The sequence below is a fragment of the Rhineura floridana genome, chromosome 14 (genome assembly GCF_030035675.1).
Source record: "Rhineura floridana isolate rRhiFlo1 chromosome 14, rRhiFlo1.hap2, whole genome shotgun sequence".
In the NCBI taxonomy this organism is placed as follows: domain Eukaryota; kingdom Metazoa; phylum Chordata; class Lepidosauria; order Squamata; family Rhineuridae; genus Rhineura; species Rhineura floridana.
Genome location: NC_084493.1, coordinates 25816137 through 26070852, shown reverse-complemented (window position 1 = coordinate 26070852; position 254716 = coordinate 25816137). Strand labels below are relative to the sequence as shown.

Genomic DNA, 254716 nt, shown 5'->3' with positions numbered 1-254716 from the left:
TGATGTAGGTTAGGCCGAGAGGCAGTGACTGGCCCAAGATCACCCCATTGCGTTTCATGGCCAAGTGGGGATTTGAACGCTGGTCTCTCAGGTCCTAGCCCAACCTTCTACCACTACACCAAGAAAATGGAAATGGGCTGCCTTCAAGTTGATTCCGACTTATAGCAACCCTATGAATAGAGTTTTCATGGTAAGCGGTATTCAGAGGGGGTTTACCATTGCCTTCCTCTGAGGCTGAGAGGCAGTGACTAGCCCAAGGTCACCCAGTGAGCTTCATGGCTGTGTGGGAATTTGAACCGTGGTCTCCCAGGTCATAGTCCAACAGAGTCCTCCAAAAATAGGACAAGAATTGCAATGGCCAGAGGCAGAAACGTAGTCAAAAATAGCCCAGAGATCAGGTCATAGACCAGGCCCATGGCATGGCTGTCGATAAGGCCACTCAAAGCAACAAAGCGCTCAGATGAGCAAGCTAGTTCAGCCTGAAGAGTTTTAGAAGGCCTGGTACAGGGAAAGCCACTATAGTATTATCCAGACTCTCATTAGCCCCAGCCAGCATAGCCTAAGGTCAGGCATGATGGGAATTGTAGTCCAACTCCATCTGAAGGGCGCAATATTGGCCACCCTTGTCCTGGTGCATGGCAATTGGCCTGTGGGATCAGCTGACAGTGTGTACACTGGGGGAAGGGGATCAGCTGACTCCTTTTAGGCTGGAGCTGAAACTGCAGCTCTTGATCTCTAAAGCCCAGCCTGCCTGGACTGCAGAGGCGTTCGAGTGTTGGTGGCACTAGCTGTTGATGGCTTGCCACAGGTTACTTTCCCACAAGCCTCTCTGCAACCCTCCCCCGGCCACTGCTTTTCTCCCAGTGAAGCTAACTTATGGTTTTGGCTGGAAGTTGATGGTGGATCTTTTGAAAGAAGGAAACAGGATCTGACTCCTCTCCCCCTCTAAACACTATAGCAGAGTTATATGCATTTATGAGAGAGAGACACACACACACAACTGCCACATAACTCTTTGAACATATGTTCTTTATAATATTTATACACCATTTTTCCATGATAGAACTGAAGATGGCATATATAGAGAGCACCCCTTATTCCCCAGGGGGTCTTCCATCCACAAACAGACCACACCCCTTCTCCATGCAAAGTGGGTGCTCTCCCATCGAGCTAGGGACCTCAGTTTAGGCCTTTGGGGGGTCATAACCAGCACTTCAGAGTTGTGCTTGGAAATGAACTGGGGATCTTGCAAAATCATTGTAAACATGGGAGACACATGGTTCCTCTGACTGGGTCTGGTCAACAGTCTGGCTGCAGTATTCCGAACCAACTCATAGTGCCAAACAGGGTTTGTTCATCTTCGTTGTTTCATCACCTTAAAGAGCTCTTCCAGCTTCAGGGCTATGTTCAGATCTCCCTGTACCCTCAGCCTCCCACAGACGTAGGCATTCAGGGGGTGGAGTTCACCTAGGATGAAAGCCTCCAGGTCATTCTCGGCCATCTCCAATACCACATCGGGACTGCGGTCTGGTAGCCCTGGGCCTATTCGTCCACGTCCTGTGGAAAGGAGGAGGGAAAGTAGGCCAAGGAATTCAGATCAGGACAGTAGCTCTTGAGACTGGGTGATCGTTGAATCATAGAAATTGAAGGTTTCTTGGAGGTCAGCTAGTTGAAGCCCCTATTCAGTGCAGGATCTACAGTGTAGAGAACATCTTCTTAAAGACTGGGACTAAAATACTAGATTTTTAACCGGCTGGAAATATCCCAGTTGAATTAATTGTAGTGTGCAAAGTTGCAAAAATTGGAGCCCGCCAAACTGGGTCAGTACTTGTATCAGGAGGTACCATGTCTTCCCCTAGGACAGCCTTTCCCAACTAGTGGGCCACCAGATGTTGTTGGACCACAACTCCCATCAGCCTCAGCCAGCATTGCCAATGGTAAGGAAAGATGGGAACTGTGGTCCAACAAGATCTGGTGGCCCACTAGTTGGGAAAGGCTGCCCTAGGACCATGTCTGAGGGGGTTCCAAGCAACCCTTCTCCCATGCACTTTGCTCATTCAGTGCGCCTCCCACCATTTTTTCTGCTGCTACAGCCGCTATTCGCCCCTCTGGAATTCCCTCCCCTTAAATATTAGACAGGGCCGTCTCTGTTGTCTTTTCGGCACCTACTGAAGACCTTCTTCTTTTCAACAAGTCTTTTAAGTAAATAACATATCCCAGCCTGCATCTGTATTGGAATTGTTTTTTTTTAAGATGTTTTGTTTTTGAAGATTTTTTTTTTTAGTGCTTTATCATCTGTTTGCCACCCTACGGTCCCTTTGAGAGGAAGTGTGGGACAGTAAATCACATAAAATTTGACAGTTAATAAAATAAAATCTATTTTGCTTACTATGAGATCAGGAAAAGGCCCCTCTCTGCACAACCTGCTCATCAGTCCACATCCTTTTCAGACCCAGGATGCACATAGAACATTAGCTTATATAAATATGAAAGGACAAAGACTGTGAATCTGTCTGTAGACAGCAGAGTTGGTAGAAAGCATAAGGAAATAATAAGCCAGTCTTGTAATAGCTCTGTAGAGACACCACCCTGCTCTACTTGACTGCTCAATCTTCTCCCCTGTGTTCAGCTAAAAGGGAGAAGCCTGTATCATGAGGGCAGTTGCCAGATCCCACAGAGCTAAGATCGGAAATAAGAAAAATGCTACCTGATATTTTAAAAAGCCAATATTCCTCCCCACACCCACCCCAGCTCTTAAAGATCAAGCAGAGGATCACAGTGCTAAGACTGGAGAAAAACCTCTGCCTTGCTGTCTGATGGTAAGAGGCAGTAGCAGAGACTTCAGTCTTAGTACTGCAGGTTGGGAGCCCAGTGTGAAGGTCAGAGATAGGTTTGCTTTTTTTGACGGTAAAAGCTAGCAGCAGAGGCTTACCTAGAATCTTAGTACTGTAAAATGGGAGATAAACCTCTGCTGCTGCTTTTAATGAGCAGCGAGAGACTTTTTGTGCCTGCTACCTTTTTTCTGCCTGCTGTCTTGTAAAGGCTGGCTCATCTCCAATTGTAGTGCTGTGGCCTCAGTGCTAAAACTGGTGATAAGTGAAATGCTGCCTTTCTCTGACATACTGTCAAAGAGCAAGCACAGTGCTTCGTTAGAATGGAGGTAACAGATCTCCATGTCTGACATAATGTGACATCAGGTAAGTGACAGGTGGGTGTGGCCTGCCCGAAATGGCCTAAGGAGCCAAATTCAGAGGTCTGGTGGTCATAACTAGGAGGTTCCCAAACACTGCATTAGATGGCCTTCAAGAGGGCCACCTACTCTATGATTCTCAGATTCTGCATTAGATGAGCCATTGACCTGATCCCAGCAGGGATCTTCTTATGTTCTTATTCTAGAATGCCTTAATTCAACAAAAGAAACTGACCTGCAGAGAGATCAATGAAATAAGTAGTCTGGGCTCCACTGGGCAGCAGAATGTTGATCTGGTAGCAAGCTCTGACCTGGTTAACTAAGGATTCAGACAAGTACCGCTCCACAGCGAACAGGTGCTCCTTGGCATTAAACTCCCGTCCTTCACTGCTGCTGCTTGGCTCAGTGCTGATAGTAGAGGATGGCTGCTCCACTTCTTTCGCTACCTCCACACGTTTGGCTGGAAAGAAGGCAATCAAAACAGGTTAAGGCAGGGGGATCCAACATGGTGCCCTCCAGATGTGGATTCCAGCTCCTATCAGCCCTAGCCAGCATGGCAATGTCTATGAAAGGGCCACAGTGGTAGATCACATGCATTGCATGCAAAAGGTCTCGGGTACAATCTCTAGCATCTCCAGGTAGGGCTGGGGACTTCTGTCTGATACCTCTGTGGAACCACTGCCAGTCAGCACACCAGTCTATTCTTCCTCGTACAGTTGTTTGTCTCTCCACCCCTTCGCCTTAGTGATGACTTCTGACCATGTGTTCTCCTGCATGTGTTCCACCTTATGTGGACAACTCAGATGCCCTCTGCATGTGTGGTCCATGACTCAGATGTTCCAGAAAGTTCCTTTTTCTTAACTCTCGCTTGTTCTCTTTTTCCATTCTTGCTCTCGCCCAACTGCAGGCTTAACCACAAGGGTTCTGGTATAGCCAGCTTTTCACTGTGTGACACGGGGCTGAAGCCAAGTCCTGCAATGCTGCCTCTGATCCTGGAGGAAGCCTATATATGACTAGTAGCTGCTGATAGCTTCATCCTGCACAAATGTCTAATTCCCTTTTAAGTGTCTGAGTTCGGGGCTGGCAGCACATCTTGTGCTCGCAAATCCCATAGTTAAGCTATGCACTATGGGGAAAAGTACTGCCTTTCGTCTGTTTTTAATCTCCCACAGTTCCCTGGATGACCCCACTGGACTCTAGTATTATGAGAGAGGGAGTAACACTTGTCTCTGTCCACTTTCTCCAAACCATGATTAACTTTATTAAGCTATCATGTCTCCCCTTGCATACTTTTCTTTCTAAATGGAAAAGCCCCAAATGAGGAAACCTTTCCTTCTATTTATTTATTTATTTATTATTTACTATTTAATTTATATCGCACCCTTCCTCCCAGCAGGAGCCCAGGGTGGCAAACAAAGTGCTAAAAACTCTTTAAAACATCATAGAAACGGATCTTAAAATACATTTAAACAAAACAGCGTTAAAAACATTTGTTTTAAAAAAAACTTTTAAAAAGGGTTTAAAACATTATTAAAAACATATTAAGCAATTCTAACACATTCCTTTTAGGGGACTGCTCCAACCCCCAGATCATTTTGACTGTCCTTTTCAGCTGTCTTGTTGTTAATTAATGCTTTGGGAGCCTTTTCAACTGAAGAGCAGCATAAAGTACTTTATAAATAAATGAGAGTTGCTCCAGAATTCTAAGAATAAAAAAAACAAAACAGTGCAGTTTTGAAATAAAACAAAGGCAAAAATCTGCTCCTTGATCTCGGGAACCATTATGCACAATTTGGTTAAAATCAGTGCTGTTTTGAAAGGTTCAGTCCACCTTCTTGATTCAAAATGGCATCCTGTTGTATGTAAACATAGACAAAAACCTGTGCCTTGATCTCTGGAACCATCATGTACATTTTGGTTACGATCTCTTAAGAGGGGTCCAAATGCATAGCTAACAAACAAACAATTTTCCAAAATATAGTAGATAATAATAAAAATATTTCATAATAATTTCCACTAATTTACACATAACAGATGTTAAGCTAATCAGCCTGTAATTTCTCAGATTTCTCCTGGATCCCTGTTTAAAAACGGGTGTCACAATGGTTACTTTCCAGTACTCAGGTGTGGAGGCTGGTCTTAGGGGCAATTTATATATATTTTCGTTAGAAGATCAACAATTTTACATTTTATCTGTTTAAGAAATCTGAGTGGATGCCATCGGTATGGAGCGGTTTGCTATGTTTGCCAGTAAGGACCAGAACATTATCCGTTGTCACCACTATTTGCCTCAATTCTTTAGGCTCCCTTAATGAAAAAAACACTCAGTTCTGGCATGTGTATTGATTCTACCTCTTCTGCAGAGACATTGATGGATTATAACTCCCATCAGCTCCACCAGCATGGCCAATGATCAGAGATGATAAGAACTGTAGCACAACATCTAGAAGGCCACAGGTTTCCCCCTGTTAAGGGTTAATTCCTGTAACAGAATAGCACCTCCCTGAGGGCTATTGTTCTTATGACTTAGCACCTCCATGTTTACAGGATGTCCTGTATCCGCCATCTCAGCAATCTAAACTGGTCAAGTACTCAGGGAGTGATCAGCGAATGATCGGAAGTATGCCAGGACTGCTGTATTGTTGCAAGCTGGATGATAGCCTACCAGAGTGTGGAAACTGTAGTATTACCTTATATGGAGTTCTTCCTGCAAGTTGTTTACCTAGGGGTATAAAAACCAGAGCACAAAGGTGGTGGACTGCACCCACTTGCTAGCTGTTTCTTGTGAGTGCCCTTTTTAATAAACCTTTTATATTTTACTTTTAAAACTGCTGTCCGGCTCCTTCTTATGACCAGAGCGAAGAACGGGCTCATTTTTAACACAACACCCCATACCTGTTTTAGATGATGCATGCAAGTGCCACTGCAGGCATCATCTTTATAAGACAAATTCCCTATTCTTTGTTACCTAGGATGGAATCCTCCTTCTAAGATAAAGCTTGTCATCCGCAAAGACTGGCCCAAAATCACTCTCTAAGCTTCCTGGCCTAAGCAGGGATTGAAATACAAGTCTCCCTAGTTCAAGTCCAACAATCTACCACTACATGTCAATGACATTATAACAAGGAGTGGCAAGGGACAAACAACAAGGAATGGCTGTCACCAGATATATATTTTTACTAAGTCGCTCAGGCTATTGGCTTGTGGTCACCTGTCTCAAGAACTCCATTTGAGTTGGTGGCTGCAGTCACTAGGGTCTTGCCGAAGAAATGAAGAGCAAGCTGCTGAATGGTGCTATCCAGCTCTTCCAGTCCAGGGATTGGAGGCACTGAGCCTGGTGGTCGTGTGATATTCTCTTGGGACATCTGGAGCACACTTTCCAGTATCAGTTCCACCCTGTCCACCTCGAGGCCCCAAGATTTGGTTATGTCATTGATTTCCAGCTAGAAAGAAGAGAAGACAGAATGTTTAGATAAGGGATGTGAAGCCTGTGGCCCTCCAGATGTTATTGGGCATGGCCAGTGGTCAAGGATGATAGAGTCCAGCAATATCTGCAGGACCTCAGGTTACTTATCCCTGATTTAGAGAAAACAAGTGATTACTGGTATACATAATTACTCGTTGCTTGGGGGGAATGAATAATGGGGAAAGGCTAGGTGCATGATGCTCTGATTGTGAACTTTCCTGCTAATCCATACAGCTATTGTAGGATTCAGAATAATGGAGCAGATAAACTTCTGCTTCAGATCCTACAGTTCCTATGGTTTTCATTATTTGAGGTACAATTTTGCTGGGCCAGTTAGGAGAGGCATTCACACGGTTTGCATGTAGAAGGTCCCAGGTTCAATCCCCACCATCTCCAGTTAAAAGGATTTCAGACAGCAGAGACACAAAAGACTTCCTCTCTGCCAAAGACCCTGGTTTGCCACTGTAAGGGCTAAACTTATAATGACTTTAATTGGAGGGGATGCGGTTAGCTTGCACATTTCTTGTAATGTACAAATTTATTTATTTTATTAAGAGTTATGATCCAACTTTCCTCGAAGGAGCTCAAGATGGCATATATGGTCTTTCTCCCTCTCCATTTTATCCTTACAACAACCCTGTGAGGTAGGTTAGGCTGTGACTAGCCCAAGGTCACCCAGCAAGCTTCATAGCTGTGGGGATGTGAACGCTGGTCTCCCAGGTCCTAGTCCAACACTAACCACTATGCCACACTGGCCCATACATAGTGGGTGACAGGGAAGCCTGAGTAATCTTGGGACTTGGGGACGGGACTACTACTACATTTGTACATTACAAGAAACGTGCAACCTAACTGCATTCCCCTAATTAAAGTCACAACAAATTTAGAAATTGCCTCTCCAAAGGTGCTGCTTCCATTCTGTGTATTGTAGTGGATAAAATGTTGGACCAGGACGACACAGGTTCAAATCTCTGTTCAGTCAGCCATGAAGCTCAAGGGTGTCACTCTTGCCTGGCCATGCCTATTGGAAGGTATTATGTGGCTCCCAGACGTTTTAATTGAACTCTATGCTCTGAGACCATCTTGACTGTGCCAGAGACCACCTCAGCTGTGAGTACTGCAAGACATTCTCTCTGCTTGCTGGTCTGGGAGGATGACTGCAGCTGTAAAAGCTGCCACTACCTGGAGATGCCATTTTGAGTATGGGGTGTTGTTTGGGGGCTTCTGTTTGGGCCAAAAATTAATTCTGCTGGTCAGTTATGTGTGTTGTTATTGAGATTGGGGTTTTTTTGTATTTCGCTTTTGGACCTTATTATTATTAATTATAATGTGTTTTTTCAGTTTATTGTATATTTCTTAAGATGTTTTCTTGACTTAGTGTCTATTTGAATTTTGTTTTGCAACACTGAATAATGTTTTTCACATTGCGAGCCGCCTTGAGCAGAGATTACTATGGAAAGGCAGAATACTAATAAACCATGACAGGTACGTGCAACCACTTCGGTACTGGATCCTTGCCCCTCCTGGCTGATAAAAACTAGTAGGAATGGAACAGGTAGCTGGGCCAAGGAAGTGATAAATGCCTCTTTACGAGAGGGAGTGGTCCCGGGATGTCTGAAAGAGGCAGTGGTGAGACCACTCCTGAAAAAGCCTTCCTTGGACCCAGACAATTTTAACAGCTACAGGCCAGTGGCGAATGTTCCATTCCTGGGCAAGGTCTTGGAACGGGTGGTTGCTGGCCAGCTCCAGGCGCTATTGGATGAAACTGATTATCTAGATCCATTTCAATCGGGTTTTAGGCCCGGTTTTGGCACTGAGACAGCCTTGGTCGCCCTGTACGATGACCTATGTCGGGAAAGAGACAGAGGGAGTGTAACTCTGTTGATTCTCCTTGATCTCTCAGCGGCTTTTGATACCATCGACCATGGTATCCTTCTGGAGAGGCTCGCGGAGTTGGGAGTTGGAGGTACTGCTTGGCAGTGGTTCCGCTCCTACTTGGCGGGTCGTCTCCTGAAGGTAGTGCTTGGGGAACATTGCTCGACACCGCGGGCTCTCCAATATGGGGTCCCGCAGGGGTCAGTTTTGTCCCCCCTGCTTTTTAATATGTACATGAAGCCGTTGGGAGAGGTCATCAGGAGTTTTGGAGTGCGTTGTCATCAGTATGCTGATGACACGCAGCTCTACTTCTCCTTTTCATCTTCTTCAGGTGAGGCTGTCGATTTGCTGAACCGTTGCCTGGCCTCGACAATGGACTGGATGAGAGTTAACAAACTGAAGCTCAATCCAGACAAGACTGAGATGCTGTTGGTGGACGGGTTCTCTGATCGGATGGTGGATATATACCCTGTCCTGGACGGGGTTACACTCCCCCTAAAGGACCGGGTTCGTAGTCTGGGAGTCTTTTTAGACTCTTCCCTCTCACTTGAGGCTCAAGTAGCCTCGGTGGTTAGGAATGCGTTTTACCAACTTCGGTTGGTAGCCCAGCTACGTCCCTATTTGAGTAAAGAGGACCTTACATCAGTGGTACATGCTCTGGTAACCTCACGTTTGGATTACTGTAATGCGCTTTATGTAGGGCTACCTTTGAAGACAGTTCGGAAGCTACAGCTAGTGCAAAATGCGGCGGCCAGATTGCTGACAAGGACCAAGCGGTCCGAGCATATAACACCTGTTCTGGCCAGCTTGCACTGGTTGCCAATATGTTTCCGGGCTAGATTCAAAGTGTTGGTATTAACCTATAAAGCCTTATACGGTGCGGGACCACGATACCTTGCGGAACGCCTCTTCCGATATGAACCAGCCCGTGCACTACGTTCTGCTACGAAGGCCCTCCTCCGGGTTCCAACTCACAGGGAGGCCCGGAGGGTGATGACAAGATCTAGGGCCTTCTCAGTGGTGGCCCCCGAACTATGGAACAGTCTCCCTGAGGAAGTACGCCTGGCGCCGACTCTGCTTTCCTTCCGGCGCCAGGTCAAAACCTTCCTATTCTCTGAAGCATTTTAAGTTACACTGATTTAATTTTAAAAATGTTTATTGTATTGGATTATTGATTGTATTTTAGTATTATTTTGTTATTCATTGTATTTTTATGCTATTTTATGTTCACCGCCCAGAGAGCTATTGCTAGTCGGGCGGTATATAAATTTAATAAATAAATAAATAAATAAATAAATAAATGATGATGAGGGCAACATCTAGACCTGTACCAGTTGGCCTGAACATTCTGTCAGCTGACTTCCAACAGCCAATCTCCATCTACCAGGCTTAGGGCTGGCACCAGCCTGTAGAAGACCCTGGGGCACCAGATTGCAATGGGCCCTCAGCAACGACAGTACGTCACACTGGCACACTAATGCAGCAACATGGGAAGTGGTGCGGTCGAGCCTATTTTAAGCCCGCGCTGGCGGTGGGAAGGATGTTGCCTGGGAGGGTGGCTCCCACTCCGCAATCCACGCCAACACGGTGTTGCGGGGTGCATGGTCCATAACCCAATGCTAGCATGGATCACAGAACGGGAGCTACATCTATCCATCCCCAGCAGCAGGGGCTCCTCTCAGCCACAGGGGTCCTCGGCCAGTGCCCAACCTGGCCACCCTCTGGTGCCGGGCCTGACGAGGCCTTATAAAACCTTCTGAGCTTGCTCCCGTATGAACCTGCCTGTAGGTTGAGAACATATTCCAAGCCCCTGTTGTATGTTGCACCATCAAAATATGTTTGTTTCAGTTGTGGAATGTGGGGCAGGGCCTTTCTTACAGCAGCATTCCTTCCTTGGAATGTTTGATTGGCCCCATTCATGACTTTTTGGTGAGTACTGAAAAGATTCTTATCCCTCTTGGCTTTTAATGTGAGGCTGAAGGTTTTAAATTCTGCTCGTTTGGGGTTTTAATACTATGTTTCAATTGTTTTAATTCTCTTCTGAGGTGATAGTTATGTTTGTCTCTTGCGGCAAAAAAAATCAAAGAATCTAGCGGCACTGTAAAGACTAACAAACTGCTAAAAACTTTTTTGTTCAGGCAAGCCTTCCCAGATATGTAAACTTGAGATGCAGTTTAATATGCAATTTTATTTTTAATGTATATTTTATCTGCTGATTTTATTTACATTTTGAAATTTTTAAGGGTTAGGATTGTTAGGACTTGTTTTTAATTTCTTTTACTTTTACTGATAAAGTATACATTAACTTTATATTTTAGGTGAACTACTTTGAGGTTTTCAGCATTAAGCATTATACAAGTCTGTTATTTTTTTTTAAAAAAAGTGACTGTACCCCCCAAGTGAGAATGGTAAGAAACAGGAGCTGTTACCCAGAAATATTGCTGTCTTAATAGCTGAAAGGGAGCCAGTGACTTTGCCATGATCACAACGCCAAGGACACATACACTGAGCTATGCAAAAACATCCTGCATGGAAAAGTTTGAAAACAGTTGGACGAGGGCATTTGGGGATTAGCCCTCAACAGAAACTAACTTATTTATGTTATTACATTTATATTCTGCCCTTCCTCCTTTCTTTCCAAAGCAGCTAACTTATCTAAGCATAGGATGGAAACCCAGCTGCACCTTCATGCCCACTCCAACTGGGAACTGACTGGGCAGGTATAACAGAGGAACAGGACTGAATGGGAGCGTGAGTGTGATTTTGCAGTGTGCTTATCTGATCAAATAGACAAACAAATGCACCACGTTGCCTTTTCCCTCTGTACAGTCTTGGATTATTTTCAAATTATAAATGAAGCCAGTACACTCACAGTTTAAAAGCACTGCAAAGAAACATAAAAGGGATATAGGAAAGCAGGAAGCTGCCTTATACCGAGATATGCCATTGATTCATCTCAACGGTATTGTCTACACTGACTGGCAGCTACTCTACAGAGTTTCAGAATGAGGGACATTTCCAGCCTCATCTGGAGATGCCAGGGATTGAACATCTAAGGCCCTTCTCCAGGTACCTACTTCGAGGGAAGCTCGGAGGATGGCAAAAAAGGAGAGGGCCTTCTCAGTGGTGGCCCCCAAATTATGGAATGATGTTTCTGATGAGGTGCGCCTGGCGCCAACACTGTTATTTTTTCGGCGCCAGGTCAAGACTTTCCTCTTCTCCCAGGCATTTTAGCATGTGTTTTTAAATTGTTTTTGTGTTTTTAAATTGTTTTTGTGTTTTTAAATTTGTATATTTGTTTTTAATGTTTTTAATTCCTGTAAACCGCCCAGAGAGCTTCTGCTATGGGGCGGTATATAAATGTAATAAATAAATCTGAGACCTCCCGCACGCAAGGCAAGATGCTCTGTCACTGGGCCATGCCCCTTCCATGAATAAATACGACTGTCCCAATCCATCTGAGGACGTGAGCATTCTACTGTGGGTACAATCATTCAAAACACGGAGAGCAGAGCCTCTTGGGACCTGGAGAGAAGTGGAGACTTAGCAGATGTTACCAGGAGCTGGTCTCCGATCCGCAGTTTCTCTGTCTGAATCTCCTGTAGGTACTTCTTAAGCAATATCTTGGTCATGGCATTCTGAGCAGTCATCCGGGTGGCTAAGTTGAGATCTTTCACCATCATGACTGAAAGCACTGGATCCCAAACTCGGAACTGGACATCAGCCCCAACAGACACCAGCACACCATCTCTGGATGTTAGCTGCAGAGGACCAGAAACAATAACCTCAAGACTTGACTACTGCAATGTGCTCTATTTGGGGCTACCCTTGGGCGTGGCCCAGAAGTTCCAGCTGGTGTAAAATGCTGCAGTAGACTTTTGGCGGAGACAGATTTCCACCAGCATATAACACTGGTGCTTAAAAGCATATAAAAGCTTGGATTGACTGCTCATATGTTACTGAGCCAAGTTCAAGGTACTTGTATTAATTTGTAAGGCCAGGATCCCTTAAGGACTGTCTGATCCCTTATATCCCTGTCCTATCAGTGAGAAGTTTGGGGGAGTCTCTGGTAGTGTTCCCCCCATGGCTGAGATGCACAGCTCGTATCCACCAGAAGTCATGTATTCAGTACTGCGGGCCCAATTCTATGGAACTCCCTCCTGGCTGAGATTAGACAGACAGGCTCCCTACCTGTTGAACTTCAGTTGCCTGACAAAGACAATTTTTTCCCCCAGCAGACATTTTAAGGGAGTTTTCTGTTGCCGTGATGAATTGTAGTTGATTTTATCCATTTTATGCTTTTTATAATTTTTATGAACACCATTTAGAAACTTCAGTAATTAAGCAGCAGATAAATACAATCATGAAAACTGAGTTCTGTGACTAAAGAATCCTCATACGGGGCTTTCCCTGAGTAATTCTTTCTGGGTACAAGATGTGCAATGGAAATAAATGTGAGGATGATACCTGAAAAAAACCAACCTTCCTCAGCTTGGTGCCCTCCAGATATTTTGGACTACAACTCTTATCGATTCCAGCCAGAAAGTCCAAGATCAGGGAAGATGGGAGTAGTCCAAAACGTCTAGCCGGCACCAGGTTAGGAAAGGCTGCCTTATATCAAGTCAAATCATTAGCCCATCTAGCTCAATATTAGAGACTCTCCAGGGTTTGAGACAAGGATCTGTCCCAGCTCTATCTGGAGATGCCAGGGATTGAACCTGCATGCAAAACATGTGCCCTCCCACTGAGCTACAGCCTTTATAAAGGTAAACGGACATGGGAGGAATTGTGTGATGGGACTGGCACCACCCAGTACAACAGCTGAGCCTGTATTATCCCAACAAGACTTTCCTTAGCCTCTTACATGAGCAGTGAAGTCATGATGCTCTTGGGAAGGAAAAGCCATGGCTCAGTGGTAGCTCACATGCTTTGCATCCAGAAGGTCCCAGATTCAAGCCCCGGCATCGTCAGTTAAAAAGATCAGGGAATGGCGATAGGAAAGACCTATGCCCGAGACCCTGGAAAACCGCTACCAGCTAAAACAGACATTATTGGGCTGGGCAGAGAAATAGTCTGACTTATTATAATAAAACAAATTCCTATATGGGAAAAGGCAGCCTTAGGGCTCATCCAAACGGAGCAGGATAATCCATGTTTTTCATATCTGGTTTGCCATCTGACAGTCCTCACTGTCTTTCCCCCCCCCCCGCTTTTTTCCGATTTAAAAAATACGTGTTTTTTGCGCCCGGGAAGATCCGTACATCCTTTTCCCTTTTTCCAAGCCCCGCCTGTAAAACCACTCCCATCAGCCAATTGGTTCACAAAAAAATGACGTGTGCTCCTTCCCCCCTTTGCAACGCACAATATTGTGCATGCGCTTGAACATTAGAGCGCAAAAGTTTGAATTTCCCTGTGGCTGTAAAGGAATTCCTTGCTGCTTGCTACTTGCAGGTCTCTCTGTGGTGCAATCAGTTAGCGCCTTCGGCTGCGGTTCGAGCCCACACAAGGACAATTCATGTTTTCTTCTGTTATTACCCATTACAATTATAACTCATTTTATCTGGGTTAGAACCAATCGGGGAGCAGGAGAGGGGACGTGAAGGGACAAAACTGCTGGCTCCCTTCTTTTTCCGTTGGAAAGCCAGGACTTGGCTGCCTTCCAAAAGCAGCTCCTGCAGGAGGGCCCCCCTGAGGGGGGTTCCTGCTCCCTGCCCTTCCATTTTTGAGAACACCTTGTCACAACCACTACCACCTCTCCCTCCCATTTACCTGCATTTCTGGAGAAATAAGTGGAATTGTCAGCCCTGTGTATCTCCAGAAACGTTAATATGTATAAAGGTAGAAAAGCATACAGCCGCTTTTGCGCTATACCGCAAATGCAAGCTAACAAAAATACAGGAAGGGACTACACTGCTTGAGGAGGGCCCCCCAAAGGGGTGTTCCTGCTCCCTGCCCTTCCATTTTCGTTTCTGTTATTAGAGGGAACACCGGAAAGCCTGGCTGCCTTCCAAAAGCAGCTCCTCGAGGAGGGGCCCCAAAGGGGGGTTCCTGCTCCCTGCTTTTCTACCTTTATACATATTAAGAGCATCTGCCTCGCAAACGGTCCCAAATTCAGTCTAGGGCATCTCCAGGATGGGCTTCAGTGCAGCGGGGCTGTTTGCCCGCATTCCCCGCCCGATCCAAGAGCGGCTCCCTGCACCAACCAGCCATACTTCAGTGAGACCAGCCAGGAAAAGGGAGGCTTTACACACAACCACAATTGCAGATCTCACCCAGAGCGGCCGCCCAGTTTGCAGGCTGGCTAAAAATAAACTTGGAATTTTGCATCTGCGCAGTAGTTGCAGAGCCCACCCCCCAACACCCCACCATGGTGATGATTGGTTCAATTTTCCCAGGCTTCCCCCACCCCCATATTCACGCACATGCGCAAAAGTGCAGATACGTGATTGGCTGGAATGAGGAGAAGGGGCACGGGAAACGCCCAAGAACTGGAAACGCCCATCAGCTGTAAAGTCCGCCGTATTGTGTCCCAGCTCCTGAAGGCACAGCGGATGATTCCCGATTTTAAAAGGCAAATCGCATTTTTTGCGGTATTGCCAGGAGCGGATTTAACCTGTAAAAAAGCGCAACAGCGTGTGATGTCATATGGACGACCGAAAAATAATGAAAACACGAAGCGATTGTGTATCACATTTTGCAGTCGTCTGGATGAGCCCTTAGTCTTCTGGCCCCCTTAAGGCAACAACAGAATAGTTCCATGTATTCTAAGGGTTTGGTCAGGTGTTAAGAGAGTATGAGAGCCCCTCCATATTTAATTCAGTCATTATAATTTGTGCTCATGATGCGGTCACATGCAATCCGACTTTCACTGCTGTTTGCAACTCCAAACGTTTTGGGGGCAGTCACACTGCTTCCAGTCAGTGCACTTCCTGTAGCTTCCTGCTGAAATCTCATAACTTTTTACACCACGAATGCTCTGGTTTGTTTTTGTTCTACTTTTGTTGTGCTACAGCCCCTCTGGACAGCAATAATGTGGCAGTATTGGGGAAGCATTGCAGAATAAACTAAAGCAGAATAAATCCTTCACCAGTGCACTCTGATTGTCCCAGGAACATGTTGCAGGATACACCCGCAATGCAACACCAGACTGGAGGAGCCCCAATATCAATATTAATAATATTAAAAATAAATATGACTAGTATTGATATTGACATTAATACTGATATCCAATAGTGCAGGGATGAGAAACCTGTGGCCCTCCAGCCGTTCTTTCATTCTAACTCCCATCAGCCCCAGCCAGCATGGCCAAGGAGCAGTGATGATGAGAGGTATAGTTTAACAACATCTGGAGGACCACAGGTTCCCCATCCCTGCACTAATGGGATACATCACATACTGCAGAGGCAGTTTTATTTTTAAACTGTTGTTAGCTCTGTTCCACCCCCTCTAAATTCCACTTTACTTCTGCCCTACCAGTTCCAATTCATTCATTCATTTATTTCATTTATATCCTTCCTTTCCTCCGTGGAGCTCAAGTTGGCATACAAACATGGTTCTCCCCTTCCCAATTTTAACCTCACAACAACCCTGTGATGTAGGTTAGGCTGAGAGACAGTGACTGACCCAAGGTTACCCAGCTGACTTCATGGCCAAGTGTGGATTCAAATCCTGGTTTCCCAGGTCCCAGTCTGACACTCTAACCATTATGCCACACCAATGGGCACCAGCCACCAGTGTGGCCTCCTGGCCAGCACCTTCTTCCAAGGCAGGAATGACTCACCTTACATGGTGGGATGCTGAAGGCCCGTGTCCGTAGATCCACTGGTTGCCAGTGATCGATGAAGGGCAGCAGCAAAACCACGCCTGGTCCTTGGGGGGCTCGGATCCGCCCCAAACGGAACACAGTAATTCGCTCATAAGCCGGAACTATCTGGAAAGTTGAAAAAAGTCCCAGAAACTAAAGGAAAAGGGCAGATGGACTCATGCACTAACCATGAACAGCCACCGCCAGCAGAGTTGGATGAACAAATAGTCTAACCTGGTTTAAGGCAGCTTCCTATGATCTAATAAATTGAAACCTCGGTTTGAAAAATGCTTTGTGTATCTTTTCCCACTTTTAAGCCCAACTTTTGCATGCAGAAGGTTCCAGGTTTAATCCCCGGCATCTCCAGGTAGGGCTGGGAGAAAACCCAGTCTGAAATCCTGAACAGCTGCTGCCAGTCAGTGTAGACAATATTGAGATAGATGAACCGATGGCCTGACTCAGTACAAGGCAGCTTTCCATGTTCCTAACTCATATATAGAAGGATTTGCACAGATTATTTGAGGAAAGTAAATGTCTGAGGTCCCTAAACTCCAGTAAACAATTTTGTTTGACCTATTTAACCATTGCTTAAAAAAAGTTTCCATTTTGAACCTTGGGGAGGGAAGGAAAGGAGTTATAAAAATGTCGTTGAAACTACTTGCCTGCTTCAAGGCAGTGACAAATGCAGTTCTAATTACTTTTACCAAAAACTTGTTAACTAGCATTTAAACTCTTTTTTAAAGGTATTATTTCTCAATCATTTATAAATCACCTACGATTAACTTAGCACTGAACCAATATTTAAAAAGCAAACAGTCCCTGCCTGCAGGCTTACAATCTATGACACAAGTGGAAAAGGGGATGGAGAGGGAAAAATAAGCAAACTTAGGTGCCAATTGTTAAAGTTGCACAGGTAGTGCTCAGTAGGCGTAGTTAAACTACTTTTAGGCTGCAATCCTTAAAGCTCTTCCTACTGAATAAACCCTAATGAATGCTTTCTGAATACACGCGTATAGGATTGTTAGTATTTAGAGTCCATCAACGGGCCCCATTAGTTGCGAAAAGAACTGCAGACTCACAGCCAATGAAGCATTTGTTTGAGAGTTATTTTGGAATGTGATGGCATAAGTGTTATGAGCAATAGTGTAGTGGCAAATTCAGATGTGCAGGGCCCCTTCATAATAGTCACATCCCCATCCTCTCCTCCTTTTTGCTATGCTTCAATAATCAGGAAAGGACTAAGAAGCACACTAGAGGACTCTTCTTAGTGGCTAACACACTCCCCTTTCAAGCTGATTGGCTTGTAGGATGCTGGAGTCACAGGGACCTTGCACCCAACAAAGTAAGGGTTCTAAGTCCCCCCAAGACCTCAGACAACTACACCCCTGGGTATGCCTGTTGATAGTGCCCATAACATCACTATGTAAGCAACACAGCTGCATCTACAACCTGTAATGTCTGTGCCAGGTCTGGAACAATACAATATTCCTGAAACAGTCATATTTTTCAAGAACTGCTTGGAACCTGATGACGTAAGTGTCATGGATATCTATTGACAGTGCCTGTAACATCACTGATGTGTTCTTCAACCCACTCCCTGCAATGTCAGTGCCATGTTGTGAGTGACCCAACATCAGTGCTCAGCCTGGACAAAAGCAACTTGCAAAGGAGCTGAAACGAATCCATCTCAAGGCAAGGAGGAAACGTCTCTCCCACTCAAGCAATCAGGCATCAGATTTGTTACTCCTCATCTCCAGTTCTTACCTTCAGAACAAACCAGCCAGAGATGGGGAAGAGAAGGGCTGTGATGAGGAACACAAAGGCGGTGACCATCCCATGGCAAACCCACGACAAGCACCCTTGGGGTGAATCTGAGGAAAAAGAGGAAGACTATAAAGAAGGAGCTGTTTTGTCAGTTTTGTTAGTTTTGTGTAGGGAATGTATCCTTTTAGTTCTCAATCCACTTATAGAAGACAGTAGCAACATTCCTGTTATTTATCTAGCTATCTGTCATCAAATATACTAACAACAACAATCTCAGTTCTCCAAACATGGATCTTTATGTAGCCCAACCAGTGCTACTCACGCACGAGAAAGAAGTATTTGCAGGCTTTGTGGAACCTCAAGGTTTGCAGGTTTGCAGAAGTACAAATAAATAAGTAAAAATAGAACAACAACAACAACAACAGAAGCTCTTAGGAAGAATGCTGGCTATGGACTGCTGACCAACTTGTGGGGTGGGGATGAAATGGAGTATCCTGGAAGAGGGCATGGTAGGCTGACTGGCACCCTGAACCGGCACATGCCACACTGCAATATTTTGTTGTGGGTCTCATGTGTAGTGCCTGGCTGGTGCTGGCCCATGACAGGGCCTTTTCTGCGGTGGCTCCGTTTGTGGAATGCCCTCAGTGAGGTGCATCTGTCTCCATCACTATTGATTTTCAGGAGGAATCTGAAAACATTCCTGTTGACCCAGGCATTTGATGGCCAAAGGGGATTATTCCTGGCAACCTGAAGATCACTGATGAAAGCATGTTTTTAACTGTGTTTTAGCATGCTCTTAGTTGTAATTGCATTGTTGGAATGTTTTAAATTGTTTTTAGTATGCTTTTCTTTTTCTTGTTAAATTGTTTTGTTTGTTTGCTGCCCTGGGCTCCTGGGTAGGATATAGATTCAGTTAATTAGGGCCGAACTACATGTTTATGTTAAGCATTTTTTTAAAATGACAAACTTAGAAGCTGTCACATCTGTTTTGCAACAACACCCTCCATGTTCAAAGGCATTTGGCATTTTAATACCAGATTCTGGACAGCAGTGGCAACAAACAGGAGGGTTATTGCCTTCATGCCCTGCTTGGGGGATTCCTGAAGTCACCTGATTGGCTACCGTGGAAAACAGAATGCTGGACCTGAACAGGGATGGGAAGCCTCTTGGTCCTCGACATGTTGTTGGACTACAACTCATGTCATCCCAGAATATTGGCTATGTTGGCTGGGGCTGATGGGAGTTAGATAGCAACATCTGGAGGCCACATGTTCTCCATCCCTGGACTTGAGGGACTTATAGTCTGATCCAGCAGGGCTGCCCCACTCTTTTTTATTTTTTAATTAATTAATTGAATTTATATCCCACTTTTCCTCTAAGGAGCTCAAGGTGGCATACAAACATAGTTCTCCCCCTCCTAATTTTATCCTCACAACAACCCTGTGAGGCTGAGGGACAGTGACTGGCCCAAGATCACCCAGTGAGCTTCATGGTTTCATGGCCAAGTAGGGATTTGAACCCTGGCCTCCCAGGCCCCAGTCCAACACTCTAACCACAACACCACATTGTCTCTCAAACGCTGAAGCCCCATTCTACCATGACTCAAATTCAAACCGAGGTTACTGCAGCTACTGCGTAGAGTACTAGGATGCTGCTGAGCACTAGTGCTATGGAACAACAGTGAGCCAGTGTGGTGTAAATGTCTGAGTGTCAGACTAGGACCGGAGAGGCTCAGGTTCAAATCCCCACTCACCCACAGAGCTGGGTGACCTTGGGCCAGTCACTCAGCCATGGTTTGCACATCGTGCCAAACCATGGCTTAGCATAAACGTGTGAGGTGCAGGCTCCTAGGGAGGAGACGGTAGCCCTTTTGGTCCTCTCTGGTTGCTCTTAAAGCAGATTTTCCAGCTGCACAAATTCCCCATCAGACACCCCACACTGATAAAAAAGAAAAGCCAAATGAACACAAAACCTGCTTCGCTCCTTGCTGACATGCTGTATCAGTGGTGGTTTCTCCACAGGAGTCAGTAGTTCTTATCTACTATATAGTGATTATTCATTTCTGGATCTGCTTTAGTTTAGTAACAAACAGGTGCAAACAAAAAGGAGTACCTTAAGACTATTTACAAAGATGTGACAAAAAGTTACCTGCCCAACAGTGAAGAAGAGGGGGTTCTGGCGAAAAAGAAGACAGCGTTTTAATATGTTTGGGCAGTTTGCTTTAAATATGGATTCTCCCCTTATATAATTTGTGTACATGCTGTCCTTGACATTACTTGTCTTTTAAGTGTTTTAAGTGTTTAATAGCACATACACCTAACGTGTCTAATTCCCCACACCCCATTTTTCAAACTGCACATTATCAGCTTTCCAACTGCAGTTTTCCTCAGCTCCATATTTTGTGTCCAACTGCACACTAAACAACACTTTGGCTCCACTGTGCTGAGCTATACCATGGTTTGACTCAGCTTAGCGCTAAGCTAGCATCTGAACCAGGCTTGTGATTTAACTCTCCCAGACAAACTATGAACTGTAAACTGTAAACGAACTGTAAACAAATCTTTGTTACAGCTCAAGGTCAGTCTGGAGAAAGATGAACCACAAACCTGGGCTTGGACGACACACTAAACCAAATCATGGCTTAACTGAGCAGCAGAATGGCCAGAGAACAGCAAAGCAAGTAAGATCTCCTCTCTAGGGGTCCACATGCTTGTGCATGATGTGTGAACCAGGCCTGTGTCTCAACCTAGCCTACAGGTGAGGTAGGGGGAGGACCACGCACATTGCCTTGAGCTTCTTGGAGGAAACGTAGGAGAGACATGTTATAACAAGATAATAAACAGTAAAAGGGGCTATTGCCTACATGGTCTGCTTGTGCGGCATCTCAAAGGCATCTGATTGGCTCATCTGGGACAGGGCTAAGGAGGGTCTTTGGTCTGGTCCAATGGGACTTTTCTTATATCTTTAAATCCAGTACTTACCTGATCCCTTCTGCACTTGTTCCAGTGGGTTCCATGTGTGCCCAGGTGAAAGGAAACCCCTTTGAGGATCATTCAGCCAGTTGCTTGATTGCTGAAGCTGTTCAATATCTCCCAGAGGGAGGGCTTGGTATCCGGACCGGCTAAACATTTTCGAGTTATCTCTCAAGCCTCTGAACTTTGCTCTCTCCTCTCCTCAAAGTGGCTCATGCCTTCCTCCTTGAAGTGCATTATAAAGAGCCTTGCATTACCAGATCTTTAATTCTGCAAAGAAAAAGCATCAGGGAAGAAAGATGTTTACATGCAGTTCCTACTTGCAGCAGATTGTCTTATTTTGATGCCTCTTTCAAGTCGTTGTTTGCGTTGTGCATCAGAATTATTGCCATTTTTCTCTTGATTATATGCAATCCGAAAAACACCGTTTTAGTACAAGTGGGGCCTGCAACAAAATGTTGCAGTGTGGAGTGGTCCTGTCCACTGTTCCAGTTAGTCAGCCGTGCCTTCTTCCAGGATACTCCATTCCATTTACTTTGCCTTCCAGCTTTCCATCTTCCCCCGCATCCCAACATCCAGGAGGCATTCTGTGACCTTAGTCCTCATTGGGATGTTTTCATTTTTTCCCCTAAATACCTTTGTACTTCTGCAAACTGTTGGGTTTCCCCTACACACCCAAACTTGCTGATGCCTCTGTCTTGGGTGTGGGTGGTGCTATTTTGGCTACAAAAGGAATGGTACCCACAACCTGAACATCGAAAATAGAGGGAATGATTACCCACTTCCCCCCCCCCCCAGGTCCGGACACAAACACTATATCTGAATCTTTCTCCTATTTAAGTTATGGTCAGAATTTTATTTATGTTTTAAATTCTGTGATTTGTGTGGTTTTATGGATGACATCAATCAATATAATGTGTTCCAATAAAAAAACCAGATAAAACAAAAAATAAGACTGAGCCATAGCTGTGTCAAAAAGCAATCTCAAATCTTCATCCCCTCTTATGGCTAATAGTACTTTTTTTGACCCAGCATCTTTCTGACCCAGGACAATAATGTGTTTGATCAGCAATTGCAGCTGTTCCCAGGAAACCACGACCTCCCCCCTCTCCTTCTTATTTAAAAATATTTTATTAATTTCAAAGAAAAACATAAAAATGAACCATTTCAATCAATGCAAAACAATTTACAAAACATAAAGCAGAGCCTAGGATCGTTACAACTAAACCATCTCCTATTACATCATCAACTAGAAGAATGGAGAAGAGAGAGAAAGAAAATCTAGCTTGTTGACAATTTCAAATTAATAAGCATCTTCCTTGCAGGGTCCGTGGAAACCTTCTCACACAGCACTATTGCCATATTCCCCACCTCAGCCAAAAACTTCCTCTCCTCCCTGCAGAACCGGATGGCCCTTTTCAGCTTAAATGACTGAGCCAATTTGTCACTAGAACCCTTGTTAATAATGAACTATGAACCTTGTTAATCATGATCTCACAAGCCCCTGCTCCTCTGTTGTTTTGCATCGAGACTAGGCTAAAAACATGCACATTTACACTCTGTCTCATACACTCTCTCTGATGTCAGGAGTGCAGCTGATGCATTTGTTCTCCTTCCTGGTTGTCTAGTTACGCCGCAACTAGCCGTCACTACCAACAAGCAGAGGAAGAAGGAAGGAGGTTAATGCCTCTACTTTTTCTCCCAGGCAAGCAACAACTCCCTCTGGCATCAGGAAGACTTTGATGCACTGAGAGACTTCAGTTAGCCTACTGATTTCTCACATTAATTAGAACTTTTGAAACCTAAGGGTTCCCTTGCAAGCTTTTCCGAACAAGCTATGAAACACAGGGATTGTTTGTACTGTGGAAAGGACTTGTCTGAAGGACGCATGCACACGTGTGCATCACAAGCAAGTGCAGGCTGCAAGATTCTTCTGTTAGAAAAAAAATACAAACAGCACCAGTGGTTTAACAAGTGGGAGCTGCAAGAAAATATTGCAGGGTAGAGTGCTCCTGTTCAGGGTGCCAGCCAGCCATGCTCTCTCCCAGGATACTCCACTCCATTTCCCCTCCCCACCCGACCTTTGGTTTTAGGTCCCTCCCAACAGTCAATCAGCATTCTGTGCCTATTGTGCATGCACACGGAGCTGTTTTGTGACTCCCCTCCCCAGTAAACATTTGCAACATTTGTAACTTTTTTTTTTTTTTTAGACTTCTGTAAATCCTAGTCTGCTGATTTCTCCCTCTGGGGCACGGATGGTGCCATTTTGGCTGCTTGAGATTTGGCTCTTGATTAATACATTTGCTATTAGTACATTGGATGCCATTATTAGAGTCCACTAATTATCACAAAGTGGTGTGCAAGTTTCTGAGTTCAGCAGAACTCTTTTTCAGGCTGGGAAAGTTTGAAAAAAAAGTGGCTGCAGGAGAAGACAACAAAGAAGTTCCTGTAGCAGGCCTGGCTTTGAATGTGCTTTAAAATGCACACAGCCTGTATGTCAGGTGCAACTTGAATTCCTTTCACATACCTGTCTCACAGCCTGACCCAGTCTCCATCTTTACTCAGCCAGTAGTAAATTTCATGCCTATCCAATCAGACTTACAATGAGAGCCCATGCATGTTTAGAATGTCCCATTAAATCCAATTGGGCTTGCACTCTAATCATTATGCATTGTCGTTGTACTCACTGGATAAACATTCACAGAACTGGGGTCAAAGAATGAAATTCCAGGCACACTCAGCCTGTTCCCATGCATGCTTACTTGGAAGGAAATCCCCATTAAATCCAATAGGGCTAACTTTCTAATAATTGTGTACTGCCACCTGATAAGGGCTATATGCTAAAAGGTGAGAGCATCTGCTTTGCACACAGAAGACCCTTGCTTCAATCCCCTGTATCTCTAGGTAAGGGGTGGGGGAGGAATTCAATTCAGTTCGCAATTTCAAACTGAATCTATTAAAGTCACACTTTCTGAAATAATATGAGAACTGGAACACAGCCACCCTTCGAAATTCGCAGTTATCTGAATTTTGCAATACAGTTGTCCAACCAATGTTAACAAAAATGCATATATTAGGGGAAAGTGTGCATAAAAATCAATATTTTAGTGAAAATAGCATCTAAAATGCATTATATTAGGAGAACATGATTGCAAAATGTGTGCATGAGTCAAAACAATACAAAAAATGTATTTATTAGGAGAAATTTGCACTAACATGCCGAAGCATTTTCATAAGGATTTTATTTTATTTTATGCAAATTTCTGCAAAAATGTGGAGAACCGAATTTAAAGACTGGAAACAGAGAGAACTGAAATTGACAGATCTTTCCATCCCTACTCTAGGTAGGCCTGGGAGATCCCCCTGTTTGAAACACTGAGAAGCCGCTGCCAATCAGTGTAGACAATACTGAGCTAAGAACATACACGCATACATTAATTAGAAGGCCCATCTAGCCCACTGACCATTTCTGACAGTGGTCAGCCAAATGCCTATGGGAAGCCTGCAAGCAGGACCCCAGTGCAACAGAGTTCTCCCCACTTATGGTTCCCAGCAATGGGTATTCAGAGATAAGCTGTTTCTGACACAGCACATAACCTTCGTGACCTGTAGCCACTGACAGAATTATCCTCCATAAATTTGTCTAACCTTCTTTTAAAGCCATCAAAATTGCTGTCACTATTTGAGGGGGTGAATTCCATACCTTAAGTATGCACTATTGTAAATGGACTGCCTTCAAGTCGATTCCAACTTATGGGGACCCTATGAATAGGATTTTCATGAGGCTGAGAGGCAGTGACTGGCCCAAGGTCACCCAGTGAGCTTCATGGCTTTGTGGGGATTCAAACCATGGTCTCCCAGGTCGTAGTCAAACACCTTAACCACTACACCACACTGGCTCTCTAAGTATGCACTAGATTGACGAATGGTCTGCCTTAAAGCACCACCCCCCCAAGAATCCTGGGAGCTGTAGTTTACCCCTCACAGTGCAACAATTCCCAGCACCCTAAATAAATTACAGTCCCCAGGATTATTTAGGAGGAAAATGTGCTTTAAATGTATGGTGCCTATGCAGCCTTGGTATAAGGAAACTTTGTATGCACCTACAAACAAACACAGGACTGAGCCCTAAGGCTGCAGTCCTAGGCACACACACACACACAGCGGGCGCTTTGCATGTTTCCTCACGAGTAAATCTCACTGCATTCCATTTCCATTTAACGCCATGTGAAGTGTACTACACAGGATCAGATCAGTAGCAAGGGTGGGCTAAAGGTAAAGGTGTCCCTGCACTTGTAGTGTGAGTTGTTAACGACTCTTAGGGTGATGTCTTGTGACGTTTACTAGGCAGACCATATATATGGGGTGGGACTGCCAGTTCCTTCCCTGGCCTTTCTTTACCCCCAGCATATGCTGGGTACTCATTTTACCAACCACGGATGGATGGAAGGCTGAGGGGACCTCAACCCCTTTTACTGAAGATTCAACTTCCTCCTTTCGTTGGAATTACATTGATTACAGATTTTTTTCTCCCCCCCCACTTTTTCTGTCGGTGTAGAAGGCACGCCCCCTGAGGTGCAACCGGACCTCCTTCTTTGCTCCGACCCTCCCCGAGCAGTTTCCCGTCATCCCCTCGTTTCCTCCCAACCCTCCCCCTTTCCCGGTCCGCCGTTATCGCAGGAGAAAATGAAACTTAACTCTGCCGCCTGCCAGCCAGACACCCAGCCCGCACCCGCGCCGCGATTGCTTCGCCTAGCGCGCCTGGCCAGCTCCAGCCCTAAAACCGGAATAACCACCACCTGGATCTGCTCCCTCAGAGGATCTCCTTGCGATCCGTCCAACCATGCAGGTGCTTTTGCTGAATGCATTTATTGTGTGCCTGCGTGACGCGTGCGTGGTGTGGATTGCTTTCTTTTTCTCCTCCAAAGGATGGAGGGATTGTTCCGTAGGGCCAGCGTAACCAACTGCAGGGATCGGCGCGGCCCTCGGACGAGATGAAAGCTTCTCGGTGTGAATGACGGCGGGCAGCTGCGTTCAGACGTTCCGGGCAGGGGTAAAGGGACTGTGCGCGGAAAGCCAGAAACTGGGGAGGAGCGGGATCGCCCTGGCGGATCCCGCCTCGCCTGTCTGAACTCGTGTCAATCGGCGCTTTGCGTGCAGAAGAGTCTCTAAGCAATGGATGCGATTAGGGAGTTAAGACTCGGGTCTTAATAGGCTGATGGGGTAATCCTGAGTTGTATTCAGCTAAGTCCTACTGAGAGGAGACCAATCGAAGTGGAGGAACCTAAGTTAGCCCTGTCTATTAACTTCAGTGGGTCTGCTCTATGGCTAGTACTGAATGCTACCCTCGGTCTTTTGGGGGGGGGAACCCGTGGCCCTTCAGATGTGCTAAAGTCAGGATGGGCAAGCGTCAGTGATGATGCTGGAAGGTGTAGTCCCGCAGCATCCGGAAGGCCATCAGTTCCAGAGCTTGGAAAAGTTACTTTTTTGAACTACAACTCCCATCAGCTGAATCCAGTGGCCATGCTGGCTGGGGCTGATGGGAGTTGTAGTTCAAAAAAGTAACTTTTCTGAGCTCTGAGTCAGTTCCTCTTCTCTGTTATTATGGGTTGTAGCCAACTAAGTCCTACTTGGAGTAGACCCATTGAAATGAATGAACCCATATAGACAGAGGCTTGCAGTGTAATGCTGAAAATACCATGATGTGGGCTTGTCCATTGGTATATTCTTTTTGGTCTGAAGTGGTTGAAGTGGCAAATCTTTGATATTGGCAGATGTTTGTGTACTTTAAAACTGTATCTCTGTAGTAGGGGGATTAACTGCAGGACAACAAAAATGGATGTTGCAAGCCCTTGTAAAAGGCTTATACTTGGGGACCTGGAAGGATAAACACCCACTGCCTGTTACACAGTGGTCTGAGGACCTCACAGCCCTGGCCACATTTGAACATATTTTTTATAAATGTCATTTTTTTGTGGGTCACTGTTTGGACATCTGGAGGGCTCAGAACATACTGACTTCTATGTTTAAATTTAGATGGAAGTACTACTGCTGTTGTGTTTTCCATGTGAGCTGAAAGTATGTTTTAGTATTGTGTGTATTCCTGTTTTTTTTTTTAAGAAATCTTTGTTTTTTCTGCTCTGTCAAATTTAACACTAAAAAAGAAATAATCATAAAAAGAAATTAATGAACCTAAGTTAGTCATGTATGTTAACTTCAATGGGTCTACTCTGAGTAGCATTAACACTGAATACCACCCAATGAGTATGACTTCACTTATTTCAAATGGTCTTACAGGGGTGACCCATTGAAGTGGTTGCCCTGGGCTCGTACTGGGAGGAAGGGCGGGATATAAATCTAATAAATAAATAATAAATAAGTGAATAAACTTGGCTAAGTTAGGGTTATTAATTTAATTAGGCCTATTCTGAGTAGGACATAAGTTGCCTACAATCCATTATGTATAACTTCACTTATACTGAAATGTGGTAAGCCAGCCCCGTTGCATTTTCCTCTGCTGAGTAGGGCTCTGGACTCCAGCCACAAAGGACTGCCCTGATCTTATGTTTGCACAAGTGTTTGTGCAAGGGGGAGGGCTGTAGCTCACGGGCAGATCATCTGCTTTGCAGGCAGAAGGCCCCAGGTTCAATCCCTAGTATCTCCAAGTAGGGCTGGGGATGTGTCCTGTCTGAAACCCTGGAAAGCCTTCTGCTAGTCACTGTAGACCAGGATGTGGAACCTATGGTCCTTCAGATGCTGTTGGGACTTCAACTCCCATCAGCCACCACAAGCACGGCCAACAACCAGGGATGATGGGAGTTGTAGTCCAGCAACATCTGGAGGGCCAAAGGTTTCCCAGCTCTGGTGTAAACAATACTGAGCTAGATGGACCGAGTCTGTGCAAGGCAGCTTGCTGTATTCCTAAGCTGCATGTGCGTAGGCTCTCTCCACATTTGGGGAGCCTGCAAACGAGCATAGTTGTCTGTGGTGGGTTTTTTTCCTTCTGGGGGATCAGTGTGATTCCTGAAACAAAAGGCTTGTTTGTCCTAGTGACCTAAGCAAAGGGTAGGCAACATGGTACCCTGCAGATGTTGTTAGATTCCAGCTTCCATCATTCCTGTCCATTGACCATGCTGGCTGGGGCTGATGGAAGTTGGGAATCCAGCAACATATGAAGGGCACCAGGTTGCCTACCTGTGTCCTAAACCCTGTTCATGTCACTTAAACCTGGGAAGCAAATGAGCTTGGGGAGGGCTGTTGCTTTATTTATGTTGCTCACAGGCTTAACCTATAAAACAAATGTTCTCGTATAGATGCACGGGTAAATATATAAAAAATGCATCCAATCCCCGGCATCTCCAAAAATGTTTTCGGAGAGTACTCCTGCCTGAAACTCTGGAGAGCCGCTGCCAGTCAGTGTAGACAGTACTGAGCTGGATGGACCAATGATCTGTCTCAGTATAAGGCAGCTTCCTGTGTTCCTGGATGGAATTTCCACCTCAGACCACAGGCCCAGCTGCTGTACCATCCTACATCTCTTGATCTACTGCATTGGGCTGTTGCTCAAATAAAATAAATTGTCCAATACTGAATTCTAAATTGTTGTAAGCCACCCTGGGACCTGCTGGTGAAAGGCAGGTAATAAATTTACTGCTGCTGCGGCTACGACTACGACTACTACTACTAATGTTGCTGGACTGCAACTCTCATCATCCCCGAGAATCAACCCTGCTGGCTGAGGCTGATGGGAGTTGGAGTCCAGAAACATCTGGAAGGCCACAGGTTCTCTGACCCCGTAATTTAACTTGAAGCATCTTATAGGGGTGATTGGTATTAAGATACAAGCACAGACTTGCCAAATGACTATCCACAGGTGGGAGGAAACTCTGTGCTCCTGGGCGATCTCACAACCCAGGACAAGTTTTAATCACCATGCCAAGCAGATTCCAGAAGAGCAAGCATGTTGTGGTCAGATATCAGTCCCTCAGACACAAGAGCTGGTTCAGAAACTGGTCTTGGGCAGGAGTCGGAATGACACCCCTGACAGATGCTCTAGGGCATGTTCTTTGACTTTGGGTTCTCGGATGTTGCTGGAATATAGCTACCATTCTCCCTGACCATTGGCTAAGCTGGCTGGGGAAGGGTTGTGGCTCACTGGCTCAGTGGTAGAACATTTGCTTTGCATGCAGAAGTTCCCAGGTTCAATCCCTGGCATATCCAAGTAGGGCTGGGGGAGACCCCTGCCTGAAGCCCTGGAGTGCTGTTGCCAATCAGTGTCGGCAGTATGGAGCTAGATGGACCAGTGGTCTGATTCAGTGTAAGGCAGCTTTCTCTGGTGGGAGTTGTAGTCCAGCTGCATCTGGGGACCCAAGGTTGAAGAATGCTGCTCTCAATATTTCACCGTTTTCCTGAACGGGCTTGGATTGGCTCTGCTGCTGAAATACTGCCATGCTGTTGAGGTGCAAGCTCTTTTCCTAGAAGTCCCAGGATAGTGTCAGGGCCCCAAGGGGTCACAACCATAAGTGGCCAGGGTTTGGGTCTAAAGATACATTGGTGGTCACTTGGAAGGACCAGAACTCAAGAGCAGGCATGAGTTGGCTTCTGGGGACAGCAGTCAAAGAGGGCACAAGGCGTCAGCAGAGCATCCTGCCCCTGACATGTCTTAACACATCACTCAGACTGTGGAGCCAAGCTGAAGCAACAGTTACATATGACCTGCAGAACATCTATTGGCTCTCCAGATCACCTGACCCCACTGGAGCTGATGAGCTGCAGTACACCTTTCTGGTCATCACCTGGGTGGCGCTACAGAGCAGAAAGATCAAGCTTGTCAGTTTCTTTTACCCCTTTGCTGCCCTGGTGGTGCAAACTAGACAAGGTGCTAGCCCCTGTTGATGGATTCCTTCACTCAAGCCCATTGATGCCATATGCATGGGAAGAAACTTGTAACCATTCTGGATCCTAATCCTTTCTCGTTTTTCTCCTTTTTTGCAGGGAACAGAGGAAGAATTCCAGTTTTTGTTATGTGAGAGGTGCCGGAGAGAAGCCAAGAACCCCAAGCTCCTGGCCTGCCTTCACACTCTCTGTACGGAATGCCTCGAAGAGAACAAGCCCATCGACCATTGTCCTGTCTGCAGGATTTCCATCCAGCGTGCTGGCAGGGCTGTCTTTCAGGACAACCTGCTCTTTGCGAACCTGCAGACCAAGCTGAACACTTACCGGAAAATTGCCAGTGAGAGGGACTTGGTGTGCGATCGCTGCAAAGACGGAGCAGAGTTTTGGTGCTCCGAGTGCTCTGAGTTCCTTTGTGTGAAATGTTACGATGCCCACCAATGGTACTTGAAGCAGAAGAGCCACGAGGCCCAAAAATTGGCGGATCTGAAGAATGATACCGCCCAGAACTTCTTGGAGGCATCAAGGAAGTCCAGCAATCTCTTCTGTTCTGAGCACACCCAGGTTATAAGGTAATGCTGCTCAAGGGGCGGGGATCATTATTATTTTGCAGGGATATCAGAAGCTGCTTTGTATTGAGTCAGACGACTGGTCCATCTAGCTCAGTACTGTCTGTGCTGATGGGCAGCGGCTCTCAAGGGTTTCTGGCAAGAGTCCCTCCTGGCCCTACCTGGAGATGCCAGGGATTGAACTTCTGTATTCAAAGCAGAAGCTCCACCACTGAGCGATGCCCTTCCCAAAGAATTAGGATCCTTCATAGGAAACTATGAAGGGGCATCCATGCAATTGGCTGTGAAGGGGAATGTATATACAGGGCCACATCTTTATCCAGGCAATGTCCAGCCTACATAGTCCACATGCAGCTTCATTCTGCTTTAGGTAGGGGTGGGGGACCGTAAGTATGTCTAATATTTAAGGGGAGAGAATTCCAAGGAGTAGGTGCCACCACACTAAAGGTCCGCTACCTATGTTGTGCGGAACGGACCTCCTGATAAGATGGTATCTGCAAGAGGCCCTCACCTGCAGAGCTCAGTGATCGACTCGGTATATAAGGGGTAAGACGATCTTTCAGGTATCCTGGTCCCAAACTGCGTAGGGTTGTACATCAAAACCAGAACCTTGAACTTCAATACCAGAACCTTGAACTTAGCCCACTAGCTAATGGGCAAAGCAGCGAGTGGGGGGGGGGAGAAAAAGAGAGAGTTGGGGATGTATGCATGCACATGTGGTATGTGTGAGAGAGGAAGAGATGCACCTGGGCAGAGAGAGAAGGAGACCAATATGTGTGACTGTGTCTATGTGAGGCATGTATGTGTGAGTGAGAGAAAGAGAGATGTGCGTGTGTCTGTGGTCTGTATGTGTATGGTGAGTGCAAGTGTGTGCTCTGTGTCTGTGTGTGCAAGAGACAGTGTGGTGTGTCCACCTTGTATATTTTCCCTGATACTGGGGAGTGCATTGTGGTGTGGGTAGGGGGACTGAATATCAGGTCCAGCGGAGCATAGCTGACTTTCCATGGTAAGCATGCAAGGCTGGGGGTGTGGGCAGGGAATGACTGTCTTCTTTGTCATTGGCCCTTAGCACGAGTCTTAATTTTTAATTCTATTTACTCAGAGTAGTAAGTGTCATCTGACATTTTGATATTTATTACCTTAAGGACTAGCTGACTCCCTGTGTTCCATTTCGATCACTGAGAACGTCTGATAGGGCACTTTTGGTGGTTCCCTGCGCCCCCGAAGTTTGGTTGGCCTCCACTAGGGGCCGAGCCATTAGTGTGGCAGGCCTTGCCCTGTGGAGATGCCTACCAGCAGAGGTTTGGCAGGAACTATTCCTCCTTTGTTTCAGGCCTCTTTTAAAAATTGAACTTTTTAGATAGGTCTTTTAACATGATTATCTCCCCCCAGCAGCCAATAAAATATTATTGATATTTTTATTATTGCTTTTTGTAGTATTCTTATTGTTTTAAAAAAGTTTATGCCTTTGTATATTGTAAGCCATTTTGATGTACTCTATGAAAAAGTGCAGCCTATCAATACTTAATAAATAATATTAGGTATTTATTTTTCTTATCAACTTTATCATTAAAAGTTCATCACAAATTCAACAGAGAAGGGAGGAGGGGCTCAGGTAGAGGGAAAGGGTGGGAGAGGCATTTTGCAATTTATAAAAGACCCATGAGAGTAGATATATATACTATAGTCAGCGTGGAGTTTTCGCATTCCGCAATGTTAAATTGAAAATAGCCCCCCATGCCATTTTGATGCTTTCGTAAGATCATTTCAATACAAAACTTATAGTCCTGAACTCAGAAATGCTTGCTTAACAACCCTCTAAATTTTCATGGTGATACACAAAACAGTTGGAGGGAATAGAGAGTTCAAAATGTAAAAAGAGAGAGAGAAAAACCAGATCCCTTTTGGACTTTTTTCTGTCAGAGTTCTCATAATATGTTGAAATTAATTAAAAATCAGCCATGTTCACAAGAGTACCTGTAATCCTGACCTTCATCTTCTGAAGTTTAAAAGTTTAAAAAATGCCTGGCTGATTTTTAATTAATTTAAGAAATTTTGCATTGAACTGAATGATAATGTCAGGCATGCTCAGTAAAAACCAATTGTCAGTGTTCTAAAAGCCAAACTCCCAGCTGCTGGGCTTGCCTAATCAGGGGCCACACTCACACCAGACTTTGATTTCACTTTAGGCAGTCATGGCTTCCTCCAGAGAATCTTGGGAAGTGCAGTTTGTGAATGGTGCTGAGAGGAGACTCCTATTCCCCTGAGAGAGCTCCAGTGGCCAGAGGGGTTTAACAGTCAGCCACTCTGATTGAAGCTCTGTGAGGGGAACAGGGCATCTCCTAGCAATTCTCAGCACCCTTCACTAACTACACTTCCCAGGATTCTTTGGGAGAAGCCATGACTGCCTAAAGTGATATAGCCAGTGACAGCTTTGGTTTAAATTTGGGTGGGAGGCTGCATGTTCCTGCTGTAGAATAAAAACGTGGGGTAAACCCTGAAAAAGAATGATACTGTTCACAATGTTTTCCTTTTGGAAAGGAAAGATGCTTCCCCTCTGCCCATTGCCCACCCACCCAATCTCCTCCCCTCCCCTTTCTGCCCTCCTCCCCCCTGCCCCTCCCCCAGGTCAGTTTTACATATCCTAAGCATGATTGAACAGGAGTAAATCTCACTGAAGTAAAAAAGCATGCAAATGATTGAAACTGCCCTCCCCTCTTCCTCCCTCCTATCCCCTCCCTCTTGCCTCTTCCCTCTCCCTTCCTTCACCCCTCCCTTCCCCTCCCCCATCCCCTTCCAATCCCCTCCATCCCCCTCCTCCTCCCCCATGGTCAGTTTTACCTATCCTAGGACTACGACCTGGGAGACCAGGGTTGAAATCCCCACACAGCCATGAAGTTCACTGGGTGACCTTGGGCCAGTCACTGTCTCTCAGCCTCAGAGGAAGGCAAAGGTAAATCACCTCTGAATACTGCTTACCATGAAAACTCTATTCATAGGGTCTCTATAAGTCGGAATCAACTTGAAGGCAGTCCATTTCATTTTCAAGCATGATTGCACGGGAGTAAATCCCATTGAACTCAATAAGTATGCAACTGATCAAACCTGCCCTCCCCTCCTCCGCCCTCCCCTCCTCCTCCCTCCCATCACCTCCCTTTTGCCCCTTCCTCCACCCCTCCCTCCTCCCCTTCCAATCCCCTCTTTCTCCCTCCCCCTCCTTCTGCTCCCCCTCCCCCTTCTTCCTTCCCTCTACTCTCCCTTCCCCCTCCTCCTTCCCTAAGGTCAGTTTTACCTATCCCAGCCATGATTGCACAGGAGTAAATCCCATTGAACTCAATACGCATTCAAATGATCAGACCTGCCTTTCCAAATTCTGCATTACCAAATTCTTCCAAGCTACACAGGAAGTGGATTGGAATGTGAAAGACCAACCCAAATTGTGTTTTCATTTTGACAAATTTGTAGGGCAGTACAATATCTCAGAGAGGAAGTCAGGTCTCCTGCTCCCCTGGTGCATTCACTTATAGCTGCCCAATTTCCCTGCTTTTTAAAGTTTGATAGAAATATCTGTTGGCTATAGGTACGCTCTTAAATTGCAAGGTTTTTTGCTTATTAGTAAATTAAGATATGAGTACCGGCACCTGCTTTTATTTTATTATTTTGCCCAGCCTCACCCCACCACTGTCGATGCATGTATTCACATATATTGTTAATGACTGAAACGAAAATTCGTGGAAATGTCAGGCTTGACAGGATTTTGTTTTTGTAAGTAATAGAATATGTTGTGTTTTAGCTGCATAATAAAAACAAATAAACAACAAAAAAGCATACAGAAATGCGCATTTTCGGGGATGAATGCATGAAGGATGCATAAAGTTTATATGCAATTTTTTTGCGTGTGCTGTTTTTAAATCCACAAAGAAAATAAATTCAAATGGACTTCTGATCGAGCACATGGAAAACTGGAATTGAACGGAAATAGGCTGAGCTGTCCATCCCTTTCATTTTGTTCCCTTCTTCCCTTTCCCCCTTCCTCCCTTCTCTTTCCCCCTTCCTCCCTTCTCTTTCCCTTCTGGAGAGGAACTGTGTTCTGGAAGCATGGTGTTGATGTGCAGATTTTATCATCTGGTTTGTCCCATAGTCATCTCTTCCCCCCCCAAATGTTATGTTTATGTCAACAGCATCTATTGCCGCGGGTGCTGTAAACCTCTCTGCTGCTCTTGTGCCCTGCTTGATGGCGAACACTATAATGCCAGGCTTTATTGCAATATCCGTGTGGAAATTGAAAACAGAAAGGAGGAACTGGGAAAGATCAAAGTGGAGCTTGGGGAGAAGAAGAGGAGCTATGAGAAGACCTACAGCACCGTCCATGAAAGGCTGCAGCAGCTGGAGAAGATGCGCAGTGAAACTCGAGAGGAGATCCAGGAGAAGGTGGAGGAGATGGTCCAGTGGATACGACAGAAAGGGGAAGAGCTCTTGGGGAAAGTGGACAGCCAGCTCCACCAGGAGCGCGAAGATTTCGAGAAGAAACTGCAGTGTGCAGAGAGAATAGTCAAGAGGTTGGAGTCCAGTGAACAGTTGGTTGAGAAGATGAATCTCTTTGCTTCGGACCAAGAGGTGATGGACATGCACCCCTTCATCAAGGAGTCCCTGGATGAGCTCAGGAAGGAGAAACTGCCTGCTGTGGGTTGCCGGGTCCAGATGGAGAACTTTGCAGAGGTCAAAGATGAACTCCAAGCTCTGTTTAAGAGAGTGAAAGGACCCAAAGGTGAGACGTTTCCAGAAATCCAGTTCTCTTACACGGAATTCAGTTACAGAGAGCACATGACTCTTTTGCTACAACAGGTCCACTGGCTACTGATCTGTTTCCAAGCACAATTCAAAGAGCAGGTTATGACCTAGATAAGGCTCGGGTCTAGGCTATCTGAAGGACTATATCTTCCCATATGAGCCTGTCTGAGCCCTGAGGCCCTTATTTTGGTTTTGGCACTCTCACAGGCATGTCTGGCAGGAACATAAGAAAGAGCCTTCTCAGTGACTGCCCCCAAGCTCTGGAACCCCCTTCCTAGAGAGGTTAGACTGGCTGCTTCTTCACTGTCCTTCCGTTGGCAGGTGAAGATTTTTCTGTTCTGAGAGGTTTTTGGGAACTGACTGCAAAGGCTATTAAATAGAGTGCTGTTTTTACTGATTTGTATTTTGTGAGGGTTTTTTTAATCACCATGTTTTAATTGGTTTAAATTTTATAGTTAGTTTAATTATATTTTAATTAACTTCTGTTGGTTTATTTATGTTTTTAACTTTGTTTTAATTTTGTAAGCCACCTTGAGTCCCATTTCTAGGAAAAAGGCAGGCTATAAATTATTATTATTATTATTATTATTATTATTATTATTAATAATAATAATAATAATAATAATAATAATAAAATTCTCTTAGCTATTCTCTTGGTAGGTAGGGCAGTTGGCTTCTTAACCGAGAGAAAGCAGTAGTGAGGTGTTAAGCAGGAACATGGGATCATGTCTGTACCTGAACCTTTGTGTGTGTGCTGTGTGTGCACACACTTATATGGTAAATCCCACCTGCTCCAAAGTATACCTGTATAAGAGAAGCAGTGTGATGGAGTGCAGACAATACTACACAGCTATACAGGTAAGGTAGACAGCAACCCATCGGGATCACTGCAGTGTGTAATGCAGATCATGTAGATAGGCTGTGCACATGATGCTGGTTATGTAGGCTGGTAGTGCATTAGCATTCTCATTCAAACAAAACCTGGGCATGGCCTTTGGCCAGGGATAAGATTAGGCTTGGTCTTTAAAACATGTGTATATTATTACTGTCAAGTATGTTAAAATGATAAAAATGAGTATTAATAAAAAAGTTAGCCACTATAAGTATCCAAAACATATGAAAGACTCCATCTATCTGTCTAGCTCTATGTATGTGCATCATGGGGGGGGTGGGGGTGGGAAATCGTACAGTTCAATCCTTTACATGTTTATTTGGAAGTGCACCCCATTCTGTTCAGCGGTGTTTACTCCCACGAAAGCATGTGTAGGATGCAGCCTTATACATGCCTATATCCAGATGATATTGCACCTTCTAAACCTTTTCTCAAAGCTCTCGTTGTTGTCTACCTTCTCTCTGTTCATTGGATTTTGACAATTTAGCTAATCTCCATATTTTCACCAGCCACTTTTAAGTGAGAGGACAGATGACTCACATGGGATAGCCATTGTTGGACTCATCTATGGCTGGGTGGAGAATCAGTGGCCCTCCAGAGGCTGTTGGACTCCAACTCCCATCAGCCCCAGCAAAAATGGCCAGTGGTCAAGGATGATGGAAGTTGTAGTCCAGCAACATCTGGAGGGGCACAGGTTCCCCATGCCTAGTCTGTGAGCCTCCTGTACTTATCCTTCACTTGGTGTCTGGTGTTGAACAGTTGTCCTGTTCCTGAGCTAAAAGATTAGGGTTATGACCCTCCAGAAACCTCTTCTCAAAACAAACTGGAACATTTCATTCTCTTTTCTTTCTAATAGATGCTGTTGGCCGCCCGACTTCTGTTAATCGGTCGTCTCCTGCTCTGGTGGTCAATTCGGTGAGGTGGGAGTATGGAAGTGGACACCTTGTCAAAGATGTTAAGGCTTGGTGTTGCTGGGGGTGTTAGGAGATTCCTGTTCCCCTCACAGAACCACAGTTCCCAGAGTTCCCTGAGGAGAGGGAATGATTATTAAAACACTCTGGGAATTGTAGCTCTGTGAGGGGAACAGGAGCCTCCTAACAACTCTCACCACTCTTAACAAACTACAGTTCCCAGGATTCTCTTTGGGGGAAGCCATGGCTGTTTAAAGTGGCATGATGATACTGCTTTAAGTGTATAGTGCAGATGGGCCCAGACTTTTGTGGCATCTTAAAGGCTAACACATTTATTGTGGCATATGCTTTTGTAGACTATAGTCCATTAGATGCATGAGGTGTTATCCTGAGTTGCAGGGGTGTGTGTGTGTGTAGTATACACACACACACACACACACACATACATATGTATATATACTTTTTTGGGGGGGTGAGGATTGTAAGCAGTGAAGTCATTCATAAACAGTTGATGATGCAGAATTCTGGCATTGGTAACTCAATTAACATGTAGTGTGATAAAAATCCATTGTCGATTGCTTGTTCAATCCATAAGCAATAGGATTAAACCTCTTGATAAATTGTAATTAAGCAGTTTCACATTGTTATCTTCTTTTGAAGTTCCTTTATTAAAGCACAGACACTTTAAGGTTTTAGTTGGTATGTGAGATAGTGATTTGCCCATTGTGATGTTATGTAACTTCCAAAACAGAGGATCAGTGTTCACTTTCTTGTTTTTTTCTGCTGCCAGGTGGTTGCCCAGGGAGCCTAGTTTACTTTCAGTCAACCTCTCAGCACTGCAGCTCTTTTAATTTCTGCTTTTGTTACTTTTTGCGCACAGGAAGTTCTGCATGATGAGAAAAGCCAGCTAAGGCCTCAGGGGATGCAGGTGCCCACACCCACATACACCCTCAACCTTGCCAAGACACCACATGGATTTGTAAGTTGCAATGATTTCATTCTTTCTGTCCTTTCATTTTTTTCTCTTCCCTGATAGGCTATTCCAGCACTATCTGTGCTGAAGAACGTGATGGCTGTACCATTGTCGTGGAATTGACAAAATGTTTCTTTTTGGAGGAGACTCAGTAATGAAACCAAAGCCTGTTTTCAGGTTGTTTATTCAGCAAAGTGCTTTGCTGGAGCAGAGTACACACCCTAACTGTCATCAGACAGCCACAAGCTTATATAGCGTTACATGCATTATAGCCAGGTAGAGTTGGGGATGTTTCAGCTGGGAGGCAAGCTCTGCTTTGCACCATACCTGATGCACATACAGCCCAGGGATTGGAAGCTGGGCCTCCTCAAGGCTTTGGGGCTGCTCACTTTCTTCTTTTGTCCTGCCTTCCAAAAAAATAGAAAAGTGCCGACCATATTCATCTTCCATAGTGTTTGTTCAGCATTTTCTTTTCTTTTTAAACTCTTCCTTACCTCTGTTTAAACCAGGAGTAGGGAACCTTTTCCAGCCTAAGGGCTGCATTCCCTTCTAGGCAACCTTCCAGGGGTCACATGCCAGTGGCGGGCTGGAAGTAAAAGTAGCTGAAGCAACAAATATTAATTTACTCACACTTGCCTCTCTGTTGTCCATCTAGGTAAGAAAGAAGCATTATCAGAGTTCAAGGGAACGTTCCAGCCAGGCAAACATAATCGGGGAGGGTGCAAAGTAGAAGCCATAAGAGGTGTTGCTTGTGGAGGTTGTGTTGCCCGGACAGTCCTAAAGATCAGATAGAGAGGCCCGGAGGGTTCCTTATCCCTAGTTTAAACACTGAAATCAGCTCATTGAAACCAGGAAGGGGAGGCGGCTTCCTAGATGACACAAGTGCCAGCCAATCAGCGCTGTGCCCTTCATGAATGACCCTAGGGCTGGCCATTCAGCACTGTGCAAATCCACTTTCTGCTCCATTTATTTTTTTTACGTAGAAGATTCTGTATCCTTCCATCTGAGCTAGTGTGAAGTCTGGGAGATTCCTTTGCCCCTTCCCCATGCCAAGAGAAGGGCAGGAGAAGGGTCATAGGTCTGTGGTGGAGCATCTGTGTTGTATGCAGAAGGTTCAATCTCCGGCATCTCCAGGAAGGTCTGGGAGAGATTCCTGTCTGAAACCCTGGAGAGCCATTCCCAGTCAGTATAGACAACACAGAGCTGGATGGACCATTGGTCTGTCTCAGTATAAGGCAGCTTCCTATGTTCCAGGGGGATCTGCCAGGCTCTGTGTTGACATCTGAAGAAGATGTTCTCCTTTGACCCTGAAAAAAGTCTGTGCCTGTGTCAGATATATGATGATTCATATTTCTGACCAATATTTCAATCCAATCTAATTCCAATCTTTCTTGATGTCCGCACAGATACACAGTCAGGATTACTTTAAAGTAAGGATGGGCAACCTGTGGCCCTCCAGATGATTTATTTATTTATATCCCACCCGTTTTCCCAATAGGAGCCCAGGGAGGCAAACAAAAGCACAAACAACACTTTAAAACATCGTAAAAAGTCTTTAAAATATATTAAAACATAACAACCATTAAAAACATATTAAAACAAAACATCTTTAAAAACATTATCAAAAAAAGCTTTAAAACATTTTTTTTAAAAAGAAGGTTTAAAAATATATTAAAAAGCAATTCCAACACAGATGCAGACTAGGATAAGGTCTCTACTTAAAAGTCTTGTTGAAAGAGGGAGGTCTTCAGTAGGTGCCAAAAAGATAACAGAGATGGCGCCTGCCTAATATTTAAGGGGGGGGGAATTCCACAGGGTAGGTGCCACAACACTAAAAGTCTGCTTCCTATGTTGTGCGCAACTGACCTCCTGATAAGATGGTATCTGCAGGAAGCCCTCGCCTGCAGAGTGCAGTGATCTACTGGGTATATAAGGGATAAGATGGTATTTCAGGTATCCTGGTCCCCAGCTGTATAGGGCTTTGTACACCAAAACTAGAACCTTGAACTTAGCCTGGTAGCTAATAGGTAGCCAGTGCAGTTCTTTCTGTAGCAGAGTGACATGTGGGCGATAACCTGTTCTAGTGAGCAGTTTCGCTGCTGCATATTTCACCAGCTGCAGCTTCCGGACCAACCTCAAGGGTAGCCCCACATAGAGTGCAATCCAACCTGGAGGTTGCCAATGCATGGACAACAGTGGTCAGGCTATCCCAGTCCAGAAACGGCTGCAGCTGTCTTGCCATCCAAAGCTGGTGAAAGGCACTCTTAGCCATGGAGGTCTCCTGGGCCTCTAACGACAAAGATGGATCCAGGAGTGCCCCCAGACTACGGACCTGCTCTTTCAGAGGGAGTATGACCCCATCCAAAGCAGGCAATTGACCAATTATCTGAACCAGGGAACCACCAACCCACATCACCTTTGTCTTGCTAGGATTCAGATTCAGTTTATTGGCCCTTATCCAGCCCATCACTGAGTCCAGGCAGCAGTCCAGGGCTTCCATGCCCTTTCCCGATTCAGATGTTACAGAGAAACAGAGCTGGGTATCATCAGTGTACCGCTGACACCTTGCCCCAGATCTCCTGATGACCGCTCCCAAAGTCTTCATATAGATGTTAAATAGCATGTGGGACAAGATGGTACCCTGTGGCACCCCACAGCACAATTGCCAGGGGGCCGAAAGGCAATCGCCCAACACTATTCTCTGAAAACGATCCTGGAGATAGGATTGGAACCACTGTAAAACAGTGCCTCCAATACCCATCTCACCAAGTCGGCCCAGCAGGATACCCTGGTCATGGTACCAAAAGCCACTGAGAGATCAAGTAAGAATAACAGGGTCGCACTCCCCCATCCTTCTCCTGATAAAGGTCATCCATCAGGGTGACCAAGGCTGATTCAGTCCCATAACCAGGCCTGAACCCAGACTGAAATGGGTCAAGATAATCTGTTTCATCCACGAGTACTTGCAATTGCTGTGCCACAACCCTCTCAATCACCTTCCCTAAGAAGGGTTTTTTTTGCTATCAGGTGGTAGTTGTCGCAAACCAATGGGTTCAGGGTGGGCTTTTTCAGGAGCGGTCGAATCACTGCATCTTTCTGGGCAGCTGGAACCACTCCCTCTTGTAATGATGCATTGACCACACCCTGGATCCATTTGGTCAAACCCCCTCGGCAAGCTTTAATAACCCAAGAAGAGCAAGGGTCGAGGGGACACGTTGCTGACTGCATTGTTGCAAGCACCTTGTCCACGTCATCAGGCCACATCAGCTGAAAACTGTTTCCAAGAAGTTGCAGCAGATGTTGCACTGGACACCTCACTGGGGACTATAGTAGATGTGGATGAGGAATCAAGATTGCTATGGAGGTGAGCAATTTTACCCTCATAGTGTCTTGCAAACAAATCACAGTGGGCCTCCGAAGGGTCTAAAACTCCATTTCCTGGTGTTGATGTCAACAGATCCTTGACAATATGAAAAAGCTCCACTGGACGGAGGATGTGATGGAGGCAGAGAAGTGGGCCTTTTTTGCCGCCCTCACGGCCACACAGTAGGCATGGTTATGATATTTTATTTGTGCCTAATCACCCTCACAGCACATCTTTTGCCACTTGTGCTCTAGCTGTCATCCAGCCTGTATCATGGCCTTAGCTCACTGGTGTACCAGGTTGCAAACTAGGCTCCACAGTGCTGGAGAGTGTGCTCAGGGGCAACCGTGTCAAGAGCCCGAAGCGCCTCGCTGTTCTACAGCGTGACAAGGGCTTCAACAGGGTCACCTGCTCTATCTACTGGGAACTCCCCCAGGGCATTCAGGAATCCTATGGATTCCATTAGTCTCTGGGGGCTGACTATCTTAATCTGTCCATCGCTCCTGCATGGGAGGATCGGAGCCACAAGTCTAAACTTCACCAGAAAGTGGTCTGAGCATGACAATGGGGTGACATCCATACCCCTATCTCCAGACCACCCCTTCCTCCATCTGGAGCAAAAATCATGTTGAGGGTGTACCTACCCTGTGTGTTGGGCTGATGACAACTTGAGACAGCCCCATGGTTGACATAGAGGCCATGAAGTCCCAAACCGAAACACTAGAGACAGCCTCACCATGGACATTGAAATGACCCAGGACTATCATTTCAGGCTCTTCCAATAGCACAGCTGAGATGGTCTCCACCAGCTTGGTCAGAGAAGCTGCCAGGCAGCAGGGTGAATGGTACACCAGCAGCAACCCTAGTTTCCTGTCTCCTTGGGCCAACACCAGGTGCAGGCCCTCACAGCCAGCTCCAAGACAGAGTGGTCTCCTGGTGACAGAGATGGAAGTTCTGTAGACCACAGCAGCTCCTCCCCCCGTCCCTGCAGCCTGTGCTGGTGTTGCACCAAGCATCCAGGTGGGCAAAGCTGGATCAGATCAACTCCTCCCAGCTCACCCACCCAAGTCTCTGTAATGCACACCAAATCAGCTCCTTCATCCACGATCAAATCATGGATGAGTGTGGTCTTACTGTGTACTGATCTGGCGTTAAGCAACAGCACACACAGGCCAGTGGCTACAGCAGATGAGCAATGAGGAACCTGTCCATGAGAGGAGTGGGAGCGAGGAACAAGGTGCAGATAGCCTTGCCCTCATCTTCTGTGGTAGTTCACAACCTCCCCGTGGCTATACCTCTCTCTACCTGTGATCACTGAAATTGGGATGGCATCACCCATATTCCTCCTTACTAAGAATCCTCCTAAACACCTGATATGGACCCAACAAGAGCCCATCAACAAAACCTACCTGAGCCAATTATCCCAATAGGCCTCTGCAAGAATTGGACACAGTCAGCCCACTCAATATCTTTTACACAGGGCACATCTACCCTCCCCCATCACACACCCAGGGAGGGCCAGCCTTTAGCTAGTTACAGACTCTCTCACTCTGAAGGGATCTGGTGACTTTCTCCTATCGTTCAGTTCACTGCACAGGCTCTCACCCTGCACAGGAACTACACATGCACCATTCACCCTCCCTGCTACCAATCTCCTCCAGATTGATTTTTTTAAAAATAGAAGGGGATAGTGAAGGGAGTTGTTGCTCGACTACAACTCCCATCATCCCTGACCATTGGCTGGGCTGGCTGCGGCTGGTGGGAATTGGAGGGCAGCCATTTCTGGAAGCCCACAGGTTTCTCATTCCTGGTTTAAAGGTTCTCCTGTTTCCATTTTCAATGCATGATGCTTCTTAGATTCTGGACTCCTACCTTGACATCACTTACCCCAGTGTCTCTATATTGCCTTGTAGGCTGAAGCCAGAAACCATCAACAGGAGGCTTGCAAACAGAGGTCTCAGGACTCTGATGTATTGCAGGAAGGGGAAAGGGGCCGCTATTTGTCTATTGTGGTTTATATGTGTGTATGTGTATATATATGTGTGTGTATATACAGTATATATATGCTTTTTAAATAATGTCAGTTTTTTAGATTTTTTAATGTTGTTTTAGTAAAAGGACTAATGGTGATGTTGCTGTGTTGTTCTTGTTTTAATAACCTTTTCATTGTTAGCCACTTTAGGAGGACTTTTGGTTTTGAAAAGCAGCATGCAAGTTTAAGAATAAATAAATAAATATTATGTAAAATAAAACAACTTCTTCTTGTTAATAATAATAATAACAAAAACAACAATAATAAAATACTTGATATCCATGTTCTATTTTTGCTTTCTAAGGCCACGTCGATCACCTCTCCAGTAAAACGACAGATGAACCAGACAGAGAAGTCCATACAGGCTTCTCCCAAGGTGTTGAAGCTTGAGGACCTTGACAGTGATGCTGGGGAGACCTCCAGGAGGCACACTCAGGACATTGTGGCGAGCTCTCGGCACCTTCCCGCCCATCACTCGACCCCGGAGAGAGAGCAGAGAGGAGCCGTCAACTCTGTTGACCTCATGGAGAACTCACCTCCTGATATTTGTGAATCAGGTGAGGAGCAAAGCAGCTGGGCAGGTAAAGGGAGGGCTTCATCACACAGTGCATAGTGGAACGACGGGGTTTGCTCCCACAAGATGTAGCAATGCTCACTAAATTGGATGGCTTGAAAAGGGGAATAGGCTGATTCATGGAGGGCAAGGCTAGGTACAGCCTTCAGTGCTTCTGAATACCGGTTGCTGGAAATCACAAGTGGAGAGAGTGTTGTTGTGCTCAGGTCCTGCTTGCAGGCATTTGGTTGGCCCCTATGAGAACAGGATGCTGGACTAGATGGGCCACTGGCCTGATCCAGCAGCCAGGCTTTTCTTACGGGCTCTCAAATCTGCCATGGGGCACAGGGTGGGAGATCCAGTGCGAATGTGCCTGGCGCCAACACTGTTATCTTTTCGGTGCCAGGTCAAGACTTTCCTCTTCTCCCAGGCTTTTAGCATGTGTTTTTAAATTGCTTTTTAAAAAATGTGTTTCTTAAATTTGTATATTTGTTTTTAATGTTTTTAATTGTTGTAAACCGCCCAGAGAGCTTCAGCTATGGGGCGGTATACAAATGCAATAAATAAATAATGTTGCGAAGCCAAAGATGTGGGCTTCCTCTGAAAGACTAGCTCTGAAGTCAGAATTTCAGAATTGAAAAATGCGACAACTTTGAGACCTCATCAAATTGGACCTTCTGAACCTGAGATTCTCAAAAACTCTGTATGTGTGGAGCTGAGATAGCTGTGATAGAACTCTGAATAGAGTGGTGTGTGTGCATGTGCACACACACACACACACACACATCTCTCTCCTGTACATTTTGATTGGCCTTGAAACCCAGCCCCCATGTAGGCATGCTATGGAGCCTGCTCACCCACACCTGTCCCAAGGGAGGAGAGGCAGTGTCTTGGCTGACATCAGGCAGAGCTTGGGAACCCAGCACAAACATCTTCTCTTAGCACTGAGGTCAGGGCCTGCATCAGCACCTGGCATCACTGGGCAGCTCCCAGGGCCCCAGCTCCCTGCCAGGTCCCACTGCAGATGTATAATAATAATAATAATAATAAAATTTTATTTCTAGGCCGCCTATCTGGCCGAATTAACGGCCACTCTAGGCGGCGTACATAGACTAAAATATAACATAGAGTAAAATATAACATATAATACTAAACAAAACCCCAGTAGTCTATAGACATCCCGAGCAGCAGGTTCACGCACACATACACACACACAGTCTCTGGCCCCTTCAGCAGTTGCTGCTTTTGTAGCTGGAGAGAGACAGGGCCCCACCCTTCCAGGCCAGGTGGAAATCAGCCAGAAATGCAGGGAGCAGGTCTTGCAGAAACTCACACAGGTAGATGGTCTCTGGCCCCTTCAGCAGTTGCTGCTTTTGTAGCTGGAGAGAGACAGGGCCCCACCCTTCCAGGCCAGGTGGAAATCAGCCAGAAATGCAGGGAGCAGGTCTTGCAGAAACTCACACAGGTAGATGGTCTCTGGCCCCTTCACCAGTTGCTGCTTTTGTAGCTGGAGAGAGACAGGGCCCCGCCCTTCCAGGCCAGGTGGAAATCAGCCAGAAATGCAGGGAGCAGGTCTTGCAGAAACTCACACAGGTAGATGGTCTCTGGCCCCTTCAGCAGTTGCTGCTTTTGTAGCTGGAGAGAGACAGGGCCCCGCCCTTCCAGGCCAGGTGGAAATCAGCCAGAAATGCAGGGAGCAGGTCTTGCAGAAACTCACACAGGTAGATGGTCTCTGGCCCCTTCAGCAGTTGCTGCTTTTGTAGCTGGAGAGAGACAGGGCCCTGCCCTTCCAGACCAGGTGGAAATCAGCCAGAAATGCAGGGAGCAGGTCTTGCAGAAACTCACACAGGTAGATGGTCTCTGGCCTCTTCAGCAGTTGCTGCTTTTGTAGCTGGAGAGAGACAGGGCCCTGCCCTTCCAGGCCAGGTGGAAATCAGCCAGAAATGCAGGGAGCAGGTCTTGCAGAAACTCACACAGGTAGATGGTCTACCTGTATGCTTTGCTTTCCACCCCTTTAAACTCCCCGTCTCAGACTGGACCTCCAAGCAGCTGAGGCTAGCTGTCATTTAAACTTCCCGCAAAGCTCCTACATCATGATGATCTGAGGCATTGTGGGAAACTTAAATGGCAGCTGGACCCACCCGCCTGGTGCTGTTTGGAGAGCTACTGCTGTCTGCTGCAGCCAAGTAAGCTCTCAGCAAGGTCCTAATCACTCGTGTGAGCAGAGTGCAGCCAGAGTCTGGCCTTCTGTACAAAAAATTTCCATAACTACAAGAACCCAGTTGTGATATTCTGCAAGCTGAATATGAAGTTATACAAGTTCTGAATTTTAGGAATTAGGTATGTTTGCATTAGGGCTTCTAACCAGTTAAAGATTCTTTATGATGAGTGCCAAAACCTTATTTGCTTGTTCTTGTCTTTCTCAATGAAAGGTGAGCATTTCTGTATTCTGCAAAAGCAGTCAGGTCCCGTATTACACAGTTTTCTGTTATCTTTCCCATAATTGCATTGTGTGCTTTCTCAGATTCTTGGATTCAGAAATTGGAAGCCATAAACGTTCGTGAGTCATATATCAGTGTATGCAGATTAGATATGTGCGCATTAGCTACTAAAGAGGTATTATCATTTTAGTTTATCAGTCATTTGGCTTTGAATCAATTCACTATTAAAATACATTTTTGGATTACCAAATCAACTATTAAGATATTAACTGAAAATCATAGTTTCCCTTAAGCATGAAACAACTTGCAGTGGACTAAAAAAACCCACAACAATCACCCATTGTTAGAAGAAAATGCCACCTTTTTATGTTTAACTTTTTATTAGCTTGGGAACATAAAGTGTTCCCACGGAGTAAAAAATGAAGATTCAAATCTGTGCAGTATTGCTGTCAGTCCAAGGGTCAAAGATGCATTGATGTTTATGGGACTCCCATAGCCATCTGGTTGGCCACTGTGAGAACAGGATGCTGGACTTGATGGGCCACTGGCCTGATCCAGCAAACTCTATGTTCTTATGCTTGAACTGGCTTTAATTATAGCAATGTTTTTGCCCTACACTTCTGCCAAGAGACATAGGGCAGCACACAAGGCTCTTCTCCAGTTTCATTCTTGCAACAACCCTGTGAGGTAGGTTAGAGTGAGAGAGAGAGTGCTTGGCTCAACACCACTCAGGAGACTTTCCACAACTCAGTGGCAGTGACTCTGCTTTGCATGCAGAAGGTCCCAATCCACAGCATCTCCAGGTAGAGCTTGGAGAGTCCCTGTCTAAAAGCCAAGAGCACCCCAAAGCGAAGAGAGCTCCAAAAGGACCTCTCCAAACTGAGTGAATGGGCGGTAAAATGGCAAATGAAATTCAGTGTAAACAAGTGTAAAGTTATGCATTTGGAGCAAAAAAAAAGTCTTAATTTCACATATATGCTCGTGGGGTCTGAACTGGAGACTGGACTGACATTCCTAGACCTTGGGGTCATAGTGGATAGCTTGATGAAGATGTCAACCCAGTGTGCGGCAGCTGTGAAAAAGGCAAATTCCGTGCTAGAGATCACTAGGAAAGGTATTGAAAATAAAACTGCTGGTATCATAATGATGTTGTAAAAATCTATAGCGCGGCCACATTTGGAATACTGTAGAATTCTGGTCGCCTCATCTAGAAAAGGATATTATAGAGTTGGAAAAGGTTCAGAAAAGGGCAACCAGAATGATCAAGGGGATGGAGCGACTCCCCTATGAGGAAAGGTTGCAGCATTTGGGGCTTTCTAGTTTAGAGAAAAGGTGAGTCAGAGGTGACATTACAGGAGTGTATAAAATTATGCATGGTGTGGAGAAAGTGGATAGAGAGAAGTTTTTCTTTCTTGTAACATTAGAACTCATGGACATCTAATGAAGCTGAATGTTGGACGATTTGGGACAGATAAAAGAAAGTACTTCTCGTAGCACATAGTTAAGCTATGGAATTCGCTCCCACAATAGTCAGTGAGGGCCAACAACTAGGATTAACAAGAAGATTAGAGAGATTCATGGAGGATAAGGCTATCAATCGCTACTAGCCATGATGGCTGCATTCTGCCACTATAGTCAGATGCAGCATGCTTCTGCATACAGGGGAGAGTGCTCTTGCACTGAGGTCCTGCTTGTGGGCTTCCCCTGGGCATCTAGTTGGCCACTGTGAGAATAGGATGCCGGACTAGATGGGCTACTGGCCTGATCCAGTGGGCTGTTGAGCTACTGCCAGTCAGTGTAGAGCAGAGATGGGGAACCTGTGGCCCTCCAGATGCTGTTGGACTCCCATCAGCCTCGGTCAGCATATGCACAGGGTTGATGGGAGTTGTAGTCTAGCAGCCACACTGAAAGCCCTGTTCAGAGTTACTGCAGAGTGGGCTTCTGATACTCTGAGATCCACTTCAGGTTCTGGTTGTATGACTTGGGTTTATTTGCATTTGGTGAATATATAGGGTGGTATACAGTGCTAGTCCTACTGAGAGTAGACCCATTGACATTACTAGCTTGACTAACCTACGCTCATTCATTTCAATGGGTCCACTCTGAATAGACAAGGGAGAGGTCCTTTTCAGTTGTGACTTCCCATCTGTGGAATATGCTTCCAGTGAGGTCCGCCTGGCACCTTCATTGATATCTTTTTGGTATCAGGTAAATATTTGTCTTTTCCCCCCTAGGCATTTGATTGATTGAGATTTGATAGACTGGTGTTGTTTGCCTTATTGTGCTTCCAAAGCTTTCTATGGCTCTATTGGGGTAGTTGTTGTTTAATTATTTTGTTTGATAGTCTGATATATTACGTTGTTTTTTAAGAATGTTCAGGTAACAAGTAACTAATAAATCTAAATAACAGTAATAATAGGAGTTGAATACAACCCATAGCTTTCAGGGAAGGTCCTAGGGAACCACCTGCCATGACTGTGTTGTACATATTTCCATACTCATCCAGAGTTGAAACCTCACTGTTAGTGAGTCATGTGTCAATGTATACCAAGCAAGGGCATGTATATCAGAATCCACACTCGAGGCATCGAGGTTGGGTGTGTTTTTGTGGGGTTTTTTTGTAAAGCCAATTTTTCAACTGCACAAATTCCCCATCAGACACACCCCACACTAAAAAAAGAAAAAAAGACTGAACGAACACAAAGTATGGTTTGCTCCTTGCTAACACCCTGTTATCAGTGGCAGTTTCTCCATAGGAGTCAGAAGTTCTAATCTACTAGAAAGCATTGATTTGTTTATGAGTCTGCCTTAGTTCAGTAACTAACAGGTGCCAAAAAAGGAATACTTTAAGGAGATTGACAAGGATTACCAGCCTGAAGGTGGTGGAGGTTCTGGCCAAAAAGAAGGTGTTTTAATATGATCTGGGCACTTTGTTTTAAGTATGGAAACTGACCACATTTGTGCACATGCTGTCCCTGCCACTGCTTGTCATTTAAATGCTTCATAAGCATCCCTCCTCCACGTTTCAAACTGCACATCATCAGTTTTCCCAACTGCACAAAACTTTTTCTGGCTCCACATTTTACATCCAACTAAAGCTTTTCCATTACATTTTACATCCACTAAAGAAAACCTTGCCAGGCCTGGATGTGGGCATAGTGCCCTGGCACCTCACCAGATCCAAACAACCTCCATCTCTGGAGTGGAGGAATCCATTGGTGACAATAAAGTTGGGCGTTGGCCTTTTTCTAGCATGAGCTGGCCTAGTCCTGCACGTATACACAGCCTGCTTTATCAGTCATCCATTCCTTGAAAAGCTGGCAAACAGATACGATGACAGGGACCACGCCCTCCAAACTGACGAGTTTGAGCAAGCCCTTCTTGAACTCTCCCTGTCTTTACTGCGTTTGCCACTGCTAAACGTCCCCCTAAAGCAGACCTGCTCTAATGTATGTGTGACATTGACTGCCGTTCATCTCCTTGCAGAGGTCACCAGTATCCTGATCAGCAGCTCTGAGGACACTGAAGATGACATGATGGTGAGTGTGACAAAGGCCCTTGTCCTTTGACTGCCTTTTTAAAATATTTGTTGCAGCAATCAAAGATAACACGGCTAGTTCCATAGCAAGCGGCATACCCACTCGCATATTGCAAGAGGCACGGTGCCTCCTGGGATGACCAGGGGTTAGAGAAGATGAGCGGGACTGGCAACAAAATGTTGCAGCATGGAATGCTCTTCTTCAGGGTTCCAGCTAGCCAGCATGGCCTTTTCCAGGATAATTTCCATTCCCTTTTCCCTCCCAGTTTTCAGGTCCCCTTGGAAGATACACAACATTTTGGTTCCCCTATATCTGTAAATCTTGGTGTTCCCCCAACCTTCCTAGTACTCCCTCTGTGGGCATGGATGGCTCAGTTTTGGCTACTTAAGGATGGAAACTCTGAGAACGAGTTTGCCACCACTGCCTTTCCCAGTTTCTAGTCCTCCAGATGTTGTTGGACTACAAGTCCCATTATTCCTGACTATTGGCCATGTTGGCTGAAGCCAATAGTAGTTGGTGCATGGGTGGCTCATTTTTGGCTTCTAAAGGATGGGAACTTGGAGAATGAGCCTGCCATTATTACTATATTTATATTTATTTTTTATTTATAAATAAATTTGTATACCGCTATTTCGTTACAAACATCAAAGCAGTTTACAAGAAATTAAAAAAACAACCATAACCATATAATAAAAACATTAAAAATGCAATAACAAGGTCAACTAATGTGGAAAAAAGCACCTTCTTAATTGCCTGCATAAGCCTGGTGGAACAGAAAACAGGTTTACAAAGTGGTTTACAATGATAATACAGTAAGAACCACACAAAAAATTAAAACATCAGCTGTTACGGAAAATCTTTTTCTTAGTTGTCTGCCTAAGCCTGGTGGCAAATAAAAGTTTTCAGCACTTATTGATTGATTGATTGATTTAACACAAAGTGTGTGTGTGTTTATATGCATGTATGTAAGTGTGTGTGTGTGTGTGTGTGTGTGTATGTGTATGTATATGTATATATATATATATACACATACATACACACCGTTTAATTACAATAAAACCTCTAAGCACTTTACAAAAAAGAATAAAACATTAAAATGATCCATAAAATACAATTAAAAACAGGTATTTAAAAGCATTCCAAAGAGAATGAAACCACCTTAACTTTTAGTAAGCTAAAAAGAGATTTAAAACACACGTGAATATGTTTGAAAATTAAATACAGAAGGGTTCCTGCTGAATCTCTGTTGGAAGAACTTTCCACAGGAGTGGCCCATTAACAAATGAGCTTCACCAACTCGGGGGGGGGGGGAGGGGGACAACCAGCAACACTCCGACAGGAACATAAGAAGCGGCCTTGTACTGAGTCAGACTATTGGTCCATCTAGCTCAGTATTGTCTACACGGACTGGCAGTGGCTCTTCAGGGTTACAGGCAGGAATCTCTCCCTACCTGGAGATGCCAGGGATTGAACCTGGGATCTTCTGCATGCAAGGCAGAGGCTCTGCTACTGAGCTATGTAGGGATGGGACCCATTGGCCAGTGCTGGTTCGAAAGCATTCTGTTGACTAACAGGCACTCATTGATTTGAGTCCATTCTTTATCTGCTAGCTGCTGCTTTTACCAATCTGCATTTTATTTTCGCTTGGAAAAAATATTGATATTAATATCAACATTTTTAAAGGAAATAACTGAAGGCAATGGTAAACCCCCTCTGAATACCGCTTACCATGAAAACCCTATTCATAGGGTTGCCATAAGTCGCAATTGAAGGCAGTCCATTTTCCATTTCCATTGATATTTTAAAGGAAATATTGATAAATTGTCATTCTTAAAATCTACACTTTAGAGGTGGATCTTTTATAAAAAAAAATCCATTTTCAAAATTAGCTGCATTAAAATCCGATCAGTGTTTGAGAGTAAGCAAATTAATGGAAAATTTGGTACCAAATCCAAATTGGGTGGAATTCTAGTACATCCCTAGAAATATGGCCCTACAGCCTTCAGATGCTCTCAGTGACTGAGCTGGGACAGGCGGTCCCTGATAAGAGACATCAGGTGTGCAACCGGTACAGTTGCAACTGCCAAGGGCGTAATCAGGAGCCTTAAAATGTGCAAGCGGGGCTTGTATTCGGCACCTGTTAAATCCTACCAGGATTGATTCCACTTAGGAGTTCCCCACTTGGAGCTCCTGAGTAGAGCTGATCCCTGCCAAAGCAGGGCTTGACGACTGACCGCATACACACCATATATTTAATGCACATGGGTTCCCCCGGAGAATCCTGGGAACTGTCATTTAAGGGTGCTCGGGACTGTAACTTTGTGAAGGGTAAACGACAGTTCCTAGGATTCTTTGGGGGAATCCATGTGCATGAAATTTTTGGTGCGTATGTAGCCACCGCCAGTCAGCCAGTTGGCAGTGACCCTAAGCCCTGCTTAGATCAGTAAGGGTCTTCCTTTGCAGCGTGCTTTCAGTTGGAGCCAGGCTTCAAAGTAACAATGGGTCATCTGATGTCACAGGGGTCTCACGAGAGTGACAGGTGGGCACCCTCACCTGCCTGTCAAAGTGGCCTGCTGGGGGTGGGGTACCTCAGGATCCAGCCCACTGGCCTAAAAGGGTACCCCATCCTGAGCTAAAAGGATGGAGTAGCAAGTCCTAGGAAAGACCCCTTGCTGAGACCTCAGAGAGCCATTGTCAATCAGACTCAACAGGACCAGGCTAAATGGACAAATAATCTGATCCGGTTGGTAGCCCAACTACGCCCGTGTCTGGACAGGGATGACTTCGCCTCAGTTGTTCATGCTCTGGTAACTTCTAGGCTGGATTACTGTAATGCGCTCTACGTAGGGTTGCCCTTGAAGACAGTTCGGAAGCTTCAGCTAGTGCAAAACGCAGCAGCCAGACTGCTGACGAGGACCAGCCGGTCAGCACATATAACACCTGTTCTGGCCCGTTTGCACTGGCTACCTATTTGTTTCCGAGCCAGATTCAAGGTGCTGGTTTTGACCTATAAAGCCTTACACGGCGTGGGACCGCAATATCTTGTGGAATGCCTCTCCCGCTATGAACCTACCCGGTCACTTCGCTCAGCATCTAAGGCCCTCCTCCGGGTACCAACCCATCGAGAAGCCCGGAGGACAGTTACTCAATCTAGGGCCTATTCTGTAGTGGCCCCCGAACTGTGGAACAGCCTCCCCGAAGAAGTACGCCTGGCGCCTACGCTTCTATCTTTTCGGCGCCAGGTTAAGACCTGGCTATGCTCCCAGGCATTTTAAGCGTTTATGTTATAATTTAAATTTTTTATTTTTTATTTTTTTCTTTAGTTGCTGCTTGTGTTTATTGTTTGTTGTCTGATTTTATTGTTGTATTTTAACCTTTTTGTACACCGCCCAGAGAGCCACTCGCTATGGGCGGTCTATAAATGAAACAAATAAATAAAATAAATAAAATAATAAGGCAGGATCCTGTCTTCCTATGAGTTCAGCTAGGGCAGCCTTCCTCTACCCGGTGCCCTCCTGATCTTTTGGACTACAACTCTCATCAGCCTAGCTAGTCTGTCCAAAGGTCAGGGATGATGGGAGCTGTTGTCCAAAACATCTGGAAGGCTAGATTAGTTAAGGGTTTGGTCTAACCCAGAAGGACTCTTTTTTTTTGGAGGGGGGGGGGTCCCATTTCACTTGCATCCACGTGGTCTGTTGCATGAGAATTCTCACGGTGCTCCATTTCCTTTCAGTGACTGTTTACCTCTACTGGAAGGTACCCAAAGGTCTCAGCTGGTGTCGGCAATGAGAGGGCGGAGGTGCCTTTTCCACAGCCAAGCTTGAAATCCTAGTTATGACATTGCTTACCGCCGCATCTCTGCCAGCATCCTCCCTGCCTCCTTCCCGTTTGCCGGTTCTCCACTCGGCGGAGTGTTCTCTCTCTCAACGTCTTTGCGCATGAGGTTTATCTGGACCAGTCATAGACATGCAGGATTGTGTTCAGCTGTGCATAGCCTGTTGCTAAGCTTACCCGGTCTTCATTGCTGGCTGGGTAGGACAAGTGCCTTTTGGGGATGCTGCTGCACTGCCTTATGGGTCCTGAGCATGTGCCAAGAGCATCAGCAGCACCAGTGGATGCTGTAGACCCACGGATCAGAGAAGATGGTCTTTTGAACAAAAACGTCTATTTCCCTGGTCGGAAACTAGTTTTACCATAAGCCCGGTCTGATCAGAATACGCAGAGCAGCAGCTAGCCACGCGGCAGGGAGGATACCATAACTGGCTCATTGTATATCTGCATTGCCTCTATATGAACAGGTGGCCAAGGCACCACCTATCAATTTTCCCAAATGGCTTCTCCACACTCCTTTTGGTTGGCAAGGGCTGGTGGCAGTCTTCAACCGACTGAGATTTGTCCTGAGTTGTCCCTTTTTATTATGTTAGGAACCTTGTGAGGAATTATTCTTGGAAGACATTTTTAAAAGTGAAAGCCAACCATTTGCTACTCCTGACCCCCTCCCACTCATTTTGATCTTTTGCTTTCTTCCATCATATAGGCAGGTGCATCCAGGAGGCTAGAAACAATGAAGCAGTGGTTGGTAAGGCAGAAGCTTACGTTTGCTTTAGAAAATTGAGAATGTCAAAAGGGCATTGTGGATCAGAGAAAAGGCTCATCTGATCCAGCATGCTGTTTTCCAAAGTGGCCAGCCGGATGCTTTTGGGAAGCCCGCAAGCAGGGCATGGGAACAATAGCCCCATCTGAATTCTAGCATGTCATTAAGTTGTTGTGGAATTCACTTGCCACAAGATGTGATGGCCACTGCCTTAGATGGCTTGAAAAGAGGGTTAGACAATTCATTTCATTACATTTCTGAATTGCTTCCCATGAAACATGCTGAAGTAATTAACAGTAAGAACATCAATAACACATACGCAATACCAGATACAGACTGGGTACCCAGCATTCTTTGTCCACTAGCGCAAAGGCTCTTGCACTAGCGGATGGATGAGCTTTAATGTTGTGGAACAGAGGAACAGAGGAATCCAATGTAACATGTGCGCTAGCGGAAACTCGTTGTGCAACAGATTGTGCAATCCTTTGCGCAGCAAAGTTACCAGCAGCCTGCTTATGCATTCTGTTGCGCAACAAGGTTCTGCTGGCACAAAACATTTCGACAACAAAACAGGTATATTGTTGGGTGACTTGACACTGGTTACAACCTGAGATAAAAGAATCTCCACTTAAAAAGACTTGTTGAAAATGAAAGGTGCCAAAAAGACAATAGATGTGGTGCCTGTCTGATATGTAACAAGAGGGCGTTCCAATGGGTAGGAGCTGCCACACTAAAGGCCTGATTCTCACGTTGTATGAAACAAACCTGATGAGATGGTAATGGCAAGAGGCACTCTCCTTCACAGCCCAATGTTTGGTTTGGTATGTAATGGAGGAGATGATCACTTAATGGAGAAGGAGGATGGGTCCGTTGGGAGTAAAGCACCAACACATGTTACAAGTGACCTGAACTCATGGAGGGGGTAATAGACAGAAAGGCAATCTATTCTTCCCTCTGCTGATTCCTCCTCTAAAATGCTTGTTGTTTTTGCAGGCTTTTGCTCCTCTCCCTCTTCTTCCTGTTCTTTGTTCTCAATTAATAATGGCTCCCTGAGTACAAGGCACTCAGCTTCTTCAGTATGCATGATTTTATCTCTTTGTAGTTATAAACCTTAAGTTTTGTAGATTCTTTCAGCTACTAGTTTTAACAGACCAGTTATTTCTGCACTCCACTGCAATATCCATCCACCCACCCATCCACCCACCCATCCAACCTATCTAACCTAACCTAACCACCAAAAACTCTTACAGGGTCATCATTGGTCTTTAGTCATGATGGCTATATGGACCTCCAGAGTTAGGAGCAGTATGCCTGTGAGTACCAATTACTGGGGAAAACATTGGAAGGTGAGGGCTGTTTTTTTCATACCCTGCTTGTGGGCTTCCCAGAGGCATCTGGCTGGCCACTGTGGGAAACAGGATATTGGACTGGATGGACTTTTGGCCTGAGCTCTTCTGAGGTTTTCAATTTTCTAAGGCAGTTTATTTGCAGGTGTGTTCCATAACATGTCATTGACACAACAGTAGCACATTAGTGGTGGGTTTATTCTGGATCATCATCATTCCATTTTATTAGTTTTTCTGCGACACCCCTCCAGTGTTAAAGCATTATTGCTGTCTGGAAGGGCCCTCTTACATTACAGTACACCCACACACGCCCAAACACTTGTGCTATGAAATGTTACAGGATTTCAGCAGGAAGCTGTGGGGCTAGCTGAAAATGAAGCAGTGTGACTGCCCTAAAGCTTTTTGCAGGTGCAAACAGTATTGAACAGTACCATCATGAACACAAACATCATGAATGCACAATAAAGAAATGATCTCTGGAGAGACCGTAAGGCAAATCTGAGCTTAGGTTTCAGTGGATGGTATTCAGTGCTACTCCTCCTCAGAGTAGACCCACACATTGAAGTTAACAGACATGACTAACTTGGGTTCATTACTTTCAGTATATCTACTCTGAGTAAAAAACTGAGGCTGCAAGCCAATACATGTCTACTCAGAAGTAAGCTCCATTGGGTTCATTGGGACTTACTCCATGTAAGTGTGTTGGATTGCGGCCTTAAGTCGACTACCACCCAGTCTAATCAACCGCCGGTCGATCTGTATCCTGTCTTGCACGCTGTTAAAAGATGTACCTACATATATGATTTCTTGGTTATATACCATTTTTGTAGATTGCTTTCTACTTCTTCAAGGGGAATTTAAGAAATCATCCAATTGCATCTGAATTAATTAAAAAAATAAAAATGTGTGAAATCATATCACAGCACTGAGTCTGGCAAACCAACTGCACTTTTAAAAATTTATTTACTCTATTTATAGACTGCCTTTCAGCCATTACGGTTAGCATGGTGGCTTATGGTAAGAACCACTTAATTAAAATGAAGTCTAAAAAATAAAGCTTAACAAACCAACAGCCAAAAAGTCTTTCAACACCACAGTGGAAGCACACAAAAAGTAATCCCCCCGTGTCAGAACAACCAAAACAGCAAAAATAAATTCTCATCTCCTCCTATTTCCAGTGTTTGGAGGATGCTTACTTAGCCAAAGGTACACCACACAAACACAAGAGGGAAGTACCATCAGGCTTAGGGGGAACCCCAAGGTTTATAGAAGTACAACAAATCTTTAGGGGGGAAATACCCCAATGAGATACCCCCCCCCCAAAAAAAACCCAGCTAGATGAGGCTGAGCGAACTCAGTGACCACAAAATGCTAACTTGATTATTGGGTGGTAGGGGTAGGGAATGGGATAGATTATTATGGAGGACTGAAACATTCCATGTTGCAACATTGTGTTGCAGATCTTCCTGGTTTAATGGCTGAAGGCACAGTGCAAAAAAGGTAAGCTTTCACTCATGCCTGCCATCGGTGAAAGACAGGAGGAGAGATAATGCCTACCAAATCTTCAGGGAGAGTTTTTCTAGGATACTGCATTCACAGTATCCAGAGTAGAGCTGTATTGGTGGGATCATAGTGCTCACAGGTGGGAAGGGAGGGTGTTCCTATGGAAGAACTGAGAACAAAAGTCTGTTAACAGCCCTTGCCCAAAGGGCAACATGTTCCTTTGGTCAGCACCAGCGCTTGATGCAGTTGGGCTCAAGAATATTGGAGGGGCCTGCTCAGTCAAGCCTTTAGGCATCCAGTGCAATTCCTAATCCTGCTGCTCAAGAGGATGGATTAAAACTGGGACAAAGCCCTATGAGGAGAGACTGAAAGGACTGGGCATGTTAGCCTTGAGGAAAGAAGACTGAGGGGAGATATGATAGCCCCATTCAAGTACTTGAAAGGGTGTCACACACAGGAGGTCCAGGATCCCTGCAGGATCATCCCAGAGTGCAGGACACGGAATAATGGGCTCAAGTTACGGGAAGCCAGATTTCGGGTGAATATCAGGAAAACATCCTAACTTAGAGCGGTACGGCAATGGAACCAATGACTTAGGGAGGTGGTGGGCTCCCCAACACGAGGCATTCAAGAGGCAGCTGGACAGGCACATGTCGGGTATGCTTTAACCTTGGATTCTTGCAATGAGCAAGGGGTTGGACTCAATGGCCTTATAGGCCCCTTCCAACTCTACTTGTGCTGCCTCCGCAGGGTTAGAATTGAATATAGAGATATTCCTTCTGTTGTGTTAAATAAGGCATTTATTAGGTTAAGTTATGGAACTTTAGAGGGCTGTCTCTATGCTCCCTTAGCCTCATAGTAACTTCCTGTCAGGTGACATCACCCCTCTCTTTAATTGGTTAGTTATTTTTTCCCTCCAAAAACCTGCCTCAGTTTGTTTCAGTCATCAGTGAAACTAGCAGCAGGCCTAGTAGCACCAGAGGACAACACTCCTTTTTTATCTATCTCCCTCTCAGAAGCTATCTCTCTCTCAGAAGATACTTCTCTACCAGAATTGCCTCTTCCAGAAGCTTCTTTCTCAGAAGGTAACTCTCCTCCATTTAATCTATCTCATCAACAATCCTACAATATAATTTACCTGCTACCAATCTTCTTCATCATCATCACCCTCCTCAGTTCATCATCCCCAGAGACTGTATGCTTTCCTTTAAGTTTCTGTATACCTTTGTGTTTCCTGGTTTAATAAAATAGTTCTGATTAAAAGAGAGAGATTGAGTTGACTGTCTGGCAAAGTGGGTTTCAGAACCACGGGCTCAGAACAGTAAAAAAGGAGTGATTTACACTTCCTCTGAAGTCTTGAAAGCAAGTGAATTAGCATGTAATCCTCCTGCTAAAAAATCCACTCAGCTTCTCTTACAAGTTTCTAGCCTGCTTGTCTCACAAAATAGCTGGGCCCATTCTGAGTTATCAGGAGACTGTGTTTGGCTGTATGTTACTCCAAAGCAGACTGGAAACTCATACGCATAGTTCTTCAACCCCCAGATGGCGCAGACCAAGCCAAGCGGGAGACAGAACAAAGCACACGGGTATTCCAACCACGCTGAAGGCAGTAGCCCACCAGCTATTCACAAGGCCTGATTGCTCAAGGCAAGCCCTCAGACCACCTTGTACTCAGCTCCAAACTCAAGCTCTGGGTGCGAAACACAGATTGGCCTACAAGGAGCCAGCCCTGTTGTTTCCCCACATTGAGTGAGCACCAGAGCGCCACCTGCTGGACTCCAAGCATAACTGCAGTCCAGCTATCCACATTAGAAACTGCAGCCATTTTAGAAAGCTTCTGCAAACTGCAGGTTTCCACAATGCCATTTCCCAATGAAGCAAACTGCAATGAAGGCAGTCAGGATAAGGCTGAAAGTGCTGCATCCCTATCAGACAAAAGAAAAATGAAACGAACTTCTAAGATGAGGGAGTTTCTAGAAGCGCAAGAGGCTCAACTTTCCATGACGTGCAGCAGAGCCTGGGAAAAGGTAGAGAGTGACCTGGAAGTATCCAGAACAGCTGCCATCCTGGAAGACATGCAGAAAGTCCACAAAAACCTGGCAAAGCACTGCATTGCCTGGCTTGGCCTGACACAAAACCACTACCGCATCCTAGACAGACTGAATTCAGAAACAAGCCTGAGTCAGAAACAGGTAAACAAACAGCAACATAAACTAGTTGATGAGGTTCAGGAGGACCTGGAGCAGCGCATCCTAGCCTCAAGGGAACTAGAAATGCAAGTTGGGTTAACACCTGCATCATCTGGTGACAAAGTCAAAGGGATTGAGCCTCGGGAAGCACCAAACCCTAAGGCCCTTCTTTCATCAAGAGCTTCCACAACATCAAGCTCCAAAGCTTCTTCCAAGTTAACCAGTAGTTCTGGGAAGTCAGCCATAATTGCCCTAACCCTTGCTGCAGCTGAGGCAGATGCTGAAGCTGCAGCAGCAGCAAAAGAACACATAGAATTTGCCAGGAGAGAGGCTATTCTACGTGTAGCAGCAGCTCTGGGGAAGGCAAAGTTGGAAGGGGAATTGGCTCTTCTTGAAGAAGAAAAGGTAGCTGCCCAGGCCACTGCACGGGCCAAGGCCCTGAAAACAGCGCTGAAAAGGGAAGAGACAGATTTCCATCCTGAGAAGCTGGAAGAGGTGGACTATGCTCAGCACATATCAGAATACATATCAGACCAGACAACTTCACTGTTTGAGTCCATAAGGTGTGAGCCCAGCCACAGCCCAGAGTATGCCTGTCAGCCTGACTCCCGTAGGCCTCGATACACTGAAGCTTCCTATTGGGGCCCGTACAGCAGATGTTTGCACTGGGAGCAATCCATTGGACAAGATAGAGTTGGAGTTCAGGGGCCAATCACAGCCATGCCTTCCCAAGATGGATGACATCCCACCTCTCCTTGATGAGGATCCCCTGCTGATGGTTCCACCAAATGGGCCCATCTCCCATGCACCCTGGCAGACTTCACAGGTAACCCCTCCAGCAACTTACACTGCCCCCCACAAAGGGCGTCAGAGGCTATGGGATACTCCAGGTCATGCTGTCAACTATTCCAGCTTGGCTGCCCTGTTATCTAGACGGGACCTGTTATCTGGAGGGCTTACAAAATTTAGCGATAGACCAGAAGACTTCAGACCCTGGAAAGATGCATTCCTAACCACCACCCAAGGTCTGGAGCTGTCAGCTGCTGAAGAGCTTAACCTCATGACAGCCTGGCTGGGGCCTGATTCTGCAGCCCAAGTGCAGCGTATCCGGGCAGCATGCATAGGCAAACCCAAGGAAGCACTGTGTCGAGTTTGGAATAGGCTAGAGACACGCTATGGTGCACCTGCAGAGATTGAAAGTGCCCTTATGGCAAAACTAGAAAGATTCCCCAAGGTAACCAGTAAAGACTACCACAGGCTGTGGGACCCGACAGATCTCCTGGAGGAGCTTGCAGCTGCGAAGGCAGACCCACATCTTCCAGGACTGTCATGCCTAGACCACTACCTGTCTCAAAAGCCTATTGTAATGAAGCTGCCATACCCAGTACAAGAGAAATGGAACTCTGCACTCACAAACTACAGGGAAAGGTATCAAGGCATCTATCCTCCCTTTTCTTTCCTTGTCAGCTTTGTCCACAGAGTTGCTAAACAGATGAATGACCCCTACTGTGTCCGCTCTGCATTGAGTACCATTGACCCTACTCATAGGAAGACATCTACACGTGACACCAAACCTAGAGCAGTTGCAACTGTCCGTAAAACAGAGATTGCAGATCTCATGTCTACACCTAAGAAAACAGAAGGCCCAGACCATATCTGCCCACTACACAAAAGGCCCCATCCTCTAAAGAGGTGCAGAGCCTTCAGAGAGAAGCCACTTGAAGAACGCAAGGCTGTGTTGAAGGACCACAAGATTTGTTTCAGGTGCTGTGCCTCCACTGAGCACTCTGCTAAGGACTGTAAGGTCAGCATTGAGTGCACCGATTGCAGCAGTGACAGACATGTTACCGCACTGCATCCTGACTCAAGCAAAGCAATTCAGTCCTCATCTGTTCCCTCTGCCATCAACCACGGCGGGGAGGGAAGTAACAAGAAGACAGAGCTTGATGTCTCCACAGTCAGGTGCACCAAGGTGTGCGGTCCAGGGCCTAAAGGAAGGTCCTGTCACAAAATATGCCTAGCCCAAGTGTTTCCTGAAGGGCATCCAGAAAGAGCTATAAAAATGTACGTCATGCTAGATGATCAGAGCAATCAGTCGTTGGCAAGACCTGAATTCTTTGAACTGTTCAATCTCCATGGGAAGGAGATCCCATACATTCTTGAGACGTGTACGGGTGTCACGCAGACAGCGGGGAGAAGGGCCACTGTCTTCCAGATTGAATGCCTCCAGGGTGAGGTGCAGCACCCCTTACCTCCACTGCTAGAATGCGATGCCCTACCGAATAGGCGTGACCAAATCCCCACCCCAGATGTTGCCTTAAGCCAACCACATCTCAAGCCGATTGCCAACCACATTCCACCTCTAGATTCAGATGCCCAGATTCTGCTCCTGCTGGGGACAGACATCTCAGAAGTCCATGTAGAAGTAGAACCCAACTAAGATGGCGACAAGAGAGGATGTCTGATTGGGAGCTCTGCACCTCAGCTCCTAATTTCTTCCCTTTCTACCGCCTGGTATTTATCATCTTACCTTATCATCAATGTCTTTGCTTATGCTGGCGTTGGTACGATCTTGGACTGTGGTTGGACTTTACATCTTTGCCTGGACCCAGTTTTGCTGTTTCGGCCTTTGGTTCGGGGCAGAGCTGCAGTTCTTGGGTTGCTCTGACCCGTTGCGGAGTTCCATCTTTGGCGTGCTACGGCTGGAGTGTGTCGGGGGCCGTTGTTGCCGTGGAGTTGCTGCCTTGGCTGCTGCGGTTCTCGAGGAGTCGCTGCCCTCCGGGTGCTTTTCGAGTGCTTCTGGGCCATTTGTTTCCGGGCCCGTTGTTTGGTCTCCGGCGTGGCTCTGGCCGTTTTGGATTTACAACTGCCGCTGCCTTGGCTTTTGCTGTTGCTGCCGCTGCTTTCCGGGTCTTCTGGACTGCCTGTTGGTCGGTGTTCGGCTTTGTCGTCGGTCGCCGGCTGCCGCGGCTGCGACACATCTGCGAGTCCTGGATCGCTGCTGCTAGGTTCCGCTGCTTCTGCCTGCTGCTCTGTCGCTGTTTCATCGTGGCTTTCTGCGAGTCCTGGATCGCTGCTGCTGGGTTCCGCTGCTTCTGCTTGCTGCTCTGTCGCTGTTTCATCGTGGCTTTCTGCCTGCTTGCCACCACTCCATTCAAGTTCGCTGCTTGGGGCATGTCTTGTCCTTTTGGCTTGCTTACTTGTTGTTTACTGGGCAGATATTTTACAACTTTATTTGATGACATTATTTATGGACGAAGCTTGATGCGGAGGAGAATCTTACGTCGGCTGCTATTGCTGCTGTTTGGGTGCATTTTAATTGTTTGTTTGTTTTGTCTGTTGTGTGTGTGAATGAGATTGTGTGGATGTGTTTGTGTATACTTATGTGTATTTTTATTTTTATGTGTTGTTGTGTGAATGTGCTTGTTTGTATTTAAATATTTTTAAAATGTGCCTGGGAGAGCATACTTTGTATTTACCGGGGGGGCTTCCGGGGGCCCCAGTTAGCGTAGTGACGGGTAATGGGAGGTATGACGTTAGGAGGAGAACGTGCCAGGTAAGGGGAACTCGCCCCAGACAAGTTGTGTCTGTGCCTTGTTCCGGTTCTCCTCAAGGCCACAGAACTGCTGGTTGTTCTATCAGCCAGCCCTTAGATCTCCAGGTGCTGCTTTTGAATGCCAGGTTGGTATATAATAAAATCTCCCTTGTCCATGACTTAATTGTGGATGAGGGTGCCGACCTGGCATGTATAACCGAGACCTGGGTGGGTGAGCAGGGAGGAGTTGCTCTCTCTCAGCTTTGCCCACCTGGGTATACGGTGCAGCACTATGGTAGATCTGAGGGCCGGGGAGGCAGGGTTGCTGTGGTCTATAGGAGTATTTTCTCTCTCACCAGATGACGACTGGTCTAGAGTGCCTCCACCTTGTACTGGGCCAAGGAGACAGACTGGGAATCCTGTTGGTGTACCGCCCACCTTGCTGCCCAACAGCTTCCCTAGCTGAGCTGACAGAGATAGTCTCGGAGGTGTTGTTGAGGTCCCCCAAACTTGTGGTGTTGGGGGATATCAACATTCATGCCGAGACTGTCCTATCTGGGGCGGCTCAGGACTTCATGGCCTCCATGACAACCACGGGGCTGTCTCAATTTGTTACTGGCCCAACGCATGTGTCGGGTCACACTCTTGATTTGATCTTCGCCACTGGTCATGGAGATGGTGATCTGGAGGTGGGGTGTTTTTCATCTACTCCATTGTCATGGACAGATCACCGCCTGCTGAGTTTTAGACTTACAACGACTCTTTCCCTCTGCAAGGGTGGGGGACCTATTAAGTTGGTCCGCTCCCGGAGGCCTATGGATCCTATTGGTTTTCAGAGGGCTCTGGGAGTTTTTCCAGCTGATAGTACTGGCGCTCCTGTCGAGGCCTTGGTCGAACTGTGGAATACGGAGATGGCCCGGGCTATCGACACGATCGCTCCCGCGTGCCCTCTTCGATGCAGAGCTCATACAGCTCCGTGGTATACCCCGGAGCTGAGAGTGATGAAGCAAGAGAGAAGGAGGCTAGAGTGCAGATGGAGACGAACTCCAGACGGATGCAATTATGCTTTGGTAAGTGCCTCTACTAAGTCGTATATAAAAGCGGTAAGGGCAGCGAAGAAGTCCCACTTCGCTGCCTCTATCGGGACATCTCTCTGCCGCCCAGCAGAGCTTTTTAGGGTTGTATGAGGACTCTTACATTCTGGTCCTCAAGATACCACTGAAACATCCGAAGCTCGCTGTAACGACATTGCAGGGCACTTCCAAAATAAAATCGCATGCATCCGTAGGGACCTAGACTCTGATGTTATGACAGATGAATCCATTGAAGTGTCCAGAACACGGTCTTGTCTTTCGTTATTGGATGAGTTTCAGTTGGTGCAGCTTGAGGAAGTGGACAAGGTGCTTGGAATGGTGCAGGCGACCACGTCTGCTCTAGATCCTTGTCCATCTTGGCTGGTCAAGGCTAGCAGGACTGGTACCACCGGCTGGGCCAAGGAAGTGATAAATGCCTCCTTGAGTGAGGGAGTAGTCCCTAGCAGCCTCAAGGAGGCAGTAGTGAGACCTCTTTTGAAGAAACCTTCCTTGGACCCAGATAACTTGAACAATTATAGACCGGTGGCGAATGTCCCCTTTTTGGGCAAGGTTCTGGAGCGGGTGGTCGCCGGTCGGCTCTAGGTGCTCTTGGATGAGACCGATTATCTGGATCCGTTTCAATCCGGTTTTAGGCCTGGTTTTGGCACTGAAACAGCCTTGGTCGCCCTGTACGATGACCTCTGTCGGGAGAGGGACAGAGGGAGTGTGACTCTGTTGATTCTCCTTGATCTCTCAGCGGCGTTTGATACCATCGACCATGGTATCCTTCTGGAGAGACTCGCGGAGTTGGGAGTTGGAGGCACTGCTTGGCAGTGGTTCCGCTCCTACTTGGCGGATCGTCGCCAGAAGGTAGTACTTGGGGAACACTGCTCGACACCTTGGACTCTCCATTGTGGAGTCCCTCAAGGGTCGGTTTTGTCCCCCATGCTTTTTAACATATACATGCAGCCTCTGGGTGCCGTCATCAGGAGTTTTGGAGTGCGTTGCCACCAGTACGCTGATGACACGCAGCTCTATTTCTCCTTTTAATCTTCTGCAGGTGAGTCTGTGGATGTGCTGAATCATTGCCTGACTGCGATAATGGACTGGATGAGAGCTAATAAACTGAGACTCAATCCAGACAAGACCAAGACACTGTTGGTGAGTGCCTTCCCTGCTCAGATGGTGGATGTTTACCCTGTTCTAGATCGGGTTACACTCCCCTTGAAGGAACAGGTTCGTAGTCTGGGGGTTCTTTTCGATCCTTCCTTGTCTCTTGAGGCGCAAGTGGCCTCGGTGGCAAGGAATGCGTTGTACCACCTTCGGTTGGTAGCCCAGCTACGCCCCTATCTGGACAGGGATGACCTCGCCTCAGTTGTTCATGCTCTGGTAACTTCTAGGTTGGATTACTGTAATGCGCTCTACATAGGGCTGCCCTTGAAGACAGTTCGGAAGCTTCAGCTAGTGCAAAATGCAGCAGCCAGACTGCTGACGAGGACCAGCTGGTCAGCGCATATAACACCTGTTCTGACCCGTTTGCACTGGCTACCTATTTGTTTCCGAGCCAGATTCAAGGTGCTGGTTTTGACCTATAAAGCCTTACACGGCGTGGGACCGCAATATCTTGTGGAACACCTCTCCCACTATGAACCTACCCGGTCACTTCGCTCAGCATCTAAGGCCCTCCTCCGGGTACCAACTCATTGAGAAGCCCGGAGGACAGTTACTCGATCTAGGGCCTTTTCTGTAGTGGCCCCTGAACTGTGGAATAGCCTCCCCGAAGAAGTACGCCTGGCGCCTACGCTCCTATCTTTCCGGCACCAGGTTAAGACCTGGCTATGCTCCCAGGCATTTTAAGCGTTTATGTTATAATTTTAAAAAAAAAATTCCTTTTCTTTTGTTCCTGCTTGTGTTCATTGTTTGTAGGCTGATTTTATTGTGATTTTGTATTTTAACCTTTTGTACACCGCCCAGAGAGCCATTCGCTATGGGCGGTTTATAAATGAAACAAATAAATAAATAAATGTGACCCGTGAACAACTTACTGGAGCTTATGGTGCTCCCTATGCCCAAAGACTGGACCTCGGGTGGGTTATTGTGGGCAACGTCTGTATGGATCGTATTTGCAGGCAAGGCCACACGAGTGTCTTCGCTACAAGTATTCTGGAGAATGGACATCCTTCATTCTCAGAGCCATGCCCAGAACACTTTACTGTGAAGGAAGACCTCTCCCTTAGAGGGCCTCTCCAGCCTCCTAGAAAGGGAGATATAGCTTTAGGAGCCACAGTGTTCCAGACAACCAAGGATGACAACAAGCTTGCTTTGTCTATAGAAGACAAGCAGTTCCTGAAAATAATGAACAAAGAATTCTTTCAGAATGAGTTCAATAGCTGGGTGGCACCACTTCCATTCCTCACACCTAGACATAGCCTGCCCAACAATCGTGAGCAGGCCCTGTCACGGCTCATCACCTTGCGCCATACCCTGGAGAGAAAATCTGAAATGAAAGCCCACTTTGTGGATTTCATGGAGAACATGTTGAAGAACAAGCATGCAGAACTCGCACCACCGCTGAGAGAAGGTGAAGAGTGCTGGTATCTTCCGTTCTTTGGCGTGTACCACCCACAGAAGCCACGGCAGATCCAAGTGGTGTTTGACTCCAGCGCACAGTTCCAAGGATTCTCCCTGAACAAGTCCCTCCTCACCGGACCAGACCTGACCAACAGCTTGCTCAGTGTTATTATCCGCTTCAGAAAAGAAGCCATTGCAATAACTGCAGATATTCAACAGATGTTCTACTCATTTATTGTCAGAGAAGATCACCGCAACTACTTGCGGTTCCTGTGGTACAGTGATGAACATCACAATAAAGAAGTGACTGAACACCGCATGAGAGTCCACGTCTTTGGAAATGGATCATCTCCTGCAATAGCCAACTATGGACTGCACCGTACTGCGCAACTAGGTGAAGAAAAGTATGGCCGTGATGCCAGGCAGTTCATAGAGAAAGACTTTTATGTGGACGATGGCCTGAAATCTTTACCTACCCCAGAAGAGGCTATTGACCTGCTGAAGAGAACGCAGCAGATGTTAGATGCCTCCAACTTAAAGCTGCACAAAATAGCCTCTAATAGCCTCAGGTGATGGAAGCATTTGTTCCTGAAGATCATGCTAAAGGCCTAAGGGATTTGGATTTGAGTTCTGACACTCCACCAATACAACACAGCCTTGGGCTGAGTTGGGACCTCAAAGGTGACACCTTTACATTTCAGGTGTCATCTCAAGAAAAGCAGTTTACTAGGCGTGGTGTCCTATCAACGGTGAACAGCTTGTTTGACCCCCTGGGGTTTGCAGCTCCTGTGACTATCCGGGGAAAATATCTTTTGAGAACTCTGACCATAGAAACCAAAGACTGGGACGAGCCACTTCCTCCTAGCTGAAGGCATGAGTGAGAGTCATGGAGTAACTCCCTCAGTACTCTGCAAACTGTTAAGATACCACGCACCTACGTTCCAATCTCACCCTCCACTGCCATGCGAAGACAGATCCATGTCTTCTCCGATGCATCCACGAAGGCGATAGTAGCTGTAACATACTTGAAAGTCACTGATAGGGAGAAGCGCCCCCACGTAGGGTTCATACTTGGCAAGGCCAAACTAGCGCCATGGCCAGAACTCACCATTCCAAGACTCGAGCTGTGCGGAGCAGTGTTGGCTGTGGAGATTGCAGAATTAGCAGGAAAAGAGTTGGACTTTGAACTTGATGCTGTACATTTCTACACAGACAGTATGGTAGTTCTGGGCTACATATACAATGAGAGCAGAAGGTTCTATGTGTACGTAAGCAACAGGGTAACGTACATAAGGAAATGACACAGAATGAGTGGCCTGTAGGAGTCACTGAAAAAGTCATCCCTAGCACAGATGGAAAGGTCCGCAAGGTACAGACCAGAATCGTCAAGCAAGGTACCCAAAAAGACTTCACCCGACCAATCACTGAAGTAGTACTCCTTGTATCCAAGCAGGAAGCTCAGACCTAGTATATTCTTCTTCTTATTATTATTTCTTATTTCAATTTATATACCGCCCTTAGCAGAATAGCTCTCAGGGCGGTGAACAAACAAGATAAAATACAATATATCATAATAAAAATCATAAAAACATATACAAACAAACAACAAAAAACACTACAAAAACACAATACGACAAAAATTAAAAATACGGATTAAAAGATTAAAATGGTTAAGAAAATTAAAATGCCTGGGAGCATAAAAAGGTCTTTACCTGGCGCCGAAAAGATAAAAGTGTAGGCGCCAGGCGTACCTCTTCGGGGAGGCTGTTCCACAACTCAGGGGCCACCACAGAAAAGGCCCTAGATCTAGTAACCACCCTCCGGGCTTCCCGATGGGTTGGTACCCGGAGGAGGGCCTTAGATTCTGAACGAAGTGAATGGGTAGGTTCGTATCGAGAGAGGCGTTCCACAAGGTATTGAGGTCCCACGCCGTGTAAGGCTTTATAGGTAAGAACCAGCACCTTGAATCTCGCCCGGAAGCAAATAGGAAGCCAGTGCAGACGCGCCAAGACAGGTGTTATATGCGAAGACCTACTGGTCCTCGTCAGTAGTCTGGCAGCTGCGTTCTGCACCAGCTGAAGCTTCCAAATTGTCTTCAGGGGCAGCCCTACGTAGAGCGCATTACAGTAATCCAATCTTGAAGTTACCAGAGCGTGAACAACGGAGGCGAGGTCGTCCCTGTCCAGATAGGGGCGTAGTTGGGCTACCAGACGAAGATGGTAAAACGGATTCCGTGCCAACGAGGCCACTTGGGCCTCGAGAGACAGGGAAGAGTCAAGAAGAACCCCCAAACTACGTACCTGTTCCTTCAGGGGGAGTGTAACCCCATCCAGAACAGGGTTAACATCCACCATCTGAGCAGGGAAGGCATTCACCAACAATGTCTCGGTCTTGTCTGGATTGAGTCTCAGTTTATTAGCTCTCATCCAGTCCATTATCGCGGTCAGGCAACGGTTCAGCACATCAACAGACTCACCTGCAGAAGATGAAAAGGAGAAATAGAGCTGCGTGTCATCAGCATACTGATGGCAACGCACTCCAAAACTCCTGATGACTGCACCCAGCGGCTGCATGTAGATGTTGAAAAGCATGGGGGACAAAACCGACCCCTGAGGGACTCCGCAATGGAGAGTCCATGGTGTCGAGTGATGTTCCCCAAGCACTACCTTCTGGTGACGATCCGCGAAGTAGGAGCGGAACCACTGCCAAGCAGTGCCCCCGACACCCAACTCCGCGAGTCTCCTCAGAAGGATACCATGGTCGATGGTATCAAACGCCGCTGAGAGATCAAGGAGAATCAACAGAGTCACACTCCCCCTGTCCCTCTCCCGACACAGGTCATCATACAGGGCGACCAAGGCTGTTTCGGTGCTTTAGTCAGTATTGAAGCTGTATAATATGTTTGTTAGTAATGTTGATTCCCATCATCACAGTATATAGGTGATGGAATCCATAGAATTCCAGATGGGGAGTGTGCTGCCTCCGCAGGGTTAGAATTGAATATAGAGATATTCCTTCTGTTGTGTTAAATAAGGCATTTATTAGGTTAAGTTATGGAACTCTAGAGGGCTGTCTCTATGCTCCCTTAGCCTCATAGTAACTTCCTGTCAGGTGACATCACCCCTCTCTTTAATTGGTTAGTTATTTTTTCCCTCCAAAAACCTGCCTCAGTTTGTTTCAGTCATCAGTGAAGCTAGCAGTAGGCCTAGTAGCACCAGAGGACAACACTCCTTTTTTATCTATCTCCCTCTCAGAAGCTATCTCTCTCTCAGAAGATACTTCTCTACCAGAATTGCCTCTTCCAGAAGCTTCTTTCTCAGAAGGTAACTCTCCTCCATTTAATCTACCTCATCAACAATCCTACAATATAATTTACCTGCTACCAATCTTCATCATCATCACCCTCCTCAGTTCATCATCCCCAGAGACTGTATGCTTTCCTTTAAGTTTTTGTATACCTTTGTGTTTCCTGGTTTAATAAAATAGTTCTGATTAAAAGAGAGAGATTGAGTTGACTGTCTGGCAAAGTGGGTTTCAGAACCACAGGCTCAGAACACTACTATGAAAAAATTGCAGAAGCAAGCAACATCAGTTTGTGAGGAGGTGGCAGGGTGTCTTTCCTGGTTCAGAGGTGCAGTTCTACTCTGAGAATCTTGCAGGCAGTATTGTGAGCCTCTTGCAGCTTTAAAGGAGGATAGAAGTATCCTAAACAGAAATAATTAAGCTAAACAGATGAAAAGTGTGTGTTCCATAAAGCAGAACAGCTTTAAAAATCTTTAAAAACAGTTCTGGCACAGATGGAGACTAGGATAAGGTTTCTACTTAAAAGGCTTCTTGAAAGAGAAAGGGATACAGTGATGGGGAATTTTATATATACATACATGTATGGCTAATGGGGAACTCAATATACATAATCAATAAGCAAAAACATTCTTTTATAAAGCTATGAAGGTTCATAACATTTTTTAATAGTTTAGTAGGAAGCCAGATTTCTTTCTTCTTGCAGCTGTCTCCCTGACTATGCTGGTCGTTTGGAACTACTTGTACTCAAAACAATTGATAACACTGTGCTGAATATCTCGGTACCTCTAAGATGTAGAATTGCAGAATAGCTAAGATGTGAAATCACTGTGAAAATGTACTTTCATGTGAAGTACTGAACACTGCCAAATTCATTAGAACGCCAAATTCACTAGAACACGATGCAGAGAAGTACAGTACCTATGCAAAATGCCTCTGTAATACTATGTCTATGTCATTCTGATGTGTTAAATCCTGATTGGTAGATGCTAAAGTCTTTGTCCTGAAATGTATAAAAACCACAGGCAAACAGTGCCAAGTTGCAGTTCTCCACTCACTAGAAGGGAGACTGACCAAGTGTACACTTGTCATCCAATAAAGGCCATTTTTGCTCCAAGCCTGTGTCTTAAAAACTTTTATTCAAGGACCCCCAGCAAAAGAACCCAAGGAGAAATACAAAATTCTCCAACAACAGTAGGCACCAAAAAGACAACAGAGATGGTGCCTGTCTAATATTTAAGGGGAGGGAATTATAAGGGGTAGGTGCCACTACACTAAAGGTCCACTTCCTATGTTGTGCAGAACGGACCTCCTGATGAGATGGTATCTGCAGGAGGCCCTCACCTGCAGAGTGCAGTGATCGACTGGGTATATAAGGGGTAAGACGGTCTTTCAGGTACCCTGGTCCCCAGCTGTATAGGGCTTTGTACACCAAAACTAGGACCCTGAACTTAGCCTGGTAGCAAATGGGCAGTCAGTGCAATTCTTTCAGCAGTGGGGTAACATGTTGGTGATGTCCTGCCCCAGACAGCAGTCGTGCCACCGCAGTTTGCACCAGCTCCAGCTTCCGGACCAACTTCAAGGCATAGAACACATTACGGTAATCCAGCCTGGAGGCTTCCATTGCACGGACAACAGTGGCCAAGCTATCCCAGTGCAGAATCTGCCACAGTTGTCTTCCCAGCCAAAAGGATGGGGAATCTGTGGCTCTCCAGATGTTGCTGGACTACATCTCCCATCATCCTTGGGAGTTGGTGTCCAAGAACATCTGGAGGGCCACTGGTCCCCCATCCCTGGCTTATGTGTCAAAAGCTTGTGGTTGTATTCAAATAAGTCCTACTCAGAGTCAGAGTAGACCCACTGAAATTAATCCTAAATTAGTCATGTCTGTTAACGTATTTCACTCTTAAAACATTTTCTTCATTCTGAGCAGACACTGAATAACAAATAACTATATCCACTATTATGGTGATTTTTTTAAAAAACAAAGTGATTCCCCCCATCTTTTTCAGAAACTGCTTGTTCCAAAAATGAACAAATAAATGCCAGTTTAGAATGCGTTTTAAATTGTTTTAAATTTTTAAATTGTGTTCTAAATTGTTTTTAAAATATGTGTTTTAAATTGTATATTTGTTTTAATGTTTTTGGTTGCTTTAAACCGGTATACAAGTGCAATAAATAAATAAATAAATACATTTATCACAAAATTGCCCTTTAAACATACACACACACAGACAGAAAGAGAGAGAGAGAGAATGGGAGGATGAAAGGATGAAATCTGGTCAAATGCTTCAGCACACTCTTTGCCCCCAGTTGCAACCCCCCCCAACAACCACTTGGAACACTGACTAAATTGTGGACAATTGGGGGGTGGGGAGAGAAGAACCTGTAAGATTATTATTATTATTATTATTGTTTACTACATTTGTGTACTGCCCTATAGCCGAAACTCTCTGGGCGGTTTACAACAATTAAAAACATCAAAAACAAATATACAAATTTAAAAACACATTTTCAAAAAAACAGTTTAAAAACATGCGTAAAATATCCCAAACCCTCTTTCAAAGATATGTTCTTTCTCTGTATCTCTTCATGCTTCAGGGAAAAGAATCTGCCAGTGGCAGATTTGTCTTTAAAAAGCAGACTTCTTGGTGTAAAGCAGTAGATGTCCTTGCCGCAAGAAAGGTACAATCCTGAGCATGTTGCCTTGCAAAGAAGGGCTGACATTTACCAATAGTTCAGGGAGATACCAAAATTATTAGACAAATATTATTTTCTGAAACATTTTGGCTCAGCTTTAAAGCAAACTGATAATCATGCTCCAAAGATGCGCAGGTGACCGGATCAATCACCTTAGCAATTTGAAATGCAGCACTGGAAAGAGTGAGAGATGTCCAGCAGAGAGCAGACATTGTGCCTTTCCTGCTGCCTCCTCCCCACCCCTCCAGGACAAGTTCTTGATGTGCAGAGAGAACCATGGTTACTAGCCATTATGGCTATGTAGATCAGGGGTGTAGTCAGGGGCATCACTACTGGGGTGTGGAGGGTGTGGACCGCACCCAGGTGACACCATGAGGGGGGTGACACCCAGAGCTGCCCCGCCCTGTGCCGTTGCCCGGCAAAGGAACTGAGAAGCGCTCTGGGTCGGCGCAACCAACTCCTCGGAGGCGGGCGGGTGAGACCGAAAGCAGGCGCCCGCTCACTGGCGGTGAAGCCGGGACGGGTCTTCCACCATCAGCCTGGAGCGTGTGCACGTGCGTATACGCACACATGGCCAGCCACCCCTGTCCATGCACCTGGGAGGGCGCGCGCCGGAGGTCCGCACCCCCCCGCACTCCCGCTAGTGACGCCGCTGGGTGTAGCTGTCCTGGGTCTCGGGGGACTTAGACTCCTTACTTTTTTGGGAGCAGGGTCCCAAAAAATCATTGGTCCTATCAGCATGAAAGGTGAGTGTGTTAGGTACTGAGAAGAGTCTTCTAATGCTTCCTTGCATTTTCCTGCTGAATGGAGCCATTCAGAGTGAAAAGAGGTGAATCAACATCTGAGAAGACTCTTAACAATAGCCAACACACTCCCTTTTCATGCGTAGTGGCTCCTAGGGATGTCTGTTGAGACCAGGGTTTGAATCCCCACAAAGCCATGAAGCTCACTGGGTGACCTTGGGCCAGTCACTGCCTCTCAGCCTCATGAAAACCCTATTCATAGGGTCGCCATAAGTTGGAATTGACTTGAAGGCAGTGCATGTACATTTTATTAACTCAGCAGCAAAGACAGGGGAGGGGGCATGACTGTGACTAATATGAAGAGACCCTGAACTTCTGAATTTACCACTACGTTACTTATGTAGATGGACCAATAGTTTGACTCGCTATAAGGCAGCTCCCTGAATACCAGTTGCTGGGAACCACTATGGGAAGAATGCTGTCGTGCCCAGGTCATGCTTGCAGGCTTCCCATAGGAAGGCCCCTGTGAGAACAGGATGCTGGACTGGATGGGCTGTTGGCCTGATGCAACAGGCAGGCACTCCCTTTGTGCTGATGTTTGTAAGAATTGTTGGGATGTGGCCAGTGGAACAACTGTGCTTTGTCCTGCGGCCCAATGGTCTCCCCTGAAGTAGCTGCACTATCTGTGTGTTTTTTAATTTCCTTATTGCACAACAGGTTTATAACAAGGCATGCCTCAACAGAAGCCCAGATGGGGAATCTGGGGGCTGCAAAGGGCAAATAAACAGGAAAAAGAAGCCAATCGGACCAGGCAGAAGTTAAGAACAAGAGAAGTCAATTAGAAATTTTTTACACTTGTTGAGACAGGCGTGGGATTAATTGCACAGCCAATGGTGCCACTTTAAGGTAAACCTAAAGAGAGTCTATGTGCAACTGTGGCTTTCCTTTACAGCTCCTGGCTTCTTTCTTTATTCTGAGTGTGGGGGACCTTTCTCAGCCAAAGGGCCGCATTCCCTTGTGGACAACCTTCTGGGGGCTGCATGCAGGCGGTGGGTGGGGCCTGAGGCAAAAAATGGGCAGAGCAATAGATGCAACTCTTAGAGTGGCAGTGCCATGTCAGTGGGGCAGTGGAATCTGCTCCTCATTTTCGTCCAAACTTTCAAGGAGCTGCCCAAGGTGCTTCAGAGCCCAAGTTTGGAGCAAAACCCCGAGCACATTTGACGGCCCCACTGACAAGGAGGCACCAGCCAACACTGGATTCTTGCATTTGGACAATGGGCTACATTCCAGCCCTGCCCAAGTCAGAGATTGCTATCCCTCCACCCACCCATCCTCACATGTTTCTCTCCATCCAGGCAAGGAAGAGGCGTTATAGCTGTTTAAGGGCTCACTCCACCACGCAAATACACACACAAGGAGGGTGTGGAGCATTGCTGGTGAGGGGAACGGCTTTGGGAGGGTGTTGCAAAAATGTGCACCTGAGTCAAAACTGCCTCCAAAAAAGGGCTTATTAACAGAACTAAAATGCTGAAGGATTTTCATGAGGATTTTTTAAACACACACACACACAGAGATTACTCTAGAAACACAGAGAAAATGGACTGCCTTCAAGTCGATCCTGACTCATGGCGACCCTACGAATTTAAACTGAATTCAAAATTGGAAACAGGAGAAATGGAGAGCACCAAACTGGACAGATCCTTCCATCCTTAGTCTGAGTTTTATACCAAGAACATTTCAAGACACCTGGACAGTGCTTAGAGTTGGCTCAATCAATGTGATGGCATTGCTCCATGGCCACCACCAGGGGGCAGTGAACCCCTAGTAATAACCTGCTTGGTTACTAGGGGGAAGGGATAGTAGGCGTCCATTACAGCCTTTGTAATCTGCAATGCACAAGATCAATGGCCAACAAGGGACAGCTCAGTGTTCCCAGGGCTGATTAAAGTGGGGATCAAACTGAAATCAAAGCAGGTCTAGGGGTGTAGTCATCCAGGGTCTCAGGGGATCTAGTCCCCTTACTTTTTTGGGAGCAAGGTCCCAATATCTCCAGGATCCTACGAGCCAATCAACATGAAAGGGGAGTGTGTTAGTCACTGAGAAGAGTCTTCTAACATGCTTTCTTGTCCTTTCTTGCTGACTGGAGCCAATCATAGCGAAAGGAGGTGAAATAGCCTCTGATAAGACTCTCCTGAGTAGCTAACATTCTTCCCTTTCATGTTTAGTGGCTCCTAGGGATGTCTGTTGCTGTGGGAGAAGGCATTAACAAGGATCATTCTCAACTCAGCAGCAAAAAAGGGGGAAGGGAAATGGCTGTGACTAATATGAAGGGATTCTGAACTTCTGAATTTGCCACTACGTTACTTATGTAGATGGACCAATAGGCAGCTCCCTGAATACCAGTTGCTGGGAACCATGCTGTCATGCCCAGGTCATGCTTGCAGGCTTCCCATAGGAAGGCCCCTTTGAGAACAGGATGCTGGACTGGATGGGCTGTTGGCCTGATGCAACAAGCAGGCACTCCCTTTGTGCTGATGTTTGTAAGAATTGCTGGGATGTGGCCAGTGGAACAACTGTGCTTCGTCCTGCGGCCCAACGGTCTCCCCCGAAGTAGCTGCGCTATCTCTGTGTTTTTCTATTTCCTTATTGCACAACAGGTTTATAAAAATGGAAGCCCACATATGGAATCTGGGGGATGCAAAGGGCAAATAAACAGGAAAACGAGGCCAATTGGACTAGGCAGAAGAGCAAGAGAAGTCAGTTAAAAAGTTTTTACACTTGCTGAGACAGGTGTGGGATTAATTGCACAGCCAATGGTGCCACTCTGAGATAAGCCTAAAGAGCGTCTATGTACAGCTATCATGCTTCCTTGTCCTTTCCTGCTGATTGGGGCCAATCACAGTGAAAGGAGGTGAATTAGCAACTGAGAAGACTCTTCTTAGTAGCTAACATTCTCCCCTTTCATATTTATTGGCTTCTAGGGATGTCTGTGGGAGAAGGCATTAACAAGGATCTCATTCTCAACCCAGCAGCAAAAGAAGGGGGGATGTGGTTATGAATAACATGAGGGACCCTGCACTTCTGAATTTGCTACTACACAACTGAGCAGGTTTGAGCAGTTATGGGATAGGGAAGAGTAGCGTTAAAGAACAATCACTTTTCCAACCAATGGGCTCCACTTCTGTCCTTGTGGTAAGGAGGGGAGAGTGCTGTTGCACTCAGGTCCAGCTTGCAGGCTTCCCATGGGCAACTGATAGGCCACTGTGAGAACAGGATGCTAGTCTAGATGGTCACTGGCCTGGTGCAGCAGGGCTTTCTTATGTTCTTACTTTATTTATTTATTTATATCCCACCCTTCCTCCCAGCAGGAGCCCAGGGCGGCAAACAAAAGCACCCAAAACACCCCAAAACATCACAAAACAGACTTTAAAACATCTTTAAAAACATTTTTTTAAAAAAGCTTTCAAAAAATCTTTTTTTAAAAAAAAAGTTAAAAACATGTTTTTTAAAAGGGTTGTTTGAAAACATATTAAAAAGCAATTCCAACACAGACGCAGACCTTAGGGGTGTATGACAAGCAGTGTGGCCCATACAGTTTTGATCTCAAAAGGGGGGAGGGAGATGGCCAGGGACTCAGGAGGCATGGTTGGGAATTGCTGGCTCCCCCGAGGATCTGGTCCCCCCCCCGAGGACCTGCTGCCTAAGGCTAGCGCCTCACTCTGCCTAATGGTAGGGCCATCCCTGAGAAACAGAGGGAAAGATTGGGTGGGGAATCCAGAGAGTTGAAGGGAATGCCCAGGCCTAAGACCTAAGCATGATTTATTCAGAGGAAAGTCCCACCAAGTTCAGAGTCTCACTCTTCCTCACAGTGCAAACATACCTGGGAAACCAGCATTAGGCCCTGATTAGGCTGAAGTTAGGCAAGCAACTATGCATGCTTCCTTGGAGGTAAATCCTGTTGCAATAAGCTGGAACCAGTAGGGCCTGCAACAAAATGTTGCAGCGTGGAGTGATTTTTCTTAGGAATGCCCACCACACCATTCAGTTTCCTTCTCCTCCTTACAAGTTGTTAGGAGACCCTAATTTCCCTCACACAGAGCCACATCCCCCAGAATGGTTTAATAATCAGCCCTTCTTTCCATGGAACTCTGGGAATTGTACCCCTGTGAGGGTAATAGCTGTTTCCTAACAACTCTCAGCACCCTTAACACACTACAGTTCCCAGGATTCTTTGGGGGAAGCCAGGACTGCTTAAAGTGCTATAATACTGCTTGAAATGTATAGTGTGGATGGAGCCCAACTCAGGCAATTGGCCCATGAACCTCATCTGTGGCCCTCCAGGCTTGAGGCAGAGGTCTTTCCCACCATGTGCTAAGTGATCCTTTTATCTAAAGATGCCGGGCATCGAACCTGGGATCTTCCGCACTGAAAGCATGTGCTCTCAGCCACTGAGCTACGGTCCCTCTCTGGTGCAAAGCATCAGGGAACCATGGTCAGTTGCAATTCCCAGCCCATGTCCACTGTCAGCCTCTCTCTGTGAGTTTAAAGACATACCTTTCCCCTTCACACTTCATAGTGTTCACTGAGAGACATGCAGTGCACATGCAAGACAGACGTCTGCCATGTTGACATGAATCAGCAGGGGGAAGACATGAAGGCTACCACCAGATTAAAGGAATCTTAGCAGATTCATCAAATGAGTTTTACTCAAGCAATTACTCTATGAAAATACACATATAGTTGCATGTGACTAAAGACAAGAGCTTTGAGGGTGGGGAGAGGACACAGCAAAGTCATGTGATGATTTAGGCAGTGGCAGCTGGTGGCTCTGTGTCAGTGGGGCAGTGGAATCTGCTCCAGGTGTTAGTCCAAACTTTCAATGAGCTTTCAGCACCTTGGACAGCTCCTCAATAGCTCAGACTAAAAGCCGGAGCAGATTTCACTGCCCCACTGACATGGAGCCACCAGCCACCACTGGATTTAGGAACATAAAAAGGTTGCCTTATAACATTGGTCCATCTAGCTCCTGACTGGTAGCAGCTCTCCAGCGGTTTAGATAGAGGTCCTTCCAAACCCTACCTGGAGATACTGGGGACTGAATAGGACTTTTTGCATGAAAAACATGTGCTCTGCCACTGAGCTACTGCCCTTCAAAAATAAAGATTCTGGTCCTCATGGTTCTGAATAAAGGACTGAATTGAATAAGCTCAGTGTTGTCTACTCTGATTATTGGGATAAAGGGCAGGATATAAATCAAACCAATCAATCAATCAACTAACCAACCAATCAATCATTAGCTCTCCAGGGATCCAGGCAGGACTTATACAATCCTCCTGACTGGAAATGCCCAATATTAAAGCTGGAACTTTCCATATGCAAAGCATGTGTTCTACCACTGAGCAACAGTCCTTCCCAAACTGCTTCCTTGATTAAAGTCAGTGGTGCAGTTCAGCCATTTTTCTCTGGGCTTATGGCCTTACCATGTGTGGGGGCTGTTTAGACGGTCAGGTGTCTCACTTCACTTGCTTCCAAATGTAATAAGCCAGCTGTGTTGTGTTGGGGTCCCTCCTGTTAATTCTTTTGAGTGGGGCCCTGGACCTCTGCCCTAAAGTCTTGCCCTGATGGCACTGCTGATTAAAGTTTGCAACTGTGGCCAGTCAGCGTGTGGACCTGAAAGGGCTACTGAAGGTTGAAATACGCATGACTTTTGGACGTAAGCACTGGATGCATTGAAACTGCACTTATGCTCAACATTGCTAGACATCTAGACGAGGCCTGTGGCTATACAGAGCTGATTTTTTTTGTTGGTCTGGCTGATCCTGGTGAGAAATGTGCATTTTAATTGCCTGTGAAATAATAGCTAGTTTTTGGAGCAATAAATAGCGTTGCCGGTTTGAACTAATCTCCCGAAATGGCATCCAATACACAACTTGCCTGATTCAGCATGAATAATGTATTCCTTAATTTAAACCATTCATAAAAAAAAATTCTCTGCAAGAGCCTATGGCAGAGACTGTTTCAGAGCGCACAAATCCACTGCATTTATGAAATTTGACCCCCCTCCCCACACATACAATAATTAAAGCCAAAGGGGCAGAGAGGCTGGTGGTAATTTATGCCACACGGGTTCAGTAAAGCTGGATGCAAACTGGCAATGGAAGTTAGTTCAGGGAGGCCAAAGAAATGCTTAACTGATCATGTTCCAAATAAAATCCTTCTGCTAGTGCCCAAGTGGAGATCTATTTCCCTGTAAAAACCCCATGCATCTTGGTTGTGTTGGGGGGAATTGTCCCAAATTGGTGTGTAGGGGGAAGGAACTTAAAATAAGGGTAAATTAAGGGTGCTGAGAGTTGTGAGGAGACCCCTCACAGAGCCATAATTCCCAGCACCCTTAGCAAACTATGGTTCCCAGGATGGGGAAGCTGCAACTGTTAAAGTGGCAGGAGAGCGTTCTCAATGTATGGTGTGGATGTAGCCCAGGCACCAGGCTTTCACTTCAAAAGCAGAGAGGAAGGAGGTGGTGGTACCTTTTCTCCAGGCTTCAACGTGTTTTATGCCTTTAAAAGCTGGAATATAGGAAGCTGTATACCAAGTCAGACTGTTGGTCCATCTAGCTCAGTATTGACTACACTGACTGGCAGCAGCTCCAGGGTTTCAGGCAGGAGTCTGTCCCAGCCCTACCCAGGTCTTATTCTGCCCTAGACGTTTCCTTTCCTTTCTTTGTTTGGCAGCATAGGAACTGCCTTAGTCAAACAATTGGTCCACCTAGTTTAGTATTGTCTACTCTGACTGGCAGCGACTCTCCAGGATTTGAGGAAGGAGTCTCTCCTACCCGGAGATGCCAGGGATTGAACCGTAGGATCTTCTGCATGCAAGACAGATGTTCTACCACTGAGCGATGGCTCTTCTCCAGGTTTGTTCTCTGGCCTCTTCAGTGGCAAATGAATAGATGAATCAAGCAACCAGGTTCATAAAACAATGGAAAAGGACAGAAGGAAGAAAAACGATTGTCTCCTTCCTTCAGGTGGGATGCTACCGCTCTCCCCTGAAATCTTCTTGAATGAGAGACATGCCTTCTTCTTACCTGATTAGCCAGATTCACGCTGGCCTCACAACAATTTCCCATCAGCAGAGGTCATTTCCGCACCTGAAGAAAGAGAGCCAGTCTTATCCATCCTTAGGGCATGGAGCCACTAAAAAAATGAATATGGATTTGCTGTTCATTTTTTCAGGCCAGGGGATGGAATTTACACTTCCATCAGCAATGCCAGAAATTGATTTTCTTCTCTGCCTATGCTGAGCTCCTTTGCTGTTGGGGAAAAAAATCCTCCATGGTTTGGAGTGTTGGAATGTATGAGGTTCAACTCCAACTTGGTGGGTTGAGGCTGCATGGGGTTAATAAGGGTAGCTAGAGAGCTAGACCTCTTGCTGGTTGAGGTCTATCCTATACCTATCCCTTCCATCCTTCCATCTCTTCCCTTCCTGCTAGACTGATAAGCAACAGGATGTTTGATCCCAGTTCCTTCCTGCCTCTCTCTGTGTTCTCTTTCTCTCAAGAGGGGAGCAGACATCTTCTCTTTGTCTCTCTTCTCAACCAGGATGAGGGCGAATACTGGGACCAGTGCTTGTTGCTCCAGCATAGCTAGTTAGCTAGATATAGAACTCTTTTCTATCAAGCATGTACTTCCAGAATAAAGTAGTTGTTTCTTATTTTAAAGCTTAAAGTCTCTGTCTCACTAATTTGCAGGGAAGGTAGAATCTTAGCAAAGATTCACTCACACACACACTCACACACACTCACACTCACACACACACACACACAGAGCTCACTCAATACTCTCCGTTCTGCAGTGCTATGCAACTCTGCTATGCATCTCAATAGAGAAATTCCGACATGGAGGACACAGGCTTTGTGTACCTCTTCGTTAAGAGGTTCTGAAGCTTTGCCAATGCAGGACAGAGCAGGGACAAGGTGAGAAATGTTAGCGGTGGACTTTCAGAGCCAGGTAGAACGTAATAGGCAGACGTACACAGGAGCATTGTCAAGAAGAACTTTATTTGTATCACACAAATAAGCTCTATAAACAGACAGAGACACTGATGCAGCACAAACACTTTCAGCAACAAACTCCACATCAACTCCTCTCCTCAAACCCCCACACTTGCTGCAATCTCTAACTCAGTTTTATGGCCCTCTAGCAATTAGAGATGAATTCCTGCAGCTGTGTGATTGCTGCAACCTGAGCCTTGTTTCAGCTCACTCATGACTCTTTAACCCTTTGTTCCCCTGCATCCTTGGGGATCAAAACTACATTTCTCACTGCATGGCAGCAGATGGTAACAAGAAACTGAGGCCACAGTGTCTCCATGCTGTAATATCACTGCACCCAATTTGGGGCACCTGACATCTCCAGGCCTGACACGAATATACAATCAGGAGCAACTTGTGGAGAGCGCAGCAAGTTGAGAACTTGAGAACATCTTGTCAGAAGACCCTCCAAACCTTGGAGATGGCCTTGTTCTGAATATACCACAAAATAAAAGGCAAACTATTTCACCAAGACCATTTAAACTGGCCCTGATCCTTACTGGATTGTCACCTTATAGTGGTGAGTGGTCTTGGTTGTTCCAATGAACCCTATGAGCAATGCTGTCGGGAGTTGTGTACTCCTAGCAGGGTCACCCATGGCGGTAAGGTCAAGGGAGAGGAACCAGACAAAGAACGATCCAAGAATGTTCTCAATGGCAGAACAAGTGGAGGGTAACAATGTGTATGTTACAACGGCTGTGAAGGCGGATGAAGGCTGCAGCAGGTAAAGAACTTCCAATCATCGTGGATCCCTTGGATCAAAGCCTTTTTCTATCAAGATTGTGTGTTGATTGTTGTGCGCTGATCTCCCCACATAAAACAAATTCACACACAGGCAACTTCCATAACAAAAGTCCCATAGTGTTCGGTGAATGGTGACGGGGGCAGAACTGTGAAATCCAGAAGCCCCTAGTCATGGATTGGCATGGGTACAGATTCAGATGGATCCATTGTTAAAGACTTTATTTTGGAAGACAATCTTACTCAGTCACAAGTGATCACCAAGAGAATGTTTTGAGAGTAATCCAGCCAATGACCAGAAAAAGATGGTCCCTATGATTCTGAATCTTCCTAGAGTGATAGAATCAGAATACAGAAGCCACTAAGAAATCCTGCTTACATTTTAAAAAGTGCAACAATTTTCTCTATCACTTTCCCTCCCTCTCTAACTGCTACAACTCTCTAAGCAGCACAATAACTTTCTAACAAAATAAATCTCTAGCTAATGCTACTTTTCTCTAGCCAATAAAAGGACTCTCTAATGGTGTAACTCTAACACAGTAACTAACACAATAACACTAACACAGAGACTCTCTCTAACTGGCCTCAAAGAGCTACTCTTCCCAAAGACCTCTGCCAAGTCTTCCAGCAGGGGGATGTGTCACAATGGACAACACGACACTGTCACTGAGCATCCATGCTCAACAATGGGCATTGTTCCTCCTAATGTTGGTTTTGTACAGCTTTCAGTGGATTAAGCCATTTAATGGTATGTAACACGGCCGATCTCGGAAGCTAAGCAAGGTCAGGTCTGGTTAGTACTTGGATGGGAGACCGCCTGGGAATATTGGGTGCCATAGGCTTAGAAGTAGGCAATGGTAAACCACCTCTGAATATCATTTTACCAAGAAAACCCTGTGAATATATCCAAAAAGATTAATAGGGTCGCCATAAGTCGTAACTGACTTGAAGGCATATAACAACAACAATTTTTAATTTACTTTGAAAAGTTCTAGACCACCCCTCATCCAGTGGATTCCAGTGCAATGCCCAATCATAACCACACAATATCAGAAAGCATGATATTCCTTCAGAGAAAAATAGGATTGATAGGCAAGAAGAGTACAACACTACTGAAGCAGAATACACAATTCCTGAGCAAGTCAACATTTTGTAACCTGGTGCCAGAAACATTGTTCCATATATTCCTTATGTGTTTTACTCATTTTCAGTTTTCTCACTTACTGAAACACTGGAGCTAAATATCTCAAATTGCTCAAAGATTATAGAGTGGCATCATCAGGTTTTGGCACCTGTACATAAAAGAGATATAAAAATACGTTTGGCACCTCCGAGTTCCAGGTTGAACTCTTTGGCACCTCTGCTAACAGAACAGCATCCTTCCGCATACATGAGGTCAGCAAGCAAGCTTAGGAGATGTAGAGCCAGTCACATTAGGAAGCTGCCAGAACTGTCACTAGAAGCTTAAATGATGAAACTGAGGTTATCATACTTTGGACACATCATGAGAAGACATGATTCGCTAGAAAAGACAGTAATGCTGGGAAAAACAGAAGGGAGTAGAAAAAGAGGAAGACCAAACAAGAGATGGATTGATTCCATCAAGGAAGCCACAGACCTGAACTTACAAGATCTGAACAGGGTGGTTCATGACAGATGCTACTGAAGGTCGCTGATTCATAGGGTCGCCATAAGTCAAAAGCGACTTGAAGGCACATAACAACAACAAAACTTAGGAAGCTGAGTCAGACCATTGGTCTATCTAGCTCAATATTGTCTACACTGACTGGCAGTGGCTCTCCAGGGTCTCAGATAAGTCTCTCACAGCCCTACCTGGAGATGTCATTGGGGATTGAACCTGGGACCTTCTGCATGCAAAGCAAGAGCTCTACGACTGAGCTACACCTCTCACACAAAACTGTTTTCTCCAGCACCTCCCTGCCCCACAGCTTCTGCCGCCTGAGGTTCCTACCTCACTCTGCCTAATGGTCCTGTTTTTGGGATAGGGACTGTAAAGTGATCAGGCAGGCTCAGGAGACTTGCCACAAGAGATATCTGTCAGGAGGGAGGGCCTTCTCTTTGACAGAATCCAGAAGGGGAGTGGAAGAAGAGGGTACATCTTCATTGTCAAGCTGGAATCTGTCAGCTGGAGAGATGATTTTTTTTGGGGGGGGGGAGATAATTTGATCTAAGCTTATCCTTGTCACATATCCAGAAGTATTCTACCCTTTAAATGAAATTAAGAAATATGGACAGGGTCACTACAGCACAGCAGGGGTGTAGTCATCAGGGGTCTTACTTTTTGGGGAGTAGAGTCCCAGCAGGATCCCTATGTCCCAGGCATCCTAAAAGCCAATCAGCATCAAAGGGGAGTGTGTTAGCCACTGAGAAGAGTCTTCTAACATGCTTCCTTTTCCTTTCCTGCTGATTGGAGCCAATCAGAGTGAAAGGAGGTGAGTCAACCACTGAGAAGACATCTTAGTGGCGAACACACTCCCCTTTCATGCTGATTGGCTCCTAGGAACATTGTGGAAGATGGCTCACGTGGGAAGGACTGAGAAGTGTGGAGATGACACCGGAGAGCAAGCAAGTGGGGTGTGTGGATATGAGGGGGCACGGGGTGACTATCATGAAGGGACCCTGCATATTTGAATTTGCCACTACGCTATTAAAGCAGAGGTAATCAAAGGTGGTGCCCTCTAGATGTTTTGGGCTATAGATCCCATCATCCCTGGCTGTTGGCTATGTTGGCTGGAGTGGATCGGAGTTGCATCCCCCAGCATCTGAAGGGCATCACGTTGGCTCTTCCTGCCCTAGAGAGTGTGTTGTATCCTACTATGTCCTACCTAGAAACCCATTGAAATGAAATGGCGATAACTAACTTAGGCCCATTAATTTCAAAGGGTCTGCTCTGAGTAGCACTCAGCCCTCTAAAAAGTACACTTCTTTCCTTACTGAATTTATATCCCTCCCTTCCTCCTAAAGGAGCCCAGGGCAGTAAACAAGAAGCGATCAAACAGTTAAAAAGCAATTCCAGTAGAGATGCAGACTGGAAAGATCTGTAACTTAAAAGGCTCGTTGGAACAGGAAGGTCGTCTGTAAGTACTGAAAAGACAACAGAGACGGCACCTGTCTAATGTTTAACTGGAGGGAAACTACAAAGGGTAGGTGCCATAACATGAAAAGCCCAATTCCTATTGTGCAGGATGGGCCTCCTGGTAAGCTGGTCCCTGCAGGAGGCCCTTGCCTGCAGAGTGCAGCGACTGATTTTCAAGTATCTCGGTCCCAAACTGTATTGGGCATTATTCACCAGAACTGTTACACCAAAAAGGCTCTTTTCATCTGGGGGAAGCTCCAAATAATCACCAGATGGGAAACCAGGATATAAAACAACACCTTTATTTGGTTACCAATATCTCTTGCAAAAGAGAGACCAGGTATCCGACTCGCGTCTGAAAACCCGTCTGAAGCGTGATTACAAAAGGTACAGTTGATATACACTCTTCATGTCCTCCTAACACACAGCCCCTCCCTTATTGCTTATTAGCAACACTTTTCAGTGAGCTTCATTGTCTCGCGTTAAGCAAGCTGTCTAACCTTGAGCGCTCCTCGTGTTCCTACCACTATCTACTTGGATGGTGTCCAGTTACATGGGAAGAGCAAACTAGCATTTTAAGTATCAAACAGCAACTGAGCATTTGGCCTTCTCAGGCACTTTTAGTATCCACAGAGGAATTTTGCTTTGCTATTTCTAAGTTCCTTGGACCCAGAGGATGTCAGCAGCTACAGACCAGTAGCCAATGTTCCGTTCCTGGGCAAGATCCTGGAACGTGTGGTTGCTGACCAGCTCCAGGCGCTATTGGATGAAACCGATTATCTAGATCCATTTCAATCGGGGTTCAGGCCTGGTTTTGGCACTGAGACTGCCTTGGTCGCCCTGTTTGATGACCTATGTCGGGAGAGAGACAGAGGGAGTGTAACTCTGTTGATTCTCCTTGACCTCTCAGCGGCTTTTGATACCATCGACCATGGTATCCTTCTGGAGAGGCTTGCGGAATTGGGAGTTGGAGGCACTGCGTGGCAGTGGTTCCGCTCCTACTTAGCGGGTCGTCTCCAGAAGATAGTGCTGGGGGAACATTGCTCGACACCGTGGGTTCTCCAATGTGGGGTCCCGCAGGGTTCGGTTCTGTCTCCCATGCTTTTTAACATTTATATGAAGCCGCTGGGGGCGGTCATCAGGAGTTTTGGAGTGCGTTGTCATCAGTATGCTGATGACACGCAGCTCTACTTCTCCTTTACATCTTCTTCAGGTGAGGCAGTCGACGTGCTGAACCGTTGCCTGGCTGCGACAATGGACTGGATGAGAACTAACAAACTGAGACTCAATCCTGATAAGACTGAGATGCTGTTGGTGGATGGTTTCTCTGATCGGATGGTGGATATATACCCTGTCCTGGATGGGGTTACACTCCCCCTAAAGGAACAGGTGCGTAGTCTGGGAGTCATCTTAGACTCTTCCCTCACACTTGAGGCTCATGTAGCCTCGGTGGCCCGGAATGCGTTCTACCAACTTCGGTTGGTAGCCCAGCTACGTCCCTATCTGAGTAAGGAGGACCTCTCATCAGTGGTACATGCTATGGTAACCTTGCGTCTGGACTACTGCAATGCGCTTTACGTAGGGCTACCTTTGAAGACGATTCGGAAGCTACAGCTAGTGCAAAATGCGGCGGTCAGACTGCTAACAAGAACTAAGCGGTCTGAGCATATAACACCTGTGCTAGCCCGTTTGCACTGGCTTCCAATATGCTTCTGGGCCAGATTCAAAGTGTTGGTACTTACCTATAAAGCCTTATACGGCGCGGGACCACGATATCTGTCGGAACGCCTCTCCCGATATGAACCGGCCCGTACACTACGGTCTACTACGAAGGCCCTCCTCTGGGTTCCGACTCATAGCGAAGCCTGGAGAGTGGTGACAAGATCTAGGGCCTTCTCAGTGGTGGCCCCCGAAGTATGGAATGGTCTCCCCGAGGAGGTGCGCCTGGCGCGGACACTATCATCTTTTCGGCGCCAGGTTAAAAACTTTCTCTTCTCTGAGGCATTTTAATTCCTGTTAATTCTAAATTATTATATTTTGATTTTAGACTGTACAGTTTTGTGTACAGTTTTGTGTTATTTTTATTGTATTTTTAATGTTCACCGCCCAGAGAGCTGTTGCTAGTCGGGCGGTATATAAGCTTAATTAAATAAATAAAATAAATAAAAATAAATAAAAATAAATAAATTAAATCAGGTTAATCCATTTTCTGCTGTGTCATATTAACACTACACATACTAGAGTTCCCAAACTATATCTCATTTCATCACAGAACCAGCACCTTGAACATAGCCTGGTAGTTAATGTCAGGCTTGAGTGTGTCTTCCTTCCTTCCAACTCTCCCTGTTAGGTTCAAATTTATAAAGTTTAAAAGTGTCTCCAGCCCAGGGAAAGGTGGCTAAACAAGTAAGTGATGGCAGTAGCAGAAAATTGGCTCTGGATTTTTATTTCTTTCTTTAACATTGGAGAGCCTCCTAGGTCATAGGAAGGAATTAGGCATTGCATCACAGGGGTGCTAATGAATGACAGGGCCACATATGCCATCTTTGATCTTTGCCACTTTCCTGACTCCCCTAAATGCATTGCACTCATTTATTTGTTATGATTATTTAAAATCATTAATGAATTGCTTCTCAACAAGATGTCTGTCTACAGCAACTGAGAATGATGCATTTCTATAAATATATTGATTCAAATATATAACATGGAAGCGAACAAGTAAGCCACATGCAACAGTAAAGCAAGCAGCATTAAAAAGAAAGAGTCATTCAAAAGTAGAAATGGAGAAAAAGCAGCAGCGAGTCAGTGAGAAACCTTGGTAAAAAACAAAGGAGTAAGTCTTAACCCGGCACCTAAATGGTGAAGGTCTGCCATTATGAGAAACAGCCATCTCCTGGCTGATCAGAGAAGATTTTGTGATGGGCTGCTTTCCAGCAGAACCTTGTAGTTAGTCTCTAACTGCTACCAGCTCTGCCTGCGGATTTTAAAGGAGAAACTCAGAAGATCAAGTGGTCAAGCTGACAAAGATAATGACAGTCTATCTCCAAGACATTTCTCCTGCCTGGAAAGAAGTGGTCGGCTTTTGTGTTGCTTCGCTGCCCGCTTGCAACAGTCAAAGGCCCAGGAAAATTCACACGTGCTTTGGATGCAGCCTTGTAAGAAATAACAGCACGGTTAAGTTGGAAGTTTTACTAGGAAGCTGCCTTATAACAGGTCAGCACCAGTGGAGGCTGGCCCACTAGGGCATATGGGACACTGCTCCAACAACCTGCCTTGATTCCTCCACACCCCTTGCCTTCTTACTTACCTCCACCCTAGAGGGTGGCCCTGACTTTCTCCTCCTTGTAGAACTTAGCAGGGAGAAGGATGGGGAGAAACTAGACTTTATTGGCTGTGCCAGTCATTGCCTTTGGCTCCACCTACTATTGGCCTCCCTGCCTTCCCTCCACCAGTCCCAATGGCCACTAGCTACCACTGGGTCAGATTATTTGTTCTTTTAGCCCAGTATTGTCTACACTGACTGGCAGCTGCTCTCCAAGATCTTTTCCATGTTGTGTAAATTTTTATAAATGTTAGCAGAGAGCGCAACAGTCTGAAATGCGTATGTGCCAGTGTGTGCATTTACCTAAGAAAGCAGGCTTGTACCCTGCATTGAGATCACTGAGACTTAAGACTTAGTAAAATAAGAAAAGCTACTTTATTTATAGAAATACATAGTAGATAGAAAGGCAAACCTAGTTCTAACTAACTAACTAAGTTGAAGGTGCAACTCCCAGGCTTGGGAGTTGCCCTCATGGCTAGGAGACAGAAAGCAGAGACAAAGGTGTCTCCTCTCTCTCGGACAGTAGGAGAAGAGAGGAAAGGGCGGAAGGAGGAGGGGCAGATAAGCTTCCCTAAAGATGTATCAGTCTAGTGACGGAAGGAAGTCAGTCAGAGCATCACAGGTAAAGGTAATCAAGCCTATCCATCTGGAGGACCCTAACTCTATCTCCCTTCTGGAACATAAACAAAAGAACAAAACAGGAGTTGCTCTTGCCCCACTCCCAACATTCCATAATCTGATTCTTTTCACTGGAGACACCAGGGGTCTTCTGAATGCAAAGGATTTGTTCAGTTGCTGAGATACATCCTTGTCCAATACTCTACCCGTTCCTAGAGAGCTTATAGCTCCAATTTTGTGACCATTGCACAAGCTCTCCATTCCACTACAGTGGGTGCCCCCAGGGGCAAAGGGTCCAGTTCCAGGAGGTATAAGTCTCTCACCCAAGTACTTATCAGCACAGTCCAAACAAACCAAGTTCAAACATAAGGATTCAGGATAGGTCCAAACATCAGCCAGAAGCAAGGTCAAGAAACAGTCCAAAGTTAGTATCACAAGGTATTCCACAAGGCTCTCAGCACACCAAGGAGATGGAACCAGAATCAGGCACAAGGACCTTTTCAGTGATAGTTCCCAGTTTGTGGAATGCCCTCTCCAGTGAGCTGTGTCTCTTTCCTCTCATTATTGGCTTGTAGGAGGATATAAAAACACTACTGTTTAGCCAGGTATTTAGACTGTTCCTGGCAACCCAGAGATGACTGGATGGAATAATGTTTTTAACTGTAATGTTTTTAGAGCATCCGTAATTTTTTAAAATTGCTTTTTGTTTTTAAAATGTTGCACTGATATGTTTGCCACCCCAGGCTCCTTAGGGAGGATGGGCAGAATGTAACATCATTTTTTAAAAAATTAATAACATAGGGAACAAGAAGCCAGAAACCTGTGCTGCTCCCTGTTATGCTTGTGCAGAGTAATTCATTGGTATGACCTGTGTGTGCCAGTGTGTGTATTTACTTAAGCAGGCTTTTACCCTGCGTTTAAATCACTAAGACTTTGTAAAATTAGAAAAGCTACTTTATTTATAGAAATACATAGTAGATAGGAACAACATATCTAGTTCTAACTTACGAAGGCTGCAATCCAATACATGCGTACCTGGGAGTAAGTCCCATTGAACCCAATGGAGTTTATTTCTGAGTAGACATGCATTGGATTGCAGCCTAAGTTGGAGGTGCCCATACTTGGGAATTGCTCTCACGTTTCAGAGGAGAGAACAAAGACAAGGATGCATGTCTCCTCTCTCTTTGGACAGTCAAAGAAGCAGCAAACAGGAAGGAGGGTCAGCAATGAGGTCAGCTTCCCAGATAACATCAGTTTACAATTGAAGGAAGCTAGTTAGAGAAGAGTACAGGTAAATATAGACAAGCCTAGCCAGCTGAGGGACCCAAACTCTATCTTCCTTCTGGAATGCAAAAAGGAACCCATACAGGAGCTGCTCTTGCCACATTTCTAACACTCCCAGCAAGCTGAAGGCTCAAGAGAGATGCCTTATATACTGTTGTGTGCCTCCCCAATCTCCAAGCGATGAGATTTCAGGGGTCCCTGCACTCATCCTGGGCTTGGTTTCCTTGGGAAGAAGGTCAGCAGAGACTGTGGTGTCTTTACAAAATATGGTTTGTTTATTTACACACATTCCAAACTGAGCTTAGGATGGAGGAGTTCAAGGCATCAGCAGTCCAATATCCAGCTTTCCCATCAGTGTTACAGGAGGCATCCTAAAGCCATGGTGCAGAGAGACAGCCTCTCTGCCTGCCTTCAGTCCCCAGCCATTCTCCAGAAACAGTCTCTACATAAGCTCTCCTACACACCGGGGGGGGGAGGCTCTCCTGAAGAGTTTCAATGGTAAAAGGGTCTTCCTGGCCCATTCACCAGTTGCTGGGCACCTGAAAGACCCATTAGCAAACTGGCCACTCTATTAGCTTAACAAGAGAAACTCATCTGGCCAGCGGAGCCAGCCCCTCACCCCAAGGCACAGGATTCCAAATCAAAGGATGGAATGGGACTCACAGGGATCATCTATTCCAACCCCTAACCTCACAACAATACTCTGGCCTCCTAAACCAGCTGATAGTTGAGCCATCAGCCTCAAGTAACACATCATTGGCTGGCAGCAGTAGCTGGGAGGAACCAGCCACACATATAAAGTCAGAGCACCTAGCGAGGGAGCCTGCTCCATGAGCTAGAGGGAGCCCTAGCTGACGAAGCGTCAAGGCCCCAGCTGACAAAGCGTCAAGGCGAGTTAAGCAGCAGAGCGAAAAGAGGGTAAGTAGCTCCCATTTATTCCATTATTTAATTGAATTAAAACAGCTCAGAGAAATAAGCAATAAGGGCAGCCTAAGGTCACCCTGAGCTAGGAGCCAAATCCTGAAAGAACCTATATCTTAGGAGAAAGATCCTAGGAGAAGAAAGCCTATAGAAAGCTAGTGTTCAACACCACCCTAGCAGGAAAGCTTCAGGGGACACTGTAAATAAGGCTAAATTCCAGTCGGAGAGAAGGGGAAAAAGGAAACTCCACCGATACATACAGGGAGAGAGTCAGCTCAGTCCTTGCTAAAAAGGGCAGCTTCAGCCTTCCTGAAACACAACCACAAGCTCTGTTTCCCTAGGTTAAAGAAAGGTCAGGCTGTTCTAGGTGGGAAAACAACAAACACAAAAGACTTGCCTGGAAGGCGCAGCCCCTTGCTGAGATTAAAAGCAGCCAAAAGCTTAAACAGCCCTGCCCCTCGCTCAGGAAGGAAGCTTGCCTTCCTGCCTTCCAAGGAAGGAAGCCTGAGATAATACTAAAGAGTTAAGCCCCAGCTGATAGTTGAGCCATCAGCCTCAAGTAACACATCATTGGCTGGCAGCAGTAGCTGGGAGGAACCAGCCACACATATAAAGTCAGAGCACCTAGCGAGGGAGCCCCAGCTGACGGAGCGCCAAGGCCCCAGCTGACGGAGCGCCAAGGCCCCAGCTGACGGAGCGCCAAGGCCCCAGCTGACGGAGCGCCAAGGCCCCAGCTGACGGAGCGCCAAGGCCCCAGCTGACGGAGCGCCAAGGCCCCAGCTGACGGAGCGCCAAGGCCCCAGCTGACGGAGCGCCAAGGCCCCAGCTGACGGAGCGCCAAGGCCCCAGCTGACGGAGCGCCAAGGCCCCAGCTGACGGAGCGCCAAGGCCCCAGCTGACGGAGCGCCAAGGCCCCAGCTGACGGAGCGCCAAGGCGAGTTAAGCAGCAGAGCGAGTTCGGCAGCAGGGCGAGGAGGCCAGGTCCCCCCACTCTGCCCTTCTGTTCCCTGACCTCAACTAAACCACAGTCTCCAACCTATTGACGTAATAAACCTCAAACAAAACTATGCAGGTAAGAAGCCAGCAGGCGTGTGGGGGCTTTCCAGTGTTTTGCACAGCCTGCAGCATGTACGACTATCTGCCTGTTGGACAGCAGTCGTGGGTGTGCTCTCGGTTCAAAGAGCTCCTGGCTCTCCGGGAACGACTTCATTTCCTTGAGGCCAAGGTGGCAGACCTGGAAAAGCTGAGAGAGGCAGAGAGGTGTGTGGAGGAGGCCTTCAGGGACGTTATAGCTGTGTCCCACTCCAGCGATGATAACTCTCCTGCTATCATGGAGAACGATGGTCTCGGGGAAGGAGAGCATCCAGCTTAGGAAGAGGGAAATGATCCCTTAGAAGGGACCCATTCCTTGGGGGATGAGCAGCTATCCTCTCGTGCCGAGGATATATCTCCAGGGGGTGGAGGGATCCTTGTAGTGGGTGATTCGATCATTAGGAACATAGACAGTGGGGTGTCTGATGGGCGTGTAGACCGCAAGGTGTTTTGCCTGCCTGGTGCGAAGGTTGCGGATATCGCCCGTCGTTTAGATCGTTTGTGTCGGAAGGCAGAGCTGGGGTCCCAATCCCAGGGAGCTGGATCCCGGAGAGTTGGGAGAAGAGTATTCGGATGGATGGCAGAGGGAAGGGGGAGGAACTTCCCCCCTTTGGAGCGAAGACAAAACAGAGGAACTGCCAGTGATAAGGTCGCTTAGCAACGGGGAGCCTGAGCCCTCCCTGGACATTCTCACGCCTCCCCCTCTTTCAGGCTCAGAGCAAGAGGGGAAAGAGGGAGGGCTGCTCACAGCCGAAAAGCAGGGAGGCAGTTTACCATCAGCCCCTCCCCTATCCCCCATCCTGGAATCGGAAACTTCAGAAGAGGAGGGGGTGATGCTTCCCCCCTCACCGCGCACACGCAGACAGCTGAAAAGACAGGAGAGAAGGGGGGGAAGGCGGGCAGTACCTGAGGGGCAGTTAAGGAGGAGCGAAAGATTGCGCGCCCGTTTGGCCCCTTCTTAAAGAACAGGCGGGAAGAAGTCCCTTGCTCTGTCAACTTTCTCCCAATGCCGCAGGACCTGTATCCCTGTATTGCTTCATGAGAAAACGCAGTCTTTGTTTGGACATTACCCTAATAAAACACGAATTAACTACAGCCGTTGGTCTGGTTCCTGAGTCACATCCTGGGCCTGACAGTTTGGTAGACAGTGCTGGGGAGGAGTCAGTGGTCGTGGTGCACGTTGGCACCAACGACATGGGGAAATGCAGCCATGAGGTCCTGGAAGCAAAATTTAGGTTGCTAGGTAGGATGCTGAAAGCCAGGACCTCCAAGGTGGCTTTCTCTGAAATGCTACCAGTTCCATGCGCAGGACCAGCCAGACAGGCCCAGCTTTGCAGTCTCAATGCGTGGATGAGACGATGGTGTCGGGTGGAAGGGTTTAGATTTGTTAGGCACTGGGGAACATTTTGGGACAAGCTGGGCCTGTACAAAAGGGACGGGCTCCACTTGAACCAGAATGGAACCAGACTGCTGGCACTTAAAATTAAAAAGGTAGCAGAGCAGCTTTTAAACTGACTGAGGGGGGAAACCCGACAGGAGCTGAGAAAGGTCCGGTTTGGAATAAACCTCCCCCCTGGGATAAAAACCAAAGAAATGATGAAATTTTAAAAGGGGTAGGCCTAGAAGTAGGCATTGTGAGAGCAGGGGCACAGGATATAAATTCAGAAGAGCAAAATTACCACAGGCCTAACCACAAGTGCCAAAGACACTTGAAGAGAGACACTGCTTACAAGTGCCTGTACGCTAATGCTAGGAGCCTCCGAACCAAGATGGGAGAACTGGAGTGCTTGGTCTTAGAGGAGAGCATTGATATAGTGAGCATAACGGAGACCTGGTGGAATGGAAAAAACCAGTGGGATACAGTTATCCCTGGATATAAACTATATCAGAAGGACAGGGAAGGACGTATTGGTGGCGGAGTCGCTCTATACATGAAAGAAGGCATTGAATCCAGCAAGCTCGAAACCCCAAAAGAGGCAGACTCCTCCACAGAATCGTTGTGGGTGGTGATACCATGCCCCAGGAGGGACTTAATACTGGGAACGATCTATCGTCCCCCTGATCAAAATGCTCAGGGAGACCTTGAGATGAGATATGAAATTGAGGAAGCATCCAAACTAGGAAAGGTGGTAGTAATGGGTGACTTCAACTACCCGGACATAGACTGGCCGCATATGTGTTCCAGTCATGACAAAGAAGCAAAGTTTCTAGATATTCTAAATGACTATTCCCTAGACCAGTTGGTCATGGAACCGACCAGAGGGACGGCAACCCTGGACTTAATCCTCAGTGGGGACCGGGACCTGGTGCCAGATGTAAGTGTTGTTGAACCGATTGGGAGCAGTGACCACAGTGCTATTAAATTAAACATACATGTAACTGGCCAATTGCCAAGAAAATCCAACACAGTCACATTTGACTTCAAAAGAGGAAACTTCACAAAAATGAGGGGATTGGTAAAAAGAAAGCTGAAAAACAAAGTCCAGAGGGTCACATCACTCGAAAATGCTTGGAAGTTGTTTAAAAACACTATATTAGAAGCTCAACTGGAGTGCATACCGCAGATCAGAAAAGGTACCGCCAGGGCCAAGAAGATGCCAGCATGGTTAACAAGCAAAGTCAAGGAAGCTCTTAGAGGCAAAAAGTCTTCCTTCAGAAAATGGAAGTCTTGTCCGAATGAAGAAAATAAAAAAGAACACAAACTCTGGCAAAAGAAATGCAAGAAGACAATAAGGGATGCTAAAAAAGAATTTGAGGAGCACATTGCTAAGAACATAAAAACCAACAACAAAAAAATCTATAAATACATTCAAAGCAGGAGACCATCTAGGGAGGCGATTGGACCCTTGGATGATAAAGGTGTACTAAAGAATGATAAGGAGATTGCAGAGAAGCTAAATGAATTCTTTGCATCTGTCTTCACAGTGGAAGATATAGGGCAGATCCCTGAACCTAAACTAACATTTGCAGGAAGGGATTCTGAGGAACTGAGACAAATAGTGGTAATGAGAGAGGAAGTTCTAAGCTTAATGGAAAATATAAAAACAGACAAATCACCGGGCCCGGATGGCATCCACCTGAGAGTTCTCAAAGAACTCAAATGTGAAATTGCTGATCTGCTAACTAAAATATGTAACTTGTCCCTCGGGTCCTCCTCCATGCCTGAGGACTGGAAAGTGGCAAATGTAACGCCAATCTTCAAAAAGGGATCCAGAGGGGATCCCGGAAATTACAGGCCAGTTAGCTTAACTTCTGTCCCTGGAAAACTGGTAGAAAGTATGATTAAAGCTAGATTAACTAAGCACATAGAAGAACAAGCCTTGCTGAAGCAGAGCCAGCATGGCTTCTGCAGGGAAAAGTCCTGTCTCAGTAACCTGTTAGAATTCTTTGAGAGTGTCAACAAGCATATAGATAGAGGTGATCCAGTGGACATAGTGTACTTAGACTTTCAAAAAGCGTTTGACAAGGTACCTCACCAAAGACTTCTGAGGAAGCTTAGCAGTCATGGAATAAGAGGAGAGGTCCTCTTGTGGATAAGGAATTGGTTAAGAAGCAGAGAGTAGGAATCAACGGACAGTTCTCCCAATGGAGGGCTGTAGAAAGTGGAGTCCCTCAAGGATCGGTATTGGGACCTGTACTTTTCAACTTGTTCATTAATGACCTAGAATTAGGAGTGAGCAGTGAAGTGGCCAAGTTTGCTGACGACACTAAATTGTTCAGGGTTGTTAAAACATAAAGGGATTGTGAAGAGCTCCAAAAAGATCTCTCCAAACTGAGTGAATGGGCGGAAAAATGGCAAATGCAATTCAATATAAACAAGTGTAAAATTATGCATATTGGAGCAAAAAATCTGAATTTCACATATACGCTCATGGGGTCTGAACTGGCGGTGACCGACCAGGAGAGAGACCTCGGGGTTGTAGTGGACAGCACGATGAAAATGTCGACCCAGTGTGCGGCAGCTGTGAAAAAGGCAAATTCCATGCTAGCGATAATTAGGAAAGGTATTGAAAATAAAACAGCCGATATCATAATGCCATTGTATAAATCTATGGTGTGGCTGCATTTGGAATACTGTGTACAGTTCTGGTCGCCTCATCTCAAAAAGGATATTATAGAGTTGGAAAAGGTTCAGAAGAGGGCAATCAGAATGATCAAGGGGATGGAGCGACTCCCTTACGAGGAAAGGTTGCAGCATTTGGGGCTTTTTAGTTTAGAGAAAAGGCGGGTCAGAGGAGACATGATAGAAGTGTATAAAATTATGCATGGCATTGAGAAAGTGGATAGAGAAAAGTTCTTCTCCCTCTCTCATAATACTAGAACTCGTGGACATTCAAAGAAGCTGAATGTTGGAAGATTCAGGACAGACAAAAGGAAGTACTTCTTTACTCAGCGCATAGTTAAACTATGGAATTTGCTCCCACAAGATGCAGTAATGGCCACCAGCTTGGAAGGCTTTAAAAGAAGATTAGAAAAATTCATGGAGGACAGGGCTATCAATGGCTACTAGCCGTGATGGCTGTGCTCTGCCACCCTAGTCAGAGGCAGCATGCTTCTGAAAACCAGTTACCGGAAGCCTCAGGAGGGGAGAGTGTTCTTGCACTCGGGTCCTGCTTGCGGGCTTCCCCCAGGCACCTGGTTGGCCACTGTGAGAACAGGATGCTGGACTAGATGGGCCACTGGCCTGATCCAGCAGGCTCTTCTTACGTTCTTATGTTCTTATGTTCTTACTGTCTTGTTCCTGTTCAGCCTGGACCTGAACCTTTTAGCGCCAGGACTCTATGGGGTGTCTGGTTCATCCTCCAAGGACTCAGTGCCTGGCACCAGCTCGGGGCTAAGCATGACACCCTCTACTTGCCATTTCAAGATTATTAGTTGAAGTCCTACATAGCCACAGACTTAAGAACTTACCTGCTCCCATGTCATCTGCCTGCTCTCTTAGGAAAGTGTCAGGGAGAGGGGACTTCCGGGAAGGGTGACTTCGCTTGTGCCTGCTTTTGGGACGGGCTCCCGCCTCAAAAGAAGCTTATTCAGATATAAATCAGTCAGAACATTTTTTTTTTGACTGATGAAATTTCTCCCGGGCAGGGAGAAACGTAGAGATCAACCTCAAAAGCCTGTTTTTGTTGGGAGGACTGGATTTCATTAATTTATGAGATAAGGTCCAGCCAACAATGCCGGACGGACTTCCTAACAAGCTCTATCTGCTTAAGCGATACGTTTATCTTTTCTTTAAAGAGAGAACGGACTAACAGGCAAGCACCCTTCTTTCTATTATTTTTTTTACTTGGTTTAAATTGTTGCAGCAAAAGGAGATTTGTCAGATTGATCGGCTTTGGACAACTTCTGGGTGAGATATAGCTCTTCTCTGTTATTCACGAAATTAACAGCTTATCTCTGTTTCTGTCGCAAAAAGCTGTCCTGGAAGTGCATTCTAAAGATAATAAACAGAAGAGGGATTTCTATTCCTGATTTCTATTCCGAGGAATATTATATTGTCTGGGACTATTCTCTTTTTGGTCTATTTTATTTTGACGAATCTGCTTCTTCACGACGCCACTAACTGTTTTGATGCTGGGAACTAAATTTGTTTTGCATTCTTGAACATAGAGAGATAAGGCAGGTTGCTCTGTTTATACTGTGATGTCATCAAGCCTGGAATATTAACCCAATTGTTGCTGAAATAAGAAGTGGTTCTTCTTTATTTTTGTTTTGCTTTGTTTTCGTGGTTTTAAAAATGGCAATCAAGAAAGTGGCTGAGAATCTGGAAGTAATTATGTTTCAGAAAATAATGGATGAGATTGAGATAACGAAACAAACCCTGCGACAGGGTAGTAAGGAGCTGAAAATTGAACTGAGCAAAATGACGCAGGAGCTTAAAGAATTAGGGGATCCTGTGAGAGAGGAGAATGAGATCAGAGATGAGAAAAGAAAAAATAAAGGGAAGATACAAGTCCTGGAGATTGGAACAAATGTGGAATTGGAAAAAGATCTGGAGTTTATGGATTTTAGAAATAAAATCTACTGTTTGGAATTTAACGTTATCTCTGAAGAAATTAATGAAGATATTAGAGATAAAGTTATCAATGGCTTGGATAATCTTCTGGACTGGAATGATGTGATGGAGCTTGATATAGAGAAAATCTATGGAATTAACTGCAGCCATGTGACAATGGAAAAACTCTTAAGAGATGAGCCAGTGCATTTTGTAAAAAAGAAGAACACAGATATGACTTTACAACAGTATTTCAGCAACTTATTCAGAATGGATGGCAAGAAAATATTTGGGATAGAGGAAATTCCCATCAGACTCTTATTATATGACTATGGCTACAACAGCAAGATTATTATGGAATACTGATAATGGAAGATTGGACACTGAAATTACTGGACTTAACAGGACTATTGAAGATGGAAGATGGAACTAATAGGGATAATGGAATAATGGCTATTGAAATTATTGGACCTAACAGATTCTGATGAGATGGATTAATCGAAATGTTTATTTGGACTATGGTTATGACAATAAGATTATTATAATTATTAACGAGATGGATTAATTGACATGTTTATTTGGAGAAAAATTGATAGATATATTTCTTAAAGAATTGAAACCTCTCTTTGACTTTTTGTGGAAAGAATAAAGTAATGTTTATGAGATTTGATGATTAATTAAGATAACTACTGGAGGAAAGTGATTTTATAATATGATTTAAGAGACAGGATTGTTATATATTGTAGACCTATAACTGATTTGATATGTGACAAATGGGAAGTCAACATTTTATTTTTTTTTGTTTAATCATTTTTGTTTTGTTTTGTTTTTTGTCTTTGAATGTTTTATGATTTTGTTTTCTATGTTTTATGAAAATTTGAATAAAAATTATTGTAAAAAAAAAAAAGGAAAGTGTCAGGGAGAGGAAGGGCAGCCAAGGAGGAAGAGACAATTAAATCAACTTTCATTCTTTTACAGAACTACTCCTGCCATTTAAGAGGGTCATGGTGGGAGTCAACAATTCTACAACTCCTTTTCACCTGCCCCAGTTCACACTTTTGTCTCTTTCCCTAGAATTCTACTTGGGTGTCACTTAAAGAAGCAGTAACACACCATTTATTTTTTTATTTATCAAAATTTATATATCGCTGGATTGTAAATAGAACCTCTAAGCAGTTTACAAAACAAACACTAAAATTGCCGATAAAAGACAGAGTTAAAAATAGGAATTAAAACATTGCATGCTGCTAACAATAAAGACAAACCTTACGGCAAAGCATAAATTTTCATAAATTTAAGGCAAGCTCAGATTATCTTTCACACAAGGCAGGTGTGGGGAACTACAACTCCCATCAGCCCCAGTCATTGGCCATGCTTGCTAGGGCTGATGGGAGTTGTAGTTTAGCAACATCTGGAGGGCTAAAGATTCCCCACTTGTGACATAAGGGCCTGCTTTGCATTCCCCTCTTTTGGATATTAGGTGTAAAGGGGCCACTCACAGAGTGCCAAAAAAAAGTCCCCTTTTGACATAATGCATGCTCTAAGTCTACTTCCAACAATGTTTAATATACAAATAGAGTTGTATATGTCAAACATTATGTAAAATATCAGAGAAAGGTTCCTGTTCATAAAGATTGCAACTATGTCTTAGAGAAAGAGGGAGGGAGGCAACAGGGACCAAGAAGAAAACCAGTCAGTTTTTATTTTTTTATTTTTTGGTTAGCATTCCACAAGGACAACAAATTTTGTTACAGTCCAATGACAACTGAACATGCTCAGTGGCTATGGAACATGAATTGCCTGGTGGAAAAGTAAAACAGAAAATGGGGGGGGGGAGATTGGAATGGGGTAACTAGAATCCTGATCAGGGAGTGCTCCACGCTGCAACAGTTTGTTGCAGGCCCCACTTATTTCCATATATATGCCACACATATAGACTTTTTAATGTCATTTAGATTTGATTAGGGATTAGGATGTGCTCATTGGATAATGCTTCAGGAGTCTACAAAGAAATATGACTGAATCCTTCTCTAAATCCTTTAACTTGAGCCACTTACCATATTGTCTTCATTAGATAGGGACGTGGGATTCTCTGCGTTAGCTAATTCTTGTTTCCATAACTGGGCTTCAGTCCTAAACAGCTAGGCAGCAGTTGCTCTGGAATTAGGGGTGTTGCAAGGAATTGAAAAGAGGCACTCTCAAAAAACAAAACTCCTAGTGTGATCTCTTGTAAGTTGAGTCAGACCAAATGGAGTTCTTCTTGAAACCTGCTCCAAGCCTACTCCAAGCAAGACCTGTTTGGACCAACATTTGAGAACCCACCTTCATGGCATGTTCAGTAGCCATACACTACTGGGTATCAATTGGAAAGGAAAAATGGAAAAACTGGGAAGGGGGAGAATGGAATTGCATACTGCAAGAGGGCATGGCTGGTTAGAAACCTGAAGTACTTCTATTACTAGAAGCACTCCTATTAAGAGGCAAGAATCAGTGGTGTAGTGGGGAGAGAATACAGAAGATTGCAGCTTAGGAACTTTTTTCAGTTCAGGAGCAATGATGTCATCTGCCAGTACACCATGGTAATTGACTGGCACTCCTTGCTGTGGCAAGTGAACGAGGTGATAACAAGACTCTCAAGGTTTTTTTTGGTCAGATTAGCATAGATGAAGTCAGAGAATGAGAAAACCAATCAACCAGAGGCTAGATACCCGTTTCCTTTTCTTTTATATGGTTCTTACTTAACTCTAGCAGTTTAAAATGGTAACACTGCTTTGCAAGGCTGCTTGCATTAAAAGCTAAAGATCACTGTTGTTAAACAATGTGTTTTACAAGTTGCATAGGTGCTATGCAGTCAGAAGGAAGCACCACTGAGTTCAATGTAGTTAACCCTTAGGAAACTATGCAGTCATGCGTATCCTCATAAATTGGACACTTCCCTATGTATTGCTGGTCTTTAATGAGTGTGTCTGTGTGTAAGAATGGATCAGCACAGCTACTTATATTTGTGGACTCTCTTTGGAGGCATCATGGGAAATGTCATGATGAGTTCCTGTACCTCAAAATGGACCACTATAACTAGGAGAAGAGCCGTAGCTCTGTGACAGAGCTTGCATGCAAAAGGTCCCATGTTCAGTCCTTGGCATCTGCTGGTAGGGCTGGGAAGTCTCCCTTCTGAAACCCTGGAGAGCTGCTGCCAGTCATTGTAGACAATACTGAACTAGATGGACCAATGATCTGCCTCAGTATAAGGCAACTTCCTGTGTTCCTACTGGTGAAAATACATTATATAATTATGTTGCAAGTCCCACTTGCAATTTATTTATTTATTTATTCCTCCCAGAAAGAGCCCAAAGCAGCAAACAAAAAGCAATAAAACACTAAAACCATATTAAAAACAAAACATCTTTTTTTAAAAAAATCTTAAAAACAAAACATCTTTAAAACATTTTAAAAAACATTTTTTAAAAAAATATTGAAAAGCATCTTAAAAACAATTCCAGTACAGGTGCAGACTGGGATAAGGTCTCTACTTAAAAGGCTTGCTGAAAAGGAAGTACTTTAGTAAGTGTGGAAAAGACAACATAGTAATAACAATAATATCTAAAATGTGTATAGTGCTTTCAAGTGTTCAAAGTACTTCACATGCATTCTTTTAGTTGTAATCCTTACAACAACCCTGTAAGGTAAGTCAGTGTTTTGCCACCTCTTAGTTATACTTTTGGCTCTTCTGTGCGATAGAAGGATATATTTCTTACTGCAGCTTGGGCTCCAGTCCAGACAGAGCATCGGCCCTATGCTTGCAAAATATGAGGATGACTGTTATGTTTGGCAAACATTATAGGGTTCTTTGAGGGAGCCTTTCTTAGTGTTCCATCCACTGCACACTTTCCCCTTCCCTGGCCTTTCATGCAGTCCTTACTGCTATGGAATCCAGCATATCCAGGTCACATCAAGCATTATGATGCAGCATTATGATGACAGTAGACACATCCTATATGTGTCACAATACACCAATAAGATATATAAGTAGTCAGGCAAGCTGCTGGATGCAGACCTAAGCAGAGCCCCCTATGTGCCAGGAACGGCTGAATCTGTGTGCAGTGTCTCCATGTAGTGAAGCGTTGAACTGCAGATGGCAACCATGCAGTGAAGTACCTTCAGGCCTCAGACTGTCACTACTCTTCCAGGATGGGTGCTGGAAGGAGGATGAGAGAGCTTCCTGGTCCAGTTGAGCCTTGCTTGAGCAACAAGGTCTGGTATGTTCTTGCATCCTTGGTTATTTTTTGGCCCTGGTTTCTTGATCTGGCCTCGCTGGTGTGTCTTTCGATCAGACTTGTTCTTTGATCTTGACTCTTCCTTCACCAGCTTGGTGTCCTACAGATGTTTTGTACTATGGATAACCCAACCTGCATCAGCCCTCATCATGACTATTGGCTGGTTCCCAGCTCATCTCAGACTGCCGCCTCTGATCCAGCCCTGAGTTACTTGTGGGTGGGCTGTTGGAATGTATGAGGTTCAACTCCAACTTGGTGGGTTGAGGCTGCATGGGGTTAAAAAGGGTAGCTAGGGAGGAGACCTCCTTGTTGCCAGGCTATACCTGTCCTTTGATCCTTGCCGTCTCTCCCCCTCCTGCTAGACTGATATGCAAAGGATGTTGATCCCAGTTCCTTCCCGCCTTCCCAGTTCCTTCTTCTTTCTCGAGAGGGGAGCAGACATCTTTCCTTTGTCTCTCCCTCTCAACCAGCATGAGAGCTGCACTGGGACCAGTGCAGGCTGCTCCAACATAGCTAGTTAGCTAGATATAGAACTCTTTCCTATCAAGCATGTACTTCCAGAATAAAGTAGTTGTTTCTTATTTTACAGCTTAAAGTCTCTGTCTGACTAATTTGCGGGAAGACATAAGCTCGCTCAATACGCAACTCTGCTACGCAACTCAATAGAATTCCGACAGGTCATGGGTCCCAGCCATGCAAATGGAGATTTGAGCAATTAAAGGAGCTATTGTGTTTGAATCAAGGAAGCTAAAATAGAAACCTTCAGAGTTTTTTAGTCAGTGAAAAGAGTTGAGGCTTTTACTTCAGGATGGCCAGCATGACGGAGCGGCTAGGTCTCCATAGACTGGAACCCAGAGGATGGAAACTGTGGGAATTTCGCATGCTAAAACACCTAAGGCAACAGAAGCTGTTGGACTTGATTACAGGATCGGAACCAGAAGGGGCTTCTCGGGAGGAGCAAACAATTTGGAAGGAGAAATATGAAACAGTACAGGATCTAATCACTAAATGTGTGAGTAATTCCCAGATTGCTTTGATTGTGAAATGTAAAAATGCTAGAGAGATGTGGTCAGCGCTGGAATCGAGCCTTTAGCCAAAAAGCAAAGGGCATTTAATTGCAATGTTAAGAAGTCTTATTAACTTGTAAATGAGGGATGATTTTTTTGAGGAACATCTTACAAAAATCATGATGTTAGTCCAAGGGATAGAGGAAGCAGGAACAGAGTTACATGAACCAGTACAAATAGCCTTATTTCTGGACTCTCTTCCAAAGTATATGGAAACCTTTGTACTTGTTTTACAACAACAGAAAAAGACTCTAAATGAAATAATTTCAGAAGTAAGAGAGCATTTGTCTCAGAAAGCAGCTACGGAAAAGGATAGTGTCTCCTCTTTCCTAAATAAAGAAGCTAGCAATGAAGCTGCTGGACAGGCAGTCAAATGCAGATTTCGGGAACAAAGAGTTACCAAAGGTGTGAAAGTCAAGCGCTGCTATCTATGTAATTCAGAAAAACACCTTAAAGACCAATGTGATAAGGGACAGAGGTCTGAAGGAGGAAGTAAAGGGACATAGAAGAAAAATGCCAAGAGTTTTCAAGTAACCCATGTTGAAAAATGTTACAATAATGATGCAAATTTCTATGTGGATTCAGGGGCCAGTGCTCATTTAATAAATGAAAAAGCTCTGTTTGAGAAATTAATCCCACATGGAGGATCAGTCAAGATGGCAGATTTGAGGGGGGTGCCCATAAAAGCGCAAGGGGATGCTAAGTTGGTTTGCGAGACTCCAAGCGGCACTGAGGAAATTTATCTCAGGAATGCGGTATGGACCCCAGGAATCTCAAAGAACTTGATATCAGTTAGTGAAGCTACAAACAATGGATGTAAAGTGTTATTTGAACAAAATTCCTGCACAATTTCTAGAGATGGTGAAATTTTATGCACAGCTACCAAAAGAAAGGGCATGTATGAAGCGGATCAGGAAAGCCCACAAGCTAATGTTGTGAAAGAATGCTGTGCGGCAGCTATCAAGTGTAGGAAAATGGTTATGGCTCTTGGTTAAATTTTTTATTTTAGCCAATTTTGTATGTTTTTTAATTTTAATTGTACATTCAGTTTATATATATATATATATATATATATATATATATATATATATATATATATTAATCTGTTTGTATTTCACGTTTTTTTGTATGATCCAATTCCTTGTATTGGAATTAGTGATATAATAGCTGGTCTGTGACCGAAATAAAAGCATTCATTCATTCATGCTGGAACAAGTCATGTTTACATATGTGGCATAGAAGATTAGGGCATAGAGACATTGCAAAGATAAATACCCTTCAAAAGAATAATTTAGTAAAAGGCATGAAAATTGAACCTTGCCAAGAAAAGGGGAGATGTACTTGCTGTGTTAAAGCGAAAGGGACGAGACCCAGTTTTCCTGAGCAGAGTGAAAGGAAGACTAAGCGCCCCCTAGAGTTGATTCACAGCGACATTTGTGAAATGCCAATCACTTCAACTGGTGGAAACAAATATATTGTGAGTTTTATTGACGACTTTTCAAGAGTCACTGTAATATATATATTGAAGGAGAAGGGGCAAATGCTTCAGAAACTCAAAGAATATGTGGCAATGGTGACCACTAAATTTCAGAGAAAACCACAGATTCTGTGTTCTGATAACAGAGGGGAGTACATGTCACATGCTACCCAGCAGTTTCTGCTTGAAAATGGGATTGAGCATCAAACCACTGTACCCCACAACCCAGAACAGAATGGAGTCTCGGAGAGAAAATTCAGAACCCTAACTGAGATGGTGAGATCCATGCTGGAAGATGCAAATCTCCCACAGAAGCATTGAGGAGAGGCAGTGTATACTGCCACCTATCTACAAAATTGTTTGCCAACAAAGGTGAATGGCAACAAGACTCCATTCAAGTTATGGTATGGGCGCATACCCAGTTTAGCTCATATAAAGGTGTTTGGATCAAAAGTGTATGGTCACATTTTACACCAGAAGAGAACCAAATTGGACAACACTACAAAAGAAGGAATCTTCGTTGGATATTCTTCAAAACAAAAAGGATACAGAATCCTAAATCCCAAAACAGAAAGGATTGAAATCCAAAGAGCTGTCTACTTTGATGAAGGTCAAGGTGCATTCCAACCAGAAGGGGCACCATTCCAAGACCACAACAGTGAAGAAGATAAAGTAGAAATGCCATACAGCACTACAGATTACAGCAACATGCCAGCACTGGAGGCCAGTGAGGAATCAGAGCAAGAAGGGGAACCTGCACAGCCAGAAGGGGCAGCAGAGAGTCCTGTACCAAGACGCCCTAACCGCACCAACAGAGGTGTACCTCCACTGAGACTGTCCTACCTTGCAAGAGCTGATGAACTTCCAGAGCCTGAGACCTGGAAAGATATTGAAGCCTTACCCAAAGCTGAAGCTGAGAGGTGGAGGCAGGAAGCCAAGGAAGAGCTGGAAGCTCTACACAAGAACAAAACTTGGACACTTACCAAGGTTCCTCAAGGAAGGAAAGCTGTAGGTTGCAAGTGGGTATTCAAGAAAAAGCCAGATGCTGAAGGGAACATTGACAGATACAAGGCAAGACTAGTGGCCAAAGGATACTCTCAAAAGTATGGACAAGACTACTATGAAACCTTTGCTCCTGTAGTCAAACATACAACAATCAGAACTCTCCTAAGTGTTGCTGCTAACAAGAAAATGCAGGTGGAACACATGGATATAAGAACAGCGTTCTTGCATGGGAAATAGGAGAGGAAATCTACATGCAACCACCACCAGGCTTTGAAATACAAGGAAAGGAAACCCTAGTATGCAAACTGCAAAAGAGCATCTATGGACTGAAACAAGCTGCAAGAGCATGGAATGACAAACTGTACCAAATGCTCTTGAAACAAGGCTATAAAAGAGGCGAAGCAGACCAATGCCTCTATAGCAGATTCAAGAACAACAAATGGACTTATATTTTGATTTATGTAGATGATTTACTACTGGCTTATGAGAATCCACAAGACAAGCAAGAGTTAGTAAATAATCTAAGCAAGGAAGTTGAAGTGAAATGTCTAGGTGACATCACATACTACCTTGGAATACAAATTGAAAGAGAGGACGATGGATCCTTTCTTCTAAAACAAAAACAAAAGATTCAAGACCTACTTGAGAGTCTAGGACTGAAGGATGCACATCCAGCACCTACACCAATGGAAGTAGGATACTTGAAACCAGACCTGAATAATCAACACTGGGAAGACAATGAAAGCTACAGACAAGCTATAGGGAAACTCCTGTACATCAGCACAATAACCAGACCAGATGTGGTGGCAGTTGTGGGATACCTTTGCAGAAAAAACAGCTTGCCAAACAAGAAAGACTGGGAAGCAGTCAAGAGAGTGGCAAGATATCTGAAAGGCACTGCAAACTTAAAACTAAAGCTATCAGTTACTCAAGATCCTAAACTTCTAGGATATGCTGATGCTGACTGGACTGGAGACACCAAAGTTCGTAAGTCAACCAGTGGAAACTTGTTCTACTATGGACAGTCACTTATCTGCTGGACAAGTCGAAAGCAAGAGACTGCAGCACACTCATCTACTGAGGCTGAATACATATCAGCTGATGAGGCATGCAAGGAAATGCTGTGGCTACGCAAGCTTCTAAGAGACTTGGGCATATCTGAACCAGAGCCTATCAGAATACTTGAGGACAATCAAGCCTGCATAAGACTCGCGGAATCAGAAGGGCAAAGTTCTCACATGAAGCACATTGATGTGAAGTTCCACTACCTCAAGGACATAAGGGAGACAGGACTTCTAGAGATGACCTACTGTCCAACAGAAGAGATGACAGCTGATGCTTTGACCAAACCATTTGGCAAAGTCCGACACCAGAAACTACAAGGCAAAATGCACCTTGTAGAATGAACCAAGTTCTCGTTGAGAAGGGGTGTTGGAATGTATGAGGTTCAACTCCAACTTGGTGGGTTGAGGCTGCATGGGGTTAAAAAGGGTAGCTAGGGAGGAGACCTCCTTGTTGCCAGGCTATACCTGTCCTTTGATCCTTGCCGTCTCTCCCCCTCCTGCTAGACTGATATGCAAAGGATGTTGATCCCAGTTCCTTCCCGCCTTCCCAGTTCCTTCTTCTTTCTCGAGAGGGGAGCAGACATCTTTCCTTTGTCTCTCCCTCTCAACCAGCATGAGAGCTGCACTGGGTCCAGTGCAGGCTGCTCCAACATAGTTAGTTAGCTAGATATAGAACTCTTTCATATCAAGCATGTACTTCCAGAATAAAGTAGTTGTTTCTTATTTTGCAGCTTAAAGTCTCTGTCTGACTAATTTGCGGGAAGGTAGAATCTTAGCAAAGATTCAAACACACACACATAAGCTTGCTCAATATGCAATTCTGCTACACAACTCAATAGAATTCCGACATGGGCTTCATGCATATAATTTGTTATTTCATCTTGTCTGTCTTGTACCTTCTGCATCCAGCTTTGTTGGATGACCTGGGCTTCTAGTGTTACAAGAGAGGAAGAAAAATCTCTCTCTATCCACTTTCTTCATACCATACTTAATTCAATACACCTCTGATTCAGATTAGCTGTTGATTTTAATTATATGATGATTTTTTTTAAAAAAAAGATGACTTGTTTTTGACCTTGTCTTTTATTGACAATTTTAATATATATTTTTTTTAAAAATAAAACATGTAGAGGTCCTATTTGCAATTAACAGGTGTATAAATTTTGTTAAACAAAATCAAATCAAATAAGTCATGCCACCCCTCCCCTTTATTCACCTAAAGGAAAAAGTCCCAGACTTCATGACCTTTGCTCTTAGCCTTTCCTTGTCTTAATCTCTTGTCTTGATACTTGCGGTATAAGGCTGCCATCCCATACTCACTTACTCAGGGAGTGGGCCTCACTGAACCCAAGGGGATCTAAATGGTTTAAAGTCCTGAGTAGTCTTGTGTAGGATAGTGCTGCACACTCCTCTGTGGAGGCTGGCCCATTGAGGGCAAATGGGGCACTGCCCCACCAACCTCAGTCTAACCTCAGACAGCCTCCACCTGCCTGCCTTCTTACCTAAACTAGTCCAGGGCGGTGGCACTGCCTGTCACTTCCTCCTTAGTCTCACTGTTGTCTTTGTGGAACTCAGTGGGGAGGAAGAGGGAGACAAGACTAGAATTAATTGGCTCAGCCTGTCAATGGCTCTGGCTCCAACTAGTGGTGGCCTCCCTGCCTTCCACCCTATCACTCCCAGTGGGCATCAGCCACTACTGACATTACTACATGCAGATTTGGGGTGGTGGAAGTGGTGGGAGAAGAACCTCAGGCCCAGGGGCAGAAGGCTGTCCTCTGAGCCCCTCTATTGGTGCATCAGAACTCTCCCCAGGCCATCCCACCCACACTTTTTCTGGTCCTGCTCCATATCCTCCTCAGCTGTGTTAGCCTGGATGGAGTGTGCCCTTGAATGGCAATCATGCCTATTGCTTGCCTTTGTGGAAGAAAGGGAGAGGCGTGTGGGGGATGTGTGCATAGAGACAGACCTCTGGCTTTTGCATGGTTGGAATTAGGGAATGGAGGGATCTATCAATTTTGGTTTACTCTGTTTCTCGTTCTTCCAGTCTTAAATTCGGTTCTCTACATTTCCACAGCAATCTGAGGGTTTTTTTTTAAAATCCTCATGAAAATCCTTCAGCATTTTAGTGTTAATTTCTCCTGATAAATACATTTTTGTATGCAGCTTTGGCTAATGTACACATTTTTGCAAGCAATTTCTCACCATATAATGCCTTTTTGTATGTTATTTTCATTTTATATATTCATTTTTATGCACACTTCCTCCCAATATATGCATTTTTGTAAACATTGCTGGGCTGGAGAGCTACATGGCAAAATTTGGATAAGAATTTCAAAGGATGGCTGTCTCATATGATTTTGGAAAGTGCGGATCTGATAAATTCAGCATTAACCCTAGCTGGAATACACCCTATTGTACAAAGGTAATGGTCACAACCATTGCTCTGTCCTCTTTTTGCCTCCGGCCTCACCTAGCCCTAGCAGACGGTCCCAGAAGGCTGCCCAGAAGGGATTGCAGCCCTTGGGCTGGAAAAATACAACACTCTCCCTCTCCACCCCTGCATAAAGGATTAATGTCTCCTCTTAGGCAGGCAAGCTCCCCTCTCCCAACATCAGCACACTTTCACCTCTTTTAATTACTAAATACAATCTGAAAAAACAGCTGCTTCTGGTACTTCAGAAGCTGGGGATGTGTGTTTGGGGGGAAGGTCAGCCCTGGTTGTACAATCTGAAAATACCTGCAGAATTTAATTGTGTGGGGTGTGTGTGTCCAGTTTTGGTAGTTAAATTAAATTGTTTTTCTGGATTGAGTACAGGACAATAATGTTGGGGGTGGACTGGGGTGCCTGTTGCAGAGGGGGGCAATCACAGTGTGTGTGTTGCGCATTGCTGGGGAGATGAATCTCCATAATTCTTGCCCTGGCTCCAAAGCTCATTCCAGATTCCCAAATCCGGTTAGAATCTGTTCCCAAGCCGTTTGCTTCCAATTAGCTCCTCAAATCATGATTAAAAATAATAATGACGATGGTAATGATAACTATACACCTCTTAGCTGGGCTGCTGCGGGAGGGGGCGCGGTGGCGAAGGAGGAGGGGGTGACGTACGGTGGCTTGGAGACATATTGACGTGATAAATATTGCATGGTCTTTAGCTGGAGGTGGGCGCGGAACGGGCTGCGATTTCCACACCCACCCTTGGTCCAGGAGGTGGGACAGGCTGGGCGCGTCCTTGGGAGCCTCGGGGGCGCGCTTGGCCGCTCCAGCTCTCCCAGTAAGAGAGGGTGATTCTTATTTTTTAAAAAGTGGGTTGGAACTGAGGAGCTGGGAGGGGGCAAGAGAGAGAGAGGAAGGGGAGAGAGAGATCAGCTCTCTAGGCGGCGTCGTAGACTGACAAACCCAGGGCCAAGGAGGCTCCCCCCCTCCCCCCAAGGCTGGCTCTGATCCCGACGGCCAAAATCAGTCCGGAGTCAGAAGCGGCAAGGCGACCATCCCTCGACCCTCGGGGGCTGGCCCGATGGAGGTCCCCGTTGGGTGCCAGGGGTTCCGCAGGGTTCGTCCTGCCGGGGGCTCTCTCATGGGGATGCCGCCCCCCTGAACGAGACCCTTCGGAGCCCAAGATGAAAGGGTAAGCGGGGCGGGGCCAGGCTTGAGCTCGCGTGTGTAGGGTCGCTTTTGGTGAAGGGATCCAGTGAGGGTGGGATGCTGGTCCCCAAGTCGGCGAGCCAGGCTGGGCAGGGAGAAAAGCGACGGCAACCCTTGCGGCGCTGGAGGAAACGCGCGCGCTCTCTTTGGCTCGGAGGGTTCCGCCGTCGAGTCTCCCAGCCGCGAGATCCAGACCGACAGCAGGAGACGTGCGTGTCTGGGAGTGCTGGGGTGGGGCGGGGAGAGCAGGGAGGCGAAAGCCCCTTCCCCAGTTTGCAGGCGAGCAGGCTTTCCTGCAGGGCAGAGTCGATGCGCGAGAGGACGGAGCGGCTCTGGGCTGAGAAGGCACCGACGTACAAATCCGAAAGGAAGGGGGTGGGGGCTAGCCGCCTTTTATCCCGGGGAACCTTGGGCGGTGGTGGCTTGGGTGTGTCTCTGTGTGAGAGATGTGGGTCCCCGACAGGGGCGTTAGACTGTAGACGGGGGCTGCCGTTGGGGGTGAGAAACCCGAGGAGAGGACCCAGGTCTTCCTGACGAGACCCACATCCCGAAATTACTAGGCGCCAGTTTTGTTCTTTCTCCCCCCCCTCCCAAAAACAAAGCAGGCTCAGGCGGATCTGGCCGGCTGGGAGCCAGGGGAAAAAAGGGGTCTTCTTCTCTTCGGGATGTCTGGGAAGTTTGACAGAGAAAGAGGAGCTTTGCAGTTCTCTCTCGGTGCTGTAGGACAGAGACAGAGGAAGAGATGGGAATGGTGAAGGAGGGATGGAAGGGAAAAAGAAAGAGATAGATAGATGGATGGATAGATGGATGGATGATGCTCGTTTTTTCTTTATAAAGCCCCTCTCTCGTTTGCTGACCTTTTTTTTTTTTGCCAGGCGCACCCAGAAAAAGAGCGACGCTGCACGCCTAACCCCACTTACCTGGGAGTAAGCCTCGTTGAATCCAATGGGATTTACTTCTAAGTAGGCACGCTTAGGACCGCAGTCTCAAGCGGCAAAGCTTAACGGCGCTTAGGAGGGAGAGAGCGCCATTTGAACGAAGCAGGATTTACTTTTGAGTAACCACGTGCAGGATTGCATTGGGGGAGACAGAGCTGGATAAAGAAACCATTAGCGAAGGAAGGAAGGAAGGAAGGAAGGAAGGAAGGAAGGAAGGAAGGAAGGAAGGAAGGAAGGAAGGAAGGAAGAAAGGAAGGAAGGAAGGAAGGAAGGGGCCACAGCTCAGGTAGTAGAGCACCCGCCTTGAGTGCAGAAGGTTCCGGGTTCAATCCTGGCATCTCCAAGTAGGACTGCCTGAAACTCTGGAGAGCTGCTGCCAGTCAGTGTAGACAAAACGGAGCTAGATTAGAACTAATGCAGTTCCTATGTTTCCAAATAGGGCAAGGAAAGGACAAGCTACTGCCCTCGCAAGTTCTGGGTGGGTGCCGGACTCCAGGCAGGTGGTTTCCATGCAGGGGCTGGTTCCAATCCCCAAAGGATTTGCCCACCGAGCACTCGGGGAGGAGTAGCCCACATAGTGCCCTCCAAATATTGTTGGACTCCATCTCCCCTCAGCCCAAGCCAGCATGGCCAATGGTCAGGGATGGTGGAAGTTGTCCAATGACATCAGGAGGGCACCACGTTGGTTCTTCCTGCGCTGGGGGGGATCTTTTGGTGGAAGGGAGGGCCCCGGATGTTGGAGGTGCGATAGACCAAATCTCAGTCTAACCCTGACTGGCGTTCCCTCCTCTCTGCCAGCAGGGCCAAGATGCTTGAGAGGGCCTGGCTCCTGCGATGGTGGCTGACGGCGGCTTTCTTCTGGACGCCGATCCACGGCTGCCCGGAGCCCTGCGCCTGCGTGGACAAGTACGCCCAGCAGTTCGCTGACTGCGCTTACAAGGACCTGGAGGCTGTGCCGGCGGGGCTCCCGTCCAACGTGACCACGCTGACCCTGTCGGCCAACAAGATCGCTGCGCTGCGCAAGGGCTCCTTCGCGGAGGTGACGCAGGTCACCTCGCTGTGGCTGGCACACAACAAGATCGGCGCCATCGAAGAGGGCACCTTGGCCATCCTGGTGCAGCTGAAGAACCTGGACGTCAGCCACAACCAGATCGTGAACTTCCCTTGGGGGGACCTGTACAACCTCAGCGCCCTCCAGCTCCTCAAGATGAACAACAACCGCATGGCCCACCTGCCCGCACAGGCCTTCCGTACCCTGCGTGACCTCCGCTCTCTCCGCATCAACAACAACCGCTTCGCCACCGTGGCCGAGGGCACCTTCGAGCCGCTCACCTCCCTCTCCCACTTGCAGATCTACAACAACCCCTTCAACTGCACCTGCCAGCTCATGTGGCTGAAAAACTGGACAGAGAACACCTTGATCGCCATCCAGGAGAGAGACTCCATCAGCTGCACCTCTCCGGAACCCTGGAAGGGGCTCCCCTTGGCTAAGATCCCCTACATGCATTGTGCGCCCCCTACCGTTCAGTTGACCTACCACCCCAACCTGGACCACACCCAGCTCTACTACGGGTTCGCCCTCACCTTGCATTGCATCGCCCTGGGTCTCCCCCAGCCGGAGATCAGCTGGAGAATCCAGACCTCCAGCAAAACGTTGGAGCTCAAAGCGTCGTCGGAAACGGAAGGCAACCATCTGCCCTCGGAGAGCACCAGCCCAGGAGGAGTCCAGGAGAGGTTCCAGGCCTTTAGCAACGGCACCTTGGTGATCCCCCACCTCAGCAAGAAAGAGGAAGGCACCTACACCTGCTTGGCCGCCAACGAGATGGGCACGAACCAGACCTCGGTCAACGTGACGGTGGCGGACTCCCCGAAGGACCCCACCGGCCCACTGGCCAACTCCAAAGCCCTGACTGGAGATCGGAAACCTGAGGGCAAGGCCTCCAAGAACAACGTCATGAAGCCCGAGGAGAGGACCAAGGCCTTCCTGATGAGACCCACGCCCAGAAATTACTACACGCCGGGCCCCAGGAATGTCAGCCGCGGGGAGGGCGCACCTTTCCAGCCTCCCCGCTTCGGGAAGAAGTGTGGCTCCAGCGAGGCCACCCAGTACGTCTCCAACCACGCCTTCAACCAGAGCGGAGACCTCAAGCCCCACAACTTTGACCTGGGTGTTATCGCCCTGGATGTCTCCGAGCGGGAGGCCAGAGTGCAGATCACCCCTTTGTATACCCAGCCCGAGAAGGTCCACCTGAGGAGGCTTTACCTGTGCGAGGCGAGCAGGAAGGGCCACTCCCCGGTGCAGTGGTCTCAGATCGAGGAAGGGGTGAACTCCTATTGGTTCCAAGGCCTCAACCCCGGCACCAACTACTCGGTCTGCATGACTTACGTCGGGGAGGATTGCCAAGTGCAGGTGGTCTTCACCACCAAGAAGGAGATCCCCTCGCTCATCATCATCGTGGTGGTGAGCATCTTCCTCCTGGGCCTGGCCACCATCCCTTTGATGGGTGCCACCTGTTGTCACCTCCTCTCCAAGTACCAAGGCAAGACCTACAAGCTCATCATGAAAACCCAGAATCCGGATCAGATGGAGAAGCATATGGCCGCAGACTTCGACCCCAGGGCTTCTTACCTGGAGTCAGAGAAGAATTACGACCCAAGTGAGGAGGGGGAAGGGGAAGGAGAGGAGGAGGGGGAGGGAGAGGAGAGGGCGGCGGTGGGAGGGCCGCTGGGAAGAGACGAGAGCATGGCGGTGAGTTCCATCCCCGAATCTCAATCCAAAACCAACCAGGAGGAGTTTGAAGTGGGCTCCGAATACAGCGACCGGCTCCCCTTAGGAGCCGAGGCTGTGACCATCTCCCAAGAGATCAACGGCAACTACAAGCAACCGCCTCGTTGAGTCTTCCTTGGGCAGTTCCCGGAGCTCCGAGGCACGAAGGCCTTGCAGATATCTAAGGAAACGCGACAATTTAATTGGGGCTCCGGCATCGCCGGCTGATCAGCTACAGTCTTCTGAAGGGGCTACTGCAATGGGGGAAGGGACGTCTCCAACGCGTCTGCTGGCTTTGTTAAGGGGTTGTTTTAGGAGGGTTCCCCCTCCCCCCATTAGAAGTGTCCCAGATATTCGGATAAAAGGAATAGAACGGTTTGGGGCAATATAAGCGGGAGAAATTCGTTTCTCCCGACTTGAAAACTCTCTGTTTGATCTGTTCCAAACTAAAGTGGCTAGGCTGCCCTCGTTCCCCTTCCCCCGCCAACCCTCTTTCGAAATGCACGTCTCGCCCTCTCCGCATTTTCGTTGAATTAATTTATTTTCTGAAAATTGGAATCTAAAATGGCTTATAAAGACTATTTTAAAAAGAAAAGATTTTTTTCTTTAATGCCTTACAGTCGTTGGCTGCAGTCTGCGGGCTGGAGACTCTGCGTTTCAGAAGGGCGTGTCAATTTCAGTTCAGGAGGCCGGTTGTGCTGGACAGCTCCCCATGCCCCGTTTCCCTGCCATGCAAGTAGACGCTGCCTTTTCTCTCCCCCGCCCCCCAAAGGTGTGAGGAGGAGGTTGTTGTAAGGAGGTAACTGAAGTCAGGCTAAGTGCCAGGCAGTCCAGATCCCAAGATTGTCCAACCGGCTTGCCAGGATCACCTGTGCCCCATACCGTGTTAATAAATGGAGCCGTGCTGTAGATAATGTGTGTTATGTCCGTGTGTGACTTTTGGACCTCTAGGTGGGCGCGTTCAGTTGAGTCACAAGGCTGTGAGGCCGAAGAGTGCCCAGCGGGTGGTCTTTCTTGCCCCCTTTCTTTTCTCCAGCCCTCGTTTGAGGCATGTCACTCAAGAAGATCAGTATTTGCTCAATGTTTATTCAGTAGGGTAGTTTTGCTTAGAGACACGTATTTGCCCTTGATGTGATTCTGTGATGTTCAAAGGCAAAAACGAGGGAAGATCTTGGTGGTTTTTCTTTCTTTCTGTGTTGACTTGAGAGTGGAAACCGTTTAAATATCTTTGCATTGGGTGCAGGTGTGCTTTGCTTTGAGTGATCGTTATGATCTTTGTCTCTGTTGAGTAAAAAGAGATGCAACATCAAATAAAATTAAAAATAAAGAAATAAGCCCAAACAAGAAGTCAGCACAATTTTCTCCAGGGCGGAGAGAAAAATGATGATATTAATACTATATGATTGTTAATTATTGTCAAAGGCAACCTTTGAAAGGAACAGGCTGAACAACAATAGCTTTTTGCACCATACCTCTGTATGTGGAAAGTCAATAAAAACAAATTTAAAAGTGGGCTTTGGGATCCTTATTTTGTAGTACTGACAAACACGCCAAAGACATTTTGTATGATTTAGGAGTGTGGCTGAAAGCAGAGTTAGATCGGAAGGAACTGCCTCAGCAAATCCTCCCAAAATCCATTTAACATGAAAGTGATCCACATGGAAGATACAGTTGCCGCCGCTGCTTTGAACATTACAACAGTTGTGCTGAGCAAATCACATCCATTTTTCAGACTCCCCACCCCGCGGTTTTAATATCCCGGCCGCTCCCTTTTCCAAGGAGATGGGATTCTCTGTGCTGAATCCATCTCTTTCTAATTCCCCATTGACAATTCTCATTAGATCTCATTGGGCTGGCGCTTCTGTTTATGATTGAGGAGCCAACTGATCCCATTTTTCCTGGGGAATTCGGTCATTCGGGTTCACTGCTAAAAATAAAACAAAAATCTGGATTCTTATGGGCGGGTGAATGGTATGCATGGGCTTCCTTGGTTTCATCGAATTGGCTTTTTTTTGGGGGGGGGATGCAAAATATGAAAATAGCCAAAGGAACAGTCAAAGAAAACACGTTCACAATGCAATTCCCATGCACGTCTCCTTGGAAGTAAGTTCCATTGTGCCCAATGGAGCTCACTCTCAGGTAAGAGGTTGTACGACTGCAGCCTTGTTTTAATTAGTGATGACCTAGCCATAGATGAAATGTTAGACTGGACACACGATATTTGCTTGTGGCTTTTGAAAGGGACACAGTGGAAAGACCAACCATTAGTCCCTATTCTCACCCCTGCCGCCCCCAATAAAATATCCCCTTGGTTTTGCATGGTTTTGTAGAGTTTGAAATACCTCCTTGGACCAAAGACAAAAAAAAAGCATAATAATCATGATCCGGGCAGTCCAACCAGCTGTGCAAAGAAGCAGAGTGACATAAGCCCCCTCAGCTGGAAGAAGGGCAAGTGGCCAAGCCCAGAGCCAGTGTAGCCTGGTCCGTTCAGGCAAGTGGGGCACTGACCCGCCAGTTCCAGCCTGTTCTTTGCCAGCCCCCACCTGCCTGGCTTCTTACTTACAACCCGTCCAGGGGGTGGCACAGCCTCTCAGCTCACTCTCCTCCTTAGTCTCAGTGTTGCCTTTGTAGAACTCAACAGGGAGGTGGTGAGGGACAACACCAGACTGAATTAGCTCATTGGCGCTAGCTCCACCTGTTGTTGGTCTCCAGGGGTGCAGTCATCCAGGGTCTGGGGGGGGGGCTAAGACCCGTTACTTTTGGGGGAGCAGGGTCCCAGCAGGGTTCCTATGTCTCCAGCATCCTATGAGCCAATCAGCATGAAAGGGGAGTGTGTTAGCCACTGAGAAGAGTCTTCTAACACGCTTTTTTGTCCTTTCCTGCTGATTGGAGCCTATCAGAGTGAAAGAAGGTGAGTCGGCCACTGAGAAGACTCCTTTCAGTAGCTAACACTCTCCTCTTTTGTGCTTATTGGCTCCTAGGGACGTGGTGGGAGGAGACATTAACAAGGATCTCATTCTCAACCCAGCAGCAAAAAGGAGGGAAGGACGTGGCTGTGACTATCATGAAGGGTCCCTGCACTTCTAAATATGCCACTACACTACTGTTGGTCTCCCTTACCTTCTGCCCTACCAATCCCAATGGGCACCACCAGCCACACTGTCCAGAGCAGGGAGGGGAGGGCAGTACAGAGCCATGTGTATCCTGTAGCTTGCAGCATGGAGACCTACACCCACAGAGACACAAAACATGTCTTTTGCGCACAGCGACAGTTCTATGTGCTGTATCCATTTGCATGTAGCACCTGCATTTGTGTGAGGCTTAATTTCAGTCAGGGCTTAGATGGAAATGTTGCGCTGTGTGTGTTTGTGTTGCTTAATTTCGTTTAAAGCAGCACCACAGCAAGCAGAGTAACAGCAGATGTTGAAATGCTAGTGTGCCAGTGTGTGTGTGTGTTTACCTAAGAAAATGGGCTTTTACCCTGCATCAGGATCACTGAGACTTAGTAAAATAAGAAAAGCTACTTTATTTATAGAAATACATAGTAGATAGAAAGGCAAACCTAGTTATAACAAACTAACTAAGTTGGAGGCATAACGCCCAGGTGTAGGGGTTAGGCTCATGGCTTGGAGAGAGCAGAGACAAAGGGATGTGGAAAGGGTGGAAGGAGGAAGGGAAGGTAAGCTTCCCTAAAGACGTAACAGAAGGAAATCAGTCAGAGCATCCCAGGTAAAGGTAAACAAGCCTATCCATCTGAAGGACCCTAGCTCTATCTCCCTTCTGGAGCACAAGCAAAAGAACAAAACAGGAGTTGCTCTTGCCCCACTTCCAACTGGAAGCAGGGTCTCACTCCTGGGAGAATGGAAACAGCAATAATATGAAAAGAAGTGTGCCCTCGAGAATGTGCAGAGGTAGTTTTTTTTTTAAAGAAATCACTGAGTGTTATAAACTATCTCTTATGCATGGCTCTTTAAAAACAGCAATTAAGCACAACTGGCATTGTGAGCATATATATAACCTGCTGTGCATTCTATATCTGGAGTGTCCTGCCTTGTGAGGTCTCACAAACTGACACAGCCTGTCCTTTTCCTTCACAGAAAGTGCATCCACATGTGAAAATAAAACTTTCACCCCCTCCAGGTGATCATCATGCATGAGTAATGCAAACATGACATACTGAGCACTTACAAACATGTGCATGCAGCTCTAACGGACTGTGACTTCCTTCCTTGCATGGAATGGATGCACATGCAATGGTCATGTTCCACTATGCTGGTGTCATTTGTTTCATTCTTCACAAAACTGCTCATATGTGGGGTGTGTGTGTGAGGATACAACTTAAGTTCCATTGTGTATTCACTATTGGAGTAGTGGGAAAATGAACAGAGTTTATCTGACTGTAGCTTCCTCAGATTGTCTGTCCAGAGTGAGCGATGTGGTTTGCCTGAGAGAAAGCAAACTTTTACCTTGCTTTGAATCACTGAGACTTCAGACTTGCTTCAAAATAAGAAAATGCTACTTTGTTAATAGAAATACATATTTGATAGGAAAAGCTCTAGTTCTAGTTAACTAAGGCTGCAATCCAATACACACTTACCTGGGAGTAAGTCCCATTGAACCCAATGGAGCTTACTTCTAAGTAGACATGTATTAGATTGTAGCCTAAGTAAGTTGGAGGCGCAATGGCCAGGCTTGATCATTGCCCCCATGACTCAGGGGAAATGAACAAAGACAAAGATGTATACTCTCTCTTGGCTGGTCCAGAAGGAGAAAGTGGTATGCAAAGAGAATCATATAGGAGTTGCTCTTGCCACACTTCCAACAAGTCCAAGGTAAATGTGTATAGGATTGTAGCCTCATGCATGAAAAAAGGATGGCCAGGACCCTAGGCATTTGGGCTCCTCTCCATGTGAAAGTGGGTTGTAGCCTGTGTTGATTACACTTCAGTGGGTCTGCTCTAAGAAGTTGTTATTGGAAATGGCTTACTGTTAATTTCAATGGGTCTACTTTGATTAGGACTAGTATGGCATGCAACTTGGTATCTCCTTCACGGTTATCACTTTCAAATAGGGAAAAAAGAGTATTGTACTGTTGATGTATAAAAAAAAAACCCATGTGTTGTTTTCGCTGTGCATGTACACAGAAAAACATATTGACAGTCATGAGATATATGCATTTTTTTTGCATTAAGGAAGGGGTTCCCAAACTGTGCTCCATGAGGTTCATTCAGGTGGTCTGCAGCGAGTCTGTGAATTTGTGGTTGAAGATGGGAGACAGAACTTCTATCTATTCATATTGATTTTTAATTTTATTTGTATTGCTTCTTTTATTTCATATATTGTATTTTATTCTGTTATTGTTTGAATTGTACAACTGGCAGAGACATCTTTTAAGTGGTCTGCCAAGACCCTCAGCAATTTTCAAGTGGTCCATGTGAAAAAAAAGTTTGGGAACCACTGCATTAAGGTAACATCCAAACAGGAACATATAAAAAGTAGCCTGAACCAGATAGTTCAAGGTATGTGTACATGTCAAGCACATATTGCAGTATTATTCAGACATGTTTATATTATGTGCACAGCTACAGCAGTGTAGTTAACTAATTTTACATTCTAGACTTATGGCACAATCCCATACAAGTCTTCTCAGAAGCAAGTCCCACTTTCAGTGGGGCTTATTTCCAGGAGTAGTACATGTTGGAATGTATGAGGTTCAGCGGCGTCACTAGCGGGAGTGCGGGGGGAGGGTGCGGACCTCCGGCGCGCGCCCTCCCAGGTGCATGGATGGGGGTGGCTGGTATTGCGCGCGCACTCATCACACGCTCCAGGCTGGTGGTGGAAGGCCCGTCCCGGCTTCACCACCAGCGAGCGGGCACCTGCTGTCGGTCTCGCCCGCCCGCCTCCAAGGAGGAGTTGGCTGCGCCGACCCAGAGCGCTTCTCGGCTCCTTTGTCGGCCAACGGCATGGGGCAGGGCGGCTCTGGGTGTCACCCCCCTCAGGGTGTCACCCGGGTGCGGTCTGCACCCTCCGCACCCCGGTAGTGACGCCCCTGATGAGGTTCAACTCCAACTTGTGACTTGAGGCTGCATGGGGTTTATAAAGGGTAGCTAGAGAGGAGACATCCTGGTTGCTAGGCTATACCTATCCCTTTGATCTCCTGCTGTCTCTGCCTTCTTGCTAGACTGATATGCAAAGGATGTTGATCCCAGTTTCTTCCCTCCTTCCAGTCTTCTTTCTCTTGAGAGGGGAGCAGACATATTCCTTTGTCTCTCCCTCTCCTCCAGACATGAGCTCTAGCACTGGGCTCAGTGCTTGCTGCTCCAACTTAGCTAGTTAGCTAGATATAGGACTCTTTCCTATCAAACATGTACTTCCAGAATAAAGTAGTTATTTCTTATTTTAAAGCTTAAAGTCTCTGTCTGACTAATTTTCAGGGAAGGTAGAATCTTAGCAAAGATTCAAACACACACACACAAGCTCGCTCAATAGTCTCCGTTCTGCAATGCAACTCTGCAGTGTCCTACAGGACATTGGGCCCAGCGTCCTATAGTACAGGCATGCAGCCTTTAATGGTTGCACCGGCACCCTATCTTTGGAAGATCATTGTGTCTTACTTTATTTACTTCAAAATGGGGGAAGCCAGCCCTGCTGCATTTGGGGGCCCTCCTGTTCATTCTGCTACATGGGGCCATTGACTTCTGCCCCAAAGTCCTACCCTGAAGGTACCACTGCACAGATATTGCATCTTCAGGTTTACCCTGTATTATTAGCCAGGACAGCTAACCTAAACACCAGTATTCAGAGGCAAGGTGTGAGATAAAAATAGCAGGAAGCACCTGGTTGGCAGCTGTGGGAAACAGGATCGTGGACTAGACGGGCATTTGCTTGGATCCAGCAGGGCTCATCTTATCATCTCAAGCAAAGGGTGTGCCTGCTGGCCCATAAAGAAGTGGACACAATGGAGGCTGGCCCATTAGGGCACATGGAGCACTGCCCCACCAGCCTCAGTCTGCCTGTGTCCCCAGCCAGCCCCGACTTGCCTTATCTTCTTAAGTAAAACCAGCTCGGGGGTAGCACCGGCTGCCAGATTCCTTCTCTTTAGTCTCCGTCACCCCCTTTCAGAAGACAGCAGGGAGAAGGATGGGGACAAAACTATAATTAGGTGGCTCCACCTACCGTTGGCCTCCCTGCTTTCCGCCCCACCCGTCTCAGTGGGCACCAGCCAGCACTGCAAGGACGTTTTGCTCACAGGCAACTATTTTAAATAAATAGCGTGTATGTGTAGACTAGAGGGTGCGTGGGTGGGTTGCATGCGTGCCGAAGTAGCTTTTTGGTATACATGCTCATGTGTAGATTTATAAACACGTGTATAAGCAACTATTTTAAATGCACGAGGTGTGTGTGTATATATATATATGTACGTATGTAGCTTATAATTGAGGAGAAGTTCTTTCCTAAAAAACTGTGGGAACGCACTTGCACACACACACGCGTGCGCGTGTAAGCAACTGCTTTAATGCATATTGTGTGTGTGTGTGTGTAGGCAGCTTGCATGTGTGCAGAGGTAGGTTTTTTGTATTCACACTCCCTCGAAGTTGTATGTGTGTGTGGGTGTGTGCGCGCCCGCGCCCCAGGCTAGGACATTTGCTTTGTGATTCTAAAGAGGTATCCGAGTGCTGTGTGGACACGCGTACAATTCCTTCCTGCCTTCTTCTAGTACGAAATTTAATCTCAACGCTTTACATTTCTGCGGTCGTAATGACGGGCTGTTTCCTAAAAATGCGGCTGGCTCCTCCGGGCCGCCGTCCAGGCTCCCTTTACTCTCTCCGCAACATCTAAAACCAAGCCGACAGCTCCCGGACGCCACCCCATCTGCTTCCAGGCAGATTCTTTGCTCACTGTGAGGGATCTTCTCTCCGAGGTAAGGCACTGCTTCATCGATACAGACAGGCTGGTAGCCAGCCTAAAAGTTTGGGAAGGATCAAAAAGTCGGGGGGGGGGGAAATTGTGATAAATGTAATTATTTATTTTTGTAAAAAAAATGGAGGGGGCAGGCAATTTTAGGAGGAGGCCGGCTCCCCTTAGCCCACCCCTGCCTAAGGTTCTGGATACAGGGTCACCCCTCCCCTTTACAGCCTTTTAACTAAACTGAAATGAAGCTCCTCTGCACATCCTAATGAGTCCCGACTTCCCCATAAAGCATTTGTTGCTGGTGCTAAATTTGTTTAAGCAGCAGAGCAGAGAGTAACAGCGGTCTGAAATGCGAGTGTGCCAGCGTGTGTGCGTTCACCTAATTAAGCAGGCTTTTACCTTGCATCAGGATCACTGAGACTTGAGACTTAGTAAAATAAGAAAAGCTACTTTATTTATAGAAATACATTGTAGATAGAAAGGCATACCTAGTTCTAACTAACTAAGTTGGAGGTGCAACACCCAGGCGCGGGAGTTGACCTCATGGCTAGGAGAGAGAGAGAGCAGAGACAAAGGTGTCTCCTCTCTCCCGGACAGTCAATGGGGGGAAGAGAAGAAAGGGCGGAAGGAGGAGGGATAGGTAAGCTTCCCTAAAGACGTATAAGTCTAACAGCTGGAAGGAAGTCAGTCAGAGCATCACAGGTAAAGGTAATCAAGCCTATCCATCTGGAGGACCCTAACTCTATCTCTCTTCTGGAACATAAACAAAAGAACAAAACAGGAGTTGCTCTTGCCCTGCTTCCAACAGCATCCACTGGAAAAATCTTCTGGCCCTAACAAATCTTCCACCATGCAACCTTTGGCTAATCCTTATCTCTCACCCTCCTCACCCACACAATGCCAGTAGGCACAAGTGTCTTTGGGTGGTATTCAGTGGAAAGGCTACTCAGAGTAGACCCGTTGAAGTTAATAGACATGACTAATATATTACAAGTTCATTCATTTCAGTGGATCTACTCTGAGCAGGACTCAGTTGAACACATCCTTCTGTGTGGTTTAGCTGCTTTCTTTTCGCTACCCTGGGAGATTTGCAGCTGGGTAAAATTGAAAAGAAACTGACATACTGCTTGTCAATTTCAGCTCTTTGTCAGTCCCTGGCTTGCTTATTTCCAGAGATGAAGGAGCACCTCCGCTTATTTCACAGCATGGACGGTGATGCCATCTCCTGGGGCGCTGCTGGCCAATGCTCTGCACACCAAATAAATAAGCTTTTCTCAGAGAGAAATCTACCAAATAAGCTAAGCAGAGGGGAGAGGTAGGTTACATTAGCATGCTTGGGTAAGGGTTAAACCACCACTTTTCTTGTGAAAAATTCCAAGTCCCTTTATTGTGATCAACCAAAATGTCACAAAAGAGTGAGCATTTTTTTGCTTCCACAAGAAGCTTTCTTTATCAGGACTGATGCTAAGCAAAGCTCAAGAAGGGTGAGCAAATAGTTGGTTTAGTACTGAAGCCATAATGTCTGCACTGAATCAAACATTCTTTTTTGTTGTACACTAGTAGAAGGGGGCATGGCTCCTGGAGTTGGCGTGAAGAGCACCTGCACTTCAGGATTTACCTCTCTGCCCCTGTATATGTCTGAAGCGGGGGCTAGAAAAGGGCAGCTGGATTGTGGGTTGATGTTTTGGACCCCACCCTTAGGAAAAGGCTGTAGCTCAGTGGTAGAGCATCTATTTTGCATGCAGAAAGTCCCGGGTTCACTCCCCAGCATCTCAAGGTAAGGCTGGAAAAGGCTACTGGTCTGAAAGCCTGCCAGTCAGGGTAGACAGTACTGAGCTGGATAGACTAATTGTCTGCCTCAATATAAAGCAGATTCCTATGCTCTTTATATATATATATATATATATATATACTGTATATACATTTATAAGAGAGCCAGTGTGGTGTAGTGGTTAAGGTGTTGGACTACGACCTGGGAGACCAGGGTTTGAATCCCCACATAGCCATGAAGCTCACTGGGTGACCTTGGACCAGTCATTGCCTCTTAGCAACCCTATTCATAGGGTCACCATAAGTCAGAATCGACTTGAAGGCAATACATTTACATATACATTTATATATATATATATATAAAGCATTTTGCAGGAACAGTTGGAGGAGGTTCTTGCTCTCCCCCTCTATCATCTCTCAATAAATTTGGAAGGACACAAATCCAGCCCTATACCACAACCCTACCCATTCTAACCTGGCAACCAACCCCACTCATCATAATGAAAGCACCCTCCCTGTAAAGATGCAAAGGTGTCAGCCCTTACAGACAGCTTGTGGATGTAAAATTAATGCTTTAATTTCCCAACCTGTGGATCCCCAGATGTTGCTGCACTACAACTCCCATCAGCCCCAGCCAGAATGGCCAATGGTCAGGAATTATGGGAACTGTCATCCAGCAATGTCTGGGGACCCAAAGGTTGGGAAATATATGATTGATTAAATATTATATATGCATCCTTTTCCCTCCTATACCTTTTTTAAAAAAACATTGGGAGTTGGATGGCTTGAACAATATTCTTGAGCTGGACCACCTAGAGAGTCTTTTGCCCAGGGGTATGTATACACACATGAAATGGAAATGGACTGCCTTCAAGTCTCTCCCAACTTATGGCAACCCTACAAATAGGGCTTTCATGGTAAGCGGTATTCAGAGGGGGTGTACCATTGCCTCCCTCTGAGGTTGAGAGGCAGTGACTGGCCCAAGGTCACCCATTGAGCTTCATGGCTGTGTGGGGATTCTAATACTGGTCTGCCACGTCGTAGTCCAACACTCTAACCACTATGCCATGCTGGCTCTCTTACACACATAGGAAGGTCGTTTAAAGTCAGATGGTCAGCCTAGCTACCATTGTTATCTTAGGACAGAGACAGGTAACCCTTTTAATCCTGAGGGCCACATTTCCTTCTGGGGAACTATCGGGGGGGGGTCACATGCCAGTGGTGGGCAGGACCATAGGCAAAAGTGGGTGGAGCAACAAATGTAAATGTTACATTGTACAGTAGGCTACACACACACACACACTCCCACACACCTCTGTCATCCGTCCAAGCAAGCAAGAGGCATCAGTCCAATTCAAGGACACCTTCCAGCCAGGAGAAATCACTTGGGGTGCGAAGCAGAGCTAGTGCGGTGTGTGGTCTACAGAGAGCTCCAAGAGCCAAATAGAGAGGCCTGGAAGGCCACGTTTGGGGCCCCCATACATGAGGTTTCCCACCTCTTGTTTAGGAACTCAGTATTTAACCTTTGCCTTGTGTTTGTGTTAGTTTATCAGAAAACAGAAATTATTAGGAAAAAAGTTTTTAAATATTGCTTTTTATTAAAAGATGAAATATTCACCTCTTTCAACAGACTGCACACAGTAGGCTTCAGAGTGCCCCAGAACTTTTTTTAACCATAGATTTGTTTGGTGCTTAACACTGAATGAGGGCCCAAATGGAGCCACAACATGACCTAATGAATTTTACTGAACTAAGTTATACTCTGAGTAAACCCACTGAAATGAATGTATTTAAGTCAATTGTGTCCATTGATTTCAATGGATCTACTCTGAGTAGAACTTGTTGAATGAACTTAGCAGGGCTTGGGAGGTGGCCCTATGTTGACTGCTGAATGAGTAGCCTTCCCTTTGGTTCCAACCACACAGAGATGTTTAGTCTGAAAAATAAGAAAGCTTAATTTATTATAGGAAATATATACTTGGATAGAAAAGAGTTGCTAGTTCTAGCTAAGTCAGAGATGCAAGGACCCATGCTTCCTCCTTTGATCTCAGCAGGGAGAGAGAGACAAAGGAAAAATGTCTCCTCTCCCAAGGTGGGATGAAGATAGAAGGGGAGAAGCAGGAAATGAGGTCAGCAACCCTAAGAGTATCAGTTTCCACACCTGAAGGAAGGTCAGGTCAGCACAGGTTAGTTCAAGAAGACAGTCTAGGAAACTTGGAGTTTCCCCTCCCTGTCTAACCCTTCCCCATGGAACCCCATCGAGCTGAGTTGCATCTCAACACTTCCAACAGGACTCACACAGGATACAATCCAATGTGTCATCTCTCTCTCTCTCTCTCTGGTCTACCTTCTTATGGAGTTAGAACTCAGTCATTCCTTGCCCCCTCCCCAATGTCACCATTCAACCTTTTGAAAGATACATGTCAGAGCATCAGTGAAAATGTTTCAGATCTGTTGTCACATACATATACTGCAGCTTCGAATGTGAGATCTCATCAGCGGTCAAGTCTAAAAACAAAATACTATTGTGTCTCCCCCACCCCAAATGCAGTCAGATATTTAATTCTTACCTCAGAGGGTTGTTTTGAGGATAAAACGAGGAGAGGGAAGAACCATGGATGTCACTTTGAACTCCTTGGTAATGTAATCATATCTATCGAATACCATGGGGTTTCTAGAACAGAACAAGAACGCCATCACATGAAAGTCATCAAATGGCTTGGGCTGGGAGTAACAGAGTCACTCAATGATGTGTGATGATGTGGGCACTATCTAACAGTGGTCTGTGAGGTATCTGCATACCCACATCATACTACAATCCCTCTTGGGCTTGGAGTGGGGATAGGGCAGGGGTGGAGAACCTTTTTCAGCCCAAGGGCCACATTCCCTTTTGGGCAAACCTCCAAGGGCCACATTCCAATTGTGGGCAGAGGGAGACAAAAGTAGGCAGAGCAATAAACAAGAATTAATTTTACCTTTGCCCAGTAGGCTGATTTCTACATCTTACTTTTTAGCCTCCATCCAGAGGCAAGCAAGGAGCATTGTCACCGTTCCATAGCACATTCCTGCCAGGTAAAAACTCTTAGGGCAGCCTTTCCCAACCAGTGTGCCTCCAGATGTTGTTGGACCACAACTCCCATCTTTCCTGACCATTGGCAATGCTGGCTGAGGCTGATGGGAGTTGTGGTCCAACAACATCTGGAGGCACACTGGTTGGGAAAGGCTGCTTTAGGGTGTGAAGCTGGGCCAGAGAGGGGTGTGGCCTGGGGAGAGGGGGTGTGGCCTGGGGGGTTATGAGGGCCAGATAGAGAGACCTGGAGAGCCACATTTGACACCTGTGTATGTGGTTCCCCACCCCTGGGACAGGGAATCATTGTTGCCAGCAATAACATACTGAAGCGTTAGTGTTAGGAACATGCAATGTCCTTTGTCAAAAGACAGCTATGTAAAACATAGATTTCTGGAACAACTGGCTTTCTTTCTTTTGTCAGCATGCATGAAGTTATTGTCTAGCTTATACTGAAAAGAAGAAATCTAAGAACAAAAGGAGGGTGGAGAAATGAAAAATGCAATTTTTTTTGGCCAGATATGATAGATACTTGTCAGACTCTGAGCCATGATTACACCAGTGCCAGTTTCATGGAACAATTGAGGCTTATCGTGATTTACATCCCTACAGAATCAAGATCAGAAATGAGATGTGGGTTCTCTTTTCTCTCTTCTTCGCTGATAACAATATCAACATTTTAATGCACATTAGAAATGTGGAATTCCCATTATAGATAAATGGCCTCTTGTGAGCATGTTTTAATTGAGTTTTATGCTTTAAGTCATACAAAGATGAAAGGAAATACAGCCATCTCCACAGCCATTTAATTAGAGAGTAATAGATTTCTTTTCCTTTGCCCCCTAATATTTCTACTGGGAATCTAGTTATGATGAGATATTGGAGTTGGATTGCACAGCATAGTTTCCTTTGAGACTGGGAACAGAATGGAAATAGGTGGTGAATTTCTGTCTCTGGAGACAGTGTTGCATACAGAAAATGTATAATAGCCCACAGACTGTTGATCTGAAAAGTTTCCAGTATAATTCGTTCAGGGCTCTGTCGTAGATACAGATAGTAATCTCAATTCTCTGAGTGGCTGTCCAGTGTGGTGTAGTGGTTAGAGTGTCAGACTGGGACCTGGGAGAACAGGGTTCAAATCCTCAATCAGCCATGAATCTGACTGGATAACCTTGGGCCAGTCACTCTCTCTCAGCCCAGCCTACCTCACAGGGTTGTTGTGAGGATAAAATGAGGAGGGGGAAAGAACCATGGATGCCACTTTGAACTGCTTGGTAAAATAATGTTTAATGTAATAATAAAATGTAATAATTTTAAAATGCAAATAAATACAAGAAAAGCCTTCAGAAAAAAAAAATCCTCCAAAATCTCTCCAAACAGCTCAGTGATTGAACATGTTCAGTGTACGTAGAATGATGGGCTGATTGTAGAGAAGAAGAAAAAGCCCTGAGAATTGGATGAGAGGGGAAATAGAATGAAGTCCCTGGAATCCTGAACTGGGAGCATCCCACACTGCAAGTTAGAGCAGGACTTTGATGCCAGCTTCATTTCCCGCCCTCCCCCAATACCCTTACCCACAGGCTGAAGTAATGCCAACAACACCAGACATACACTGCAATATTTTGTTGCAGGGCCCTCCTGGTATATACTAATTATGATCTCTATTCTCCAAGAAGCAGACCTTATGTAGCCAAAACAGCACCAATGGGAAGTGTCAGCAGGAAGGATGGTTGAATCTGTCAGTTTTGATTTCATTCAGTCTCTCATTTTTTTTTCTAAACTTAAGTGCAGTGTTACACATTTCCATATCGGTTTGTGATTTTTTTTAAAAAAGTCCTCATGATTTTCCACCTGCATCTTAGTGTGAATTTCCCCTAATATACACATTATTTTGTATGCAGTTTGGTGTAACAAACACATTTTTGCAAAGCTACAGGTGAGAGCAACAAAGGAAAATTTTGAGAGTTGGAGAAGAAAGAGTTTGAAATGGGTGGTAGAGTATCAGTTTACAGGAAGGAAGATTAGCAGATGAACAAAAGACAGGTGCAGTCTAGCATCCTGGAGGACTCCTTTCTATCTCCTCATAGAGATGCAAACATCCAGTTTGAGTTGCATTCCTACAATTCCAACACAACCTGCATGCCAGGAACACCCGTCCCCCAGCCTCACATTAGAGCCTGAGGAAGATTACAACTGTCTACCTAGGAGCAAAGGAACCTGTCCTATAATGAGGCCACATTCACACCTTACATTTATTCCACTATTATTCCACTTTAAACAGTCATGGCATCCCTCAAAGAATCCTAGGAAGTGTAGTTTATGAAGGGTGTTGAGAGTTGTTAGGAGACTGTTATTCCCCTCACAGAGCTCCAGTTCCCAGAATTCTCTGGGAAGAGAGGCTGACTGTTAATAATAATAATAATAATTTAATTTGTGTGTCGCCTATCTGGCCGATGGCCACTGTAGGCAATGTACAATTCAATTGCAATAATGCATCACAATAAAAATACAAATAAAATACAACATGACAGTAAAATAGTAACAGTTCAGAGTAACAGGCAATTTGTCCTAAAAATTAACCCTCCCCGGAAGTCCCAAAGACCTGTCTGAAGAGCCAGGTCTTCAAGGCTTTGCGGAATACGTTCAGGGAAGGGGCATGCCGAAGATCATATGGGAGGGAGTTCCAGAGAGTGGGGGCCGCCACTGAAAATGCCCTCTCTCTCGTCCCCACCAACCTAGCTGTTTTAGTTGGTGGGACTGAGAGAAGGTCCTGAGTGGCTGATCTTGTTGGGTGGCATAATTGGTGGCGCTGGAGGCACTCCATCAGGTAAACTGGGCCGAAACCGTATAGGGATTTAAAGGTTAATACCAACACCTTGAATTGGGCCTGGAAAATAACTGGAAGCCAGTGCAGATCGAACGACACTGGAGTGATGTGTTCCCGGTGGCGACAATCTGTGAGTTGGCTATTGGCTATTGGAGCTCTGTCAAGGGAATAGGGGGTCTCCTAATACCTTTTGCATGCAAAGCAGATGTTCTGCTACTAAGCCACAACCCTTCCCCAAGAGAGAAAGTGTTTCTACCTGGAGGTGGCTGAAACTAACCTTGGGGGCTGCAAAGGTTGTCATCTCTGGGGAATCTTCTGTCTTGCGTCTGCTTTCCTTCACTTGTATACTTGGAAATAAAGCAAACAATACAGAATGCCACATGTGACAACTCATGCTCTTGAATGGAGAGGAAAGTTAACCTGAGAGAGCACGGTGTCCCTGGAACTTCTCACCACTTGAGGAAATGGGAAGTGTGTGACTGTTTTTTTTTTTTAAATAAAGTACGTCCTCATTTATTTCTCTGTTAACAGGAAACTTTCCATTCATACTGTCTGAGATGGATGGTTGTCCTTTTCTCTTTCTCTGACAGCTTGGATCTAGGCCATCAGTGAAGGACTTCCAGCAACTGGGATAAGGATTCAGCTACTAAAAGGGGCAACCTGACTTTTCCTCTTCAAAAGAGACCCTTCCTCCTTCCTCAGTGAGCTTTGTCTACGAAAGCACAAGAGGAGCAATATGGGAGGAACAGAGACTGTGGGGGACACGGAGGGGGCGTCCTTTTCATCTTGACTCATTTTCACGATTATGGAAAAGAGATAGGTGAGCCTCCATCAAGAGCTGTTGATTCAAGTCCCAAATGCCCTTCGGGTCTGGGTAATTGGAGGACCAGGCCACAGACGGCTTTCATCAGGAGTGTGTTTGGCTGACCTCAATTATCCAGGCACGGCAGGGGGAGAACAGAGATGTACTAGGGAGTAGGGAAGGAGGAGGAAAAAAGAAATCTTTGTAGAAACCTGTCAAAATAGCAACCAGGAGGAGCTGTGTCTTCCTGGCCAATAAAGGGGAAGGTTTCTTCTTGAATCTACCTACCTATCAATCATAATCATCACCTAATATTTATAAAGTTGGTGAGTATGCCTGAAGCTGGATTCCTGCACTGAGCAAGGGGTTGGACACGGATGGCCTTATGGGCCCCTTCCAACTCGACTATTCTATGTTTCTATAAGTTCTTTAATATGAGCTAGGTCAGGGGTTCTCAAACCATGGCCTGTGGGCCACCAGTGACCCACAAGCTTCATTCAGGTGGTCCACAGTGTGTCTGTGGATTTGTGGTTGAAGATGGGAGATGGCACATCCATTGCATTAAATATTCATCTTGATTTTTAATAGTATTTTTATTGCTTCTTTTCTTTCTTACAATGCATTTTATTGTGTTCTCTGGAATATTCTCTTTGAATCCTCTTGAATTCAAACTGTGATGCAATAAAATGCAATATATAAAAAAACAAGAGAAGCAATAAAAAAACGATTAAAAAGCATGCAGCATCTAGCATGACACATTATAATTACTACAACAGACAGAAAAGTCATTCAGTGGTCCACCAAGACCCTCCACAATTTTCAAGTAGGTAAAAGAAAGTTTGGGAACTGCTGAGGTGGGTCATGGAGGGGGAACCTGTGGCCCTCCAGATCAGGGGTGTAGTGGCCCAGGGTGTCAGGGGGTCTTAGACCCTTTACTTTTTTGGTAGCAGGGTCCCAGCAGGGTCCCAATGTCTCCAGCATCTGATGTGCCAAACAGCGAAAGGGGAATGTGTTAGCCACTGAGGAGAGTCTTCTACCATACTTCCTTGTCCTTTTTTGCTGATTGGAGCCAATCAGAGTGAAAAGAGGTGAGTCAGCCACTGAGAAGACTCTTCTCAGTAGCTAACACTCTCCCCCTTTCATGTTTATTGGCTCCTAGGGATGTCTATTGTTATGGAAGAAGGCATTAACAAGGGATCTAATTTTCAACCCAGCAGCAAACAAACAAACAAACAAACAAACAAACAAAAGGCTCCAGATGTTGCTGGACTACAACTCCCACTGCTGCCTGGGGCTGATGGGAGCAAGGAATTCAGCAATGTGAGGGGCACAAGTTCCCCCCTCCTGAACTAGGTGCTGTACAGATATTTAAACACACACCCTCAAGGCTGAGCTGAAGGCAGCAGTCCAGTTTGAGGCAGAGTAAGGCAGGACCAAAGTATGAGCCTGGAGTCAGAACCAAAGAACAGCTGGCATGTAGCACCTTGGACAGCTCCTTGAAAGTTCAGACTAAAACCCGGAGTGGATTCACTGCCCCACTGACATTGGAGCCACCAGTCTCCACTTAGAACTGAGGAAGGTCAAATTGCTCAAAAAAGACTGAGCTGGAACCCCTTTTATACTCCTTCCCTGAATCAATTTGGGGCCAGATCTGGGCCAGGTCAGGTGGTCCTGGGTCAGTAGGGGCTGTGCACAGCCCTTCTCTAGATATCCATGTATTAATGGTGGAGCTGTTGGAGATCCAATGTGGCGTCATGGTTAGAATGTCAGACTAGGACCCAGGAGATCCAAGTTCAAAGCACCATTCAGCCATGAATCTGAGTCATCTTGCCTATCTCTCAGCCTAACCTACCTCACAGGGTTGTTGGAAGGATAACATGGCTGGAATAAAAGAACTACATATGTTGCCTTACTTTCCTGGTTTGTTTCAGAGTTCAGCTCAAGATGACTTTTACAGTGCAATCCTATACACCAAGGGTGTTGATGTACAGGTGGGATACCTTTTTCATCCTGAGGGTTGCATACCCTCATGGGGAAGTTTTTGGCCACGGCGCATGCCAGTAGTGGGCTAGGCAAAAGTGGGTGGGGTCTTACTTTTGTCAGTAGGCTGTATTCTGGTCATGCAAATGCCAGGTTTTTACACCCACAACCCCTCTTTCCATCCTCCACCCAGCCAACCAAGATGGATGATTGCAGTTCAAGGGCACATTCCATCTAGACAAAAGCACTCAAGGAGGGTGCAGACTAGGGCTGGCATGGAGTGTGGTCTGGGGAATGTCCTGAAGGGCCAGACAGAGAGGCCTGGAGGGCTGCATGTCTACTCAGAAGTAGGAATGGAATGATCTGTTGATTTCAGTTCTCTCAGTTCCTCATTTTTCCAGTCTTAAATTCAGTTCTCCACATTTCTGCAGCAATTTGTGATTTTTTTTATAAAAAAGATCCTGATAAAACTCAGCAGCATGTCAGTGCAAATTTCTCATAATAAACACATTTTTGTAGGTAGATGGGAATAACATACACATTTTTGCAAGCCATTTGTCACCTTACAGTGCATTTATGTATGTTATTTCCCCCTCATCTTTATTTTTATGCACGCTTTCCCCCAAACATATGCATTTTCATAAACATTGTTTAGTTGGTGAACTGCATCCCAAAATTGTAATAAATGCGAAGTTCGAAGGGTGGCTGTGTTTCGGTTCTCATATTGTTTTGGAAAGTGTGAATTTGATCAATTCAGCTTGAAATATGAACTGAATTGAATTTCTCACCCACCCCTACTCAGAAGCAGGGGTGGGGGAGAAATTCAGTTCAGTTCACATTTAAAGGCAAACCTACCTAATTTGCACTTTCCAAAACAATACTGTGAAACATAGCCTTCCTTTGAAACCTGCACTTCTCCAATCTGGCAGTATAATTCCTAAACCAAGTGATGTGTAGAAAAACACATAGATGATTGCAAAGCATACATAAAATGCATCTATTGGTGAAAATAACACATAAACTTGCATGATAATAGGGTAAATTGCTTTGCTAAAATGTGAATATATTAGGCAAAACGGCATACAAATGTGTGTATATTGGGATGCATTTGCACTACTACACTGATGAATTTTCATGAGGACTTCTTAAAACAATCTCAAAATGATGTGGAAATGTGGAAACTGAACTTAAGAGTGAAATTTTCTTTGAGAGAAACCAATATTGTCAGATTTTTCCATCCGTACTTAGAAGTACCACTATGTTCAATGGTATTTACTCCCAGGGGTGCATAAGATTATATCCAGAAAGCCCTAAATGGCCTGAGTCTGGGGTGAAGGACTGCCTCCACCAGTAGTATAGTAGCAAATTCAAAAGTGCAGGATCCCTTCATGAGAGTCATGCAACACCCCCTCACAGCCACACCCACTTTTCTCCATTCCTCATATTGCTTGCTCTCCGTGTTGTCTCCAAGTCCACACCCCTCTACAACAGACATCTCTAGGAGCCAATCAGCATGAAAGGGGAGGTAGTATGTTAGCTACTGAAAAGAGTCTTCTCAGTGGCCGACTCACCTCCTTTCACTCTGATTGGCTCCAATCAGCATGAAGGGACAAGGACTCTTCTCAGTGGCTAACATGCTTCCTTTTCATGCTGTTGGGCTCATACATAGGGGCCTGGCAGGGACCCTGATCCCAAACAAGTAATGGGTCTGTGACCCCCCCACGACCTTGGACAACTACATCCCTGTCCTCCACCCTCGGCCATCACCCACATGCATCTTCAGAAGAGAATGAGGAGTGATCTTACAACAAAGGAGACCAGGCTGGATTTCTTTACCAATTTAAGAAGAAATTGTCTACACTAAAGAGAAATTGCTTCAGCCCAAAGCACTGACGGGTGTCTGAGGCTGCAATCCTGTATCCACTTACCCAGGAGTAAGCCCCACTGCTCTCAATGAAACTTACAACTGAGGAGAGATGAATCCAGGATTGGGCTTTTAATAGGGTCTTGCTTCATCAGTTATTCATGGGGGAGAAAAACAATCACCATTTTACTTCTTTTCTTCCTCTTCACAGCCTGGAGGAGACAGAGAATGTGTGAATTATTAAGTGAGTTTGTGCAGTGAAAAAAAGAGAAGAGAAATGAAAAGCTGAAGCAAAAATCTGTCATGGACTCAACAGCAAGCAAACGGAAGATTCTATTTGCAATTCTAACAGTGCAATCCTATAATGTCTAATCAGATGTAAGCCCCGTTGAGGTCAATGGGACTTACTTCCATGGAAGTGTATATAGGACTGTGGCCTTAAAGCAAGGAGTCAGTACAGCCTTTTGGATGGGAGCGTGCAGCCTAAATCTTTGCTCAGCAATAGACACCTTCAGTGAATTCTTGTGAGTCACCAATAGCTTCAATGGAAGGGATGGGTGAGAAATTTGATTCTGTTCACATTTACAGGTGAATCTGGCAAACTCACACTTTCGAAAACAGTATGAGAATTGAAACACAGCCATCCTTTGAAATTCACACGTCTCTGAATGTTGTGATGCAGTTCTTCAATCAAACAATACTTGGAAAGATGCATATATCAGGGGAGAGTGTGCATAAAAATGAATATATTTGTGATAATAACATCCAAAATGCATTATATTAGGATAAATTGCTTGCAAAAATGTGCACTGTGTTTATTCAGGGAAATTCACACTAAAATGCTGAAGAATTTACATGAGGATATTTTTTAAAAAATCACATATTGCTGCAGAAATTATTGGAAAAATAAGAAACTGAAATGGACAGATAATTCCATCCCTACTTCCAAGTCAGTGCGTATAGGACTGCAGACTTAAAGTGAGGAGTCCCTGCAACCTTTTGGATGGAGGAATGCAGCCCAAATCCTTGCTCATCTGAAGACCCCTTTCGTGAGCTCCAGTGAGTCACCAATGGCTTCAGTGGTCATGGCTGTAAAATAGGACTAAGTGCCCTTGTAGAGATCATGTGGCAACAGTAGTGTAGTGGCAAATCCAGAAGTGCAGGGTCCCTTCATGATAGTCATGCCACACCCCCTCATTCTCTTGCTCTCTGTCATCATCTCCACACTCCTCAGTCCTTCCTGTGCGTGCCTTCTCCCACAACAACTGACATTCCTAGACGTCAATCAGCATGGAAGGGGAGTGTGTTAGCTACCGAGAAGAGTCCTCTCAGCGGCTCTCTTACCTCCTTTCACTCTGATTGGCTTCAATCAGCAGGAAAGGACAAGGAAGCATGTTAGAAGATTCTTCTAAGTGGTGAACACACATCCCTTTCATGCTGATAGGCTTGTAGGATGCTGGAGACATAGGGACCCTGCTGGGACCCTGCTCCCAAAAAAGTAAGGGGTCTAAGACACACACCCCCAGATACCCTGGACAATTACACCCGTGTGGCAAACAGAACCCAGGACAGGATGCTGCAACCAAGTGTGTCTCTTTTATTTGATGAGGGTAGCAGCCTGATATGTGTTTCCAAACCCATTCTAGCCTTACATTTTTTAAGTGTACACTTCAAAAACCCCAAACCATAGCTGTTCACCCCTCCTAACGTCTCTCTCTCTCTCTCTCTCTTGGTTGCCGTTGGCTGTCTCTTTAAGAAGCCAGCAGCCCTATTCCCAGAAAGGAGGTGTAAAAAAACTTGGCAAAATCCACTGTTTTCATGAGACATGGAAGAGTTTTTTTTATGAAGCAAAGTCTTCAGTGTCTCCCGAAAACACATAATTGGAAGGGAGGGGCCTTGATCCATTTCAGGGGTCTGCTCTTCTCAGTTATGTAAGCTGCTTGTGACACCCCTCCTCCTCAGATAAGACTGGGCATTTCGTAGTCTGTAAACATGTCAGGAACCAGGGACCATTTCAGGACAAAGAGAAATAAAAAGGAAACACACGCACAAAACTGGGATATTTTTGGGAGGCCTGGGACAAATCAAAACCACTTTTCTGGCTCTCCCTGAGCTGGAGGCTGGACTTTGTCATTATTAATAACGTTTTTGGAATGCGTGAGTCTGTCAGGACCCGACACAATGTTTACACAGTTTTCTGGCTGAGTCTTGTATGAAGAAAGGAGGAGAGCCCAGTAAAAAGAGGTAAAAACAGCGACTTTTCATCCCTCGGCTTTAAGTATAGGAGTATTTTTTTTAAAAATGCATTTTACCCTGCAGCTGTTAGCTTTTCTGATACCATCCTGAGACAGTTTAAGTTTCTCTCCCTTCCTCCTGAACTAGATTGCTATGCACCCAGCAAGGGCCGGCTCTACCGTTAGGCCGAGGGAGGCGGCAGATGCTAAAGCACAGGGCAGCAGCAGCAAGGTTTTGGAGGCTGGAGCTGGGTGTGCCATGCAATGTGCTCTGTGCTCCCTTCGACCCCCCCCCCCGCTGCCCTCAGTTGTGGTGGAGTTTGCTGTGCTATCACTAGAGGTGAAGTAAAATCCAGCAGCCGGTCTGGTTGGGATCGGAGCATATGGAACTGGGATGGGTGTGGGTTTGTTGTGTGCCTTCTTCGCCATCGCCGCAGACTGCAAAATGTGTTGGGCCAGCCCTAGAAGAAACAACATTTTTGTGGGTATTTTGGTTGTTACTGTTTCCTAGAAAGGCCTTAGCAGGGGACAGGGGCAGTAGACATGTTTGTAGGACTATTCTAGAGATGAGAGGTAGACAAGATTTGTTGGCCTTTTGTGTTCATAGCAGAGATGGACAACCAGGAACCTGAGGGAAATAATAATAATAATAATAATAATAATAGTGTTGTTGTTGTTGTTGTTAAAGATTTGTTAGTTGCTTGCTACCCAAAGGGCATGCAGAAGGTCTCAGCTTCAATCCCTGGCACCTCCAGGTCAGGTTAAGAAAGGCTCCTGCCTGACCTCAGAGTGCTGCCACCAGTCAGTGTGGTTGCTACTGAGCTTGATAGACTAATGGGGAAAAGCAAGCAGAAGGGGCTGCATAAACCTTGACCCCTTGAAAAATAATGTTTTCTTCTTCTTTGGGGGAAAAGATGGAGGGGTTACCATTTTTTCTCTCGCTATGATGGAAAAAGGAGCCGGGCAGTTTTGAGAAGAGGAAACAAGTCCTGAGAGAAACATCTTCAGTAGCCCTTTCTCCTGCTAGTCTTCCACTCAAGATTCCAGTTTCCCAAACTGCCTATTAGAACAATTGGGGCAAGGTTACACACAACTGTGTGAATTGTTTACATGCCAAATTTAAATATTGTTATTACTATCAACAACAGCAGCAGCGACAATATTGTAAGGATGGAACAGGGCCAGTTGAAAGTCTGATGAACCTCCAACAAAGTGGTCTGGCCAACTCCATTGGATTCAGCCTCAGACTCACTAGTGTGTTTTTCTCTGTTATGTTTGTTTATTTATTTATCTATTAGATTTATGTCCTGCCCTTTCCCCCAGTAGGTGCCCAGGACGGCAGTAGGAGTGAAATCTCAGTTTAGAGTGTTTCGTAGATCAGCTTACCGATTTCACAGAACTCTGCATCTCTACACAGCATAACTAGGCATGACTTCTCAAGCTAAGATGTTGTTGCAACAATTTGACATGCTCCTTCAGACCCTTTAAGTAGTTTCGGGGTGGGCTCTCTCTGTTTGCACAGGGAAGTCTTCTCTGAACGATCAAGTGAGGACTCCTAGGACAAGTTGAAAAGCTGGTGCTATCTGTGAGTGGCTGCGCATCTGCCTGCATGTCCTTGGCTACGGTGGCACTTCATCGAGATCCTCCTCAGACACTGTCTCCGGTTGAGCCTGCAATTGTTCCTCTTCGAGAGGAGGCATGGCCAGTGGTAGGTCGGGTGACAAGGGAGGGCTGAGAGGATGGAAAGGGGTTGGCTCATTGTCAGATAGCATTTCTTCAGTGGTAACTAGAACTACAGGGGCGGAGCTGTCACTGTCCAAAATGCTGAAGCCTTCTTCTGTTTCAATCACCTCCCACTGCAACCCACTGGGCCTCTCCCCAAGATCCCAGACTTCTTCCTCCTCCTCCTGATCACTCCAGGAATTCTCCATCAAACCCATGACACAAAGCGACTTCTTGTGGGTTCCCTCTGAGTACGGCGGGTCCCTTCTACTTTGGTGGTCCCAGGCAGCAGAGCTGGCAGCAGCAGAGGTTGGTAGCAGCAGACGTCGCACTTTGAATCAATACTGGGTTTCTGGCAGCAGCCAGTTAAATTCCCCACAATGCCTCAGAGTGACACTACATCAGGGGCATTGTGGGGAAATTAAAATGGCAGTTCCCAGACCAGGGATGAGAACCTGTGGCCTTCTAGATGTGGCTGGATTACCATTCCCATTTCTCCTGGCAATTGACCATGGTGGCTGGGACTGATGGGCGCTGAACTCCAACAGTATTTGGAGGGCCACAAGTTTCCTACTCCTGCACCAGACCCAACATGGTTGTAAAGTAGGGTTGATCCTGTATCTTTAGGAGAAGAGAAAGTCAGCCAAGTGCAGGTGTTCTTGCAACCCTGTAATGGGGAAAACCACAAGGTGGAATTCTCCCTTCTCCGTGCACAACTTTTAAAGATACAAGCTGGGCCTGGCAACCAAGAGGTCTTCTGTATCTTTAAAAGTTGTGCATGGGGAAGGGAGAATTCCTAGGGTTGCCATATTCCAGTTCCACAAATCCGGGCAGGTTAATTTGCATATTATGCAAATTATTTGCATATTATTTGCATAGTATGCAAATATTTGCATATTAATATTTGGATTGTCCAGTTGTTTTGTTTTTGTGCCTAGGAATTACCACCAAAAACTGGGGAAAGATGTGAGAAATCTTTTTTTTAAGCAACATTTTCAGCCTTAAATGCCTAGACTCTAGTTTCCAACACTAGGGAGTATTTATTGATTGATTAAGAGAATTTATATCCTGCCCTTTTGCTGTTAAAAACAGAGCTCAGCACAGCTTACAAATATAATAAAAACAATAAAAATACACAATCAATATAAAAACATAATAAAAACACAAAATAGCAACAAACATAAAGTAAGTCAGGGCAGCAGCACGGTTAACCATAACATATACAATATATTGCAGAGATGTGGTGGGTGGAGAAAAACAAGCCAAAATGTTAGGAAAAGGAGTCTTTCACACCACATGCTCAGTTCTAAATACTGTTGCAGCAAGTTTTACAAGTTCCTCCAGTGTTGCACTGGTGCAGGCACTCAGACATTCAAAGTATCTGTATGTTTCTTAGGTTTTATAAAAGCAGAGCTTTGCTTAACTCGAAATTTCTCAACCACATCTACACAGGTTCCACCTCCATACTCAAAATGAAACTGGGCCTGGAAATGTGCAACAACCCCACAAATACCTTGCTAATTAGATTACCAATGCCAGGATGTCTGTCTTATCGACTACTCTCCTGCTCCCTGGGCATCATGAAAGACCCAGTCCCAGGCTCAGAAAGAAAATAAATATCTGGTCCTCTTCAAAGTATTGAGAAGCCTCTTGTTTTAATTGAAATAATAATTATAAATTCTTGTTCTTATCACTAACGGGAGTTAATTATCTTGCATATGCTGCTGTTGCTTCTATGGCTGTAACGGAGTGAGGTTAAAGATAAGTGAAATGCAAATAGGAAAAAAAAACACAGAAGGCAGTAACACTTTCCTAAATGTAATACCATACCAACCACAACAAGATTCCTATGAGTAAGGCAAAAAACTAAGCATCTCACAACCAGTCAGGATTCCTAACCAAAAACCAAAAATATGATAAATGAAGAAATATGTATATAAGCATGACTATCAAATATATTTATTATTTACACAAACTGTAAAGATATTTATAGTGCAATCCTAAGTTTATTTATTCAGAAGCAAGTCCCAGCGTATTCAGTGGGGCTTGCTCAAACAGGGACAGAACTGCAACCTCAAGTGATAAGCAACTTCATTCACACAAACCAAAATTCCGAATTATGCCACTTTACGCTGTTTTGCAACTGTTTATACTTGTTTTATGGTCATTGGATTTTAAATGGCTTTATTTCTTGTTGTGAGCTGCATTGGTTTCCAACCCTACCTCACAGGGGTGTTGGAAAGACTCCATACACGCACACGCACACACAGCAGATGTATAAATACATACAGGCCATATAATAGTTTATTGTCAAACCAGTTGGTCATTGCAGAAAAATCAGTATTAGTTTTAAAAAAATCAGTATTACTTTCCTACAGAATAAAAACTGTAATACCTAAGTAAGCCCTGCCTACTTGCTTTAAAATTGGACTGGAGACAGAAAGAGTTAGAACACAAACATAATTCTTTTTTACATTCACTCCAAAGTCCCATTGATTTTCAGCACATTCATAACATGTCTACTCAAAGTAAGTCCTATTGAATTCAATGGGATTTACTTTGGGCATATGGGATTAGCATTGCTTTTACAAAAAGCAAGTATTGGGAAGGTTTTCAAAACACTGCCCAAGCTCTGACTCCTGCACACAAGAGGAAAAAAAACTGAAATGTATATACTGACCCAATTTATGAGATTTTCAGATAAATGGGCGTGTGTGTGTGTGAAACCACCATTTTGTTTTCTAGACACTGCCTGAGGTCAATGAAACTGAAACACAATCCCTGATTGGCTGCAATGCTGAACGCGCGGGGTTAAAGCTACAAAGTGCTATAGTACAGTACTGCTTAAAGAAAGATTTAACAGTCGAGGGGGTGGCTGACGTTTTTATGTATATCTTGAGAACCGGACCACCTAGAAACTTAATTTTTTAAAAAAATTAAAGCTGAGAATCCGGGCCACGTAAGGGGCTAGCCGGGCGTTGGGTGACATGCATAGAATCTGGGTAAAACCCGGCTATCCGGGCAATATGGCAACCCTAAGAATTCCACCTTGTGGTTTTTCTCATTACAGGGTTGCAAGAACACCTGCACTTGGCTGACTTTCTCTTCTCCTAAAGATACAGGATCAGTCTCAGGCCAAGAACCTGGCAACCCTATGGAGGGGCTCAAGTTAGGCATCAATGGCGGGCTATGCTGTGGTTGTGTCAGCTGCCTAAGGGTGCTGAGTGCTGATGCTGGGTCTGGGCTGGAAGCAAGCAGAACTTTTGCTAAGATTAAAGAGAGGCCACGGTGGGGATAAAATAAACTTGACAAAAGGCAGGTTTATCAAGAAAAGCTATGAGCTGATGGAACACAGATCTTGCTTGCTAGCATCACAGGGCTTCTTTGGAGAGGATCCCAGATCTAATCCCTGGGCTCTCCTGTTAAAAGCATCAGGTAGCAAGTGATAGGAAGGAGCTCTGCTTTAGATCATGGACAGCTGCTCCCAGAATACAAGAGACAACTGAATGCAAGCAAGTCAATAAAGTCAAGGTCTAAATGAACACAATATATTTCTACCACATAGGCATGTAAAAAATTAAAAAAAGAAGTCTGTGGCTGGTAGCCATTTGAATGTACAGTAATGCCCCCCCAAGTCTTACATACTTTGCAACGCTGCCGTGCAAATGGAGTGTGTAGTATCACATAAATAAGTTCTCAAATATCTGGCTGCTGTGCTGATTAAATATGTCTTTCAAGTACCAATTACACCTCAGCAATGGAATACAAAGGTATAATAGCCCAAAACCTGGAAGTACAGAAGATGTAAGATGGTTACAAAAAATGTATTTTGAACAGAGCTTGGAAAAGTTACTTTTTTGAACTACAACTCCCATCAGCCCAATCCAGTGGCCATGCTGTCTGGGGCTGATGGGAGTTGTAGTTTTAAAAAAGTAACTTTTCCAAGCTCTGATTTTGAATAATACGTTTTGGCTTAAACAGTTTTCATCAGTGGCATTTAGTTGAAGGGCATCTCCTTGTGCGTAGGCCTATTTCTGGGGGTAAAGTTTTTCAGTTCTTACATATATTTATGTGATAGAATATATATTATGTTCATATATACCTTGACTTAACTTCATTCATTTGTCACCATTGATTGGGCAGGGATTACATCCTCTAGGTCTGGATTTGCCAGATGAGACAATGCCAGGCTAGGTGGACATACAGCCTCACCCAGTGTAAGGCAGGTTCTTGTTAGTGGAGCTGGTATTTCAACTCAGTATTCAGAGACGTCAGGCTATTTGAAAACTATGGTTTGAACTCAGGTACTACTAGGTGGATCTACCCTAGATGATTATGCGATCAAAGAGCCCCATGGGCTTTAAACATTTAAATAAAATATTATGGCTGGCCATTTTCTACAGCTTTCCCGCCTTGTGTAGGAAGCTGCTAACTGTAACAATATGCTAATTATTCTATGCCACTTGCATTAAAAAAAATCTTATCCAGCGTCTGGAAGACATAGAAACACAGGAAGCTCCTAGTACCAAGTCAGTGTTAGCTCAGTATTGCCTACACTGACCGGCAGGAGCTGTCCAGGGTTTCAGGCAGGGGTCTCTCCCAATCCTACCTGGAGATGCCGAGGAATGAACTGGGGATGTTCTGCATGCAAAGGCAGGTGCTTTGCCACTGAACTATGGCCCTTCTGAAAATTGTAATTTATAGTTTATAAAAACACACAGGCTCAGGCTTCGGCGAGTCTTCGGCGAGTCTTCAGAGGAAGAAGTTCCTCGTTTGGCTGGTAGTTATGAAGAGCGTCTATCTATGTGCTCTTGTGACCCTGACCTGGGATGGAGATGATATCTTTTTGAGAGTATTTCTGATTGATTTTAAAGGTTGTGATGGAATATAGCTATAGAAAATAGTTCTTAGGGCAGGAATGTGGATCTGTGGCCCTCCAGATGTTGTTGTTGTTATTATTATTTATTACATTTATACTCCGCCTTTCTTTCACCATGGAACCCAAGGCAGCATACATGTTCCCAGGCAGTCTCCCGTCCACGCACTGACCAAACCCAAACCTGCATAGCTTCAGCAAGGTGGTGGCCTCATGTGCCTTCATATCATAGCCTGGAAGTCCGTGTTCCTGGACTCCAGTTCCCATCACCCCTGAAAATTGGCCATGTTGGAAGGCCACAGGTTCACCACTCCCGTTTTAGGGTGAAAGCCATTTAAAGCTCTACAGATTGCCAACAACAAATTGAACCTGAAAGGAAATAGGTCTAGTGCAGACATTGACGGATGAGTGCTATGTGCTCCCAGTGACCTAACCCTTTCCGAAGGCAGGCTGAAGCTTCTGAACTGACATCAAGGGCAGCCCTATATAAAGTTAATTGCAGTAGAATAGTTGAGGAACTCTAAATGTATGGGTGTTGGTTACTAGTTATGCATCTGAAGCCTTCTCAATTAGTAGAGCTTGTAGAAAACAATCTTATTACGGTGGTGGCAACCAAATTTCAAGACTCCACTGGGAGTGTGCTCCACAATATGGTTGCTTCCCTAATGCAGGCAAACTACCTCTATTCACAGCTGCATTGGCCATCCACAAAATGGAGAGCGGAGCTTCGGATCTGGATCCCACCCTGCCAGTTGCCCATTCCGGCTCCAATTCCATGTATTGGGATCAATCCAGTAACCATGATTTCAGTGACCCTGGGGAAAGTGAGATCAAGAATTGACTGGAAACTTGCTGTGGCGTGATGCCCTGTTGTCTGTTGACAATACTTTTTCTTCTTGTTTTAGAAATGTAATCATCCCTCTTTTAGTAAGACACGCCAGAGCTACACAACCACAGTAGTGTTTCTTATTAGCCATAAAGGACATTTTGTCAGGGGTTTATATGATGCTTTTGAAGACTGGACTGAAACCATTAATTGCACCACTACTTATATCTTCAGTAGGGAGGGGCAAATATCAGATTGTGATTTTAAAAAAAGTTCTCATGAAAATTTATTGTATTTTAGTGCCAGCCATCTCCCAACTCCACATATTTGTATGCTATTTTTTCTAATATACACATTTTTGCAAAGCAATGTTTCTAAGATGATATGGTGATGATGATGATGATAATTAACAGAAGTTGGAAAAGTTACTTTTTTAAACTACAACTCCCATCAGCCCCAGTCAGCATGGCCACTGGATTGGGCTGATGGGAGTTGTAGTTCAAAAAAAGTAACTTTTCCAAGCTCTGGATATTATTATTATTATTATTATTATTATTATTATTATTATTATTATTACCTGCCCTTCATCAGCAGGTACCAGGGCGGATTGCAACAGTTAAAATTCAGTGTTAAACAAAATTAGATTAGAATTAATGCATGCTGGCATGCTGTTGTCTCTCACATATGCATTTCTGTTAACACTTTACCTTAGCATGTGCATTTTTGTACACATGACTTAGCTCGAGAACTGCATGGCAAAATTCGGAGAAGTGGATTTGGTAAGCTCACCTTTAAATGCTAACTGAATTGAATCCCTCCCCCATCTCTAATCTTCAGATTTCCTTTTTGTGACTTCCACTCACCTTTTCCTTTGTCTACTGGCAACCCAAATGATCAGGGGGCTGGACTGACTTCACAAAAAGTGAAGGTTACAGGGTTTGGGGCTTTTGAGCTGAGAAACGAAGACAAGCAAGGAGGACTGTGATAGAGGTGTATAGACAATGATGCATGGTGTCAAGAAAGTGAATAGAGAGACTTAAAAAAAATAACTTAAAAGGTTTTTCTCCCTCTCTTGCAATATTGGAACCCCAGAGATCATCCCATGAAGCTGAATGTTGGGAGATTTGGGACAGAGAAAAGGAAGGACTTTACTCAGTGCTGGGAATCAACCACAGGGGAAGGCTATTTCCACAGGGAGTATTTTTCAACTCAAGAGCCAAATTCCCTTACAACGGTGGGGGGGGCAGATGACAATGGTGGGCTGAGCCAGAGGTAAAAGTGGGCAGAGCAACAGATGTGACTCTTACCTTTGTGCACTAAGCTACATTCCAGCCACACAAAAGTCAGAGCTTTCTACAGATGCACATCTCTCTCTGTCCTCCGTCCAGGCAAGCAAGAGGCATTGTTGCAGCTCAAGGACACGCTCCAGCCAGCCAAACACACTCCTGGAGCAGGGCCAGTGAGGGGAGTTGCCTAGGGAAAGTCATGAGGGCCGGATAGAGCGGTCTGGAGGGCCGCAGCTGGCCCCCAGACCTGAGGTTCCCCACCCTTGGGCTATTGCCCTCAAGCCCTGTTTCTGGGATTCCCAGAGGCATCTGGTTAGCTACTGTGGGTAATGAGATGTTGGACTAGATAGGATATTGGCCTGATCCAGTAAGAGTCTTAGGGTGGCCATGTATGCATTGTCAAAAAAGAGGAATTGGAGAGTTCAAGGGCATGCTTGTGTAAACAGGTTCATTTTCCAAAGGCAGCAGAATTCCAGTACTGATGGGGCCTCTCGTATTCCAGCAGGCAGGTCTTTCCACAGCTTGGGGGCCACCAGTGGAAAGGCCTGCCTCCGTATCACCACAAGCCAATAATCATTCGACCTCAACAATAAGCAAGTGGTTTGCAAGATAATAATTTCCTGTCTCCTTTCTTTCTGTTGTTGTGGCAGCTAAAGGGGGAGAAGCAATGGGTCCATGGTTCTGCCTGTTAGCAGCACTGCTCTTCATGGGAACCCAGAGCTGCCCAGAGGTCTGCAACTGTGTAGCAAAGAAGAAATATGGCCGCCACATTGCAGACTGTTCTTACAGAGAACTCCAGGCTGTCCCCCTCGGCCTGCCCTCCAACGCAACGACTCTTACCTTGTCTGTTAATCACATCACCTCCCTGCAGGCAGACTCCTTTGTGGACCTTACTGACCTACAGGCTCTGTGGCTGTCATACAATGAGATTGGTGCCATCGCAGATGGCACCTTTGCATTCCTGGTGCAGCTGAGGGCCATTGATGTCAGCTACAACCAGATTGTGGACTTCCCCTGGGGAGACCTCTCCAACCTCACCACTTTGCAGCTGTTGAAGCTCAGCAGCAACCGCTTGGAGAAAGTCCCGCCAGAAGCCTTCCGCACGTTGAAGGACCTGCGGTCCCTCTGGCTGAGTGGCAACAAGCTTGCTGTCCTCTCCGAGGGGACCTTTGATTCCATGCTTCTGTTATCCCAGCTGCAAATCAACCACAATCCATTCAATTGCTCCTGCAAGGCCTGGTGGCTGAAGAGGTGGCTGGAGGACACTTCAGTGTCTGTCCCGGAGAAGGAATCTATCACGTGTGCTGCCCCTGACAAGCTGAAAGGCCTCATTCTTGGGAGATCCTTGAAACTGGACTGCATGATTCCATCAGTCCAGTTGGCTTACCATTCCAGCCTGGGCAACAGTGTGCTGCACGACCGACTTATTCTCCGGTTGCACTGCAGTGCTGTGGGGAAGCCGCCACCAGAGATCAGGTGGAAAATCCAGACGTCCACTCAGAATGTGGTGATTAATGGACCAAATGTAGGTGAAGGGGGCAACTGGCTTTCTGAAGGGAACTCTGAGCAGAGCAAAGGGCGCTTTCTGGTCTTCAAGAATGGCTCCATGGCCATCTCTGAGTTCAGTAAGGAGGATGAAGGTATTTATACCTGCCAGGCCCTTAATGACGTTGGGTCTCGTGAGGCCTCGGTCAATGTTGCTTTGGCCGGCTCAGAGAATCCTGCAGAAGGCTTCCTCCAGAACAACATCCAAGCCAGCAAGCCCAGAACCAAAGCTTGTGACAAAGAAGAGCTCCTTAAACCTGACGAAAAGGTTGTATTGATCTACCTTACTCCTATAGCACCAAAGGCCAGTAGCAATGGAGGGACCCTATGGGAGTCGTGGGCCTGGGCTAGATTGTTTCTGGTTTTGTTGCTGGCTCTTTATAGTTAAGACTAGGGATGCAAGAAGGCATTATTTCCCATTCCATAGTGTATTTGTTGCATCATCTTCTGCTGAAAACTACATTTTTTGTCTTGCTATCTAATGTGGTGAAATAACTTATGTAATTAATTATGTAAGTTACGTAAGTTACATTGCCCTTACATTCTTCCATTCCATTCATTTCAGTGCAAAGGAAATACAATGCACATGGGAAAAAAGAGGTTATAAATGATATATAGTGTGCAGACAGAAAGCAGCAACAACAACAGCAAATACCAATCGTATTCACTGGGTTGATTTCTGTTCTGAAGATGGGATGAATAAGTAAACATTGGCAATCCTCCAACATCCCTAACTAGGATACTTGCAATCCAATATAGTGCTTCGGAATGTAGTGCTGCATTATCAGTGGCATGACTGAAATATATATAAAACGTGTCTTCAAACAATTCTGAGTAGGTCAGGGATTCTGCCTTAATTATACAGCCACGAGAGTGGCTGTATACTATATCTAGCATGGATTTTTCACATCCTGCCATGTTACATTGAAAATAACCCCCATGTCATTCTGCTGCTTCCCATAAACTCATTTCAAAACAAAATCTTAGAAAATTTATAGTCCTGAATTCAGAAACGCTTGCTTAACAACTTTCTGTTTTCATGGAAATACACAAAATACATAGAGAGAATCCAGAGTTTAAAGTCTAAAACATGAGTAAAAAAATCCAGACCACTGTTGGACTTTTTTCTGCAGTGGTCTCATAGTTTGTTGAAATTAATAAAAAATCAGCCATGTTCACAGTTTACATGTAATCCTATTACTGACCTTGCCCCATATTCTGACCTTCAACATCTGCAGTTTAAAAGTTAAAAAAATGCATGGCTGATTTTTAATTAATGTAAGAAAATTAACATTGGAGTCTATGATAAGCACAGTCATGCCCAGTAAGAACCAACTTGTAATCCAGTATTGTGCATAGGAATGTAGTGCTGCATTATCAGAGGCACAGCTGAAATATATATTTCAAACAACCCTGAGTAGGTCAGGGATTCTGCCTCAATATGATTTATACAAGACAGTTCTGAAGGTGGTAGAAACAAATGCCCGTCCATTCATGAATGTATACATGTCTGGGAGCCTAAGCTAAAGCTCTTCAGTCTGAAAGCCCAAATTCTGTAATTGGAATCTGCTCTTGATCTGGCTGCCAACAGTGGTGTAGTGGAGAGGGAAGGCAAAGTCAGAGCAGAACTGATGACATCATCTGCCAGAGTGCCAGGGAAATCAAAGGATCCTTCTTGCTCTGGCAAGTGAAAGAGGTGATAATGGGGCTTTCAAGTTTGCCTGTGACAGATTAACCTAGAGGAAGTCAGAGAATAATCAAGCAGAGGCTGAATACATCCTCCCTTTTCTTTGATGGGGTTCTCAAGCCATGCTGATCCTAAAAATATTGGTTATACTATGCTGCTTTCCAGTGTCTAGCTGCCTGCATTTTCCACTCTCCTTGGGGGTGTGGCTATGGGGGCTGTCATGATGAGCTCCTGGACTTGAAAATGTACCACTACACCTTTGGTTGCAAAGCAGACTTAAATCAGCCTAATAGTCATTCCTACTTCCCAGGGAACCTTGGGAATTGTAGTTCTCTGTGTAGGTATTAGGGTCTACTAACAGAATCTTCAGCAAATTAAAATCCTAGGATTCTCTGAAGGAAGCCATGGCACATGAATAGAAAACTGATAGAAGTTTGTAGGATAGGGGTGGAAAGATCTGTCCATTCCGGTTCTGTCAGTTTTTCATTTTTCTAGTCTTAAATTTGGTTCTCCACATTTCTGCAGCAATTTGTGATTTTTAAAAAATCCTCATGAAAATTCTCCAGCATTTTAGAGCCAATTTCTCCTAATAAACACATTGTCTTTGTAGACACTGTGAACTAATGAACACATTCTTTAAGCACTTTCTCCTCATTTAATGCATTTTTGTAGCCATTGGTTGGTTGGCAAAGTGCATAGCAAGATTCAAATAAGTGCACGTTTCAAATGATGCCTGTGTTTTGATTCTCAGGTTGTTTCGGAAAGTGCAAATTTGATAGATTTGGCTTGAAATGTGAATGGAATTTCTTGCTCAACCTTACCCCAGGGAGACTCTGAAAATGGGACTCTACTGTCACTAATGTTACCATCTTTTCAGCACAGGTTAAGACATTCTTGGTTGCCCAGACAGTTTAAATTGTTTTTATGGCCTCCCTTCTGTTTAATCATTTTGTATTTTTAACTCTTCTCAGTTTTATGGTTGTTTGAAAGATATTATGTTGTATTAGTATTATATTGTATATTACTGCTGTACACTGCCTTGGAATCTGTTGGATGAAGAATGGTCTAGACATTGTTTTAAATCAATAAATCCATCATTTTGGGTCATTGGGGGAAGCCGAAAGTGTGGCTCAATCCAGCTGCCCAGCCCTTGCTTAGCATGGCCAGGTAGACCCCCCCCCCCGGAGCCCATTGTCAGACGAGGTGCCCTGGCTCCCACCCAAGAACCATGGCTGGTGTACTTTCTTGTAAGTAAAGAAGCCAAGCGTTATTTTTTTAGTAGACCTGATGGTATAAACTCAGCAACAGGAGAGAAGCAGAGAGGAGTCCTTTGGCACCAGGGATGAGGCAAGGATCAAACCATCTCAGGAGGGGATCTTCAGGGTCCCCTTATGCAGCTCAGGGATGAGGCCAGGAGGCAGGACTCCAGGATCAGGAGCTGCAATCTGAGACTTCACAGGAGCATGACGTTGTCCCAATAACTGGTCCTGCCTATCTGCTGCTCTTTGAAACGGAGGCAGGTTCAACTACTTGCGATGTCTTGACAAGAGATCTGGCCTGAAGCTGATGACAGGGAATTTTGAGGTTTGCTGGACTGGGAGTCCTTGAGGAAACTGAAGACACAAGCTTGCAGCAGAGTTAGGCCTTTATTGGTTATGTGCGCAGTCAGTCTCCCTTGAGTGGGCAGAGAGCTGCAACATGGCACTGTGTGCCTGGGTTTTTTATATATTCCAGGGCAAAGACATTAGCATTTCCCCAATCAGGGGGCTACACATCAGCATTGCATAGGCATTACATCAGCATTACATAGACATTGCATGAGCATTACAATGTCTACATTATGTTCTGGTCAATTTGGCAATGTTCAGCACTTCACCTACCAGTACATTTTCGCTATGAGCTAAGCATTTCATTTAATGCAATCCTTTATACATCTTGGAGAGTACAGGGATGTTCAGTGTTTGTTCAGTGTTATCTTTTAGAGTTCAAGCTGCACCATACATACCAGCACAGTCAGGGGAGACAGCTCCAAAGAGAAAAGGGTTCTGGCTGGCTACTAAACTATTAAAATATTATAAACCTTTATAGCTTTATAAAAGAATATATTTTGCTTATTCTTTATATATATTACTGGGCACTCTTTCGTGGGGTCTGGGTCTGCTCCTGCCTCTTAAGGTGCCGCCATTGCCTCGGAGACAACTTCTGGATTTCCTCCTCCCTTGACAGCTCAGTCTGTGCTGTGGAGCTCCCCTCCTCCCTGGCAGAGCAGGGGCCTCCTGGCGTTGGCTGACCCCTTGTTCTTCCCCTGAGTCAGGAATAAGGGGACTTGCAAGGCTTCCAGAGAGAGGGTCTCGATGGAATGGCCTGTCTCTGAGGCAGAGGCTTGAGTGCGAGGGCTCTGGTTCATGGCCTCTTCCTCCCATTGGTCATCCTCATCAGAGTCCTCGGGGAGGGCCATGCAGAACACTGCTCTCCCTAAAGCCAAAGCTGCTCCTGTGCACAGGCAGTAAAATAGACATGTTTGTGACCCATTCTTTGTCCTTAAATGAAAGCATATTTCTTTGAGGAATAGCTCATGTTTGAAGTGGCCCTCAGGTTTAGCAGACACATGGGTTGCATACAGAGGCCAAAACCATGAGGACTAGAAGTTTGCTGAACAAAGTAAAAATGCAATTCTGTTGCTTCCATAGGAGCTAGAAGATACTGAGCTAGAAGTGATATTCTACAGTTTTGGGGGTTGTTACAGCCAATCTAGAGATCTCTAGGTCCTGCTGAGTAGAGCAAGGTGCTGGTTGTAGGGTTGATAGTTTGAAGCTGGAAAATTTCCATATGGGTTTATATCTCTCCATGTGGCAGAAGATGAGGCAGCTGCAGCCCATTCCCCCCTTGGCCATATCACCTCCCCCTTCCCAAATTTGCCAGAATTGATCAGGGAGACTAGGTACACCATGGCTGCAAGCAACAAAGAAGAGTGGAGAGCAGGCCTAGAAACTGTAGCTGCTTTATCTGCATCTACACTGGGAGAGTGAACAGCATATGAAGGTTTTCTGAGGCAACCTCAGCTTATAGTAGGGCGACCACCTGTGCATCTCTCTCTCTCTCTCTCTCTCTCTCTCTCTCTCACACACACACACACACACACACACACACACACACACACACACACTCACACTCACACTCACTCACACTCACACTCACTCACACTCACACTCACTCACACTCACTCACACTCACACTCACACTCACACTCACACTCACACTCTCACACACACACACACACAGAGAGAGGGGGGGAATGCACTACTAAGAAGAGGACAACAGAAGAGACAGATTCCTATACCAGGTGCCTATGCTAATATATATGTCTAGATGCAAATTTAGAAATAATTGCTATAGTTTCCATTGAAATACAATGCATCTCACCATGGAGGTTTGCAGGATTTTTTTTCCAGAGATGGGTGGGCAAAGAAAAACACCAAAAGGAGGGACCTGGCTAATTCCTCATACAACAAATGCGAAGAACAGTGTCCTTGTATCCACACCATACGTTTAAAACACATCCAACACACATTAAAAGCATGTGACTCCCCTTAAAGAATCATGGTAGTTTGTTAAGATTGCTGGGAAGTTGTAGCTCTGTGAGGTGGAAACCACAGTTCCCAGGATTCTTTGGGGAAAGTCGTACACTGGATGTGATTTAAATGTGTAGTGCAGGTCTAAATGAAAACAGGGACTCTGGGAATTACAGTTCATTCAGGAGGGCAACTGGCGGTCTTTCCTCACCCATGGATGCTCATGAAACTCATTATAGTAGGGAGGACTGTGGTATGTGCCTGCTCAGTTCTGCTGCCCAGGTGCTGATGGTTGATGGGCAGCTTCCTGCTTTGCCTTCTGAAGGTTCTTTATCTTTAAACCAGCTGTGGACCAGGCCCTCCTCAACTAGAGAAGTCCTTCAAATAGAGGACTGTGAAGTTGGATGTGTGGCTATCTTAAGACGGAGTAATTTTAGCTGACTACTGATGACGACGAATATGCTGCTTCAGGAACAGTTTATACAGTTGTATGTGTTTATCTGCTGTCTGTTGTTATCAGAGATGAATTTAAAAATTATCTCATGCATCTTAGAATGCATCCTTGCCCACTTGTATTAGGGGAGCCTCTTCTGAGTTCATGAAACTTTCTTTCAAAATGCCAGCTTTCCAATAGGAACAAAGAAGAGGGACCTGGAACAGGATGTTGCAGCATGGAGCATTCCTGTTCAGGAATCTGGCCCGCCGGCCACTCTTTTTTAGACTACTCAGTTCCACCACCACTCTTAGTAAGGCAGCATTCTATGTCCACTGAACATGCTCAGTTCTCATTGGACTGATTCCATTGGGGTTCCCCATTAGGATTTTTTCTCCCAAAGGGGTGTTTTCAGTTCTTCTGGTTTTCCTGAGCCTGCAGATACGTCTCTCTTGTGTGCAGATGGTGCCATTTTGGATATGTATGGACTACCATTCAGAGACCTACTATCAGTATATATAGAATCATAGAATAGTAGTGTTGGAAGGGCCTCGATACTATGTTTATGAGTTGGACCAGATGGAACACCCAAATCAGTAAATAGCTTTTTCTATCCCAGGAAACCGTGCATATTGAACCAAAATCAGTCATCGTTTCATTTCCAGGTCCAGTTCAAGGTGTTCATATTGCTTCTGAAAGCCCTAAACTACTTGGACCCTAAATATATGAAATAATGCCTCCTTCTCTACAGACCCTCTCAGGTGTTAAGATCAGTAGAGGGAAACCTCTTGGTAGTTCCTCCACCCTCAGAAATTCAGGTGGTGGTGGTGGCCCAGGAGAGGACATTCTCTGTGACATTCCCTAAGTTGTGGAATTCCTTTCCCAGAGACATGAATCTGGCACCTTCCATATGTACTTTTCATCATATGCTGAAAATGCACCTCTTTACCCTGGCTGCTGATACTTGAGATATATATTTTAGGATCCACCCTATTTTTGTGGCTCTAATTAATTTTAAACTGTTTTTAATATTGTATTTTTAAATTGCAGTGACCCACGACAATAAGCTGTATTCATGAACAACAATTTAACACTGCCTACAGAAGTAGACACATGTTCAAAGAATCTGACTATCTTGTTTGAATGCTACACCGAGACTAAACACCATATTTCCAGGTACTGCGGTTGACATATGCAAAAAAAAAAAAAGAAAAGAAAGGAAAAGAAAAGACTGCAATTCATTTTAAACTATTATCAACCATTTTTAAAAATTGAAGAATCTGCCTTCTACATCACCATCCAAAGACCAAACACTGGGACATTAAATGCACCTTTGCATAAAATGTGCATGTTTTTTAAAATGCATCTTGTATCCGCTGAGGAGTGGGACTGAAAATTAATGGGATCAGAACAGGCACGGAGAAGAAATGTAACCATTTCCGTTCCTGCTGTGGTCCTGAGAAAAAATCCCTGTTCTGAAGCTGGTATTTGCTTTGGAGGAAAATAAATCCCCTACTGGCTCCAACAGGGGATTTCTTCCCAATGCAAATAGCACCTTCCAGACAGGAATTAACTTCGGGAGACAAGAGTTAAATTCCCCATCCGTTCCTGTTATGATTTTATTATCAGGCCTCCACTCCACCCCGCTGATGCAAGTTGCATTGTTAGAAACCCTGCACTTTATCTGCAAAAACACTTCTAACCTAATGTTCCAGTTTGGCCTTAAGTTATTTTCACCGAGCAATTTCATTCCTCTCACCATTTTATGATTTGGGGGCCCAGGCTTGATGAAACATCATCCACACAATTAGCAATGGTATGAATGGCTTTTAAACAGTTAATAAGGTTGTGTATGCACAGCAGTGGATTTGATGCGTGCATGTTTCTCACATTGTCCGTACAACATCAGCTAACCTGAGCTTCCTGCATTTAATTTGGATTTTCCTGAATCGTGGATAATGTGGTACACAAAAAAAGTCCAACATAAAATCATGTTACCCAGCGGTGAAGGTACCAAATCATATTGCGTGCCTGTACATGTTTACATGTGTGGTGATGTTTTTCTGAGTGCCATCTATCTAACACTCCCTACTTCCATTGGAGACACACTCCTCAGTGGGCTGCCAGTGACACCCCTTTTTAATAAAACAAATTAAGCTACTGTTTTGTGCCAGTTTGGTATACTGGAAAACTTGCATCTTAAAAAAAGAAGGTTGCTACACAAGTAAACCAATACCTGTGCATATGCCTACACTGTACCTCAGATGTCTGGAACTCAGGGAGGGTGGGGGGAGTACTAATTGAGGGGAGGAAGGCAACAACATACAGTGTGAATGCACCCCATCAAGCACCACCCACAAGTGTGAATGGGAAACACTGAGAGAGAGAGTTCATTTGAAAGTGTTTGTGGGTGGATGAACGTATACAAAAGCCCACAATGGAAAAATCAGATCTGTGTGACTCAATGTGTGCATTAACACTCTGGTGCATGTTACCAAATTCTTCCAAGCTACACAGGAAGTGGATTGGACTGTGAAAGACCAACCCAAATTGTGTTTGCATTTTGACACATTTGTAGGGCAGTACAATATCTCAGAGAGGAGGTCGGGTCTCCTGCTCCCCTGGTGCATTCACTACAGCTGCCCAGTTTCCCTGCTTTTAAAAATTTGATAGAAATATCTGTTAGCTATAGGTACATTCTTAAACTGTGATTTTTTTGCCTATTAGTGAATATTCTTATGCCCTCCAACCAACTAAAGGTTAGGGATTGTGAGCTCTCCAACACTGAAGGCGTTTGAGAGGCAGGTGGACAGCTACCTGTTGGGTATGCTTTAAGCTGGATTCCTGCACTGAGCAGGGGGTTGGATTCAATGGCCTTACAAGCCCCTTCCAACTTGACGATTCTATGACTATTTATTTATTTAAATAGTCCTAGGTCACTTTTTAGCCTTCAGAAGGCAAGCTCGCACAGCAAAATATAAAATGCCTACTCCCCCCACAAACCCTCAAAGCAGTAATAAAACAGCAGCTGCCCCAGAAATGATGTCTAGAAAAATGGTCCCCTTGAGAAATGGAACAGGAGATAAAATGACAAACTGGGAATGTTAAGGGATGTCAGCAATGATCTGGAACTCTATTTGCTCTGTAAACACCTTTCTGAACCTGGCTGGCCTTGCTGGAGCCAATATGGTAACACAAGGTCCCCCCCTCCCCAAGTAAAGCCTTTAGAAAAAAATCAAATGTAATTGACAATGAGCTGCATTTTGAACAGAACACAAATTTCATTTCATCTCCTGAATGGAGGCCATTTCCTCCAGTGCTGTGCTCATAGAACCCACTGGGGGATGATGCAGCTGTCTTGTAAAACAAAGGCTGGATGTTCTTTCTCTATACATTTTGTGTGTCAAGGCTGGCAGCAGAGGATGGCCAGATCGGGCCCTGGCCAAGGGCCCTGGGGTCCAAAGGAGCCCCTGAAGGGCCCCTCTTTAGGATGGGCAGGTAGCACTCCCATTCTGCAATCCGCAGCACTGTTGGCTCCCAACCCTGCCATGGATCGCAGAGAGGGAGCTCCCAGGCACCCTCCTACAACTGTGCAGATCCGCAACGCCCGCATGCACGCCCCACCTACCTCTCCTATTGAGGTGAATGCTGGCCATGCTGTGCACATGCCTGCCATCAACCAAGATGGCGGCAGCTTCCCTAAGGGGCTGATGTTAGGAATACGCGCAGAGCATGGCCAACATTTACCACAATGGGAGAGGTGGGTGCGGGCAGGTGCTGTGGGCCTGGAGTAGGCTGGTATCCAAGGGCCAAGACATGCCTGGTGCTGGCCCTGTTGTGTGTGCTTCTAAGACCCCATCTGCATCATACATTTGAAGCACAATTACACCGCAGTCATGGCTTCCCCCAAAGAATCCTAGGAGCTGTAGTTTGTGAAGGGCCCTGAGAACTGTTAGGAAACTGTTGGGTGAGATTCAATATCAATCTCACTGTGCCTCCTTCCCCAGCTAAATTAGGAAGGAAAACACATTTGCACACAATGAGATCTTTGGCCAAAGGTTCCACCTGCACAAAGCCACCCTCAGTCCAACCGAGTGACAGCCTTGGTCAGATAGACAACTTTATTTGGGAAGCATCAACAATTTATAGAACACTAGGGCACGGTGAACAGTAAACAGATGAAAGAGTCATCAAATGAAGCTGTAAACAGACATAATAAAGGAACAAAAGGCACATTTTCACTCTTCCTGTCTTCCTGTTCTTAAAGTTATCACCCCCTTCAAACAGACACTTTGTAACCAGTGGTTAAATGCATCTTTGAAATGCGTCTCTGCAAGGAACATTCTCTGCCTTTGTTCTAGATACAGTAAGGCAGTAAGGCAGTTTCAACAGATTATAGATGTCATTGCTTTGCTAAGAATTAACACATACTTAGCACAAGTCTAAAAGGATAGGGAGAAATACATTTTTTTTATAACAAACATAAACCTCAGAAGAGGGAGAATTCAGATCCAGAGAAATTGCTTCTGAGGCACTCATATTTTCCACGCCAACAATCTGCCTTTTGGTGCTTATTGCGATCATAGAGATCCAATCTGCACCATTATTACAACTTATGAAGACCATAGGCTTTATTTACTGCTTCCCTGAAAGTGAGGAGTTCCAGCGCAGAATGGTAAAGCATGAAGATATTAGAGGGAAGCAGTAGGTGAAACAGCACATTAGTAGAGATAGTATGGCAAAACATGAAAAACCAAACAGCAAATATTTCACCCACCCCCAGTTGGGTAACCATGAAGTGAGCCAGGGAAAGAGATCAACGTTACTTTCACCAATTCCAGATATAATGTCACTTAAACTAGTAATTTTTGATTCAATTGATGTGAATTGTCTGATAGATTAAAGCAACACATGCCTTTAAATTCCTCATTTGATGTTCTAATGCATACATGAAAGTGCATTTTCACAGTGAGCTAAGCATCCCAGCCTTTCTGCAATTCTTTCTACATCTTAGAGGTACCGAGATATTCAGCACAGTGTTATCAGTTGTTTTGGGTACAAATAGTTCCAAACAAACCAGCATGGTCAGGGAAGTCAGTTCCAAAGAGAAAAAGATCTGGTTTCCTACTAAACTATTAAAATGTTATAAACCTTTATAGCTTTATAGCTCTATAAAAGAATGTTTTTGCATGTTGATTATATATTGATTAAGAGAAGGATAGCATTACAAAATTGCTGGGTGCACGGTAGCATTAATCATTAATCCTAACCCATTCATACCTTTAAACTAAAGAGATCAAAGAACCCTATTACCATAAAGAGTGACAGGTAAGAGAGAAAGATTACCTCTTCTAAGCCCTGAGTGGGCAACTGAATACAGTTGAAGCTATGTGAATTTCGGCTGGAGCTATGTGAAAGAGCTCTTGTCCAAACCCAGGAACAAATCTCTTGGTCCCAAGGTTTTGCACTGAGACCCATAGTCTGTCCTTGGTTCTGTCCTTGCAGTCCCTCTTTTCAAACCTTGTTTTAAAAGACTTTCCTGTCTCCCCCTCCTGCAAAGGAGGGGTCTGGGCATCTGGTGATATTGTGTGTGTGTGTGTGTATGTATCTGCATGTATATTTCTAACTGACCCTGAAAAAACTAAGGCTCTTTCTAACGAACAATGGAATTTACTGTGGGTGGGGGAAAATTTGCCAAAGAATAAGATAACGTTTATGCAGAACATTTATGTAGCAGCTTTTCTTAACTCTGCCCTTGTTTTTCTTCGCACAAAACCTCTGGAACGCATCACCAGCCATACCATCAGGTGGGGGTGTGTGAGAGTGGGGGTGGGAGTTACGGCTCTTGGCCTTGCACCTCCTGGATTTCACTTGAACCAAAATGGGGTTAGCTAAGCTGTGACACTCCCCCCTTTTGAAAGGCATACTTATACAGATGTCCTTTATACAGATGACCTTTCACACCTCAGTCACGGTCTTGTCTCCCAGGCTCTAATGCTGACTTCCATTCGGTGTAACTGTGCCATTTGAGACCGGATCCATATTACAAGGGCCATTAAGACAAGGACCAGAATTATTTGAAACATCAAAATCACCACAAAGGGGTGCATTATAAGCCTCCTTTGGCATCCTCTCCCCAGTCAAACAGGGAATCTCACCATCTATGTTAAGTGTAGCTTGCTCTCCTAAGTGTTTCACTACTTCTAACTTTTTCTAAAACAGGGTGAGAAAATAAATAAAATGGGTGAGAAAATAACTATGCAATGGTTCAAGATAAAGAATAAAGAACAAAGGCTATAAGGCTATAAAGGTCCAAGATTCTACATTGGCAAATCTCATATCTTAAAACAAATAGCCAAATATTGCAAAACCCTCAGGTAGGAAATCACTCAGAGGGATTTGTAAAGCAAAGCCATCCTATAATCAAAAACATTCTTAACACTTAAATTATGTAATGAAAAATAGCAATGGTTAAATAATCACACCCTTAAAGCACAATGCAGTCAGTGTTTATTGGACGGTCAATGACCCGTTATACATAAAATTAAAAACTAGAAATTAAAAATACAGGCATATAAAATTGCAGTAGGAAGGTATGGAGGGGAAAAATCTGTCATCACAGGGGGTTTGTGATATTTTCACAACGTAAGGATTGAGCCAGATGTAGAAACTTGGCGACCCCAAGCGATATGAATTTGTCAGTTCCACTTAGGAGAAGTTGTAATTGGTCAGGGATTGTTCTGTATTGTGGGAAATTTGCAATAAGGGGTTTTAAGAGCTTGGCACGTGGGATAAAGTAAAAGGGGCAGGTAAAGAGGACATGTGAAAGGGATTCAATTTCGTTAAGGGGGCAAGAACAAAGACGTTGGTCATATGGAATGCCCCGATAGCGGCCTTCAAGAAGGGCTGACGTTAGGCAGTTAAGCCTGGCCCTGGTGAAGGCTAATCTATAGCACGGAAGTTCAATGAATTCTAAGTATGGGGCAGGGAGAGGGGTAAAGAACCTTAACCCAGAGTACGTAGGGGAACAGGTTTTGGTGGCGTTAGCTGTATCCCACTGGAGATCTGTATCCCTTAGTCTCCTATTGATGGCAGCTTTGATTGAGATTGGATCTAGGGAAGATAATGACTCCCATGAGAGGCCAAGGGAAGAAAATTTGTGCAGGACCAATTTGGCCCAGGAGGTATTAAAGGAGTCCAGCTGGATGGCAGAGAGGTATCCCTGCGCAAAATTGGGAGAGGCCAGCTTGGCCCAGAAACACAGTGTTGGGGACCAGGCAAGGGATTCTAAGGAAGACATCCCGGTCTCAAGTCTTAGAACTGCATTGGGAACGCAGCGGGGGACAACTAGGATGGAGCGAAGGAAATTAGATTGAATCGCCTCTATTTTGGGACAGAGGTTGAGAATCCATACTGGGCTTCCGTACAAAAGTTGGGAGATAATCTTGGCGGCAAAGATTCTGGTGGCTGCAGGGACAAATTGGCCGCCTTTGGAAAAATAAAAGCGTAGTAGCGCTTTGGCCGTGGTCCTGGCCACAGCAACAGAGGATCGAATGTGGGGGGTCCAAGAAAGTGAAGAATAGAACGTGATCCCCAAGTATTTATATTCCCGAACCTGGGAAATCCTCTGGCCATTGATTCTCCAGACTGGTGTGGCTAGCCGCGGGGAGAAGATCAGAAGCTTCGTTTTTGAGAAGTTGATGGTCAGGAGGTTAGAAGCCCAATAGGCCATGTAGGTACGTAAGAGCCTTCTGAGGCCTATTTTAGATAGGGATAGTAAGGCCGTGTCGTCGGCGTAGAGTAGTAGGGGACAGGTCTGATCAGCTATTTTAGGAGGGTGAAAATTGGTAGATTGGCAGTGAGAACTGAGATCATTTAAGTAAAGATTAAAAAGTGTGGGGGCCAGTATGCAACCTTGTCTTACTCCCCTATTGACTAGAATGGGGTTAGACATGGATCCATCAGATCTACACCGCACCCGAAAAGTAGAAGGCTGGTAAAGTTGGAAAATGAGAAATAGAAGTCTTTTTTCGATGGATGTTTGCAGAAGTTTTGTCCAGAGCCTGTCTCTAGGAATTGAATCAAAGGCCGTGTGGAGGTCAATAAAGGCCAAGTAGGGACCATTGCCTAGGGGACTAGTGTACTTTTCGGCAAGGTGTCTTAGGAGGATACAGTGGTCAAGGGTGGATCTAGCTTTTCTAAAACCTGCCTGTTCAGGGCCAAGAATGGATTCCTCCTCAATCCATGAAGACAGTCTATCATTGAGGTATCTGGCATACAGTTTCCCAACCGTGGATAGTAGACTGATGGGTCTGTAATTCTTGGGATTATCCTTGGGCCCCTTTTTGTAGATGGGGATCACGGTGGCTTCAAGCCATGAGGATGGAATAAGGCCGGAAGTATTTATCCATGTAAAAAGATTGGAGAGGAGGGGGCCCCACCATGAAGATTATATCTTCAATAGGTCAGGGGGGATAGAATCAGGGCCAGGAGCTTTACCGGACTTCAATCCGTTGATGAGTACAATAATCTCATCCTGTGTGACGGGAGTCCAAGGGGAAAGGTCTGAGAGAGCCGGGCAGTTTAACTTGGAGGAGAGTGTTGCTGTGGGTTCCTTGAACAGGTCTGAGAAGTGTTTTTCCCATGCATGAGGGGGGATGTGGCAGGCAACTGGGTTAGGGGAGGAAAGAGAATCCGAAACCATGGCCCAAAACATCTTAGAGTCATTTAGTTTGGCAGCATTTATTAATGTCTTCCACCCTGCACGAATGGCTTGCCTTTTTTTGAGGCACAGGAGGGATTTATAATTACACTTGGTGACATAGTATTCCGGCGGGAGATGGTTTGAGTTGCTATTTCTATATAAGGCGTAGATCCTCCTCAGATTTTTCTTAGCTTCAACGCATTTGTTGTCAAACCAACAACTGTTGCGGAAAGAGCCGTGGGACTTGGGGAAAGGGGAATTACATTTTAGGAAAGGGTCCAAGTCAAGGGTCAGGTCAGAATAAGCGGCAAGTTTGAGTTGAGGGTCAGTAATCCTCATTACACGTTCTTTGAGCTCCTGAGCCGGAGGAGATACCAGGAAGGCAGCTAGTCTATCTGATATGACCTGGGACCATTTGACCGTTCTATGTCTAGGCTGGATAGAATTATTATGATATGTGGGAATGGGTTTTAGGTGGACTGGCTCAGTGGTTAAGAATGACAACATTAGTGGGAGATGGTCGCTGTCCAGTCTGGTGCCCACGGTGAAGTGGGCAATATCTTTGGATATAGAGGAGGAAACCAGAACATAATCAACCAGGCTACTGCCCCGGCCCGAAATATAGGTAAATTCAGCACAGCCATCGTGCTGGCTATGACTGTTCAGAATTGACAGGTTAAAGCAACCCGCCATGAGAAGTAGGCGGGTACCTCCGTAGTTTGCCTTTTGGTCTTTGGAAGACCATTCATAGGAAGACCATATATCAATAAGATCTGTAGCTTCCCAAAGATTGGAGGAAAAAAGGGTGGAATTATTTGGTCCTATCCTGGCGTTAAAATCTCCCATTAGGATGAGAGGAGTGTGGGGATAATGCAATTCATTATCCAGGATGTAGGCCTCTAAGGACTCCCAAGCTTCAGAAATGTCTCTCTTGGTTGAAAAAGGAGGGATGTAGACGTTGATTAATAGAAATGATAGGTCGTTGAATTTTAATATAGTGGCCATGGCCATGGATCCGCAGGTGGGGGAGTTTGAAAATGGTAGCAGCCAGGGAGGTTGCATATAAGATGGCCAGCCCTGCCCTGGGTCTGCCTTTACTCTTAGGTATGGCTGCTGGAAGATCGATGGTGGAAAAATCTTCAATAGTAATTGTGTCGACTGCCCAGGTTTCTTGAAGGAAAATCAGATCAAAAATGGATAGATAGGATATCAGATCTGGGGATTTGCATTTGGACGACCACCCGGCTATGTTCCACAAAAGGAAATTAAGTGAGGCGTTTGGCTTGACTTGTTTGAAGTGGGAGAATTGGGGTAAGGAGCGGGGAAAAGTAAAGTTAGGAGAGCGTGCTTTATGTTGTCAATGGAGCAGCTCTGGATTGGGAAAGGTAGGTATTGGGTCGGGAGAATCAGAAAAATCATGTGTGGGAGGGTGTTTCGAGTTACCCGGGTCATCTAGGTTGGAGGAGGTGGGTGTGAGTAAGGAAGCCCCTAAAGTCTGTTTAGTGTTAAGAAAAGCAGATAAGAAATGGTAAATGGGCTGGACCTTTGAAGACTGAGCTACCTCTCTGGGCGATGAAAGATGGTTGGGAGTAGGGTCAGTCTCGGTTGTCCGTCATTCTTCTGATGGATTCCCTTCTTTGAAGATGTTCAATAGGTAATCCTTGAAGCGTTCTAGTCTTAGCAGAACATCGAGTTGGTCCTGGGGGGACAGCGTAGTGAAGGAACGGGACACCATTGTCTTCTCCATTGGGGAAACCCTCAAAGATATTTGTAGAGGGTAGGGAGTATGAGGATCTTTCCATGTGGCATTGTTGCTTTTGGTAAGGTGAAGAGAGACCGAGTGTGGACTGAGAACCTGACAGTTCCTTATCAGTAGAGAATGGCTGATTGCTGTATCTTCCGTCTTGCCCCGGACCTGGAGTAAGTTGATCATAAGGGAAAGGGATTGTCTTATTACTAGAGAATGGATTTCTGGGGGATCCTGGGATAGTGGAGTGGAGGAGTATTAATGGCCTGGGGGGGGAAGTATTTAAAAAATAGCGATGAAGCAGGATACCTTGCTTTTGTAAAATCTCTCTTACGTTGTATAGCCTATTTGTCACATACTCAGAATGGAAAGTGACAATGAGTCTCCAAGATCGTGAGTTAGAGGAAAGGTTAGTCATGTGATTAATAAAACTCTGCCTATGAGTGGCCATAAGGGCACGGCTGAAGCTGGAGTCTAAGAAAGGGATGCTTGGAAAGGAAGGCCAAGTGTCAGAATCCTTTTGGTGGTAGATGACAACAAGCTTCCGTGATTGTAGTACTAAGTTCCAAGAGGAAGGGCCAGAAGATGCACAGGGTGGTATGGTAGGGATGAGTTTCATCTTTGTCCTGGAAGTGGATATAGATTCCTCCTGCCTGATAAAGGCATGATGGGAGGGCAGATGGTTCTTTGTGGAATGAAGGATGCTCAGTCTAGACGGATCGGGCTTGGAGGTTTGTCTTGCAGGGCTAACCTTCGAAGATGGACCTATCCCTCCAGAGGAATCCCTGGGTCTTATGGGTTGATGATCAGAGGAGCAATTAGCTCTAGGAGGGGCCTTCCGTTTGGGGGTTTTCTGGGTGGCTATGCCATGATGGTGAAGAGTTGTCTCAGAGGGTTTTGAGGGGGGGGTCTAGGAGTTTGAATAGAGGCTTGAAGTTCATTTTCTTCCCTGGTTTGAATTTGGTGTTCTTGATGTTTTTGGATTTTTTTTTGGCTCTTGTTGGCGCCGACTTGGGGGAGCTGTGTGCCTTTGAGGTCCTTCTGAAGGCCGGTTTGGTTGAGCATAAAGAAGCAGATGGGCTGAAGTGTCTGCCGGAGTCATTAGATTTGTTGCTTAAAAGTAATCCCATAGCCTGGACCAGTGTTGTCAATAGGCTGTTAGTCTCAGCAATATAGGCTTTAATCGAGGCCAATTCCTTCATCATAGAATCGTCTCTTGCCAGCAGGGGGGGACGTGAGTCTGCAGTATTCTGCAAGGTAGGCGACCCACAAGGGGAGTGTGTAATTAAAAATGGAGACGGAAAATCCTGCAATTCATGCAGCGAGTCGAGAGTTAACAGCTCTGAAGGGACATCGCCCCTGGACGAGCAATTGAAGCCTGCATCCAAAAGCTCCTCTGCCAAATTTTTGGATTGTGAGGGATCGCTCATCAGATGTTTAGAAAGCTGACGATCTAAAGTCCACTCGAGCGACTCCCTTCCCAGGGAAATTGGCTTTGGCTTGGGAGGAAAGAAGTGCATAATCGTAAGTTGCTGGTGATTCTCCTCCCCCTCAAACATGCCCAGTTCTCTGCATTTCTGTCTTGTATAGACCATTATAAGCCCCTGGGGTTCCTTTGTCAATGGCTAAAAGGGGTAGATGGCTAAGCCAAGCATGAAAAAGTACTCTATTAGCAGAGGTGGCTTGGTTATGCTCTATTATTCAGGGGGGTAGAGAGTGCTGGGGAAGATCCTCAATGCTATTCAAGCGTAGGCAGTTGAGGGGAAGCAGATAAGAGTTGGCAGAGACTCGCGTCTTATCTGAACTTAAAGATTAAATGTTTGTTCTTCAGAGGAAGTAAGAGTCTATTATAAGCTCAGGTCAGACTTCGGAATGTCTTGCTCTATAACAAGAGTTCGAGGGCTGTTAATAATTAGAAGAAATCCGGCAGAGGGAAGACAGGATCGGAGAGAAGTAGGAACACGTCTTACCCTGGCTGCAGTTCAACCGGACGTCCTAAAGCACAATGCATGAGTATCAATTACATTCAATATTACAATGAAAAATAAAACAATTTTTGTGATCTTGAAACATACTGCAGGGTGGCTTATACATAGTTCATCCTCAGGAGACCAGATGGTTATGGTCTATAGGTTGCAGATGCTAGTCAGAAAAACTTGAATGATGAAAAAAATAAGTAACTGTAGCATCTTCCTTTGGAAATCTGAAAGGAAAAAGGCACGGAGACTTTTTTTCTCAAAACCCACCTCCCACCGAGTGACTTTTGAAATGCTTTTTCTTTAACTGGCGTGGGCGAAAATTATAACAGCCTTGGAATCCTTCAGTGATAAGTGTGAGGAGTTCTCCCAACAAACAATCTTGATTAAGCTGCTCTTGGAAAGCCGCCAAGCCTGATTCCAGCATGTCGGGACAGGAATTCCTTCAGATCCTCCAAGCCTTGTCCAAACGGTCTGGAAATTCTTATGCAGCCATATTTCTAGCACCTCTTTCCGCTCATCCTTAGGATATCTTCAGCCAGTCTCGCTAGGTCCTCTATAGACAATTCTTCTAAGGAAAACAAAGCATCAGGGTCCCACAGTTGGGAGAGCATCCACTGGATGTAATGTCCTTTTCACATGTGCTGCGTGTATCCAACCCTCCTTTTTCTTTGCTTTAACTGCTATATTCTCTCCCGATATGAACCTACCCATACACTGCCCTCAACATCGAAGGCCCTCCTCCGGATGCCTACTCAGAAAGACACCCGGAAGGCGACTACAAGAAAGAGGGCCTTCTTGGTAGTGGCCCCCAAACTATGGAACACCCTTCCTGATGAGGTACGCCTGGCGCCTACTTTACTATCTTTTCAGCGCCAGGTGAAAACCTTCCTCTTTGCCCAGGCATTTTAATATTTTTAGTATTTTAGTATTTGTATTTAATGTTTGTAAAGATAGTTATATGTTTCATCTTTTTTTTCTCTAATTACTTTTGATTTGTATTTAATATGGGTTTATTATGTTAATCTCACTTTTGTTGTATGTTTAAATTGTTGATTTGATGATCAGGTGGTTTTTTAAATTGAATGTAAATATATATTTTTTATCCAATGTACACCGACCAGAGAGCCTTGCTATGAGCGGTATAAAAATTGAATTAAATAAATAAATAAATATATTGGTGAATACAAGAACTGGAAAAGGCTGAACTAAAAAAAATTACTACTTCTCACACATAATTCCCCCCCTTTGCTCATAACAAGGAAACTGAGTGGGAAGAGGCTGTGCTTCTTTAACCCTAGACTGATTACAATGCTAATCATAAAGTTAATTGAATATAATACAATACATAATATATATAACTTCGATACCTGTCCCTGAGGACCTTTTTCCTTTGGCCTCAGAGATTTACATATTCATTTGGTCATAATTAAAGACAAACCCTATTTCAAATACTCTTTTATAGTTGATCTGGGTGAAATTTCGATTGAGTAGACTGATCACAGCAATGAACATCTGTTTGAGTAGCTTTAGCATGACCCACAAAATCAGTTTGAGTTGCACCAGAAACAGTGACAATATAAGGAAATGGAGAGACCTGTTTGGACCAAGAGGTGGGGGATATCCATGATATCACTGAGGTGACCTTTACTCTCACATACAAAAAGGAAAACCAGGGCATCTGGGCATCTGTAACATTCCCTCAAATTATAAGACTCAATATAGAACCAATCATTGCTTTGAATGAGGTATGGGAACATGTGTTTGATTGTGTATGTTCTCACACAAACAACCAAACATTAAGCTGCAATGTTATTTTACTATTGAATTTTGCATTTACCTGTACATTCACAATACAACCATATATGCCTACCTACCCCCCTTTTTCCATGGCAAAACAGCATACTCAAGCACAAAATTCATAGGGGATATACATATACATGAAAGGAATGATACCCATGGCAATGTACCACCTGTCAGATGGGCAAACACCATCACTTTCTCACCTCTAGCTACATTCATAAATCACCAAGGGAAACTTATTATACACAAAAATTAAAAAGATAAACAAGGACAAATCAGCAAAAACTAAATACTTCAAAAACTATGCCTCCTTTTCAAAGTGCCAAAAGGAGGGAAAAGGAGGAAATTTCCCTCCACACCGGTTTAAAAAAACAAAAACAAAACAGGCATTGTTAATGTGTAAACGTATAACAAACAAGACGGACAAATGAAGAACCCTTAATAACAACAGATTCATATCAGATAATTGGAGGAAAGAATTTGGAATTATGACTTCTGTTATGGCTTCTGTGTCTTCCTATGATCGAAAAGTTAAATGTGATAAAACCATGAGTTAAACATAGCATGGTGCCAGTAGAAGATCTTGGGTCAGTCGAAAACTGATTCCTGTAATTAAATTATAATTTATATATGCTCAGAAACAAATGCAACCATACAATAAACCGAAGGATATAATAGAATCATACTAATTTGTAGTATCAGGCTGATTTAAAGGCATGTTTTTCGGTTGGGATGAAATCTACTCTCTAGTCTTAACCAGCGCATAACTGGTTAAAAATACCAGGGCAGTTTGCCAGGGAAAGGGTTATCAGAGAAGACGGAAGTGCTCATTTTGAAAAGTATTACTCGCTCGGAATACAATTAAAAAAAACAGAAAGCAGAAGAAGAAAAGGTAGGAGTCAATCCATTAATTTGCTCAAGACATTCCTTACCCACCACAAATAGTCGCCGACTCTTTGACCTTCTCACTATTTCTCTACATATCTCTAAACCTTCTGTCTACATCCTGTATGCCTCAATCTCACAACTACCCCTGTAGAAACTGGGGTTCCTTCCATGTACCACCCTTCATTAAAGGTGATGTCACTATGCTTTTGGCTGCTATAGGGAAGCTTAAAACTTCCAGGATCACCTCTGCACTCCCTTCTCTCACCCTCACATTCTCTATCCCTTTTAATCACTTGCTTAGGCAATCAGAGCAAATTTCTCTGAGTAAAATGTTGAGTAAAGTGCTGAGTAAAAATTAAAATGACTTCTTTCATGTTACCTGAGTCTAATATAATATCTTTTAATGATTTCTGTGGACTGTCCTCTCTCTTCATCCAGTCAAAAATGCCTTTAATAAAATCTTCTGTGATAAACACACAAAAAGGAAAAAACTAAAAATAAAATATTCCTTTTAAGAAAATGCTTCCTTAGAAAAACATAAGAAACATTAAAAAAAATTACTGCAGGAAAGAAAATATAAAAATAAAATATTTTCATGGCCATAGGTGAGACTTCTGAAAAGAAGTGGACAAAAACCAAACATTTTAGCAACTAACAGTTTAGCTGCTTTGCACTTGGAACTGATTATTCCCATTATTGGTGAAAAAATATAATTAAAAGGATTCAGACAGACACATAACAATACAACACATTCTAAACTTTTGCGTTTCCCAAGCCTCTGGCCATGTACAGAGCTTTGCACATGAAAGTAGCCATGGAATTCTTTTAACATTGCATTCCAAAGTGGGACAAGGAAGATAATATGAGGTGCTTTACAGAGCAAATTCAAAAGACTGCTCTTTTAACATTACTTTTTAAACTTGCTTGTGCAGTGGCCTTCAAACAAGAGGAGGGTGTGTGTGAAACCCTAATACCCCCCTTTTGTTTGTACTCTGTTGCACAGAGTACAAACAGAATTTTTAAAGAAGAGAGAGAAAAAATTAGAACTGGGGAGGTCGCGAGTGCTTTATGTAAGGATGTGAAAGCTGGACAATGGAAAGAAAAGTAGATAAGAGAAAAACCACCTCATCTGAAATGGAGGGCTTATGTGGAGGAGGGCTTTGTGCATAATTGAGTCAAAGAACAAATTAAACCAGAACTATCACCAGAAATTAAAAAAAATGATGAAACTGAATTGATCATACCCTGGACACATAACGAGAAGACAAGATTAGCTAGAAAATAAGTTCACTGGAAAGAGACGGGAATACTGGGAAAAACAGAAGGGAGTAAAAAAAAAGGAGCCCCAGAGAGGAAAAATTAAGTTTCTCTTTGCAAGATGCAAATCCATCTGTAGAAGAAAGTTAACAGATATAGGGAGGGAGAGAAGCCGGCATTTGTGATAAGAAGAACATTTTGTAGCTACTAAACATAAACATTAATAAGGCCTTTTTACAAATCCCCAAATTTTTCCTGTTGGTCATGACTTGGCTGAAAAGAATTAGCACAGTTAGTAAATTTAAATATCACTGGAAGAAATGGTAAACTGAAAGGATCAAGCTAATTAAACATCTTTGCTACATAACAGACAAACACATTAATAAGACATTTATAGAAACGAAATTGTAGTGGATTTATCACAAGTGTAACAATTTTACCATTATTATGCCAATTCGATCATCCTATTTAATTTTTAAACCAGCTGGTGATTTTCCAGATTCACTATAAAACTTTATCATCTTTTCCAAGGGTGATCCCATGGGTAGCATGTGCAGCCTTTTGCGTGCAGCTACATCCTCCCACAAATCCAAAAAACCCTTTTGCCTAGGTTTTTGTTTTTGTTTTGTTTTTTGTTCTTTTTTGTTTTTTGTTTTTTTTCCTCAGCAATCTGGCCGCGGACCACTCAACGGTCCTGGCTGGAAAGAGCCCCACATGGGCCATCTTTCCTGGGTTTTCTCTAAACCCGCGGTGTACTCGGGCCACTCCCGGGTACACAATACGAGCATGCTTCTTTTTCATGCCTACTTGCACTGGGAGCTTCCCTACGTCCCAGAGTTTACTCATGATGCCCAACGGGCTGGCGTCAGGGATGCTCCCTCCCTGACCCATCCTTCCTAACCAGGGGTCCCTCAGCTAACACTTACCCACTCCGTTGCCCGACTCTCACCTCAGGTGGAGACTAAGGCTAAACTCACCCTTCTTTGCACACTGTCTGTGTTCAGATGAGGCAAGAGCCGGGAGAGGAGGGGAGTGTGCCGCAGAATCCCGGATGAGCCCCCAAATTGTTGGGTGAGATTCAATTTCAATCTCACTGTGCCTCCTTCCCCAGGTAAGGCACGAGCTGTATTGGACCCTGAAGCTAAATTAGGAAGGAAAACACATTTACACACAATGAGATCTTTGGCCAAAGGTTCCACCTGCACAAACCCACCCTCAGTCCAACTGAGTGACAGCCTTGGTCAGATGGACAACTTTATTTAGGAAGCATCAACAATTTATAGACCACCAGGGCACGGTGAACAGTAAACAGATGAAAGACAGAGTCATCAAAGCTGTAAACAGACGTAATAAAGGAACAAAAGGCATGTTTTCACTCTTCCTGTCTTTCTGTTCTTAAAGTTATCACCCCCTTCAAACAGACACTTTGTAACCAGTGGTTAAATGCATCTTTGAAATGCGTCTCTGCAAGGAACATTCTCTGCCTTTGTCCTAGATACAGTAAGGCAGTAAGGCAGTTTCAACAGATTATAGATGTTATTGCTTTGCTAAGAATTAACACATACTTAGCACAAGTCTAAAAGGATAGGGAGAGATACATTTTTTTATAACAAACATAAACCTCAGAAGAGGGAGAATTCAGATCCAGAGAAATTGCTTCTGAGGCACTCATATTTTCCAAGACAACTATTACCCACACAGAGCTACAATTCCCATGGTTCCCAGGAGGCATACAGAAACCATCTAAAAACAAATAACACTATGGTCTTATGCAAATAATGCAGGCTTATGCAAATTCATGGAGATTTGCTTGATTATTTAATTAGATTAACTGATTTTAGATTTCTCTCATTCTAATGAGAGACCAGGAGAATAAACCTGCACTGTAATATTCCCTTTGGCAACAAAGCAAACTATTTGGATGAAGCACGTTTGTTTTGTTACAACAAGGTAAATTGCTCAGCAGTTGCCAGGTGCTGGTTGAATCACAGTTCTGGTTATTAGCAATATCAAGAATGCATTATATTCATAAACATGGTACTCCACCATATGTACAGCTCCAATCACTGGTTAGGCATCAGAGTGATGCCAGCGTCATACTGAGGTGTTCAGATTAACTAATACACGAATTAAGCAGTAGAGCAGAACCCCAGCTGAGGTCTAATTATCTGAAAGGACCGTTGTGTGGAGAATGGGCCACTTAAATCTCCTGCATCCTTTGGGACTTCTTTTTCTTGTGAATGGCTTTATTGAAAAGGCTACACAAGAACCTAAATTAATGAACTTGAGAATAGACTTGGTTCCATCCCTGGATATAGGATTAATTGGAGTAGGACAGAGCCACGTCATTCGGCTCATCTTGCATTTGTCCCACTGGCTGCTCACATGGAAGATGAGTGAATCAGAATACTTTGGTAATATCATTGCGCAGAATATGCTATCAGTGGTCAGAATAAATATGGAAACTCACATAACTCAGGCTCCATCTGCACTATATACTGAAACCAGTATATAAACAATTTCCAGAGTTTCCTGGGAAGAGGGTTTGATCGTTATACCACTCTGAGAATTATAGCTCTGTGAGGGGGATGGGGGGTGTCTCCTAACAACTCTCAGCACCCTTAATAAACTACAATTCCCAAGATTCTTTGGGGGAAGCCATGACTGTTTAAAGTGGTACAATACTGCTTTCAATGTACAGTGCAGATGGGGCTGCGGATCCATTTAGACCTGAGTAAATGAGCAGGCCTGTCTTTAAGCCTGTAGAGCCAGACTGTAGTGTCAGATTTATGTGTTAATGGAACTAGAAACATAGGAAGCTGCCACCAGGTCAGTGGTGGCTGGTGGCTCCATGTCAGTGGGGCAATGGAATCCGCTCCAGGCATTACTCCAAACTGGATCTCCAAGGAACTGTCCAAGGTGCTGAAACCTTGCACAGCTCCTTGAAACTGCAGACTAATACCTGGAGCAGATTCCACTGCCCCACTGATATGGAGCTACCAGCCTCCGCTGCACCAGGTCAAACTATTTGTTCCTCTAGCACAGTGTTGTCTTCTCTGACCGGTAGTGGCTCCAGAACAAGCCCAAGACATGCTGTTGCCTGAGGTGGAGGACAAGATGACACCCTCCTATCCCATGTTCAGTAGCCAACTGGATGGGCAGCTGACTCTTACCTGAACCCTGGCAGTCCTCTGCTGCAACTGAGGGCAGCAGGCTACTTTAAGGTGGACATACGGCAGGTTGTATGGGTAGACACATTTCCTGGAGCAGGAAGGGTTGGTGCTGATGGCTAGCATTTATACTGCAACATAGCCAGTGCTGGTGGGACAGTCCTGGAGGACATCTGGATAAACTTTTAGAAGAACTGAACAACTAAGTGGAAACCAAAATGGTACAGTATGTGTGTGCATGTGCTGGAGAGAACAACAACACCTTTTGCAAACCCTCTCCTTCAGCTGTTTTTCTCCAGATGGAGCAGCGCTTGCCCAGAACCCCATTGGAGGTGGAAGGAAAGACTGCAGGTAGGGGAAGGCGAAGCATTAGATTCCCATCTGCTGTTAATTGTGGAACTAGACTTCAGGGGATCAAAGTAAGGGCCCATCCATATGACTGTGTGGTGTAGTGGTTAAGGTGTTGGACTACGACCTGGGAGATCAGGGTTCAAATCCCCACATAGCCATGAGGCTCATTGCGTGACCTTGGGCCAGTTGCTGCCTCTCAGCCTCATAAAAACCCTATTCATAGGGTAGCCATAAGTCGGAATCAACTTGAAGGCAGTACACATAATCCACAGTGTTAAAGCTTTGTGTCCTCATTAATTCACCGTCATCCACATGACGTTGCAAGCTAGTATGGATTTTCTCATTCACAAATCTGCATTGGAAATACCACAAAAAAACCAATACGCTTTCCTAAACCGATAATCAATCATATTAACATCCATATGCTCAGACACAATGCTGCAGACTTTCCTGCAATAGGAGGTACATGGGTGTTCCTCCATAATATGCTAAGCCCTTTGTCTCCTTCCCACCCAACAGCGCATCCATAAACCTGCGCATGGATGGGAATTAAAAAAAAGTTTCTGCACTCTTCTGAAAGTGTGTGAAAAGCAAACCACCGTTATGGACCAATCACTGAAAAGGGGTGGTCTTAGGGGAGTGGTCAATGCTATGGCAATTTAGACAAAAAAAGAAAAGCCCACACATATGGATGCTTGATCATCAGGTTTTCACAATAATCTGACCACAAATAGGACATGTATTGATCTCAAGGCTACCAACCAAATTTGAAAAATGTTGATTTTTGCAGTTAGGTATGGATGGGTCCTAAGACTGGAAAGATCACTCAATTCCCAGTCCATTCCATCCTGTATTTGCATTTATCTGTGATTGATGGATTTGTTTTACAAAGAAAGAACATGAGCATGAAAAAAATAATCTAAATACATATTTTCAGGGCTGGCTCCAGGCATGCGGGGGCCCTTGGGCATCAGCTTGCCCTGGCCCCCCGGTGGGTGGGTGTGCGCACGTGCGCGTACACGCAGTCCCCCCACGCAGCCCCCCACGGTCCCCCTACCTGTCTAATCTTTACCATTGCCCTTAATGAAGATGGCGGCTGTGGTTTCCCTAAGGGGAATGAAGCCTCCACCACCATCTTTGTTGATGGCACATGTGCATGCTATGCGCGCACATCTCTGCCATCAACTAAGATGGCGGCAGCAGCTTCAGTACCTTAGGGAAACTGCAGTCGCCATCTTCATTAAGGGCAATGCTAAAAAGCCGGCTGACAGGTAAGTATGGGGCATGGGGAGGCGTGGGGGGGCATGGATCATGGAGGGCCCCTCAGGGCCCCCTGTAGCTCTGGGGCCCTCGGGCCAGTGCCCAACCTGGCCGCCCTTTAGAACCGGCCCTGCATATTTTCATCACAAAATATGTACTTAATATATTATCTGAGAGTGCACATTTCCAAATGTATTTTACCCTAAAATGTGCATTTTGAACTAGGGATGAAAAGAGAAACTTGAGTGGAAGTTGCCAGTGTTTCCTTATTGGCCCCATGTCTGGAATGGACATCAATCCAGTGAACACAATCAGTATTTGCTGTCATTGTTGCTTTCAATCCACAAATGATATGTAATTGATTACATTTCCGCCCCCATTTGCATTTTATTTCCTTTGTACTGAAATGAATTGTGTGGAATAACATAACTGATACAATTAGCTAAATTGCATACATTATGTAATTTTGCCACAGCGGACAGTGAGATGAATAACATTGTTGTTGGCAGAAGATGAACTGCAACAGAATGGAAACAGTGCTGCATGCAACAAATACAGGGTGGAATGGAAAGCAATGCCTTTTTACACCCATTATTTTGAACACATTTTGGTACTTTTTGTTCTGCTGAGAACTGTATCACAAAATACAGAGAAGGGTGAAATGCAAAAGATAGTGACATCCCAATCTGCACACTGGTCCTAGAGGTACAGATCAAGTCAGATTGCACCCAAATGCACAGAAATTAAATTCCTGCATTCCTTGCTTAAAGGAAAATATCAACACCAATACCATGACAAACCAGGACTTCACTGGGGTGTATCAATGAAGTTGTGTTTATTGGTCTCACCAGAAGAGTTCAACTCTCTGTATACTATGATTGTTCTACGTTAACTGGGTCTGGAGGGTGACCTTGCCAGCATCTACTACCAAAGGTCAAGTACTTGCTTAATACAAGGGGAGAGGAGAGGTCAGTTTTCCAGGGGAAAGAGGGGAAGCAACAACATGTCAAAGAGGTTGGTGCGAAACATCCCAAAAGAATCACACATTGCTTTCCTTGAGGGATAGTGGATTATAAATATAAAGAAGAGAGGAATGCTTAGGAGGATAACTGGCAATCCCTACAAAGAATCAGTAGGCATTAAGAATATAATTTGTCCAAGAGCTTGGAGAGTGAAAAGTTTAATGTGGCTTTGGTTTTCCATTTAGGAGTTGCACCTTCCAGTTCATCACTCTCTGCAGCCCCTTTGAGAAATGGAGCCTGTCTTGTTAACACATTAACAGCTAGAAGAACTGCCCCAGTTTTCTTAGATGGGAGTTTTAAAAAATACAAAGACAAGGATTTCCTAAGGCAATGACTTAGGAGACTCAACCCTCCCCCCCCTCACACACATCTCTAATTCTGCTAACATCCAAAGGAAGCCCATTATCCACATTTCTGGATCCTTCAAGTACCCTTCTCACCACTGTTTAAATCTCTCTTTCTAAAACCAAACAATCAACACTCTGGCAAACACTAAGAATTAAGGTGGGAGGGCATCAGACAGACAACCCCTTTGGGTCAGCTCAGCTGCTAGCTGCCTGTGCTTCCAGTTCCATTCACCTTGTGCCCTGGCAGGGAAATGCCATTCCTGCCTTTGCAGGGGCGTATTTGCCGCCACCCTAATTCTAATAGAAGATGCGGAAAGGGTCTCGAAGTTCCAGACTGAGCCACGTGGGATCATCTTACCAATTAGGAAGGGGGTTCAAGCAGCAAATAAAAGCCTGGTCCTTCCCCCTAGTGTTTGCCTTTTTTGCCTTATGGCACCCTCCCTCCCTCCCTCCCTTGTGAGTATAGGCTCTGCTAGTCGCCAAATGGGGCTGAGTAGGAATTTTTTGGGGGGGATCCTGATTTCAGAATCCCTTTGGTTTTGCCTACTCCATACCGCTTGGGTTTAATTCAATTGGCCTGTCGGGTAGGGTTGTGGTGTGTCTGCTTTGGCTGGCATGGAATTCGGGCAGGTGAGGTATATTGGGGTTAAAATTGAGGCGGTTGAGGCATTCTGGTAAAGGGCACTCCCTAGGGAACCATCAGGGCTTAATGTCTGGTGGGGATCTGGGGAGTGTCCTCGTGGGACCGGCTTGCGCATCTTGGTGAACGCCTGTATGGCGGGGCCAGGATGCGGAGGTTGGAACCACACACCTGACTCCAATAGCAAGGAGGGAGGATTTCTCCCACATCCTTGACTGTGGAGTTACAGTCTGAGGAGAATTATTTGCCTTCAGAATGGGATGGAGTATTCCCTTCCACTTAGGTTTTGCCTCACCTGCCCAAAGTATTTTATATTTGGATAATTGGCTGGATTGAATTTGATTTAGTGTGTTATATTTTAATAAATATAACATTATTCCATCTTTGTGTCACAAGTCTTCTTTGGTGTGGTGGCAAAGACTCTAGCCTCAGGGAAAGTAGGCCACAGCCTTGTGGCAAGACTACAAGGGAGGCACAGAGAAGAGCAGAACACATGGGAGGAGAATGACAAGGGGATGGGGTGGCGAAGAGACACAGGATACATTCTTCCCAAGGGTGCAGTCCATCGTTTTCAATAAACTTTTGTCTGTACTGTTAAGGCTTTGCAACGCTGGCTGGTATCCCATTGGCTGTGGAGACTGATAGAGCCCCCTTTCGGTAGGGCAGGAGGGAGGGATTGTTGAGGAGGGTGTATGCCAAGGACCACCGGGCACGGCTCTGCTGGCACTTAGATGCTTTTGATGCCAACTTCTTGGTCTTCATGAGCATCACCCCTGGTGACAAAAGGATCATAACAAAGATTCAAGAACATACACACATGCCTTCATTTCAGCACACCCACAGCATTCACACAGCACATGGTTAAGTCATGGAGTTTGCTCCCACAAGAGGCCATGATGTTCACCAACGTGGATGGATTTAAAAGAGGATGAGACAAATTCATGGAAGAATAGGCTATCAGTGGCTGCTAGCCATGATGGCTATGCTCTGCCTCCAAAGACAGAGGCCATATGCTTCCAAATATCAGTTGCTGGAAACCGCAGGAGGGGGAGAATGCTCTCTGCTCTCTGCACTCAAGTCCTACTTGTGGGTTTTCCATGGGCAACTGGCTGACCACTGTCAGAACAAGATGCTGGACTAGATGGGCCATTGGCCTGATCCAGTAGGTTCTTATGTTCTTACATTTAAAGCACCTCCAATGCACATTTAAAACGCATGACTTTGAACTGGTCTTTGTTAAGGGTGCTGGTAATTTGTAATTCCATGAGAGGAAAAGTTCTCAAGATTCTTTGGGGGAAGTCATGTGCTTTAAATGGATGTGCTTTAAATGTATGGTGTAGACCTGCCACCATCACAAAGGCCATTTTCCCAAGAGAAAAATACAGAAAAATTCCAAAGAAAGAGAGAAGACCTTGCTCTCAACTCGGGATGAACAAATCTGTCGGTTTTGGTTTCTCTTAGTTTCTCATTTTTCCATTGTTAAGTTTGGTTTACCCATTTCTGCATATATGCAATTAAAAAAAAATCCTCATGAAAATTCACATATATTTTTGTGCACATTTCTCCGAACATATGCATTTTTGTAAACAATTTTGCTTGCAAAAATGCACATACTAGGCAATTTCCCCCTGATGCATGTTACTTTCACTAGTGTCTATGGCCATACTACCCTGAACATGCCCAATCTCGTCTGATCTTGGAAGCTAAGCAGGGTCAGGTCTAGTGAGTACTTGGATGGGAGACCGCCTGCGAATACTGGGTGCTGTAGGCTTAGAGGAAGGCAACGGTAAACCACCTCTGAATACCTCTGACCATGAGAACCCTATGAATATATCCAAAAAAGATTCACAGAGTCTCCATAAGTCGTAATTGACTCAAAGGCATATAACAACAAACAACAACAACTATCACTTACAACATGACATATACAAGGGCAGAATATCACCATTATATTATGCTGCTGTTGAAAAATGTTTGTCTTCCCCCACATACCCAACCGATCACTGTGCTCCACTGGAGAGGGCTTTCTGCAGAGACCTTCCTATCAGGAGGTCCTGTCTGCACAGTGTTGGATTGTTGTTATGTGCCTCCAAGTCGACTATGACTTCTGGAGACCCTATGAATCAGTGACCTCCAAGAGCATCTGTCATGAACCACCCTGTCCAGATCATGTAAGTTCAGGTGTGTGGCCTTTAATGTGGTGGCTCCTTCTCTCTGGAGCTCCGTCCCGTTACATATCAGCTATATATTCTCTTTTGTCTTTTTGGCACCTGCTAAAGGCGTTCCTCTTTCAACAAGCCTTTTAAACAGAGAACTTTATCCTAATTGTCACCTATCTTGGATTTGAACTGATTTTTATGTTTGTGCTGTTGTTTTACACTACATATATATAACTGTTGCTATTTTTAATTGTTTTTATATATGTTTTTATTTGCTTCAGGAAGCCTCATGGGAAGTGATTCATAAATATAATGAAAGGATTATGATGATAATGATGATAATAATAGCCATCTTTGTGTGCATTTTTCACTATTATATACAATTTTTGTATGTTTCGTTGGTTAAAGAACTAAAACTCGGGGAAGTTTGAAGAGAGCTGTGCTTCAGTTTGCATGATGGTTTGGGAAGTGTGAATTTGGTTGATTTGCATGATGATGGAAACTAAATAAATTTTTCTTCCATTCCTATTCCCAACTGAGGTATTCTGTGCCAGGGCAGGATCACTTCAGAAGGCAGCTTGGCCTACGTGATTCGAGTACTCCTCTACACAGAAAGCAACAAGTGAAAATAGAAATCTAGCATGGCAGGGGAAAGATAACACATCATTTCTCCATGCAAGGATTATTATTTTTTTGGTACGGAAAAGCACAATACTTGGCAATGATTCAAAGCCTGCAATCTTACATCAGCTTCAGGAAACACTAGATAAGCCTTTAGATTGTGACCCAGTTTTAACCAGAGGGTTTTTTCCCCTCAGATGTAAACATGTGTCTGGACTGCAGGTGACAGAATTCTCCCCTGTACAAAAATCAATCCTTGTGCACAGAAAACTTGCAAAGCTTAGATATGCTATCTAAGTGACTGACCAGGAGAGAGACCTCGGGGTTGTAGTGGACAGCACGATGAAAATGTCGACCCAGTGTGCGGCAGCTGTGAAAAAGGCAAATTCCATGCTAGGGATAATTAGGAAAGGTATTGAAAATAAAAAAGCCAATATCATAATGCTGTTGTATAAATCTATGGTGTGGCCGCATTTGGAATACTGTGTACAGTTCTGGTCGCCTCATCTCAAAAAGGATATTATAGAGTTGGAGAAGGTTCAGCGGAGGGCAACCAGAATGATCAAGGGGATGGAGTGACTCCCTTATGAGGACAGGTTGCAGCATTTGGGGCTTTTTAGTTTAGAGAAAAGGCGGGTCAGAGGAGACATGATAGAAGTGTATAAAATTATGCATGGCATTGAGAAAGTGGATAGAGAAAAGTTCTTCTCCCTCTCTCATAATACTAGAACTCGTGGACATTCAAAGAAGCTGAATGTTGGAAGATTCAGGACAGACAAAAGGAAGTACTTCTTTACTCAGCGCATAGTTAAACTATGGAATTTGCTCCCACAAGATGCAGTAATGGCCACTAGTTTGGATGGCTTTAAAAGAAGATTAGACAAATTCATGGAGGATAGAGCTATCAATGGCTACTAGCCATGATGGCTGTGCTCTGCCACCCTAGTCAGAGGCAGTATGTTTCTGAAAACCAGTTGCCGGAAGCCTCAGGAGGGGAAAATGTTCTTGCACTCAAGTCCAGCTTGCGGGCTTCCCCCAGGCACTTGGTTGGCCACTGTGAGAACAGGATGCTGGACTAGATGGGCCACTGGCCTGATCCAGCAGGCTCTTCTTATGTTCTTATGTTCTTATGGTAGTTTTCTCTGTGCAGGTTTTTTTATATTTTGAAGGAGGAAACTTCAGTCTTTTAAACCCCACCTGCAGTGGTACCATCCAGTCACAGGCTTATAACCTTAGTGAAAATTAGGCCTTATTTAGACATCTGTTTGATTATAATCGCATCATGCAGGGAAAACTCACCTAAGGCTTTTCAAAGGTAATGAAAAGATTGGAGACTGAATTATTGGCAGGCAACTGTCACGTGTTTGCATGCTCCTCCATTCCAATCCCCATTACATATAGAAAACTAGCATGCAGGATGTTCCCTGACATGCTAGTTTTCTATGTGTAGGAGATGTTTTACTATGGAGCAGCAATTCAAATTGTGTAAGCCGTCACTTGCAGTCTGGACACAGATTCACCACTCTTGGCTGATATTTGCTTTCCTCCAAGGGGTTGCTTATTGCTAACAGCACATTAGGGGGGCAAATAAAATAAAATAAATAAAATGGCAGCTGTGGGGATTTTTTTTGACAGGAAACTTGTGTGGGCATCCAATACAGATTAGTAGTGCTTTATGAACTGAGACCCCTCAGCTGTTTTTTCCTTTAAAATTTACACACTTTCAAGCACACTTTTAAACTATTTACAAAAGCATGTTTATCTTAATATGTAGTTTAGATCTCAGGGAGATCAGCATTCCCCACAGCCATAAGAGCCTGCAATTTCTTTATCAAAATCAAAGGCCTGTGCTTTTAAGGTCACCTGGAAAGGTGCTCAAATAGACACACCACATGGGATAAAATTTGGCCCAGGGACTTGCAATCTTGCTCCCAGCTTTAGAAGGGAAAGCAAGGAGGTTAGGGACAGTAAGAGAGGTATCCGTGTTAGGAATGGACTGAACATGTGTTCGGGATGGATTAATTCTGTCCCATTTCAGTCTTGCTGTTGGTTAGTTATAGGTCTGTTCCATCCCATAGTGTAATTTTTTAAGGAATGAACAAAAAGTCCACATTTAAAACTTATACACATTTTGTACCCATTTAAACCACCATACTTTCAATGCATTCATTTGTAAAATATGCATTTTGTATGCATCTTTCATGTATGTACTTGTGTGTGCACCTTTCTGCACACCAAAATTGCTTTGCAACATTTGGACCAGTGCATCATCAGACTGGGTTGGTGGTCCACTGTGAAAAGTGCACCAAACAAATTCCTCACCCATTCCTAGTCTATGTGAATAAACTTAAATGTGACTTTTCTGGCAAGATATAAGAGTGAATGAAACTATGACTGAGTGCATGCAAAACTGAGTAGAAGAGAAAGAGGCTGATATGTTCATCTCTAGCCAAAGTGGAAAGGATGGAGGATTCACTTCAGATATCCAAGGCTAACCAATTAAATTAAAACCCATAAACTTTAAATTTATACATTTAAATTATACTTTTAAATTGTATGCCCATTTGTATTCTTCCCCACAAATGTGCATTTTTGTATGCTTTTCACAGCATTTACTCATTTATTTAAATACAAATGTATATCCTATTCTATAACTTGTTGATTGTGGTTGTGCACCAAGAGAAAAAGAAGAGATAGGATTTAGCTATAAACATTATAAACAAGATTATTCAATTTAAAAAAGCTATAGTATTAAGCCCAAGAACCATGAGTTATGTGGCCAGTGGTAGTATTATTCCATTTTTATTTTGATACTTAATAATCTGTTTTTGTTCTGCTATTTTTTTGTTTGTGTAAATAAATAAAACCTAATAAAGAGTCTTAAAACATTTCTATCCCTCCCTTCCAGCCCATGTACCACTTAGGGTGCCACTTGAGCATAGCATCTCTCTTAGCTGGAGCATGGATGCATCAAATGAAAGCAGTGAGGGCTCAAAGGCACACATCTTTTCATTGACCTGACTTTCCCATCACCACCACACACACACCAGAAAGTCTTTGGAGCAAGTATGCAAACTCAATGCTTGTTTCCTCCACTGCCGTGGCTCCCTGCATCTCCCATGACAATCTATATCTGGCCCTATGATTGGCAGGCAAAGCCTTGTTGGTGATGCTGCCATTGAGCGCTGCCCATTTGGCACTGACCCATGACAGAGCCTCTTCAGTGGTGGAATGCTCTCCCCAGTGAGGCGAGTCTGTCTCCTTCACTACTGAATTTCAAGAGGAAGTTGAAAACATTCCTATTTACCCAGACATTTGATGGCTAAAGGGGACTGTTCCTGGCAACCTGAAGATCACTGATGAAAGAATGTTTTTAAGCTGTGTTTTACAATATTTTTAACTGTGTTTGATAATATTTTTAATTGTAATTGTGATTTGGAACAGTTATCTTTAGTATGTTTTTCTTTTTCTTGTTAAACTGTTTGCCTCCTTGGGCTCCTTTGGGAGGAAGAGCGGGATAAAATTAAATAAATAATAATTATTATATATCAAGAAATAAATGGTCCTTGAATAGCTGAAAGGGCAAAAATTTCCCCTTGGATGGCCATAAATGAGAGAGTGAGTTAAAAACTGGCTATTTTTTCTGGCAAATAAGGTGCTGCAGACCATTCACTCTCCCCTCCCCAACATTTGCCCATCTGCCTGGCAGCATCTCTGCATACATTTCGTCTCCCATGATGACAGGGCTCGGGACCGAGAAAAGAGCGCTCACCTTCTTCTACATCTTTTAGCTGAAGTCCCATCTTCGTTCCTTTGTGGCTGCACAACTGGAGGAGCAGAAAGCAGAAAGCTTTCATCACTGGGTGTGATTGGCTGACCTCAATTTTCAAGTAGTGACAATACGTGCGGTAGCCTAGAAGGAAGGGCAAAGGGTGGAAGCGAGGGTGGGGGAGAATAAGAGGAAGGGGAGGGGGAAAAACAGTGTGTGTGTAAAATGCATTGGTGGAGCATAAGAGCATGCATGCGCAGAAGGCTTGTGCCAGAGGAGAATCAGAACAGCAACAGGGGGGAAAGGAGTCTTCCTTTTGTCATCTTGTCTGCAACCAGCCTTCACAACATTAAGCCAGGGAGTAGAGTGCTTCCAATCCCTTTCCTGAGCATTCATTCTGATTTGTTTGCCAAGAAATTAAATGATGTTGGCTTTACAACAGGGATGCAAAAAGGCAGTGCTGTCCATTCCATCCTGTATTTGCTACATACAGCACCAGTTGCATCCCTCTGCAGTTCATTTCTTGTAAAAAATGAGATTATTTGTCTTGCTGTCTGCTGCAGCAAAATTATGTATATTACGGAACTGGGCTCCTGCTGGGAGGAAGGGCGGGATATAAATCAAATAATTAATAAATAAAATAAAACGTACATTCTCTTTACATTATTTCCCCTATTCCTTTTAATGTAAAGGAAACACAATGCAAATGGGAGGAAAACCTTAACTACCTATTGTTTGCTGACTGAAAGCATCAACAGCGAATCCTGATCGTATTCACTGGACTGATTTCTGTTCTGGACATATGACAATAAGCGAACATCAGCAATTTCCACTCTAATTTTGGTCAGAATTCTCTAACATTCCTGTTATTTAATGAGCATCCATTTTGGTTTGTTTGCAGGGAGGTTAGATGACATTATCCTACACTCTTTCCAGTGCATTTCCCTTCTACTTTCCTTATTGCAAAAAGTCCAAGGGGCACCGACAGATTTATTGTGCAAAAGCTTCAAATCATCTTCAATGGCACAAACGGCACTGATTTTGCTGGTATGTGACTACACCTCACCCCAAAATAACGACAGCTGGGAAGTGTCCTCAGGGATGGAGGAGATGGCTTGTAAAGTGCAAAGCGTGCTACAACAGCTAATCCCAAGTACCTGAATTAGGTACATGCAATCAGAAAGAGCATATAGAGTAAGGCAGAACAGAAGAAGGCAGATAGGGAGAACAAAAAGGGGTTGGATGCTAGGGATGTCAGAGATTCCAATGAAAACAGAAATGAGAGCTAGAGGTGCTGATGTTTGTTCATTCATCCTGTGTCTGAAATGGAAATCAGTCCAGCAAATACAACTTGTGTTTGCTGTTTTTCGTTTGCAAACAATGTGTAATTGATTGTGTCCCCCTTCCTTTGCATTGTGTTTTCTTTGCACCAAAATGAACAAGGTGGTATTACTACTACTACTACTACTACTACTACTACTACTACTACTACTACTACCCCACCCTTCCTCCAGTAGGAGCCCAGGGCAGCAATGCATATAGAAGTATATATATTACATATAATGTACATACATATAGTGTAATCACAACATAATGTGTGCCATTTTCATAATTAATTTTGTGAATGATGAATAACATAGTTTTGGCAGAAGACGAACTGCAGCAGAATGGAAATGGTGCTGCATGCGATAAATACAGAACGGAACAGAAAGGAACAGTAGCTTCTTACATCCCTGTTGGGCAGGTTGCACGGCACTCACCTGGATCAAAGACCTCAACCCCATGACTTAGGAGGCTCACATCCAGCCGGCAAAAGTGGAAGACATTGTAAAGTGCAGAGACAACCATCCTCCAGACTCCAGCAAAGACCCCCACTAGCACATTGATAGGGAAGAGCAGGTATGTCACAGTGTACAGAGCTCGCCTGCCCAGAAGGAAAAACGGAGAGGGTAAAGATGCATTGTTATTTTGTACAAGTGGCACATGCAACCCCTAACAGAAGTTCTCCTGTTCATGATTACAGCCAGTCAGCCAGCATGCTTTGCCATAGGGGTATTTAGTACCATCAACAGATTGTCATCTACAGATTCAAGGATGGGGTAAGAACATAAGAAAATAAGAACATAAAAAAGCCCTGCTGCACCAGGCCAATGACCATCTAAACTAGCATCCTGTTCCCACAGTGGCCAATCAGTTGCCCATGGGAAGCCTGCAAGCTGGACCTGAAGGCAAGAGCACTCTCCCCTCCTGCGGTTTCCAGCAGCTGGTATTCAGAAGCAGACTGCCTTTGACTATGGAGGCACAGCATAACCATCATGAATAGTAGCCATTGATAGCCTTATCCTCCATGCATTTGTCTCATCCTCTTTTAAAGCCATCCAAATAGCCTGTAGCAGAGGATGCTATGCCATTCCAGTATGGAAGTAAGTTTTGATTCCTAGTCCGCTCAGCTGCTGTGCATGGACTTGGGGAGGGGGGGGAGTGCCACCTTTGGCATACGTGGTAAAATATCTTGGGCCAGCCCTCGGGTTGCTCATGGACCTTGCTGGAATGAAAATGGGAATGCTGGGACAGGATTAAGGGTTGCTTTCTTAAGCTTACTCTAGAAGTCCTAGTCCTGGATGAAGAGAAGCTGAAAGATCCCCACCCCCTTGCAAAAGGCCTCTTTGAAGGCAGTCGCTCACTTAGAAGGAGTAAATTGTTCTGCCCAGAGTTGCAGCTCCAGATTATTGCTTCCTTGCAAGCAAACAACCTTCACACCAAGCTCCTCGGGGTAGTTGTTGTTAACACGTGGTGCTGTGTGCTGTATAGTCTGTCTCTGCCCACCCAGACAAGGACAGAAGTGGAGCCCATTGATTTGAAAAGTGATTGTTCTTTAACGCTCCTCTTCCCTATCCCATACCTGTTCAGACCTGCTTTGATTTCAGTTTGATCCCCACTTTAATCAGCCCTGGGAAGACTGTGCTGCCTCCTCTTGGCAATTGATTTTAGGCCCAGTTATGACCCTATCTGGACAGGGATACCCTGACTTCTGTTGTTTATGCTCTGGTAACCTCTAGGCAAGATTACTGCAATGTGTTAAATGTGGGGCTGCCTTTGAAAACAGTTTGGAAACTGCAGCTGGAGCAGAATTGAGCAGCCAGATTACTCACTGGGGCAAGACGGTCTGAGCACATAACACCAATTTTGGAACAACTGCACTGGCTACCAGTTTGTTTCTGGCCTCAATTCAAAGTGCTGGTTTTGACCTATAAAGCCTTATTTGGCTCAGGACCCCAATACCTCAAGGACTGCCTCTCCCCACATGAACCAACCCAGACCCTGCATTCAGCATGTGAGGCCCTTCTTTGTATGCCTCCTCTGAGAGAGGTACAGAGGTTGGCGACATGAGAATGGGGCTTCTCAGTGATGGCCCCCTGCTTATGGAATGCTCTCCCAGAGAGGCAAGACTGGTGCCATCACTATCTGTCTTTAGGCACCAGGCAAAAACATTCCTGTTCTTCCAGGCTTTCATCTTTTACTTTTTGGAGGGTTTTTGGAGGGCTTTTGATGTTGTAGCCTCTGTCTTATCCATGTATTGTGTTTTTTAACTTTTTCGTTGTATTGGTTTTAATCTTTTCATCTATGTCATTGTGGGTTCATTTTTATGACAAAAAGCAACTAATAAATTTAATAAATAAATAAATAAAGTTGGTGGGCATAACTGCCTCTTGTGGGAGCAGTTTAACTATGTGTTGTGCTTTAACTATTTACAATTTGAACTTTGAGTTGTACTTTCTTTTGTTTGTCCTAAATCTTCCAATGTTCAGCTTCACTGGATGCCCCTGAGTTCTTGAGATGTTCAGTAAGCACTACCACTGTAAAAGGCAACAGTGGAATACCACTGTCATATGTTACAACCTTGGTTCTCCAGATGTTGTTGGAACTCAGCTCCCATCATCGCTAGCTAGCTTAGCCAATGGTCAGGTAGAATGGCCGTTGTAGTCCAACAACATCTGGGGACCTAAGGTTGAAAATCACCAATAGGACAAGCATCATCATCAGTCACCTGTTGGTCAGCTCATTTGATAGATGGCCACGCTCCAGAAAACAGTAGTGAGTCAGCAGGTTCTGTGCAATCACAGCCACTACCAAGATGAACCAGAAGGGCCTAAACAAAAAGCAAATCGAATAAAAAGCATCCAGGGGGCTTAGAAACAACTGGCTGGTGTATGGTTCATACAAAATTAAGACTCACATCTGCTGCTTTGCCCACTTTTGTCTCTGGCTCTGTCCACCATTGTCATTCAGACCCCAAAAGATTCCCCACAAGAGAATGCAACCTTTGGGCTCAAAAAAGTTCCCCGCCCCTCTTGCAAGACAATGCCTGTTTTGACATGTGTGCATCAAAGTATTTCCCCCCATTTCAAAAGATTGTTTTATCACATACACATTTAAATGAATTCATTGAGTTAGTAGGAGTAAAAAATAAGCACCATGTTGGGTTAAATATATAGTTTGACTTTGTGCATCTGATTTTTCCTTAGGATCTTCAGAAGCGCCTTCCACCAAGTCAGACCATCGGTCCATTTAGCTCAGCATTGTGTACACTGACCGGCAGCTCTGGATAAGGCTTGGAGAGACCCCTGTTTGAATCCTGGAGACCCACTGCCAGTCAGTGTAGACAATAACAAGGTAGATAAACCAATGGTCTGACTCAGTATGGTAGCTTCAAATTTTCTTTGGCTTGAGCAACCCCCACTCATAGGCAGTTTTGTTTGGGCTAACTTTTTTCTCTTGACATTTTAGTTAACATCAAGGCCTTGGCTTGCAAACCGAAGCTTGGACATGTCAGCCACTAGGCCCAGGCCTGTGGAACTCTTACCACATGTTCTCCACAGTTTTAAAGAGGTGCATGTTGGTGCCAGATTGCAAGGGGATGACCACCAGAAAAGTGAAACCCACAGTGCCAATAAAGAAGACAATGTGCTGGATGAGCAAACCTGGAACAGAGATGAGAAGGCACATTTACAACATAGGTAGCTGCCAGTCAGTGTAGACAATACTGAGCTAGATGGACCATCTAGCTCAGTATTGTCTCTCATTATTATTCTAAGAATGTATATAGCACCTTTCATTTCAAGGAGTGGTTCACAAGCAAGTAAAAGCCTACAGCAAAATAACAAGTATGAAACAGAGTTATAAAAATAGAGCTACCCATAATCAAAATACATACTAAAACAATGACATCTAAACATCCATAACTGGAAAAAAATGGACTGCCTTTAAATCGATCCCGACTTATGGCTTCCCCATGAATAGGGTTTTCGTGGTAAGCCGTATTCAGAGGGGGTTTACCATTGCCTCCCTCTGAGGCTAGTCCTCCCCAGCTGGCCAGGGCCTGCTCAGCTTGCCACAGCTGCACAAGCCAGTCCCTTCCTTGCCCGCAACTGCCAGCTGGGGGGCAACTGGGCTCCTTGGGACTGTGCAGCTTGCCCATGGCTGCACAGGTGGCAGGGCACGTAACCCCTGAGCCACTCACTGTGGGGGTGATCTTTAGCTGGCCCTTGACACCCAGGAGACACGAGCGGGGATTTGAACTCAGACTCTGGACTCCCAGCCAGGCTCTTCTCCCCACTGTGCTATACCAGCCACACATCCATAATTAAAAAACAAGCCCATTTAAAAGGGCATAATAGATAAAGTAGCAATTGAAACAGGAGGTTCAAGTCAGGCGATCCGGGGAATGCTTATCTAAACAGGTGTGTCTTCAAGAGTCGGCAGGATGCCAATTACACTGACTGGCAGTGGCTCTCCACGGTTTCAGACACGGGTCTCTCCCAGCTGTAACTGAAAATGCCAGGGAGTGAGCTTGGGGCCTTCTGCATGCAAAGCCATGCTCCATCACTGAGCAATGGCCCTTCCCCTAAGTGACAATTCTTGGATTGTTTTCACTTGTGACTTGGTCCCTGTCATTTAGTCTGAGAACTATTAATGGTTAATTCAAGAGCTGTTTGACAGTCAGACAGGCTGCCTGGGGAGGTGGTGGGCTTTCCTTTGCTGGAGTGATTTAAACAGAACCAGCCAGTTGCCCGAGATTCTTCGGCTGCAGTCTGGAACCCAGGAAGCTGCCTTACGCCAAGTCAGATCATTGGTCCATCTGGCTTAGTAATGTCTACACTGACTGGCAGAGGCTCTCCAAGATTTCAGGTAGTGGACATTCCCAGCCCTACCTGAAAACGCCAGGAACTGAACCTGGGACCTTCTGCATGCAAAGCAGAGGATTTACCATGCAGCTACCTCACAGAGCTCAAGGATGGACTAGATTAGGGGAGGGCAGACTCCAGGCTTGCAGGATCTACTTCGCAGCTTTGGGATCTACCAAAGAGCCAGGTGCAAAAGATGTACACTTTGGATGAAAGGACAGGTTGCCGTCTTCTGAGTACCAGAACTGAACTGAGCTCACAGTCGTTTCTCACAAAGATCCATTCCTGGTTACCCCAGCTTCCTTCATGCCAGCGATCTAACTTAGGAGACCACTGATGGCAGCAAATGGGAGACAGAAATCCATCCTGATCTATTGCAAGTCACCCAGAGATCTACCAGGAGATCCCTATTCAACTTCTGCCAACTCCTGGACCAGATGCCCTCCAAGATCTCTTCCAACTCTATGATTCAGGGTCCTTCACTGTGATTAGGGGTGTGTGTGTGTGTAATAAATTAGCAGTGTAAGAGTATTCCATATTCCATGATGCAGTCAGGGTAGGACTTTGGGGCAGAAATCCAGACCCCCCCACTCAGCAGATCGAGTAGCAGCCCCCCCCCATGCAGCCTGACTGGCTAACAACATTTTGAAGTAACTGCCATTGACATTCTAGCACATAGGAACATCAGAAAATGCCTAATTCCAAGTCAGGCCATTGGTCCATCTAGCTCAGTAGTGTCTTCACTGACTGGCAGCAGCTCTCCAGCATTTCAAGCAGGTTCTCTCCCAGTACTACCTGGAGATGCCAGAGATTGAACCTGGGACCCTTGGCACACAAAGCAGATTCTCTGCCACTGAGCTATGGCCCTTCCCCTGCTGAGTGGGGGCCAGGACATCTACCCTGAAGTCCTGTCCTGATGGCGGCATGGAATAGGAGCATTCTACACTCAAATGTTTTGTTTCAGGCCCCACTTATTCGTTGCTGTTGCAGTTCTCTGCTTTTCACCAATCCCTTTTCAGCTCCTTCCCCCACTACATCTCCACCTCCATTTCTTTCCCACCCCCTCAAAAAAAGGGTGCAATTTAGCATATCATTTACCTAAGCAGGCAAAAGCAGTCTGGAAGCTGGCAAAGCACATCCAGGATACAACAGCCTGTTGGGAAGGCTTAAGTTTGTGGGAATGGTAGAAGACATCGGTGACTGCCCCTTGGTACAGGTGCTGGAGGTTAATCCTGAAAACAGAGAGAGAGAGAGGGATCAATGGGAGGAGGGGAATGCAATCAAGCCATATGTAAGAGTACTTAAAAGTAGATTGGATGGTGGGTGCAGTGTGAGGGCATTTTCCCTCAGTAAAGGATTAAGAACAGAAAAGACAGTGAGTTAATATCTCCCATCCCCGGAGCTCCAGTAATGCTCTAAGCAGGAGAGATCAAAGTGTGTAGGGAATTTTGCTGGAGCTCCATAATGTTTTATGCAGATTCAATATTTTGCTGGAGCACCATAATGTTATATTGGATTCCTGCATTGAGCAGTGGGTTGGACTCAATGGCCTTATAGGCCCCTTCCAACTCTATGATTCTATAATAACACTCAGCCAATTCCTATGTTACAGCAGCAGCCACTTCCCATGATGCTCTGGTAACATATTATTATGCTCTCCAAATGTCTTTGGGTGGTGAGAAGTCCCAGGGGTGCCATGCTGACACAGATTTAATTCCCTTTGGAAGGTCACTGGAGGTTTATTGGTATTTTATTATATATATTTACAAACATACAGGTTGGGCAGAGGTGCAGGCACAGCTTAAACACTGCAACAGATAGACAAATTCCACTGCCCTACTTCAGATCTAGGAACAGGGGATAAATTTGATCAGTTCGCATTAAGATGTGAACCTACTGAATTTGCACTCCCTGAATCAATATGTGGACAGAAACATGGCTGCACAGGTGGTAGGGCACATAACCCCTGAGCCACTCACTGTGGGGGTGATCTTTAGCTGGCCCTTGACTCCCAGGAGACATGAGCAGGGATTTGAACTCACAGACTCTGGGCTCCCAGCCAGGCTCTTCTCCCCACTGTGCTATACCAGCTGTTTAAAAATCACACTTCTTTTAATTTTGTGATGCTGTTCTCCAGCCATAAAAATATACATATTAGGAGGAAGTGTGCATAAGAATGCGTATATCAGTGAAAACAACATTCAAAAATGCCTTATACTAGGGAAAATGTGCATATTAAGAGAAGTGCATACTAAAATGCTGATGAATTTATTGTGAGGACTTGCTTTAAAAAAATCACAAACTGAGGCAAAAATGTGGTGAACTGAATTTAAGACTGGAAAAATTAGAAATTGAGAGAAACTGAAAATGACATATAATCCATCCCCAACACCGTAAGATGCTTATGCAGTTCAACACCTGAAACTCAAAATGTAGCCTGCCAACTTATACCAGAAGTGGTGCACTTTTTCCTTGTTTTGTTGAGGACTGCATTCCCTCAGGGAAAATCTGTCTGGGGCTGCATGCTGGCAGCTGGCTGTACTCTAAGGCCAGAGATGGGGAACCTGCAGCTCTCCAGATACCATTAGACTCCAACTCCCATCAGCCCCAGTCAGTGTGGCCAATGATTATAGGAACTGCAGTTCAACAACATTTGGAGAGCCACAGGTTCCCCATCCCTGCATTAAGCAGAATGAAGTGGCCATCTCAGGAGACAGATTCTGGGTGTAGGTGGTGAGTGGGGGTGAAGTACTGGAGGACAAAGCCCGTGCCCCCTCCTAAGTTAGCCTGCTACCCTCAAGCGCAGTGGAGGATGCTGTCCAATAACCAATGTTGAAAGAAGATTCATCTACAAGCCTGGTCAGCTTCTGCATATGGAATGGTGTGTGTGTGTGAGTGTGTGAGTCCTTTGCCTCAGGCAGCAAAAAGTCAGTGGGGTAAGGCAAGAACACTCCTGTCTGAAACACTGCAGAGCTGTTACCACTTAGCCCAGACAATTGCAAACTAGTTGGACTAATGGTTTGATTAAGGATAAGCAGCTTCAATCATTGGTGGTTAGTGCCCATCGGGACTGGTGGGGCGGAAGACAAGGAGCCCAAACAGTAGGTGGAACCAGAGCCAATGACAGGCAGAGCCATCTAATTCTAGTCTTCTCCCCATCCTCGTTCCTGATGATTTCTGCAAGTCCAGCACTAGGGGGGAGGAAAGGAAAGCAGTACCATCCCTTGGTCTGGTTGTAAGTAAGAAGACAGGCAGATGGGGGCTGGCTGGGGCAGACAGATTTTGGTGATGCAGAGCCTCATTCGTCCTAGTGGGCCAGCCTCTGCTGCTAACTGCAGAGTCTAGAAGTAACATTCTCACCTGTGCTTCACCATGGACTTCATCAACATGCAGAAAGTCAACAGACAGGAGATGACCAGGGAAGAGACGAAGCAGACTGCAAAACAGGAGCGGGTGGAGATATCACTGATCTGCACAAAGACTAGAGGTTTCTCGAGGTGCTCATCATCACACACACAGCATAACTGCAGGATGGTGGCAGCGTGGTTCGCACAGGTATCAGGCATAGCACTCAACACACTGTTAACTTACATTGGCTGTCCACAGCTCAAGTCAAACAACCTAGACTGAAGGTTTTGACTTTGCTCTTCCTGGTTTTCAAAATTACTCTTGTTTAAATTCTGCTAAAAGATCAAAGAAGTCTAAGAAGAGACACCAGGAGAGACCTTGAAGTTGCCCATCCACAGAGTGAGGACCTGGACAGCAGACTGAGCAGGCACTGAGATCACCTGGTCACACACTTCCCCAATATGGGAAGATGGATTATAATTCTATTCAGATCAGCTATTCATCACAGAGGGGTAAATGTACAGGCATGATTTCTGCCCCTGTGCTTTCCCCTCTGTGACTCACAGTAGCTCAGTATTGGGTGGTGATAGATTCCAGTCAGAAAATTGACTTAACCTTCCTTTCTCCTAAGCAGCCTCCTGGATCCAAATTCTGCCCTCAACAGTGAGTATTTGAGGATGAACATGATATTGGGAGCTCCAGCCATCAAATTCCAATTTAACATGCATTTGGCTCTGACTTCAGGGTGTCTTGGGCTAAAATGTCAAAGCTAGGGCTCCTCCAGGTGACTTGTTCCATGAGCGTCCATCCTGACAGGCACAGCACCAGCAGGTGGCCAGGTGGGGTATGGACTGAGGTCTCTGGCTGGTCCCAAGGGCCCCAGCTGCTCCTGAGGGGCCCCTTCCTAGATTTACAGGCTGAGCCTGGGAAGGTGGAGCTCCTTGATCTGCAATGGCATTAGGTTGTGGCATGTGATTTGCAGCTGTAAATCACACCCTGCAACCCAACACTGGTCATGGATTGCTCCTGGGGACCCCTGCCTAGATCTACAGGCTGAGGATGGGAAGGTGGAGCTCCCTGAACCACAATGGCATCAGGTTGTGGAGCAACATTTGCGGCCATAAATCATGCTCTACCACCCTACGCTGATTGCGGAGTGGGTGCTCCACTACCCTCCCAGACAAGACCTCCATGAGGCCAGTGTGGACTTCTGTGTCATCACATCAGCGCATGATGATGTCACAATGTGGAAGGCAGGGCGGCCACAGGGGGGTGTTGGTGCTCAAGGACCTCTTTTGACCTGGCACTGGCACTGCTTCCTAATTTGTTTGCATAATGTTACACAGAGGTTATGCAACATCTTCTCTTTAATGAGCATTTGTTCCAGTTTGTACGGAGATTATACAGCAATGAGCATTCATCATGACTTGCTTGCTTGGTGGTTATATGCCTTCCTGTTAACAATTCATTCATCCCACACTTGTCAATGAATTTCCCTGTCAAATGACAAAAAGTGCATTTTAAAATTTTGTTGTTATGCTAGAGTGACAGAGCACTTTAATCCACTTTAATTGTGCAAACCTAAATTTCAGTTATGTGCTTGAATCCCTCCTACAAAATACTGTCTACAGACAACTTTAGTTTTTAAGCACAATTGAACCCTGAAATAGACATGTATAGGATGGTGCTGTTTAAGCCTACTCAGAAGTTAAGTCCCACTGAATTCAATGGAGCTTACCTCCTAGGTAAGTGGGTGTAGGATTACTCTAGAAACAGCTAAGTGCATTTTTTTAAAAAAAATGAGAAAGGCTGTAGGGTTAGGTTTCCTACCCACTTTCTTGGGGATAGAGGGGTATGTGTACTATGAGAAAGATTCTAGTAACATTAAAAAACCCTCATCTGATAACATTGAAAATGTTTTATCCAAGTCTGCTTAAAGTCGGACCTAATTTATGCCCATCACAAGACTTCGAAAGAGGAGGAAACCAATTTTAATCACTGTAGACACCGTCACAGAACAGATTGGCCTTCTTCTGGTATTAGTTTCCCAGAAGACATAGACTGATAGGGACACCATATATTGCTGAGATCCTCAGCAGGGCCGGCCTCACCATAGAGGTAAAGTAGTCAATAGTCTGGGGTGCCAGAGTTCTAGATTCAGCTTAAATGTTAATGCCAGCCCTTTTATAGGAGACACATGGAGCAGAGTATTGATCAATATCTTCCAATTCTGACTGCCTGGGGCACTGAGGTGGAAGCTGTTTTAGCTGGAGATGATAGGACCAACAGTCCATCTGTCTGTCAGTCTATCTATCATCAGCTTCAAATTTCCCCTTCTCCATACCACAACTTTGTAGTTCTGCTCCTTCTGTGCCATCTGCTGGATTCCACCATATCTCAAAAGTCTTTGTGAGTGCTACCATCTGTGGGGTGAAACTTTTGGCTGCATTTCCCTCCCCTTTGCTTCTTGGCATCTACCGCTACTTTTAACTTGCTGGCAAATGGCCCAGCCTTCTCCCCATCCTCCAAAAAAGGATGAATGTTTTACTCATCTGCTTAAAGAAAAACCCCAACACAAATGTGGCATCCTACAATTATAAGAATCTTCACATGCCACAAAACACCCCTCAAATTAGTGAACCTTTCCCACAGACTAGTAGACAATGCCTGTGCTCCCTATTGCAATGCTGCCCTCCATCCAGAATCTATCCATGCTGAACTTCAGAAAGGTCCCTGGGTACAAGAGGACTAGAAACTTAGCATTTTCAAAAACAAAAGAAAGTAATTTTGGGAAGATCATCAGGAGAGGCCAGCCTGTGGCCCTCCAGATGTTGCTGGACTACAACTCCCATAATTTCTGATCACTGGCCATGTTGGCTGGGGCAGATGGAAGCTGGAGTCCAACAATAGCTGGAGGGTACAAGCCTCTCCCCACCCCTGCCTTAAATAAAGTTTAAAGTAGGGGCACCCCAAAACTCATAAAATGAGAGCACTACATTACAATTCAACCCAGCACAGCTTTTAAAGCAGCTCAGATTAATACTACACACTACTGTTTGCAGTCACCTGAATGTTACAATCATACTTTTGCAAACACATATAAGCTGCTTTTTATCACAACTGGAAGCAAAGATTCCAGGGGTGGAAACCTTTCCCTTCACGTGAAGCATGTGCTCTACCATTGAGCAAGTAGCCCCTTCACTAAAAGATGAACATGCAAATCAGTTCATTGTTGTAGCTGTCCAGGTATCCTGTACACTTGCAGGAGCTCTCCAGGGTTCTGGGCTGAAGTCTTTTCCACCACCTGCTTCCTGCTCCTTTGGAGGTGCCAGGGACTGAACTTGGGCCCTTTGGCATGCAAGGCATGTGCTCTACCACCACCAGGCTATGGTCTCTCCCAATGCTGTTCAGCATTGGCTCCAACAAGGAACTGGCACCAGAGAATAGGGATGTTAGAAAATTCCAACGAAAACCAAGACAGGAACAGAAATTGCCAGTGTTTGCTTATTCGTCCCATGTCTGTAATGGAAATCAATCCAGAGAATATACTGTTGTTGATTTCAGTCTGCAGATGATGTGTAACTGATGACTTTTCCCCCTTGGCATTGTGTTTCCCTTGCACTGAAATGAACGAATTACTCTAATTACATAAGTTACTTAAGTTCACCACAGTGAACAGCAAGATGAACAATGTCATCGTTGGTGGAAGATGAACTGCAGCAGAACAGAAGCAATGCTGCATGCAAGAAACACAGGGCAGAAAATGATGCCACCTTACATTCCTACTGGTCACTGCATGCTGCATATGCATATGCCTCTTTAGTTCTACCCTTGAGCTCTCCAGCATCTGTGACCATCTCCAATTTAATCCTGCTAAGTGCAGAAATGGACATCGCCAACAAGACTATGCCTGAAAAGACTCACCTTCTAGTGACCAAATGAAATGCTTAGCTGTTGCCAACTCCTTCTCTCCAGGGATTCCTGCAACGTTTTCAGAAGGGACCACACCAAACTGCACCAATAGTGCAGTCAGCTCCTTTGTCATTCCAGACCTTACTATCTGGATGTTGGGAACGAACGTCACAAGAAGGAGGAGGGCTACCTGTGAACCAAGAGACTACTGGTGAGGCTGGTCAACCAGCTAGGAAGAAATGTTCTTCCTATCTCGGAAGCTAGGGAAAGTTAGACTGAGATGAAAATCTGATCAGATTACCTTGGATGGCTTTAAAGGGGTATTAGACACATTCAAGGGAGGATAAAGCTATCAATGGCTACTAGACATGTAATACTTTAGTACCTCCACTGTCAAAGGCAGACTTGTGATTCTCCACACTTGTGATTCTCAGCAATCAATATTCAGAGGCAGATTGCTGAGAATCACAAGTGTGGAGAGCGCTTTTGCACTCAGATCCTTCTTGTGGGCTTCCCGTAGGTATCTGGCAGGTCACTGTGAGAACAGGATGCTGGACTAGATAGGCCTTTGGTCTGATCCAAGAGGAGTCTTATGTTCTTACCTGATAGACAGCTATCACAGCCATGGCTAAGGAGAGAACCAGCTTCAGAGGGAACTGGAAGCCTGCAATCCCAAAAAACACAGTCACACATGGATGGCCTGTGTTAGTCTGTTTCAGTAAGCACAACAAAGTCTCATGGCACCCTAAAGATTAACAAATTTTATTATGATGTAAGCTTTTGTGGGTTAGAGCCCACCTCACCAGATGCATGGAGGGTGATCTTCATGTTGTCAGGTTTGTATGGTGCAAAGAGGGGAAGAAGGCTGGGAGTTAAATGGCAATGGATTGCAAAAATACAGTCTGTGTCCATTCTGTTAGAGTTGAAATGCAACTGGTGATAACATGATCATCTTAGCATACCAGTTAAGCGTGGGTGTGTGGGTGAGAGAGAGGGAGGAAGAAAGGGAGGGAGACTGTATGTGCGAACGCATGAGTGCATAGGAGCTTATCTATCAAAGCATTTTCCAGCAACATTCTACCTTTGCCACAAGGTCATGCACACATGTGCTTTACGTGCACACCTATGTTCTATCAGCTCTGCACTACATGAAAGTGAACTGGGCTGGCCCAAGCAACTGAAGCATATAATCAAGAGATGTGTCCTAAAATCCCTAATCTCCTGCCCAACAACAAAGACAAAATCCCAGATTGGTACAGTTGTGATTTACTAAGCCAAATTCAGCCCACCAGCCAAGTAGGGTGACCTGCCAGGCTTGACAGCAAGACAATGGCAAATCAGGGTACCACAAAATGCACCTCCAGTTTGCCAATTGTTCAGTAGGGCTGTGAAATGGGACAAAAATACTTGCCCATTCAGAGTGAGGGCAGAAAGCATTGCCCTCATTCTGATTTGGCTTTAAGCTATCATTGCATAACTGGCAGCATCACTTGACATCATCACGATGTCTGTATTATCCCCGATTAGCCAGAAAGAAGCCCATATTGGTTTTCTTTTGCATCATATCTGCAGATTCTTTTTGCTATACGCACATTTGTATCCTCTTCTGTGGGTATGGTGCAGGACCTAAAAATAAACCAGGGGCCATACATGAGGAATAATTAAGCCTATTGAAAGATCGTTGCATGTAATACCTTCCTGAGGTGTGTAGATGTAAGAACATAAATATGAGCGGAGCCTTGAGAGCATGCTTGGCTTGGTTCTGCTGGTGCTAGAAGAGAGAGAAAAGGGTTTGGATGAGGCAGAGAGGAGATGCATGCAGTCAACTAAAGCATCAGTGGGGAACATTTGGCCCTGCAGATGTTGCTGAACTACAACTCCTATCAGCCCTAGCAAGCATGGCCAATGACCAGGGATGATGGGAGTCATAGTTCAGCAACATCAGCAGGGCCAAATGTTCCCTGTATCCAAACTAAAGCCACACACGAATACACGCACGCACGCACACACACACACACACACACATGCAAAGATGGGGTGGGAAACCTTTTACAGGCCAAGGATCACATTTCCTCATCAACAATCTTCTTCTGGGGGGGCACATGCCAATGGTGGGTAGGGCCACAGGAAAAAGTGGGTGGGGCCACAGCAACAATGGGTGGAGCAACTGTTACTTTATACACTAGGCTACTTTCCAGCATGCAAAAACCAGAGGTTTCTACATACATCTCTCCATCCATCCATCCATCCATCCATCCATCCATCCATCCATCCATCCATCCATCCATCCATCCATCCATCCATCCATCTAGAGGCATCACAATAGTTCCAGGAGACATCCCAGCTAGGCAAAAAGCCCTTGAGGACACAGAGCTGGACCAGCAAAGTGTGTGGCTTGAGGAGAGTCCAAATAGAGATTCTCCAGATAGAGAGGGCGACATTCAGGCCCCCTGGCCTGAGTTTCCCCACACTCTTTTAAGGGCATCCTGGAAGACTGCAGGCTTGGTGGATGGAAGAGCCCCAAGTCTCTACCACCACCCCACATTCATGCTTAGACCGGTTTCTTCACACTGCTCCTCCCCCTGCTCTGGATGCCTGGGGATGATCTGGGGTCAACATAGCTCCCAAATTCCAATCCTTATTCATCTCCAAATTTGGGGACACTGATGCTTTCCAAGTCAAATGAAAGGAAGGGTGTGCGTTAGGCCTTACCTTCTCTTTGGTGTTCTTTTTGCCAGGATATTCTTCAGATAGTCTTTGTAATAGCCACTCCCAGGCAGCTTAAAACAGAAGACAGGACACACAAACATAACAGAAAAGACTGACTGTTCAGCAAGAATGTTAGGGACAAGGTCACACTTGCAACATACCTTTAAGGTACTTTTACACCACTCTAACAGTTATGGTTTCCCCCAAAGAATCTTGGGAACTATAGTTTACCCTTCACAGAGCTGCAGTTGCCAGCATCCTTAATAAACTACAGTTCATGGGATTGTCCATGTCTGTTAAAGTGGCATAACAGTCCTTGAAAGGTATGGTGCGGACATGAGCCCAGAGACCTCCCCTCACGTCTGCACTTTTATCAGACAGCACTTGAAATATGGGGGGGGGCAGAAGTAGGAGCATTGCTAGATACTTTAGGGACTCAGGATACAGGCCCATAACACAAATTTGCATATGCTAATTTATAAGTAAAGTTGCCTCTGGGCACATTTAAGATGGTGGGTGGCTGGGGGCTCACCGGCACTGCATTTTAGAGTATACCTAACACAACCCACCCTGTAAGCAATATAATCTTTTTTTTAAAAAATAGCTTTTTTTAAGGGAAGGAAATGAGCAACAGAGGAAGCTGCCTTATACTGTGTCCATCTAGCTCAATATTGTCTACATTGGCTGGCAGCAGCTCTCCAGGTTTCAGATAGGGGCATTCCACGCTTACCCACAGATGCCGGGGATTGCTCCTGGGATCTTCTGCATGTAAACCAGATGTTCTACCACTGAGCTATGACTTTTCTCCATAAATGTAACCCTCCATAGGAGGTAAGAGATGTGGGTTTCAGCCTGACATAAAAGACCCCCACCCGCTGCTCCCATCAATGCCCTGTTGAAAAAGGCACAGTGGTCTTAATTAATCCCCAAGTCCCACCCTCAACTAGTCTAGATTTTAGCCAAATCATTCTCCACATAGCCTTCTAAAACAGTAGCTAAAGGGGCTATTGCAAAACGGAATGGGGGCTGATATGAGGATGCTTTACATACAGTGAGGACTGGTGGCCCGAATGTTAATGGGACAGTGAATCTGCTCCAGGTTTTAGCCCAAACTTTCAAGGAGCTGTCCAAGGGCCATCTCCTTGAAAGTTCAGACTAAAACCCAGAGCAGATTCACGGCCCCACTGACATCGGAGCCACCAGCTTCCACTGTTTATGTATTAAAAGAATATTAGGTACACACTTGTAAAAAACCCCCATTAAATATGAACATGCTACACAGGTGCAGTTTTGCTATATGTAAAGTTAAGAGTCAGTCAATTAGCAGAAAACAAACTCATTGATATTCCTAATAATGCCCCTCACCCACCCCAAACCCAGAATTAATTGGTGAGCCATCATCAACTTATGGGCTGTTTAATTCATAGCCAGCCTTGTTTAGGCTTCTGGTACCCTTGAACAGCTGCAGCATTGCCTGAATCCCTTATGTTTCCCACAGAGCTAATGCTACATTGCAGGAATTATGGGAAGTTCAAATGGCCCTTTGCTGCTGCCAGGAAAACTTATAGCCAGGGACCCAATCACAGAACACTTTGCCAAGTGCCACCTGAAACCTAGAGCCAGTCCTGTTTTTTAGCTGGAATGGAGCATCAGTGTAACAGGGTCTATTTTAAGATGCTGTGGGCCATTGTGAGCCACAGAGATAATGCAAGCAATTCATCAGAGAGAGATTTAATAGCAGGCACCACTTGAAAAATCAGGGCAAAGAGAACTATGTAAAGAATCTTTTTTTTTTTTTTAAAGGTGGGGGCAGGGAAGACCTCACAGGATTCTCCATTATTCTCTTGAGGAACAAAATGACCAGAAAATATAGCCTGTAGGGAATGTAATTCAGGGGGAAAACAAATAGAAATAAACACCAGTTCTACAGGAAGATTCATTGGCCATTCATTGACCAGTCAGTTCTAGTGCAGTAGAGGAAATGTATTAGCAAAGCCTTTGATTGGTAAAAGCAAACAGTCCTATCTTTTCAAATGTGCAAAGAGGTCAGCTATGCTGGTAAGAGAGAACGTGCAGGAATGCCAAAGAGAAAGAATGCATGTCCCAGGGCTGTGTGTTAGGACCGATGGCTCAGGCCATCTCCATTCTATGTCAGTTTTGTGAGTGTGCTATGTGCCTTCAAGTAGTTCAAGTTGATTGTTGTCTGTAGTTATGATTCAAGAACATAAGAAGAGCCCTGCTGGGCCAGACCAAAAGCCCATCTATTTCAGCATTAATGGCAACCCAACCCCAACGCTTTTGGGAAGCCCGCAAGCAGGAAATGAGCACAACAGCACTCTCCTCACGTATGATTCCCAGGAACAGGTATTCAGAGGCACGCCTCCTCCAACAAGCCTAATCTCCCCATAGCACACAGTGACTGCTTCTGAAAAGGAGGGGGCTTTCTGAAACAGGTTGCAATATGACATCTGAGTTTGTTCAAAGCAAAGTCATCACTACTGTGCTTGCCTGGCCCTTTAGCACGCCTAAGGTAGCTCTTTGGATTCTGGCCACTGAAAAGCAGGGCATGGACATCTGGTAACATGAACCTAAGAGGCTGCTTATATCGAGTTAGACCTACTGCTTATCTGGTGATGTCACCTGTCAATCACAGGTAGCTGCATTAATTAATTTTTGCATTTTCGCATTATCACTTAAGTAACTGAGCCTTCATTCCTTTGAGCATTCCTACTAGTGGTAGTTCTCTGCCACTCCAGATAGGAGCCTTTCCCAGCCCTCCACGGAGATGTCGGGGATTGAACTGGAACCTTCTCCAAGCAAAGCATGTGCTCTACCACTGAGCTATGGCCCCTTCAAAAATGTTCTCACCTGTGCTGATTAATCTGCAAAGACTCATGCACACATTCCAGTCACCATTTGATACTACTAGTCAGTGAGCAATTGCTGTTAGGTGCAAACTGGCAGTATGATAAGCAGGCAAGAGAGGAATGCTGGAAGATGCCAGTATCTGATACTTCCAGCATCCTCTTGAGCAGAAAGCACAATTGTTTTTACAAGGTTCCTGCAGACATGCAGACAGCAAAAAGCAAAGCCATCCATTGTGGCTCCCACTCGTTTGGGAGGAATTCCCTCCCAAACAATCTCCGTCACGCCCCCACTATGATGAGCTTCCACCAGGCCTTGAAGACCTGGCTCTTAAGACAGGCTTTTGGGATAGGTTAGGTTTTTTATACTGTTTAGAGTTTAATGTTTTAATGTATTTGTATATTTTTATTTTGTACATTGCCCAGAGTGGCTGGACAACCAGCCAGATGGGCGACTAATAAATCTAATAAATAAATAAATGGGCTTACACAGCTGAACATGTCCAAACAAGGGGAACATTCCTATGAGAAACTTCCCCTTTACCCTGTTGAGTTTAGCTGGTGGCAGCAGTGCTGTGATTAGCGCCAGGTGACTTGGAGTCGCTATTTATATCCCTCAGTGTAGAGCCACTGTGGGGCAATATGGGAAATTAAAATGGCAGTGGCTTCCAAGCCCAGCCATCCAGTGATCACCAGCATGTCAATATTGCTGCTCACTGCCAGGTAATCCCACCTGGGGGCACCTTGCTGAGATCCTCCTCCAACTCAGAGTCAGACAAAGAGTTGTATGCAATGTTAATCATACACAGAGTAGACCATTTAAATTAGCAGACATGACATGACTAACTTAGGCCCATTACTTTCAATGGGTCTGCACTGAGTATGACTAATGCTGGCTACAGCCCAGTAGAACTAACGCATTGCCATTGACAGTAATGGCATTGCTGAGCTCTCACTTTTGCCAAACTAAAAAGATCCAATTAGGCGATTCTACATCTTCCAACAGTTTCTCCCACATTCTCTATGTGCATTTTTTATTTTTTTAAAAAGCATCTGATTCATGTGACCTATTTCAAAAGTCTCATATTTTCCATCTGCCTTGCCAGCCATGATAACAGTTGCATAGGTGCTAATTACATGGCTACACATGCCTAATTACATCTGGTGCACGAGGAGACAGTGATGGCGGGCTTGTCATTTTGAGGGTTGCAGGATCCCAGCTGGAGATCTGTGAGAACATCTGAGGTGGAGTAAGACTGAACGTTCTGTTCGCAAAAAGAGAAAACTTAACTCTTTAACACAGAGTTGTATAAACAGGAGGATTTGGATAAACCCTAAATTCCGCATGCCGATTTATATTTGCATTTGTGCTTTATTGTTTATCTTTTAAAGAAGAGAGAGCTTTTTCTCTTAAAATAAAGATCACTGTGCCAGCCATTTGGATAATGAGTCCGTGGCTAAATACCTGCTCCCTCTCCATGTGGCACCACAGTAAGGCATCAGTTCTGCGCTGAATAGAAAACATTGAAGCTCAAATATTCTTGTGCTAAGTGGTTTATAGGACACAATAAATAAATACTTCTAACTGGCCATCAAAAAAGTGGATTTTTTAAAATAACCAAACTGTCTTTCCCACACCCCCTGAAATTTGAGGGCACTCTGATTGTGGGGAGGGATAGGGGAGGGATTTGACTCAGTTTGCATTTAAAGGTGAAGCTTCCAAATCAATATGAGAACCAAAACACAACCTTCAAAACACACAATTTTCTGAATTTTGTGATGCCGTTCTCCAACTTAACAATGTTTACGGAAAATCCATATATTAGTGGAAAGTGTGTATAAAAATGTTGGTGAAAATAACATGCAAACCTGCATTATATTAAGGGGAATTGCTTGCAAAACTGTGTAAGAACATAAGAACATAAGAAAATAAGAAGAGCCTGCTGGATCAGGCCAGTGGGCCATCTAATCCAGCATCCTGTTCTCACAGTGGCCAACCAGATGCCTGGGGGAAGCCCGCAAGCAGGACCCAAGTGCAAGAACACTCTCCCCTCCTGAGGCTTCCGGCAACTGGTTTTCAGAAGCATGCTGCCTCTGGCTAGGGTACATTTGTCAAAACTGCAGACAGACTATTTATTAGTAGAAATTGACAATAAATTCTGAAGAATTTTTATGGGATTTTTTTAAAAAAAATGCAAAAATGTGGAGAATTGAATTTAAGATTAGAAAAATAAGAAACTGGGATAACTTAAATGGACAGTTCCGTTCCTCCCTAATTATGGGTGATCTTGGGAGGAGAATGCAGAACAATTATGAATGCTCCCGGCAGAAGTGTACTACACTGGCAGTCAGCAAATGGTGTGAACTGATTCAGATGACCATTTCAGCTCATGGAAGCCACAGGCAAACCTATCCTGGAAAGACTCCCAGTTGAGTCCATTACTGAGGCACATTTACTGCTGTGCAAAGGTGATTCCGTGGGATGAATTGACAGCAGAGCTAACATTTATCAGAAGACTTTTTTTCTGAAAAAATTTCTGAGATTTTTTTTTATGGTCCCTAGAGAAAGGTGGACACTTTGCAGAATTTACTTCAAATATTTTTAACTTTTTTGTGACCAACATTTCCACCCTGCAATGCCCCAGAATGACACTAGGGCCAGTTCACATGGTGACTTACTGTGAGATTGATGCTACTTGCATCCCTGTTTAATTTGCATGGTTCACATGACGTTGCAGGCAAAGAGAAGCTAGGACATAGTTTTCCCCTTAAATTCTCATTAAACAATCCAGGGATAATGCGAAAAGTGAATGAAAAACCATTCCGGCTTCACAGCATTACTCCATATAGGTGCTTTGCTTTGACATTTTTTACTGGGTGGGTGGATCCTTGCTTTCAGATACTCCCCTTTCTTTGTCCGCTAAACTCTCCATGAATTTCATTTTGTTTCTGGTGGCTTAACCAGCCACTTCTGCCTCTCTCTTCTACATAGGAGTTTCCTATAGCCTTCCTTCCCCCCAATCAGTTTCATGTCAATTGCACCCCAAGGCTCTGGGCTTCAGTCTGGAGAGGTGTGCAATTGAAAAGATGAAACAACAAAACTGACAAAGAAAACCACCTCCCCCCTCTAATCCTGGGCTCCTGCTGGGAAGAAGGGTGGGATATAAATCAAATAATAAATAATCAGTATCATGTTAATTGCACCCCAAAGCTGTGGGGCTTCAGCAGGGAGAGGTGTGCAATTGACAAGAAACACTGACAAAAAAACCCTTCCCCTTCTCTGTTAGCAATAGTGATACATTGGAGGGAGTAAACAAGTAAATTTGGGAGCAGGGGCATGAAACAGTGACACCAATCCTTCCCAGAGGAACACTGACTAGTGTGAACGGAAAACAGTGGATTTGAAGGTAGGAAGTGTGGACCTTGCTAATCTACTGCAATGGCAAAAGCTGCGTCTTTACTACATCTTCAGCTCCTGTGTGAACAAGCCCTATGTTCAGGGCATCGTGGAGGATGTAAAATGGTGGCTATACCACCTACCTTTATAACAGCAGGAACTCCACCCCCACCCCTCACATGATATTAGGTAAAATGAAAATTGTGCTACTGATAAGAATGAGCCCCATGCCCAAGAAAGTGTTGGAAAAAATGTTTCCTCCCTCGAAAAAGTTAGCAAAATTGTCCCTCAGTTTCTCCACCTACAAATTGCCCCCCCACAATTTGGGAATTCCCCCCCCCAGGTCTCCACCTCTCTATTTCAAAGGCCATTTGCACACCACTGAAATTAAATTCAGGATGGATACATCATTCCTCAAGACTCTCTCTGCCCAAGCCAACCCCAAATCTTAGCAAAATGGAGTTAATAATGACAACTTATATTCTATCTAGTCAGGACTGGGGAACCTGCAGCCCTCCAGATGTTGCTGGACTACAACTCCCAATAGTCCCTGAACCTTGGCCGTGCTGGTTGAGGCTGATGGGAGTTGGAGTCCAATAACATCTGGAGGACCACAACATTTCCCCAGCTCTCAATCTAGGAAGTTAGAAAGCTGTCTTTCAACAGGCATACTCAGAACAGAGATGTGTGTAGAAAATGAAATATTTAACTTTTAAAAAGCACACATGCTTGCATGTCACCTTGGCATTTCAGAACTGCCAAGTTGGCCAGGTTCCATTCTCCATTTCTATACAGAATCTAAGATTTGTGCTCACTCCAAAAATATAAATCACATATTTACAATGCCTTGTATAATTTGCACCTGTTTCGCAACGGAAACAGTTGGGAGTCAGAAACACAGGCACTCATTAGACAGGCCCACATGCTCAACTGCAATATCAACTTCTCATCACCACACCATTTCAGAATTCCTGCCTATCACTCCATTTAACACCAAAAAAGTCTTCTTATTTTCTTACCACCCGCACAAACTGAAACTATTATTACAGAGCTGGAAAAATCATTCACAAAGACTGGGATGCTTCTGGAATTAGAGTACCGTGAATACCTATACAAAATAAGCTTATCTAGATTAATGCACAGATTGGAACTTGCCTACTGCAGTAGAGTGAGTGACCATAGCTCAAGGGTAAAGCACAGACTTTGCATGCAGATGTCCAAGGTTCAGTCACTGGGATCTCCAAGCAAGGCTGGGAAAGACACATGCCCCAAATCCTGGAAAGCTGATGCCAGTCAGTGCCAGTCAGCCTTTCTCCTGGTATCTTCTGGATGCTTTGGACTACAACTCCCATCAGCCACAGCCAGCATGGCCAACAGTCACAGATGATGGGAGTTGGGTGTTCGAAACATCTAAAGGGAACCAAGCTGAGGAAGGCTAGCGTGGGCACATTCAGCTAGATGGACCAATGCTTGACTCTAATGGTATACACTGCTTAGACATGCAAATGGTTAAGCGGTATATAAATGTCACAAATAAATGAATAAATATTCACTAATAGGCAAAAAAACCTTGTGGTTTAAGAATGTACCTATAGCCTACAGATATTTCTATCCAACTTTGAAAAGCAGGGAAATTGGGCAGCTATAGCGAATGCACCAGGGGAGCAGGAGACCTGACCTCCTCTCTGAGATATTGTACTGCCCTACAAATTTGTCAAAATGCAAACACAATTTGGGTTGGTCTTTCACAGTCCAATCCACTTCCTGTGTAGCTTGGAAGAATTTGGTGACATGTGCCTCTGAGCATATGGTGAATGGTGGCAACACCTGCAGTCAGCCCAAATAACAGAAACAAGACATGTGCTATGCTGATCTTGTTTTAGCAGGGAGGAAGCAGCAATATTAAAACAGTTGATATAGTTCAGATAGTCACTTTAAATATGTTTGATTTACTTTGCCACTCTCATGGCTGAATAATAAGGCACCTTCCTTTGTTCCACTTCTACTCTCGGTAGTTAAAACCAGGAGTGACTAACCTGTGGCCCTCCAGATTAGGGATGAGGGAGATATTCTATTCAGTCCAGATTTAAAGGTGCATTTGTCAAATTTTCGCTTTCCAAAACAACACAAGAACCAAAGCACAGCTGTCCTTTGACATTTGCACTTATCTTAATTTTGAAATGCAACCAAGCAATGTTTACAAAAATACACATAAAAGGGGAAAGTGTACTCAAAATGAATATATTGGTGAAAATAATATACAATAATGTATTAGACTAGGATAAATTGCTTGAAAAATGTGTAAGTCAAACTGCATACAAAAATGTATTTATTAGGAGAAATTTGAACTAAAATGGTGGAGTATTTTCATGAGGATTTTTTTTTAAAAATCACAAATTGCTGCAGAACTGTGGAGAACCAGATTTAAGGTTAGAAAAATGAGAAACAGAGAATCAAAATTGATAGAAATTCTATCCCTACGCTGGATATCGCTTGGCTACATCTATAAGTCATGCTGGCTGAGGTTGATGGGAGTGAGATTCCAATAACATCTGGAGGTTAGGCATCCTTGGTTGAAAAATATCAAAATATGCACTTGAACATATATTTTGAAAGAAAACACATACCTTTCATACATATTTAAATATGCAAATTGAAGATTAGTCCAGTCATAGAAAATAGTAGAATTATGAGCAAACAGATGAAACAGTAACAGGGACCAGATATACACATACCTCTCTACATTAAGATTGAAAATGAAGAATTTTCAAGCTTCAAAAATGGATGGGTTTAAACTCAAAAGGATCTGTTTGGAAATCCAGACTTTTTTTTTAGCTGAAATGCTGAGTTTCAGTGTGTAATTGTATGCTTTCATGACCCAATGAGACCACCATTTTGTAAATAAAAGGAGCCAGGTTGTCACTTTTAAAGAACTGACATTGCTCTGAGCCTTTAGCAATCAGTGTAGTCCTGGTGCCTTTAACAGCAGCCTGACATACAGTAAGTAATTTTCCTGGCAGGGAAATAATAAAACGTTTTACCCATTAACATTTCTTTGTGTCAGACTATTGTTAAAAGCACAGGAGAAGGGACAGTAACAAAAGGTGGGCAACCTCCCCCCGGGGCCCACATCTTTGGATTTGGAAGCTCGGCTCATAGGATCAGAATTTGTGTCCTGATCTGCCACTAGGTAGCCAATGTGGTGTCCTCCAGGAGTTGCTCGACTCAAGCAAGGCATATTAAATTATTCTATCTTTTTACTTTTTAAGAGGTCACCCCTGTTAAGATGAGGTGGTGCTAATTTTAATGTTAAATAGACCCCTTTGGTTTGGTTTGGTTTGGTTTGGTTAGGTTTGGTTACAAGATCTGAACAGGGTGGTTCATGACAGATGCTCTTGGAGGTCACTGATTCATAGGGTTGCCATAAGTCGTAATCAACTTGAAGGCACATAACAACAACAACAAGATCCCTTTGGAAGCAGTATGCCTTGGAATACCACTTGCTGGGAATTACAAATGGGGAGAATGCTGTTGTGCTCAGTTTCTGCTTGTGAGCTTTCCAAAGACATCTGGCTGGCCACGCTGAGAACAGGATGTTGGACCAGACTGGCCTTTGGCCTGATTCAGCAGGATTCTTCCAATGTTCTTAAGGGATTAGACAATTTTATGGAGGATAAAGCTATCAATGGCTACTAGCCATGACGGCTAGGTTCTATCTCTGCTGTATGTAGAGTACTGTATGTACTGTAAATCAGAGCTTGGAAAAGTTACTTTTTGAACTACAACTCCCATCAACCCAATCCATGGCCATGCTGGCTGGGGCTGATGGGAGTTGTAGTTCAAAAAAGTAACTTTTCCAAGCTTTACTGTAAATACCCATTACTGGCAATCACAGGTGGGGAGAGTGCTGTTGCACTCAAGTTCTACTTTCAGGCTTCCCATTGTCATGTAATTGTCCACTCTGCGGACAAGGGTAGAGCATCTTCCTGGCATGCATAAGGTCCCCGGTTCAATCCCCAACATCTCCAGGTACGGCTGGGAGAGACTCATGCCTGAAACCCTGGTCAGGCAATGCTAGTCTGTGTAGACAGTATTGAGCTAGATGGACCAATGGTCTGACTCAGTATCAGGCAGCCTTCTCTGTTCCTAGCTAGATAGGTCATTGGCCTAATCCAACTGGATCTTCTTATGTTCTTATGATCAACTCTCATCAGTCCCAACTAGCAAGGCAAGGGATGATGGGAGCTGTCTACACCTGGCCTAATGTCACAGCCAATGCACACTTCCCATGTTCTAGGGATGGATCCCTGGCTGAAAAAGTAAGTCTGTTGCATCATATTCTTATGCCAGTTTTATTCCAGGGATGGAGAAGCTGAGCTCATGGCCCTCCCAAAATTTGTTGGACTACAACTTCCATCATCCCTGACTACTGGCCATGTTGGCTGGGGCTGATGGGAGTGGGAGTTCAAGAACATCTGGAGGGCACCAGGTCCCCCCCTCATTCTATACAGTCTCCAATAGGAACTGACGATGCATTATTCATTACTTTGACATAGTGATATTGCATTGCATTACCTCCTCAGCAACCATCATCGTCTTCTGTCTGAAACTCTTCACAAGCTGTGCAGGATACCAAAGGCTCAAAATCACAAGGCACAAAGTGATAGGGAGATAAGAAAGCAGGGAATAGTACCTATAAATCTGAGAGGAGACAAAGAAGAAGGCTATGAGATGAACAAACCACACAAGGCCATTTGGCATTCCACTCATAAATCTCACTACAAGTGACAATGCAGTGGAGGAACTTGGCAGATTCTCAGTACCAGGTCCCAGTAATGTGATCACCATGGGCCACCAGGAATCTCTTCCGGGTGACCATATTTGTGGATGAGCACCACCAAGTGAGAGGCCCTTCCACTTGCTCGAGTTCTCTGTGAATTGTGGAGAAAATGTGTGTGTGTGTGAGAGAGAGAGATCTCAGGAATGACTCAGGAATGAAAGGGGATAAATAGTTCTCTTTGGACTTTGGAAGGAGGGGGGTCAGTGAGAAGCAGCAAGATTCTCCATCACAGCTTTGAATTCCATCAAAAGCCTATTCCAATACCCCCTTCCCAAAGAGTCCTCTGGAATGAGGAAGCAGGATGGGGGAGGGTTGTTGACTCGCCTTGATGAGTGCCATTGGAGCAAGGGTGGGGAACTTTAGGCTGAAGGACTGAATGCAGGGCTGGTGCCAGAAGGTGGCCAGGTCAGGCCCTGGTCAAGGGCTCCTAAAGGGTCCCTCCTTAGAGTGGGTGGGTAGCACTCCCTTCAGCGATCTGAGGCAGCTTCAGCTCCTGACCCTGCCATGGATCACAGAGAGGGAGCTCTCAGGCACCCCCCCACTACTGTGCAGGCCCATGACACATGCCCACATGCCCCACCTACTTCTCCCTCAAAGTAAATGCTGGCTGCACTGCAGGCACATGCCTGCCATCCACCAATATGGCAGCCGAGGCTTCCCTAAGGGGCTGTTGCTCCTGATGCCATCTTGGTTGATGGCATTCATTTCAAGGGAAAGGTAGGTGGGGTACATGAGCAGGTGCCAGGCCCTGGGGCAGGCTGGTGCCCAAGGGCCCCCGCATGCCTGGCACTAGCCCTGACTGAATGCTGCCCTCCAGGCCTCTCTTTCTAGCCCTTGGGATTGAGCAGGTGACACTGCTCAGTTGCCCTGCTCTGCGCCCTCCTCAAGTGACTTTGCCTGGCTGGAAGGTGTTCTTGAGCTGTAATAATGCCTCTTACTTGCCTGGATGGAGGAGAGACAGATGGCCGATGGGTGTAGGCAGAAAGCTCTTGCTTTTGACTGTACGAAGGAAAGAGTCACACCTGTGGCTGCACCCACTTTTGCTTCTGGCCCCTCCTACCACCGGCATGCAGCCTCCAGAAGGTTGCCCAGGAGAGAATATGGCCTTGAGCTGAAAACAGATCTCCACCCCTGCTTCCAAGGCATCAGAAGACACTGGAAGCAAGGGTCTGTCCTCAGTTATGTTCTTTGTGGAAACAAATGTACTGTGCCAAAGCTCCTAGACATCTTTGGAGTGACTTCCTGTGCCAGGAGGACAGGACACTTTCTTCTACTTCCTTAGGTCAAGGCACCATAGCCACAGATGAGGGGTAGAGCGTCTGCCTTGCACAAAGAACATCCTGCATTTAATGTCTGCTGTCTCCAGGTAGGGCTAGGAAAGACTCTCTGCTTGAAACCCTGGAGACCCACTGCCAGTCAGAGTTGACAATACTGAGCTGGATGGGCCAATGGTCAGACTCGGTATAAGGCAGCTCCCTGTGTTCCTGTGCACTGCTAATAAATAAATCCTGAGCTGAAAGCACGTGTGAGGCTCCTTGCCTTATCTACCCCCAATATCTGATTCCCAGTGAGCCCTTTCCTGGTCCTTGTGGCGTGATCCCTGACCCCAGTCCCTGGGACTGATAGGGCAGAAACTGCGGAGACTAACAGTAGGTGGAGCCAGAGCCAATGACAGGCAGAGCCACCCATTGGAGGCTGGTGGCTCCGATGTCAACGGGGCAGTGAATCTGCTCTGGGTTTTAGTCTGAACTTCCAAGGAACTGTCCAAGGTGCTGAGCACCAGCCTCCACTGCAGGCAGTGGTTGGGTCTTGAGGCCTACAAAGCTGGGCCAGGCAAACAGAGTTGTAGCCAGTCAATTCCTACTCAGAGGAGACCCCCTGAAATCATGGATCTCAATTATTTATTCCAAACATTTATAGACCACTTAATCATTTGCGTTTCTACGTGGTGTACATTAAAAAGCCATACATAAGATAATAAAATCATCATAAAACCTAACACTACCTTAAAATGCCTGCTGGAACAAGAAAGTTTTGGTCACATGCCTGAAGCTCAACCAGGAGGGTGCCTGCCTGATCTTAGCCAGGAGGGAGTTCCACAGGTTTCGGATTAGTTATGCACATTAATTTCTATGAGCCTGAGTAGGGCTAACACTGGATACAACCCATAGGCATTGTACAATTATGCATCTCCTAGTCCCAATGCATCACACAGAACATGGACAGATGTCCTCGCGCGTGCCCCCCAACACTCAGTCTCTCCAGGGTCAGACTTCTTCTGCCAAACATCCCCACAGCCATTTCTAATCAGCTCATGCCAGACAGAAGAAAATGGCATGACCTTCCAATCTGCACCACTGGTTGCCTTTACCTTGGGTGATTGAGGGCATTCCACCTTCTGCCAGAGATGGACCACACAGTGGCACCAGGACAGCAAGCAGCCAAAGAAGTAACCAGCTCTGTGTCTGACTGTAGCACATGCAATTAAGGGATAGTAGAAGGCAGGGTAATAGAGCAAAGCCATGATCTTCCAGTACTCTAGAGAGGGAGATCAAAGGGAAAGAGAAGGGCAGAGATTAAGACCGTAAATAGCATGGCAGAACAGGCAATTCAGCAATCCAGCCATGCTGACAAGGGTGCAAGGGCAAAATCAGTGATGGGATTCCCACATCTGTCCCTTAAGAATACTGCATCAGCCTTCCCCATGCAAAAAAGCTCATTGGAAATCATCACCTTGTAGTTGGTGCAGAAGTGTGGCTACCACTTTTGGGATGGGCAAATCTGTCCATTTCAGCTCCTCGTTTGTCCGCCGTCAAAGTTCAGTTCTCCACATCAGTTTGCAAAGTCTTCATGAACATTTGTCAGTATTTTAGTGTGTATTTCCCCAAATACACACAATTTTGTATGCAATGTTGCCTAATTTTTTTTTGCAAGCAAGCAGCTTCAACTAATATAATATATGCATCTCTGTATGCTTTGTAGATGTATTTTTGCGTGGTTGGAGAACATTGCAAAGTATGGAGAAATGGAAATGTTGGTGGTAGCTCTGTTTCAGTTCACCTATTGCTTTGAAGTGTGAATCAGATAGGTTCACCTTTAAATGTGAACTAAACTGAATTCCTTCCTCATCCTTAGCTTCCATCCATCCTTGACCCATTTCCTCATGCCCCTAAATGTAGGGTGTCACCCCTGAACTCAGAACTGCTAAGTTGAATCCAGACATTCCTGGATTGTTCCCTGCCATGCATAGGGGAGCAATCCGGCAATGTATAGCCTAATACAACCTCTTCACATCCAGCCATCGTACAGTTTTAGGAAACACCCCACAGAATAGATAATAAATTATCTGGGGCTTAACTCTGGAGGATTTCTGGTTCAAATTAAGACTGCCTGGGTTCCTCTTTCCAGCTAGGATTAGCAACCGCATCACAATGATTTCTCCTTACCAATTTCCTTCCCAAAGTAATGAATGGTGTATGTTCATCTTTAAAAACACCCATCTATATACACCATGTCTTGAGAACCCTAACTGGGCAAAGTCCCCAGATATGTCTATATAGTGTGTTTACAAAAAACTGTGAACACATATATGCGACTGCATTTTACACAACTATCTGATGGGTGTACAGCAAAGCAGCTTTTTGAGTACTTTAGTACTCAGTGAAAACCAGAACATAACAGGATTCCTTTATAATAGCAGTGGCAACATATGATGGCTTTGGTGCAGCCTTCCCTAACGTGGCGCTCTCTAGCTGCCAGCACCACAGATAAGCCATCCTAAGTCTTGCAAAGCTTTGTCAAAGTGTGCAGCCAGGCAACTACCAGCAGTAGGAGCTTAAGTGGCAAGGCAGCAGCTAGTAAGGGGGCACACTTGCCCTATCAACCTGATGGGGGCTTGGTGGCACTCATTCTGTCTATCCCCTCAATCGGTTGCCTGAGACAAGTGGCTCAGTGTGGTTCATGGTTAAGGATGGGTGAATCTGTCAATTTTGGTTTCCCGGTTTCTCATTTTTCCAGTCTTAAATTCAGTTCTCCACATCAGTTTGCAAATTCTTTTTTTAAAAAGTCCTCATGATAATTCACTAGTATTTTAGTGCTCCTGTCTTCCAACGTACATGCCTTCTGTATGCACTTTCCTCTAATATAATGCATTTTTTGTTATTTTCATTAATATATGCACTTTTATGCACACTTTACCCTAGTATATTCATTTTGGGGGCCGTTAACTTGGAGAACGGCATTGTTAGATCCAGAAAAGTGTCGATTTTGAAGGATGCCTTCATCTCGGTTTACATATTGTTTCAGGAAGTGCAAATTAGATAGATCCACCTTCAAATATGAACTGATCTGAATTTCTTTTCCATCCCTTCTCGTGATAGATGCCTCCAGGTAGGACTGGTCCTGTTTGGCTACTGTGCGAAGGAGGATATTGGGTCCAGCACCGCTCTAATGTTCTGTTGGAAGTGGGGCAACAACAATTCCTGTTTAGCTTCTTTTGTTTGTATTCCAGAAGGCAAATAGAGTTAGGGTCCTCCAGTTGCTAAGCCTACGTTTACCTGTGCTCTTCTCTACCTAACTTCCTTCCATTGTAAACTGATATGCTCAGGGAAGCTGACCTGCTCCTCCTTCCTTTGTCTTTTTCTTTGACTGTCCGAGGAGAGAGGAGACATCTCTGTCTTTGCTCTCTCTCCTGAGCCATGACAGCAATACCCAAGTCTGGGCATTGCACCTCCAACTTAGGTAGTTAGTTAGAACTAGGTATGCCTTTTCTAATATGTATTTCTGTAAATAAAGTAGCTTTTCTTATTTTACTAAGTCTTACGTCTCAGTGATCTAAATGCAGGGCAAAAGCCTTCTTCTAAGGTAAATACACACACTGGCACACACACATCTCAGACCACTGACGATCTCTGCATATACAAATTTCCACAGCATGTTCTTCACACACTCAATGGATGTATGTTGCAAACACAATGCCACTTTTGGACCCATGTATGTCTTCCAAGTGGCTGACCAGCTGCAACATTAAAAAGGATGGTGTACACCAGTGAATACCGGCTCTCTCCTCTACCCACGGAGACAACCCCCAGTGTTACCTCGATTCTGTGTTGAAGAGTCGGAGATGAAGGGCAGTGGATCATTATCCAGAACCAGCACACACAAGGAGGAGAAGAGAATGCTGAACACTGTTACAGTCAGGACTTTGTTCCCTTCCTCTTCCAAGAAACGCACAGGGCTGCAGCAGCCAAGAAAGGAGATAAATATTAGAATGACAAAAAAGAAAAAGGACCCGTCCCCAGCAGTGGAATGCCTCTGCAGACAGGTTTCTAAACTGTATTATCCAGATACACAAACACATAATAATAATAATTAATAATAATAATTTATTTGTTGCTTACTATATTTTTTTTTGTCTCAAAGCGACTTACAATTTAAAAAAGCATCTAATGTATCATTTAAAATGCATCAGAGGTTAAAAAGAAAAAAGGTTATAAACTAAAAGTACTCATCCAACAATAGCATAAAAAGGACACATCCCATCCTACCCCACCCAGCTAAAATGCCTGGGTAAATAAAAATAGCTATGGTGTCAGGTGGACCTCTCTGGGGAGAGCATTCCACAGTTGGGGAGCCACCACTGAAAAGGGCCGATTGCGTTCTGCCACCCTCTGTATCTCCCTCAGACGAGGCACCCGATGAAATTATAACACATCTATATAAATTCAGCATTTAGCTTTTGGAACAATGGATATCTTCAATACAAGTAGCTCTGTGCAGGGGTTATGCTGCTCCATGCATTCATGTTGTGTGTAGACAAGAAGCCGCATGAATGACCACATGCATGCTCATATCCAAAAAATGCACATTCGTGGGAGAATCCAAATATATCAGGGGAATGAGATCACACATTCACTTGCTATATGGAGACAGTGAATGGCTGAATTGTGTGGTAACTGCATATCTTAACACAGGAAGTTGCCTTATACCAGGTTAGGTATTGTCTACTCTGACTGGCAGGGGCTCTCCAGGGTTTCAGGCAGAAAAGGGTCTTCCCCTGGCACCTGCTACTTTTAACTGGAGATGCCAGGGACTGAACCACAGACCTTCCGCATACAAAGCAGGTGTTCCATCACCAAGCCTTGGACCTTCCCCAAAAGACGCAGAAGAACACAGCAACCTGCCTTTACAAGGTCAGGCTATTTGTTCTCCTCACTCAGTGTTATCTCTCCTCTGTCTGGCAGCATCTCTCTAGTGTGTCAAGTAAAAGGTTTTCACCATCACTGGTCACCTTCGCCCTTTTCACTAAAGATGAACTTTAGTGATGAACAGAGTCAGACCATTGGTCCAACTAGCTCAGTATTTTCTGCACTGACTGGGAGCAGCTCTCCAGGGTTTCAGGCAGAGAGTCCCTCCCAGTCCTACCTGGAGATTTGGAAGATTGAACATGGGACCTTCTGCATGCATGGCAGATGCTCCACCACTGAGCTATACCCCTTCTCCTGAGGTGGGGTGCTTAGGTCCAGACAGCTGCCCAGGAATGTCATGTGCTGATGCCAGTTCCCAACTCCAACCCACATGCATACATTTTGAAAGTATAAATAGAGTCCCTCTATGTGTAACTGCTTTTACCTGTAATCAGGAACCCTGTCTTTTCTTTTTGGAGTGGGGGGGGGTTCCTGGTAGTGCGAAGTGTGACTTACAGGCACACATACATCATGTATGGTGACTTACTGTACATGGGTTGATTCCATTCGTGTCTCTGTCATGAATGCACATAGACAGGAGGGCAGGGATGGCTACCACAGTCCCACCCTCCCTTCTGAATGTGGGAAAGTGGATTATATGCACTGGAGTCAGGAACATCAGGCTCAGGGGAGCTGAAGGCCTCTCTCTCCAGCCCTAGACTCTGCCAAGGCCACATCGCTCACTGACCCTGCTCTGCACTTCCCTCCAGAGTGACTTTACCTGGGTGGAATGTGTCCTTGAACTTTCTTGCCTGGACAGAAGATGGAGAGCAGTGTGTGTCTGACCACATCTACTTTTGCCCACCCACCACTTGCATGTGGCTCCTGGACGGATGTCCACGAGGGAATGTGGCCCCCGGGCTGAAAAAGGTTCTCTACCCTTGGTGCATGGCACATTCATTTCACTTATTTCACGTTTCTTGCTACCTACATGATGTTGTGCTAATTACTAATCTGCATACATCTGTTTATTTGTGCATAATTTATTTACCATTCTACTAGTCATGGGGAAAGGCAAAGAACTATGTAAGACAAAGTACACACACACACACATACACATCAGGCAACGGAAAAATGCTTCTTAGACCTGCCTCCGGCTTTCAAGCTACTCCCAGATTTATATAGTTCAGACGCTTTTCCACCTTGAGAATTCACAACCTAACAAACAAAATGTAGAAATCTTAGCCAAGAAACAGCAAAAGACAAGCCCTCCGTTCCTACACTGACTTTAGGTCATCTACTCCAGTGGTACCTTAAAAGTCCAGGAGCTCCATCCCAGCAATGTTTATAGAGTTTCTTCCGCTTCACCAGCAGAGAGAGAATCAGCAAAATGGCCAACTGCAAGAAAAGATGGTGTGTATTCAATAACAGCAGACACATGCACATGAAAGTTATGTTCATGCAACTCCAGCTCATGCTGGAGGGCAGTTGAAGGAGCCTAGGGTTTACTGGTCTACGGCCACATTCACACTGTACATTTATTCCACTATTATTCCATTTCAAACAGTCATGGCTTCCCCCAGAGAATTCTGGGAAGTGTAGTTTGTGAAGGATACTGAGAGTTGTTGGGAAAGCCATAGTTCCCTTACAGGTTGGCAATTCCCAGAGTTCTCTGGGAAAAAGGACTGACTGTTAAACTACTCGGAGAATTGTAGCTATGTGAGGAGAATAGGGTCTCCTATCAACTCTCAGCACCCGTCACAAACTACACTTCCCAGGATTCTTTTGGGGAAACCATGACTGTTTAAAGTGGAATAACAGTGGAATAAATGTACAATGTGAATGTGGCTCTGTGTCACTGAAATAAGACATGCATTTATTTTGAATCCCACCTTTCCTCCATGACGAACTCAAAGCAGGATGAGGAGGGATCCCACATTGGTCAGTCTCCCATCCTGACACTGACTCAGGCTGTGTTCAGACATGGGGTTAATTGCATTAGTTTTACTGACTATAATGGTAGCACTTCTGCCCCAATTTGTAACTTCCCTTTCACACTGCAGTACCTGTTTGCCTTATGGAACAGTGGCATTTTGACAGATATACTGCCATGTTGTTGTGCTAAATTTCATTCATGTTGGTGGGTGTGGTGTGACACAACAATGAACATCATTGGACACATCACTGTTCTCCTTTCCGTGCATGTGCCCTTCTGATCCCCTGTGAGAACAGCAGGAAAGTGTTGCATGCTGGTATACTGCCCCAAATGTTGGCACTTAACTATTGTGATTTTCTAGGTTAATAGGGTGGCAAACAGATTTTTTTCTGGAAGCAACACAGAATTAATACACTCTCTGAGGGGCTTCCTTTGACACTGGTCCAAGAGCTGCAGCTGATGCAGCACGTTGTGGTCAAGTTGTTGAGTGGAGCTGGATGTGTTACATATGACCTCTATGTCAAGGGAACTGCACTGACTACCAGTTAGCTACTGGGTCATGTTCAAAGTCTTGTTATTAACATAGGAAGCCCTGAATAACCCATGACTAAGTTACCTAAAGGACCTCCTGTTCCAGTACAGACCTGCAAAATCATGTGTGGCGCATCCTACCACAAAATGTATTAAGATAGTGACCAAAGAATGGGTTGCATCCAACTAAGTTTTACTGAGAGTAGACCCAATAAAAATAATGGACCATAGTTAGTCATATCTATTATTTTCAATGAGTCTACTCTCAATAGACTATGGCCATACTACCCTGAACATGCCCGGTCTTGTCTGATCTTGGAAGCTAAGCAGGGTCAGGCCTGGTTAATACTTGTATGAGAGACCGCCTGGGAATACTGGGTGCCGTAGGCTTAGAGGAAGGCAATGGTAATCCACCTCTGAATCCCCCTTACCATGAAAACCCTACGAATATATCCAAAAAAGATTCATAGGGTCGTCATAAGTCGTAATCGACTTGAAGGCATATAACAGCAACAAACTCTTAATAGAACCCATATTCCACTCTTATCCCTATACTTTGGAATGCCCATCCCTCTGCCATACAAGAAGCATCTTCAGTTATTTACTTTAGATGTCTTGTAAAGACAAATGTTTTTACACAGGTTTTACCTGATGCAAATGATTGGACCCCGTACCACTGATATTTCAGTATGATATTTTTAATGCTCTGCTCATGGCCGGAGTTCGATTCCAACGGAAGGAGGAAGTCGAATCTCCGGTACAAGGGGTCGAGGTTCACTCAGCCTTCCATCCGTCCGTGGTCGGTAAAATGAGTACCCGGCATATGCTGAGGGGTAAAGAAAGGCCGGGGAAGGAACTGGCAATCCCACCCCATATATACGGTCTGCCTAGTAAATGTTGCAAGACATCACCCTAAGAGTCGGAAACGACTCGCACTGCAAGTGTGGGGACACCCTTACCTTTACTGTTGCACACTACTTAGAATCTTTTTAAAATATTAAGCGGCTTAGAAGTCCTTTAAAATAGATAAATAAATAGGTACTCTATGATCCACCATCATGCTCAGCATTATAAAATAAAATAAAAAACTGGAGCAAAGAGTATGTTTCATAAGAACATAGGAAGCTACCTTTGGCAGACTCATTGGTCCATCTACCTCAGTATTGTCTACACTGACTGGCAGCAGCTCTCCAGGGTTGCAGACAGAGAATCTCTCCAGCCCTGCCTGGAGATGCCAGGGATTGAACCTGGGACCACTGAGCTACTGCCCTGCCCCCAAATGATGATTTTACATAATTGGGAAAGGTAATACATAAATGGTACATAAATGAGTTATTCTTACATTTCAGACTGCCGGGAATATGACAGTCACCATGCAAGTGAAATTAGTGTTTCATCACCTCGTATACAAGTTAGCAACACCTCCTCTCTTCCCTTTCCTGCTCACAGTTATTTGTCCGAAGGGTGACCTTACCTTCTTGAAAAGTCACCTGTGGGGTCTATCCTCATTAGCATGAGATGTCTTACAAAATACTTACCGATACTGAAGCCACACAGACATGGTAGAGCTTATAAGGGATGGTTGGATAGCAGTCTGGGACAGTGTCATGAACCGTGCTGCATGAGAAAGGAATAAAAATATTTTTTTAAAAAAGGTAACATGGAGGACAGCTATAAAATGTAATCAAATCAGTCAAGCCGAGCTGAGAAGAGAATTTTATTTTATTTCATTTCATTTCATTGATTGATTATTTGATTTATATCCCACCCTTCCTCCCAGCAGGAGCCCAGGGCGGCAAACAAAAGCACTAAAAACACTTTAAAACATCATAAAAACAGACTTTAAAATACATTAAAATTAAAACAAAACATCTTTAAAAACATTCCTTTCAAACATTCAAACATTCAAAACATCTGTTTAAAAAGGTTAAAAACATTTTTTTTTTTTAAAAAAAGAGGGTTTAAAAACCTATTAAAAAGTAATTCCAACACAGACGCAGAATGCAGAATTTTGCATACGGTATCATCCCACCCTTAGAGGGCAAAATACTTATGCCATGGTATCTTTGGTATATGTGTGCCACTATATTAAATAAGTAGGAAAAAATCCATGTCATGCATGCAATGCCCTTTTCTGCTTCCTTTGGAAGATTGGGGGTTGAGGGGAGAGCTGACATAACTTATGTTAATTGCTGTTGTTATGTGCCTTCAAGTCGATTACGACTTATGGCGACCCTATGAATCAGCGACCTCCAAGAGCATCTGTCGTGAACCACCCTGTTCAGATCTTGTAAGTTCAGGTCTGTGGCTTCCTTTATGGAATCAATCCATCTCTTGTTTGGTCTTCCTCTTTTTCTACTCCCTTCTGTTTTTCCCAGCATTATTGTCTTTTCTAGGGAATCATGTCTTCTCATGATGTGTCCAAAGTATGATAACCTCAGTTGCATCATTTTAGCTTCTAATGATAGTTCTGGTTTAATTAATCTGGTTTAGCTAGGCGGAAGAGGACCAGTAAGTCCACACCCAGCAAGGCACTGAACATCACGAGATCGTCTGATTCAGAGAGGTCTTCAACTAGTAGCAAAGAGCGATCCTTTAGGCCAGCCTCTCACTGCATGTGTCACTGCTGGATCCTCAGGTGCCATCTGGCTGAATTCCATGCTCCAGGCAGAAGAGTTCCCAGCATGCATTACCAATCTGAACTCCAGCCTGGCCAACATGGACGGAGATGCACTCACGCTATAGAATGGAGAATAGAATAAAGTCAGAAGACATGACATCCATGCTGACGGGAACAAAAGGCAAGGTGCCTGCATTTTCGTACCCTCTAAATAGCTGTATGTACTGTATATGCATGGAAGGAAATTTTAAAATTTAATTTCCCACAATGCCCCTGATGCAGCATCACTCTGAAGCATTGTGGGAAATTAAAATGGCAGCTAGACCCAGTTGTTTGGCACTGCTTGGACTGTTGGGGCTTTTTTTTTTTAAGAAATAAAGAGAGGCACAGGGCAGACTTCAGCAGAGGGACCTGCTAGGGTTCTAGGGCCCCAGGGACTGCCCAAGGATGCCAGCTGCTGATGCCAGACAAGATCAAGAGTCTTTCATTCATTCCAGATATATCTGGATATTTCTATGTTTTCTGATTGGCTAATCTCTTACAATTGAAGAGCTTGAAGTTGTCAGATTAGCGACAGCAGTCTTAATGCCCAATCCTGTGGAATATTGGAGGTAAGTAGGGCCAGACAGAAAAGAGTTAACAGGGCCAGAGTGACAGGAGGGAAATTGCAGCTAAATGACCCAGAAATAAGGAGGTAAGTTGAGAAGATGACTCATGTGTATGTTCCAGATGGGAGGGATGGGGCAAGGAAAGCCTAAGTGTCTGAAAAGGAATAAAGAGAACTTCCCATTTTGGGGAACAGACAGCAAAAGCAGAGAAGGCTGCACTGAGTTGTGAGCTCCAAATTCACTTTCTCCACATTATGCATAATGTTATACATCTCTGTATATGCATCTCATGTCCACTCTTATTCACTTGTTTCTTTTTCTTAAAGTAAAAAGCCGCAAACATTGTAGCCTTTCCTCCTATTGTTGCCTCAGCCCATTGATCATTTTGGCTGCATTTCTTGAACCTTTTCCAGCATTACAATAATCTTGAGGTGTGGTGACCAGAACCATACACGGTATTCCATGAATGAATTAATGAACTGGCAGATTTATTTCCAGGCAGTTTCCTAATGACCCCTAACATGGAATTCTCCTTTTTCACAGCTGTGGTATATTGGGTCAACATTGTCATTGAGCAATCCACCACTTTTAGGTAATTTTTATTGAGCCCTTCAAAAAATATTCAAACCAAGCAAAATAAATAAATAAATGTTGACCTATTCACCATGATCCGAAAATCTCTTTTCTGGTCATTCATGACCAATTCAGATCCCATCAGTGTTTATAAGAGGGGGGTCATTTGCAAATGGACTATCACCCATACCTGTCTTGTGCTGGGGTAGGAAGACTTACATCAGGAGTTTCCATCTGAAGGCGCACTTTTTGGACTATACAGACGAGAAGCCTTATTGTAACTGAGTTGTTTCTATGTTATTGTTTAGTTTTATTGCTGAGTTTTTGATGTTCTTGATGTTCTATATGTTTTTGCTTTGTATGTCGCTCAGAGTGGTTGGGTACCAGCCAGATGAGCGACTAATAAATCAAATAAATAAATAATAAATATAATAAATAATTTGTTCTAACACCGAATTATTTGTCTTTTTTGCAGTTCATGGTATGCAGAAAGCTCTCCTCCAGCACCACATTTCAAATGAGTTGATTTTTCTCTTATCCCCCTTTTTCACTGTCCAACTTTCACATCCATACATAGAGATTGGGAATACCATGGTCTGAATGATCCTGACTTTAGTGTTCAGTGATACAACTTTGCATTTGAGGACCTTTTCTAGTTCTCTCACAGCTGCCCTACCCATTCCTTGATTTTTTGACTATTGTCTCCATTTCGGTTAATGACTGTGCCAAGGTATTGATAATCCTTGACAAGTTCAATGTCCTCATTGTCAACTGTAAAGTTACATAAATCTTCTGTTGTCATTACTTTAGCCTTCTTGACGTTCAGCTGTAGTCCTGCTTTTGTGCTTTCCTCTTTAACTTTCATCAGCATTCATTTCAAATCATTACTGGTTTCTGCTAAGTATATGGTATCATCTGCATATCTTAAATTATTGATATTTCTCCCTCCCATTTTCACACCTCCTTCATCTTGGTCCAATCTCACTTTCCGTATGATATGTTCTGCGTACAGATTAAATAAATAGGATGATAAAATACAACCCTGTCCCACACCCTTTCCGATGGGGAACCAATCGGTTTCTCCATATTCTGTCCTTACAGTAGCCTCTTGTCCACAGTATAGGTTGCACATCAGGACAATCAGATGCTGTGGCACCCCCATTTCTTTTAAAGCATTCCATAGTTTTTCATGATCTACACAGTCAAAGGCTTTGCTGTAGTCTATAAAGCACAGGGTGATTTTCTTCTGAAATTCCTTGGTCCGTTCCATTATCCAATGTATGTTTGCGATATGATCTCTGGTACCTCTTCCCTTTCTAAATCCAGCTTGGACGTCTAGCATTTCTCGCTCCATATATGGTAAGAGCCTTTGTTGTAGAATCTTGAGCATTACTTTATTTGCATGGGTTATTAAGGCAATAGTTCGGTAATTACTGCATTCTCTGGGATCCCCTTTCTTTGGAAGTGGGATATATATTGAACGCTTCCCGTCTGTGGACCACTGTTTAGTTTTCCATATTTGTTGACAAATTTTTATCAAAATTTGGACAGATTCAGTCTCAGTAGCTTGTAGCAACTCTATTGGTATGCTGTCTTTTCCTGGTGATTTGTTTCTTTCAAGAATTTTAAGAGCAGCTTTCACCTCACATTCTAAAATTTCTGGTTCTTTATCATATGGTTCCTCCGTGAATGAATCTGTCATCCTGTCATCTCTTTTATAGAGTTCTTCAGTGTATTGCCTCCATCTTCCTTTTATTTCATCTCGGTCAGTCAGTATGTTCCCCTGTTGATTATTCAACATCCCTACTCTTGGTTTAAATTTCCCTATCATTTCTCTAATTTTTTGGAATAGGGCTCTTGTTCTTCCCATTTTGTTGTCCTTTTCTATTTCTATACAATAACTATTGTAATAGTTTTCTTTGTCCCTACGTACTAGTCGTTGTATAGTTGCATTTAGGGTTCTGACATTGCTTATATCTCCTTTTGCTTTTGCTTTCCTTCTCTCTTTAACCATTTTAAGAGTTTCTTCAGTCATCCATTGAGGTCTTTCTCTCTTTTTAACTAGAGGTATTGTCTTTTTGCATTCTTCCCTGATAATGTCCCTGACTTCAGTCCATAGTTCTTCTGGTTCTCTGTCAACTAAGTTTAAAGCCCCAAACCTGTTCCTTATTTGATCTTTATATTCTTCTGGGATGCTATTTAAATTGTATTTTGGCATTATGAGTGCTTTGTTGTTCTTCTTTAGCTTTACTCTGACTTTCGATATGATCAGTCCATGATCTGTACCGCAATCTGCTCCTGGTCTTGTTTTTGCAGAAAGTATGGAACTTCTTCATCTTCTGTTTCCAATTATATAATCAATTTGATTCCTATATTGACCATCTGGTGATGTCCATGTGTACAGTCGTCTTTTTTGGTTGCTCAAAATATGTGTTGGCAAGAAACAAATCATTGGCTTCACAGAATTCAATAAGTCTTTCTCCTGCTTCATTTCTGTCACCTAAGCCCCATTTCCCCACAATTCCTAGTTCTTCTCTGTTCCCTACTTTTGCATTCCAGTCCCCCATGATTATCATCATATCTTGTTTTGGTGTGTGATCAATTTCCTCCTGTACTTCTGCATAAAATCTCTCCAATTCTTCTTCTTCTGCGTTTGATGTTGGAGCGTAGACTTGGATGATGGTTATGTTAATAGGTTTCCCGTTTAATCTCATTGATATCACTCGCTCAGACCTTGCGATGTAGCTCCTAATTGCTTTTGCTACATCACTTCTCACTATTAAAGCAACCCCGTTTCTTCTTGATTTCTCATTTCCTGCATAAAATATTTTGTAGTTGCCTGATTGAAAATGTCCCATTCCAGTCCATTTTAATTCACTCACGCCAAGTATTATAATGTTGATGCGTTCCATTTCTTGCTTGACAATTTCTAACTTTCCCTGGTTCATGCTTCTCACATTCCATGTTCCTATTGTGTGCGTTGTACAACTCCGGACTCTCCTTTCGCATCTGTATGCATCAGCCTCTGGGCTTCCTTTCGGCTTTGACCCAGCTGCGTCATTAGTCACAGCGCTACTCGTCCTTTGTTCTTCCCCAGTAGCTCGGTGAGTGCCTTCTGACCTGAGGGTCTCCTCTTCCAGCACTATCTCATGTTGCATTTTGGATACTCTGTTCATAGGGTTTTCATGGTAAGAGGCATTCAGAGGTGGTTTACCATTGCCTTCCTCTGAGTTTGGATGCATCTTAGTCTGGTGTCTCAGCTTTGACCATTCCGTCATGGGTGCCCCTGCTAGGAGTCTAGCCTCTTGGTCTAGACTCCTGATGGCATTGCTCTCAGCTTCTTCCACACTCTCAAACCCCCTCACCACGTTAAGGTGTGCATCCTAAAGGGGGAACTTATGTTAATAGAAGACAATATATATTAAAATTAAAGGGAATTTCTAAAAAGAGCAACCAAATTAACCAAGGGAAAACTAAAAGGAGCTGGCATTGTGAGCAGGAGATTAAAGTCCTAAATATGCATAACATGGTTAGACTAAGGGAGATGGAGAGCCAAGGAAATTTATTTGAAGAGCTGGGAAATCCACCATAGCGGATAAGAAATTAGTTCACTTGGACCCCAACAGATGTTACTGGGGAGGGGGGAAAGGATTTAATTAAGCAGTGGATGCTTAGAGAAGGTCTTTAACAAGATAGCTAAACTGAAATGCAACCAATCACACAGAAATGACTGGTTGGAATACCTTTACTGATATCAAGCAGGAGTTTGCAAACAATGAGCTCCCCTAAGTCAAGGACAGGTCACTGGTGGCTGGTGCCCATTGGGAGTGGTGGGGCGGAAGGCAGAGAGCCCAAGAGTAGTGGAGTTAGCCAATGACTGGCAGAGCCAACAAAGTCTAGTCCCCCCCCCTCATCTTCCTCTCTGTTGTGTTCTACAAAGGCAACAGTGAGATCAAGGAGGAGGAATCTGGCAGGCAGGCAGGCAGGTCGGGCCTCGCTGAGGGCAGACTGGGGTTGGTGGGGCAGTCCCCATTTGCCCTGATAGACCAAACTCCACTGGGTGAAATGATGCAAATCACCCAAGGAAGACCAGAGCTTAGCCTGAAGGTGCATAATGAGGCCACCTCACTGAACCTAAGCATGCCTGAGTTTGGTCAGTGCCTGGATGGGAGACCATGTGAGATGGGTTAAATGGCTGGATGGATAAACCATCTTGAGCTCCATGGGGTATAAGTGGGGCTAAGTTCAAGGTTCTGGTTTTGGTGTACAAAGCCCTATACAGCTTGGGACCAGGATACCTGAAAGACCATCTTACCCCTTACATACCCAGTTGATCACTGCGCTCTGCAGGTGAGGGCCTCCTGCAGATGCTGTTTTATCAGGAAGTCCACTCTGCACAACATAGGAAACAGATCTTTAGTGTAGTGGCACCTACCCTTTGGAATTTCCGCCCCTTTAAATATTAGACTGGCACCATCTCTGTTGCATGGAGAAGAAAAATCAAGAAGAAAAATCAATGGAGGGTTAGAAAGTCTCTGCCATTGGTGAGGGGGCAAAGGGCTATTGGAAGGCTGCTCTATCCACCTCCTAGGAGACCCATCTGGCCTCATCCATCAAGTCAAAGCACCCACACTGCAGGGAGGGTCTTTCTCCACTCCTTGACAGGAACAATACTCATGACATGTTGGTAACTAAGAACTAGCACTTGAGTTTGCCTTTTTTCTTCCTCCCTCCCAATCCTCTTTCCTCAGACCCCATACCTTTTAGTAAATTGTAAGCCTCAGGACAGGTATTGTCATTTAATGCCACTTTGGGACTATTTTCTTGGCTGAAGAGTGGGGAAAAATAATTTAAACTAATAAACAAAGTAGAGTTGAGATACAATGGAAAGAAGGAGCCCTCAGTATTAGTCCTGAGTATTGCTAGCCGCCACCTCAGCCCCCCCCCCCAGGACTAGAGGGCGAGCCAGTGTTTTAAATGCAGAGGCAGAGAGGAAAAGTGGATTTTTGCCACATGGGTAGTGCTGTGCTTCAGCATCTTGGACCACTCCTTGAAAGTTTGGTCTAAAAACCGGAGCAGATTCCACTGCCCCACTGACATGGAGCCACCAGCCGCCACTGATATCACAACTGTTTTTATGGCATCTTGCAGCTACTACAATGTGCTCTGTGCAAAGCTACCAGACTGAATTTTTAAAAAGAAGACAATAGGGGGGCTCCCTTTTCTTTTTGCAAGTGTCTCCCTCCCTGATAAAGTTCAACAATAGCAGGCTTTCTGGAGACACTCATGGCAAGGTGCTAGTTTTAGCTACCCAGAGAGAGGACAGTTTGACTCTTTGTTGCACATTTTCAGCACTTCTGATTTAGTGCAAACCCAGATGGGCATCAAGTTACAGCCAGTGAATGAAGCTTCAGTCAAAGCCTTCTTGGGATCCAAATGCAAGGAAGATCTTTGTGCCCAGTTCCTGTTGTGCTGTTTGGCAAGGCACAGGTTAATCACTAGGCATCTCATTTTGGGATGCTTGCTTCGAGCCAGGTAGAGAAAACTGCTACAGTTTTTGTTTCTGTTTTGGTTCCGGTTCAGATGCAATTCTGGTTGAATTCCAATCCAAGCCAATAAAACATTCAGAAACTTGTTCAGCCCACCTGTAGGGAATGGGCTGTAGGCGGCCATCTCGGGCAAGCTGCAAGTCTGGACCAGTCAGTAGTCACTCAGGACCAAAAAGGACTAAACCAGGAGGCAGGATTGAGAAGCGAGGCGGAAACCAGGACCTAAGGATAACAAAGGATACAGGAACAGAGTAGAACTCAGGACGTGGTTGTTCTAGCAAAGCTTAGCTGGAACAGGATGGCCTTCCTATCCAGGAGGATCCAGTGACCAGTGTGGGTGGGCAGAGTTACTCCAGGGCTTAAAGGTACTTCACCAAGAAGCTGCCACTTGCAGTTCAGTTGTTCACCATATCCAGGAGGTGCCCATAGATCCAGCCAGATGCCACCTTTGGGACTTGTTCAGATCCAGTTCATGGGTTAGAACCAGAAGGTTTGTTTTATTTTAACACATCTGCTTCTGAGGCCTTCCTTCATGTTCCATCTTTGAGAGAGATCAGGTTGTCATCTGCCAGGAAGCAGGGCCTTTTCTGTGGTGGCTTGAAGTCTGCACATGTTTTTTCCTTGTCTTCTTTTGTAGAAAAGTCAACACAATTTTATTTCATTGTTTCTTTCTTACTGCTTCATGATTTTTAAAAATGTGTTTATTAATGTTAGCAGTCTCGTTTTTCCAGCTGACAAGGGTTTAAGCAAACAACCCCCCCCAACAAAAACACAAATAACTCAAGTGGCTCACTTGGGGTATATACATGTAGCTGCATTCACCATCAGGGGCCCTTCCCTGTGTGCTCCCTCTGGGGGAGTTGCAGAGGGTGGCAACTTGAAAACTGGCCTGCTCAATGGTAGCCCCCTTTGTGGAATGCTCTCCCCAGATAAGTATGCTTGGCATCATCATTGTTTGATTTTAGTTGCAAGGATAAAACATTCTGTTTACTCAGCCCTTCAATTATTCATGGAGAAGGTTGAGAATTATGGCCTTTTTAATGCTCATCTGTTAGTGCTGTGGATAAGATTTGTCCTTTTAGAAACATTATTGGATTGTGTTCTATGATGATTTCATATGGAGTTTGAACTTGTCAAGGATTATCAATACCTTGGCACAGTCATTAACCAAAATGGAGACAATAGTCAAGAAATCAGAAGGCGGCTAGGACTGGGGAGGGCAGCTATGAGGGAACTAGAAAAGGTCCTCAAATGCAAAGATGTATTACTGAACACTAAAGTCAGGATCATTCAGACCATGGTATTCCCAGTCTCTATGTATGGATGTGAAAGTTGGACAGTGAAAAAAGCGGAAAAGAGAAAAATCAACTCATTTGAAATGTGGTGCTGGAGGAGAGCTTTGTGCATACCATGGACTGCAAAAAAGACAAATAATTCGGTGTTAGAACAAATTAAACCAGAACTATCATTAGAAGCTAAAATGATGCAACTGAGGTTATCATACTTTGGACACATCATGAGAAGACATGATTCCCTAGAAAAGACTATAATGCTGGGAAAAACAGAAGGGAGTAGAAAAAGAGGAAGACCAAACAAGAGATGGATTGATTCCATAAAGGAAGCCACAGACCTGAACTTACAAGATCTGAACAGGGTGGTTCACGACAGATGGTCTTGGAGGTCGCTGATTCATAGGGTCGCCATAAGTCGTGGTTGACTTGAAGGCACATAACAAGAACATTTACTGTTGTTTATGTTGTTTGGGGCATACCTTTCTGTATGAAAGGTGACAAATAAATATAATAAATAATAAAATAATATCAATAGGGCACTGGCAGCAATCTGTTGCTTAACCCCTTCTGCTCCAGACAGTTTTTCCTTAAAAGAATTATCAGCCTCCTAACACACTGCACCTCTGATGAAAAAGCAGCTTGGAAAGGCAGATTTTGAGTGGGAATGTGAAGACAGCTTTAAAAAAGGAAAGAAGTAAGCAAGCTGCTAGTTGTACACTCAGATTAGCAGCCTCCTAGGACTGCTCTTCATTTTTTAAAAAGAAAAAGTAAACACACCTGGGGTGGGGGGTTCTGGCATGATATTTAGTTTGTTTCTTGGTCTGGAAGCTTTTAAAACCAAGTTCCCAGATTCCAAGTTTGTTTAAAATTTGCTGATGCTTTAAAAATGTTGTGTGTGTGAGTGAGGGCACACTCTCACACATGTGTGGAATTTGTCTCCAAAGCATCACAAATCTTACCCTTTCTCCTCTGTATAAATGTTTAACCCTTTAAAAAAATGAAAGAGAAATGTTGCTGGTTTCAGCTCCTCTGAAATGCAATCTTATTTCCTGGTGAGAGAGGGTGCGATGCGATGCCCCTTCGGAGCAGCAGGCTTTGTATTTCAGAGATAATGACAGCAATAAAAAACATCTTATTCTTTCCTTTTTTATTTTTAGCTTTTTATACCACTGTCCTTTATTTGGGCCAAAGGCAGATTCTCTCTAAGACAAAAATCTTGCCATTTCTTTCACCAACACGAATCCCCTGCTAACAAGCCAAGGTTAGGTTTTATTATCATTGTTTGAGATTTTTTAATGCTGTAATGGAAATTATATGTTTTTATGTTGTACGTCGCCTAGAGTGGCTGGATAACCAGCCAGATGGGCGACTAATAAATTTAATAAATAAATAAATAAATAAATAAATCATCCTCCTCTTGATTGGTGCTAAGGAGAAGAAGAAATCAATCCAGGCTAAGGACATATGTTCATTCATATAGTAAGGGTGGCAGAGAAATTCAATTTAGTTCGCATTTAAAGGTGAACGTATGGAATTTGTATTTTCCAAAACAATATGTGAACTGAAACACAGCCATCCCTCAAAATTCACAGTTCCTTGAATTTTTCAGGGCAGTTCTCTGGCCAAGTAATGTGTACAAACATTCATATACCAGGGTAAAGTGTTCATATAATTGCATACATTAATAAAAAATAGCATACACAAACACTTCATACTGGGGGAAATTGCTTTGCAAAAATGTGTAAAAGAAAAATTGAATACAACAACGGGTATATTAAGAGAAATTTGTACTAAAATGGAAATTGCTGTGGAAATGTGGAGAACCAAACTTAAGATTGGAAAAATGAGAAACTGACAGAAGCCAAAACTGGCAGATTTGTCCATCCCTAGCATGGAGGACAAGGCTATCAATGACTTCTAGCTATAATGGATGTGTTCTACCTCCACTGTCACAAGTGGATCACAAGTGGAGAGAGAGAGCTGTTGCGCTTAGATCCTGCTTATGGGCATCCGAGTGGCCACTGTGAGAACAGCACACTGGGCTAGATGGGCATTTGGCCGGATCTAGCAGGGCTCTTCTTATGTTCTTATTTGGTTTGGAACAAGTGGAAAATTGAACTGAATGGGGACCATTTGGTACAATGCAAAACACAGAGATGAACAAATGGGTGTTCCATTTGTTGCCATTTTCTCTAGAGGCCACATCCAAGGCATTCTGGGTCAATAGAATGCCGCCTCTAGGACTCGCCACAGAAATGGAACTCTGCTGCTCTGACAGAAGCTGCAAAGACAATGGTTTTTAAAAAAGTAAAAGTAAAAATGAAATGGGAATAATAAAACAAAAGTGAGTACAAGTAATGAATGTAAGTTGGCTCTCTTTGGCAATCTGCAAGCTGATTCAAACCAATCCTATAGAATCTATAGTATAGATCGGGGTAGTCAATGGATGCCCTCCAGATACTTTGGACCATAACTCCCATCATCCTCTACTATAGGCCATGCTGACTGGAGCTGAGGGGAGTTGGAGTCCAAAACATCTGGAGGGCACCAGGTTGGCTACCCTGGTGTAGATCAATCAAAGCTGATATCAAACTGAAACACAGTCTGCAATTTGGCACCCTGTTCACAGGCTGTTTGGTGGGTACTTCAACTTTTTTGGAGGGGGGACACAAATGGGTGAAGTGGCATTGTGGCCATGTGGGAATCTTCATGAAGCCAAATCAGAGCAAGGGGAGGAGCAGAAAATAATGATTCCTGCCCTTACTCTGATGTCTTCTGGCTAGGAAGTACTGAGGGGGTTGTATCCAGCTACTTTTTACCTGGAGCAGACTCATTTAAATTAATGGACCTAAGTTAGTCATGTTGATTAATTTCAATGAGTTGACTCTGAGTAGGACCTGTATTGGCTAGAATCCAGGAAATGGAACTGGGCACCAGTAGGAAGCATGAACAGGCAGCAGTGGCTGCAAAACATTAAAAAATGTGTGTGTGGGGGGAGGAAGTGTGTTTTACAAAAACCTCCCCCCCCCAGTGCCCTGGATTTGAGCAGAAAAAGTTCTCAAAAGAAAATTAGTAATAGAGCTGAGCAGAAAAAGTTACTTCCATTAACACATTAATTGCTCTATGGCTATGGATTATATGATTTCTGCCCTTGTATCATTAAAACCTAAATTAGAGATAACTGGGGCGAAGGGGGGAGAACACACCATGATAAAGTAGTAATGAAATTGGGGTAAACGAGGATTCATAGACAACAGAAAATGTGAGAGGTGGGACTTTTGGGGGTGGGTGGGAGAGATTGTGTACCTTTACATGTTAGCTATCAAATAAAGTTAAATGCCACTGCAGATTATCCAAGAAAACACTCTCAAAATATCATGGCAAGCCAACTCACAAACCTCATATGTTGCAGACAAATAAAATAGAATATCAGGCACACAGATACAATTCAACAAACATTGGCACATCCTGAAACCATTTGATTTTGAAATTTGAAAAAACAACAACACATAATGACCAATTTTAGGAGCACATTTGTTTCAAATCTAGGCGTGAAAAGAAGGGATTCTCCACCAAAACCCATTTCCCAGTCAGTGAGGCACATCTCATACTTGGGAAACAAATGTATTCACAATACTCACTCATCCTGGTCTCCTATTGGCTCGTACAGGTACCAATCTTCATAAGCCAAGTTGCCATCGATGGCTAGGTTGTCATTCGCCAGCCGTAGGGAAGACATGATTTTTTTCTTCTTTCCAGCAGGATAAATGCAGAATAGTGAGACGAAGAAGCAAAAAATCAGTGTGATTTTCTTCAGCAATAGATTTTAACTCTCAGAAGTTGTTCTCCTAAGTGTCTGTCCTGCAGCCGATTCACTTTGGCTGCTGAGTTAAACACCCACTGTGGCTCGACACACACCAACCAAGTCTTTCAACTGAGCTGCTTTTTCTCTTCCCCCCCTCCCCCCCTGCAGAACTTGGTTCAAAGTGATTTCGGACTGTTTCAACAGCTGATGAAAAAGAAGGAGGAAGGGAACACAGAGACTGGCAGTAAAAAAATCTTGCTCATGAAAGACTGGGTCATGACTGGAACAGGGAGATTAAAGCAACTAAAGACATGTTTAACTGGGCTCCTTCCCCACCCACTCCCAGTGGTGTGGTACTCAAGAGGCAGAAATGAATCAGACCTACTGTTTTCATTACTTAACAGAGTTTACGTGAATCTCAGTGGTAGTTTAGGGGTCTTTTTTAAAAAAAAGATGCAGGATAAGTAGACATGGGGGAGAAATTAAATTATGTAAAGGCAAACCTATCAAATACACACTTTCTGAAACAATGTGCAAACCAAAACTGTCCTTTGAAATTTGAACTTTTCCAAATTTTGCAGGGCAGTTCTCCAGCCACGAAACGTGTACAAAAATGCATGTGCTAGGGTCGAGAGTGCATATAAATGCATCAAACACTGAAAAGAACATACAAAAATGCATTATATTAGGAAACATTGCATAGAAAAATGTGCATGTTAGAAGAAATCCACACTAAAATGCTGATGAATTTTCATGAGGACTTTTCTTTTTTGAAAGTTGGAAAATGATGTGGAGAACTGAATTTAAGACTAGAAAAGCGAGACAAACCAAAATTGTCCATTCCTAAGGAGGAGGAATGCTAATTCTACTACTAACAACATTTGACCAGAATGATAAGGCTGCCTCCAGACTATCAGTATTTTATGGGAGGGATGCATTTACATACCAGAACTTTATGTTTGCACCATTAAAGCTGATTAAAGTGCTCTGTCATGCTAGTCTGACAAATCTACTTGCAGTTTGGAAAGCAATAGGGAAATGCGTTTAAACCTGAGATGAAGAAAAGATGTGTGAACACCCCACAAGCAAATTAGGATGAATGCAGGATGAATGCTCATTGCCATCTGAATTGCTCTATAAACACTGGATATAATCTAACCTCGATGTAAGCTTTGTGCAAGCAAACCACGATGAATGCTCAATTAACAGGTCATCTGGAATGGCCTTAAGTCCATTTGCAGATTATGCACAATCCTTTTTGTGTGTGTGGCTTTTAAGACCCAGTCCATTCATAATTAGAAAAGAGTTATAGTAGGAAGTGTAAAAGACCTGACTATAGAAACTAGTAGTGTAGTGATAAATTTTGAAATGCAGGAGCTCATCATGACAGTATCCAATGAAAGTCCAAAAATGCAGTATGTATAACACACACACACTCACACTCACAGAGGAACAGTACACAGCACAGGGAAAGGGAACCTGCAGCTCTTTATATGTTGTTGAATGACAACCCCCATCAGCCTGAGCCAGCATGGCCCTATGGTCAAGGATGATGGGAGCTGGAGTCTAGTAATATCTGGAGGTCCCCAGGTTCACTATCCCCAATTTGGCTGGGGAGAGCAGTGTTCACATCTCTGACTAGCCTACTAGCCATGATGGCTGTGCTCTGCCACCCTAGTCAGAGGCAGCATGCTTCTGAAAACCAGTTGCCGGAAGCCTCAGGAGGGGAGAGTGTTCTTGCACTCAGGTCCTGCTTGTGGGCTTCCCCCAGGCACCTGGTTGGCCACTGTGAGAACAGGATGCTGGACTAGATGGGCCACTGGCCTGATCCAGCAGGCTCTTCTTATGTTCTTAAGTTCACTGAATGAGCTTGGGCCAGTAAATGTTTGAGCTTAGCTTACCTCACAGGATTGTTAGGAAGACAAAATGGGGAAACCCATACCCATGTTTGGTACCCTGAGTTCAATGGAGGAAGGATGGGATCATACAAATGGGAAGAACATTGGAAGAGTAGTACTCAGCTTGCCAATCTCACATGCTGAAGAGGCTCATTTTGAATTGTTTTATAATGGACTGTAGGGAAATTGTGTTGTGTTTTAACTAGGGATGGAGTAGAACTTTGATTCAGTTTGCCTTTAAATCTGAATGTATCAGCTTTGCACTTTCCAAAACAACATGAGAATTGAAACACAGTCATCCTTCAAAATTAGCACTTATCCAGTTTTTTCAATGCAGTTCTCCAACTAAGGAATGTTTGCAAAACTACATAGATTAGGGGAATGTGCATAAAAAGGAATATATTATGAAAATAATTGCTTGCGAAAATGTGTACACTGGGCAAATCTTCATACAAAAGTGCATTTAGTAGGATAAATTCTCACTAAAATGCTGGAGAATTTTCATGAACTGAGAAGCTGAGAGAATCGAAATTACAGATCCTTCCATCCCTAATTCTAATATATTTTTAATGTAAAAGAACAGACACCACTGTCTCTGTGTAAATAGCTCAGGGAGCAAGGTAAATGAATTATTGCAGCATGCCTGATATTACAACTCCTCCCGCCCCCAAAGGCCACAGCACTGGAAGGCACTGCACCTGCAGATGACATCATCACACCTGCTGTGATAAAAAAAAAACCCTACCAGAGCTGCACTCCCCTGGATTGCTACTCCACTACACTCATTATCAGGCTGCAAGTAGCGAAGGCTGGTCCAGAAGGGCAAATGAGGCACTGCCCCCATCAACCTCAGTCTGCCTTCAGCCAGCCCTCATCTGCCTGCCTTCTTACTTACAACCAGTTCAGAGGGTGGCTCTGCTCTAACCACCTGCTGGTGGTCTCCCTCCCTCCCTCTCTACCCACCAGCCAAAGGTCATCCACAGACGTGTAAAAGGAGGATTTGTACGCCCTTTTGTATAAATGGGGAGCCACAAGTTGCTTATTTATTTATTTGTTTGTTTGTTTATTTATTTATTTATTTATTGCATTTGTATACTGCCCCATAGCTGAAGCTCTCTGGGCAGTTTACAACAATTAAAAACATTAAAAACAAATATACAAGTTTAAAAACACATTTTTAAAAAGCAATTTAAAAACACATGCTAAAATGCTTGGGAGAAGAGGAAAGTCTTGACCTGGTGCCGAAAAAGATAACAGTGTGGGCGCCAGGCGCACCTCATCAACAAGTACTTAGGGTACTTGCTGAAGGCCAGACGAGGGGGTTGTGTCCAGAGAGCCAGAAACACAATCAGACTGACCACGGATCCAACATGAGGGCAGCCCTTAGCTTTACTGCCTTGCAATGCTCCATTTGTTCACTAGCTTCACTCATTCCCATTGAGCAGGGATAGCCAATGGGGTGCCATTGGCTCCTATCCACCCATGACCATTGGTTGTGCTTGCTGGGGCTGATGGGGATTGGAGTCCAACAGTATCTAGAGAGCACCACATTGGCTATCCCTGCCATTGAGGAGCCCCCACCTTACTCGGCTCATTATGCATGAGACCATTCAGTGGAGGGAGGTATTCCAAAATTGTTTCCCAGGATCATCGGCCTCAATTTGGATTTCCCCTCCAAGGTGCTCAAATGACAGGGGGAAGGAACATGGGAAGCTGCCTTATGCTGAGTCAGACCATCGGTCCATTTAGCCCAGTATCATCTGCACTGACAGGCAGTAGCTCTCCAGGGTTCCAGGCAGGAATCTCTCCCAGCCCTACCTGGAGATGCCAGAGACTGAACCTGGGACCTTCTGCCTGCAAGGCAGATGCTCTACCACTGAGCTATGGCCCTTCCTCAAAGGGGAGGAGAGTAGGAGGGACATTACTGAACGGCACAAGCTGCACCCAAATCCTCCCAATTTTAGCCAAATTAACCTTTCCTTTCTTAACATCAAAAAGCAGTACCTCAAAGAAAGAAAGAAAGAAAGAAGAAAAGCTCAAAAAGAAGAGACAGGGCTGACCCTACCATTGGGCAGACTGAGGTGTCTGCCTCGGGCAACAGGTGCTTGGGGACAAAGAGCATTAGTGAGGTGTCAGAAGGACCAAACGGTGAGTGCCACGTGGCCTGCCCTGCACCTCCTAACCTAGTCTGCTGACCTCATTGTGGGGGGTGGATGCTGTCCCATTACCAGTGTCCCAACTGCCAGTCCAGTTGGCTTCTGGAAACTGAAACACAGTCATCCTTCGAGATTTGCGTTCATTAGAATTTTGGGATGCAGTTCACCAACTAAGCAATATTTACATAATGCATATATTAGGAGAAAGTGTGCATAAAAATGAATACATGAGTGAAAATAACATGCAAAAAGGCATGAAATGGTGGGAAATGGCTTGCAAAGATGATGTACCTTTGTCAAAACTGTCTGCAAAAATGTGTTTATTTGGAGAAATTCACACTAAAATGGTGGAGAATTTTCATGAGGATTTTTTTAAAAAAAATCACAGATTGCTGCAGAAAAGTAAAGGACTGAATTTAACATTAGAAAAGTGAGAAATTGAGAGAAATGAAATTGACAGATTTTTCCATCCCTAACTACATCAAGATGGATAACATACACACACACACACACACACACACACACACACAGGGCTGGTTCTAAAGGGCGGCCAGGTGGGGCACTGGCCCGAGGGCCCCGGAGCTACAGGAGCCACTGAGGGGCCCTCTGCTCCCCTTCCACAATCCACGGCACCATCTGCAGATCGCAGGGCAGGAGCTTCCGCCTGCCCACCATTCCCTTGCCCACCTACCTGTCTCCTGCCTTTTACCATTGCCCTTAATGAAGATGGCGGCAGCGGCTTCCCTAAGGTACTGAAGCCGCTGCCGCCATCTTAGCTGATGGCAGAGATGCATGCGCGTAGCACGCATGTGTGCCATCAACAAAGATGGCGGTGGAGGCTTCATTCCCTTAGGGAAACCGCAACCGCCATCTTTATTAAGGGCAATGTTAAAAGACAGGAGACAGGTAGGTGGGGGGACGTGGGGGGCACACATCTGCACGTGCATGCACACACACCGAGGCCCAGGGCAAGCTGATGCCCAAGGGCCCCGGCATGCCTGGAGCCGGCCCTGCACGCACACGCACACACACACACACACACACACACACACACACAGAGCAATGTGTGGGGAATTGGTGACACACATCGAAATGAGGATGCGAGAAAAGAAATGGATGAACTAAAATGTCCTGTTCTCAGCAGGCTCCTTAAGGAGGCAAGAGACTCCCTAGCAGAAACACAAGTGAGGGCAGCACAAGGGCAGTATCCAGGGTTGGTCTGAAGTCAGAGTCCAGAGTCTACCTTAAAACCAAGGGGGTCAGGAAAGAATCAGGGTCAGAGCAGTCTGGGGTCAGAAGCCAAGCAGTCTGTAAACAATGCAGGTAAAGGGGAAGGCAAGAAACAGGTCTGAGGTCCACAGGGCATCTTTAGACAGGGCAGGTTCAGCACTAGTGTACAGACATTGTTTCAGGAGTCGTTCCAGCCTAGCACTGCGGGAGCTGCTCAACCACACCTAAAACCTCAGCTGACTCCCTTTGATCACCTGCAGCCAGACCTTTACCTCCAAGGAGTCCTTTAATTCCAAGGAGTCTGGGCCTGTAGCCAGGCACTCCTCTGGATGGGCTGGGTCTCCATCTGGTGTCGGAGGTGATGCCAGTCCGTTGGGCTCAGGGGCTCTTCAGCCTTGATGTCAGAGGCCAAACTTGCCCCGGGTGCAGATGGCCCATCCTGGGCCTCGTCATAGGACCCTGGCTCCTCACCCTTAGAAGGAGCCTAAGCCAGGCCTGGATCCAAGACTGGAGCCTCCTGGTCTTCTTCTTCTGAGGACTCCTCTGGCTGGTATCTGACACAAAGCAAGAGTGGGCAACCTGTAGTCTTGCACCTGATTTCACGTGGGGGGCAGGAAGAGAAAAAAATAAGGGAAGGGAGTGGCAGAAAAAGAGGTGGCATCAGGAGGAGATAAGAGGGCCACCCTGTGTTGGCTGTTGCTCGTTAAGACTGGTAATGTGGAAGGCAGGGAGGCCCTCAGTAGGTGGAACTGGAGCCAATGACAGACGGAGCCGATTAATTTGAGTTTTGTCACCATCCTTCTACTTGGCGAGTCCTACAAGGTGCAACCATGTGATTAGATCTGGTTGAGTGAGATCTGGTTGGCCACTGTGAGAACAGGAGTATATGGGCCTTTGGCCTGATCCAGCAGGCTGTTCTTATATTCTCATGTTCTTATGAGGGAGAGGAAGCTGACAGGAAATGCCACTGCCTGGATGGGATGGAAGCAAGAAGGCAGACTGAGGTTGGTGGGGCAGTGCCCCATTTGCCCCAAAATGGACAAGCCTTCATGGGGGCTACCTTGGAAGAGGTGTTTTTTTCTAGGAGCTCCCTAGGAAGATGGATTGATTGTTAAACCACTCTGGGAATTGTAGCTCTGTGAGGGGAATAGGAGTCTTCTAACAACTCTCAGCACTCTTTACAAACTACATTTCCCAGGATTCTTTGGGTGAAGCCATGACGGTTTAAGGTGGTATGATGATGCTTTCAATGCATAGTGCAGATGGGGCCCAAATATGGTCAGAAGGCACACGAGGCCAACACCTTGCTGAAGCCAAGCATGTATATGGGTCAGGTCAATTCCTGGATGGGTGACCACCTGAGAACCACATGTATGATGCCTTGGATTTCACGATGAATAGAAGAAAGGTGCAGTACAAATGTAAGAAAAGAAAAAGGAATGTGGAACTGCCAAATGGGAGGAGATGTTCAAATGAGACGTTCAGAAGCTTCCCTAAGTTGTGAGGGGAAGTCACACAGGTTGTTGGAGGCACATCCACCCTCAACAGCTTCTCCCTTTGGAAACAATGCATCTGAGTCACTCCATCCCCATTGGTACAATAGAGACAATAACCACCTCTCCTACAAGACCATGGCAGGGATGAAAGGGACAGCACACAGCGAATGCCTTGTGAGAGCCAAATTCTTGTGCTCTCTCCCAGCATGGAGTCGACGCTCCACCCTGCATTTGCCCGAAACTCAATCCCTTTGCTCCTCTGCCTAACCCCTGCCTGGGAAAGCGAATGCTTTGATCGGGACTGCAAGGAAAGAGATTGATGGCTGCAATAAAGCCCCTCCATAACCTTCATTTCCCACTATCTATCACTCCCCCGAGAGCATTTTGCCTCTCACCAAAATGAATAGAGCAACAGTGAATTGGGAAGTAGGGGGAGAGTGCAATGAGAGCATACTGCATGTGGCTTTTAATAAAAATGATAAGAGATCTGACTCAAGAACAGCTTTTGATTTCTTTTAGAGTGAGTTAAATTAATTCAATTGAACTTTGCACAGGAGTTGCAACAGGAACAAAGCAGAGCTGAGTCAGTAACCTGGGCTTGAAAACTGGCCTGGATGGTAGCTGCTGTTATCAAAACATGAAAGGGCTGTGCTCAGTGCTAGTCATACTCAGGGCAGACCCATTGAAATTAATGGACCTAAGGTGGCCATGTCCATTAACTTCAATGAGTGTACTCTAAGTAGGATTCACATTGGATATAATCCAACATAAACCCAGTGTTCTGATCAACATATTTGCCTTTGGGCCACTTAAGTCAACACTTCTCCCTGATCCAGCCCATTCTCTGTGTTGGGATCCTTCTCACACTAACAATGCACATGCGTCACCTCTGACAGCACTGGATGGTAGAGGCTGTATGCCCCTAAAAGAACTTGGGGCTTTTCCCTCATGCCCAGAGACATCTTTTTTTCCTCTCCTCCTATACTTTGGTTTTACAGAAAATCCAGCCTGTTGGCCCTAGCAATGCGGTATGGCACTCCTGTTGCTTTTCTCCAAATGGTCACCATGTCTATCTGCAATTTTCTCCCAAGTCAGGGATGGAGAAGCTGTGGCCCTCCACATGCTGTTGGACTCCAGCTCCCATCATGTCTGACTTTTGGTCCTGCTAGCTGGGGCTGATGGGAGTCCCACAACATTTGAAGAGCCACAGGTTCCCTATTCTTGGTCTATGACAAAAGGAGGGACATTGATCCCAGTGGTGGCTGGTGCTCCAGGTCAGCTTCAGCACCTGGTCAGCAGACTGAGCAGGCACACAGGTCACAGTCTTTCCCACTGGGGTGAGAGGGTTTGCATTTCTGTTTATATTATACTGATTATTTCTAAAGGTGTACCTATACATATCAATTAATACATGCAAATCTATGCAAATTTTAGGCTGTTTTAGGCTGAATTAACAGAAGTATCATTTCCAAATCATGTGAAGTACTAGTTCCCCTCTATTCGGCACTGGTTAAGCTTCATCTTGAGTGCAGACAATGTGGAACAGGTTCAGAGGAGGACAAGAAGGATGATCAGGTAACTGGGAATAAAGCCCTATGAGGAGAGACTAAAGGAACTGGGCATGTTTAGCCTTGACAAGAGAAGCCTGAGAGGAGATACGCCAGCACTGTTCAAGTACTTGAAAGGCTGTCACACAGAGGGCCAGGATCTCTTCTCAATGGTCCCAGAGTGCAGGGCAGGTAATAATGGGCTCAAGTTACAGGAAGCCAGATTTCAGCTAAACTTCCTAACTGTTAGCACCATACGACAATGGAACCAATGACCTAGGGAGGTGGTGGGCTCTCCAACATTGGAGGCATTCATTAGCATCTGGACAGTCACCTGTCAGGGATGCTTTAAGTTGGATTCCTGCACTGAGCAGGGGGTTGGACTCGATGGCCAGATAGGCGCCTTCCAACTCTACTATTCTATGAAATCTGTATCCCCTCCTTTTTGGCAATGTATTTTCAGTGGCTACCCTACTCTAGCTGACAGGTTTTCCAGGTCCAATTCATGTGAATTATGTGACTTCAAACGTGTATTCTGATGATGCTCAGAGGTATAACAGCAGATGTAGCAAGTTCTATTACATGTGTGTATAGCACAGTGGGGAGAAAAGCCTGGCTGGAAGTCCAGAGTCTGTCTGCACAAGTCTCTTGGGTGTGAAGGGCCAGCTAAAGATCACCCCCACAGTGAGTGGCTCAGGGGTTACGTGCCCTGCCACCTGTGCAGCTGTGGGCAAGCTGCATAGTCCCAAGGAGCCCAGTTGCCCCCTAGCTGGCAGTTGCAGACAAGGAAGGGGCTGGCTTGTGCAGCTGTGGCAAGCTGAGCAGGCCCTAGCCAACTGGGGAGGACTAGCCTCAGAGGGAGGCAATGGTAAACCCCCTCTGAATACTGCTTACCATGAAAACCCTATTCATAGTGTAGCCATAAGCTGGGATCGACTTGAAGGCAGTCCATTTCCCCCATGTATACAAGATCAATAGGCCATATCCAACTATATTTTACTCAGAGCAGACCCACTGAAGTTAATGGATCTAAGTTTGTCCTGCCTATTAATTTTAGTGGGTCTACTCTGAGGAGGACTAACATTGAATGCAACCCAGTATGTCTACAAAAATGTTTGAAGGACCACGATGCAACTCAGCAATCAACACTCTGCACTTATTTATTACCTGCTCTCCTTCTTCCTCCAAAGAGCTCAAAGCAGCATACATATGGTTCTTTCTACTCCATTGTATCCTGCGATAACCCTGTGAGGTAGATCAGGCATCGAGAGAGACTTGACTGATCCAAGATCTCCAGGAAGCTTTACAGCTGACCTGGAATTTGAACCAAGGTCTCCCAAATCCTAGTCCAGTACTCAAGCCATGATAGCACACTGACACTCCCTTTTCTATTCTGCACTCCAGCCCAAGGAAAACCAAATAATGTCCCCTCCTTGTAAATGCCAGCTGGTTCCCAGTTCAGGATGTGTGTGTGTGTGTGGGGGGGGATTTGGCACATTCTCTCTGACCAGGCAACCTGAGCCTACTGCTTCGTAGGAGCTTAAGGCAGCTGCAAACATGTAAGGGGCTATTAGGCCAAGATACAAAGCTATTTAGTTCCAACTGCACCTGTTGCTGATGGCATCTGGGCCAAGGGACTGTGCGCACACAGCTACGGCTTTGTTATTCTGACCTGGCTGTGCAGCACTTCACAGAGTTCATAGGAATCAACCACATTCTCATCTTCTGCATTCCAGTGCTCTATGCCTTGCTTCCCTCTCCACTCCATCAGAAAAAACAGTCCAAGATAGAAATGTGCTGCTGGCAAATTAAAGGAGAGGCAGCAAAAGTGGAAGCTTGGCAAAAGGATCCAATTCATGCAGGGATTTTTTCATTCACGGGGAAGCACTTGGTCTTACATGCACCTATTTGCTGTCTGAAGCGGAGCGGCCCAGACACAGGATTAGCATCTTCAGTGAGCACTGGGTCATGGATGGCAGAGAGGTCCAGACAGCTAAATGTCCCACAGCCATGCATCGTCATTTCAAACCGAGGGACAGCAATGTACAGATAATGCTTCTCTGGATATAAAATAAGTACTGACAATGTGAAAAGGCTGGTGTGAGCACCTAGTTGCTGTTTGAGAATCCAGGAAATGTTAGCTTTCATTTGCAAGTGGTACACTTTGAGTCCTCATTGTTGCAGAGCAAACCATTAAAAAAACACCCCACCATCCTGCGCTGTGTGATCTGAACATTTTAAACTGCTGGAATGGATACAGAGGGAGACCAGGCAGTCCTGGCACCAGCAGGCAGCCAGGTTGGGCACTAGCCAAGGGCCCCCATGGCTGACAGGGGCCCCTGCAGCTGGGTCTGAGTGAGTGTAGCTCCTGCTCTGCAATATGTACTGGCATCAGGTCACAGAGCATGTGCCCCATGACCCAATGCTGGTGCGGATCACAGAGTGGGAGCCACCCTTCCAGGCAACACTCCCCCACCAGCAGCATGGGCTGGCCACTCCACTTGCCCCGCTGCCGTGTTGCTGCATCAGCATGCTTTGTGCACATGCTTACCATCACCCAGCAGGGGCATCAACACCACCCAGGTTGGGTTATGGGAGGCATGCATGCACAGTGTGCTAATGAGCTGACAGAGCTGGGCCTGTTTAAGCCCCACACAGTGGCAGCGATGTGGCACCACTGCTGCCTTTGAGGACCTGCTGCAGTCTGGTGCCAGTCCTGAGACCAGGTGAGGGTGTGCTTTTGTACTTACATAACAGCATGAAGAAGTGGCCTGGAGTGGGATGATCATCGAACCTACATTGTCCATGCTGTCTGGAGCGCCTATATTTATTTATTTATTGTACTTAGTGGAAGCTCTCTGGGCGGTTTACAGTAACTAAAAACATTAAAACAAATATACAAATTTAAAAACACATCTTTTAAAAACAATTTAAAACAATTTATAGATATGGGAATATAGGAAGCTGCCTCATACTGAGTCAGATCATTTGTCAATCTAGCTCTGCATTGTCTACACAGACTGGTAGCAGCTCACAAGGATTTTAGACAGGAGTCTCTCCCAAAATTTCCTGGAGATACCAGGAATTGAACATAGGATCTTGTGCATGCATAGCATTTGCTCTACCATTAAGCTATGGCCCTTCTAAGATATACAGTATGAGGCAAGAACCCATACGGAATGAAGGGGGAGTAGAGACAAGACAAGGTTAGCCATTCCTGGCTTAAAGAGTTTTCTTTCCCATGACCATTAGTGTAGTGGCAAATTCAGAAGTTGAGGGTCCCTTCATGATAGTCATATCACACCCCCTCACAGCCACAACCCTTTCCCACTGTCCCTTGCTCTCCCTTGTCATCTTGCGAGTCCATACTCAAGTACAACAAATGTCCCTAGGAGCCAATCAGCATGAAAGAAGAGGCTGTGTTAGCTACTGAGGAGAGTCTTCTCAGTGGCTGGCTCACCTCCTTTCAGTCTTATTGGCTCCAATCAGCATGAAAGGGCAAGGACTCTTCTCTGTGGCTAACATGCTCCCTTATCAATCTGATTTGCTCGTATATAGGGACCTGGCTGGGACCCTGCTCCCCCAAAAGTAATAGGTCTACAACCCCCCACAGCCCCAGATGACCACACTCATGCTCATGACCCAGAAATCATCAAGAAATTCATATCAATGAGAGGGCCAAAGGGAAGCAACTTGAGAGCCACACAAAGGAGAATTATATACTACTAGATTTATTACGCTTGATTTCTTGAGAATAGTTCAAAGATATAAGCATCACCATGAATGGAGTCTTCCTGGCATCTTCTTCTGCTAACTCAGTGAAATTGGAGGTGGGAACAAACCTACAGGTATTCATGGTTCCCAAAGCATGCAAAACCTTGCTAGCCTAACACCTTTACTTATGACCTAGTCTGGGATACCCAAAGTGATTCCTACCAGATGGTGTTAGACTCCAGCTCCCATGATCCCATGGTCCCAGGATATGGTCTGAAGGCACATGAGGCCAGCACCCTGCTGAAGCTAAGCAGGGTCAGGTGTGGTCAGTGCCTGGATGGGAGACCTCCTGGGAACCACATGTAAGATGCTTTGGGTTTCTCTGATGAAAATAAAGGCGGGGTATAAATGTAATGAATAAATGTAATTTATGTATGTAATGAAATAAATAAATAAATGAGGGGAGCTGCAGTCCATGATCATCTGGAGAGCATCATGTTGGCTGTCCCTGCCTGGGGTATAAGGAGGATAATCACAACCAGTATGATTCAATAATGAATCACATTGAAAATTGAGGTTTTGTAGCCTGTCCTAGTCTGGGAAGCTTCCTGTTGTTGTGGAATAGAGAGGGACTGTGATATGGTACTATCTCCCTATTTTGTGGTTTTGGAGCCTTGGCCTTTATCTGGAGCTATTTCCTCATGTCACAGAGACCTTGTGCATTATCTCACTGACCCCCAGGGAGTAGTGGGTGAGGGAGGACCATAGCATGCTGGGAAAGCACATGCTTTGCATGCAGAAAGATGTAGGTTCAATCCACAACATCTCCGGGGAGAGCTGGGAAGAATGGCAGCCTGAAACTAGTGCCAGTTAGTGTAGACCAGAGGTGTTCATTCCCTTATGAACACCCTTTTTAATTTTTGGTGGTTGTGTGGGTCATGCCAGAAGTAGGCATAACAATGGATGCAACTCTTTGTTGTCTAGCAACACAAAAGCCAGGGGTTTCTATGCACTTCCCCTCCTCCAAACACACACACACATCTCACCATCTTCCATCTAGGCCAGTGGTTCTCAAACTTTTTTGGTTCGCGGCGCACTGTAAAACATATAAAAATTTGCTGGCGCACTTCATGTACAAAATTAAAAATATATTAATATATATAATATATTTTAAACTATGAATAAAAATAACTATACAAATGGGTTTCTTCTCATTTTTAAAATACACTTTCATAATATTCGCAGCACTCCTAGTCACCTCTTGCGGCGCACCAGTGTGCCGCGGCGCACTGTTTGAGAATCACTGATCTAGGCAAACAAGAGGCATGATCACAGTTCAGGGACACTTTCCAGCCTGGCAAAAACACTTGAGGAGCGGGGACAGCAGGGCTGGTGAGGCGAGTCTCAGGACTCTCAGTCCTGAGGGCCAGATATAGAGGCCTGAAGGGCCATACTTGGCTCCCAAGCCTGAGGTTAACCACCCCTGGTATAGACAATACTGAGCTATACCAAACTAGATAGACGAATGGTCTGATGTTCAGTGCTAGTCCTACTCAGAGTAGACCCACTAGAGTGAACAGACATGAGTAAATTGCGTTCATTAATATCCAAGAGACTACTCTGAGTAGGACTTAGTTGAATACAACCCAGTATAGGGATTCTTCTTATGTTGTTCCTAGCTGTACACAGGTTGTGCTATGCCAAGCCATCTTCAAACAGAGAGAGAGAGAGAGAGAGAGAGAGAGAGAGAGAGAGAGAGAGAGAGAGAGAGAGAGAGAGAGAGAGAATGGAGTTCTGATTCATAAACTAGCTCCTTTGTAATTTAATGGTATCCCCACACACAGGGAACATACAGAGATTTGTTTTCATGAAATGAGACATTGTGCATTTGATCCAAGACTTCTAAAACCTATTTGCTCAAGGGAGAAGATACCACACTACTTCTTTTGGATTTATAGGCTACTCTTCTTGCACAAAGGACCGCCAAAGTAGCACGCACCACACTGAGAAACTATAAACCTTGTAGTACATACCTATTTATTCCTTTAAATTATTTTTTGAAAACTTCATCAATACAAGCCAAACTAAAGTGCTTACAGCACAACAAATAATCATCATCAGCACATCAGCAAGGAAACAAAACCATTTTCAAGTGAATGGCACACCAAAATTGAACTGTCTTCACTGATTATCAAAATGTCAAAGGAGTGGAGTCTAAAAGGATTGCCTGGGGAAAGGAGTTCCAAAGATAAGGCGCCACAATAAAAAAAAGGCTCATGTCTCCACCAATGGCACCTCTGATGGGAGGCAGAATAAGGTTCTTTTAAGTAGCGAGCTGATTTTTTTTTCCTGTTATGCCTTTTATGATAGCATCAGCTGCCCAGCAAACGAAATCGGTCAGTTCTCCCACTCCCATCACTGCATCTGCATCTGCATCTTAGGAAAAAGGTCACCTAGAACCATAGAATAGTAGAGTGGAAAGGGGCCTATAAGGCTATTGAGTCTAATCTCCTGCTTGATGCAAGAATCCAACTTAAATACCCAGCAGAAAAATGTCCAGCTGCCTTTTGAATGCCTCCAGTGTTGGAGAGCCCACCACTTCCCCATAATCTGTTGAACTGCTGTCTGCTGCCCACTTCTTGGAAGACCCCCCCCCAAAGCCCTGTCATAACCTGACCACTTATATCGACTGCTTCAGAATCACCTCATCGTTATTGTGGAGATTAGTGCTGTCCAAGTCATTCTTTCACAAAAATTCATCAATGGCCAGAAGCTCACATCATCAAGGCTTAGAACGTTTCACTTCTGGAAGTAAAGGAAAGCCTGAAACATGTTTAGGATACATCAAAGGATTGGCTGGAAGAGGAAAGCTGTCTGAATAATCCTTAGACTCCCCTTACAGAGGAGAGGTCAACCAAACAAAAACCACAGCCTTCCCACAGTGATTCGGGTTTAATCATTGCTGGTGGGCGTCCTGTCAAGAAAAGGTAGTGGGCTGGAGTTTAGCCATTCCTGGACAATGAGGATGTTTATTAAAACAACAGCAGCTGATGAAGACTGTCTGTGCCTCCTCCTTGTGAATATTTAGAGTATCAACCCTGAACACACAATTAAAAAAGAGTTTTTGGCCCAGAAAGCATGGAGTAAGCAGATCTGTCAGTTTTAGTTCTCCCAGTTTATCACTTTTCCAATCTTAAATTCAGTTTTCCACATTTCTGCAGCAATTTGCTTTTTTTAAAAAAAAAATCATGATAATTAGTCAGTATTTTAGTATGAATTCCTCCTAAAACATATTAGTTTTGACTAATTTGCACTTTATTGCAAGCAATGTCTTCTAATACAATGCATTTTTATATGTTATTTTTACTAATATATGCATTTTTATATGTTATTTTTACTAATATATGCATTTTTATTCACACTTTCCCGTAATATATGCATTTTTGTATACATTACTTGACTGGATAACTGCATTGCAAAATTCAGAGAAGTGCAAATTTTGAAGGATCACTATGTTTCAGTTCACACAATATCAGAAGAGCCTGCTGGATCAGGCCAGTGGCCCATCTAGTCCAGCATCCTGTTCTCACAGTGGCCAACCAGATGCCCATGGGAAACCCACAAGAAGGACCTGGATGCAAGAGCACTCTCCCCTTTTGAGACTTCTGGCAACTGGTTTGCAAAAATATACTGCACCTAACTATGGGGGCAGAGCACAGCCATCATGGCTAGTAGCCACTCATAGCCTTGTTTATTGCTGCATACGGCATATTGTTTTGGAAAGTGTGGATTTGGTAGGTTCACCTTTAAAAGTGAACTGAATTGAATATTTGCCCCATCATCAGGGGAGAGATTTAGAATGCAACTAGGTGAGACATCATTTTTTTTATAAAAGGAAATTGCATGATATCTGGAATAGGACAGTGACATGAGGGGGCTTTAACCTTTTGTTCTTTCATCACCTGACTGCCATGTATCTTGGCATTTGACACTTGAGACATTTATTTTTAGGACCCACCCTATTCTTTGATTGTAAATTGTTCCAACATTGTTATTTTTTAAAAATTACAATATTTTTATATTGTTGTAACCAGCCCTGGGACCTTATGGTGATGGGCAGGTAACAAATTTAATAATATACTCCACCCCCCATTCAGTCCAATGAAAGCTTCTGTAAATAGCATGTGTAGGAACCTGATATGGTCAGGACCACAGCAGGTGACAAAGGGTTAAGCCCCTTACCTCCTATGCCTAGATCAGCCCCCCTATTTGCATGGTAGATAAACTTCCATTGGAATAAATGGGGAATGGACCAAATCACAGGCTGATGATTTCTGAGCTGAAATAGGGCCTATTTTATTGTTTTTAAAAATCACTATAGAATTCACATACACTTCATACTGGTAAGCAAATCTGAAGGCCAAGCATCATAAATAATCCTTTTTTAAGAAAATAAAAACAAAATCAAGCCCATGTTGCAGTTAGATGCTTCATCTCTTCTGAAATCATAGCAATGACTGAACCTTTGTTTAAGCTAACTTTGTTATTGTTACAGTATATGCCTTCAAGTCGATTATGACTTACAGTGACCTCCAGGATGCCCATAAGCAGGATCTAAGCGCAACAGCTCTCTCTCTCCACTTGTGATCCACTTGTGACAGTGGAGGTAGAACACATCCATTATAGCTAGAAGTCATTGATAGCCTTGTCCTCCATGCTAGGGATGGACAAATCTGCCAGTTTTGGCTTCTGTCAGTTTCTCATTTTTCCAATCTTAAGTTTGGTTCTCCACATTTCCACAGCAATTTCCATTTTAGTACAAATTTCTCTTAATATACCCGTTGTTGTATTCAATTTTTCTTTTACACATTTTTGCAAAGCAATTTCCCCCAGTATGAAGTGTTTGTGTATGCTATTTTTTATTAATGTATGCAATTATATGAACACTTTACCCTGGTATATGAATGTTTGTACACATTACTTGGCCAGAGAACTGCCCTGAAAAATTCAAGGAACTGTGAATTTTGAGGGATGGCTGTGTTTCAGTTCACATATTGTTTTGGAAAATACAAATTCCATACGTTCACCTTTAAATGCGAACTAAATTGAATTTCTCTGCCACCCTTACTATATGAATGAACATATGTCCTTAGCCTGGATTGATTTCTTCTTCTCCTTAGCACCAATCAAGAGGAGGATGATTTATTTATTTATTTATTAAATTTATTAGTCGCCCATCTGGCTGGTTATCCAGCCACTCTAGGTGACGTACAACATAAAAACATATAATTTCCATTACAGCATTAAAAAATCTCAAACAATGATAATAAAACCTAACCTTGGCTTGTTAGCAGGGGATTCGTGTTGGTGAAAGAAATGGCAAGATTTTTGTCTTAGAGAGAATCTGCCTTTGGCCCAAATAAAGGACAGTGGTATAAAAAGCTAAAAATAAAAAAGGAAAGAATAAGATGTTTTTTATTGCTGTCATTATCTCTGAAATACAAAGCCTGCTGCTCCGAAGGGGCATCGCATCGCACCCTCTCTCACCAGGAAATAAGATTGCATTTCAGAGGAGCTGAAACCAGCAACATTTCTCTTTCATTTTTTTAAAGGGTTAAACATTTATACAGAGGAGAAAGGGTGAGATTTGTGATGCTTTGGAGACAAATTCCACACATGTGTGAGAGTGTGCCCTCACTCACACACACAACATTTTTAAAGCATCAGCAAATTTTAAACAAACTTGGAATCTGGGAACTTGGTTTTAAAAGCTTCCAGACCAAGAAACAAACTAAATATCATGCCAGAACCCCCCACCCCAGGTGTGTTTACTTTTTCTTTTTAAAAAATGAAGAGCAGTCCTAGGAGGCTGCTAATCTGAGTGTACAACTAGCAGCTTGCTTACTTCTTTCCTTTTTTAAAGCTGTCTTCACATTCCCACTCAAAATCTGCCTTTCCAAGCTGCTTTTTCATCAGAGGTGCAGTGTGTTAGGAGGCTGATAATTCTTTTAAGGAAAAACTGTCTGGAGCAGAAGGGGTTAAGCAACAGATTGCTGCCAGTGCCCTATTGATATTATTTTATTATTTATTATATTTATTTGTCACCTTTCATACAGAAAGGTATGCCCCAAACAACATAAACAACAGTAAATGTTCTTGTTATGTGCCTTCAAGTCAACCACGACTTATGGCGACCCTATGAATCAGCGACCTCCAAGAGCATCTGTCGTGAACCACCCTGTTCAGATCTTGTAAGTTCAGGTCTGTGGCTTCCTTTATGGAATCAATCCATCTCTTGTTTGGTCTTCCTCTTTTTCTACTCCCTTCTGTTTTTCCCAGCATTATTGTCTTTTCTAGGGAATCATGTCTTCTCATGATGTGTCCAAAGTATGATAACCTCAGTTTCATCATTTTAGCTTCTAATGATAGTTCTGGTTTACTTTGTTCTACACAGAGATCAGGAATACCGTGGTCTGAATGATCCTGACTTTAGTATTCAGTGACACTATCCTTTCATAAAGCTCCTCCCCTTTTCCCCATCAACATTTCCAAATGCATTTGAAACTTTACTCAGGAGAGTAGTCATACAAATGATGATAGCTTTGGGCGAAGTGGAACTGCTGAAAGTTGGCAGAGCTTAAAATGAAACAAAACACCCAACGTTTAATGCACTCAAGGATTTAAATTCCAACAACTACATTTAAATTCCAGCATATGCTTTAGAGGAAAGGTCAGACATTCCAGCAGCTACATGATACTTGAAAGGTTGCAAACTAACAAGATGAGGGATTCACTTGTGAGAAAAAAGTTTAGAGCACACATCATACAAGCAGAGACTTTTATTGTACTAATCATTTCTAAGCTACTGCAGGGCATGGAGAGAGAGTTACTTGTTTCATTTTATTTCACAAAGAGAAAGAGAGACTTTGTAACAGGAAAGAATTCCCATAATACTTCCCGGTTCTAATTAGCCAAGACAAATTCTAAAGAGGATTTTGAAAAAACAAAAACATATACTCTGAATCACTGGGGAACGCAGCTTTCCTAAGAAATAAAAGCACCAGCTTTCTTTATACAACCATCCAGGCAGCTTGAATCACTGGGTATTTAAAATGTTATTGTTCAGTAGAGGCATTGGTGGGGTTATATGGAGTTCTCTAAAAAGAAATCATTTAACACACAGCCAGGTCAAAGTGTATCAGCAAAGGAAACAGAACCATTTTAAGGCAGAGCAGGTAAAATAGAACATTACCTTGGTGCAATCAAGATCTCCAGAGGCAGGATTGGCTAAGCCAAAAAGGAAAACCTAACTTTTCCCCAGAAAGTAGTAAAACAATCTTGATAAAAAGACTCCAGGTTGTTCAAAGACACATAAAACCAAAAATCTGCTGATTCCCCCCTTTTCTCCTGCAGTTTCCCCCTTCCTCTCCAGAGGTCCCCCTGGTAACCTGTTATGCCTAAATGGCAATTGCCTGGGGTTGAGACTTGAGAGGTAAATGAACTCTCTAAACTCCAGCTGTTCCCAAGACTCCCCTAATCTGATCAGAGGATCTAAGGAGAGATGGAACCCCAGCCTCACAAACTGAAGGGCAAAGTTCAGCTCGCGGCAGAGGGAAGGATCTCTTCCAGCCAAAGAACTTTATCCCCTCCACAGCTAAAAGGGCTTGGCTTGGGGCCAGCCTGGGGCTCAGAAAATTAAAAACAACCAGCCCTGTGATTATCCACCTCCACTGTATTAGGAAGACAGCAATAAACCTTTTTCTCCGCCATCCCACCCTCAAGGATTTTGTTCACTCCTCTTCTCAATCCCTCTGGCATATAAATATCAGGAGAAGGGAGGAACAGACCTGTCACTGTTCGCTTTTCACAGTTTCTGGTTTTCCCAATGTTCAGTTTGGTTTGGCCCATTTCTGCATATGTTTGCAATTTTTTTTTAGTTAAAAAGAATCCTCACGGAAATTTGTCTGCATTTTTGTGCACATTTTTCCTAATATACACAGTCTATTTTGCCTTTTTCCAAGGATTTTCCCCTATAGAATGCATTTTTGCATGTTATTGTCACAAATAGATGTATTTTGGGATGCACTTTCCATCAACACATGCATTTTTTCTGTCCATTCTTTGGAGAATTGCAGTGCACCCCCCCAGACTGTGAATTTCAAAGGAGAGCTGTGCCTTGGTTTACATCTTGGTTTGGGATAGGGAGGGGGAGAAATGTGATTTGGTTTACATTTAAAGCCAAATTGATCAAAGTTGCACTTTCCGAAATGACATGAGAACTGAAACACAGCCATACTTTGAAATCCGCACCTATCCAAATTTTGTGATGCTGATCTCCAACCAACCAATGTTTTAAAAAATGAATGCATATGGGGATAGTGTGCATAAAAATGAACATATTAGTGAAAATATCATACAAAAATTAGTTATATTAGAAGAATTTGCTTGCATAAATGTGTATGTTAGTCCAAAACCATACAATAAAATGTATTTATTTGGAGAAATTTGCATTAAAATGCTGAATAATTTTCATGAGGATGTTTTTAAAACAAAAATTCACAAATTGCTGCAGCAATGTGGAGAACCGAATTTCAGGTTGGAAAAAAATGAGAAACTGAGAGAACTGAAATTGACATACTGCCATCCCTAGTTTGGGAAGGGCAATTTTGGTAAGTTTACATTAAAATGTGGACTGAATTAATTTCTCTCCTGTCTCTAGGGGTGAGCCGAGACAAGAAGCTGTGGTCCCCTCCTCCTTCTAACCATTAAGTGAGACATCTGCTTTTGTACTGTACTCCAAATGCTGTGACTGAGGACCCGTCTGCACTATACATTTAAAGCCCTATGATGCCACTTTCAACAGTCATGGCATCCCCCCAAAGAATCCTGGGAACTGTAGATTGTTAAGGGTGCTGAGAGTTGTTAGGAGTCCCCATTTCCCTCACAAAGCTGCAGTTCCCAGGAATCCTTGATTGTTCAAGCACTCTGGGAATTGTGGCTGTTTGAGGTTGTATAAAGGCTGCTTTAAATGTATAGTGCAGATGGGCCCTTAAGGTATCAATGGAGTCAGGGTGGGGACTCATTTTATAGCAAATTATCAGGAGCTGTCCAGTGGGAGGGGTAGCGGTGCTTACCTGGCCTCCTGTCGTGGGTGTCACACACACATATTATGATAGAGATGCAGAGGGTCAAGGTGGCGTAGAGGATGGCATGGTGTGGATGCATTGATGGAG

The 254716-nt window shown here is 44.8% G+C and overlaps 5 protein-coding genes, 1 long non-coding RNA gene, 1 other non-coding gene and 1 pseudogene across 22 annotated transcripts; 5 read left to right on the top strand and 3 right to left on the bottom strand.

The window, feature by feature from the left end:
* Nucleotides 1-1012: 1012 nt before the first annotated feature.
* Nucleotides 1013-25975, bottom strand: STOML1 (stomatin like 1). Of its 10 annotated transcripts, none has more exons than XM_061595440.1 (9): nt 25770-25975; nt 21081-21341; nt 18100-18206; nt 16312-16461; nt 14974-15144; nt 12089-12292; nt 6402-6633; nt 3426-3650; nt 1013-1557 (listed from the first exon to the last, which is right to left on the bottom strand). In XM_061595440.1, the coding sequence occupies exons 2-9, from the start codon at nt 21226-21228 to the stop codon at nt 1355-1357; spliced, it is 1440 nt and encodes a 479-aa protein (XP_061451424.1). In that variant the 5' UTR covers nt 21229-21341; nt 25770-25975; the 3' UTR covers nt 1013-1354. The 10 variants fall into 10 exon arrangements, with proteins under 10 accessions (XP_061451424.1, XP_061451427.1, XP_061451428.1 ...); XM_061595443.1 differs by having other exon boundaries at nt 25871-25957; XM_061595444.1 differs by lacking the exon at nt 25770-25975 and adding an exon at nt 24720-24740.
* Nucleotides 25699-58686, top strand: LOC133369808 (protein PML-like). 2 transcript variants are annotated; one of them, XM_061595432.1, is made up of 8 exons: nt 25699-25920; nt 30066-30535; nt 34714-35300; nt 37072-37130; nt 38007-38105; nt 43800-44052; nt 49976-50028; nt 53762-58686. In XM_061595432.1, exons 1-8 carry the CDS (start codon nt 25915-25917, stop codon nt 53762-53764), a joined length of 1530 nt encoding a protein of 509 aa, XP_061451416.1. In that variant the 5' UTR covers nt 25699-25914; the 3' UTR covers nt 53765-58686. The 2 variants fall into 2 exon arrangements, with proteins under 2 accessions (XP_061451416.1, XP_061451415.1); XM_061595431.1 differs by lacking the exon at nt 25699-25920 and adding an exon at nt 25996-26124.
* A 32907-nt stretch (nt 58687-91593) lies between these two features.
* Nucleotides 91594-116410, top strand: ISLR2 (immunoglobulin superfamily containing leucine rich repeat 2). Of its 3 annotated transcripts, none has more exons than XM_061595142.1 (2): nt 91594-91651; nt 113005-116410. In XM_061595142.1, the coding sequence occupies exon 2, from the start codon at nt 113015-113017 to the stop codon at nt 115100-115102; it is 2088 nt and encodes a 695-aa protein (XP_061451126.1). In that variant the 5' UTR covers nt 91594-91651; nt 113005-113014; the 3' UTR covers nt 115103-116410. The 3 variants fall into 3 exon arrangements, with proteins under 3 accessions (XP_061451126.1, XP_061451125.1, XP_061451127.1); XM_061595141.1 differs by lacking the exon at nt 91594-91651 and adding an exon at nt 103956-104027; XM_061595143.1 differs by lacking the exon at nt 91594-91651 and adding an exon at nt 103976-104027 and having other exon boundaries at nt 113008-116410.
* A 9875-nt stretch (nt 116411-126285) lies between these two features.
* On the bottom strand, nt 126286-135396 carry LOC133369946 (uncharacterized). Its single transcript, XR_009759031.1, has 4 exons — nt 135294-135396; nt 130825-130894; nt 127224-127327; nt 126286-126589 (listed from the first exon to the last, which is right to left on the bottom strand). It is a non-coding gene; the product is annotated as an uncharacterized LOC133369946 (long non-coding RNA).
* Nucleotides 135397-137153: 1757 nt separating this feature from the next.
* Nucleotides 137154-151424, top strand: LOC133369853 (immunoglobulin superfamily containing leucine-rich repeat protein-like). Of its 4 annotated transcripts, none has more exons than XM_061595542.1 (4): nt 137154-137437; nt 138950-139135; nt 145592-145630; nt 146788-151424. In XM_061595542.1, the coding sequence occupies exons 2-4, from the start codon at nt 139126-139128 to the stop codon at nt 148068-148070; spliced, it is 1332 nt and encodes a 443-aa protein (XP_061451526.1). In that variant the 5' UTR covers nt 137154-137437; nt 138950-139125; the 3' UTR covers nt 148071-151424. The 4 variants fall into 4 exon arrangements, with proteins under 4 accessions (XP_061451526.1, XP_061451528.1, XP_061451527.1 ...); XM_061595544.1 differs by lacking the exon at nt 145592-145630 and adding an exon at nt 139311-139458 and having other exon boundaries at nt 137155-137437; XM_061595543.1 differs by lacking the exon at nt 145592-145630 and having other exon boundaries at nt 137155-137437; nt 146788-151423.
* Nucleotides 151425-176358: 24934 nt separating this feature from the next.
* STRA6 (signaling receptor and transporter of retinol STRA6) lies at nt 176359-233564 on the bottom strand. Its single transcript, XM_061594951.1, has 17 exons — nt 233279-233564; nt 220534-220612; nt 217841-217926; nt 215440-215579; nt 212715-212881; nt 210079-210204; nt 199246-199313; nt 198228-198304; nt 197136-197197; nt 196546-196723; nt 192634-192709; nt 190372-190505; nt 187953-188070; nt 187137-187238; nt 184849-185012; nt 183092-183232; nt 176359-177312 (listed from the first exon to the last, which is right to left on the bottom strand). Exons 1-17 carry the CDS (start codon nt 233374-233376, stop codon nt 177134-177136), a joined length of 1995 nt encoding a protein of 664 aa, XP_061450935.1. The 5' UTR covers nt 233377-233564; the 3' UTR covers nt 176359-177133.
* LOC133370132 (5S ribosomal RNA) lies at nt 178192-178310 on the top strand. Its single transcript, XR_009759083.1, has one exon. It is a non-coding gene; the product is annotated as a 5S ribosomal RNA (ribosomal RNA).
* LOC133370082 (5S ribosomal RNA) lies at nt 219267-219385 on the top strand (annotated as a pseudogene).
* Nucleotides 233565-254716: the final 21152 nt, after the last annotated feature.

Bases quoted from the DNA above. Each gene is read 5' to 3' on its own strand.
- STOML1 (XM_061595440.1), bottom strand. From the start codon at position 21,228: ATGTTTAGCCGGTCCGGATACCAAGCCCTCCCTCTGGGAGATATTGAA. The intron at 12,293-14,973 runs GTATCTGCACTT...GGTCCTCTGCAG, and splicing joins TCCTCATTCCAGCCAATCAC to CTAACATCCAGAGATGGTGT. The intron at 6,634-12,088 runs GTAACATCTGCT...TCTTCTTTCTAG, and splicing joins GGATCGGAGACCAGCTCCTG to CTGGAAATCAATGACATAAC.
- LOC133369808 (XM_061595431.1), top strand. From the start codon at position 26,086: ATGACGGCGGGCAGCTGCGTTCAGACGTTCCGGGCAGGG. The intron at 37,131-38,006 runs GTGAGGTGGGAG...TTTTGCGCACAG, and splicing joins CTGCTCTGGTGGTCAATTCG to GAAGTTCTGCATGATGAGAA. The intron at 38,106-43,799 runs GTAAGTTGCAAT...TTGCTTTCTAAG, and splicing joins CCAAGACACCACATGGATTT to GCCACGTCGATCACCTCTCC.
- ISLR2 (XM_061595142.1), top strand. From the start codon at position 113,015: ATGCTTGAGAGGGCCTGGCTCCTGCGATGGTGGCTGACGGCGGCTTTC.
- LOC133369853 (XM_061595542.1), top strand. The intron at 145,631-146,787 runs GTAAGCTCACCT...TTGTTGTGGCAG, and splicing joins AATTCGGAGAAGTGGATTTG to CTAAAGGGGGAGAAGCAATG.
- STRA6 (XM_061594951.1), bottom strand. From the start codon at position 233,376: ATGTCTTCCCTACGGCTGGCGAATGACAACCTAGCCATCGATGGCAAC. The intron at 220,613-233,278 runs GTGAGTATTGTG...TTTCTCATGCAG, and splicing joins CCAATAGGAGACCAGGATGA to CACGGTTCATGACACTGTCC. The intron at 199,314-210,078 runs GTAATGCAATGC...TTCTGTTTTAAG, and splicing joins CGATGATGGTTGCTGAGGAG to CTGCCTGGGAGTGGCTATTA.